This window comes from Typopeltis vanoorti, chromosome 12 (genome assembly GCF_054136105.1).
Source record: "Typopeltis vanoorti isolate ZY-2024b chromosome 12, IOZ_Tvanoo_1.0, whole genome shotgun sequence".
NCBI lineage: Eukaryota > Metazoa > Arthropoda > Arachnida > Uropygi > Thelyphonidae > Typopeltis > Typopeltis vanoorti.
The window spans coordinates 13,998,841-14,287,198 of record NC_143560.1 but is presented as its reverse complement, the minus strand read 5'-3'; the positions used below and the strand labels follow the sequence as shown (position 1 = coordinate 14,287,198).

General features: G+C 36.3%; 1 protein-coding gene and 1 non-coding gene across 6 annotated transcripts; one reads left to right on the top strand and one right to left on the bottom strand.

The window, feature by feature from the left end:
• Positions 1-93,384: 93,384 nt before the first annotated feature.
• LOC150100590 (uncharacterized) lies at positions 93,385-248,234 on the top strand. Of its 5 annotated transcripts, none has more exons than XM_090401654.1 (9): positions 93,385-93,442; positions 118,544-118,712; positions 163,562-163,683; positions 164,641-164,688; positions 176,403-177,033; positions 191,288-191,417; positions 195,536-195,705; positions 217,536-217,700; positions 247,774-248,234. In XM_090401654.1, the coding sequence occupies exons 1-9, from the start codon at positions 93,412-93,414 to the stop codon at positions 247,937-247,939; spliced, it is 1,632 nt and encodes a 543-aa protein (XP_090257780.1). In that variant the 5' UTR covers positions 93,385-93,411; the 3' UTR covers positions 247,940-248,234. The 5 variants fall into 5 exon arrangements, with proteins under 5 accessions (XP_090257780.1, XP_090257784.1, XP_090257782.1 ...); XM_090401656.1 differs by lacking the exon at positions 93,385-93,442 and adding an exon at positions 93,470-93,827; XM_090401655.1 differs by lacking the exon at positions 93,385-93,442 and adding an exon at positions 93,471-93,839.
• On the bottom strand, positions 120,811-120,883 carry TRNAL-UAA (transfer RNA leucine (anticodon UAA)). Its single transcript has one exon. It is a non-coding gene; the product is annotated as a tRNA-Leu (tRNA).
• Positions 248,235-288,358: the final 40,124 nt, after the last annotated feature.

Here is a 288,358-nt window from a genome sequence, read left to right as displayed (position 1 = left end):
GGTTGTCTTGAGACACAAATGTTTCAGTTTTGGCCACACTAATCTTCATTCCGGCTTCTGCACAAACAGCTACAAACCTATCCAGGGTCCACTGGGGGTCATTTGTGGAAGAGCTAAGCAGAACTAGGTCATCTGCAAAAAGCAGACGTCCAATGCTACATCTTCCAATTCTGACACACTCACTGCCTCGGCTGTGCCTATCAATCCAGTCCATAAATATTATGAAAAGTAGAGGTGACAGAACACACCTTTGGTGGAGGCCAAAGGAGACTGTGAAAGGTTCAGACTTTGTGCTGTTTACCCTGACACAAAACTCTAGGCATTCATACAGGGGCTTGATGGCAGCTAATAGTTGGCCATCCACTCCATACGCTTGTACTACTTGCCAAAGCTTATCCCGAGGAATACGGTCATATGCCTTCTCCAAGTCCACAAAACATGTGTAGACATTCTTGGCATATTCCCAAGCTTTCTCAAAGACTTGCTTTAAAGTGAAGATTTGGTCTGTTGTACTTCTAACAGGACGAAAGCCACATTGTTCTTCCTGGAACTTTGACTCAACTATGCTCCTGCACCGTCTTTCCAAGCACCTAGCATACATTTTCCCAGGCAGGCTGAGCAGAGAGATGCGACAATAGTTACTTCAATCCTTCTGGTCTCCCTTCTTGAAGACTGGTATTATTACGCCTGTCTGCCATTGCTTTGGTGCTCGCCCATATATCCAAGCAGCCTGACACACTCGAGTCAGTCAGAGAACACCGTCTCGATTTAAGGCTTTTAGTATTTCGGGCCGAATTTCATCATCGCCAGCGGCCTTTCCCGATTTTAGCGATTTTATTGCTAAATGGACCTCTTCTGCTGTGAGACTAGTCATTGCCCCGATCTGCACCTCTTGGATGTCCACAATCGCTGGACCATCCTGGTTAAGAAGGCGCTCAAAGTATTCCCTCCATCTGTGTGGAGGATATCCTTCTCGGTTGTTAAAAGTGCACCATCAGAGGCCTTAATTGCCATTGCTGTGCACGATTTCCTCCCTCGAAGGTGGCGGATGGTCTGCCAGAATACTTTATTTGCATTTGCATAGGATTAGTCTAATCTTTCTCCAAAGGATTCCCAAGCCTTCTGCTTTGCTGTCTTTACTGCCTCAGCAGCAGTTTTTCGTGTCTCAGCATACCGCAAACGCATCTCAGGTGACCTGACCGCAAGCTATGTTAGGTAGGACTACTTTTTTGCCCTGACAGTTTTTTGGACTTCTTGGTTCCACCAAGGTGTCCTTTTCTCACTGCCCGTTGCCATGCCGAGCCTCTTTCTGCCACAGCATGAGAGTGCAGAGGCAGCGACAGCTGTTCTGAACAGCTTCCACTCCTCCTCCGCATCTGCAGTATGCTTGGGAATAATAATAATAATAATAATAATAATAATAATAATAATAATAATAATAATAATAATCCCAAGCCATTTGATAAGGAATTCGTTTACACATATTCTTCTTTTTGAACTCGAAGGAATAGTACGTCTTATTAGTTTGTAAACTTTTGGTAAATTTAAAATGAAAGAAAATGAAAATTTAAAGAAACTTAATAGCCCTGTAATGTACAAAGTATAAGAAAGCTGATACATACAGTTTCTGTGATTCCTTTATTTGTAACCCAGATTTATTTTATATATTAACAAATGAACATTACGTTTGCTTATATACTCTCGGAATGTTGGCTAGCTAGTCTCATTCGGAAGGGGTAGAGTTTTCCCTAATGGAAACTCAGTTTTTCATTCCGCAAACAGGCATGTCTGTTAGAAGAACACATGCAGGGAACAAACGTAATACACTGGCCTCATGGCCTTAGTTGCTTCTACCGTAGTTCGAAACAAAACTACCACCCCCACCATCAACAACAGCCTGCGGCAAGTAGGCTTAATGGAAGGATTGGCAAAAAGAGGCCTCAGAAACGAGAAATGGAGGTCTCTTTCTTTGCGAATACTCCCATTAAGTCACAGACTGTTGTTGATCTGAAGATTGAGATGTACTGTGAAAGAAGTATGACTGTAACAAAAACAGCCTTGTTCCAACACAATATTTCGAACTGTTATTTATCGGCATATCATCTCGAAAATTTGATCATACTGGAAAGAAACATCCTATATAAACAGAGGGGAGAAAGGTCTCTCAAAGTATTTTAATACCACCGCAAAATCAGTTAATCTAATTATTAATCACTCGAAATCGGTATTGTTTATTTTGGAAGAGAAAGTTCGATTTTCTTCTCTTGTCGACTGCGAACTCAATCAATAACCCCATAGGTCCTATACTCATAGTATTACCTTTCGCCTCAAACGATAAAGAGTTCATCTAAAGAAGAAAAAAAATCTGGGGGAAAAAATGCAAAATATAACCATTAAAATCAGACATTTTCCATGTCATATTTAAAATCATATATCCCAAAACGATTACAATTATTCATTTCATTGAACTTCAAATGTTTATGTCTCTCGCCTTAGTGGTATGTAATGTGCCTGATCTCCAACAAACAGATTCAAATCCGATTGTGAGCATGGATGTTTGTCTTTAAGTGGGAAATGAATTTTGTCGGCAGGTGTAAGACTCAGTGGCGCACCCAGGGAGGGGGACAAGGGACCTTGTCTCCCCCCCCCGCAAAAAAAAAGAAAAAGGAAAGAAAACACGAGAAAATTAAAAAAAAATATTTTCCTAACTAAAATTCATTTTTTTTATTTATGTTGTGTCATGTCGTGTCTTCTATTTCTTCTTATGAATTAGCGGTCACATAAGATGGGATTATCCTATAGCTCTCGGGAATCACTGCAGCTGTGAACTAAGCAGTGCTCAGGCGGATCGAGCGCTACTTCGTTTGTCTGAGCTGAGCCAGAGGAGATCACGGGTATCATGTATTGGCGATGCTCAGTCATAGGTCGTATGCAATGCCTAGTGTGTATTCTCAAATCGTCTACTCAACTCAGTCCCCCCCCCCAAGATTAAATCCTGAGTGCGCCACTGGAAAGACTAGTGGTATGTGTGTTGAAAGAATGTGTAAAAAAGAAATAAATGAAAAGATAAAAACCCTGGTCCCACTCATGGTACTAATGTATAAAAGTTTAAATCTTTCATGGGGAGGAGGTCACATTAAAAATGAAAAGAAGTATGGATCCTGGTCAAAGGGTTAGTAGAACGACAATTTAAAAAAATTGCCAAATACTGATCTGACAGCTATATATATATATCCAAGATCCACAAGGAAAATACCCCACTTCATCCCATTGTTGAAGGCATTGATTAAGGATATTGCTGTTCAAGAAAATGAAATCATAGCTAGCTTTGACATAGTATCCTTGTTTACAAATGTTCCTACAGACGAAGTCCTTACACTACTCAAAGATTCTTCTTATTATTATTGTGCTATCTTCTATCGAAGGTCAGCAACCATCTTGGCGAACAAACTGCGCTCTTGTGCTAATCTGAGCAGTTGTGCATGCTCTTTCCTGTCCACGTCTTGATGTTGTCAAACCATGATATTCTTTTTCTTCCTCTAGTTCCTTTGCCATCAATTCTTCCTACCAAAATAGTTTGTAGAAGTTGGTATTTGCTGTTTCTCATGATGTGTCCAAGATATGATGTTTTTCGTTTCTTGATTATTTGTACAAGATGTTTAGCTTTGCCAATGGATTTTAAGACATCTTCATTGGTAATTTTTTCTGTCCATGATATCTTTAGCATTCTTCTGTATAGCCACATCTCAAAGGCTTCGATTTTCTTGATGGTTGTCGCCTTCAATGTCCATGTTTCAACTCCATAGAGCAGAATAGACCACACGTAGCATTTCAGCATTCGGCATCTGACTTCCATGTTTAGGTCTTTATTGCAGAATAGTGTTCTCATTTTCATGAAGGACTGCCGTGCAACTTCAATCCTTGTCTTTATATCTATTTCTGGATCCCACCGTTCATTAAGCCAGCAACCAAGATATTTATATCTTGACACTTGATCAATATTTTTCCCATTGAGTGTCAGTTTCATTGATGAGGCTGGATGTTTGCTGATGATCATGTATTTTGTCTTGTTAATGTTTATATTTATTCCCATTCTTTGGCTTTCTATGTATACTCTGTCAACGAGTTTTTGGAGATCCATAATGTTATCTGCAATTAGCACGGTGTCATCTGCATATCGGAGGTTGTTAACAATCTTTCCATTTATTGTGATTCCCTCTGGACATTCTTCCAATGCTTTTTTAAAGATTACCTCTGCATATATGTTGAACAGGAGTGGTGAGAGCACACATCCTTGTCTCACTCCTCTTTTGATGTTAATATCACTGGTGGTAATGTTGTCTAATTGAACGGTAGCTGACTGATTCCAATACAGATTTGTTATTAGTCTTATGTCTTGTTCGTCTAGCCTTATTTGTTGAAGGATTTCTATTAAGTTGGTGTGTCTGACTTTGTCGAATGCTTTTTCAAAATCTATGAAACACATAAAGACAGATTTCTGTTTTTCTATGCATTTTTGTGTCAATATTTGGGTACAGAAAAGGGCCTCTCTAGTACTAAAACCATTCCGAAAGCCGAATTGTGTTTCACTTAGAGTTTCTTCACTTTTTCTATAAATGCGATTCTGAATTACTTTCAAAAATATTTTTAATGTTTGGCTCATTAGACTAATAAGTCTGAAGTCACCACAGGAATTCGCTTTGGGTTTCTTTGGGATAGTGATAAATGTAGATTTGAGCCAATCTGATGGAAATTCATCACTTTCATATATTTTATTAAATAGTTTTTCAAGAAGTTTGATGTTATCTGGTTCGATTAATTTTAAAAATTCTGTTTGCACACCATCTGATCCACTGGCTTTTCCTGTTTTACTTGTTCGTATAGCATTCTCTATTTCGCATTTCATGATTGCTGGTCCTTGAATGTTATCTTTTATATTTATAGGCTTCTGTCTAGTATCATTGAAAAGTTCTGTTACATATTTTATCCAAATCTGTGCTTTATTCTCTTCTTCTAGAACTATTTTTCCATTTTTGTCTCTTAGAGATGCTTTTTCCTCAGTTTTCCGGAAATTTCGTTGATTTTCTTATACAGATTGAAATTATCATGTTATTTCTGAAGCAGTTCAATTTCAGTACATAAATTTTTCATCCAATTTTCCTTGGTTTCTTTTATTTTTTTCTTGATGATGTTATGTGTTTCTGTATACCTGGCTAGGTCTTTGTTTTTATACATTCTTCTTGTATCAATAAGAGAAAGAATCTCATCTGTCATCCATTCATGTTGTTTTATATTATTCACATAACCTACTTCTTCAATACTTGTTGTTACGATGGCATTCTTTAAGCTATAGCTATTCCAAAGAGATTCCACACTTTTATTTTCTTCTATGTTAATCTGTTGTAATCGCAGGTTAAGCTGTGTCTTGGCACTTTTATTTATGTTCGGGTCTTTCAGTTTTTCTACATCAATTTTCTTTTTCTTCTTTTGTGATTTTTTAACTGATTTTAATCTAAGACGTACTTCTGCAACTATGGGATTGTGGTGTGATGAGATATCTGCTCCAGGATAAGTCTTTGCACTCTTTATACTACTAGAATCTTTTATTTATCAGTATATAATCAATTTGATTTCTGACAATATTATGTTAGTTATCTTGAGGCGATTTCCAAGTGTACAGTCTTCTGGATGGAAGTTTAAACCAGGTATTTGCTATTGTTAGATCTTCTTCCTGACAGAATTGGACTAGGCGATCTCCTCTGTCATTTCTGGTGCCTAAGCCATGTTCGCCAACAATTTCTCCATCACCCCCTCTTCCCACTTTTGCATTGAAGTTACCCATCACTATGTTTATATCATGTTTCTTTGTTAGGTTTTTAATCTCTTGTAGGTGTTCATAAAACTCTTCAACATCTTCTTCACTTTTGTCAGCTGTGGGTGCATAAGCTTGGATGATATTTATGTTAACGGGGTTTCCCTTAAGTTGCAACAGCATTATCCTTTCAGAAAATGGAATCCAATTTATTACTGATTTATTGATTTCTTCATCTACTATTACAGCTACACCATGTCGATGTTTGTTCTCATCATTCCCAGAGTAATACATTGTCATATTATCTTGTTGACACTTTCCAGATCCTGGCCATCTTGTCTCGCAAATTCCCAAAATCCGGATGCCCAGCCTCTTCATTTCTCTTGTGGCATTTCTTAATTTGCCAGCTTCATACAGAGTTCTGACATTCCAAGTTGCAATTTTAAAAGTGGACACCATTTTGAGCCCGGAGATTCTTCGCACCCCTGTCCAATTTAAGGGACGCCGGGAACTTGGGGCCAATTGTAAGGGTTTGCTCGCCATGGTGGTTGTTCTGGAGATAAGGTAGAGCAGTAGTTTCTCCGTTTGCTTTCTGCTCCGCAGTATTACAGACGTACACAATATAATCATATTGCCATCTGCAAATCTCTGATCACAAGCTTTTCCGTCATCATTTGGCTTCAACCTTGTGTCAGTACTGACAATGCTGCTTCCCAATGTCAGGGGCGGTGACCCCCAGCAGGTACTTATTTAATGGCGGCACTACTCGCCATGTCACCGAGTTGTCATTGGGCTTTGTGAGGTTTTAAGTGAGACAGAGTTGCCACTTCTGCTCCCCCACGCCCTGATAAGTTAAGTTCTACTCAAAGATAAGTTATCTAAAAAAATGTTAGCCTTACTTATTGCATCATGTCTGGATACTTTAGATTTTAGGACACCATCTACAAGCAAAATCATGGTCTAGCAATGGATAATCCTTTATCTCCTGTACTTGCCAATATTTATCTGGAAGATTTTGAAGTTAAAGTTTTCTCTTCTTATTCCTTAGCACCTAGAATTTGGAAACGATATGTGGACGACATTTTCCTCATTTGAAGCCATGGACATGATTCTCTCCTGGATTTCCTTGAACATCTCAATAGTCAACACCCGAATATCCAATTCACGGCTGAGTTTGAAACTAATGGTTCCCTGCCTTTTCTGGACGTGAAACTGACCCCTTCTTAAAAACTTAAAATTTCGATGTACAGAAAACCTACACACACCCATAGATATCTCCATAGTCAGTCCCATCATTTCCCTCCTTAGAAACTCGGAATTATTTCTACTTTGGGACATAGAGCTCCTCTCTTCTTGACGACCCTAATGAACTTCATAAAGAAATCAATTTTCTTAGATCTACTTTCAGACTGAATGATTATTCTCAAAAAATTACTAAAAAATACCTTTTTAATCCTCCTAGTCGCCATACTGAAGAAATGAATAATGTTAAAGGCAATATATCTGTACCATACATAAGCTCAGTCTCTCAAAAATTAGCCTAGGTTCTCAAAAAATATAACATTAGAATTTTATTCACTCCGCTTCCTAAGATCCGCTCTACTCTAGTGAGCCGTCCAAAGCCCAGCCATCGCAATCTAAAATATCCCGGTGTGTATAAGATATGGTGTGACTGCGACATCCCTTACTTTGGCCAGACGGAGAAGTCTATTGAATTGCGTATGGAGGAGCACAGGAGGGAATTACTTACAAGAGAACACGTGCCAGTGCTTTATCCAGCCATATCCTTTTTTCTGCCGATTCTGATGATCAAAACCATAGTCATACAATCCTTTGGAATAGATTTAACAACATTTTCCGTTTCCATGACGAATTGGAGAGAAAAATTGTAGAATCTAGAGAAATCATCCTCAACCCTGTACATTTAAATAATAATTTAAGCTGCAACCTCCCAGACTGTCATTCTGCTGTGATCAAATACTGGTGCTCACGAGATGCCATACGCACGCACTCACCCAACAATGTGGCCAACGAAGGAACAGCTTTGAATACGTTAACTACAACGTTTACACGTTGAATATGTATAGTGACTTTCATGTGCTATTCACAGTTTTTATCTTCAATGTTTAATGTTTTTTCTTTTCTTTTATGAAAACACCTGAAAAAGGCTGTAAAAAGCCGAAACTAGTCATGTGATACCATTAAACCTTTTTCCTTTACTCTCGGTATATATATATATATATATATATATATATATATATATATATATATATAGCAATTATAATTGCAAATTCGAAGTCAATCCACTTGAAATTTCAAAATTACAATCGACTTTATAAAATTGAATAAACAAAGAAACCATTGTCGATGCTTCATTAATATTCCATCCATGCCTAGAACTGTTGTTAAGAAATACTTATATTGGTTGCATCTTCTTTGGAGCATTAAACACTACTTAATTTAATTAATTTATTTAATTTATTAAAGGGCATAATTAAATATAATTTATTTAATTATGCCCTTTAATAATTATGGGTGATAAAAAGGAAAAACAAAGAAAATAAATGAAAACAAAGCAACAAGTTGAAGAAATTAATTTTCACTATTTTACTCTCTCCATTGAAATATACTCACTTCTCTTATTTAGAAATATTCGTCTTTATTTGTAGTTTTTAAAACTGTTCCATTAATGTACCATGAATTTTATAAGGACTTTTCAACTGAAGGTGAGTTGAGTTCAAATGCCCTTATAACGTCTCATACGGAGGTGGAAGGGGTTTGCTCCTTCTGGAAACTCGGTTTTTCATCCCGGACGCAGATATATCAGCTAGAAGAACAAAAACAAAATAAACAAAATATATTCAATATGAATAAAACCCAATGCAATATCCTGCGAAATGAACACTAAGAAAGACAGGAATGCTTAGATCTTAAGGGCCTCAAGTACCAGTGATGAATAATGACTCTAAGTGAAAAAATATTTTCCACTTGACTTAAATTTGCTTTTTCAGGTTGTTGATCACGACATGGTATTCAGATACCATAATTGGAAAGTTTTAATTAATATTATCGTCTATCAATCGGCTAATTTTAGTACAAATTCATTCTCATAGTTTTTGTACCATTTTCTAAACGCTTCAGCTAGTATGTTTATAGGACTAAACAGCATTTGACAAGTCTCACAGTCGAATGCTAGCTGGTTACTTTGAAGTAATTCTGTTTGTGGGCGGAGTTCCTCAACATTCACCTGCTCATTATCAGAAACATGGACGAGGTCGTCAAAGGTGACGCTGGTACTGTTCTAAGATGTGATTAGATGTTTTGTACCAAACCAAACTGCCGCTTCTAAACAGGGCGTTTAAAATAATCATCGAAACGAGTCCATTACATGCACAATGAAGGTGCTATTGGCAACGGCATTTTCCAAAACTATTCTCTTATAAAAACTTTGTATTCTGAATTTCTACGCAGACAGGATTTAAAACTCCTTTCATATTCACACAGCAAAATAATCAATATAAAACAGAAAGAAACTCCTTCAAAAGTGTGAAAATAACATTTTATGACTGGAGTGTGTATGATGATGTTTGAACAACAACAACAGCTTCAGTTGTCTAAATTCAAATAATACGAATTAGTTTTTTAAAATACTTACTCTGATGCAGTCCAGTTTATTTTTATTTTTTGGATTAGGAAAGAATGCATACATTTCTTTTCAGTGTTTTACTTATTATTTCCTCAGTACGTAAAACACAATCTTCAGTCTTGGAATTCGGATTGTCCAACGCTGCACAGTAAAGCTTTGCATTGATTGTTCCTCCCTTCAGCAAGAAGTCCACCAAAAGAACGCTTTGGTGATCCCGGAACACTGTGGTCATGACTTTTTGGACAGCGGGAACAGTTTTTTTTTTTTTTTTTTTTTTTTTTTTGCGCACATGAGATTGAGGATGCTTCCAGGTCATGGAGTCTTGTTTTCTCTCCGGGGTAAAGTGACGAACCCACTTTTCGTCTTCAGTAACTAGGCGAGCGAGAAAATCCTCGCCTTTCGATGTATCGCAACAGATTTTTTAGACACTTCCCCATGCGTGTTGCCTTGTGCTCCTTTGCCAATTGCCAGAGCGCCCAGCGGTTGCAATTGGCAAAAAATTGACACCTTTCGATAGCCAAGGACATCGTAAACAGTCGACTTATCAACTTCACCAGTTGTGAAATTTCACGCAATTTCACTCCCCGGTCTTCAAGAACATGCCCTTAATGCGCGAAATATTGTCTTCTATCTTGCTCGATGAAGGTCCACCCATCCGATGCCGATCTTCAATGTCACCATGGTCACTTTAAATTCATTGCATCAAAAAGACACCTACTTCTTTGACATCACTTTTTCTTCATACACAGCAACCAGGTCAGGGTGAATGGTTCTCGATGAAGCATTAGCTGTGGGTGACAATAGCGCCACACTGCAATGGCGGTCTTTTTGAACTTCGTTAACAGGTCTATCTATCCACCTGTTTTATTTCATTCCCATGCACCATTATTAAGGGGAAAAAAATGTGTCACCTTGCTTTTCTGAAACCCCTCCGTAGTGCTATAGATGGATAGGAAGGTGTGGAAAGAGAAGAAATTTGTTATATTGGATTTGAAGAGCTTGAGATTACGTACTCTTTAAGCAATACGCAAAACTGAAGTCGTTTTCCAAGAAGAGCAATAGAGAGAACGAATGAATAAGTAGAAAATTGTGTTCTGTGAGTTTGGAGTTAAATTGTGCAGATGGTGCGTATTGCGTAATGATGCATATGTTTTAACATTGAAAAATGTTTGGGAGATCAGAGAGTATTTGTATTATTCTAAGTCAATTTATGGAGTCGAAATGATGGGACAGTAACACTTTATTTGCCGGCCTGGAAGGCCGAGTAGTTAACGTGCCCGCTCTCCCACCAACGTGATCGGGTCTCGCCGTGGGTATGGATGTTAGTAATTGTCTTCCAATTTTTCAAAACGGATGGCATAATCAATTAAGTGCCGAACTGATCATGCAATAACGGAATCCATGGTGGTGATTGTTAGTGGAGGGCTTTTCAGGTAACGTAAATCCTAATAGTTTTAGAGCTTTTTCAACATTTATTTTATCCACTTGCTCCTTTGTGATGTTATTTTACACACAAATTCTTTCAAAATACCTTTATTCCTTTTTATCTGTTTTAAGGCCATTATCTAAGACTTTTCTTCCATGGTTTCTATGAAATTGCCTTTGATTAATTCTGAACTGGAAGTTCTCTCCCTATTTGTTGATTCAAAGTTGATGAAGTAAGGAACAATATTATTCTGAACTTGATGAAAACTTATTGAAGATATGACCTCTAAATTTATCCATTGCTGGTGACTCTATCCTCTCCTTTATTTTTTGCCAGATTGAACTAAAAGTTTCAGTGAATTGTACCTACTTCCAGACTCCCTTTCATTTTGGATCCATTAGCAATCAAAAACAATTCCGAAAACAATAAACATTTTATGTGATTTATCTTAAAATATAATAAATATTACGATAAACTTTAGACGTGATATACTCCTCTGTCCAAAAAGAAACCGAACTTTTCGAAAATAGAAGAAACTAGTGGCGCCATCTGTTGTGTCTTTTTGTCGAAAGCGGCAACCTTCATTAGTGTCGTGTCAACTGTTTATGACATTTCTTTCATTAGAAGCCGGGTTATAGTGCCAAGAGTGACAGTGTGTTTTGACGAACTGTCGGAAAATCAGTTTCAAACAGAGAGCTGCGATTGACTTTTGTGAAGGTTTTAACCAAACGCATCAAATGCATCAAAAATATACGCTGATGAATGCTTATTCCGTACTCAAGTTTACGAGTGGTTTAAGCGATTTCAAAGTGGTCGTGAGACGCCTGAGGACGAAGAAAAGCCGGGACGTCCAAAAACTGGAATGAGCGAAATTAACATCCAAAAAGTGCGTGATTTCATTAACGAAAACACGAAATCGTCCGTGATGTTGATTGAAGATGAATTGGGGATTCCAAAATCAACTGTGCACAACATTTTGACCGAGCGTTTGGGCCTTCGTAAATTGAACTCGCGATTTGTTCCCGACAAGTTGACCGACGACCAAAAAAATGTATGGAATTGATCACTGCAAGGACCTCATTAAAACATCTCGTAAGGACTCAAACCTCCTTGAAACGATCGTTACTGGTGACGAAACGTGGTATTTTGAGTATGAGTAGGAAACAAAGCACCAGAGTGCTTGGAGACCACCAGAAGAGGGGCATCAGAAAATAATTCGCTTGGAGAAGTCAAAAGTAAAGACAATGCTGATTTGTTTCTACGATTCCAAGGGCATTATCCACGGAGAATGCGTTCCGCCTGGCCAAACGGTCAATGGTGAGTTTTATCTCGAAGTTTTGAAGCGATTGATAGCGAGAATTCGTCGCGTACGGCATGAATATCGTGACGACCGACCGTTCGTCAAAACACACTGTCACTCTTGGCACTATAACTCGGCTTCTAATGAAACAAATGTCATAAAAAGTTGACACAACACTAATGGCGGTTGCAGCTTTTGAAAGAAAAAAGATATAATAGGTGGCGCCACTAGTTTCTTCTATTTTGGAAAAGTTCGGTTTCTTTTTGGACAGGGAGTTTATTAGCCAACTTTAGATGTATTTATATCCAGGCTTCCAAGAGCTAGAGTATCTAGGACACCAAGAATGAGATATACTTATGCGGTCCTTGTAGAGCACAACAACGGGATGGATTATTATTTTTACTGGCCTGTGCTGATATTTTGAAAATTATGCCAGTATAGCTCTTGGCTTCATAAAGCATGCAGTTTTTTATGCTTTCTTTTTCTTTCAGTAAACGAAACTGTTATTCAATCAAAAACAACTTTAAAGAATGCCGATTAATTCCATATATACGAAAGGTCCGAACTTATTCCAGAAATCAAGATTTATTTAATGTCTTTCTCTCATACTAGATGTGTATCGTCCTCTTCATTATATAATTCCATGCAAACTTTAGACTTGCAGATTCAAAAATAGGCTCTGATTTCATGAAAAAAAAAAAAAAACATTTCCTTTCTTACCACGAGGTGTTTTTCTCAGCTTAATATCCTCAAGTCCGTTGTCCCCCATTTTTTCATCTTTCTAATGTCTTTTTTGCATATTTAATATTTAGAGTTCAACAAGCTCTGATGAACCCCGCAGTTTTCCTGTTGTTTTGTTTTTCTTTACATTCGTAGAAAATTTCGAAAATTCTTCCAGTTTACAATGTTTAACAGAAAGTTCTGAATATCATAGACTAGCGGGTTTGTCTTATAGTTTATAATTCTTAATATTAAAAATAACATGAAGATTCAATGCACGTAAAATGCGTCATATTATTAAACAATAAAAAAAAAACATATAGCACAGTTGCACCAAAATGGAATTTTCTTTCTCTTTCCCAATGAATTAATAAAAATGTGAATTAATAAAAGATGAATAAGATTTCTGGTATAATGTATCGTAAAGTAATTATGATGGTGTTGTTTAAAATAGTTCGGTTATTTGATTCAAAGCACTCAACGAATTTATTCAAATTCAAAAATACGTTTTAGTAAACCAAGTTTGTCAAAATTCCATAATTGGAGTTTGTTGTTGAAAAAGTTCATTTTGGAGTTTCGATTCATTTTATTTAATGTATTTGGGTAGTTACACTTTTTTACCCCCTGAAGATTTAACTCTAATGCTGTAAACTTAATGCCATTAAAGAAAACAACACAAATCGTGCACTAAAATTTTACACAACGGAGATAAAGAAAACCACATGGAAGCTTTAGGGCGATGGCTACTTAATTGCTTCGTGAAATGCTGTAATTAAGAATACTTTAGGCAGTTTAAGTGTCGAATCATCAGATAGTTGAGAGGTACGATTAATTAGTAATTCTTTTAGGAAGTAATTACTCTGAATGAGTCAAAGCACGAGCCTGTCCATCGTTCTAACATTTGATGCTTAAATAATGCGGAGTAGAAAGGGGGGTGATCGAGAGCAATTTCTTAATGAATAAATTCAGTTTCATCTTATATTTTAAGAACGGTATGTGCTATGACATTATTATACTTGAGAATAAAATCATTCTTGTACAATAGGGGGGTGATGTAGATTTTATTAGAGTGAGTAAACGGTACAAGGATATTTGTCTAAATATGCTTTCGGTAGAACAAATGTCACAATTTGTATTGTGAGCCACTTCAAGCAATAAAAGAGCTACTCCGCTCTAAATATCCCTGTGCATCTTTAGAAATAAAGTTTTGATGTCCTTCATTAACAAGCGAGGGGAAAATCTACGGATAATGTTGTTTTACGAGCAACTTTCGTTCTTCGAAGGATGCCCATAAACCATGCTCATAAAAGTAACAGTGATCACAATTCCCATTCATTGTTTTAATGTAATTTAGGCGGTTGTCTTGGCTATGAACGGACTCCAGGGAACATCGTCCATTACCAGCCTTCATCTTCTCATGAATATAATTTAATTATTGTATCTGATAACTGATGCCATTATTGATCCGATGGTCGCCATTTTAGAAGCCGAACTTCGTACTTAAAATGAATGCCATATCTTTCTGTTTTTATTAGCGAAAACTAAAGAAATAGAAGGGAAGAAGAAATTGAGTTAGAGTAATGCATCAGTGTTTCTTTTCGTGTTGTGCTTTCCATCCATACACATAATATTGTTTTATTGAAGACGGTTTCTTTCTCATTTTTTTTTCACTTTACACCTCATATTTCCTGATGACAAGAAAAGTTATTTGAAATGACACTGTAGAGAGTCAAACTCCGATATATTTTTCGCTACAATTTTTTTTTTAGTTTTTCCACTCTCTCTCTCGCAACAAACTCCAGCTACAGAACGGTTTTAGTCTTTCTTCTCAGCACAGTATATTCAATAAACTTGCATCTATATAATTATCTTCAATTAGCAGAAAAGTAAAAAATAAAGTAGATTATTAGAACTAGAATTGCATTTAATTGCATAATCGTTCGGAAGAATTTAGATAGGTGTTGAAAGTGAGTTCAAATGATTCCTTCATGCAGCAATCACCATCGAGACGTAGATGAGGGTCACGTGACTAATAGCTGATTCTTCATTCCTGAATATAGAAAAGAATTTCAGTCAAAGTTAGCTACATGAGTATTTTTTTTTTTTTTTTTGCATTTTAGCACATACCAGTAATGAGTGTATCTCTCAGAATATACTGCGACTTACGCTGCAAAATTACCGCTGCGAGCTCCCGAGGGTTAATAATAATTATGACTAAGTGTCGATCGCATTGTTTTTACATTATTTGGATCAACCTATAAATCAACAATAAAAGAAAAGTTTCAAACTCATTGGTTAACTGGCCACAGAAAGTATAATTAGTACTTTAATGTTTGTTTATTCAATTTCCTCTTAAGCGACTGTAACATATAAACATACGTAATTTCGATTTAATGCCGATAGTTGAGGCATGAAATGATTTTAATACCTCTCATAAAAATATGTACTTATTAACACAAACAGTATTCCCCTATCAAACTGAAATGTGTATTTAATTGTTTACAATCAAATATACATACATAGCAAGATGTTTGTTTGTTCGGGGGGAGAGAGAGAGAGAGAGAGAGAAACTGGAACAGATCTAAAATCAGAGAAACTGGAACAGATCAAACAGATCAGCGATGTGGTGGTGGTATAATCCAGGGGGCGAATTCTCCATGCGTGCTATGATTGCTGCGCAAGCTCATTAATTGAAAAATAAGTACTATTTATTTGTTAATAAATGCATGCATTTATAAACATTCCATTTAGGCTTTTATTTTTGTAGACAGAAGACGTCTTAAGCATGCGCGGCAATAATTGAGCTTTGCGTTGTGTATCGAAGGCCGATGTTTGCTCGTCTAGTCAAAGCTACCTTGGCTTGCTCGGTTGTAGGAGCTTCCAGGTCCTCACCGCAGCACTGCGATTTCATGCGCGCGCATAGCCATATCCGTTCCTTTCACGTCGTCTTAAACATAAGACCATACGCAGTCAAAGTAGCTCTAGCCAGTGAGCTTCAGCCAGCCTTTACAAGTGTGCGTGTTGCTTGGGAAAATTAAGTTACAACCAACTTTTTATGACGATGTTCATAAGAATGTTGAAGGGTAATTAAAATATCAGCAATACCCAAAGAAAAACATTTCACGAGAAGTTGTGTAAAGAAATACTAATCAGTTATTAAATTAGTATGTTATTATCACATAGACATTATCCAGGGAAATAAACTAATAATGTGGATGATTCCAAATCGGAAAACGCAAAATACTGCGTACCTATAACCACTTGAATCGCATCGTATTAAAAGTATACAGAGTGTTTTCAGTTGTATGGAAGTTTGTAACTTTCTTGTTTCGTGAGTCTCGAAGATTAATTGCAGGGTTCTGGTTAGGCAGGCTGTGGGACGTGACGAAGTTGGCAGTACTAATCGATCACCTCGGTGCCATTAGCCTCAGAACACCAGGAAGCAATAATATTAGCGAACGTTATTGATGGATACCAGTTCTCCGGGTAACATTATCCCATTTAGAATTACTCCCATGTGGTCTTAATAGAGTGGAGAGAATTTGTTAAAGAATTGTCCACGTTCCTAGGAAGGAACACTCGGAGATATGGGACTGTTCCCTTCATTTCCACTTGGAATAACATACCATATCAGTAATGATATATTGAAGTTGTCTTCATTCTTTCTGATTATGGTAATAGTAGCTAGGTTGCTTATAATGGACCTCACCAAATGTTGTTAGTTTAGCCACTTATAAAGAGCTATTTCGAGTTTTCTGTTTATTCAAGCATTATTTACTTTACTGATTTATTTTCAGACGTCGATATTTTTATTTGTCAAGCAAAGACATTCCTGCTAAAATGCCCTAAACATAACGTGACTAACTTCCAGCTGAAATAACGAATTTGGGTTAGGTTTATGGACTAAGCATCTAAAGTTATGAAGACAGTACGTTATCCTCTGAAATGCGAATTCTCTGGTTACTTTGCCAGTTTTTAGGGATGAACCGCACAGGTTTTTCGAAAGGATAAACCCTGAGTCTTCCGAGACCTCGCTGAATCTCCTCGAACAACCCTTAAATATTTTTGCGTCCTATTCAAAATAATTAAACATATATATTGAACACATTTGAAGTCGCTATTTTATTTTAATGATTTCGCTTGCTAAACTAGATATATTAATAAAAGAGCCCCCGTAGCTTAGTTGGTTTAGACGAACTCTTTGGCAGGAAAGATCTGAGTTTGAATCCTTCTATGACGTTAGGAACCTTTATCAGGTGTTTTCAATCAAATGGTGAGTCATAAAAAAAATCAAACGGTGGAGGGTTTTTCTCACGGAAACTTGAATTTATCGCCCCTCAAGATAGATGAGGGACGATACTTCCTGAACATTACTTCCGTCCTCCTTTTTGGCAACAAATTAGGTAGGCTTAATTCGATACCAGCAGGGCCGATACATGTTGTTCTTACTTCTTAATATTAATCTCCATGATTTGTCCAATAGACGTTCCAGTTGCATTAACAGATCCTTATTGATGGAACAATATCACAGAGTATCCCTCAGTGGTATAGTTCAATCTTATGAGCCTGTCAAATTCAATGCCTTTCATTTTCAGACTTCGAAAGCTTATCTGTATGCCTTTCCATTAGCAGAACGGCTAATTACCTTCAAAGACAAACTATTAATAGACATCATCTCGAATATTTGATTTCATAAAGTTTGATGTGCAGTATAAAAAGACGACCTAACCGTAAAAAGAAAAAGTATAATTCATTTGCTTAGGAAGCTACATTTACATGAATGCTCGCTTAGCATCAAGTGAGCGAAATAGTCAGTGCGTATTAAGTGATTACTGCTGTAATTAGTCCGAAATTTTAATCGATGAAAAAGTCCTTTAAGAAGATAAATTTGCATTGTGTGTCGACACTTTTTCAATTATTTTATATTCTTATATACGTAATTTATTAAGCTACATAACAGTTACTTCAGTGACACTCATTAAGCAAAGTTGCTGTTTTCTTTGAACAACTGTGAGAGGACCACATAGCTTAATGGTCTTTAAAGATCACGACTTAATTGTTCATGGTGAATTAATTACAGGTAGTTAAATGAGGAAAAAATTCTTCAAGTAATTACATGTAGTCCTTAAAGCGCAATGAAAAGTAAGGAGGCGACTTTAAGGAACTATTAATTTGTAAGTATTTTTTTTAAAAAAATAAATAAAGTGGTCGACCTACTTTCTGAAAAAGCCAAATTTAGACTACCTCTGAATATCCTTTCTTATCGATGGGTAATATCATCCTCCTAGGTTCACATAGTCTCCATGTATATTACGTAATGTGTCTGTTTGAAAATAATTTTCGATTTTCAGAAATCATTGGAGTAAATAGACATTCTCTTAAGAGTAGAATACTTTGACGAAGCCAAAATTTTAAGATGGAAGCATGAAAAAGGAATCCATTCTCATCTTCGCCTTATACCCTTCGGTATTGACCACAAAGTATTCCTGGTGAGATTTTTTTACAGGTTAGTTCGCCATTGCTTTCCCCAATCCCCAATTTTATCCGGGCTCGGGACCAGCATATGGCTGAGGCGTATTCATGACGGTAATAATCCATGTGTGTTCACGGGGGCCGGTTTGTTGGTTCTGGGGGACGAAAAATCCGAGTTTCCGGGTGTAAAACCCCCTACCTCTGAGACCGACTAACTCACCTTTAGTCGAAAGAGACCAGATAAAGGTTCCTCATGTCAGTGACAGGAACCGAACCCAGGTCTTTCCGACCAAAAGGATTCGTCTATACTGACTGAGCTATGTAGGCTCTACCAACTGTTTTTCTTTTGTTAAATGATAAATGTCAAATTTACTGCAGTATTAATAAATTGTTAGTTAATAATAATATATTTAAAAACATTGAAAATTAAATGCATATATATATATATATATATATATATATATATATATATATATATATATATATATATATATATATATATATATATATATATATATATATATATATATATATATCATAAGTATTTTAATGTACAATATTCACTTAAAATTATCTTCAGTTTAGCTTACAGTTCATAAATTACCTGATGCATATGAAAATGGTGTGAAAAGGTGAAGAACAAGACATGCTGAACGTGCAATTAGCTCAGTGTGGCTTTCTTACTTTCCTCCCCATCTCCTCTCCCTTAGTTACTTTAAATTTCAATTCGGAGTGATTTTAATGTGTGCTATTTCTTGCATATTATTATTTGAATCGGTTTTCTTTTTGGGGATGATCGTATCCTCTCAGAAAGCTCAAATGAAGTAAAAGAAGCTTACACATTCGAATTATCTGATCAATATGTCACCTTGTCTGAAACTAAAGCTTGCAAATGCCGTGTTCTTGATTATTCCTAGCGAACCAGTGTGTGTGTGTGTGTGTGTGTGTGTGTGTGTGTGTGTGTGTGTGTGTGTGTGTGTGAATAACTGAATGTCGAAAGTGAAACAGTCAAATTTCGATTCATTTGAATACATTGACAATTCTTGCGAAAAAAGAAAAAAAGTCTGTGTGTTATGGATAAACATATTCTCGTTCTATCAACTTGATTCTACTCTCTCTCTCTCTCTCTCTCTCTCTCTCTCTCTCTCTCTCTCTCTCTCTCTCTCTCTCTCTCTCTCTCTCTCTCTCTGTCTATGTTTATCAAAGTGAACAGCTCACTTTGAAATTTTTTTGGCATATCGCTACTAGATAGATCCGACTGTTCTCTTAAACAAGGTCTATGATCAGTTCAAGACTTACTTAAAAGTCTTGGACTGAAAATTAGTTTATTAATCTTTAATATAAATTCAGGCATTGACGCTTAATTCGTACTTATCAAAACAACTCCGGATGTTTTGAGGACAATTTTTCAATTAGTTTACCTTAAGCTCGTAAAATAAGTTCCAAGGTTTTCAGAGCGTGTGCACGCACGCATGCATTCATGCACCCCTACCCCTACCACACACACACTGCATATTCGGCCTTCGAGAAAAAAAAAAGTTTGTAAGATTTCTTAAAGTAGGTAATGAAGCAAAGCGAACAATTAGTGTACTGTGTGGTCGGCGAAAATGATTTATTTTCCACTAAAGGATGGACAAATAACTACGAAAAGTATTCTTAGAAAAAATGTTTCATAAATTAGAACGTAGCTTTATTGGAAAAGTCAATGTGATTAACCGGTGTTCCGATAATCAACTATATGGATTTACGGGGACAAGTAAGTGCCACCAGTCCTCGACGGAGGAAGATTCATTAAGTTGGTAGCGAAAACTTTTCTTTGAAATTTAATATGGTGTAAAGAGGAGACTAGTAAGAAAACAGAGGTCAAGCGAAAGCTGATCCATGAAGAGAGAGAGAGAGAGAGAGAGAGAGAGAGATGCTGGTATCAGACACTCTTTTTCCCTAAAGTAATTAATAATGTAATAAAAGGACAGCGCAGATCCAGTGGTTTGCTTAAAATAATGAACGTTAGTTAGTTAATCTTGCATAATGAACACATCGCAAAAAAGGAGAAGTTTATAAATTCTAATAATATGGAAGACATACCTTCTGTCTTAATAGGAATCCATCTCTATAATCATATGGTTTTACCAGTTACAGTTTTAGACTGTTGAGAATGCTTTCCTTTTGCAAAGCTCTAACGCAAGTTTTTTTTTCTGAAATAATGTCTTCAGATGTTGTGTGACTTTCGTGATATTTGATCATTAGCTTTACAACAAGTTATGCTGTTAGTACGCAATGAGTTATTTGGGTTGTAGCTTTTCAAATCTTTCGGAGATAGTTCACTTCATGAGATGTAGGAGTGTATCTACCTATCTCTCAGCTATCTATATTCTCGGGCCATTTCTTGTGTTTATCGAGGAGAAAAAAGTGTTGTTCAACTTTGCTTTTCAGTTTAACTTAACATTGCTTATATACACCTGATAAATGGCTCCTGACAGACGAAAGAATTACACTTTTCTATGTTAATCCTAACTTCTACTGGCAAAAAATATTAAATTTAAAAGTCAGCAAAAATGTGGCTTTAATGCTTACATCAACCTATTTTTCTGCTAGTAATTTGCTAACAGGTTCAATCAAAAAAAAAAGACTAAAACTTACAAAAAAACTTTAAAAGTATTAAGAAAACCAACTGGGAAATGGGAATATATTAAATATTCTTTATATGCTGACACATGCCGGCATCACAACCATTTGGCTGCAGACAGGAAGTCCTGTTCCAAGTAGTAGATAGAGTATGGAAAGTGTTTTGAGACTCGACGAGGCTGAGACAGGGTATGGTCAAAATGTCAAGTCCGAAAACTAGTCCAAGTCAAAAAAATAAAAATAATGTACAGGGTGTCTCCTAAAATTCACGCAAGATTTAAATTTAGCGCCATTTGTGCGGTAAAGTGTTGCCAACGAGAAAAAAAAGACAGCGTGACAACTGACAGTTCAGGGTTATTAAAAATGACCACACACAGCGAAAAGAGTTCGTTGAATGGATTATGGAACAACAACAAGTGGATGCTTATTTTTCAACAAAATCCTCTTCAGCGATGAGGCTCATTTTCATCTTGATGGCTTCGTTAATCGACAAAATTGTCGTATTTGGAGTTCACAAAATCCACGAGTGATTGTTGAGAAATAAATGCATCCACAACGTGTCACTGTTTGGTGCGGATTTTGGGCTGGAGGCATCATCGGTCCATTCTTCTTCGAAAACGGCTGGCAAGGCAATAACAGTTAATGATGCTCGCTATCGCGACATGATAATCCAGGTTTTTGTGCCTAAATTGCAAGATATGGATGTGGACGACATGTGGTTTCAACAAGACGGTGCCACATGCCATACAGCCTGAGAAACAATTCAATTACTGCATGAGTCATTTCCTGGTCGTGTAATTTCCCGTTTTGGTGATCAGAATTGGCCGTCCATGTGACTTAACGCCGTTAGACTTTTTTCCTTTGGGGTTTTTTTAAAGTCTAAGGTTTATGCCAACAAGCCCACGACCACCCACGCCTTGAAGGAGGAAATTGAGCGCTGTATCAACGAAATTCAGACACATTTATGAAAAACGGTCATGGAAAATTTAGACAAAAGAGTGCGTATGTGCCAGCAAAGCCGTGGAGGCCATTTACCCGATATGCTATTCCATGCATAACCCTATACTGAAAACTTTATGAATCAATAAGAAATTACATTTTTAATTAAAAACCTGTGTTTTCTATCAATACACACATTTTGATGAAAATTTAATTTCTTCTTTGTTTTATTTGATTACGCTCTATTTTAATTGATCATACTGAATATTTATCTAACTTCATTAAACAAAACAAAAAAAAACATTAATACTCCGCTTAAAATGCTTCGCTTTACGACAATCACCTCATACGATGTTTTTCAATTATCAGCATCGCTCATTTTTACTACGCCGTATTTGTTCAAGCGAGGTTTTGGCGACATGACTCTCCCCTGAATTAACTGATATGTTTTCGTGAATTATTTATTTATTACGTCATCGCTCGCTGCATTTTCCTGTGTTTTGGTGTGTCGCTGTGAATTATAAACTGTTTATAACGCTTATTTTATTTTTGATGGTAATTGTAAATGAAATTCAAAGTAAGGATGCTGTTACCCCAGTGAAAAAAGTAGAAGTATTATATGACATGCTAAGATTAAAATTATTAAATGTAGTGAAGATGGTCTATCGAACATACCGAGAGAGGCCTCAGGCTAAGCTTACCTTGCACTAAAACAAAGAAAAAGTTCTTAGTGAAGTAAAAAGTGCTACACTAGAAATACTAAGTTATCCATAAAAGCGACAGTCTTATTACCTAAATGGAAAAACTCTCAGTGGTGTAGATCGATGATTTCAAAGTGCAAGAAGGTTAGAATGAATTAACATCTTTAACTGAATTATTGAGTTACTTTCAGTAGGGTAAGAATATTAGTGTTTATCTTAGTTCCTAAATGTTTAACTTTAGCTTTGATTTGTTGCAGTTATTCTCCAAATGGAGCAGGTGAAAACTGTGGTTCTAACTTTGAAAAAAAATCGACAAGAGCAACCGGTCACCAACCTTCATGAATATCGAATCAATGATCTGTACACTTTTCAGGTGACGAGAGTACTGCAAACAATTGCTACCATGCCATGCCATGTTCCTAATCATAACTGGTATTACTGTGAAATCTTTCTGTCATTTGTTATGAGTTGAGAGGATAAAAACTCTCAACTGTTTCTGAGGAAAGGGGGACCTGCCTGCTTCAAAAATCGACTGACTCAAGCCAAGCTGAAAAATGTTGCCTAAGAAAAACATTTCTGTGGTCGGTTAAGTTTTTCTGGCTAATTAGTGTTATTGGAAACGTTGCCACCAAGGCTATACAATCGACCAAAAACTCAGCATAGCACGCATATTATTATCAAAATATTAATTCGAAGATCTGCATTCTCAGCTGACGAAAGAAGCAGACAAATGAATGATGAACGTCATCCACTATTCGTCCAGACCACAGTGTCCCAAAGACTACGATCCCGACATAGCTTCCTAGCAACTGTTAAACCACCTAAAAACCCTCCGGAGATAAGACTTCAGCAATGGCTTGCACTATACTCTGAGAGTAATACTGGTATTCCAACAGACGAACATCTTCCACGTGGTGCCCACTTGGACTGGAATACTTGGAAAAGCCTCAACAGACTTCGAACGACAGGACGCTGCAAACAAAAACCTCATCAGATGAGTCTACCTCACTGGATCAGATAATTATGAGTGTGGAACAACCCAATCTATGGAACACCTTCTTTCTTGTCCCTTTCTTCAATCACCTTGCACAAAGAGGACCTTATATCCTGCACAGAAAGAGCAGTTGATTGCGCAAGATAATGGAGGAACATTCGACCATATTTATTGCATATAACTTGTGTATAGTTTCTTTTTTTTATTTTACTTATTCAACTATCAAATTTAAGCTTTTCTCATTTGTAATGTATCCTAATTTTTTGTAAATAATTTTGTACTGTACCACTCTTTTTAATAGTTTGAACAATCCTTGCATCAAGGTAAATATGATACCGTCAAGCTTTCAAAACTTTATTATTGTTCTTTGCACTACTCTGTGGTTTAGAACCTAAACTCGAATAATACCACAGCTACTTTTCTGAAGTTCAAATCCCACGTCCTGTTGTAACATATGAACAAGCATTGCGATGGCACTGGTAAGTCCGACATATCTCAAAGTTATGAAGTACACTGTTTATTGGGACAACTAAAGCTTTAGAGAGAAAAAGCAATTTGTTTCATGGTTAAATATTTGCTTCCGGCAACCTTATCATAAATTTATTTTCTGACTCAAATATCTTTTTTTCCTGCAGCAATAAAGAAAATTCAGCTTGAACGTTATTACAAAATACTAACAATTTCGTTTTCACAAATTGAATGCTTCGTTAAAATACAACTTTAGCGTCTTGTAATCTTATATACTGCAGAGGAAAATGCTTTAATACTTAACAACTCTTGAACACGATTATAATCATATAAAATTAGACACTTTGAAAGGTAGCCCCAATTTCAGCCATCACTAAATTTGCTAAGGTGAATTGACATCACGTACAGCGTCATCAGGTTAATAAGCAATGTGTCACGCGCACAATAGGATTACATGACAAACTTGGACCGCCCTAAAGTGTTGCGGAATGAGCAACTGGCGAGAGAAGATAAGGTTCATCGGAAAGAGCGAACTACTCATTGCCCTCTAGCCTTTGGAACTGAGTTTGTCTCTGCAGTTACTAACACGTATAGGAAAACCTCAAATAAAGTATATAAAATGTTTGCTTTTTGAATATTTATTTCTTCGTTGATCATACTTTCTTTTAACTTAGATAAATACTTGAAATTTCTTCCTCCATAAGATTAATCCTTCTGTTTATCATCGCTTATCTTCTGCATGCGTTTGTAGTTCGTTATCCGTGGTTTCGGATAGCGAACCCGCTATCCGAAAATATTAAAATATTAAATGGAAAATTCCAGAAATAAACAATTTATAATTACATCGGCAAAGTGGGTATGAAAGTTTCGTAAGTTGACCTGAGAGCTTACGAGAATACAATCCTCAGCATCCCCGCGTTGACTTGCACTACTTAAGTAGCTAAGGCAACTCGGGGATGCCGAGGATTGTATTCTCGTAAGCTCTCAGGTCAACTTACGAAACTTTCATAGTTTCTCCAAACATTCGGCTTTGCTTTGAAATAATGTTGGATCAAATGTCCACTTTGCCTATAATTTTACATAGCCAAAATTAAACCGTATGGTTCCTTCTTTGAGTAATAGACAATTCATACGTTTTTAATGGCGCCCGTTCTGAGTAGTTCTCGGTTATCAGATCGACTGTCGTGGTATCGCAGTGCGTGTGTTCAAGTAACCCTTAATTGACTTCATAATGGCCCCAAAGCGCAAGGGTAGCGATGCTGGCAACTCGGATATGCCAAAGAGAAGCCGTACAGAAATGTTTCCTTTAAAAGGTGAAGGGTCTCGACTTCATAAAATAATAAATAATAATAAAATAAAAAAACGCATGCTGAGGTTGCTAAGATTCCATTCACATTCAGATAATTTTATTACACTATGTTGTTATAATTGTCCTGTATTGTTATTAATTCCTGTTGTTAATCTCTTACTGAGCCTAATTTATCAATTAAACTTGATCATAGGTAGGTATAGGAAAAAAACATTGTATATATAGGATACGGAAACCATCCGCAGCTTCAGGTATCCGTGGGATGTCTTGAAATGTATCCTCCGCGGATAAGGAGGGGACTACTGTATGTATATATTAATTTTTTCCAAGGGAGGTGGAAGAACTCTAGAATCGTAGTGCCATGGGTGGGCAGGAGTTAGGAAAGAGAGAGAGAGAGGGAGAGAGAGAGAGAAGAATATTAAAACCTACTAATAGCAATGCCTACTTGAAAAATATTAGGACCTGCTGATATGCTTCTTGAACAGGTGGAGATTTGCTTGTTGACGAGCATTGCCAACCAGTGACGTAATTATGGCGTATCCCTCCTCGTAACACAGCAAAGTTAGCTGCATCATAAGCAAAAATATGCTAAAAAACTGAAGTGGTAATTTTTTGTTATTTTATGTATTAATGTTTATTATTGTATTTCTTTGAAGGAAAGAGTCTCAAAAATAAATAAATAATTAATTAAAACTAAGAGTAATACCCAGCTGTCGTTCTTGTTGGATATAGAGTCGGTGAGATTTGAACTACAGCGTGTTAGTTGGGTTTCTGTGGAAGTCTTTAGGTGGAATGAAAGAATCGTTTTCTAAGTGAGACCACCGTCGAGCTTACTGGAAGCCAGAAGTTCTTGAAAAAAATCTTAGTGTTTGGTCTGTAGCGCAGGTTTTCAGATTATGTAACACTTCCCTCCATCCATGGTATTAATGTACTAATGGTTTCTCCCGTAGGTGAGATTCATATAATAAAGATGGAGCGGTGGTAAAATTTGAAGGGATGTATAATTAGTATTTCCTCCATCTCTTATAAAAAGATCTAGTTCAATACGTTGTTCCGATTGAGCATTATCAACAGGCGTCACTCCATACTTGAACATGGAAAATCAACCAAATGTTTTTCCTGAATGTCGTGCGCATTATTTCCTCTCCAAAAGAAAGTTTTTATATTTTCCCATTTCTGTGGCAGTTTTATCCCAGTTTGAAGTAAAATTCATGAACACGCCCTCCTTTTGAGGTCTACCAATTCTGATCAAGCGGAAATCCGTTTATGCTCAATTAACGTGTCTACAACTTTTCAAATAAAAAAGCAGTGATGATGCAAGCGGTTTCTAATCTATCTACATCTAGCGGAGCCTTTCGCTAATTGTAGTAATTTAATTTGAGTGTCAGGTTTGCAATTTCTTAATGACGCTTCGTATACACTAATTGACACACATAGCGGAAATGCAAAGTGTTAGATATAAATTCAAAACAATTTTCATCTAAACATATATATATATACACGAGGATAGTCAATGTTCTCGGCCTCGACCATAGATGGCAACACTATCGGCACGATTTTTTCCTAAGTTGGTACATCTGTCATAAGCATCCATGTGAAATTGCAAGTCATTCTATCAAGTAGCTTGTTTTATACAGCTGTCAGAATCAAAAGTGTTGTCTGTATCCCTTGAAACGGATAAAATTGAGTATCGTGCGGTTCTAAAATTCTTTGTAAAAGAAGGTTTAACGCCAAAAGAAATTCATTCGAAGTTCATAAAAGATTATGGGCACACTTCTCATTCGTTTTCCACAATTAAGAAGTGGACTGCCGAGTTTAAATCGTGGGCATTTAAACATGAAGATGATCCACGTGAAGAACGTTCAAAAAGTGTAACAACACCAGAAATCATTGATCAAGTGCACGATATGGTATTGGATGACCGGCGAGTCAAAGTGCGTGAAATTGCTCTGAGACTATAGGCATTTCAAAAGAACGTGTAAGAGATATTTTGCAGGAAGAATTGCAAATGAAAAAACTTTGTGCAAGATGGATGCCACGCTTGCTCACAGCAGATGAAAAACGCACTCGCATAAAAATCTCTGAACAGTGCTTGGAGCGTTTTATCAAAAATAAAACTGATTTTGTGCGTCAATTTCTATAGATAAGACTTGGATTCACCATTACACACTGGAATCCAAACAGCAGTCAAAACGGTGGACAGAAGCCGGTTGTTCAGCGCCAAATAAGAGAAAGTCGGTTTCATCAGCAGGAAAGATCATGGCATCGATGTTTTGGGATACTAAAGGCATTTTGTTTATTAATTATCTTGAAAAGGGTAAATTAATAATCTAGGAATATTATTCCGATGTTTTAACCAGACTAGACGAAAAAATTCGTGAGAAAAGACACCGTTTGCCACAGGTGTTTTGGCAATGGGAAAATTAAGGAATCTGCACTATGAATTGTTGGAACATCCACCCTATTCCCCAGATTTGGCTCCCTCTGACTTCTGTCTCTTCCCAAAACCAAAACTCTTCCTCGCTGGGCAGCGTTTTTCTTCGAATCAAGAGGTGATTGCAACTGTAGAGGGGTATTTTGCAGATCTTACTGAGAACCATTACAGCGATGGGATAATGGTGCTGGAGCATCGATGGAATAAATGTATTAGTCTTAAGGGAAGTTATGATGAAAAATAAAAATAATTTTGAAATTATAAATTCGTTTTTTCATTGTTAGGCCGAGAACTTTTTAGACCACCCTCGTAATTTAAAACATATACCTAATTGCGTTCTCGTCCATTAAACTGATTGATGTTCTCATGTCTTCGAAGATTTCACAGTAAATGATTACTGTAAAACAAGCATGGTAACTAAGAGAATGGTAAACAATTCTTATTGCCGAGATTTCTGAAAAAGAATTGCGATGGATTCGATAATAGTTTTATCTTCTGAAAAAAGATAAGAAACAAACAATATCTTAAAACGTAGGTTTTAAGATATTGTTTGTTTAACTATATAAGTAAGTGGAGTTATTCCTTGCCCAAAATGGAACCCAACGCTAAACATTCCTGTTGATTCTTTAACTTTTAAATTTGAGGGTTCTTTATTCAGGAAGTTAATAGTGTGGTTTCGAGCATGTCCTAACGGACATGATCGAAACCATATCTTTCTTCAGTTGAAATATGGTGTAGAAATTTTCCATTAAATAATTTTGACTGGAGAATTTTATCCGATTTGAATACAAATTACGCATGGACTTCCTCGTTGGCCGAGTAGATGATAGTTCAATGAAACTCCATTTAGTCTCTTGAGTTTCTAGATTTTCTAACTACTGATCATTATCTAACCATCGACATCGAAATGTTATAAATCGATAGGACATCAGTACCGTGGGTGGTCAAAGGATTTTTTACCATTTAAAAAATATTTTGTTTGTATTTTTATTTATTTATTACACATTCTGAGAACTTTGGTTTCTAGAGCAAGGTCTGAAGCCACTTCAAGCATCCAGTAAGCAAGAGATGGTTTCCTATTTGGCGATCAAATTCCTTATAAGAGTTATAAAATTCCTATAAGGGTTCCAATATTTCTATGACGATTAAAAATATAAAAGCCCATAGCAATTCAGGATTTACCACGTTTAAGTGGTAAATTTTAGTTGCGAAACTAGTTACAAAACTAAAGTAGTTTCGTAACTGATGCTGTCAGTGATGGGAGAAATTTCATAGACCTGTTTCATTCGTGTTATTCCTTTTCTAAAAATAATTTATTGATTTTGTCTCACAACACAAAAAAAAAAACCTAGCAGCCCAGATTCACGCGTAGATTTTCATGAATAGCAAGTGTGGGTGTTAGGTTCGCCATCTTGTTCTGTTAAAATGCCAATTTGCTTCTCAGAACCTTGTACGAATACTTCGGCATTTGTGTGTCAAACTGAGATATCATAGGGTGAATAGTAAGTTCATTTCAAATGATGTTTTTATTAATAGGAAATAATTTTAATCAGTTTGAGCAATATGGTTAACCCTTCGGGGTTACATATATAATGATACCTACATAATAACTGCCTATATAATAATACATATAATGCCAGTTTTTATGGATAATGCAAAGCAATGCGATATTATCACACATGAGGAAATCTTTGTGAGTGAGTTGACCATGAGAGTAGAATTTATATTCAAGATATGATAACGTTCCCTTAACACTGAGAAGGGGGGGGGATAACTCATGTTCTTTCTTATTTCTCAATATGTTCCTATCCTTCTTGGCCTGAGTGTATTAAGCAATAAAAAAACGCGAGAACCCAGAGATTTTGAACTTTCTGGATTAGCTAAATCTGTTTCCTCAATGGCCCTATGATTTAATACCTTATAAAAATATCTGAATTTGAAAAACATCATGAGCACTTTCTTTTACACCAATTTTTCAAAAAAGGCATTTTTATGGAACTTGATTAAAGCAGTGACTCCGCAAAGACAGTAACAATGATAAGTGTGTGTTTGTGTGTGTGTTGGAAGCTATTATTGTGCAAAAAAATTCCGACTGATTAAGCAGTAGCATATTTTACCTTTCACTGTACCAAGAATGAACATTTCGAAAGTTAGCTGTGATAAATTTCCAAAGTAGCGCATCAGTGAAAGGCTAGACGAACTTCGTTTACTATCTTTAATTTACGCTTTTCAATAAATAGATTTACATTTCTCTTGAGGTTGTTGCACTGTTTTGTCTTTGGCTGGAAAGAAGAAATTTATTCTGATGATATTTATGGCTGCATTAGAGAAACAAAATAAACGCACTGCAAACAACGCTCAGACTTAAAACCTCCAATGCGTTAAGCAGCTTTGAATAATAGCATCAAGAATAGAAAAGGTGGAAGTTTAATATCGCGAATATTACAAGAAGTTGCCAAGCAACAATTTTCAAATAAATCGCTTATTTCGTATAGAAATTCAGAAACGAAAAAGAAATGAGCTCGGTGAGTGTTCAGCCGTCTGGGCGCTATGCTTCCTTCTTTATTGGTTTCGCACCCAGTAGCATAAAAAAAAAAAGAAGGAAAAAAAAAAAGAATTGCATGCTGTTAGACTGACATCCTGCGACCTAGTCTGTGAACTGTATCGGAAAATCGCAGAAACACGAAACATGAGCGACAACGTCTTAATCTCCCAAAGATCGAATCACCACTGTGGCTAAGGACGTTCTCTTTATAGGATTACTTAGTTCCTGTAATCTGTCGTTTGGAGGCTATACTATTCACTGCTTGGTATCTTGTGACCAGGAGTCGGGTGAAATGTGTGGAGGGGAAAGAATGTCTTCTTCGAAACTTGTGATAATTCCTGCTTACGTAATTAGGTGTGTTTTACATTTATTTACATATGCATTGCTGATCATTTCAGAGCATCTTACGTTCATATAGACGTGCTATTTGAAATACTATTTCACCAATAAATATATTCAGGTATGCACCCTGAAAAACGCGTAAGAGATACTTATTTGAAATTATCACTTAAAATTTCATTTTAATTAATTTAGTTATGCAGTACTTCTCTTTTAACTCAATCTGTAAACTTCAGACTAATTTATTTTAATTTTATCCCAGGCTAAAATCAAATTCATTACGTTTTCACTGGATGTGTAAATAACTATCTACAGTGAGTCTAGTTTTGTTTAGAGCAGAGGTCGGCAACCTTTTTAATATGAAGAGCGCAATATAAAATTTGAAAATTACTGAGGGCTCATGACACAGCCATTTTTTCTCTCATTTCAGGCTTAGAGATTCTGTGATTAGTTGTTTTTAAGAAAAAATGAGATTTCAAATTTTAACAATATTTATTTAACTCGCTTTTACAACATATTTTTGTCATATATGAATGAATATAAAATATCATAAAAAAATAAAATAATAAATGAATACAAAAAATATAAATGAATAGGATTTAATGAGAAACCTGGCCTAATATAATCATATCAGCAATATGGGAATTTTCCCCTTGTAATTGTAGATTTAAAAAATTAAACTTTGTCATTATATCTGTTAGAAATCCAAGATCTGTTAACCAATTTTTATTTTATAATTCTTCGTAGAAATCGCCTCTTGATGTAATATATTCTTTTATTTGCGGCAAAAGAATAATAAATGTTGATTTTACGTCTGCTCAACCACCTCACTTCAGTATGTAACAGTAGGTGGTCATTTTCCTCGTTTTTATCTTTCAAAAAGTAATTTAAATAACCTGTAAATGTAAATAAATATCGAATTAATAATTTTTGTTACAATTGACGTTACATGTTTAAAATTGACAGTTTCAGCGTATAACTCTTCTGATGAATAAGATAATGATATGCAATAAATTTAAGAAATAAAAGATCCTATCTGCACAAGCCAATAAATCCATTTTCCTTACCAGTCATTGCTCGTGTCGTGCACAGGGTTGCTGCCAGATTAGATCGTGCCCTGAGGCAAACAATTAAATATCGCCCGTGGTATAAGAAAATCTCCAATTGGTATTTTGTTTTTATTACAAGAGAAACATTAATGCAAAACAATTGCGTAATAATATTAATTAAAAAATAGAAGCATGGCAAAATTACTACCAAGATCTATGGTATGATGAAAACATTCAAAACAGAAAACCACTCTTTGTATACATCTCGGACAACTTGGAAAACATCACCTCTAGAAGAACTAACAGAAGCATTAACCCAAAGCAAAACATGAAAGGCTCCAGGAGAAGACAATATAAACTTCGAACTTATCAAATATGAGGACTTGAATACTCGCTCAGGTTACTTAACTTTGATAATATGATTTGGAAAGAAGGAAGGAAAATGTCCACAAGATTGGACCAAAGTAATAGATATCGCCATCTACAAAAAAGGACACAAATCTGATTGTAACAATTATCGTGGCATCAGCGTACTTAGTGCCTGTTATAAAGTATATACAAAAATCTTAGCATTTAAACTTAAACGTATAGTAGACCCAAAATTAATAGAACAAATTGAATTCAGAAAAGGCAGGTCTTGCATAGACTCTGTTGAAATTACTCATTGAAAAACACAGAGAAATGAACATAGAAACACGCATAGCTTTTATAGATTACACCAAAGCATTTGATAAAATTATCAGAGAAAAATTATGGGAAATCCTAGAAGAATGTGAAATACCAAACCAACTCTTTAGAGCCTTGTATAATATATATCAAGATATTAAAATATCAGGGTTGCCCTCTCTCACCGGTTTTTATTTATAAAATAGTAATGGATGATTTCAAAGATAAAATCTTTTTTTTATTCTTGTTTCGGATTTTACTGGATAGTTAAAATTAAAATTTAGTGCGCCTATATACATCTTAAAAGTAAATGTTACAGATTTGAAAAATTTTCTCTATATACATTTTTATGGCTAACTATTTTAAAAAATTACTCACCAAAATGAAATAATTTAGTTACCGATGTAAAACATTTTACAAATTATTTTTAATGGCATACTACACTACTTCCATGTACACTATGTATAATATGTTCGAAATTTTTACTGCCAAAATTTATGTCGTCTGCTATAGTACGCCCACAGATTCGAGACCCTTCGACCTTCTACGCATGTCACAAAAAGGAGAATCCATTCCGATAATAGGGTAATCAATCAATGGATGAATTGTTTATTATTAAACGTCGGAAAATTAACTTCTCTTTTATGATCATTGTAGTTTTTAAAGTGGTAACTATTTTACTTGTATAACAGTTGGGAAATTTTATCTATAAAGCACGTGATTTCGCGTGTTGGCGACCAATTCGTACGTCCTTCATTTCTTTCTCTCCTTCAATGATAATGTCCAAGAGTTAATTAAATCTCATTCTGAAGAATTGAGTGATTCCGACTTGCTAAATTTAGATGCACAGCGGGAAGATCCCGAAGAATATGAAGAAAATTTCTTTCTTCATATTCCACTGATAGTCAGGCAAAAGAGATTTCACAGAAACAATTTGAAAATATTTTTCGTACAATCGAAATTTTTAAGCAAACGTTTTCAAGTGCTTAGAGGCTGACCCTGATGAAGAGAGAAGCAGTAAAATTTGCAGAAGAGGCAACAGGGCCATACCGTCGGTTGTATGAAAAAAAGAAACAAAATATCCGTCAAACTTCGATAGCTCAATTCTTTGTTAAGAAGAAGAAGAATAAAATTTATATTCTGGATATATCTTTCAGCTTCATGGTTTTCCTTTAATTAGGCCCTGAAATTCTTTTATAAAAAAACCCAAAAAATTAAGGTTCAAAAAAAGAAATCTGAGGAACGAATTATACATTTTCTCATAGGTTATTATATTCGATTAGTGCGTTTTCGATTAATGCGCCTGTTTTAAGAATGCCTTAGGCACACTAATCGAGGGATTGCTGTATGTTATATTTGCACTGATGGGGGGGGGGATGATTCAACAAACACACATACTAAGAAACGAAGGGTTCTAACAACGTTTAGAAGTGGTGTGAAGAGTGGTGAGAGCGGTCGCATTGATAACTAGATGATGTCAACAGCTCAAACTACTTATAATCAGTGGTCTCTCATCTTAATAGGCACAAATAAAGCAGTTTACAATAATTTCTCTGAGGGCGCACTAAAAATTCACTGCGGGCGCCATAACGCTCGGGGAGCTGCGTTGCCGACTCCTGGTTTAGACTATAATTAGAGGATGCTACCCGATACATTGTTGGGCATATATACTGTATATGTTAAAGATACCAAGAAATTTTATATAGTTGGTTTTAATGCTTTTCCCAAGTAAGCAAAACAAAGTTTTGCGCTTGAAAAATATTCACCTCTGAGCTACTTGTATATAGAGGCTGATGACTTCATACCATTTGCCTTAGTATGTATCCCATAATGCAAAGCACACACCCTCTTTCAGGTGTATAATGCATTGCATAATGGAAGGACCACTACCCAGACCGGTTTCGACCTTTATTAAGGTCTCTTCAAGTGCAAGCCAGACTCGGTAGAGATACCAAGGTTGAAGTAATGTAGAAGTCATATACACAAGACGCTCTTTAGGGCAATATGTGAAGTTAGGCTTTTCATATTGTATGGAAGTTTATTTAACAGGTCTGGAGTATAGAATTGACGAGTTGATTTTCCATATACATTATTATAATTATTTGTAATGCATGTTATATGCTGAGGTCTTATTTGATATGGAATTGTTATTGCTTTTCGGTGTTTTCTGGACAAGTAGTGTCTTAGCATAACTGTGTAATGGCTAAGATTTGTTACACTCAGAAGTGGATTGTTGGTATATGTTGATGGATGAAAAAGAGGGATACTGTTTTGGTACTCAAGAACTGTTGTTGCCATCCACCTATTTTTCTAATGCGTCAAGTTTTTTCATCAAAGTGCAGGCCTAAGTATTTGAGATTTTTAACATCCTAGATTGTTGGCAAGGACAGTTTTCTGTTTGCTTTTAGCTGTGTGAAGTATGACATTTCACTTATATGTGCGAGCGATCTGTAGCCATCCGAGGGTTTCTAAATATTATGAATTGAGATTTGTTGCTATTTGTTACGATAGAATTGCGTATGAGCCAATCATTGATTATTTTGAAATCTCTTTATAAATGCTGTAAGCCTATTAATGGGTCCTTGTGTATGATATCAGTAGTGTACATTATCTGCATACCGGTAGTTTGGTTTCGTTTGATTTGTATGGTGCAAAGACATCAAAGATTATACTGCGCCAGGACACAGGTTACAGCAGTACATATGGTAAACGGTTCGTAGGACAATCACAATCATCTATGCATTTGACGAGATTCGAACCCGTAGCCTCTTGGCTAGAGAGCGGATGCGCTAACCATTTAGCCAACCAGGCCGGCTGCGAAGTGATAGATTTGACACTGTAGCTGGAGATTACATAGATCGTTTACAAAAATATTGAAAAGGCATGGCAATGGGATTGCCCCTTGCAGAGTGCCACAGTTAAACTCAGTTCTGTTGCTGTAGGTAAGATTTATTTTTGTAATGTTGATTCTGTTTTTCAGAAAGTCTCCGAAACAGTTGTGGAGCTTTCCTCTTATGCCTACCGCTCCGAGTTTTTTTTTTTAATCGTGTTCTCTATGGTATCAAAAGCTTTAGAAAAGTCAAGAGAAAATGCCAATATAAAGTGTTTTTTTTTTTTTTTTGGTCCATGGATAAGTTTATTATATCACAAAGAGGGTTCATAATAATCCGCGGGGTTAGCCTATTGGCTTTGCGCTTCGCAACCATATACCTGGTGAAGGAGTGTTCTAGGTTCGATTCCCATCAACGACGTGAGGAGCTCAAGGATCTGCCATAGCCAAGTTAGCCGAACGTGGACAGCAGGGTTTTTTCCGCCAGTTTATGTGGTGTTTTTCATCCCGCAAGCAAGCAAACCGGTCTGAGGACACACACGGATTACAGTCAGGAATACTGACTCAGCCATAGGTCTGATTCGTCAGCCTATGCCGGTTCCGGAGCCCGGATGAAATTTGGAGGGACTAGATGGTACCGTAAAAAGGGGGAACGCTGTATCATAACACGGAATTTATTTATTTATTTTCATAATAATAATAATAAAATATAATAATAATAATAATAGAGTTTTAGAGTTTTTTTGAGTTCTTTTCTAACTTGAAAAGAGAATAATACGAAATCAAGACGAATGGAAAAGTCGGCTCAATCATAGAAATTTAAAACTTTTTTATGCATGGCTAGAAATATGCCTCGATATCTAGGCTAGACTGAACAAACTTTTTCATCCTAAAATTCTTTTTTTTTTATTCCTCGGTTAGAATTCCTTCCAATGAAGCTATTCGAATCACAACATAGTATTTGTTTATTTAATGAGTTAGGAGCTTCCTTTATTTAGTTTAATCCCAAAAGAAAAGTTGATTGGAGAAATAGTTTCCAATACTGTCAAAATAATATGGTCATTTCTCTCTCTCTCTGTCTCTCTTGAGTAAAGTATGATTATCAATATTTAAAACTGAATACAGAGGCTTCAAAAGGATTCTTTGATACATATTTCAGGAGTGAATAAAAAACCTCGTGAAAAGCTGTTTACGAAAATTTATTGTGGGCTAAATTGCATCAAATCACTTCGTTCACAAATAATGCAGTTCGCTTGAGATGCTCACTGGACTCGCAGTGACTGTTTCGAGCTAATTATTTCACTAGTAACCAGTTTGGCTAAGGCCCTTGGTTACACATAAATACATAAACTAACTTGCTTTATCACTAAAACCAGTAACTTATTATAAACTACGAAAACTATCCGAAATGTATTTTACTCTACTTGCACATATGAGAAAACTTTTTATTAACTATAACAAAATAAATAGCCAAAAATAAGTGTACGTACCAACAGAAAATTATAGTAATACTTGAATTGTATTGTATAATACTGTACATTGAATTGTACAACTTGAAGTGTATTATATAATACTGTACATTGAATTGTACAACCTGAATTGTATTATAAAATATTGTACAGTGAATTGTACAACTTGAATTGTATTGTAAAATATTGTACATTGAATTGTACAACTTGAATTGTATTGTAAAATATGTACATTGAATTGTACAACTTGAATTGTATTGCATAATACTCTATACATTGAATTGTACAACTTGAATTGTATTGCATAATACTCTATACATTGAATTGTACAACTTGAATTGTATTGCATAATACTCTATACATTGAATTGCACAACTTGAATTGTATTGTAAAATATTGTACATTGAATTGTACAACATGAATTGTACAACTTGAATTATATTGTAAAATATTGTACATTGAATTATACAACATGAATTGTATTGCATAATACTGTACATTGAATTGTACAACTTGAATTGTATTGTAAAATATTGTACATTGAATTGTACAACTTGAATTGTATTGTAAAATAGTGTACATTGAATTGTAAAATATTGTACATTGAATTGTACAACTTGAATTGTATTGTAAAATATGTACATTGAATTGTACAACTTGAATTGTATTGTAAAATATTGTACATTGAATTGTACAACATGAATTGTATTGCATAATACTGTTCATTGAATTGTATTGCATAATACTGTTCATTGAATTGTACAACTTAAATTGTATTGAATAATATTGCACATTGAATTGTACAACTTGAATTGTATTCTATAATACTCTACATTGAATTGTAGAGTATTATAGAATATACTATATTTTCTAGATTACATTAATCTAGATAATATAGTATATAGATAATATTATCTAGATAACAAAATGTAGTCTAGATAATATTCACTCACAATTAAATAACCAATACAATTAAATAAAATAATAGATTCCCCATGTTAATCATCAAATACTACTGCAGAATAAACAACTATTCCCTTCACACTAATCACCGAATACTAGATTCACTTTGAATAAAGCGATTTCCTCTGTTTTTAATCTATTTTCAATCAATAGCCACACAATGCACAGAAAAACTCACATAAAAATTGAAGTTTCTAATTAGAACAACTCTTTTTAAACTTTCCAAACTCATGAGATCTGCTGTCCACTTTTAAACTTTGACCTCGGGTAAGAGATTCATTCATTGCCTAAAAAGATATAAAACTTCAAGTACCAATGCGCTTTCGAAACTTTATAAATTCCTTTAATTTCACACGTGTCGTTACACGAAAAGGCATGAACGGTTCCGATTTCGTGTGGTATTAATATGGTTCGTGCATGAGAGATGCCATTACGTGCAAAGTTAAATCCCTAAATCCTTACAAACAGTTGTTGTTTTGTTCTTCCCTCGGGTTCCATTACGTGTCCAACACCTACACGCTGTTGTTTTATCTGCAGACCGTAAGCGTAGAATTTATCTCCCCCCATTTCCGTCTCCAACTTTTACACTAACAGAAACTTCACAGAGCACTTCTTTCTAGACGGTTGTTCCTTCAATGACTTCTATTACTTTCGCCGTGTGCTTTCCAGGGTCGAAGTCCACGTATTCCTCTTATTGTTCATCAGCCTTTGCTTTATCTTGTTCTCGGTTCCATCGCCTGGCTTGCCGCTCCCGAAGAAACTTGATATTGCTGATCCCACGTTTAGTTGGCAATCAATACCAATTACTCCAGCTTGGTATTGCCTGAAACTTATATCAGTCTCTCTCTCTCTCTCTCTCTCTCTCTCTCTCTCTCTCTCTCAGTTGTAATATTGTAAAAGGAATATAAGGAATCAATGCGGCGAAGAAATAATAAAAAAAATTAAACAGAATTGTTTTTCATTTATAAATTATATTCCTGTATATAAATGAGTTGTTCTTTTTACCAGAACAAATCTGTGTTCTTAATATTTCTTCGGTTATAAATGTTGAATTGCTTTTAATCGAAAGAGAGATCGTCGAAATCATAATTGGTATATCGTAGGAAAGAAGAGGCATTGCAAACATGCACCATAGCTTCACGTAACACGTGTGGTTAATTTTCAATATAAAACATTCTCAAACACAATTTTTATATGCACCGTTTTAATACTGATGATCATTTCAAGTAAGTCTCCCTTTCATCTGACAACACACCTTGCGAAATAAAAGTGCTGTTTTATTTATAAATCCAAAAACAAGAGGTAGAATCTGTGAATATCCTTAAGTATACGGGGTGGTTCAAAATTCCACGTACAAACTTTGAGGGGAGGTAGAGAACATCAAAATGAACCCTATTCTCATAGGAAAGCATGATCGGAAACGACACCCGAAAGTGATAGGTGGCGCTGTTCGCCAGCACTCCAGTTGAGTAATTGGGGCTTCCTCATTCAAGCTTTCGACGACGTACGAAGAACATGCGTCGTTTTACGAACGCTGAGATAGTAGACATGCACCTCGCTTACCATATTATGTATCCAACTACTATTGAACTGTTCAGTTACGCCTAATAAAGTTGTACCTTCCGGTGGCGTTTCCGGTCATGCTTTCCTATGGTTGATTATGGTTGATTTTGATGTTCTCTACCTCCCCTCAAAGTCTGTACGTGGAATTTTGAACCAACCTGTATATGTGATGAAAATACATGATATTAGATTCTCCTAATCATTTTACCTTTTTTCTATAATTTACTTTTTTATTATTAATTTATTTATTTACTTCACCTCTTCACTGTCATCAACATCAAAATACGTAGGGTTATTTTGGGGGACGGATTCAGTTATTTTGTAGTAAATTATATCCCATGTTCGGATTTTTAAAATAATCCTTCAGCGTGCTGGAAAGGGAAAAAAGTGACAGACTATTCCGAAAATGCATCATTGCTATGTTTTTTTTATATATTTTTCGTTGAAAGGATGATTTTATTGTATATTTCATGGAAGAAAAAATATTTTGCTGTTTCGTGGAGCCATGACGTCACATCGATTTTATTCATCAAGTAAACAAACAAAACATAAAGGAACTTCGGGTATGGAATAACATTTTGCACACAAAATACTAATCCCTATTAGACGAAGTTCCTATATAATTATAATTTTGTTCTCTTTCATCGTTATTTGTTACATGTGCCTCGTATGGTGTCTTCAAACGTTTTCTGTTATACTTCAATGTCGAAGGTCAGTGACTTTTCTCATTTTCCTTTAGCAATGTCCAACTGTCACATCAGTATAGTAAGACAGAGTTAACAAGGGTATTCATAAGATAGAACCTTGTAGCTAACTGTATTTTACCATCCTTCCAAATTGTCTGTAACCTCAGATTATTGATTTTTTTAAAAAAATCAATAATCTATTGATTTTTTTAAAAAAATCAATAATCTAAGATTCCGATAATATTGATCTAATAGTATAAAATGAAATTATTGATTTTTTACCACCAACTGTAATTGTAATGCCACTGTTTTTCAAGTCTAAATTCATTACATATTCCACCTTAATACTAACCTACGCTATAACCTCTTTGATTGTTACTCCTCAGCTATCCAGCTTATGCGTACTCAAGACCAGCATGAACATGCTCACGTTCCACTTAAAAACAATCACGAACACCACATCCAATGAGATATTCGAGCCTGCAGCCTGGAAAGCAGGACATTAACCACACGGCCAATTAAAACGACAAATTCATTCCTCGTTCACTGATAATAGAGCTCTTCAGTGATGTATAATCATAAACCAACCAAGGCGCAGAGTACTACTCCGTGTTCTTGTTCTAATGCAAATCAGAAACAAATAGCTTAGGTTTGTCGAATTTGTTTTTGTTGTCTTATATTTTCTTAATTATGCTTGGTTATCCACGATCTCTTCTGTCATTATATTTTTTTTCTCGAAAACCATAGTTTAGGACCCACTGATTTAGAACAAAACATATTATCTGCCATCTGTTTCTTTGCATGACTCCAATAACTATTCTTCAGTATTCGTGTGCGGATAATTTTCATATGCACTACATTACATCCGTCTACTGTTATGAAATATGTTTTTCTTTTCTTTAAATGGTCTTCACGTTGTAGAATTGATCTAAATGTAACGTTTCTTTTATCTGGTTGCAGTCTGAAATTTACTCTCTAAACTTAAGACCAAATTTCGCAGTCCATTACATCCAGCGCAGCATGCAAACTTATGTCATTACTTTAACATTTTAAGACCATTTGCTAGCGAATTAACATTTCAACTATGTAAATCTTGTGTTTTTTAAGGAAACAACGTAAACTGCATTTTGAGTTCTCTGCCTTCGTTATCAATACGACTATTGATAATCTGATTTCTGAATGTTTATTAAAATGATTTTTGCTAAGTAATCAGTTGCATAGTTTAATGTTTACCAATAACTATTATTCCAATGACAACATAATAAAAATAGTGCAACTATTAATTCATTGAAGGAAAATAAAATAAAATAATACACAACTGATCTTCTAATGGCTTGGCAAACGTAAGACGCTGAAAAGTAAGAAGCAAACTAATTCACTGATACGATATCAGATTTAAATTTAATATGCAAAGGCCGTCCACCAAACTTTTTTCAGTCCTGTGTTATATATATATATATATATATATATATATATATATTAAAGATATGCCCAACAATGTATCGGGTAGTATACTCTAATTATACACTGAGAAAACTGGAAATTTGTCAGATCGCCCTCGAACATGCAGACCAGTGTTATCGGAAGCCCGTACCAGCGTTGTGGTATCACAAATGAATGCTCTAACGGCACAATCAACAAGCGGTATACACAGTGCACGGGAATCTGCAAGAATCACAGGCATGGCGAAAATGTCACCATTTCGCATCCTTCATGGTGCGTATAATCATCACACCACCAAAGTAAGGATCAGAGGAACAAATTTTTCTTTTCACAAAAACAATTAGGTGCCCCCCCCCCCAATGACTGGGAATTTGCACGCATCCATTACGAGCTGTGAGCAATTCACCCTGCGTTTTATAGACCTCTCATTTGCACTTATTTGCAAATGATTCATGCGGTACATCTATCGGCGAAAATTTTTTCTCCCCGCTAAAAAAAATTCCCTTCCTAGCGAATCACTTTCGTGTAAACCGTACTCTAATATACCAATTTTTCTAATTTTTATGAATTGTTGAAATATCAGAAGTTATGGGAAACCCTGGACTTAAAAATGGGATGCAAAAATTTGTGTTCATCTGATTTTATACTTCAGAAATGTTTAGTTTCTCTTTTTGTCGCGATTAGCGACGCTGCACTCTAGATAGACTTCTCACTAAATTTTGATGAATAGACGGTGGTCTATTGGTACATCCCTCCTTCAAAAATGACCATCAATTTTATAGAGACGGAACATATTAGTCTCGTCGTCAGCAGGCCATTAACTCTTCGAATGAATACGACATACTAGGTATAGTTAAGATAGGGATTCTATGCTCATTAGAAGAAACATTACATTCATGTTTCCTGGTTCGTGTAGTCACAACTCTTGCGATAAAATATAGTACGTGGGCTGTTCAATAAGTAATAAGACTAATTTTACTGTGGCGAAACCACTCATCACAATATTAATTTCTGTGGAATAAAGAAATGTTGCTGTCTGTATTAACAAAAGACATTGATAGATGGCGTATACGGGCTGATGTGCCAGAGTGTCACGTGACTAAACGCACGTTTGTTTTGGCGCGCCTACGAGCCGCGACCAGTCATCGAAATGGAATCGTCCTTGGATAGCTTTATGCAATTAAATTTTGTGTGCGTTTGCAAAAATCGGCATCGGACACTTTTAACATGATACGCGAAGCTTTCCACGATGAAGCAATGTCGAGGGCAAGTGTTTTTCGCTGGCATAAAACTTTTAAGGAAGGAAGGCAAAATGTGGAAGATCTTGAACGTGAGGGAAGACCTTCAACGTCCATCGCAGAGACAATGATCAGCACAGCAGCGATTATCATCAAGCACGTCAAAAGGAAGCGCCCATTGCTGAAGAATGGCTTCTTATTGCACCACGATAATGCAAGGCCACATATTGCTGGTTGTGTAGTGGACGTTTTGCAGAAGAACAACACAGATATCCTACCACACCCTCCATACAGTCCCGATCTCGCACCGTGCGATTTCTGGCTGTTTCCTCAGCTCAAGAAACCACTAAGAGGCCGCCACTTCGAAAGTAACAAAGCATGTGTAAAAGCTGCGGAGGCGGTTTTGAAAGAACTCTCAAAAAACGGACTTTCACATGTGTTTAATAGTGGACGCAACGTTGGGACAAATGCGTCGCGTCTCACAGTAGTTACTTCGAAAAAGACCATGTAAATGATGACGATTAAAGGTAATCCGTTTTCTGTATAAATATGGTCTTATTACTTATTGAACAGCCTACGTACATAACCAAAAAATTATATTGACAGAATGTCACTATAATCTTTGGTGCTGATGCGTCCGTCTGGCAGCACAACAGCAACAATAGGTTTTGGTTCAAATCAGTAGTATACCCACAGACTACACTTAATGAGATAAATGCTAGCTCCCACCCAAATAAAAATTCTCTTTTACCAGTTTTAGCTGTCAGATATTGCAATCAAAGATGTAAGTGATCACACGCAATGGAAAAATCATTTGTAAGAAGACTCATATGCGTTGCACATACATCGTTTGACTTTTTCTGGATAAAATAGCAAAATTTAATAACCAAAAAAAACAGCAGGAAATATATAGATAAAATATATATAGAAATATATAGGGAAAAAATCAGTTCAACATTCGAAACAAAATGCTTTGTACTGATGTGCATTGGATAAGCTCCCGTATCACTTCCGTATCAATTATGTTTGTTATTGTGTCGGATAAATTATGTTAGAAAAAATCCTAATATATATATATAATTGAATGCATTTTTAGATAAATTGATTTTAGTTAGTATTAATAAAAAAAAGTTGTATGTTAATTCTGAAAAAAGTATGAAATGACCTTCATTGCCATCTTAATAGGTTTTCTTCTAACAGTGAACCACTTCGTTTGAGTTGTATAAAGAAGCTAACGTGCACGAAATCTTTCTATCGATTTTTCAATTCCTTCATACGAGGTCAGCGATCTCTATATGTAAGTGTGGAGGTTCGGAGTTTGTAGGGAAGGCTTGACAATAAAAGTGGGAAACAATAAAAACACATGCGAGTAGTACAAGTATAGTTGTAAAGAGAGCGACACGTTACTTTTGTATGTAACAGATCTATGCTTCGATTGCTACCGTTTTTCAAGTGTTACCTCTAAAAGTGGTATTGACGACAAGACCTGGAGTTTCTTACTAGCTACAGGAAATCCATTTCTGTTAGTGACTAACTTGAAAACTTCTAGATATAAGTCAAATATAACTGGTGCTACTGCATTTATTTTTTAAGTAGTGGCGAAGTGGTTCGATTGACATTTCTTAAATCTATCATAGAATTATTATGGTGAAAGCGATTTATAGCTGCATTTTTCATATTTAAAGTTTATAGGCGGAATGAGGTCATTTGTGGTAAGATTCATTTTAAGAGATCACATTTTATTTAATAAATTAAATAACTTGAACAGGTTTTACCGTATAAGTAAAGTAGATTTAAATTTAAAATAGTCTTTTAGCAACCATAGAAATCTGCTTTCAATACAGAGGATAGGAATAAGCTGAAACAATTCCTATAGCAACAATTCTTTTAAGTTTTCTTCATTGGAAATACTTTATGCATCTTTCCCTTACCAAAACTGTTCTAATGCACAATATATATACAAGGTGGCAATAAATTAACTTTTCCTCTTTGCAGGTATCTGTAGCTAAAACTAATACACGGAATGAGACCACATTTTATATTGAGACTTTCGAAGGCATGGGGAGATGAATTCCTCGAAAAAAATATTTAGTACCAAAATTCGCCGATAGGGGAACTTTTTGCGCTGGCGGAGCCGAAAGCAGTCAAATATTTGCAGGAAACGCAAGTAAAAAGGATTATGCAAATTTTACTGTGCGTACGTGACGTCTTGAAAGAGAACATAAAACGGGCTATGAACATCCAATCCGACTCCTTATGCTCAGCTGTAGAGCATGTCGCACACTGGAATGCAATTAGCTGTACACAAGAAAGGTCAGCATATTGAAAATTGTGTATATGGTCCAGGGGACCCTGATTCTGATGAATAAAACATTATTTCCTGTGAGTTCAATCGCTACATTAATTTCTGTGTCTCTCGCAAGTTGTTGTTTTAGTTTAATTATAATTATTATTATTATCATTGTAACGCGCCACATATCCAGCTGGAATGAGTGATGCGGCTGTCGCTTACACTGTCGAAATGTTATTATTCAATTTTATCTGCCTTTAATGAAATCATCCGGTTGTTTTCGGCTCCGCCAGCTCCAAAATGTCCCCTATCGGTGACTTTTGGTACTTTTTTTTGTTGTTGTTGTTGTTTCGCGGAAATCATCTCCCCATGCCTTCAAAAGTCTCAATATAAAATTTGGTCTCATTCCGTTTATTGGCTTTAGTTACAGATACCTCCAAAGAAGGAAAGTTAATTTATGGCCACCCTGTATTTTAAAGGTTATTAATCGGAGACCGAACAGAAAAGAATAATGCATAGTCGCACTTTTATTTTTTAAAACAATTCCTGCAAAAATTTATGAAGTATAGTTCGCCCACCGTTTGTAGATCTCTCCTTGGCATTTTGCCAAGAATAGTCGATTCATGCTGAAGTGGAGAAAGAAATGAAGGATGTACGAATTGGTTGATAACATGAGGAATCACGTGCTTTCTTGTCTGTCGCTGTACTTTTTTTTGTTGTTGTCGCTTTTTTGTATTATTTTTTATTATTAATTTGTATGATGGATCCAGTACAGTCAACAAGTTCTGTTGTTAAACGTCTCAGTAGCTCTTGCAAAAGAATATTGAATAATGTGCTGACATTCTGCGAAAAAGAATCGTCAGAAGGCCGTCTCCTTGTTCCCCTTTCTCAAGTCATAAAACGTGCAAGTGCAATTGCGGGCGTATCGGGGTCGACTGTTAAAAGAATTCGTAGGGAATCAAAAGGTGAAGGTAAGCCAATATTTAAATCTCCTAAAAAAAGAGCCAGAGTAAAGAAAACCATCGAAACCGTAGCTTTGAATGATTTTGATGTAGAACGTTATAAGAAGAACTATTCACGAATTTTATGTGGTCGAGAAAAAAAGTGTCAACTTTTCTGAAATTGATTCCTGTGTTTTAAAAAATGGATTTTTTACCGAATTTAAACTTACTATACAAAGCCAATTACCATAGGCAAATGAATTCTACGATCTTCGAAAAGTGGGCAGAAGAAAAACTGATTCCAAACCTTCCTAAAAATGGTGTTGTTATAATTGATAACGCTTCATATCACTCTATTCGATTAAACAAAATTCCAAATTGGTCTAATAAGAAGCAAGTTCTTATGAATTGGCTCTCTGCAAATAACATTTCTCATTCCCCAGATATGCGAAAAATCGAATTGCTTAATTTGGTCAAAAGAAGCTCACCCATAACTAAACTATTTAAATTCGACACGATGCCCAAAGAGCATGGATTCCTAGCTTTGAGGCTACCACCTTATCATTGCGATATTAATGCTATTGAGTATGTTTGGGCAGAAGTGAAAAGTTTCATTCGCCATCGCAACGTAACTGGGGATATTGACATGTCGAAAAGCTTCCAGAATAGGCGATTGAAAGTATTACAGTTCAAAACTGGGGAAAATATTGCTCTCATGTCACCTCATTGGAAAATATGTATTGGGACAGAGAAGGAATTATCGAAGAATTATGTGAACCTTTGGTGATCAGTTTAAGTGAAAGTGATGGCGATTCGGACACCGATTCAGATGATTATGAAGATTAAAAGGATTTGATAATGGTATTTTTTTCCAACATTTTTTTTTGCATTGGTTTGTTAAAAGAGTCACAACAAGTCATAAATAATTAATCGGTTTAGGACATTAAAGTATCTCAGTTCTCTCAACCGTAACTTTAGAATATCTAAGTTCATTCGAAAAAATTTCTGTTTTTCTGTATAATTATTTTTATTTTATTGAAAACTTTCTTAAAAATAAACTTAGTTACATTTTTGTTTTATGCTAAATCTTTTTAATTTTGTTAATGCTCTACGTACATTTTTCCAACTGTTATACAAGCAAAATAGTTACACTTTAAAAACTACAATGTTCGTAAAAGAAAAGCTAACTTTTCTGACCTGTAATAATAAATAAACACATCCCAGAAGACAGATTGATTACCCTATTATCGGAATGGATTCTCCTTTTTCTGACATGCACAGAAGTGTCGAGGGATCTCTAATCGGTGGGCGAACTATATACAGGCTAATACATTTATAAATATCCGTACGTATGGATGGTGACCCTTTAATTATCATACAGAAATTTAATAACTACTTGGATGTTGCTGAATTTCTTTTCAGTACATCGCTATCACATCATTGAAAGAAATTTCTTTCCTGTCGTACTTAATTTCAATTCGCTGTTTATTCAAAATGATGCGAAGGAACTGTAATAGATCGAAATTTCTATGGTCTGATGCGAACCAGTCATCATGCAGGAATTTTCAGATGATACAGCCAGTACTCTGCAGTCACTGAACGTTTGCTTTTGTTTTCGGGTATTGGTGGGCAGTTGTTAATGTGACGGCAGCGTAACTCGGTGCATAATTAAAATCTCTGTACCACCGAGTCAACGAATATACCTTGGCAGTACAGAATAAACGAACTCTTTACAACAAGCCTTCACAAAAGCAATGGGTAGTTAGCATTTCTTTGACTTCGGTAGAGCCTTCGTATCTGAAGTGGTAATAAGTTGCTGGAAAATAAATGCGTTCAAAGAATGCATAATTAACAGATATAATGCACGGGACTCGTAAGTTTTACTTGCTTCGGCCGTAATTCCAAAAGGTGCAACGACGTTTTGACTTCGGTGTCCTCCGAAAAACTGTCGGAGTGCCATATTTGTCTCTCCGATGAATAATTTAGTGATTATTAGATGCACATTGCTTCATAATATATTCATAACTATTATGTATATAAATTTGAAATATACTGTTCCCGTTATGGTCAAATTAAGTAGAGAAAATGAGGAAAATTAATTTCTTTGAATCGGCCGGTTCAACACACAAGCCAAACTGTGTGCTCTGTCACTTTCTTTCCTTGTTAGTTTGGCTTGTGTGTTGAACCGGCCGATTTTTACCAAATAATTTAGTTTCATATATATCTGATGAATACTGCGCGTCATGAGGTGGTTAACCCATCTCCTTAGTTGGTTATGTCTATCAAGGAGTGTATTCTTTGGCTGGTTTGTCTCTTTCGCATTTAGTTGAAAGTCCTTATAAATATTCTTAGCTGATGTGAATTTGAATATAAATCATTCCGAGCAGAAAGATATCTTCACTACTCAAGTGCGCTAGAGAGGTGCTTAAAAATTGAATTAAAAAAAAAAAATCTGGATTTATATTTTAAAATGCTCTTATTTTGCTTCTTGTTGCGAACTTGAAATAATTGTTAAATCAGAGAAATACTATTGTAACTTTTAGCCGATGATTGCATAGCATACCTACTCTCCAACCAACAACTTGTGAGTTTGAAGAATCCTATCGGGAAATAGATTGTGTGTGTGTGTGTGTGTGTGTGTGTGTGTGTGTGTGTGTGTGTGTGTGTGTGTGTGTGTGTGTGTGTGTGTGTGTGTGTGTGTGTGTGTGTGTGTGTGTGTGTGTGTCTTTAGAGACGAATTGCACCGCCCAATGTGAGATTCTCTGCTCATTGGAGACTTGAATTGGCTTGGGTAAAATTGGCTAGGGTTTCGAGAAACTACATATAACGAATATTTAAAATAAAATTTAATCAATGATCTTGATCAATGTGATTAAAAAATATCTCAGTAACTGCATGAACCAAATGAAATATAGTCGTTTTCGTTTTTATTGGTTGTCATCATTATATTACTGACAGATACTAAGTAACGTACAGTATATATGAGGCAGCACTGATTAATTTTCAGATCACAATAAATATTTATTCATCTATTAAGCCAGCATAATATTATAAAGCCGGCGTAGTTGGTCGAGTGGTTAGCGTATCTGCTCTCCAGAGAAAAGGCTGCCTGGATGTTTGTGATTGTCTATGAAAATACTAGTGGTGATAGTAGATGGCGTTGGTGTAGATGACGAAGGTACAACTACCTTATGTTTGGGGTTGGGGGAGGTGGTGGAGACGGAAAGCTGTCGAGTAGTACTTGAGACGGAGTACTTGTGATCAATATGTCTGGTATTTGTAAAACATTTGGTAGACACCGAATATATTCTGAGAGGACCCCATTGTTGGATAAAGATTCATTTTCTAATAAATGTGTTTAAAAATAAAACATCAAAGAAATTTCATTTGCATAGATCTGGTGTTAACGCTACGCATTTAAATATAATTTTTGAACCCACGCCCTATCTCCCATTGCTGTTTGCACTGCACTAGAAAAATATCAACCACAAATAAACAGAAATCTAGAATTTATAAGAAGCAAACATTGAGCATTTTATTTACATTAATGAAATATTAATACAGTGGAACACCTTAAACAATCAAGAAATTTCCCGGAATAACAAAAAAAATACGCTATTATTTGCAGATGATCAGGTAAGGAAGACAATTTACAAAGAGCAATATATAATTTAAACATTATAGTAGAACAGTTTGGAATGAAAATTTCCATAGATAAAGCCAAAACAATGGCATTTTGTGGAACTCCAGTTAGAAGCAAAATGGTTATTAATAATAAAATAATAGAACAGATAAATACTTTCAGTTATCTTGGATGTGAAATATCACATGAAGGAGAAAAAGGCAAAATTAAAAACTTCAAAATTTTTACAGATTATAGGTCTGATAAATAGAACACTCAACCCCAATATAGTTACAAAAAGAAACACGCTTGAAAATATACAATACTTTAGCAGTGCCCACATTATTATATGGCAGTGAAATTTGGTCAATAAACAAAGAATAGAAACAAGTGAAATAAGATTTATGAGAAGAACTGCACAATACACATTATTAGATCAAAAAAGGAACGAAGACATTTTAAAAGAACTAAAAACAAAATCAATGGAAGAAAAACTAAACAATTATAAATGAAACTGGATTGAACATGTAAGCCGAATGGCCAACACCCGACATCCAAAACAAATACTAAAATATAAGTCAACTGGAAAGAGAAGGCAGGGCAGACCTCAAAAAAAAAAAGGATATTGGATAGATATTGAGACAGGAACAAACCAATATGGTCTATACCCGTAATTTGTGTTATGATGATGACATTGAGTAAGGAAATACAAGGAAAATATTAAATCTAGAAAAAGAAACTGTTTTGATCAAAAAACACATTTAGCTGGGAACCTAAAATTACGGATTCATTGTAAATGCAATTTTATATGTTAAAAGAGCAACATTTGGGAATTCTATGTTGCTGGTTCAATTTCTCGAAAAAATATTGCGAAAAAAACGCATTAAAAACAGCATTTTAGACACACTGTTTCTAAAGAATACTAGCTGCACAGTCCCACCGAATGATGTAACTTTATTATTATACCACAGCGAGTGAAGCCATGTTCGAGGCTTTCTTCTGCAAAAGTTTAGTAACTGCTAGGAAGAGCTGAATCATCAGAGATCGGATTCTAAGAAATAACCTTCTTTATGTGCCTGTTGGTCCTGATCTCATTCCAGCTGTAAACCTCTAACTCTCCCTGCCTTCATAAAAACTGCAGCACTAACTTTAAGCTGACCAGCGGAACACAGAAAACATCGCTCAGCCGAATACAATGCTTCCGTAAACAGAAATCAGAACAGTCGATGGAAACTATGGCTTAGATGGATCAAACCGAAAGGAGAATGTCGCGACGGAGAAGGAAGTGTTGTGGATATGTAAGACAAGTGAGAAACCCAAGGATTTTGTGCCCACATAAGAAACAAAATAAGAAGAGTAGGTGAATATAGTAACAATCCGCCCTACAAGCACGTTGAGAAATGCAGAATAAGTAGACTTAGGAGGTGTTTGGATATAAAATATGACTTTCCGAAATATAAAAGAATCTACGCAGAATGAAGATGTAAATTTTATCTCGTACTCGAGCTCTTAGATCAAACCTGCACTTAAATTTTCCTGGTTAGTATACCACTGTGTAGTTTAGCATGTATGCAACACACAAAACTACAACAAGCTAACAAATGCCACCTGCAGTCACTTGATGGAGGTACTATAAAATTAGAACAAAATGCACTTTAATAAATTAAAATTTCCTATAATAATAACATAAATAATAAACTCATTATTATATTAAATCATTAACTATCGTATAGGATAATTTTTGGACATTTCGGAATTATTATTATTATTATTATTATTATTATTATTATTATTATTATTATTATTAAGAGCTCCAGGGAGTCAGGAACTCATCGAGGGAGGCCACATAAGGCCTCCCTCGATGTTGATTTCGAAAATGAAATAATGAAATAACTTTAAAGATATTTTGGGGTGATATCAAAGTACAAATCAGGTTATTTTCCCTGGCTCCCTATGCGGTGCTCAATCTTCACAGTATTTTTGCCATTTTATTTTGTGTACGTTAGCGACTACTTCAAGTACAATTTGCCAAAGTCGAGCCCTTCAGGAAACATAAATACCGAAGAACACACAATTTGCTGACATAATACACGCCTTTCATAGATGGCCTTTAGTTGCTTCTATCTTAATTCAAAACAATGACAACGACAGCTCATGTTGACACTTTTTTAAGTCATAGCATCACTTTTCATTACTGTAGTAATCGCTGATTACCGCTGCATGCTCATTTTGCTGGTAATGCATAATTTAAAGTTGTCCATCAGATACGAGGATGTGCTGAGAAGTTACGATAACCACCATGAAGGGATTCAGGAAGAACCATCAAACTTACACATCATTCTACGTATTCTCCACGAAGGATTATTCACTAGCTACAACAATTCTACATCATTTGCAATTCTCTGAGAAAAGAGTCTTTCCCTTGTTGCACAAACCAGTCGTTTTGTTCTAGGTGTTTATCAGAAATTTTCAACTCCTCCCCTTCCCCCTCGTAGACGTCCTTCATTACATAGTTTATATTCCCTTATTATTAAGCTTTCTTTTTGACTTTTAAATGTTGCACAAAATTTCTGACCGAAATCTTATCTGAAATCCAGGGTGAATTCACCATGCTTGTTGCGCAAGCTCATTAATTGAGAAAGAAGTAATATTTATTTCTTAATAAATGCATGCATTTATAAGCGTTCCATTTAGGCTTTTATTTTTGTAGACAGAAGCCGTCTTAAGCTTGCGCGGCAATAATTGAGCTTTGAGTTGTGTATCGAAGGCCGATGCTTGCTCGTCTAGTCAAAGCTACCTTGGCTTGCTCGGTTGTAGGAGCTTCCAGGTCCTCGCTGCAGCACTGTGATTTCATGCGCGCGCATAGCCAATTCCGCTCCCTTCACGTCGTCTTAAACACAGGGCCATACGCAGTCAACGTAGCTCTAGCCAGTGAGCTTCAGCCAGCTTTTACAAGTGTGCGTGTTGCTTGGGAAATTTAAGTTACAACCAACTTTTTATGAAGATGTTATTGACCAGTTCATAAAGAAGAACCGTAGGGTAGAATTTGTATTCAAGTAGCTAAATTGGAAAAGATAGAATATCATTTGTAAAATAAATAAATGTTGTATTTGTATGATTAAATGTACATAAAATTTTAAATATATAGTTTTAAATGGTCAGTAATTCATTATTCCCCTAATCAGACTTCAATCACACCTCTCATTCCCTGAATGATAACAAGAGCAAGCGTGAATTTCGCCCCCTGATGAAATCAGATGCTAGGGGAAAGTTTTAATGTATTTTTGAAGACCAGCAACCAGTTTTGAAGTACACTCGGGTCTCTTTTTATGCGGATCTTTTTTTATGCGGATTTGAAGTTATGCGGTATAGTACGCCTACAGATACAAGACTTTTCGACATTTGTGGGCATGTCGGCAGAAGGAGAATCCATTCCGATAATAGGGTAATCCAGCGTTTCCCAAACTTTTCCTACGACGGAACACTTCACAAATTCTGAAATTTTCTTGGAACACCTTGGTTATATTGTAATATATTAATTAATAATGAATTGCTAATTTAGCCGATTTATTATTATTAATTAATAATTAATTAAACCTAAACATTAAATTAATTTGTTCTGATTTTCATTGACATATCCTATTCTGATCACCAAAAATTTATAATATTATTATAAGTAGTTACGAGTGAATGCAGACTTTTTCTCCTGTGTGCTGGTAGTTTTCCCCTTTTGTATATCCTGGAGATTGCTTTGTAGGCTGGAGGTGGACGAATCACTATCTGTTGCGTCACAAACACCTTCAATAAGAGATTTCTTAACACCAAAATTAAACAAAGTCCCTTGTCTCTTATTCATATTAAAATTTAAATCTGTAGGCCTATTACTTTTAAGAAATCACGGCACCACGGTTTCGAAACAAGTATGTGGATAATGCCTTAAGTGACGATGATATTATTGGATATCGATTAACTTTAGATATTGTCGAAGATCCAGAAAACAAGAGTGAAGCGGAAGAAAAACCTGTCCCCCCCCCCTCACTGCAAATATAATTCGAGAAGGTCTTGAACTGTGCAATAAATTGGAAAATCATGTTCTTGTTAATGACACAAATTTTGAACGAGCCTTTAAATTCCAACGTGAGTTGAAGAACTGTGTGTCTGGATATCGCGAGGTGTGTAAAAAATTAGTGAAATCATCATCGCAAAGTTTAATCACTGATTACATTGTCAGAAGAAAAACATCAGCAGAGAACGAGGGTGAAGCTAATTCTGTTTGTGAAGAACCATTGCCTTTACCATACAGATCTGATGCGCTCACTATCTCTTCTGGTGACGAAAGTGATTTCGCACCAGTTCGCAAACGTTGCCGAATATTGTCTAATAGCGATGATAATTCTGATGACAAAATGTTAAAAAAAATTGTTACTTTTTCAATAAAATTAAATGAATAAAGCTTTAAAACAAACTTAGGCATTCTTATTTTCCTAAATTTTCATAACTTTTTTTATGGGATTTTAGGTTTATTTTAATTCATTGCTTCGGTTTTATGCGGTTTTAGAAAAGTATGGAACGTATCCCTAATTTTCAACGTAAGTTAGGCCTTTTTTCTGCGATTTTTTATATGCGATTTTCTGTGGAACGTATCTACCGCATAAAAAGAGTGTATATGGTATTATATATAAAATACCATATACCCGACTGTATATGGTATTTTAACTACTTTAAGAGCTGGAGTGTAATGTATTTCATGTACCTTTTGAAAATCAGTATTTTGTAGTGAAAGTATATTTGAGTACTTTGCCTTCTATATGAGTATGAAGTGACAGCTGGTCTCTCTCTCTCTCTCTCTCTCTCTCTCTCTCTCTCTCTCTCTCTCTCTCTCTCTCTCTCTCTCTCTTTCTAATGTTCATCCACATATGCGATAATCGATCTCTTCGTTTTTCCTATACAAGCAGCCTATGACGTAGACTGTGCCCTGTATACCCCACACAACATATCCATTAATGTCTTTTGACAATCTAGATTTCCTTGAGACTTACACAAGAAAACAAGAGCCGTTCTAATATTGCAGTTTCGTGATATGTTGTGAAGCGTAAGCAAAACGGGACATTGTGCTCATAAAGAGAATGGGAAAGTCCTGAAATGTTTTTTTTTCTGTTGTTAGCATTCTGAGGTAGTTTGAGCCATCGTATAGAAGTGCACTGTATTTGTCAGTCCAGAACAAAACTTCTGCAGTATCTTTGTGACTTCTTATTACGGAAATCTTCTTTGAAAACGATCCTATTTATTTTTTTATGAATGTTTCAATTATCCTCTCTTTTATCCAGAACGATAATGTGATAATATCACTTAGCATAAGCATCTACCTAATCAGTCAGTCGGCCAGCATCAGTTTGGTAATAAATAACATAAAACGAATTTAACTGACGTATGTATTTTTATTAGTATAAAATGTTCGCCGTAGTATCAAGGACTTCTTCAGTATAACTTTCAAATTAAACAGCAAGAACAAAACCCAGTTATTGGTATTATTTCTGGGAAAATTCCCATGTTACTCCTCTAAAAATAAACTATTATTTTTTGAGGGGAGAAGAGGGATTTAAGGGAAAAAGTCAGGGGTGGGAGTGACGGGGTGTGAGCCGTTTCGACAACAGTCGTCTTCAGAATTCGTGGGAGAAGTGGATGCTATATATAATTATATATATTATTAAATTATCCCTCTTATAGGAAAAAATATTTCCTATAAGAGGGATAATTTAAGTCCGTTATTTCTGTATAGATTCGTTCGATGTACAAGGTCTCACAACTCTCTTTTGTATAAACGTTTGTTCCAAGAGATTATGACATATGGAGAATCTTCATTTTCTTTTAAAGAAATCGGTGTTTGATGGTGATAATTGTTTCCAAGTCCCGATTGCTCTTCCTCATGGAACTAAACGTAGTCTAAATGTTGATCACGAAGCTGGATTCATTGCTTCATAGTGCTCCTGCCCAACACTCTGACCACCACAAAGACCGGATCTGTATCCCATTGACAATGTATTGGATATGATAGAAAAACATCTGGGAGAAAAGTCCTCTTCCATCAAATGTAAGCCAGTTAAAAGACTGTCTTGTATGTTGTAGGCGTAGATGCAATCCAACATCTTGTGGAATCAATGCCAAACCGCATATGTGCTGTAATTCGGGGTAAAGGAGGTCCAAGATGGTATTAAATACAATTTTTGATGAATATTTATGTATGTATGTTTTAAACGATGCGTATATTACATATATATAATATTGATATCATGATTATATAATCATGACATTTCATTATTGTTATTTAAATGTGTCTTTTATTGACAAATAATGATGATTTGATTCTTATTTCCAAAATTTATTTAAATTTCAAATTTCACCACAAGAATCAAACAATCACTTGATTTTTTGCAATCATTTGACAAGAAAATATTACAAAGAACATTCAAACCCATTTAGGTTTTTAGGATTTCGTTATTTCGATTTTTTAGAGTGAATACGGAGACTGGTATGGCCACGAGGAGAGAATAATATATCTCTTACGGGTGTGTTTGTTCGCCGGTATACGAGGGGGGTCTGAAAGGTTCTCGGCCTAGACCATAGATGGCAACACTATGGGCAAGATTTTTTTTTCTAAGTTGGTACATCTGTCATAAGCATCCATGCGAAATTGCAAGTCTATCAAGTAGTTTGCTTTGTACAGCTGTCTGAAGCAAAAGTATTGTCTGTACCCCTTGAAATGGATAAAATTGATTTTCGTGAGTTTATAAAATTCTTTGTAAAAGAAGGTTTAACGCAAAAAAATTCCTTCAAAGTTCATAAAAGTTTATGGGCACTCTTTTCCTTCGTTTTCAACAATTACGAAATCGGCTGCGATTTCAAACGTGGCCGTACCAGCCTTGAAGATGATCCACGTGAAGGACGTCCAAAAAGTGTAACAACACCACAAATTATTGATCAAGTGCACGATATGGTATTGGAGGACCGGCGAGTCAAAGTGTGTGAAATTTCTGGGACTATAGGCATTTCAAAACAACGTGTAGGATATATTTTGCATGAAGAATTGTGCAAATGAAAAAGCTTTCTGTAAGATGGGTGCCGTGCTTGCTCACAGCAGCTCAAAAATGCACTAGCATGAAAATCTCTGAACAGAACGTTTTAACAAGAATAAAACTGATTTTGTGCGTCGATTTATTACTATGAATGAGACTTGGATTCACCATTACATACCAGAATCCAAACAGCAGTCAAAACAGTGGACCTGTTGTTCAGCGCCAAAGAAGACAAAGTCGGTTCCATCAGCAGGAATGGTCATGCCATCAGTGTTTTGGGATGCTAAAGGCATTTTGTTTATTAATTATCTTGAAAATTGTAAAACAATATCCGTGTAATATTATTCTGATCTTTTAACCAGACTTGACGAAAATATTTCTGAGAAAAGACCCAGTTTGCAGAAGAAAAAAATCATCTTTCATCAGGACAATGCACCTGCCCACAAAGGTGTTTTGGCAATGAGAAAATTAAGGGTTCTGCACTATGAATTGTTGGAACATTCACCCTATTCCCCAAATTTTGCTTCCTCTGACTTCTATCTCTTCCCAAAACTAAAACTCTTCCTCGCTGGTCAGCGTTTTTCTTCGAATCAAGAGGTGATCGCAACTGTAGAGGGGTATTTTGCAGATCTTACTGAGAACCACTACAGGGACGGGATAATGGCGCTGGACCATCGGTGACATAAATATATTAGTTCTTAAGGGAGATATGTCGAAAAATAAAAATTATTTTGAAATTATAAATTCGTTTTTTCATTGTTTAGGCCGAGAACTTTTCAAACCACCCTCATGTATGGCAAAATATTATTAATCTCTATTTCTATTATTTTAGAAATAAAGATTATTTAAACATAAAATAATTATTTTCAACTGTTAGTGTCTCCATTGGCACATTCAGTAATGCCAAATGTTCGATTCTGGTCGACTAGAGAAATTTTGTTTCTAGGGCTTTTTATTCAGCAGATTCTTTGATTTCATAGGACTCAGAGTTAACATACCATAGCGCACACAGTATACAAACCAACACTATGCTAGTTACGATAGAAATACGAAATAGTAGCAGTCAGTATATTGTCGTCTCATTCATGTAATTACTTGGGAAAAATATGTATACAGATATGTCGCAGTGGTACTGGATGAAATCCCTGAAAATACTGGTTTCCTAAAAGTTAGGACTACATGAGTACAGCGCACTTCCTTTAGGGAAAAATAAATAAACACTGGAGGATTTCTTTGACAGTTTTAAATCGTTACTTACCATCGCAAAGATTGTGGTCGATATTTCAGTTTAATAAATAAATAATTCGGTCCAGTCTACAGCAGACAGAAATGTGTTGTGCTAGATATTTTGCAATCTGGAGGGTCCTGTATTATTTTACAAATCACACTTGAATCTCTGTTCGTTGTTTACTTTATCTGTGTTCTACCTAACTGATCAGAATTTATGAAAATACAAAGAGATAAATCCCAAGGGATTTCTTCAAAGAGAACAAAAACAGCTTTTTTCTTCTTCTTGCTTTTCTTTTTTTTTTTTTAAGTATTTCACATTCTTTGTTCCTATGATGTACTTTCTCCTGACACTTTCTCATCCATCATTATCGAAACCTGTTTGCTCGCTACGAAGATCACGATAGCCCGAAGACACCTTTATTCTTCGAGTTTTGCTCGTTTCACACTTAGTTTAAACTAAAGAGACTCGCATAGAAAAAATCGCCATGGAAGATAGAATATATCAAAACTAAGTTTCTAAGTAAAATAATACAGGAAAGCCTTTGAACTGGTGAAACCAATTACTTACGAGTGATACAAATAAATCCCCCCCTCCCCTTCCAAAAAAAAAAAAAAAAAGGATACCCGTGGGTTATAGATTTAAAATTTTCTTTCTACATTTTATCGCCATAAAGAGAAAACATTTAGAACGTATATATTTAAAAAAAAAATTAAAATTGGAAGTGTTTAACTTAACGAAGAGTTTTGACAATATCATTGACCCGAAGAAAGGATGGCAATATATTATATTAAATCAAAAATTACATAAGCTAATAAGGACGTATTCGAACTAAAGTACTGTAATATTAATAATATTTTTATATACTGAGTTTGTATACATTACGAATACAGTTTAACCCTGCAGAGGTCGCGGCTGATCCGACAGATACAAAGAAATTGTTTAATATAAATATTCTTACACATATCCAGTGAGCTTGGATGGATGATTCTAATGAAGGAAGTATGTTGACTGAACCAGAATCAAGTCACTCCACGAATACAGAGAATGCTGCATCTCAGGATAATACTCCGCAGTTTTTGGAAACCAACACAGAATTTCAAACAGTCAAAAAGAAAAGGAAAATCTCCTCTACTGCAGATACACCCAAAACAGTGGAGATAGAACCAGATAATGTAATTAAAGAAAGGGTACCCCCAGTCGTCCTAAGGGCCAAGGAGCACTGGACGTCCGTTGCATCCACACTGAAATCTTCAGATATCACCTTCATTAAAGCCACAAACACAGAAGAAGGGATTCGCATACAACCTAAAACATCATCAGATTACAGAAAAATGACCAAACTTCTAGACAACAATAATTTGCCATACCACACTTTTGCACTCAACAGTGAAAAAAATTTAAAAGTAGTGTTAAGGGGAGTAACTGAAACATTACAAATAGAAGACCTCACTGCAGACCTCCAACTTAAGGGATTTAGCCCAATTAAAGTCAGCCGAATGCGGAGAGCTGATAAAACACCCTACCCCCTAATTCTGGTGGAAATAAGCAAAGATCAAAAACATATATACAATCTCCAAACCATCTGTGATCTAGTCATAAAAGTTGAAGCATTGAAACATAAATCAACTACAACCCATTGCCATAGATGCCAGAAGATTGGGCATGTCCAACGATGCTGCAAGGCTGAATTTCGTTGCGTTAAATGTGGTGGCAAACATGCATCAAATGAATGCCATAAACCTCGTACACTTCCAGCAAAGTGTGCAAACTGCGGAGGACCACACCCTGCAAACTACAGGGGCTGTATAGCATTTCCTCAAAACCAAAAATTACAACTCAAAACCAGTAAACCTCTTCAAGAACAAGCGTCTTCCCATCAAACCATAGTTTCCACAACGGATGGAAGATCGTATGCTGAAGTTACAAGATCAACCTTCCAAAAGGACCCAAAACCAAAGCAGTCACAGCAAACCAACAAACCTATCCTACTGAACATAACAAGCCACTTAGGTGAAATGCTTGCTGAACTCCAACAAACCAACCCAACTCAAGAAGCCAAAGATATCATCTTAAGGCATACACAATCACTCTTTATGGAAATTCTTAATGGATAAATCTAAAAGAAAACCGAAATCATTACAAATTGTTTCATGGAATGCAAATGGTTTATCTATCAAATTACAGGAGCTGCAGGAGTTTGCAGCAGAAACTCAAGCAGACATCATCCTCATAAATGAAACACATCTTCGTCCAAGTGACAAAATCAGAATCAATAGTTATAGCACTTATCGTACAGACAGATGCTTTGCTAGAGGTGGAGGCACTGCCATCTTTGTGAAAAGTAACATAAAACATAATTCAATAGCAGAACCCCAAACAGAACACATGGAAACTACAGGAATAGAAATACATATGGAAAACACAAGCAGCATTATGATATATGCAGCCTACAACCCCCCAAATAAAAAACTCCTTGAATCTGACTTAGAGGTGATACTAAATAGGCAGAGCAGTGATTATAGCCGGAGATCTTAATGCCAAACACTCAGTCTGGAACAGCAGAAACTCAAATATTAATGGAAGAATACTCAACTCTTACACCACTTCAAGAAATATAACAGTAATAGGACCCACTGAACCCACACATTATGGAGCTACCGGTCGTCCTGATGTACTAGATATAGCTAAATTAAAAAACATAGCGCACAGCTATCAGATACAAGCAATCAACGACTTAAGTTTTGATCATAACCCCATCATATTACAACTAGGCACCATACAAGATATAACAGAAAACACCACCACATTTATAAATTGGAAACAACTTCCCTCAGCCTTCCAGGAAAACCTTGGTCCAATACCGCATATAACATCTGCTGAAGATGTAGAAAAAGGAGTGAAGACTCTTGAAAAACAACTGCTGACAGCTATAACGCAGGTAACAAATATAACCAAATGTACACCATCAAATAAACTTCCACAGGATATAAAACGTCTTATCCAAGAGAAAAACAGATTAAAAAGACAATATCAGAGAACAATGGACCCAGCGGATAAACAAGCAGTCAATAGAGCAACAAACCAGGTTCGATATGCCCTAAAGGACCATCGTAACCAACTCTGGAATAACAAAATTCTCCAATTAAACACAGAGGATCAGTCAGTATGGAAAATGATGAAATCACTCCGTTCAAAGCGTTTTACATTTCCTCCAATCCAAGGTGAATCTAATGTTGTCTACAACGACGAGGAAAAAGCTGAAGCATTTGCTGACAGTTTAGAAAAACAATGCAGCCCCAATTATATCAATACAGATATAAATTTCATAAGTAAAATTCACACCCAAGTGCGTAAAATAACTCAAAATGCCTCATTCCAATCCAATAACAAATCCGTGTCACCAACAGAAGTATATGAGATTTTAAGAAAACTAAATAACAAAAAGGCTCCAGGTCCAGATGGAATAACAAATAAGGTACTCAAGTTACTTCCTCGCAAAGGGGTTATGCATCTAGTAGCCATCATTAATGCCATCCTCCGGCTAAATTATTTCCCACAACGATGGAAAATTGCCGACGTTTTCCTAATCCCCAAACCTGGGAAAAATACACAGTTTCCTGAAAATTACAGACCAATCAGCCTTCTTTCATGCATAGGTAAAATAGCCGAACGTGCTATTCTCACACGGCTTCAAGAGGCAACAGATATCAACCATATAATTCAAGATGAACAATTCGGCTTTAGGAAATATCATTCCACAACGCTACAAATTTACAGAGTTATCGAACATATAACCCAAGGGTATGAATGGCACCAACACACTGGTGCAGTTTTTCTAGACATCACTCAGGCATTTGATAGAGTATGGCATCATGGACTAATTTTTAAACTACACGAAGTTGGTATTCCATTGCCACTAGTGCTACTTATCAAATCATATCTACACAACAGAAAATTTAAAATAAAACTCAACGGTATCAGATCCACAGAGAGGAGAATCACGGCCAGAGTACCTCAAGGCTCTCTACTCTCTCCCCTACTCTTCTCCATATACATGGCAGATCTCCCCAAACTGTCTCCAGCTATCACCGCTCTGTATGCCGATGATACAATCATTATAGCCAGATCCCTCCGTCCACACCTGGCCACAATCAAGCTGCAGAGAGCAGTCAATGAATTGGAGGATTGGTACACCAAGTGGCGTATCGCAATTAATCCAAACAAAAGCTCTGCAGTACTTTTCACCAGACGTAAAGCAGAACCGAATACAAGCATACAAATGTTTGGTAAAATCATCCCTTGGCGCAATTCTACCAAATATCTGGGAATTCATCTTGATAGACGTCTAAACTTCAAGTCACATATGGATAGTGTTGCCACTAAGGCAAGTCAGACTATAGCACAGCTATATCCACTTTTGAACAGGAACAGCTTCCTAAGCATAAGCAACAAAATCTTACTTTTCAAATCGGTAATCAGACCGCAACTAACTTATGCCTCTCCAACCTGGGGTCACACGACTAAAAGCAACATCAACAGACTTCAGATAATACAGAATAAATGCCTAAGAATGGCATTTAATGCCCCATGGTTCATCAGAAACATCCAGTTACATCAAGAAGCCAATCTTCCAGATATTAAGACCTACATGACAAGCATTGCAGAGAAATTCTTCACAATCACGGATAATCACCCAAATCAGTTAGTTCGACAGGCAGCGGACTACAAGCCCTCAGATCGTTTCAAACATAAAAAACCGAAATCCTCCATCGCAAGAGAAAGCTGATACAGCCTCAATGCTCACAATGAGCGGGTAAATTACCCACAATAATCTCATCACTCACAATCTAAAATCCAGATGAAGGGATAAAGAGTCAAGGACTCAGTCCATCAACCAATTAAGTTCAAGTTCAAGTTCAAGTGAGCTTGGAGGTCATGAGTAGCTGCGTATGCATATATTACGAGTGATATTCCATACTGTTTATGCGGTCAGTTTTGGTTTAATACTCGTTATGTAAAGGTGCGTGATAGTTCGTAGTAAATTGTATCTGAGAGATACAAATATTTTAAATGTTTGTCGGGAAGAATAACTATAATATTTTGAACTTTATTTTTTTTTCTGAAATCTATTTTCATCAAACAATAGCAGTGTTGAGTCGAACAAATTGTGGACATTGGTACAATGCTGATTTCAAACATGATTTTCGGCCAGACTACTTCCTTGTTAGAACATTGAGCTTTAAGAAAAATTGCTCGGGATAAGCAAATTATTGCATGGAGAGGAGGGTGTATCTTAAAAGCTATTTTTTCCTTCTGCAGATAGGAAAAGAGCCCTGGAGTTGGCAGAAATAAATTAACATCAGTTCTTCGAAACATGGCATTAACTTGAAATGACTGTTATAAATAATTAATCCTCAAAATTCATGTTTAGTTTTTGTACGAAACAAGTACTACCATCATTACGTTTTATGATCTATTTTACTCAAGTTCAGGTTTGCAGAGTTCTGTTATAGTGTACCATTTGCCAAATTAAAAGATGTCACGTACGAGTATCTTCCAAAGAGGGGATCACCCTTCAGTAATCTGTGATTTCCCAAGTAGATCAGCTTATTAGAAAACAAGGATATTTCACTGCTAGTAACTGCCAATGATTATGTCTGCTAAAGGATGAGTTGTTACGTTTAGTTTGTCTATTTTGCTGAATTAAAAATTCAAATTTTGAATTTCCTGAAGGAAATCGTTGCCATCTCTGTATGATGCTCGTTAACCCACCTTCATTTCGGCATGTATATTTTCGGAGAAGAAAATATACATGCCGAAAATGATTTAAATTTTGGCAAATTCGTCAAAGTTGTTGTTTGGGATTAAGACTTGAGAGGATAAAAATTTCAAAGAATTGCTTGTATTACTTGAGTCTCACCTCAGGAAAGATATCACAAGAATGGAGAGAATATGTGAGAATATAGTTCGTTGTACAAGTGTGGTGCAAAAACCGATGCGTCCAACTACCGACCCATCAGTATATCTGGAATGGTGGTGGAGGTGGTAGTAATAGTTAAGATTTTCGAGAAATGAGCAAGAACTGGTATACAGAAATGAATTCACAGGAAAACTATACTTTGCAAGAAGCGCCATGTTTCTGGAAGACTGTCTATAAGGAGATCATTTTTTATCCTGTTGTTGGTTTAGAGTTCATACTGCAGTTTTAAGGCATTTACTTCTTAGCGCAGTTGCAGTTGTCTTTTTTTGACGATCGGCAGAACTTATTCTACAGAATTATTATTAAACTTGATGAAATCCATGCATTATAATCAAAGCCGAATGTAGAATTTATGAAAGTTTCGTAAAAAATAAGTTGACCAGTAAGCTCTCTAAATACACTTATCAGTATTCACGAGTTGCCTTAGCGCGGTGAGTGTATTCCCGTAATCACACTGGTCAACTTATTTTTACGCCAACGTTCATAGTTTCTAAATTCGGCTTTGAAATAATGTTGGATCTAATATCTACTTTACTTATATAATTTTGCATCACCGAACTGAAGCCTTTTGGCTCTTTATTTAACAAATATCCATATAGTATTTTTGGCAGTCTTCTATTGTACATTCGCTTTAGATGTTCCAATCATTTTTGTTTATATTTACTTATATAGTAGTTAATTGTAAAATTTCTTCATTTGCTTCATGGTTCCATTTGGTATATCCAGTTGTTTTTCTTAGAAATTTCATCTGTACTCTTTGAATCCGTTTTTCATTCTTCTTTTTTATCGTCCATGTTCACTTCCGTATAATAAAGTTGGTTTAAAATAAAACTGATGTTTTGCTGCCAAGGATCGCTTAAATATATTATATATTATGCCGTTTAGTTTAACAAAATTTGATATGCGTTCTTCATTGTGATATTTCGTCAGAATCGACTGCTATTTTATTTCGTGTATATATTTCTTGAATAGGCTTTAATTGCTGGTTTATATTTAGATCGGTTAATATTTAAAGTAATTTTTGCCTATTAATTTTATCAAAAGATTTTTCATAATTAATGGAGTAATAATTGTCCATTTTTCCTCTGGTAATCCTCAACTTGGTCAATTCCTTAGTCAAGCACAATGAACAGAGTGTTATTCAAGAGAAACCTGTTTTCAGTGCGCCACTTCTCTACTTATTATTGTGTACTGTGGTAGAACTAGAGTGATACTGCGAACACTCACACATGGTTAAAAATAGCGACTGTTATGACTAAATAAACACACGTAAAACCACAGTAATAGCTTTTTTTAATACGTAAATATTTCGAACTAAGTGTCTTAGGGCATCGTCAGTACAGTTGAGAACATATAATCGGTTTAATTTCTTTATATAATCGGTGACTCTTATGGATGCACGTATGTAGCAGACAGTTGATGATCGAATTCTTTACTAGAAGACATGATCCCGATGGAAATTCATACCTGTCTGAAAATGTGTATTAAATACGATGCTGTTGACATGAGCACGCTTATAGTGAGGACACTGTTTTGCAAACAAACTGAAAAAAATTCGTGAGGAGCTCCGAAATCAGAATAAGGACTCTGATTCTGATTTCGATTCTGATTCAGCATACAGTATCTCACTCAGTGATGGCAAAAGTGTATAAAAAATAATGTGTCGAAACTAACGACAAATGCTATAAGACCACCGTCTTACTTATTGAAGACCGGATTATGTAAAAAATAAATAAACCAATATTCAATAAATAGATAAAATTAAAAATAATGAAATACATTGAAAACGTAAGTTTCCGTGGTTTAGCAGTTCTGTGCGAAGTTTTCGATATTGAGACCACATTATGAGGTAAATAAAGAGTTGAATTTTTAAAAAAAAAATAAGCAAAGAAAACCCAGCAAGTTTTGTAAGTCGTCAGACTCACATCATCAGAAGTACTAGTACAAAAATGTTTTACACAACAAAAGATTATAAACAATTAATTAATTAGATGTTATGATAACTCACAACTTCAGGGTTGTAAAGATAAAGCGTCGTTCTTGACATTTTTGGCAGATCGGATTACTTCTGACTTCAATAGTCATCTTGTTCGGCGTGTATTACTTATTCGTGAAGAAAAATGCACGAAGTCGTCAAATTTTGGCGTCCAGTGCTTCGCACTGAATTGGATGAGTTCAAGTCCCCATTGTGCCCATTTTTTGGGTGTTGTCTTCAGCACATGTGACCTCTTTTTATCGACTTTCACAATGAAGATGGTTCTCTCCGAAACACCAGTCAACTTGCTCACACTCTCCACATTCCCTTCCTTGATCTTGTCAAAGTGTGAAGCTCGCAGCTTCGCACGATATTTTCCCATGAGAGTTTCGAGTAAAAAATCTGGAGGGTCGCAATCAAAACACCAGTCTTATCCGACATGTTGTTTGTTCTAATTTTGAAATGTCGACATGACTACGGAGCAATGTGATTGGTCAAAACGATCAGACATATTATTTAGTTATTTATTTATTTTCGGGTTTTTTACGTAGTAACTTTTAAACATTCTGTTTAATTTAAAAAGACTAAAAACGCACATAATTTTATGTTCAAACGATTTTAATTATTTTGCATTCTAAGAAGGGGCTATTTTCTGATGGTGAAATACACCGTTTTTCGTGAGGAAGTGATTTGCTGCAATCTTAAAGTGGAACAGGGTATAGAAGCCTATCTTCTTCTATCTGGTTCTATCTCTGGCCATTTCTGTCATCTCTGAAACACGATAAATATGATATTTCCTTCAAAGACTTGTAGCCAAGTTCTGTTTGGTCTATTATTGATTGTCTTTCTCCTACGATTCCATTCAAGACTTTAGCAATTCCATTCCATTTGGCAATTGAAAGGACCTTCTCTGGAGGAGCCAAGAAGTTTATAAGTGATCGAATAATAATGACTAGATTATATTCAAGATTATATTCTGAAGAAGTTGCTTTCTGAAAAATTACAACTGTGTTTAGAACAATGTGCCTGTATAGCCCTGTGGAAATGGCATTGCTTCTGCAATGCTAGGTTGCCTGAAAAAAATATCATTATAAGTTTGATTCTAGTTGACAACTAATGGCCCACTTGTTTTAGACCTTTCCTTGATCTCTGGCAAGGCAAGTAGGATTTTCTCAGAAACTCGGGATTTTAACCCCACATCTAAAATTTTGAACTTACACGGTTACAAACGATTATCTCTCTCACGCGATACAGGCAGTAATAAGAGAGTTAAGATTCAGGGTCAATAAATGGCGGTATCTGTCTGTCGTACTTTCCCCGTTAAGTCAAAATTAAGATTCATTGATGAAGTGAGCTCATTGACAGGGAAGACTGAATAATAGAGAATAGATGTCCACCTTTCTTCAAAAAATTAGTTACGGTTAAGGGGTTCCATTTATTTTCTTTCTGAATAAAAGATTCTAGAGGATTTTCTTAATTTTGTTTAATTTTTATAGAAGAAATACTGAAGCAGCACATAATTGTTCTTATGGATGACGTGCATGCTAAAATTGGTGAAAGAAATAATGAAGATGAGAGAACAGTCGTAATAAAGCATGTGATCAAAGAAATGGGAATGGCCAACTACAGATAGCTTTTTGTGAAATTAATATCTTGTTATTAGATAAAGTTTATCTTAACATAAAGAAATATATAAAATTACTTGAATATCACCATGGTAAAAATAATAACCAAATTGGTCACGTTGCAACCAAAGGTGGTTCTGAAAGCTCACTCTTAGATATCAGAGCAAGGCGAGAAGTTGGTATACAATCTAATCAATGATTAAATTAAGCTACATAGGAATAAGAATTAAAAAGCAAAACGGACAGATACGATTAAATTAAAATGGTGGACATCAAGGAAATCTTTTCTTATAAGAGAATGAACATGAAGTAACAGGAAATTCTTTGGATACTAAAAAATCATTCACCAGAATGAAATAATTAAGTACCGATTTAAAACATTTTACAAAGTTATTTTTAATGGCATACTACACTACTTCCATGTACACTATATATACTATGTTCCAAATTTTTACTGCCAAAATTTATGTCGTCTGCTATAGTACGCCCACAGATTCGAGACCCTTCGACACTTCTGCGCATGTCACAAAAAAGGAGAATCCATTCCGATAATAGGGTAATCAATCCGTCTTCTGGGATGAGTTACTTATTATTACATGTCGGAAAATTAACTTATCTTTATGATCATTGTAGTTTTTTTTAAAGTGGTAACTATTTTGCTTGTATAACAGTTGGGAAATTTTATCTATTAAGCACGTGATTTCGCGTGTTGGCGACCAATTCGTACGAATCAGTCATTCATTTCTTTCTCACCGTCAATGATAACGTCCAAGAGTTAATTAAATCTTATTCCGAAGAATTGAGTGATTCCGACCTGCTAAATTTAGATGCACAGCTGGAAGATCCCGAAGAATATGAAGAAAACTTAATAACTGATAGTCAGCCAAAAGAGATTTCACAGAAATAATTTGAAAATGTTATTCGTGCAATCAAAGTTTTTAAGCAGCAATGCATGGAGGCTGACCCTGATGAAGAGAGAAGCAGTAAAATTTGCAGAAGAGTAGAAGAGGCAATAGGACCATACCGTCGGTTGTGTGAAAAAAAGAAACAAAATGTCCGCCAAACTACGTTAGCTCAATTCTTTGTTAAGAAGCAGAATAATAAATTTATATTCTGAACATGTTTTATTGTCTTTCAGCTTCATGGGTTTTCTTTAACTAGGCCCTGAGACATACCTTAATTCTTTTATAAAAAAAATTAAGGTTTCAAAAAAGAAATTTGAGGAACGAATTATACTTTTTCCCATAGATTATTATATTCGATTAGTGCGTTTTCGATTAATGCGCTTGTTTTAAAGAACACATTAGGTGCACTAATCGAGGGATTGCTGTATAGATACTCATCAAGAGAAAAATAAGAGAAATTACATAGATAGTATGGAAGAAGAAAGGTGGACATGAAGGCATTGATTGATCTGCTAACTTATGTCCGAATCATCCATATGCATTTCAGTCTTGAAACCATTAGTCATACTGTCCGACCACAGATGCGACACCCCTCGACACTTCTGCGCATGGCAGAAAAGGTGAATCAGTTCCGATAATAGGATAATCAATAATGCGTGTTTATTATTATACGTCGGAAAATTAGCTTTTCTTTTATGAATTGTAGTTTTTAAAGTGATAATTATTTTGCTTGTATAACAGTTGGGAAATTTTATCTATAAAGCACGTGATGTCGCGTGTTCGCGACCAATTCGTACATCGCCTTATTCCTTTCCTCCCTTCAACATGAATTGACCCTTCTTGGCAATGTGCCAGCCAGGGTTCTCGCATGTACGATTGGACAGTTTGTTGAAACATGTTTCCAGGAAGTCAATTAGAATTCCTCACCGCACATGCCCACATTTTTTTTTTTTATCCACACAGAGAATATGTTAATTAAAATAGAAATTATATGTTGATTTTTCGAATGAAGCACGATCAAAAATAATAAGAAGAAATAAAATCAAGTAAAAGCTCAAATTGAGTAAATATGTGCGCTACCTGATTGATTTGTCATTGAAAATATATGTACAAAAAATACAATAATTATTAGTTCTAGTATGTGGGCTATGATTCAGATATCTTAATCATGAAAAGCACTTGGCCTCGAATACGAGTTAAATACAATAAATAATCTGTCACTCATTCATACAATATGGATGAGCGACAGATTATAGGATCTAATCTTTCTAAACAAGCATAGCTGATGATATCGTTCACATTCTTTATTCAGCTTTTCATGCGCGAAAACTACATTTTAACCATTTGGCGCCATCTATTGCCCCATGTTGAAAATACTGCATGCATTCGAATCGTCGCTTTCACATCGAATTAAAGTGATGGCTTTGGGTTCAAGTTTGTGTATTTTGAGAATACAGAGTTTTAAATACAAATGTAAGCTTCGGGGGTCAATAAACAATTACCATATAACAAATATTCATCACTGCATTTATGAGAATCTACGAAATTCCATGTCAGTGAATCAAAATTGTTCAGGTGTAATTAAAAAAGCTTGAAATTTCTCAGGAAAATTTAAGGATCTGAAAAATCTGGTAAGGTGGTAATAAATAAGGTTTTCCGCAGAAGAGGGAAGTGAGGTCTTCCGGGAACCTTTTCTGTGATTCCCAAATGAATGCTTAATGGAATTTCAATGTTTGTAGGTTTTTATCACATTTTTAAAATGTTTTCATTATCAATTTACACTTAATTATTTTTAACAAATTAAAAATATTAATTGAAAAAAAAATGTATCATAGATTTTTAGATATTCATATAAATTACGCTGTAAGTGAAATATGTACTTCCAAGTGCTAACGCAGCCATTCCAAGTTCAGTTGACTGTAATTTATCATCATCATCATCATCACCATCATTTTATGAGAGCTTCATTGGAGTCCGAAAACCCACTGTGAGAGACCCAAACTACTCACTCAATACCTATTGAACCTTTTCTTGAACTCTTTAACAGCGAAGCATCTTGTCTTCACACACTCTTGCTAACCACACTCTTACTCAACTCCAAAAAACTCAACTCCTCTTGTTCTGTTCTTCCTCCACCTCCCCAAAGACAAGAGCTGAAATATTTCTTCAACATCAATCCCATAAAACCGTTTACATAAGCTAAATGTTTCTGTTTCTACATATTCTCCTCTTTTTCGCCTATCTACTAACTCTTACAACTCGCAAAAACCTCAATCTCACTCTTGAGGATGCTTTTCACAGGCAACTAGTCATCTTAGTTTCTCGCCACTGTCTCCTCTACACCACTTCCTCATTCCCAGGCGACCAGACTTGAACACAGTAATTCAGATGTGGTCGTATCACTGCCTTACTTTAATAACCAAGTAATCCTACGTGCTACCTTTCCAATCTTAACAAAATGCGCTTTAAACTTCAACCATCTATCTCCTATATCCCTAAATCCCTACTTTCATCTATTTCCTCGAGTAAGGTTCTATCAATGTGGTATAAGACTTGTAATTTTCTTCGCATTAAACTATTATCTTTTGTCCATACTGTCTGCCTATTTAAATCATTCTGCAAGCTCTCCATATCGCCTTCATTAACTATTACCCTACTCAATTTTGCATCCTCAACAAACAACTAAACACTTCCCTTCAGATTATTTCCTGTATCATGTATGCACAAAATAAACATTATTGGTCTAAGCACAGAGCCTTGTGGGACATCACTAGTCACAGGGCTTCTACGGGAATCTGTTCGTCAATAAACTACTCTCTGTCTATCCTTCCATCGAAAATTCTCTTATCGACATCATCAACTTTATGTTCATTCCCAATTGTTTTAACTTGCGTATTGATGTAGTATTCTGTCAAAAACGCATTTGCGCAAACTAGTAGTTCCATCGTGAGCCATAGCCATATTCAACTCAACTGTCAATAAATTATAAAAAGTTAATAAATTACTGAAACACGACCGATCCTTCACAAAATCATCTGGCACCTCATAAAGTGTCATATTCTTACCCACCCAATCCTGAAATTCTCTCTTTAGTCAACTTTTCCAGTACTATTACCACCCCTCCAGAGATATTGATTGTTCTATAATTTGCTACTGAAGTACTAAAACCTCAAATATGCAAAGGAATTATTTGCATACAGAGGATCGTTGCAAATTGAACGGCCCAAGGCTGTTGATGAAAGAACTCTCGAGGACAACTGAAGTTGTCTAATCTTGGTCAGCAGAATTTCCAGTAGCCAATATCATTACAAAAAAGGAAAAACACTGTGTTAATCATATCAAAAGCAAATTTGTAAATTTCAGGTTTAAGCCCTATAATGAAACTAGGTTAAGGATGGCCTTATTACTCAGCTGAATATATATATATATACTGTTTACCAGAATTAAGGAACAAAGAAAAATCGCCATCACTCCGGAGAAAAGGAAAAAACATATGAAAGTCGTTTACATTATGTAAACAGTGACTCTGAGTTTTGGTTATTGTATGCAGATGAGTAGCACTGTTATCGGTTTATGCAACTGAGTCACAGCAAGAAAAGCGGGCGTTTTGGAATGGTTTTCCATTTCGTGTCTGGAATGAAAACAGAACATTTCGGGAAAGCAAAATACCTGTGATATGTCTTCAAGACATCAATTAATCGATGAATTCAGATGGTGAGCCTAGACAGGCCAAAATCAAGGTAACCAGATTGTTGCATGTGAGTCATTCCAACAATCACAAATAGTTTCCAGGAGATACAGTTAAGGAAGGCCATGGGGACATTAACTAACTGATATCTCCTTTTACCTTCTCACCAAAACTGGAGTGCTACCGCGAATCAGTTATGATCTGACCTTGCGTCAGCTACAGGAACACTCATATATGCTTCCACTGTGCTCTGAAGGTTTCACGAAAGTAGTCTATATGCTAGTCGACGGGTAGTCTGAGTTCCCTATCCCCGTGCCGCAGAATAGAATGTTTAAAATGGGCCAACTTCCACGTCAAATGAACCCAAGAACAATTCAGTCCGTGGTGTTTACAGTCGAGTCCCGATTTGCTTTATAAAGCGATATCAGGCGTGCTCTGATCTCGAAAGGTCTAGGGACACGTTATGATTCCTCTAATATCCGTGAAAATGATACTTATGGTGGAAGTAGTGTGATGGTTTGGGGAGGCATTTGTTGAGTGGATGCACCGACCTGTGTGTGCTTCCTAGCAGAACTATAAATGCTCCAACTTCCAGAGACAAGGTCCTGGACCCTTATGTTCGTTCGTATGCAGGTGGCGATAAGAGAGACATCTATCCTACAAGACAAATAATGTTCGTTCTCATCGGGAGATGCTCGTGGAAAAATATCTTCAAGAAGAGACTATCGTACCTATGTACTGGCCAGCCAGATCTCTGTCTAGATAGACGTGTTGCTGTTTTCGAACTACCTCCTCCATAAAACTTTCAGAAACTTAGGAGAGCTTCGCAGGAGCAATAGTTATTATTAATTACTGAGTTCCTGGACATCAGTACGAAACATCGACGATGTATTGCTGCTGTATGGAGTGGCCAAATTCCTCATTGAGGCAAATCTCATTTTGACTTTTTTTTTTTTTGTTTTGTTTGTTTTTACCATTGTCGGCATGTGCCCATTTGCAACTGAATTGAACTATTTATTTACAGTTCTTCTGGATGTTTCTTTCTCATCGCATATCGCGCTGCTTCTATCATGCCGATTTGCATAGAAATCCATCATACAGTTTTTGAGTTATCGAGATTTTTCTCCTTGTTGCTTAATTTATAGAAACTAGTGCACCTCACTCAAAACTCTCAGCAGAATAGAAGAAACCTAGGTAAATTCCAGGGAGAAGGATTCAGATTTTTCAACTTTAATGAACAGCAGAAGGAAAAGAAAATGAATGAAAAACAGATCTCTGTATATAAGTATTCGTTGTGACAACGAACAGAAAAATAAATAAATATAATTAGCAGTATAACAGAAACAAACAAAAATAAAACAGTTCTCATGGAACAGGTAATTACATCTCTGTCTATTTATGAAAATTATTTCTGCCGCTCTGCAATAACGTAGTTGACATCTAGCCTCTCCTGGCATAAACATGTCGCTTCTAAAAACACTAGGATTTCTCTTTCGCTCAAGACGTTACTTCACCTCTGGACAGCTATTAACCTTATACAAATCACAAATCCTCCCAGCTATCGAATACTGCTCTCACATTTGGAGTGGGGCTCCTAAACTACATCAAAATGTTTGACTCAAAATAAATGATCCATCTCTTACCAACTCACTCCTCCACCTTTCGCACAGGCGTTTGGTTTTCTTCATTATGTGTATTCTATAAATAATTTCATGGCAAATGTCCATCTGAAATAGTATTAATAATTCCCCACTCAGTACTAAGTCCCTTGGAACACGTGCAGCTTCCGCCCAACATCCCTTTACAGTACACCTTGAAATCCACAGAATAAGTTTCTTTTCCTCCTCCAACCCTACTGATGTAGAATTGTGGAACAGTCTTCCCTAGAAATACAGCATACAGGCTTTTAAATCAAATATAAACGAGTTTCTGTTTTCCCAATTCACTACTCATACACGGTACTGACGTAGTGTAGGTTGTCAGCCAACCTCTAGTGTATGGCTCAACATAAAAAAATAAAATAATAATAAAAACAGAGTAGCAGCAACAAAAATTGTCATAATTCGCTTGAGAAATATGTCAGATACTACGAATGCTGGAATGAAAAAAATGATACTACAAACACGAAAAATAAATCCTAGTTTTCGGACTACTATTCATACTACTGTTGGAATAGAAAGCAACGATACCTTCTCTATAGATGTACAAAATAGATAAATAAAAGTTAAAATAAACTCAATAATGTGTCTTACATTCGATTTCTTTGAGATGCTAGGTATAAAATTTAAAATCTGAGTTTTTGATAGAAAAATTCCGACTTTCCGATTCCAAAGATTGGTTAACCTGATTCTCGAATCGATTAACTTAGAAACCGATTTCCGAGTTACAGATTGGTCTGATTTGTTGCATCAGTCCTGTCTCCACTCTTGTATAATGGAAATAATAGAATTATCCTGCACCCCTTTCAATTTTTGGAAGCATTCTTGTGCTGAGACTGAAGTTTAACACCCAGATCAACGACAAATTCCTTCACTACCAGCCGATGCCTCATTACACTGCTATATTTCAATTAAGTTCTTGCAATAGGTTTAATAATATCTTTAGCTCAGTTATGTCTTTTCTTTCATACAGTTTCCTATCTGCATGAAAAGAGCTAATGGATCTGCTTACAATGCATACTTCAGTGAAAACTTAACATCTCGACTATTTCTCTAATGCACATAACTTTCCAACTGTCCACGTTAATTATATGAATGTGGATGGTACATGATAACGTTATTTTTTCAATCGTCATTTCTGATACAATTCTCTCAAGTCTCCTTGGGCTACTTTGACAAGCTTCTTTCAGAATTCAATGTCGTTTCCTCACCATCACCAGCACTCACTTGACTATGCTGTTTTCCTGAGCATCATTACTCTTCGCACGATATCCTATCCATAATATATAATATTATCTTTTTATGCAGCCCCTGTTCAAAAATGTTATTTATTCACTTACTCTAATGTATTTTCCTACATTCCTACTTTTCTAAATTTGAAGCTATGTCTTGCTGCCAAGACATAGCTTCAAACTACCTTCTCAGTCTATTATTATTTAGAGTTGACCGAGAAGGTAACATAAAGCAATCGCTTGGTTTTCCCCTTTGTTTTCACACGTCCTTAGTTAAGTTCTCAGATGCATTGGTAACTTTAAGTCCAAACTCAATGATTCGTGTCGGTATTTGAACAAAAACAATTCCCTCATTGATGACCAGATTTCTCGGATACTATTACAGGATCCATTGTTCTTGTACTGTGAATTCCTTTTTCAACATATGCTGCTTAAGGGTAGTTCTTCAAATTCTTTTCCGCTTTCTCTTGCTGTCTACCTCATCAATGCAATCATCCATAATGATATCCTCATTATATCCATAAGATAAATCTGTCTGTGCAATTCACAGTCGCCTTCAGATGATTCTGGTCGTTCTCTGTAGCATCCGATTGTGTATTTTGTTCTGGTAAGATCTATCTCACCGAACTATGTACTGGATTATTCGTACAACTACCACCACCACTGGAGATTCTTACCAGATCATTATTAAGGTATACGGTGCTCCAATTAAGCCGCTCCTAGCCAAGCACTATTTTGTAAGCCATAAACTCAAGAATATATGTATGTTTGTTTGTTTGTTTTTCCAAAAAAAAAACTGTGTTTAATGGTTGAAAAACAATTTCAAAAGCCTTGGTTGCCTTCCAAACTTGTTTACTCCTATTTCGAAAGCCTTAGTTACTTAATGGGTTAAGATGGCCCTGATCACTACTTTGTTTGAAATTAATTGCTCTGCAGTAAGCAATATTGCCCCTGCTTTCCTATCTTGCTCGTTCTTGATACACTGAACCCGTCATATTATATCCTCCTTATAATAATATTCTGTTTTGTTACCCAGTTCTCACTGTTGCACTAATTTTTGGTCCACTACATCTATCAAACATAAGAACTCCATGTTTTCATTTCTGATGTTTCTGACAGCATTGTATATATATATATATATATACCAGTCTATTTTCACCATTTTCATTTTTCTTTGTTCACCAAACAAATTCTGTGATTCTTGCAGTCATCGATATCATACTCTCTCTCTCTCTCTCTCTCTCTCTCTCTCTCTCTCTCTCTCTCTCTCTCTCTCTCTCTCTCTCTCTCTCTCTCTCTCTCTCTCTCTCTCTCTCTCATGCTACCACACTGACACATCAATTTCCATCATTCACAGTCACTCTTTCATTGAATAACAGTTTCTCCACTTCGTTAACACCAACATCATTAAAATTTGATTTTTCGTTCAAGCATTTAAATTCTTTCATCCATTAAACTATGCACATAAATCAATATATTGCACACCGTTTTTCTTACACAATCCACTCATAATATGGTTTGCAGTCAGAGCTCTCTCTCTCTCTACCTCTTCTGCTGAGCTTCAGTAAGCAACTCTTTCATATATTCTCTTCAAGCATATACTTTAAGGTATATACACTGTTTGGAAAGAAGTAAAAGTGTGCCAGAGTATGAGAAACAGTCATGACGCCCACTTTAATAATATGTGGGACCTCCTTTTGCTGCGATGACTGGAGTAATCCTACTGGACATGCATATGTTCTACAAGCGTATGATACCGATCATTGAGAATTTTCTACCATTCTTCCTCTAAGCCATATAATAAGGCTCTGGACTGTTATGAGGCGGACCTCCCTTGACCCTCCCGTTCCTCCCACAGATGTCCAATAGGGTTGAGATCAGGGTTCTGGGAAGACCAGTCAAGTATGATGATGTTCATGTCCACTAACATTTCTGTAGAAATGCTACAAAGTAGAGAGCATTGCATTGTCCACAATTCTGAAATACCTATCGGAATTCATGTTCGTGGCACCACAAACAGAAGTACGAGGCCAAACCAAGGAAAATAGCAACAGATCATCTCACTCCCACCTCTGAATTTCATACTTGGGGTTAGGCACTCTGGTAAGAGATTCACCGGGCATCAGCTAGACCCACACTCGTCTATTTGCTAGGCAGAGGGTATAGCGTTATTCGTCGCTCCATAAGGGCTTTCCAAACTTCCACGTCCCACTGTACACGCCCTTTGCACGACAGAAAACGACGCTGCATTGTGGTTCCGGAAACGTATGGTTTGCATATTGCGCTCCTACATGGAAACCCATGTTATGAGCCCCGATTCTGAATGTTTTTGTGCACATTCGTTTTACAGTTGATACCCGGAACTTCGCATTCACCGTGTCGACCCACAAGTGGGGGATTTTACATATTATCTTTCGTAGCATTCTAAGCTCACTTTCGGTGAGTGTGGTAGATTGTCCACTGCGGTAGTACTTAGAGTTAACACTCTGTGCTTCCAACTCCGTATGGTATCACTGATTGGCGACGGGGAAGGCCCAGTTTGTCAACGATTTTTCAAACAGATAGGCCTACACCTGATATCCTATCACAACGCGTCTTCCAAACTCAGTCGGTTCCATTCTCTCAGCCATTTCACCAGACACAGTTTCAGTGACTTGGGAGCATCATATTCTTCCAATTTATACTAGCTACAAACACGTGACTTGTTACATGGCACAATGCACCTTGTCCATGGAATTGTCAATCGAATTCTTTCAAAACAATGCACATCACTGACCAACCACTGCAGATACTGTTGCATTATAAAATATAATAACCAGATTATTGAAATACAATGGAGTCATTAACAAGCCTATACTACGCTCTAAACATATCTACATATTTTTCCGATCCAATCATATATTTTTACCTTAACTATCTTAGTTAACGTAAAAATATATGCTGCACTTATTTCCCCTCATGAAAAGTAACCTAGTCAACAGTTTAGGACAACTATTTTGGATCCGATAGTGGAAAGAAGAGATTATTACCTTCTCAACTTTCTTCTCGAAAGAAACTTACTTGGTGTGGATCTGAAATATGACCAAGCACTAAGTCTAGGCGCATAAATTTGTTGTTGACCTCATGTGTTCTTTGGGCAATTTTGTTAATTGGTTTTATTAGAAACTTGAATTTCTAAATGTAAATGCTTGGCACTCTAGCAAAACCTAGTTGTCAGCAAAACAGATTCACATCAATTAATTACACTCTACATGCGAAATGAGGCCTGCTATATCCAACAAAGGAAAATACCATGTTGCTCTTGTCAAACCAAGGAAACTGTTCCTTTCTCTCCCACATATTCGTCCTATATCTGGTCATATCCTATAAGTCTTACAGACATATTAACCTTTACCTAATTTAATCTCAAATTCCTGACATTCATCACGTTCTTCCTTTTATTGTAGTCAACTGTTTCACTTCCAGCAATATTACTGCGATGAGATGCCCATTAAATATTATTACTATATATTCTGTTGCTGTCATGCTAGCACAGTCTTCTGATATAGTTGATTTCAAAGGATCCATAACTCACTTTGAATAATCATTAATCGCCAAGCCATGTCATAGATATCTCCAAAATGCCTTTACAGCATTTATATCTGGTAGAGATCTGCTCAATTTTTCTCAAGGAAAAATGCATGTACTTGTCCGCCTCCCAGATCAGAACTTGATAATCACCGCCTGATTCCTAATTTACTGAGTAGAAAGTCACACTTGTTTCCTCTTTCAGTTGAAGCTTAGGTCATAATGGTATTTATATAACTTGGGAAACTTACAGTTCTTACTAACATATGCTATCGGCTTACTAAATTATGTTCCTATAGTTAAAGTTATCATGTTGGCCATTATTTACTGCTTACTTGCTAATCTTACCGATGTCGGATTGTTCCCCTACACAGCATCATCGCCACACTCACAGCTATAGCAATAAAATTAAAAGTCAACAAATCACAATTCAATTCGAAGTTCTACATTATTATTATTATTATTATTATTATTATTATTATTATTATTATTATTATTATTATTAAATAAATATAAATAAATAAATATAATATAAAAAATATTATTATTATTATTAGTAGTAGTAGTAGTAGTACACCCTCTGTAAATCAGTCGGTATAGATGAAGACCTTTTTTTTGGAAAGACCTAGGTGCGAATTCAGTCTAAGACCAGAGAACCTTAACTAGGGCTTTTCGATTGGAGTTGATTTAATCGGTCTTATATAGAGGTGGGGTATTCCTCCTGAAACTCTTGTTATTCGTCCCACAACCAGACAAACCAGCCAACAGATCACAGCAGAAAAAAAGAATACTTATAAGAATAGGCCTAACCACTTTATCTTCGAATTACGGTTAAGAAATCCGTCGATAATTGGTAGGTTGTTAGCAAATAAGTGCCTTTTAGAACCACTGATGATGACGATAACGATTAACAGCTGTAGTAGTACATTAATTAGCAGATGGAAATTGAACTTTTATCTCATACTACAAAAAGCCATAAATGGCAAAAACGGCTTTGTGTGTTCTCTACGATAAAAAGGAATTAATAGCTTGTGTATCTTGGTGGAAGTGGCTTTTGCAGCCATAGCGCTGACTGCCTGAAGAAAGCCATAAAAAAGCTGGTTTTTCGTCACGTAAACTAAAGAAAATGTACCGTAGAACCACACTATTTTAGATAAATAATCCCTCTCTTTGTGGGATGCCGGTTTTAATTAGTGATAGGCTTGCACTAGCTATCTCTTATTGGTTAATGGTAGCAATTGAACTTTCCCCTTAGTGCCCGGAAAGTTAGACACCTGTCTAACTTTCCATACAACCTTGTCTAATCGTTAATTAGCATCTCTAAAGAGTCCAAAACACATTGTTGGAGGTCCACATCAAATACTACATAATACTCAAGCGCTAACCAGTCAAAAGGCTGCGGGTTCGAATCCTGCCATGGGCATGAATATTTTTGATTGTCTCTGAAAATACTAGTGGTGATAGTGGGCGGTAGATGGCGTTGGTGTAGTTGGTGGAATGGTGGAGGCAGTGTAGTAGAGTAGGTGTCCTCCCTCGATGAGTCTGGAGTCTTCGGAGATTACTCGCCGTTGCTTGTATTTAGGATGGCTTTTGGCCTCCTGTGTTTGAAGAGGTCTGTTTCATCACATCTTGCAGCATGTTTCACTAGGGGAGGGTGGAGATCTTTAAGAAGAATTTTGCTGCTGTAGATTGCAGGAAGGAGTAGATGTAAGGGATGTTTGTATCTATATTTTCATAAAAATCATGGTGCTTTTAATATCATGTGCAAGCATTTGTTTTGCACTCTCTGTAGCTTGATGATGTTGGATGTGTAGCTCCAGGCTGAAGATGCACATATATTATGGGGTGGATCATCAGCTGGTAGAGGAGTACTTTGATTCTAGAATTTAGCTTGCTGTTCCTGTTTATTAGAGGGTAGAGCTGTGCGATGGCTTTAGATGCTTTAGCATCTAAACACACACATCAAAGCATGGGCTTTGATGTGTGTGTTCAAGGTTAACTTTTGTCCAGTATTACCCCGAGATATTTTGTTTCTGTTTGCCAGAGAATTTTGATGTTGAACAGGTAAAGGTCCCCCCTCCCCTTTGGAATGCGATGCTTTTCATTAGAAGATACCAATCTTCTAATGAAAAGCATCGCAATACTCTTTTGGGATTCACTTATAATCTCCATTTGGAGAACCATTATTCTAGTTTTAGTACATTTTCTTGCAGTTTTTTTTGGTGACGAGATCTGGCCTGTATTGCTGTGTCATCCGCATAGAGGACTAAGATGGATGACATTGGATTGTGCGGGATGTCTGCCATATATATCGAGAATAAGATCCGTGCTATTTCAACCAAGCGACGGATTTCAACCGTCGCTTTGTTGAAACTGTTCTATTTATTTTGACTTGCATGTGTCTGTCCTGGAGGTTTGATTTAATTAGGTGGACCATTCCTGTTGGTATGCCAGCTGAGAGGAGTTTACATAGTAATCCGAAGTGCCATATCTTATAAAAAAAACTTTTGCTATGTCGAGGAATACCGCTCCAGTGTGTTGATGCGAATTGTAGCTAGTGGTGATGTACTCAATTAGTCTATGAATTTGTAAAGTAGTTGTCGAAAGTTGTCGAAAGCCAAACTGTTCCTTCGGAAGGATATTTAACTCGTTTACTGAGGCTTGGAGTTTGGAGAGAATGATTTTTTCGCAATTTTGCCTAAGTTTGAGATCAGGCTGATGGGTCGATAGCTTTCAAGCAGGTGTGTATCTTTACCTGAAGCCCTAAGCCAAGAGCCACAAATCTCGTTTTATGCAAAATCTCGCTCTTTATTCTCTATATGATGTCTTTTCGGGATTAGCCTTTAGCGATGACATCATTCTGCACGTTCGGTTAACATGGTTGACCTCGCGACTTTTGTTTGGTGTTTCGTCATCGCTAATCTGGCATAATCCCTACTGACAGCTTTACAGACCATTCAACGTATATGCACTTATACACTAATATTCTATTTACTAAATATTGAAATATTGAAAAAATTACTAAACATTGAAAAAAACTGGAACATCGATTGCGATATATTTAGCAAGGTAAAATTACCCAGCCAGAGATTTTACAACAGGGCCAAGTACTGAGTCCTATGGTGCACCACTGCTTACTTGCCTTCTTTTGGACTTAACTCCCCCATAAACCATTATTTGATATCTGTAAAATATCAGATTTTACAGATATCAAATAATTTATAGATTCCTGTAAAAATGCCTTTGCAAAGTCTAGAAATATCGCCGAGTTGTAATTTCTCTTATGCAACTCCTTTGTCACTTTATTATTAAAAGTAAGCAAATTGGTAAGGGAAGACCTACTCTATGTTGTCCTTTATAAAATATCATATTCCTATCCACCTAATCCTAAATTCTGTCTTGCACCAATTTCTCCAATACCATAGCCACCACTCCTGAGATACTGATTGACCTATAACTTAGTACTTCTGACTTAGAGCCTCCTTTATTCAGTGGGACATCTGCCCTCTTTCATCTAAACAGCTTGATCAGAGGAGCTGACAATTTCCTTGCATATTGTTGAAATACAGGGGCCGATTTCCCATATAATCCACCCATTATGTTTGCATTAACGTTCTGCAATATTTTAAGCACCTCTATTTCTTCAACTTCTGTTCTTCCATCAGTCAATGTGTCATCTGGCATTGCAATTCCATTACCTAGATTCAAGAAAGAAGTAGTTAGAATTTCTCTCATACAGTGGTGAGTGATTGGAATGTCTTGCCTTTGAAGGTGTAAGTAAAAATATTGTGAATGAATTCCAGAAAAAGTATGGGGTGTAGGTGATATGTGGTGGCCTCGATCAATGAGTCTCTCACTCCTTGGAGGTATTTGGCAATAATAATATCGAAGATCCATAATTAATTACTATCAGCTCTATGTCCTAACAGTAGAAATCCCCCTTAATAATTACTCAGTGTTTGACTCATTCTGCTAATTCGACAGAATGTCACCTGCATATACAGTATATAAGCCAATATCCTATTTCTTCATAGTGCCTATCAAAAAGTAACAGAATTGCAGTATCTCCACCTGCAAAATGATCTCCAGCAATTTCGCTGTTTCTTTTGGTGCTGTCGCCGTCATGTCATCTGTTTTGTTATAGTTATTATTCATTATACTTTTCACAGAGTCCTTTGGAATGCAGTGCCAAACTTTTTTTCATAATCTTATTTGCCCTTTCTGACTATGTTTGTCACCCTTCTTGCTGAATTTTATGATTGTGATCTTGATTGTTGCATTTGATATGTATTTTCTCTTTAGCGTTTCTAGGGCCTGAAGAGCTCAGTGGTGTCTGCACTCCTTAGCGCTAAACTGCCACATGATAGACTTAAGTTCACGTCTATCATCGGTTCGGTTTTTCAACCGATTTTTTTGGAGTTAGTCGACCTCTGGCAAGGGAAAGCAGGTTTTTTTTTTTCTCCTGGAAACTCGGTGTTTCGTCCGGTAAACTCAAGAAAATCGACCCCAGATCCCACACTCTTACAGACAATAAAACAAATTGTGTTAGGATAAGGAACCACGAGATGGCGGCACTTGTTCAGCCGTCTCTTCACTGCAGGCTGCTTAAATTAGTGATAGCCCTGGGCTAACTATCTCTGATTGACTACCAATGGAGATTGAACTGCCCACTCAAAAGTTAGATAGGGCTAAAGCGGCCTCGCGTAAACCTTATACGGGAATTTTTATTTGTTTATTTTAGCGTTTCTAATTTTCCAGCTCCTACTTAATAACACACTCACTGGACAAAACGTTAGAGATAGGAGTGATGGGAAGTTGACCCTGGAATCCCCAGCGCAGAGTGAAACATACCCAAACAGAACACAGACGATAAATAGGCAGACATCGGGGACTTCCCAACAATACATTGCAATAGACGAACATGGATAAAAGTAGCGATCGTAGCGACTTTATTTGTGAAAGTATTATCTGCACAGGACAGATGGGTTATTCTATCACCCAAGTGGTAAGAAGCTTAGGTAAGAATCTGTATAAAGGGTCAACCGCTAGTATACCATGAACGGACGTACTAGAAAACAGCGAGCAAGTGGTGGATGACCACACCCAATTGATGACCAGAGTCGACGTTAACTGTTGAGGCTCTTATACACCAACAGTTGCACAAATCACATCCGGTTTCAATGAAGTCCAAGCAGAGTAGGCGAGCGAACGGTAATGGCACACACCCTGCATATCATGGAAACTACAGGAGCCGACGCCCTAATCGTGTACCACTGTTGACAGCTCGTCATCGGGCAATGCACTCGCCTGGAGGTTGGGTCCATCTAAACTGGGCCTCTGCAGAGTGGATCAGATTCGTGTGGTCTGATAAATCACGTTATCACTTGTACCCAGTTGACGGAAGGGTGTGGCGGTGACAGCATGAGACCATGCCCCAGTCATAGCAGGTGGGCTAGGTTCAAGTAGGTGATGGCTCTGTGATGATTTGTGGGAGCCTTCGCATGTGACAGATTATTCCCCTTAGTGTGTCTAGGGGGGGGGTCTTTAAACGCTGCAAGCTACCAGAATGTACTGGCTGATCACTTACACACTTTCATGGGCTTCGCGCATCCTGCAGACGATGTTGTGCTTTAGCAGGTCAATGCCCCGCACTAGCCGGCCACAGCGAACCAGGGCATGGCTTGCTGTATATGCGAGTCATGCCTGATAGCGCATGTGAAGGTTCTCTGTCATCTTGGAGAATATGGGTTGGAACATCTTCCGGACATTTCTTTTGTTTTTATCCGTTTTTTCATCAAGGTTTGGAGGCGGGTCATAGTAGAATACCTATTCCATCAACATATTCCAAACGAAGGTATCAACTGATGCAAGATCAGTAGAACGTGAAGGGTAGGGTACGGGAATCTGAGAACCTCGAAATCATCTTCTCAAGGAAATGTTCTGATACACAAATTCTAGAACCGCGTCATGTCTCACAGGTTGCTCCATCCTGTTCGAATACTTGTGCACGAAATGGAATGTTTTTTGCCTAACACATCCTATACAAATCTTTGGTGAACGGAACCAACACATTCGCGATGTAGCGTTCACTAGTCGAGGTCACAGTTACACCACCCTCTTCAATGAAGGAGGGTCCAGTTAATATAGGCCAGAAACAGTACACCATGCTGTGACCTTCTCGCTCTGAAGAGGTTTCTCTTGGACAAATTCAGGTCTCGAGAAATCAAGAAAACTGTAGGTTATTCGATTTTCATGACCTCTTAGATAGAAACGCGCTTCGTCCGAGAAGCAGACGTTATGGAAGAAGGAAGGATCTTCATAGACATTAACCATCATGCTTGCACAATATTCCCTCAGTGCAATCCGTTTCTGTTGAACACTGACCCACCTGAATGACATACGAAAAGACACACAACTCCTTGTGAAGTCTCTGTAGTTACCGCCTCGGTATCCCAAGTTTTACCCCTGTTAACAGCTGACTGCATTTTGGAGACTATAGCACTTGCTCCAGCACACGCGCGTGATTAGTTCCTGGTCTCCCCGAATGTCCTTTGCAGTGCGTAGAACATTCCCAGTACGTCAGAAGCCCTCGATAAAGACAATGATGACATATTGCTTGAAACATTCGCTCTACCAGCGAAAATAGTACTCAAAAATAAACGTCTTTTCTTCCAAGCTCGAAAGCATTGCTTGCGACAGCTAGATGAAATCGCGTAGACTCTACACATTTTCTTCTGTTAACCTGCATGCAGTTGAAAGGCATAGCACATGTACTGCAAGGGGGGGGTCGAAATTCAGTACTGTTGTTTTGCGCCATACCCTATGAAGCTCGTAATTATGACCGATTTATGAGTCATCTGGGAGCATTTCTATGGCTTCAGAAGTTACAAGGAAATAATGAAAGTAGTGGGTGGGAAGTGGTCAGACTTTTTTTGAGAGAGGCAGTATCAGACTTCATACCCAAGATCAGAAGAAAAACCAAATGGAAATTAAATGAATGAGTAGAGATATAAAGCAATAGATGCAAAAAAAAAAAAAAACTTTGGAGGAATATAACGAAAAAAGTAATCAACATATTGTGAGCATCACAAAGGCATTATTTTATTTATTATTATTAATAAAAAAAAGAACTCCTGGGAATCAGGTACTCATCGAGGCAGGCCGTACTATTCGCACCAGCAGTCATACTTATTCTTGAATTCATTCAGGCTACTTGCGCACACAACTTCCAAAAGCAATCTATGAGAGAAAAGTCTAGTCGTAACTCCCCCCCCCCTTCTTAGCAGCATTCATTCTCATCTTCCATGAATGCCCTCTTATCCTTTCTCCATCCTCCATAAAATTAAAAATTCATTCAACTGAAATCCTGTATGACCCTTTAAGAAGTTTGTAAGTCTCAATCATATCACCCTCCTCTTTCTCCTGATTGCCACTGTCTACAAATTCTCAATCTGTCTTCATAATCAGTATTACACAATCCTGATATCATTTTTGACTAACCTTTGCACTCTCTTTCCACATTATCAGAATTACCACGGAATTGAGGTGACCAGACCTGTGCGCAATAGTCCAAGTGGGGTTCCATCAAAGCCATGTAAAGAGGCAAAATAACTTCATTTTCTTTACATGTCAAGGTTCGTTTGAGCATTATAACTATCCTCTACATTTGTTTGCTACGCGAACAAATCACTGCCACGCGGTCGCTCTTAGAGGACATTAACGAAGCTATTCGTGCCGCCGAAGATGAGCTTTCGTGCACTTTGAACCACGAACTTTGGTCGATTTTACATGACGTCTCATGTACCGCTGCCGAAAAAGAATTTAAAAAAATACGAGGCCGACAGATGAAAAAGTTCGAGAAATTAAAAAAGAACTCTACCGTCCTTCCAAAACCTGCTACCAACACGGTAATCAACCTTTCTTCAGTCACCCTGAAGCCTGAAGCACTCAACGCGCTGTCACGTGGACATAACTTCGCCATTGCTCCCAATAAAATACCTAGTGAGGATATTATGATCTAGATCGAACGCGGAATCCGCCACCTTCCACATCAAGTCGCCAACAGTGTAAGACTGGATGTAGCCTGTGTCCTTTCCAAAGCAAGACCACCAAAAACCAACATATCGAACAAGGAATATAAAGCTGTACAGGAAATGAAGAATAATAAAGAATTAGTTATCACCAAAGCGGATAAGGGAAATGCAACTGTAGTACTTAACCAAAAGGACTACACAGGTAAGCTGAATGCTCTTCTATTAGATCAGGCCACTTACCTCCCTATCAATTACAATCCCACCAACTCTCAAATTAGAAAACTTCACAGGCTCCTTAAGAGAGTCACTTCTTGGCCTGTAGAAGTTACCAACAGATTAAAGCCGTTTAACTCTATACCCCCCCGTATTTACGGACTCCCAAAAATACACAAAGAAAATGTGGCATTACGTCCCATAGTGGATGGCATTGATTCTCCCACATACAAATTAGCTAAACATTTGGCCAAAGAGCTCACACACTATACTGGCAACACACCATCACACATAAAAACTCAGCCCATTTCAAAGCCAGCATAGTAAACCTTACACTCCAACATACTGACATAATGATCAGCTTTGATGTCTCCTCTTTATTTACAAATGTCCCACTCAAGGAAACTTTAGAGCTAATCCAAGCCTAAATTTTCTCCCGATATCTCAGCCTTATTTCAGTTCACAATGAACTCAGGCTATTTCGTTTGGCAGTGAAAATTCTACAAACCAATAGAGGGGACAGCCATGGGTTCACCACTCTCCCCACCCTTGGCCAATTTCTTTATGGAGACCTTGGAAGAAAAAGCCTTAGCCTCTGCCCCACAAAAACCAACCGTATGGCTTCGCTACGTTGATGATGTGTTCGCTATTTGGTCACATAGCTCTGAAACACGTCTCTCCTTCTTAACACACTTAAACAACCAACACCCCAGGATCAAATTCACTCTGGAAAAAGAGGAAAACAACAGTCTCCCTTTCCTAGACACACTAGTCACCCGCCAGCCTAATGGATCCTTGGTTTTCTCAGTTTACAGAAAACCCACCCATACAGGCAGATACATTCACCAACAATCCACCATCCTCCCTCACAACAATATGGAGTAGTGAAAACACTATATAACAGGGCTAAACTAATCTGTTCAAACGATTTGGCCCTAAACACTGAACTAAATCACATCCTCAACATTTTCTCAGCCAATGGCTACACCCCAAAAAAAAATCCAAAAAATATTAGAACCTACAAACCACAGATCCCCTCCCCCCTCCACAACAAGGATTACTCCAAATCCATCACCATTCCCTACATCCGAGGCACCTCAGAAAAGATTACCAAAATCTTAAAAAAACATGACCTGACCTCCTGTTACAAACCTTACAGAAAATTGGCATCCCTTATCTGCTCCACTAAAGACCAACCACTTCCCCTAGACCTACCTGGTGTTTACTAGGTCCCTTGCAGTTGTAAACTGTCTTACTTCGGCTAAACAGGCAGGACAGCAAATATCAGAATTTCGGAACACAAGGACTACATCCGTTTTCACAAATACAGTCATTCTGGACTTGCGGACCATGCTCTGGATACACGCCACAGAATACGGTGGAAGAAAGCTACAGTGATACATCGTAGCAAATACAAATTTGAAAGACTCTTTATGGAATCAGCCTCAGCCCTAAGAAATTCTCCAAACTTCAACAAATTTGGTTGTATGCGACTGCCCCAAATTTGGGAGGCCTACATCAGCAGACCTTCAGCCCAACGGCCAAGAACACCTACTTAGCCCGCTAGAGGGCACCATCATGACTGGTAGGAGAACAATAGCTTCATCTCTTCATTCCCAGTTTCTGTGTTGTAGTGCCTACGTGCATGTAACTTTTTTTGTAAGTTCCTTTAGAAGATGGCAACGTGACGTTGATGAAATATCGGAAAATATTTATTAAAGTTTAATTTAATTTATATCCTTAAATACGTTGTTCAATTCTTTAAGTGTTTTAATAATCCACACAGTATCTATCATACTTTGCTTTGAACTCATGTACAGCCATGGCACCCACAACAGACTCTGGCAACTTATTCCACTCATTCACCACTCTCCAAGTAAAAATCCTAGTTCTAACACCTTTACTAACCACACTCTTGCCCAGTTTCCATGGATAACCCCTAGTCGTCCCACCACCAGATCTGTTCTGAAAAATATCCTCTGAATTAATCTTATAGAAACACTTCAGTAATTTGAATGTCTCAATAATATCACCCCTTTTCCACCTATCAACCAATTTCTGCAACCCACAAATCTTCAACTTGTTCTCATACCGTTCATTCCAGAGACCTGCTATCATCTTGGTCACTCTCCTGGATCCGATCCTCTCTAACTCTTTCCCATCAAGAAGAAACCCTGGCACCCAGATCTGGCACAGTAGTCAAGATGGGATCTTATCAAGGCTCGATACAGAGGAACAATAACTTGCTTGTCTCTTCTCATCAAGGTATTCTTCAAGTGATTTCATGGGTTGATTTAACCACTTTTGCAATGTACCCCCTAAACTTTAACTCCCTGACCACCAACACTCCCAAATCACTGGCCTTGTCAATCTCATGGAGTACACTTCTACCAATGTGGTATACTGCTGCTAATCTTTCCACTCCAAAATGCATAACTTTACACTTTGCACATTAATTGACATTAATTCTCCTTAGCCCAGTCCTGCAATCTATCCAAATCATCCTTCAAAATTTTGACATCATTGGCATTCACTGTTGGTCTACCCAACTTTGCATCATCTGCAAACAGTTCAATATTTCCTCTCAGATCCTTTCCGATATCTTTAATGAACAAATTAAATAACAGTGGTCCAAGAACAGAACCCTACAGCACACTACTAGTCACAGGCTATCTTTTGGACTCTACTCCTGAATAAACTACTCTCTGATATCTATCCATCAACCACCCTCCTATCTATCACCTTATGCTGCAGTTTACTGATTAGAATTCCATGTGGTACCCTGTCAAAGGTTTTAGCAAGGTCCAGCAGTATCACTGCTGGACCTTAGCAATATATGGATAAGGGTAATGGGTTCATTACCCTTATCCAGTTCAGCTGTCACTGTGTTATAAAACGTGAGCAAGTTACTGAAGCATGATCTACCCTTCACAAAACCATGTTGTCCCCCACAGTATCTAATTATGATCTATCCATTCCTGTATTTTTCTCTTGACTACTTTCTCCAAAACCTTGATATGACTTTTGATATGCTGATCGGTCGGTAATTTGCAACAGCAGTCTTGGAACCTCCTTTATGCAGTGGTACTATTTTCCCCTCTTTCCACCCCCCCTCGGGACTAACCCAGACCCGAGACTCAAATTAAACAAAATGGTCAAGGGCACTGACAATTCTTTTGCTGCTTCACGTAAGACCCGAGCTGGTATACCATCCAATCCCACAGATATATTCACATTAAGGTTTTGTAATATACTATTCACCTCCATTACATTCACCTCATTTCCGAATAAGCTATTGGTTCCTTCATTCCTGCAATATCACCACCTCGATGATATACTCTTGCAAAGTGCTCGCTCAGTAATTCCACTATATAAACTAATTCAGCTACCTCCCTAACACCGGCATTCCTTAAAATAATTCTGCCATATACAATTTTGCTTTTACTTACAGCATATCGAAAAAACTGTTTGGGATTCTCTTTAGCTTGCGTGGCTAATTTCTTTTCATAATCCGTTTTTGCTTTTCTTACCACACTCGTTACCCTTCTGGCCTGTGCTTTATACTGTTCGTGTGCCTGCAGGTCGAATTTCTCCTTAAATTCCTTCAACAATTGTTTCTTTTTTTGCAGCTCAAGCTTAATGGTGTAATTCATCCATTCAACCCCTACTTGATTTATTATCCAGACTCTAGGTATACAGTCTGCCATTACCTCCTTCAAACGCTCCTTCTCCACTTCCCATGCACTATTAACCTCCAGTCCTTGCAGTTTTACATGACATGGCACTGAACCAAGCAATCTCTTAAGCTTGTCACTTACCAGGCCAGTAATTCCACATGTACCCTTTCTTAATTTAAAATTCCACACATTTACAACCTCCCAGGTCAAGACCTTATGATCACTCTCACCAATTGGTGGAAAGGTGGTCATATTCGTTACAGTGAAATTCTCAGATGCAATTACTATATCAAGCACTCTCGAACCCTTAGTATATTCCATTACATGCTGTCTCAGGTAGTTATCCCTTAATAACTGCATAAAATCCAATTCCTTCTTCCCATGCGTCCTCTCCTCCTTCTAATCAATGTTACCAAAGTTGAAATTCCCATAATAATTACCCTCCTTCCACTCATTGCGTTTATTTGTCTATGCATACTATCTCCACCATCTATTAAATCACCTGGTCTATAGCTGCACCCAACTGTATATTTTGTTGCACTAGTCTCAATCTCACACCAAATAGCCTCAAATGTGCTCTCTCCACTATCCTGCAGTTCAATTTCAATTCTCCTTGGTTGCAGTTCATCAGCTATCATCAATAACACTCCTCCCCCCATTCTTTTCTCTCTGTCCACACACTATACCTGTCCACACTCCTGAACACACTATACCCTTCACATTCTATCCGACTAGCTATATCATCAATTGTCAGCTATGTCTCACTAATGCCAATAACCTGTGGCCAGGAAGAGCCAACTAAGGCCAACAATTCTTCATTCTTGTTTCTAATACTCCTTGGCATTAGTATAGATGAAATGCTGAAGCCTGTTAGTCACGCCCCTATCTTTATACTAACTGTCCCATTCTGATTTGTTGTTCTTCATACTAGCTCAGACATATTATACACATTCTTACACTCAACTGCCTCACTGATGTCTGCATATCCACTTCCTTCCCCCCCCCCAGAGAACACTTCATTCAGCAACGCTTTTTCCAGTCTCCGCACACCAAATCCATTCAGATGCAAACCATTCCTCTTGTAGTCCTTTCCCACATCAAACTCACTCCACACGTCAAAAAAAAAATCTTGTTACCAATTCTGAGCCAGACGTGATTCGAACACACGCAACTTTCTAATCTGGAGTCAGACGCGCTACCATTGCGCCACCAGCCTTCTCGATGCATGGTATCATTGTACAGAATCCAGTGTATCCCTCAGGTTGTCATAATTTCCTACTTTGTAGTTCTGCATGCTACCTTTTTCTCAATGGATCATTTATAAACTTAGCCACTGTCCAAGTGAGTACCGGATAATCACAGTGACCAACCGGAAGCAGAATACTTACATCTTTAACTGAAATCTCCTCTGACACAATAATCAGATCTAACACTCTTTCACCACGATTCTCTTTTTTTTCACATGCTGCTTGGGGAAGCTGTCTTGCAACAGCTCAATAAATTCAGATTCATTCTTTTCATACGATTTCACAGCTACCCAATCAATGTTCGAATAATTAAAGTCCCATTATGATTACTCTTTTTGCACCCATCATATTTATTTGGTGATGCATTTCTTCGTTACTAGCAACCAATCTACCAGATCTGTAGCAACACCCCACTATGTATTTAATCTAGTTAGACTCCACCTCACACCAAATGGCTTAAAATTCAATGCCATATGAAAATCTCTTATTACTAGTATTGCTGTAATAGCTATCTACTCTAAGTAGATTCAAGTCATCTGATACCATTAGCAGCACAACTCTTCTCTTATCTTGTCTATACTTCCTAAAAATATCATACCGTTTGCACGCCATAATAGTTAGTACGTCTATATCTGATAGCCAGGTCTCACTAATACCTACAATATGAAGTCCTAATATATTAATCAAGGCAACAAACTATACTCCTTTGTTTCTAATACTACTAGCATTCGTGTATAGACCTAATAAATTATCTGCATGCTCTTTGATACACAGTTATCTGTGTTCTGCATTACACATTTCGAAAACAGATCTCTGTTCTTATCTAGTTCAACAACACCCCGCTATGTATTTAGTGTAACTTCCACTTATGGTGGAAGTTACACATGCTTAGGTCCGAACTGGAAGAACACAGAATCTTTCTCTCTTCATAATATTTTCCATAATAATAACCATTCCCATCATTACTATAGTTATTAACATTGTCATCCTTACACAGAGATTCTCAGGATTCCTCCAATCAGAGTTCAGTTTCCCTGACTCTCTGTGTTATTGATATTATTATATCAGTTAATATTTTTTCAAGGCTCCTGATGCCAAACGCATTAGAGTGCAGGCTGTCTCTTGAAGTCTCTCCACAAATCCAAAAACTCATCTATTCTTTCTACACAGTCTACGAATCATTTGCCAACATGGCCCTTCTTCTTAATTCATTTTATCACATCGAGATAATATACTTACTATTTTCACTTTCTCACTCTTCACTCTCTCTGCTTCCTAGAACCCCTTTCATGTCCTCTCTCATACTGAACTTATGACTAGTTAAGTCGTTAATACTCATTACAATTATATTTATAGCTAAAATAATACCATTTATATTTACCTGTCTTCTAAAGTTTAAGACTGAAAGTTCTTTGCCTACTTCATTTGGGGAATAAAATTCATTGATGGATTTATTTATTGTAATATTTAAAAAAATCATTTCATGCCGTTTTCGTTTCAAAACGAAAGGGAAGTAAGAAAGCACTAACTTAATTTGTAAATCATTCGATGCTGTTGACACACTCTCCCTCGAGGAGTCTTTAGACTCCCTGGAGGTGTCAAATAATAATAATAATAATAATAATAATAATAATAATAATAATAATAATAATAATAATAATAATAATAATAATAATAAATCATTAGAAGACAACCAACTCGACCTTTAGCCATCCAGAGAAAGCAGGCCCAAGACTATTATAATAATAATATTAAACAGCATCCGGAGAGGAGAGTACGCCAGAGAACTGCCGCCATCTCGTGGTCCTTAACCGTATATGTTATTACCTGAGCATAGTCTGAGCAATGGTTTGTTTTCTTATAATGCAATAAATTAATTAAATAACAAATAAATTATTTCTGCAATGCTGAGATTAGCCTAATTTTAATCATACCGTAATTATAAATGTTTTTTTTTTCTTGTTATGAAGATAGAGCGTAAGAGATAGAAAAACGTGTGAAAAGTAAACCTGCTTTTTCAAGACATTCCCTGTAGGATTGGTTGTCAATATGTATGAATCAATATTTTGTGCCGTTTGTTCGCTCCATTTCAACATTGTTAGCAGCAGTTGTCTAAGTGGTCACCTGTTTTTAATCTGTGGCATGAACTAGTAGTCTGTGCAACAGGATGTACAAACTTGATTATCTTTTAAATAAATAAATAAACAAACATGCTGCATCCTGTACGAATATCGTAAGTTTTGAGGTAAATGTTTTCTAATATGGAATGAAGTATTTTGATTTACTTCAAAAAGAATACTTTTCTCTTGTTACCATACAAGAATATTAATATTTAATCACAATTTGCCAGAAAATATTTCCTTTGTGTGTGAGAGATTCAAATATTTCTTGTAAAAACGTGCATAGCTACGGCACATTACAAGTTAATACCCCCAACTATACATAACACTAGGATTCTTATGAAATGCCGTTTTCATCGCTGCCACTTAAACTGAATGGGATTCACTTTAGTGTCATACATAATTTAATTGTTTTTTGAGTGACATCATTCATCATCATCAGTAATGAAATCGTGTTTTTTACAGACTGATGTACAGTTGTTTTTAATATAATGTTATGTCATTTAGAATCATTTTGCCAATTTTTTTTTTAATGAAAATGGCTGATTTAAACCAACTTGAGATAGCTGAAATTTTAGCAAAGATCTCGAGAAGTTTCATCAAAATTAGCGTGGAGCATGTGTATAGACGGATGGCCAAAACATATTAAATAGCTACTTACATCTTTGCCAAAACATATTAAATAGCTACTTACATCTTGTATGTTATTGTAATGCACCTGCTAAAATCACTCATCAATCATTTGCTGTCTACTACTGAACAAAGGCTTCTGCCTTTCAGTTCTGTCTTGAGCTTTTCTGTGCCACTAAGTTCCAGCTATCTCTAATCTCATCCCCCCCCCCCCCTCTCTCTCTCTCTAGTCTTCATGTAGCTCTTTTTCCCCTATCTGGGATACCATTCTGATATCAGCTTTGTCCAATTTTTGAGTGTTACTTGTTAACATGACTTGCCCATTGCCATTTGGATCTTTTTAATGGCTCTATAATGTCTCTCTTGATCTAAACTATGGACTCCAAAAGGAAAGAAATAGAGTTCAACTTGCCTGGGGTGCATTCAGAAAATTGAAAAGCATTTTTCAAAACAGTGATGTCCCACTCTGTTTAAAAAGGAAGACATTTAATCAGTGTATACTTCAAGTCATCACATATGGTTGTGAAACGTGGTCGTGGTCTCCAAATAAACTAACAACAACCAAAAGAAATATGGAGAGGTTGATGCTAAGCATCACGTTAAAAGATAAGAATCGAAACACCTGTATAAGAAGCCAGACATGCATCACTGACATCATTCTTCACCATAAGCGACTAAAATGGAAATGGGCCCAACATCTATCTGGGAGAGAAGATGAGCAATGGACCACTATACTCATGAACTGGATTCCAAAAGATGGGAAACGAGGCAAGTCCTAAAAGAAGTTAGAGTGATGAACTGTCAAAATTTGTTGGGAAAAATTGGTCAACCATTGCCAAGAACAGGGAAAGGTTGAAAGAACTGGAGGAGACCTTCGTCCAGCAGTGGACAGAAAATGGCTTAAAAGAGGAAGAAGAATAATGTCTCTCACCCTAGCTCGAGCTTTGACCTAAGTATTGTACTTTCTGTCTAGAATAGTAATATCAAGTATTGATCTTTCCATTTTCCTCTGGATAAGCCTCAAATTGTTGGTCAATTTTTTAATCAAAATCCATGTTTCACTTCCATATGTCATTACTGGAAATATATATATATATATATATACACACACACACACACACATACATACATGCACACACATCTGTCATATATTTTTCTTTTAAGGCAGATTGGAATGTTTCCTTTGATTGCTTCATGGTGTTTTCCAAAGGCTATTCAAACCAAGTTTAATTCTATATATAATTTCTTCTTTACGGTGATCTTTTGTCTTAGGTAAACATAGGAGGTTATTATATCAGTTTTCTGGTGTTCCATTTGTGCTGATTTTTTGACGATGTGTTTTTTATACATTATTTTTATTTTGTCTTTGTTTATATTTAATCCTTTCTTTTTACTTTCTGCATTCAATTTATTGATAATTCGTTGAAGTTCTCCTGCAGTATTTTCTAAAAGAACAATATCATGAGCAAATCATAGTGGTTTAGTTCTTTTCCATTTACCATAATTCTTCTATTTTACCAATCCGGGTTTTTAAAAATTTTTTCTAGGGCTGCTGTAAATATCAAAGGATTTTTGGTGTTTGGCTTTTCAATTCTTTGTCTTTTTATACACACACACACATATATATATATATATATATATGTGTGTATGATCAATAATGCTGTAATTTTTTCTGAATCATACTTGTTCTGAAAGATAGCAAAAATTTTGCTTTGTTTTTATTCTGTTGCTAATGATGTTTGTAAAAATTTTCTATATTGTTGAAAGGAAACCAATAGGGCAGTAAATTTTAATATCTTCCCTGTCTCGCTTTTTAAAAACTATAATCACTGTAATCACTATTAATATAAGTATAAAATTGATGTTATTACTGAAAAAAAAAGCAATTTTAAAAGTTGAAAAAAAAAAGTTTTTCTTTATTTTATTTTATATTATTTATTTTTATTTGAATTTCAAACAAAAGGGGTAGGAAGAAACTATTTATCAGACAAGCAAAATCACAGTTGGTGTAAGAAGTAAAAAGCAAATCTTGTGAAATGCCCCCATTAAAAGTAGCTAAAAATCGATGAGTCTTGACAGACTTTATGTTCTTAGGAAGGACCTCCCACGAGAGTCTTTTGACTCCATGGAGGCCTGAATAATAATAATAATAAAATAGATACATCACTGAATTTGCACCAGTATTTGTTGTTAGGTAGAATAAATTCAAACTGGCTAAAAAGAGATATACCACCAAAACTGGAAGATATGTTTTCTGTAATGATAAATACATGTGAAATCTGCTTAAATACAAATGCAGTGGTATATCTCATTTCAGCCAGTAATTTAGAATTAAGGTCTGCAAATGACTATTTTTAAATCTTTGAAACAAAATTCAAAGTGGACAAATGGGAAGAAATGTCACATGCTTACTATAACCAAGTAGCCTGTTTAACTGCTAACATAAAATGAGGAAGAAATGAGTAATGATATTTTTAAGTATCAGTTCCATAAATGTGGAGACATGAGATAGCACTCTTATGTTAGTTATAAATTTTATGTGACCTCTCACACAAATTTATAACCAACCCAAGTGCACTGTATGGGGGGCAAGTGATTAAGGAAAAAGAAGAAACCTCCTAATATGTTTTGAACAGTAAGAGCATAATCATTGGAGAAAGTAGTATATGGAAAGTGGATCTAAATAACATAAGAAGAGGATGAGAAGCTGATGCAGAAGTTTTCAAGCTGAACTGTTTGTGGATGCTGACCTGCAGCAACTGTGTTTTTATGGAAAGAGGAGGAATAATATTGACTAGTTTGACAGAACAGCACCTATTAAAATACTTATAGGAATGGCATAAGACAAAAGACATAATGAGAAAGTCATTAGAGTAAATTTGTGAAAGGAAACTTATTTATTAAGTAAACTGCCTTTTATACACAAAGCATTTTTAAGGTTTTTTGATACCTCACCTCAAATGTGAGAACAGTATTTTTAGGTTAGATGGATTTTATTATATTGATAGCAGTTTGGAAGAAAAAATACTGTGTTGATACAAACCTGGAAGTGAAAGTGTGTCAGCAAAGAATGGGTTGTAAATGTGATCTGTAAATCATGAAGAGGAATCTGTTCTTGTCTTGGATCTGAGTATTATCAAAAGCAAGTGAAGTGAGAGCTCCTTATGAAAAATAAGATGGCATTTGTGTCCATAGTATCGAAATTCACCAGTTTTGGCCTTTACTGAGGTATGTTTAAGTGCAGAGATACTTCTACAAAATCTCATGTGATCACTGAAATCATACAATAATGACACTTGAAGGATCGTACTCAGTAACCATGCTCGCCCTGCCACCAAGCAGAATCCTCAGTGGTGGTGCTACCCAGTGGCAACCCATCCTACTACCAAGCAGAGCCACTCATTTTCCAGGGAAATTCAATTATATTTGGAAATGATCATATCAATGTGAGCCAGACCCAGAATAGAAACCAAGGTTGAAGCAATGCAGAAGTCACATATGTCCCTATATTTCATATAGTCATATTTATATATACAAGTAGCCAAAAGGTATCACACCTTATTATTAAAATATTCTGGATTAGAGATGTTGAAAGTTTTTTCACTTGGTTATACTATAAATTAAAGATAATAAGAAATTATATTCTTGATTTAATTCTTTATCCAAGTGTAAGTAAGCAAAAATGTTTGCACATGAAGTATCTTAATGCCTGGGCTACTTGTATATAGAGGCTAATGACTTCACATCAATAAACAGGTCTGGGTATTGGCTCTTCCCATAATGTATAGCATTATACACATCCTAAAGGGTATGTACTTTGCATCATGGGATACTAAGGTGAAGTCATTAGCTTCTATATACGAGTAGCCCAGTCCTGAAGATACTTCATGTCCAAATATGGTTTGCTTGCACTTGGAAAAAGGATTAAACCAAGAATATAATTTCTTGACATCTTTAATTTGTGTTTACTGTTATGCATCTAATTTTCTTGTAGTGTAGATCACGGAAATCATCCACTCTTTCCTCATCCTTCTGTGCGGGGATTTTTGAGAGGAGGTATGTGTTCAAAGCGGTTGCAGTTGAAACAGGCCTCAGCATATGGAAATGAGCCATAGTTGTGATGTATATAGCTATATCCACTACTCTGAAGGTGTCTGGATATTTTTAATCAGATAGTGTATGAGATGTTATAAGTTTTTCAGTTGATTGCAAAGTAAATTATATTCTTGTTTACTGAAAAATGAGAAAAAAAACATTGCTCTGTTTTGTTGAGTTAAAAGGAACAAAATATAAAGAAATATGATATAAAAATGCTTGTCTTGATATTTAACTGTATAATGACACCAGTATCCTAAATTGAAGTGAAACCTCACTCTTCATACTCTGAGATGGTTGGTTTATAGTATCAGCTCATTGAGAGAGGAATTATAGAGGCTGCCAAATCAGAGAAAGGCATCCTGTGTAATAAATGTGTTTCTTAATGCCAGAAATAATAATAATAATAATAAAATGGTCTTTTTAAAAGCATAATGAGCAGACATTAAGAGATGCCATATTGTTCATTTTCAATTTAAAATCCCACACCAGCATCATACAGAAAAACTAGTAGCCGCAGTGTACTTTCCCAGGAAGTAAATGCTTCTGACCAGTAATACTTGAAAGCTAACCTTACCTTTAAAAAAAAAAAAGTCACTGAAACCAGTGTCAGCCACTCCACTTCAAGAAGCAAATACTCCGGTTTCGTTCCTCGAAAGCTAACCTAACCGTTTAAGGTCAATGAAGCCAACATATATTACCTTTTTGTAAACAGAAACAGTCACACCATGCCAAAAAGCCAATTTGACAATTACGACGAACATAAAAATATATAAGTTGACTAGTTATGAAGATACTTCAAGCACTGAAAGACCATCTTTAAACACCCCTTCACACAGAATTAGATGGAAGAAAACTAATGTGCTATTTAGAAGTCGTTATAGATCTGAAAGATTATTTTTTGAATCACCCATGGCTATTCAAATTTTCTGAACACCTGAACAAATATGGTTGCATTAATTTGCCAAAACTTTGGGAGACTTATCTTAAGAGCAACTCCCACAAAGCTGTTTTTTTTTTATACATTAGAGATTGCCAAAATAGGACTAGATCTTTGTCTAGTACGATTGTATTGTTGCATATACTTACTATTTTGTGCTCTGATGATGCTCATTTGAAATTCAGCAAAATATAAGCAAGTTAATAAAACATCTCTTTATAAAATAGTTTGTTTGATGTTGTTAATACCATTAAATAAGTTATGAAACTTTTTATAGTTACACTTGGGTAAGGATTAAAACAAGAATATTTCTTGTCATGTATAATATACTCTACTACTCCTCCTACAACAGTCATGAAAAGTCAAAGAGATTACATCAGAAAGAAGGCAGACCTTTCAAAAACTTTCTAATCCACTTAAAAAATATAAGGGACTTCATTTCCATTCTTGGTGATATTCATTTCTGTCTCCATTCTATGAAACCAGATCTGCTTTTCCTAACAGAATTAGAAACTCATCTTTCAGCTTCTTTGGTTATTACACATTGTATTTTCTTTTATACCTTCTTTGACTCTTTTCATCCCAGAGGTAGCATTTGTGCATGTATTATTCTGATATCCCATGTCAGAGAATGTTCATCTTAGAATCTCCTCTTTTGATAATCCTTGGTTAAAAATCTTTGCCTCATTATATCAAATCCTGCTTTTACCTCTTTTGTACTTGGTGTACATTGATTTTATTTGCATCATTATCCACAGAAAAGCTATTTTCCTGGTCTCTCAATTCTAAAATTCTTGCAATGATTTCAGTAAATTCTCTCTGTTATAACAGATAAACTCAGAATATAGATAACATTCAATGCTGCTTTTAATTTTTTCCAGAAAGAGGTTAGAAGAATTTGGTGCACACTGGATACAAAAAAAAAAAAAAAATCTCGTTGTCCATGTGATTTATCAAATTCTTGTGGAGCTTATTGCTCCAACATCAACTCCTGTTTTGTATCTCCTTTTTATTGTTGTTATTATGGACTCTCAGCTCTCAAATCCACAAGGAATAACCATCTACAGCAACTCAAAATCTGCACTTGAGGCATTAAAAAATGGAAAAACAAAACTCACACAGGAAATTCATGCATTACTAACAATCTTAAATTTGAAAAATAAGAACTGCACATTGCAATGGATACCAGCTGATGTAAATATTGATTGAAAGCAATGAAAGAGCAGACAGACTAGCCAAAAGAAGCAAGATACTTACCTCAAAAATTACACCCACTATCACTAACTGATGCTAACTCTCGCCTCAATAAGATCGGTAAAACAAACTATCAAGAAGAATGAATGAAATCAGTGAAATTAATGAAATAACCACAATCATCACCAGACTAAGGACGTAACATTTTAAAGGCATGAAAATTCAGCCAGACAGTAGTAGCTATGAGACATGCAAAAACTGTCCAGGAATTGAACTAACACCTGTCCATATTTATTCTTGTCCAGAAATTGCTGCTGCTCTACAGCAAATTGACAATAACCCTATAGAAAAGCTCTACTCCATCAAAGTTCAACAGATTTCCAAAGTAGTTCTACAGATCCATGGTCATATCTAGAAACTCTTCAATGGACTCAACAACAACAACATTATAATGGACCTCCATGGAGTCATAAGACTCATCATGGAAAGTCCACCTTAGATAACACAGTCTGTCTCATACCACTCCTTAAACCCATTTACCATATGCTCATTCACCACTCTGTCCACCATAAAGCTCATGGTCCAACTACTCTCCATACAAAAAAACTATTACTCATCCCCCTATTCCCCACCTCCTCTCAACTGCCAGGGATGAACTCTTGTCCTTGCTCCTTCCCCTTTTTCTACTAGATGAAAAATCTCTCCTATGTCAATCCTGTAAATAGCTCGAAACAGTTTAAATGATTAAATCATATCCTGCCTCCCCATCATCTTCTATCCACTGAACTTCAGTTTTCATACTCTTAGTCTATCCTCATAACTAACATAGAGTGAAGTTGTGATATCATTTTGGTTATCTGCTTCTGTTAATTCTTCAAGTCCCAGTGACCAGATCCAAGCATATAATCCAGATGTGGCATGATCAAGACTCTGTATAATGGAATCACTACACTCTTATCTGTACTGGGCCAAGTTCTTAGTATTGCAGCAATACTCTGGGTTACCTTCACCACCTTCTCAATATTTGCTCTAAACTTCATTTTTTTTTTCCTGTTATCACCCCAATATTTCTTACTCTGTCCACTTTCTCTAATATAGATCCTATGGAGTACACTACCTCTCATTAGTGGTTCCCGAATTTTAAAACCTGACATTTAATTGCATTGAACCGATTCTCCCATTCATTTTCCCATCTGTCCAGCTTATTAGTTTTGTTTATTGATTTTATTTATTTATTTTATTTTTTTATGTGATTGCCACCTATGAAAGGCTTCTATAAACCTAAAACACTGTACCATGGGTGGGCTAAGTATTTTTTTAACTTCCATTTGTATTAATTTTTTGTATTTTTTCATCTATTTTTTACATAGTCCAGAAATCCTGCATAGAGACCAAACAGAACTTTTCAGGCTTCCAGCAAGTTGGGGGGGGGGATATCACACTGGGCAATAAAATTCATCTCTCACCTAAAGACAATCACAAACATCCATGTCCAGCAGAATTCGAATCTGCAGCCTGTTGATCAGAGATAGGATATGCTAACCACTCGGCCAACCAGACCAGCAGAAAAGATGGCGTCTAAACCATCATGAAGGGTTGTCACATTGACACTATTACTAATAACCCTTCCATGCTTCACATCATCCACAAATAACTAAATATTCACCTGCAACTTGGTGACAATATCACTGATATAATGGTTAAAAAGCAGAGGTGTCAGTATCGATTGCTGTGGAATCCCACTTGTAACCATTCTTAATACTGTTTCCCCTCATACACAGCTCGGGTATCTTTCAGGCAGCTTATCCAATTCACTAACCTGATAGCTCCCCATGTGTCACAACTTAAATATCAACTTATGTGGCACCTTAACAAATGCCGCCTTTGCAAAAAAAAAAAAAAAAAAAAAGCATATATGTCTTCCCTTATCAACTGCTATGCCACTTTATTATAAAAAAGTAAGCAAATTACTTAACAAAGAGAGCACTCTTTAACGAATCCCATGCTAACCTTCACAGATAATATTAATCATCTATCCAATTTCGTATATGATCTCTTACTAATTTTTCCAAAAACTGAATGACCACAGAAGAAATACAAACTGGTCTATAATTTGAAGTCTGCATTCTACCATCATCCTTGTGCAATAACACTATATTACCCTCCTTTCACTCACTGGGTGCTTTCTCAGTAGTTACTTTTATTGAACAACTGAGTCAATGGAGTTGTCAGTTCCTGAGCACGTTCTCTTAAAACATGATGAAACTCCATCCAGTCTGCTGTGACTTCCAAAGTGCTTAGTATTTGAAACATATTCCCCGGATGCACTTTTGAGTCTTCAACCTTTCCCATCCCTCCAGCAACAACAACTGCTTTTCCAAGATTAAATGTTTCAATAAAATGATCATTAAACAGATCCGCTTTATCATCTGCATTGGTTTCTCAACCTCTTTTTACATCTAACAGGGTCATCCGTCCACAACCATTTCTCCTACTGGCCATATAGCTAAGGAATTCCTTAGAATTTTCCTAGGGCTGGAGTACTATTCTCTCCTCATCTTCCTTTTTGGTCTTCCTTTACTACACTATCACTTTCCTAGCCTGAGTCATATTACTCATGCAATTACTTTCCACCTTGCTGTTTATATTTTGCTATAACTGCTTCCCTTCCTGTGGGCACCTGTTCTTGGTGGAGGGGACTCCCAATGATGGTACTGGTCCTTTTCATTCTTCCTCTTTTTCTTTGCTTGTCTTTCTGTATTCTTCCCTCTACTTATCTTAAGTCTTTTTTGGTTCTTGTATAACATTTGGGATATCCTTGGCATTCCACTCCCAAGCAGTCATTGCTTGCTGGTCAGTGGGTGTCCATGTGTGACTCTGTGGTAGATGGGTATGAATTGAGCATGAATTCTTTATTATCAAATGTTTCAAGGGAACTAACAACTTTCCAATCAAGTACTGATACTGTAGATACGGCATTTGGTAAGAGAAGAAAGAAACAAGACATGATACCAGTAAAAATGTACAAGTATTTCTGATCATCCACACAACAGGTGAAATGCAAATAGGGAAAATTATTAAAAGAACACATATGACTACAGTAATAACTTTTAATTAATAAAGGGAATAGGGAAAATGTCACCCTTCTTTATTCAAAAGGGTTTAGAAGGACTAACAGGCTCTCCGAAAACAGTTAATGAATTACATTCGGATGATATCCTTATAGAAATATCATATCAACAGCATTCTGAAAGAAACTACTTAAAGCAACATCAGTAAGTAGAATCAGTTACATTAATACCTCATAAAACACTCAACTTTTCTAGAGCAGTGAGCTCAGAACTGGATCTCCTTGATGTTCCCGATGAAGAGATATGTTCTGAACTTAAAGATTAGGGAGTGACAGGCATGAGGTGCATCCTGATTGTAGGGATGGTCATTTTGTTCCAACCAGGAACCTCATTCTTACTTTTGATACACTTAAATCTCTGCCATCTGTAAAAGCAGGATATCTCAACCGTCCTGTTAGGCTGTATACCTCTAATCCACTAAGATGCTTCAGTATTCCCAAACTGTCTGTCGTAGCTCTACTACCTATGCCCGATGTGATAGTAAAGAGCATAATAACAAATCTTGCTTTGTAAAGAAAGTTAAATGTGTCAGGGAGATCATCTAGCTTGCTCTCCTGTATGTCAGAAATGGAAAGATGAAAAGAAATATAAAAAATTAAAATGGAACTAAATATATCACATCAGGATGCAAAAAAGAAGTTATTCACCACTACACTTCTTCTAAGATCTTAGGCTGAGAAGGTGGCAGTTAAGAAAATGTCATCAGCAACTCAAACTTTTGTCTATCCCACCATCTGATAATTTCACCATACCTAACCTTTATGATTGTGAGTGCTTCTCTGTTAAGTGCCTCAGTCGAATGACATACAGTCTCACTCCAGAAACAACTCCAAAAATGATTCTATTTGATGAGAACTCACTTGTCAAAAAATCTATGGCAAAGATGTCACTTAAAGATAAACCACCCGACTCCCCACTGAAAAAATGGATACTTCAATATCCACTGAAAGTAAATTAAACTTACCAATAGATCCTGACACATCAGTTGATGTATTGAATTTTTTTCCAGGGGAAGAGATGGATAAAAGTATGCCCTCAACCTCTCGGAAATTGGACAAGTCTACAAAGCCAAAACAATAGGAAAATTTTTACAATGGAACTGTTATGGGTTTTACCAGATATCAGTGATATTAAGATTTTGCTGCAGAAACACAAGCCTTCTGTTTCTGCCTGCAGGAAACATATTTAAAACCTGGTGTGACCTTACCTTATGGGATTTCACTATTGTATGCAAAAAAAAACCCAAAAAACTGGAGGCACTCCTGCTCATGGTGGAGTAGCTATCCAAGTGGGCAGTCATACTACTTCTGTCATATCCAGCTTATACTGCTCTGGAAGCAGTAGCGATTCTCTTATCTGTGGGATTTCTTATTATGGTATGTTCAATTTATTTACCACTGGGTTATGAGATAAATCAGATAGGATTGGATAATTTTATATTGCAACTGCCTAAGCCCATATTTCTTATGGGTGACTTTAATGGGTGCAACACTGAGGTAGTGCCAACAGAAATTGACAAAAAGTTTTATCATTGAGCGAGCCCTTGACACTAATGACCTCTTCCTTTTAATAATGAACTCATTCCTTCTTCAATATTCTTACCCACTTATATTCTGCAATAGATTTTACAATCTGCTCCCATGCCATTTTTCCAATGTCTTTTAAATCTCTTCCAATGCATCCTACATGGAGTATTTTTTCTCTGCATTGGGAGGTTCAATATCACACATGTCAGACTGTCATATGTCCTTTTGGTATGTGTGTTAGAGATTATGGAAGCTGTTGCTGTGAATGTTGGCAACATTACCTAAACATAACAGCATTCCTCCATGGCAGGTTTCCACTCCACCCTGCAGCCTCTCATTTTGTCAACTACAAAAGTTTCATACACCCATAACTCTGTCTACCTTCGATTGTCTAATGCACAGGAAGCAGCCCACCTTGATTTCTTTCTCATCTATACTGATGGTTTCAAGATCAGAGATCTCTGTTGGCTGTGTTTCCTGATTTTACTATCTTCAACCAGATCCCACTCTATTGCAATAATTATACAGCTGAATTGTATGCCATTCAGCTTGCACTTATAAAAGAGAACCACTACCAAAAGTGGAGTTTATACACACTGAGTTCTTTATATATTATCTCCTCTTCTATGTTATAATTCATTAGCTAACTCAAGCAGTTAGCTAATGAAGCTAAAAAGAATCCTAGGGAGTTCTTTCGATATGTAGCCAGCAAAAGAAAGAATGATTATGGAAGGATGACATTGATTGGAGGAAATGGTATAAAGACAGCTGTTGCAGAATGTGTGGTGGAGATACTTAATGAGCAGTTCATAAAGATCTTTCAATCTTGTGAATGTGACTTCATGGAGAGATTAAGAGCAGTTGATGATGGGGAGGAGAGACTGACTGTAAGTGAGCAAGAGGTGTTTGGGGAGTTGAGTAAACTAGATGTAAATAAGGCTGTGGGACTTGATAATATATCACCGCGTATTCTGAAGGAATGTGCCAGAGAGTTGACACCTGCCTTGACATATTTTTTTAATACGAGTCTTGCACTTGGTCAAGTCCCTAAAGAGTGGAAGGAGGGCAAGATTGTGCCACTTCATAAAGGAGGTGATCGAACTCAAGCATCAAACTATAGGCCTATCTATGTGTCAGGTGTTGTGGTTAAGTTGTTGGAGAAGCTTGTGAGAACTAGGATCCAGAGTTGGGTTGACAACAATGGTATAATCTTTGATGGACAGCATGGATTTGCTAAAGGGAGGTCGTGTTTTAGTAATCTACTTACTTATTACAATAAAGTGACTGCTTCCTTGGACAGAGGAGAAGGATACACAGTAATATACTTGGATTTCGCAAAAGCTTTTGATAGAGTACCTCATGATAAGTTGACAGTCAAACTAGAGCAGATGGGGTTGGATATTAGATTAGTGCATTGGATTGGAGACTGGCTATCTGATAGGTATCAACAAGTTGTGTATGGAGGTGCAATATCCATGAAAAGGAAAGTAACTAGTGGAGTGCCTCGGGGATCTGTTTTAGGGCCATTACTATTTAACTTGTACAGGGTGTTCGGGATAAATTTGACATATTTATAATTAATTATATTTTTCCGTAAGTTACATGTATTAACACACACTTCTCTTCATTTAAAAGTTTGGACCCTTCTTCATTCATATACAAGATGTCAGAAAGGATGGATAGCTGGAACCCACCTGAATCATGGAAGAGAATAACTTGTATCATGATGATTCGTGCCCGCCATCAAAATAAGGATATTACGACTGCTGCCCAATGCTCCCTGAATACAGTAAAAACAATCAGGCATGAACTAGAGACTTGCAATGGTGACTACGAGGATGTAGCAAGAAGAAAGATCCCTAGCAGAGGATCTGATTGCGTTCGTACAGCAGAATTCCTCGCAAATCTGCAGGAACAGGTGTTGAAGAACCCTGGCATTGGAATTCGGGCTTTGTTCGTGGAGTTGCTAACTGTAGTCAAGCCCTGGATAACAAGGGTAGCCAATGGTAGGCCGTATGTATGGCAGCAGGATTCGACCCCTTGCCACACCTCTGGGAAAAGTCAAAAATAGTTGTCTGAAAATTTCTACAACTTCACCAGTCCAAATGTTTGGCCTCCAAACTCCCCAGACCTTAACCCCATGGATTATTTTGTATGGGGCGCAGTTGAAAAAGACACCAATCGCACTTCCAGTAATACAAAAGCCCAGTTAATGGATAAAATTAAAACAGTTTTTGCGGCCCTTCCCAGGGAGACTGTAGCATCAGCTTGTTCGAGGTTCCGAAGCAGAATTGAAGCTGTGATCGATGCTAATGGTGGTTATTTTGAGTAAATCTTGTTGATAGTATTGTAATTAACTCTGCCTGTAATGTTTTTTTGTCAATTCATTAAATTTAATAGATACAAAGAAGATTTTCTTTTTCCTTACGAAACTGTCAAATTTATCCCGAACACCCTGTATATTAATGATATTGGCGAAGATTTGGATGGAGATATTCAGTTGTTTGCAGATGATGCAAAGTTGGGACGAACCATAAACAGTAGTGAAGATGTTGTGGCCTTGCAAGAAGACTTGAATAAATTGAGTGATTGGGCAAGCAAATGGGGATATGAGTTCAATGTTGCAAAATGTAAGGTTTTAAAATTTGGAAAACAAAGATGGGATGCAGAATTTATGCTTGGTGAGAATATATTGTTGGAAGTAGAGGAAATAAGAGATCTGGGAGTGATAGTGGATAAGGATCTAAAATTTAGGGGACACATCGCCAAAATTGTGAAGACAACACAAAGACTTCTGGGATTGATGAGGAGGACACTGACGTGTAGAAGTAGGGAGATTCTTGTTCCATTGTATAAGGCTTTGATTAGGCCACACATGGACTATTGTGCCCAGATTTGGTCACCTGGTTTTCAGAAGGATGAAGAGATGTTGGAAAGGGTCCAAAGGCGACTGACTAAGGTAGTTTCTGACCTCTGGAATGTTGAGTATGAGGAAAGATTGAAAAGATGTAATTTGCAGAGTCTAGTGGAGAGAAGGAAGAGGGGAGATATGATAGAGACCTACAAGTTGGTAAGGGGTTGTTATAGGATCAATGGTGGAGAAGTTCTACAGCGAATAGTGGGAGATCAGGGGAGAACCAGAGGTCATCCCTGGAAACTGTATAAAGAGGGTGTGAGTAGGGGAGTGAGAGGCAGGTTTTTTTCGTGCAGAGTTGTGAATGATTGGAATGCCTTGCCTGAGAGTGTGGTGTCTGCAAGGAGTTTGAATGTGTTTAAGACCCGATATGATGAGATGTGTGTGAGATAAAAGGACCTCCTAGATGAGTCTTTGACTCCATGAGGTCTTGTTTAATAATAATAATATAATGTACATCCAGTGCTTTGTGAGGTATTACAGCTATTGTTCAAAATGAAGACCCTTAATTTTGATTTTCAGTTGTGCTGGATTCCCAGCTACATTGGAATTACAGGAAATAAGACTGCAGTTGCAGCTGCTAGATCAGCTTATGCTTTTTCCACATAAAGTTCCTTATACAGACTACATACATTTTATAAGATCAAAGCTAATTGCCCAGTGGCAGTGATGACTGCCACTGGGCAATTAGCTTTGATCTCATCAAATGTTTATAAGCTCTATTTACTAGAGTTATTTATAGGAAGTAGGAAGCGCTAATAAACAACTCTAGTAAATTTTGTTGTATAATGAAACCTGTGGAACATTCATGACTAAACATACACACGTATGTTTAGTCATGAACAGTAATAAGATTTTTTAATAAATAAATATTTCGTCCTAAGTATCATAGGACATTTTTTTTTTTTTCCAGATATATTTTAATTTACTTGTATAACACACTACTACACGAATAGAGGGATTCCATTGTAAGCATGCTCCCTAACTGTTAATTCCTGGTATCGTTTGAATTAACTGTACTGAAGATGTCCTATGATACTTAGGACGAAATATTTACTTATTAAAAAATCTTATTACTGTAGTTACGTGTGTATGTTTAGTCTCAAATCTAATAAATGTAGAAACAGAGGAGAGGAAGTTGTTCTTAGTAGGCTCTGGATAGATCACAGTCATCTTCTTCATGTAGCTTCCTCAGTGAGAGGGTGCAACACCATGTCCTTCCAGTTCTCTATGTTGGTGGCTTTCCTTTTTGTTTCTGCATAGCCATGTGATCCTGTCAATGATCTTATATCTTCAAACCATGTCCTTCGTTTTTTTGCCTCTTGATCCTTTTCCCATAATTTTTTTTTTTTTTTCTCCCAGAAATTTGGGTTTTTATGCTTGCAAAATAGAAAAATTGTCTAGAGAACAAATTTTGTTTATGATAAGCCATATTACTCGAGTGTGATGGGCTATTTCACTAATATGTAAAGAGACAAAGAGAATTTTTTAAATTCTCAGTACCAAATCTTGTTAAAATTTGTTTGGTAAGAATTAGTGTTTATATTTTATTTATATATTTAACCAACACATGAGAGGTATAACAACTCATAGCACATCAGTGCCATATGTGAGGTGCAGGTAAGAATTTGAAAATATTAGCCTTTTTTTTTCTTTTTTTTTTTTTTTTTTGAAGAGTTGCATTATGAGGAAGGCTATTCCAGAGGACAGGTAGAGGGAATAAATGTGGAAGAAGAGAAGAAGATTGTTTGTGTTTGCAGTTGTAATGAAAATGTATGCTGGGCAGACAGCTTTTTTTGTTTTAACAAGTCCAAAGTTGTTGGCCGAGTGGTTAGCGTATCCACTCTCCAGCCAAAAGGCTGTGGGTTCGAATCCCGCTGTGGGCATGGATGTTTGTGATTGTCTGTGAAAATACTCGTGGTGGTTGTGTAGATGATGAAGGTAGTTGTTGGTGGTGGTAGGTGGAGACAGAGTTGTAGAGCATGTTCCCTCCCTCGATGAATCTTTGGACTCCCTGGAGGTGTTATGTAATAATAATAATAATAATAGTCATTTTTCCTTCTAAAACTGTTAGTATCCTCTGTCCTGCCGAACATCTTTCTCTGGATCATTTCCTGTAGTAAAGATCTCTGTGTTCTCATTCCTTGTAGGACATCTGTATTTGTCGCATTCTGTCCAATGGGATTTTCACGGCTCTCCAATAGCACTACATTTCAAAGGCCATTATCTGTTGCCTTACTCTCTTCTTGAATATCCAGGTCTCACTTTCATATATGAAAATTGGCCACACTAATGTTCTTATCATCTTTTCTTTGTCTTGATACTCACAGAACTTCTGAGCTGATCTTTATTTTTCCAGAATGCATCTTTGGCTATGGATGTTCTTATTTTTATTTCTTTATCTTGCTTTCCATCTGCAGTAAAGTAGGTGCCTAAATATTTGTATTCCATTGTATGTTCAATTTTCATATTATTTATGAATATTTCTAGCTCAAATATTCTTTTGAGATTTTCATAAATTTGGTTTTTTTTTTGCATTAATATCTAATCCAAATTCTTTATCTTCTTTAGTGAAAGGATAAAACATTGTCTAACTCCTCTTTTTATTTTCTCTTCAGAAGTCTCAGAGTTAAACAGCTGCATTTTCTGTTTGGTGTAAATCATTTTTATAATCTTAAGTATATGATCTTCTATGTCTGATTTATCAAATATATTGAACATTTTATTATGTTTTACCCGGTCAAACGCCTTTGAAAGTCTATGAAGCATATGTAAGTGTGCCTATTTCTTTCAAGTGATCTTTCTATTAGTATTTTTAGTTCCATGATAGCATTAATGGTTCCCGTTCCTCTTCTGAAGCCTTTCTGTTGTTCACTCAATTCGCTGCTTATGGCTCTTTCAATTTGTTTGTTAACGATGGTTAAAATAATTTTAGATGCATGGGATATTAGGCTCACAGTTCTGTAATCCTCACAATTTTGTGCATTATGTTTCTTTGGAATTGGTATGCAGATAGATGTTGTAAAAACTTCAAGTAATTGTATTGTTTTATAGATGTCCTGAATGGATTCCACTAAATAGTTGTTATTATTGCCAGTCAAAGCTTTCAGCAGCTCAGCCGGAATATTATCACACCCAGGGGATTTATTATTAGGAATATTCTTAATTACATGTTCTACCTCCTTTCTTGTGGGCAGAGTGGTATCTGTTGTTATGTTTAACTTAAGTTGTTGTCAATCATCTAACATACCATTATCATCATCATCATAGAGATCTGATAAGTACTCCACCCATCTTCCATTTATCTTTTCCTTATCAATGAGTATGTTTCCATCTTTGTTTAAAATGTTTAAAAGGAGGGCCATAATTGCGAATGACTTTATGCGTGGGTTATGTATGACGAGTGGTGTGGAATTTGTGGACGTGTGGAGTGAGTTCGATGGGCGAAAGGATCTATAAAAGATGGATGGCTTGCATTTGAATGGTTACAGTGTAAGAAGACTTGAGAAAGTGTTGCTGAATGTGGTAGATGTGCAAATTCAGGGAAACTAGATTTATTAAGGGGGGGGTAGATATACAGTCCTTAGGGAGGCAGTTGAATGTAAGAATGAATATAATATGCCCGAGCAAATAAGGACAACAAATCAGAGTGGGATAGTTAATATAAGGCATCAAGGTAGGGTTGGGGCTAATAGGGGTCTTAAATTCATGTACACTAATGCTAAGAGTATTAGGAACAAGAAGGAAGAGTTTTTGGCCATGGTTGGCACTTCCAGACCACAGGTTATTGGTATTAGTGAAACATGGCTGACTGTAGATGATATAGCTAGTGGGATTGAATGTGATGGGTATAGTGTATTCGGGAATGACAGGGTGAATAAAATGGGGGGAGAAGTATTGGTGATGATAGCTGATGAGCTGCAGCCAAGGAGAATAGAAGTTGAATTGCAGGATAGAGAAAATAGCACATTTGAGGCCATTTGGTGTGAGATTGTGGCTAGCAGAACTAAATATACAATTGGGTGCTGCTATTGACCAGGTGATGGAAAAGATGGTGGTGACAGTATGCACAAGCAAATAGAAGAAATTAGTGGAAGGAGGGTGATTATTATGGGAGATTTCAACAATGGTCGCATTGATTGGAGTGAGGAGAGGACACACGGGAGGAAGGAATTGGATTTTATGCAGTTATTAAGGGATAACTATCTGCGACAGCATGTAATGGAAAATACTAGGGGTCAGAGAGTGCTTGACCTAGTAATTTAATTACATCTGAGGATTTGGCAGTAACAAATATGACCACATTGCCACCAATCAGTGAGAGTGATCATAGGGTCTTGACTTGGGAGGTGGCTAAAGGTGTAGAATTTTCAATTAAGACAGGGTACATGTGGAATTATCGGGCTGGAAAGTATGACAAGCTTAGGAGTTTGATTGGTTCAGTGCCATAGCATGTACAACTGCAAGGACTAGAAGTCGATAGTGCATGGGAGTAGTTAAGAAGTGTTTGCATGAAGCAATGGCTGACTGTATACCTAGAGTCCGAATAATAAATCAACTAGGGGTTAAATGGATGAATAACACCATTAAGCTGTAAAAAAAGAAACAACTATGGAGGGAATTTAAGGAGAAAGGTGACCGGCAGGCACACGAACGGTATAAAGCGCAGGCCAGAAGCGTAACGAGTGTGGTAAGAAAAGCAAAAAAGGATTACGAAAGAACATTGGCCATGCAGGCTAAAGAGAATCCTAAACAGTTTTTTAGATATGTAGCAAGTAAAAGGAAAAATGTACATGGCAGAATGATTTTAAAGAATGCCGATTGTAGGGAGGTAACTGAATCAGTTGATATAGTTGAGTTACTGAGTGAGCACTTTGCAGGAATATATCATCCATGTGGTGACATTGCAGAAACGAATGTACCAGTAGATTATACGGGAATTGTGGTGAATGAAATGGAGGTGAGTAGTCTATTGCATAACCTCGATGTCAATACATCTGTGGGATTGGATGGTATACCAGCTCGTGTTGTACGAGAAGCAGCTAAAGAATTGTCAGTACCCTTGACCATTTTGTTTAATTTGAGTCTCGGGTCTGGGTTAGTCCCGAGCGGGTGGAAAGAGGGGAAAATAGTTCCACTGCATAAAGGTGGTTCCAAGACTGCTGTTGTAAATTACCGACCGATTAGCATATCAGGAATCATTGTCAAAGTCTTAGAGAAATTAGTCAAGAAAAGAATACAGGATTGGATAGATGAAAATGGGATATTGTATGGGGGACAACATGGTTTTGTGAAGGGTAGATCATGCCTCAGTAACTTGCTCACGTTTTATAACACAGTGACGGCTGAACTGGATAGGGGTAATGGGTTTACAGTAATACTACTGGACCTTGCCAAGGCTTTTGATAGGCTACCACATAGAACCCTAATCAGTAAACTGGAGCAGATGGGGATAGATATAGGGTTGGTGAGATGGATAGGAGGGTGGTTGAAGGAGAGATACCAGAGAGTGGTTTATTCAGAAGTGGAGTCTAAAAGACGGCTTGTGACTAGTGGAATGCCACAGGACTCTGTTCTTGGACCACTGCTTTTCAATTTGTTCGTTAATGATATAGGAAAGGATTTGAGAGGAAGTGTTCACTTGTTTGCTGATGATGCAAAGTTGGGTAGAGCAATTATAAGTGCACAGGATGTCTAAATTTTACAGGATGATTTGGATAGTTTGGAGGACTGGGCTAGGAAAAATGGATGTCAATTTAATGTGCCAAAGTGTTATGCACTTTGGGGTGAAAAGAATAGCAGCAGTATATCGCATTGGTGGAACCGTACTCCAGGAGATTGATGAGTCCAGGGATTTGGGAGTGTTGGTGGATAAGGAATTGAAGTTTAGGGGGCACATTGCAAAAGTGACTAAAACAGCTCACCAAATCACTTGTCTTCTGAAAAATACTTTAACATGCAGAGACAAACAAGTTGTTGTTCCTCTGTATCGAGCCTTGATAAGACCCCATATGGACTACTGTGCCCAGTTATGGGCACCAGGGTTTTTTCGTGATGGGGAGGAAGTGGAGAGGATCCAGAGACGAGTGACCAAGATGATAGCAGGTCTGTGGAATGAACCTTATGAGAATAGGTTGAAGATTTGGTTGATAGGCAAAGGAGGGGTGATATGATTGAGACATTCAAATTACTGAAGGGTTTCTATAAGATTGATCCAGAAGATATTTTTGAAAATATGACTGGTGGTGGGAGGACTAGGGGCCATGAATGGAAGCTGGGCAAGAGCATAGTTGACAAGGGTGTTAGAGCTAGGTTTTTTACTTGGAGAGTAGTGAATGAGTGGAATAAGCTTCCAGAGTCTGTTGTGGGTGCTACAACCGTGAATGAGTTCAAGGCAAGGTATGATAGATACTGTGTGAATGTCGAATAGTTGTTCTTGACATGATGTTAGGGCCTCCCTCGATGAGTCTGTCGACTCCTTGGAGTTGTCCGGAACAATAATAATAATAATAATATTATTATTATACTGTGTTAATAAAACTTATTAAAAAATCTTATTACTGTGGTTACGTGTGTATGTTTAGTCTCAAATCTAGTAAATGTAAAAACAGAGGAGAGGAAGTTGTTCTTACTAGGTTCCTGATAGATCACAGTCATCTTACATATTCTTATTTACTGAGGGCTGATGACCTGCCTGTGTGAAAAATGCATCACTCATTTTACCATTTGTCATATTCTTCACACAAGAGAGGAATGGAATTTTGACTTAACTAGCTGAGCCATATACGCAGAGAGGTTATCAGACTCGAACAAATTGCATGACGTTTGGAACTTTTTTTTTTACAAAGAATAAATTTACACAAACACATTTGATTATAAATTCTATTTACCTACTCTAGCCCAGTGCATAAACTTTTAATCTATCAGTAAATTATTTACAGCTTTCACCACATACAAATCACATATAAAACGTGCATATAGCAGCACTCAATATTAGAAATGGCCCCCTTTTCCCTTCATGCACTCCTGAAGTCTGCAAGGCCACATATCGATGGCAGCATGCATGACATCCGATAGAAACGATGCCACTGCTTGCTCCAAATCCACCTTCCAATTTCAGGCTGGTGATGCTGGGGTGTCATTTCTTGCAGTCTACTCTCTCAAGCTCTGACCACAATTTCACATAAGTTGTGGTGTTAGGAAGTGTCCAGTAGAACGACAATAGGCTCTCACCCCAGGTCATCAGTTAGCATACGTGACATCGCTTTCTGCATCTCAGGGGATTAGGGTGGAGGCATGCCTTCACAGCCCTTGCAAGCAGTTGCATCCTAATGCAGCATGGTCCACCTGTTCTTTGGTTTTCTACATCTTCTGTATCATTATAATGGTTAATAGGCCAATACATAAACATCCTACTGATCCCAAGTGTTTTTAGTGTGTTGGAAATAACAGGTGGCTGCATTCCAACCTTGTGAAGTGCTATTACAGTTACATAGTTCTCATAATCTCTCCACTGCATGCTAACTCGTACAGCTAGACCTCTCTCTCTACTAATAAATATGCAAATATTGGCTGTGCACAGTACCACTAATTGAACTGGACTCGTGCAATTCTGTGGGCAGTGCACGGATGTGCAGAAGTTGTATCAATATTTATGGCCAGATGTGTATATGTACTACTGCATTACTTAACTTAAATTTTGTACCTACTTGTTATTTACCAACTTATCCCTTTATGACTATTTATTAACTTCTTGTGTACTGTGTAACCTTTGCTATGCTGCAGTGTGATCTTTGCTGTCCTTGCCAGTAAAACTTAAATTAACCAACCAACCATAACCTCGTATTTTTTTTTCCCCATCTGTAATTTCTGTTTAATTTCATTAATTATTCACCTTACACCAAATCTTGTATTTTTTTCACTTAAGGAATACAATTTTCCATTGCTGCTGATAAATATTTCTTCACTATCCTCCATGCACTGCTAATATCCCTCTTTCACAATTCTTCAATTAATTATCTTCGCCAGTTGATTTCTAAAATTTTTATAGTCACCTGCCTTATAATTCCATATAAATTCCTTTCTCCTTCATATTTCTACATGTTTATTCAGCAACACCATCCACACACTGCATGTAAGAAAAAGGGGAGAGGACAAGAATCAGAGGCCCTACTCTAGAGATGAAGCATCTCTAGATCATCTATACCCTAGAGATCTAGTTGGCATTTCCTCCAGCTAAGGAAAGCATTCTTTTAAGCTGCTCGCTAGAGCTCTGGCAAAAAGCTATATATGGCACATCACAGTCCATCCCTCTGAATAAACCTAACAATAATGGACATTAATCATGTCCATTATTGTTAGGTTTATTCTGATGTGCATTCACCTCTGTCATTAAAAAATTCTCAAAAACTCAAAACAACCGTGTTTTTTTTTTTTCATTTTTATTTATTTCAGTTATGCGAATGGTTAGGTGTCTGTTTGAAACACAAATCAGATCATATTTAGGATGACTTGTCTTAATCTGCTAATACAAAGTATTTCTACACATACCACAGCAAACAATTTGCATCGTTTATTATTATTATTAAGAGAGACTTCCAGGGAGTCAGGGACTCATCGAGAGAGGTCACATACTACACACACACACCAGTTATAATTATTCTTGAATTCATTCACATTGCTTGCACACACAATATTCATTGGCAACCCATTAAAATCATACAACATATGAGAGAAATATCTAGCTCACTCCTTCTTAGCAGCATTCATTCTCACCTTCCAGGAATGCTCTCTTATCCTTTCTCCATTCTCCATAAATTAAAAATTCATTCAACCGAAATCCTGTATGACCCTTTAAGAAGTTTGTAAGTCTCAATCATATCACCCCCTCTTTCTCCTGTTTGCCACTGTCTACAAATTCTCAATCTGTCTTCATAATCAGTCTTCCACAATCCTGATATTATTTTTAACACTCTCCTTTGCACTCTCAACTGTATCAGAATCACAATGGAGACCAGACCTGCACACATTCTTTACAAGGTCTTATCAAGGCCTTGTAAAGAGGCAAAATGACATGCTTATCTTTACATTTGAAAGTTGTTTCAGCATTGCAATTATATTTTAGGTTGTATTTGCAATCTTTGCTACATGGTCCTTTAACTTCAACTTGCTATCTACTAACACCTCCAAGATCCCTAGCTTGATCAGTTTCTTCTAGCATAATCCCACAAATATAATACGAAATTGGATATCTAATCATGCCAAAATTCATGATTTTGCATTTACTGACATCCATTTTCCCATGCCCACAATTCCAGCCTATTCAAATCATTCTTGCAAGTACTGCATATCAGCAGCATTCTTCATTACCCTACTTATCGTTACATCATCAGAAAATAGCTATATGTCACCTGTCAAATCCTTCCCAATATCATTAATGTACAGATTGAATAGCAGTGGACCAAGGACTGATTCTTGTCGTACACCAAGTTACCTTAAATCTTGCAGACTCACATCCCCGTATACCACTTTTTGATATCTGTGAGTCAGCCATCCTCTTATCCATGCTAATATTTCATAATCCAAACATATATTCTCCAATTTATGCAATAGTTTTTCATGCTGTATTCTGTCGAAAGCCTTAGCAAAATCCAAAAGTATATATCTTAAAAAGATATGTTATAAAACACTGAATACACTAAAAACATGAAAATCTACACTAATATACTAAAAAACACTAATTTTCTAAGGTAAAACAGATAAAATCGCCAATTTTACAGGAGCTCTAAATTCATTGACCAATTTACCTTGTGATTATACTTATTCTGCAGTGGAATATTCTGGATTTAATATTTTTGTGCAAGATTTGCTTCAAGTCGTTGTACCTCTTTCTCTGGTACTGATTCCTAACTTTGCCCGTTTTGGGGTATATTTTTATATAATTGTTTTTGAAAGTCTAGATGGCATATGATTTTAGTCACCTGGGGAAAGCCACTCTCATGCTTATTGAAGGCCAGGAGCAGTTTAAAAATGTTTCTTCTCTTGAGGAGGGAGAGAAAACATTATCTAACCTTTACCCTACTCTCAATACTAAATTATATAGAATTACAATCTTTTGGGGGTGGTGTTCACATTTAAAATGATATATATTGTTGTCTTTTGAAAAGTATTTTCTGATGTTTGTTGTGCCTGCTTGATCAAGTCCACATTCCTTAAAATCTGTAATGATTCCCATCTATAATATACACTGTTCAAAATGTGTTGCTTAACTAGTGGTAACTGTTTTAAATATAACTCCTTATTTAGATGCACGTTAGTTAATAATTTTGTACAATATGATTAGTAAGTGATATCTCTGCATTTAATGTTACAGACTTGGTTAAATAAAATTTTATTATAGCTAAACACATGTCTGTTTTTAACGTGGAAAAGTACCGTTTACCATGGGAAAGTGAAGAGCACTGGGTGTTAAGGAAAGACTTTCTTCTTGCTCATTATGAAAGATTTGAAGAAGATAGGCTTCTTTGTTTGGCTCAGGTATATTCGAATAGCGAGCTATTAGGATGCAGGTAATTGCCATAATTAAATTTGATTATCACACATACTGGTTTTTCATAAGTAGTATAAGGAAATAATATTGAAAATAATTATGAAAAGACCTGGAATTGCTAAAACTTAATCATGGATTGATTCTTTAAATTTCACAGTAATTGGCAAGTGTTACTGCATTAATTGACATAGCTGTTTCAATGTAAAATTTCATATATTAAAAATTGTGAATAATTTTAATGTGTAACTTAAAAGATTTATTTTTTTAGATATATATATGAAGAGCCAAAGGCTTCAATTCGGCGACATATGACTTGTTTAAGTTAGTAAATTAGTTAAGTTAGTTAAGTAACTTAAACAAGTCATATGTCGCCGAATTGAAGCCTTTGGCTCTTCATATATATCTAATAATTTATTAGGACACCTCTCGGCAATACTCATAGAAGGGTTGTAAGTTCTGTTTGCTACAAACTTGATATTAACTAGGTCTACCTACTCACTGATGAGACCTCAATAAAGGTTGAAACCGGTCTGGGTAGTGACCTTCTCTCATAATGTAGAACAGTAATACAGCTCCTAGGAGCTAAGTTCACATTATGGGTAATTATCAAGAATAGTGATCGGAGCTTGCTCCACCTTTGACATGAGTTGCCTCAGCTTGCACTACCTTAAGGGTCAGTTGCTGCAGTATCCAGGTATTTGCTTACGCTTGGAATCGCCGAACTTTATATAGTTTCTACTATATTCGGCATGAAACTCTCGAGTTTCTTATTCGGCTAAGAAACGATATGGGATGTAATATCCCTTAACTTAAACAAGATTTATTTTTTTTTTATGAAAAGTTGCCAACATTTTTTTTAAAATTCATATTCACAGAAAGTAAGGTTGAGGAAGATGTACAGTAGCATCTTGGATGGTGAGTTTGTGGTTGTTAATTTTTAGTTGAATGGAATTAAAAACAATAATATAAACAAAACTAGAAATGTATTAAGTCAACTGTTGTTTTACTGGATCACAGCAGAATTTTCAGAGTGCAGATGCACTTTTCAGAAACATGAGAAAATTCTCTTTTCATATAGTTAGAGCTGGCACTTTGCTAGGACCTTAAATTGGGGTGGTCGTGGTTGTTATGCTGGAGTGTAAAAAATTAGTCTTTCAATTTTTGGCATATGTTTTAGATATGCCAAAACATATGCTAACTTTATAATTGTTTAGTTTAGTTTAATGGTAAAAACAGTAATATAAACAAAACTAGAAATTTATTGAGTCAACTGTTGTTTTGCTGGATCACAGCAGAATTTTCAGAGTGCAGATGCATTTATCAGAAATATGAGAACTATGAAATCATTCTCTTTTTCTAGTGCTCAAATTTGGGATAGCCTTGGTTGTTGTGCTGGAGCTTATCAAATTGGTCTTTCAATTTTTGGGTACTTGAGATTATGCATATGTTTTGAGGCAGATTCTAACTTTTAAGATAGCCTTTCAGATTTGTATCAACTTATATATAAAATTGTTTTCTTCCCTTTTTTTCCTACATGAAGCGTCCCGAATTTGTTCACCGTAAGCTAATTTTGCAGGTCACCTTATATAAAAATAAGGTGACCTGCAAAATACACCAAAATATTCAGTTGGATGGAATATGTTCTTAAAGGAACAGAAGGGTCAACAGTTTAATGCATGGGATCATGTGTACAGATTATTATAATTTTCCCATACAACTCTGTCTCCACCAACTGCAGCAAACCAACATCTACTGTCCACCATCACTAGTATTTTCACAGGCAATCGCAAACATCCATGCCCATGGCAGAATTCAAACCCACAGTCTTTTGACTGGAGAGTGAATACGCTAACCACTTGGTCAACCAGGCCAGCAAAAGTTCCTCTAGTCAGTGACTAGAATTGAACTACAGCAGCTTTTTCTTCAGGTGATCTAGCACCATGAACCGCCATACTACTTCTACTTAGCTGCACAGGGTATAAAAAAAGGCTTAGAAAATGTTCCTCTAGTCGGTGAGAATAGATTTGAACCCAAGTCTTCCTTTGTGTGGCCAAGCACCACAGAGTGCAAACACCACTTCTACTGAGTTACATGGGCTCAAAAATAGTAAGAATTACTGCCAAAACCCGGGATCAAACCAGGGCCCTTTAGATCTTAAGTCTAACGCTCTCCCAACTGAACTGTTTCGGCACTTTAAATTTTATCTTCATTCACAGCCTATATTGAAGCCTGTAACACTTATAAAATCATCATTAACAGATCTAAGTCTGACTTTGAAAGGGCTAAATGTTTAAAACTCTCCACTTGTACCAATGGAGAAATTTTTTCAAGAAACTATAAAGCACAACTTTTGTCATGCTTTATGGTTCCTTGAAAAAGCTGTTGGGTGCAACTGTTATAACATTCTGTATTTCTATTACCTTGCTTTGCCTTTTTTTTTTTTTTATGTCAAGCCCATACTCGAGTGGTCAGTTGATCAACTTATAGTACATTAGTATATATGGGTAGTGAGTTGGGAAAGGAGGAACTTGTTTACATTTGATTTGAAAGACTGTATATTGCATTGTATTCCTTGGGAAACACAACATGGGAAGACTGTTCCACAATACAGCAGTTATAGGGATGAAGGAAAGGGAAAAGAAAATTGTTCTGTTTGTTCCAAGGTACACTGTGAAGGGAAGTTGAGCAGCAGCAGCAGCTGGACATGATACAATGATGTTAGTACTAAGTGGGGAAATTGTTGATGTTATTTCAGATCAACATTTCCCATGGAAATATTTGCAGAATATACATATTGCAGTGGTGCTTAAGAGTCAAAGCTGTATAACTGAGAGGAGACCTCCACTTAGCCTTTAAACAAATGCGGAGATCCGACCAGAGCTTCTGACCTAATGTTCAACCCTCACCTTCTCGTGGTGCACCCTGTTGGGTATCTACGGGGATGGGCTGGCAATTTGGGATTTAGCCGACCAAATTGTATTCTTATTGGCTTAAACCAATATATAAAATGATGGTACAACATGACAAAATTTCATCCCAGCTGGGGCGTCGCCCGGTTAAACAAGGCTCCTATTGTTTTCGCCAGGGAACCAGGGCGAACAGCGAAAAGTCAGCTACTGGAACAAATCTGAAAGCACACCCCAACTCAATATCATCAGAGTTAAAGATCGGTACTATCAACATAAGAGGCCTGAATGGCAAAGAAATGCCGCTAGCTGAGGAATTAGATAAGTACCAGATTGACATAATAGGTGTGACTGAAACAAAAAAGACAAAAACTTGTGAGATCTTTCTGAGCAATAAATACAAAATGTTATATTCAGGCAATGACAATCAAGGAAAAGAACGAGTAGCCATAGTATTCAACACTAAATACGAGGCTAATCTTCTTGAATGGCAGGCAGTCTCAAGTAGAGTGATGTGGACAAATATGAGAATGGGGAATTGGACAATGAGACTTATTTGTGCCTATGGTCTCACAGAAGGTTCTACTAAGGTAGAAGTGGAGGAATTTTTTGATGCTTTAGAGAAAGCAACTGACACAATGAAAAAGGAAAAGTTGGTCCTTGTTGGGGATCTAAATAGTAGAGTAGGAAATGATTGTCAGATATACAAAAATATTTTGGGAAAATTTGGAGAAAAGAGCAAAGCTAATAATAATGGCAAATACCTGTTGGATTTCTGCTCAGGACGTGGACTGGTTATTACTAACACCATGTTCCAATATAAAAATGTGCAAAAATTCACATGGAGGGAAGAGGCAAGGAAAAAGAAAAGTCTCATTGACTATGTGATTGTTGATAGTGATGTTTTCTCCCTGGTGCAGGACACCAGAGTGTACAGAGGATTTTAAATTGGAAGCAATCACTATTTAGTCTTGAGCAGGATAAAATTGAATTTCATATTGAAAAGAAATACATATAAGAAAGTTTTAAAGCGAATAAAAGTTGAGCAGCTCTCAGATGTGAACTGTAAACTAAAATACACAAACATTATTGAAAAAGAATGAAAGAATTTGAGAACAGGAACAAAACCTTGGAGATTCAGTGGCAAGCCTTGAAGAAAACCCTGATTGTCAGCCAGAGAGGCATGTGGTGAGGTTGTCTGCAAGGATAGAAAAATCAGAACACCATCGTGGACACAGGAAGTTAAAGAGGCAGTGAACGAAAAGAAGAAAGCATATCAAAAGTTCCTGTCAAATAAGTCAGCTTGTGCTCTTAGAGAATACAGAGACAAATGTAAGAAAGCTAAACACTGTGTAAAACTAGCTAAACAAAAGTCATGGGAGGACTTTGGCAAGAACATAGAAAATAAATATCAAGAAGGTGGTAAGATATTCTGGAGGTTGTTGAAGAAGCTTAGAAAAGGAGTTAGGATGATAGAGGTGACATGAAACGGGGGGAAAGGATATCCTTGAAGTATGGAGTAATTACTTCGAAAAATTTCTAAATGAAACAAGAAGTGATCGCAAAGTGGTAAAAAACACTCAACAGGCATACAGTCAGGAATACATATCCATACTTGAAGTAGAAAAAGCCATCAAAGGCTTAATATGTGGAAAGGCAGCAGGAGTAGATGATATTCGACCAGAAATGCTGAAGTATGGTGATATAAAAGTCTTACAGTGGCTGCACTGCATAGTTCAGAAGGACTGGACAGAGGGACTTATTCCTGATGATTAGGAATCATCAGGCATTCGTAGAGTAGAGTAGAGCTCTCATAGTACCCATATATAAAAAGGGAAATAAAACTGAATTTGAGAATTACAGAGGTATTTCCCTACTGAGTGTTCCTGGCAAGATTTATGCCAGTATACTTGATAAACGGTTGAGAAGAATTGTGGAAGAAAAGCTTGGTGAAGAACAAGCTGGATTCAGGCCAAATAGAAGCTGTCAGGATCAGATCTTCATTTTACGACAAATAGTTGAGAAAGCATGGGAATATAACAAAGATCTGTATTTAAGTTTTGTTGATCTGGAAAAGGCATATGACAAGGTGCCAAGAGAGAAGCTATTCAATACACTACAGTTATATATGGTGTCAATGGGGCATTATATCAAGCAATACTTAGTCTAGTGTCTGGCGGCCATGGGACCAGATCTCATGGCCGCCAGACATTAGACACATTCCTTAGCCACCTGTACAAACAACACAAACGCATACAGTTCACAATTGAAATTGAAAAACACAACACACTTCCATTTCTTGATACACTTGTCACATGTCTTCCCTTGGACAATCTTTCCTTCACTGTTTACCGAAAACCGACACATACGGGACAATATATACACATAAACTCCTTCCACCACCCAACAGAAAAATTAGGTGTCATCAACACGCTAAAAAACAGAGCTCAGACGATTTGTTCCAGTGAACAGGCACTGAAAAACGAATTTAAAATTATCAGTAATAACTTACAAAAAAACGGATACAGCCAAAACACTATAAACAAAATTCTTTACAAAACCACAATAAAAAATAAAGACAAACAAGACTATAGTAAAACTATAACCATTCCCTACATTAAAGGAATATCAGACAAAATAAACAGAGTACTACGAAAGTACAACCTCAAAGCCACCTTTAAACCTCCTGCAAAATTAAAAACTTACTCATCTCATCCAAAGACCCACTCCCTCCACCAGCTCACCCTGGAGCATATCGGATTTATTGTACTTGCAACATACCATATATAGGAGAAACAGGACGCACTATTCCTATTAGACAAAAAGAACATAAACGACACAGTTAATATAATAATTATGGTGAAGCTGGCCTTTCTGATCATGCCCTGAATACCTTACACAGAATTGACTGGAAAACCACCAGCTGTCTACATTACACTAGAACATGGTATGAACGGGAATTCAAGGAAGCCTGTGAGATTATCAGCAACCACCCCAATCTGAACAACAATGATGGTTTAAAAATCCCAAACATATGGAAAGTCTATATTCGACCTTCCTCACCAAGAAGAACTATAAACAGGACTGTAGAAAATCCAGTATTGTAAATCAAAAATAAGAATTATAATACTAAAAATAGGACACCAACTGTTTCTGAAAGAAAAACCATCTAAAAGAATGTTTATTCCTGTCATTGTAAAAATAGAATTTAGCTCGATGTAAAAATTTATTTATTTATTTATTTTTTTTCTATTTTATTTTATTTTTTTTTAATATATATAATTTTTTTTTTCCACCAGATGTCACGCCAGTAGAATAACGTGATCAAATCATTGTTTCTCTAGCTTACTGTTAATGATGTAACTCAGCTTGTCCTGTATATTTATGTATGCTCCAGATGATGATCTTGATGTGAAGATCGAAACGTCAGGATAATAAAAAATTTTTTAACACGGTTGTAAATTTCATAAAATTTTTAAAATGAATTAATAAGTCTAATTACTCGGCAACTAGTTGTCCTGGTGTTGTACCACCTTACCCCAGTCCTGAAGATACTTTCAGGCGCAAACTTTGTTTGCTCACACTTGGATAAAGGATTAAACTAAATTTATTATACTCTAACCATGTGAAAAATAAACTTTCAACTACTCTCCTCTGTATTGGGTCAAACATTTTGAGGGAGCTTTTAGGAGCCACACCCCATACGTGAGAGCAGTATTCAATAGCTGGTGGATTTGTGATTTGTATAATGTTAACAGCTGTTCATGGGTGAAGTAGCATCTTGAGCAAAAGAGAAATGGATGCAATGGTTGTGATGTGTTTATGCCAGGAGAGAGTTGATGTTAGAGCAATGAGTTGGGTAATTCCAAGAAGAGAAATCTCATCTTGTCTTGAAATTTGGATGTTGTCGAAAATAACACTGGGAAAAAATGGTTCTTTTTTATGATAAATAAGACAGAACTAGGTTTTGTTAGCATTGAAATTGATGAGGTTATCTGAACCCAACTGGAGGATGGCTTGGAGATCAGCATTGAGGGCAGTGGTGGTTGATGTTCTGTAGGTTGAGGTGAGTAAGGTTTATCAAATGAAAGGGAGGAGTGCAATGTGCTGTCATCTACAAAACTGTATTGGGTTGGAGGTCAACTGAAGTAGGTCATTGATATATAGCAAGAAGAGGGTTGGTGAGAGGACAGAACTTTGTAGAACCCTGGCATTAGTTGAATGGTGAGAGGATAAGGAACCATCCACCATCACATAGAGTGTGTGTCCAGACAGAAAGTGGCAATCCAACTACAAAAGTCCTGAAACAGACCAAATGATGGTAGTTTGCTTAGTAAGCCTTTGTGCGCGACCCGGTCAAAAGCTTTGGCGGTATCAAGTCCAACCACTTGAGATTCTCCAAACTTCTCCATGGCATTTGTCCTAGATATGGTGACATATGTGAGCATATCTCCTGTTGATCGGCAGTGACAGAATCCATACTGGATGTCGTTTATTAGTGAGTGCCTTCAAAGTGGTATAGGAGTTGGGAATTGATTTTTTTTCTATTACTTTAGACAGGACTGCAGTAGTTAGACGGCAGTGAGTTGTCGGCCTTCTTGGGAATGTGTTGAATATAGGCCAATTTCCAAGCTGTGATAGATACTAGTGGAATAAGATAGTATATACAGACGACATTGGATAGGAGTCAGTTCTGGTGCACAAAATTTCAGGACAATTGGAGGAATGCCATCTGGACCAGTAGACTTTTTTTGTGTTTAATTTGGATAGTATTTTTCTGATCTCTTTCTGGCAAAAGGATATAGGGGGCATTACCATTGTCATTTATACATGCATTGGAAGCAAAGTGTGAAGCCAGAAGATTGGCTTTTTCTGTGGGTGATGATGTAATAGAGCCATCTGGGTATGACAGGGGTGGAAATAGTGTTCACCAGATGTTCGCATTGATTGTTTTTTTGCATCTATTTCAGGCTTGAGTATAAGCTCTAAAGGAGGATGGAGTTCTTGATTTGAGCCAGTTATGGTATGTGTGGTTTTTCATTTGTACAGCCTTGGCACATCTTTTGGAGAACCAGGCAGGGTTTAGTTAGGGAATGACAGTTCAGAGTAGTGTGGGGAATGTATGTTTCCATGCCGGCGAGGATTACTTTGGTGATAAGTTCAGTGCATATGTTTGGTTGGAAGGCCAGAAGCAAAGTCCAGCCATGGGAATGCGGCCTAGAAGTTGCAGACATCCCACTTGACACTGTTATAATGCCAAACTACTCTTTGTGTGGGAGTGGCTGTGTAAGCGGTGTTGCATAGTGAAGGAGATAAGCACTAGATTGTGGTCAGAATTACCTAGGGGACCAACTACTTTCACTGTGTATTTGGAAGGATCATTAGTGAGGAAAAGATCTAGGGTGTTTAGGGATTGGTTCAGGTTATCTGGTATTCAGGTTGGCATCTGAACAAGTTGTATAAGGTTGTTAGTGACCTCAAATGTTTCAGCATCTCTGCCTGCAAGATCAGTACAACCGGAGGAGGAAAGCTAGTTGGTGTTGTGGGCATTAAAATCTCCTGTGAGGATGATTTTGCTGTTGGGAAAGTGGGACTGGAGAAAATCAATTTATTTTTAAGGAGAGGAAATTAAAGAGCTCAGAATGGTTGGTTGCATTGGGGAGTGATAGAGACAGCAAATGAATTTGACTGAGTGAGGAAGGGATATTTTCAACCAAAGAAGGTCAAAATTAGGCGATTCTAGGTTGGGTGCTCTCTGGCAGTGTATGTCAGAGTGGATGTATGTACTGACACCACCTTTGTATTGAACAGAGTTAAAGAGTGTGTAGTTTGGAAGGTTGAGATAAATAGTGCTGGGGGGGGGGGTGAGTTTCTGCCAGAAAGAGTAGTGGGGTTAGTAGACTGAAGGTGGTAATGGACACTATTAAGTTTGGAGTTTAGGCCACAGATGTTGGTGAAGTGGATATGAAAGGTTCTGTGAGGCACTTGCACATTTCCTATGCAGTGCCTGCATACTGATTTCCATAGTGGCTACTAGTAGTGTCACTTGATTTATGCACCAATTTAACTTGCTTGTTGTCGATGATCCAACTAGTGTCTTCATTTCGATGCTTTTCTTCAAGTTCTCTTTAAAGATGGCATCCTTATTCCCTCTCTGCAAATGTTAGATCTGGTTGAGCACATATGCGCAATTGGGGGTGTCTTTGAGCTTGTTAATCACTGTTATTAATTTAGATGTGCTTGTTGGAGTGTCACAAGTCACTTTTATGAGGCGTGGAAAGTTCGTTTCATCCTTTCTTTTATTTATGGGCCTGAAATAATGGCATCTGATGAAATTTTTGGAATCGATGTTGCATTCTTCTGCTAATTTGTTGACTTCTTCTTTTATTGATTTTCCGTTTTCTGTTGGAAAGTTCAAAATAAACTTTGCTGTTCTTTACTTAAAACTTTGCAAATTGTCGACTGCCACCATTTATTTCTATTAGATCTTATGTTCTCATGCTCTAAAAAATTTATTTGTTTTATAACATCGCCAGTTAGACTCTGTATTGAGTGCGAGATTATAAGATTTTAAACTAAAGGCAAAGCAGATATTGTTAGTGTTCCCCACTTATGTTAATCTTTACTTTTAATTAGTTGTGGCTTAATTACTGATCACTTAAACGTTATCTTATGCAAGTTCGAAATTTTCAGGATAATGCATTGACAGAATCAGTCCAATGTATTGTTCACAAACCAAATCGAAAAAAGGATATTTACACAGTGTGATCCACATTAGCATATGTATATATACAGTTGATTACAATTTTTTGTTAATTTCAGTTCATGTTGATTCAGACTTAGCTCTCTGTTTCTTCCCTTAAAGTTAAATGACAATCTAGAATATCCTGTTAGTCATACATACATACACAAACTGAAAACAAAGCATATCTTGAATAAGCTTAATACTGTACTAGATAATTTACATTATCAAATACAGTACTCTTCTTACTCTTACAATAATTACTTATACACAATTGAGATTAAGACATACCTTGAGTGAGCTTATTTCAATATTAATTTTCACAATTGTATTGTACCCATAAACAGACACACTCGATGTACATTCTTGCTCGGGAATAGCTCATATATGAGTACTTAAAATTCTCGTTCAGCATTGTTTTTTACATTAATCTTTTGTCCACACGAAAGTGCTCCTTTTTCTTTTCTTCTGCTGGCTTATTCATGATTTCCCACTAATTTTCTTCTTTTTTGTTTGAATTGTCGATTAATCTATGCCCTTTAGGACCCTTAACATGGCAGCAATGTGCAACTCTTTCCTAGCAATATGTCCTGACAATTGACATAATATTTCTCATGGCAGCAGACCCAGGTAAGAGAAGAGTTAGAAATCTAAACTTGCGACACTCCTTTCGATTACCGACAACAGATCTCACATGGTTGAATATTCAGTAATCTAAGACAAAGTCCTTCTCGGCGTCTCACCTTATAAAGGCCCAGACTTCCGTTGTACGCATGTGCGTGTCTCTCGAAACTTCTATATGTGGTCATTTATGGACATCTGAACATGATGACGTCATATTTCATGAATTTGCCATATATGGACATGAGTTAACAGCATTACATAACGATGTCATGTGCCACATTATTTTAACAATGGCTCATGTTTACATTATTACAAATACGAGATTATTACAGACAAAATTTAACATTTCTTTAAGTGCAATTTCCTTAGAAAAACATGTAAAAGCAAACATGACAAGTTACATATCATGAGAGATTTTACACAACTTCTATCCATAATCACATCTCTCTTTCTGACCTAGATGGTAATATTGCAGCATCACCTAAAGATAAAAATTGACTTCCTGACATCATTCTGCACATCCAATTCCTGCATTAGATGACCAAGCCAAATCACCTGCTCCTTTACCTAGAACACTGAATCACGTGGCACATGTGGCCTTTGGCCAGAAGGAATTCAGAACATCATCTAGATAGCAAAAAAGGTTCTGATCTAGTTGGTATCCCATTAGCTGTGCTAAAGAGATGTGCACCTGGATTGACACCCATTTTTATTGTCTCTACACCATAATCTACTCAACTGGTATCCACTCTACAGCATAGAAACGAGCCCATATGCAGCCAGTTTCAAAAATGATAAGTGTCTACCATTACCTGTTGCTCTCATCTAAATATTGTCAAATGTAATGGAGATGTTTCATCAACAACTTCTTTGACACCCGTGGAACTAATTAGTGACCACAAATTTGGATTTTTTCTAATGAAAATCCACAGTAGATCTTGCCTATATGACCTCTCTCTGAAAATGTGCCATGGAAGGGTTTGGGGAAATCTGTACTGTTACCTTTGAGAGCTTCTCAGTAGATTATCATCTTCCTCCCTTTGTAATTGTATTGCCTGTTTGCTCTCAGGCTGTTCATTGTGTGTAATGAATAAGGGTGCTCTCTCTTTAGATTTTTTGACTACTGCAGGTGTTTCTATTATTTCACTCATCCTTTTCCTCATATACATAAATGAATTTCTCTCACTGACCTACCTACTTCCCAGTTTTGCTATGATAATGCTCTCCACCCACCCTACTCTTACAACAGTAAGAGTAGGAGTGGATTGAGAGTTTTTATGTCATTTGCATTAATATAAAAGTAGCGCAAAATATTAAAAATAGTTTTTTTTTATATACCAGTATCTTAGCTGTGCAAGCATTGTAATATCTTATCACTGGAGTTTTCAAGGAACATTTGCACTGCAGTTTGATGTGCTTATAAAATTTTGTTATATTTTGACCACTTCTACAGTTTGTTTTCAAAGCATTGAGTACGTACGGCCTTACCTAGTACATATTCTATTATTATCATTATCCAGGCCTCCATTGAGTCAAAAGACTCATCATGGGAGGTCATTTTTAGGAAACACAAAGCTTATCATACCACTCCTTGAACCCATTGACCGTTCCCGCTCCAACCACTCTCTCTCAGGCAATGCATTCCAAGGTTCAACCATCCTCCATGCAAAGAAACCACTCCTCACCCTCTTGCGCACAGCCTCCTTTCATAACTTCTAGGGATGGCCCCTTGTCATTGCTCCTTCCCACTGCTCCACCAAGTGAAGAACTCTCCAATGTCGACCCTGTAACTGCCTCTCAACAGTTCAAAAGTCTCGATCATATCACCTCTCATTCTATCCACCAAACTCTGCAGTCCACATTCGATCCTCATAACTCATATTGTACAGTCCTGAAACCATCTTTGTTATCTGCCTCTGTACCCTTTCCACAGTCAATTTATCACCTTCAAATCCTCTGGACCAAATCTGAGAACAATAGTCTAAGTGTGGTCTGATAAGGGCCTTATACAACGGAATGATAACTCTTTTATCTCTGCAGGTCAGCGTCCTTCTCGGTGCAACAATCCTCTGAGTTACCCTCACCACCTTTGCAATATGCTCTCTGAATTTCAGTTTTCTATCAATCTTCATCCCCAGATCTCTTGTCTCCCCCTACTTTCTCCAGTACAGCTCCTCCAATCGAGTATGCATCCTCCCATCGATGGATCCCAAACCTCAAGACCTTACATTTTGTTGCATTGAACTGACATCCCATTCATTTGCCCATCTGTCTAGTTTATTCAAATCCTCTTGCAGGGCTGCCACATCTGCACTATTACTGATAACCCTCCCCAGCTTCACATCATCTGCAAACAACTGAATACCCCCCCCCCTCCTGCAATCCATTGACAATGTCATTGATATAAAGATTAAACAGTACAGGTCCCAGTACTGATCCCTGTGGAATCCCACTTGTAACTTTCTGCTTCCTTGATATTGTCCCACCATACACAACTCTCTGATACCTGTCAGTCAGCCAATCCTGAATCCATTTGACTAACCTGACATTTAAACCCATGTGCTGCAACTTAAATATCAGCTTATCATGTGGCACCCTGTCAAACGCCTTTGCAAAATCAAAAAAAACGCAGTATATGCCTTTCCCCCATTAACTGCTCTTGTCACTTTATTATAAAAGGCAATCTTATTACTAAAGCAAGAGCACCCTTTAACAAATCCATGTTGATTCTCACAGATAACATTACCCTCATCTGCCCAACGCTGTATTCCTGTATTCTTTCACTAATTTCTCCAAGACCTTAACAACTACTAATGACACACAAACAGGCCTATAATTAGACACTTCCAGTCTGCTACCACCCTTATGCAGCAGCACTATCTTACCTTCCTTCCATTTAGTAGTTCATTTTTCTTACACAGGCTCCAGAGTGATTTAACTTAATGGTTGGAAAATTCTTTTGTGTACATTAAATGAGTCAAAACTTTTTAACACCATATAAATGAAAAAAAAATCCACTTCTTGTGCAATTCTAAATTACACTTATTACTTATTGTAAATTACATATCACAGATGACCTCATACAGATATTTAGAACACTACCTACACCTGATCAAAGTTTTACTAATGTTTTAATTTTTTATTCACTCTCATCTATTCATTGAGATGATATAGTATAAATAAATTTTTGATATACTTCTTTAACAAAAAGATTAAGAACACTTTATTATTATTATTATATTTAGTCATCTTGAGTACAAACACTTCACACCAAGACACCTAACACGAGACTGAATAAAATTACACTACGGTGAGAAGTGGAAGGAATAGGATGGTAAATTACATATTGAATCCTGTCTCATCTTGTATCAACATGTTGTTTGATGAGTCATAGATGATCTCATATATTCCAAATTGCCTGTAATATCACAAGTTCTGTGCAGCCTTCACAATTCTTACAGGTTTGGACATGAGAACTTTAATCTTTTATAAAATTCCTATTCATATCCTACTCTTTCCTTAGTTAACATTTCCATATGACTTGTGATAATTGCTGCAAGTAGCATAAACAAAACTTTGGTATTCATGCGAAATAGATCATTTCCCTGGCAATTTCTAAAATTTTGTAACAATTCCTTAACTGTTATGGACTGTGAAAGAACCACAAATTTTTTTAGCACTCAACGTTTTTTTTAAAGATATCCAACTTGGAAAGCTGCACTCTTTCAGATGTTGGTCAGTCATAGGATCTTATTAATGGCAATATCTTCCTCTGCTCAGGCAGTATCGTGCAGCATGGAGGTTGAGGTTTGCTGCTGGACTTCATGTACAATGTGAAGCATTCTATTATTTCTGTATTTCAACTAGAAGACATGGAGAATTACTAACATATGCTATTAGAAAGCATGAAATTCATTTCCATATTTCTCACAGGGATATATGGAAAGGCATTTAGTAAAGAATGCAACTAGAAAATATATAAAAAGTAATTTTTGATATATTATATATACATATTATAATATTATATATATTTTTATATATTATAAGCATGCTTTTATTTAGAGAAGTCATGAAGCTTCTTTCAGTATATTTTACATGGTCTGATCACTGTTTGTGCTCTTCTGATCTAATAACAGAAATTAGTCTCGATGAGTGCTTTTATTCCTCACTTCACTCAAACTCCCTCAATCTTTATTCAAACCAGGTTCTCCAACAGTCCTGGCAAGCAGTCCAAGCCAAAAATTCTTCCTTCGATGTTTCCTCTCTCTCTCTATCTCTCATATCCTGAAGACACAATGGTAACACCTAACGATAAGACCTCTTGGCTTCAGTTTTGTTCCTCCAACTTATAGACAACCAAGGTATATCTTCTTCCACTATTCCATGAACTGTCCACAGTGTGTCTCCTCTGAAAATTTGCCAGGACAGAAAAATACTCAGTACCTGTGATACCAATAAGTCTCCTATTCCTGGTGGTATTCTTTCAGTTGTACTAAAGTCTTCTGCTCCAAGGCTGCCATCATCTTGTATCGTCTCTCAAGTTATCACATTCATCTGGCACATACCAAGCAGCTTGGAAGCAAGCTTTTATCCATCCTATTCTCAGAAAGGGAGATAAAAGTCAACCATCACACTGTTGCCTTATTACTCTGACTTCAATGCTTTCAAAAAATAATGGAAAATGTCATCAACAGCCAATTGCTTCACTACTTGGAGACTCACTAATTAATTGATGTTGTCCAATACAGATGTTGTCATTCTTGTTCTGCAGTAGATCTCTTAGCCAATCTCCCATCTCTGACCATAGGCCATGGAAAAGTTTGGTGAAACTCTCATTGTCTCTTGATATTTTCAAGACCCTTGATCAAGTCTGGCATCATGGCCTTCTTACAACATGCAAACATCTTATGACATTCCTCCTTCCCTTTGTAAATGGATTGCCAGCTTCCTCTCCAGTTGTTTATTGTGTTATGGTGGATGTTTCCTTTCATCATATTTTTCAGTCAGTGCTGTATAACCCCCCCCCCATACACACACATGCACACCTCAGGACTGTGTGCCTTCACCTGCATTCTTCCTCCTATACATCAATGATCTTCTCTCTGTGACATCCCATCCTGTTTATAGTTTTTCTGATGACAGTACTCTCCACTTCTCTTTTTCATTTTCAAAACCTTGTAGGTTTTATTTTTGTATATAATGACCTCACATGAAAAATCACAAGATCTATAACACAACAGTGTCATGTGTGGGCAAGTGATTAAGGAGAAAGAAATAATCAGTTTGTATGTTTCTTAAAAAAATAGGGGATTGTATTCATTGGGAAAGACAGTATAGAGGAGTGTTCCAAAAAATAGGTAGATGGAATAAAGGAAGATGATGAGATTTGTTCAGTATGTTTAGAGTTTATGGGTGTTAACCATTGGAGGAATAGTAATTGCCAGTTCAGCAGAGCAATGCTCATGAACTTGCCTATAGAAAAGGCATAATGTGTAAACAAAGCACATATGAAAAGGGATGAATGGAGTCTGTTGGAGGAGGGGGGGGGATTACCTATTAAAAGTATTGCATTCTTCTGTATATCATCAAAAATTCTTAGAGAGGTTTTGGGTGCACCATCCCAAATGTGAGAATAATATTCTAAGGATGACCAGATTCAACACTTATAGTGTTGGAAGTTGAGTAGGAGAGAAGAATAATGTTTTGAATGAAAGATAACAAGATTTTTGTTTAGAGATCCGTAGGCTATTGATATAATATGTTTTTGTCAGGATAAGCTGAACATGACAGCCAGTCCAAGAAGAGGAAAACTGATCTTAAAAGGATATCGAAACATTATCAGAAAGAAGTGAGATCAATCTTGTGGTAATAAAACAGGACTGAGTTTTAATAGCATTAAAATTCACTAAGTTGTCTTTGCTCCACTTGAGAATGGTGACAATTGGATTTTGATCCTTAAATCACTTGGTACTGCATATTTCTCAAATGAAGAAGTGGAATGGAAAGTGCTAGCATCAGCAGAACTGTGAATAGAATTTCAAGAGTCAGAAAGATGTAAAGAAGGAAGAGTATAGCTTCCTCTTATGAATAAAGAAATTAATAAGAGGAAGCCATCAGCCATGATACTCAACAACTAACCAGAGAGGAAACTGGCAATCCACTCACAAAAGTTGGAGGGAGACCATAAAGTGGTAGCTTGTTAGAAGGCCTTTGTTATACTCTGAATGAAAAGAAAAGTCAAAACCTTTACTTTCATTCAGATTTAACACTGTTTATCAATTCCAGAGCCAGTATTAATATATCAAGAGAAAAATAATCAATTGTAATTTATCAGTTACGTTAATATTTAAGAAAGTTTTACCTAATGCATCATATTGAAAATAATTAAGTGTTTTGTGAAGTTTAAACTATGTGTAATCTATGTAAGTGCTATTGCAATGTTGAAGGCAAAGGACAATCCGATTATACAGCAATGGCCTGAAGTCATACACATGCACACGGATGTCCTCCAAAGAGCACACTAGGGGAGAGATTGGTGCCAGGTGCTGAAAGGAGTGACGTGCCGCGAGGAAAGGGAGAAATCAGGACGACGTGGGCAAGAAACATAGGGCGTGCGTTTTAAAAGGCGCTGCAGTGTCAGCTCGTGGCTTTTTTTCTCGTTCCCTGTACTGGAGTGGTCATCAGCGGAGAAGTCCATCGTGAGGTCATCGCAGCAAGCAGCAGTATCCATGGGCAGTTCTAGACTATGGAATGACCTGACATGGTAAAGTTCCAGATCACACCGGAGATCGAAGACCCATGCCCAGCTGATTGATGAGTGAGCGGGGAGCCAGAATTGCTTCCCCAGTCAGCGATGTGTCAAGTCCGAATTCAACTGATGTGTAGAAAGGCCGAGGAAAATCTGGAAATTAAAGGTGCTGTAGGGATACACATGAAGGCCTAGTGCGTCCCCAACTACTGGTCATGTAGACTCTTATTTGTTATGTAAAATTGTGTAGTGGACAATAATTAGATATAAGTAAAATCTTCAACTCAGGACTAAGCCCTCATTGAAAGAACTTTAGGAGTTATGCTGATGAAACTTAGGAACTCTATACTTTAATTGGAATAATAGTGTGAAAATAATTGTGAATGTAAATGAATTATAGAAAGAATAGCCTTTAATGGTGTCATATATAGATGAGAGTTAGATCTTTGTTAGAATTAATGGTATGAAATTATGATCTAATATGTTAAAGGAGATTTAGTAATCATAAGTGAAACTACTCGCTTCCCAATATTATCAAGAATTAATTTTGTCAGTAAAAAATTTCTTATAACATGTATTATGTCTATTCAGTGAATTAAATGTTAATTTCTTTTGAAATGAATATGAAGACTTGCCTGATTTTCATTTTACTGAACTGTTCATAAAAGTTCGAACCAAGGCAGGAGGTAAGAATAACAAACATAAAATAGGGGGCTACGACTGCGAGATAAATCCTAACAGTGAGATTAATTGAGAATACTCTGCTGAGTGTTTAAGAATTACGAGACAGTGTGCTGATCTAGACTTTGGTTCCATGAATAAATATTCATCAAATACATTTTAGGGTGGCGCAGTATAAATATAAATTTTCCCTAAAATTAAAAAAGAACCAGTACCAGAATTGAAACAAAGGAATTGGCGGCAATTAACGACATTTCCTTTGCCTTCATAGCCCACGTGCACATCTTGTAAAATTGCTCATCGGCCTAGATTGATAGTTAAGACATGACTCACTGATGTTAGATTAAGAAATTACTTAAGGGGGTAAGTTAGAACAGAGGAGAAATATAAAGATATATATATATATGAATACAAATATTAAAATAAAATTGGAACCCAAGTTTAACACCTTGATGCCAGATACGAGAGTGACCACATGGGTCTCTCCAAATGTTTCCCTGGCCTGTGTCTAAAAGCATGTAAGGGCAGCAAGAATGCCTACTGTAGAATGAGAATGGTGGAATCCATATGGTTATCACTAATTAATTTATGGGTTTCCAGGTAATAAAGAAGCTAGTTGTTTATGAACTTCTTCAAGAGTACTACTGAGGTGAGAGCAACAGGACAATAGCTTGATGGCTGACTTTTATCTTGCATTTTAGATACAGGCTGAATAAAGGTTTGATTCCATTTTGGTGGATAGATACTAGATAATTACGACAGCTTATATAGGCAATACAGGATGGGGATTAATTCTGGAGCACAAGTTTTGAGCACAGCTGGAAGAATACCATCTGAACCAATATACTTATTAGTATCAGGAATAATCAGGAGTTTTCTGATTCCTTCTGCTGAAAGATCAGAGTAGGCATTCAATAGGCAGTTTGATAAAGAATAGATTTCAAATTTTGGAGAAAGAGAAACTAGAAAGCAGGAAAGAAGAAAGCCTAAAAGATATAATAGAAAAAAGATTGAAAAAAAAATTGAATACTATATAATGTGTTGCCAAAAGAGTAGTGATTGGGTACTAAGAACATGAAAAGGGGAAAGAGATATTATATGAACAGTATACCATAGATGATGTATAAGAGTGGAGATAATGTGCATCCTTGTCTTATCCTTGAATTTGCAGTAAACCATCTTCCTTCAATTCTGACTGCTGACTGACATCTTAAATATAGACTATGTATTGCTCTGCTTAATGTTCCATTCATACTATCTAATTGAAGTATTTTGAAAAGCTTTTCTCTGGGCACCTTGTCATATACCTTTTCAGATCTACAAAACTAAGTACAGATCCTTGTTGTATTCCCATGATTTCTCAAATATTTGTCTTAAAGATCAGCTCTTACATCTGAATGGAAGAACATAAAAAATGCATTCATGACTGTGGTCAATATGGCCTTGCAGATCATGCCTTGGATACAGCCTCACAGAATCATTTGGAAAAGACCATGCTCCATCGCAGTAAATTTAGAAGAGAAAGACTGTTTTTAGAATCTGCTGCTGTTCTTAAAAATCAGTGTGATTTGAATAAATAAGGTTACATAAAACTTCCCAAAATATGGGAAACACTAACACTTCGAGATCCCAGTTTACATTCTAGGCTGCAGCTAGTTGCTCATAGAGGGCATCCCACCTAGATAGGACTCTAGTCCTTTGTCCACGTGATTCAATTAGTTTCGTGCTGCCTTTTTGTGTGTGTTACAAGTCTTATATTGTACTCCATGATGATGTCTCTGTAACTGAGAAATATGAAAGAGTTAAATATTATTTTTAATCCCTTCCTAGTGCTGTTTCACTCAATTAAACCTTTAACATGAGTACATCTACACTAACTTAATCATTCATCTGTACACTTCATCATTCTCCACCATGTACACTCTATGCTATATACTGTCCATTAATGGCAGTTTTGTCTGGTAATTATGTGTGTTCTTTGGCTGATTTTTCTGTATATGGATGAAAAACCTGAGCACTTCCAGTAGAAAAAACTACTACCACTATGTGAGATCAGCCAATTCACCTTCAATCTTTAAATTTTGAAAACCAACATTTACTGACAAATGTATTTATCAAAAGTCTCCTCATCACACCTTGCAAAAAATTGGTATCATTAAATTTTTAATTAATAGAGCACATGCATAATGTATGCTGTTCTCCCTCAAGCTTACGGCAAAAACTTCTCACTATCAAAACTTTAATGGAATTAAATGGTTACAACCCTCATCAAATCCTGCAGATAATTGACTCCTATGTTGGAACACCTAAGGATTCTTCAACACAATGCAGAGAACCAATCTCTTATATTTCTAGTATCTCTGAATTCTATCTATTGATAGAATTTTGAAGAAATATCACCTTATTCCCACATATTTTCCAATAACAAAATTTCTCATTGGTTACCATCTACAAAAGACAAACTATCACCTATATCATTAGCTGGTGTTTATGAGATTCCTTGTGGGAATATAATTTGACATACTTTGGGCAGACTGTGCAAAAAAGATTAATGAACATTAATATTACGTTGAATACACAAAACCTCAAACGTCTGGTCTGGCACAGTACAGTATTGACACTAAACACAGTATCAGGTGGGATGAAGCTCATCATCTCCATAGAAGCAGTTTTAATAGAATCTTTTCAAAGAAAGTTGTGAAGCCCTTTTACATCAGCTTAACCTGAATCAGAATGATTATTTCTCTTTCCCAAAAAGTTAGGGGGATTCTCATTTTATGTAAACATCAAAAATAGTTTTAATATTATTTATTAATATATTAATTTCTAGCTTGCAGCAACCATTTTTAATTGTTATTTATACCTTGTTCTTTGATTCTCTGATTTGTTTGTTTCTATACACTGATGTACTGTTATTTTCAGTATGATATATCTGTACGTTCATTAAAGTTAATTATTGTGATTATGATGTAATTTGTTGTTTAATGATGTTTGGTGCTTTGGTTAATTTCTCTCTTATTCCATATAAATTTATTCAGCTGGCTATCCACCATACCAGCTTTGCTTATTCTGTAGTCTATTTCCAGATTTAATTTGCCATCTTCACTAAAAACTATGTCTAAATAGCTGAAATATTTTACTTGTTCTATAGGATCTCCATTCAGAATGCAGCTGAAGTTTTTTATGTTCCTGCCTATTTTCTTAGTTTTGATCTTTTTATTGCTGATTTTCACACCAAATTTGTTTGTTTAGTTAGAGAATCCTAGAGACTTGCACTATATGGGTGTTGGAGTTGACATCTCCAATTATAATATTAGGCTTAATGCCTTTCTTTCATAATGTGATCCATATAGATCAGGGGCAGCCAAGACGTTCACCGCAAGGTACCTGAATGTAGCAAATTATTTGTTTCTTAATGAATGTAGCAAGTTAAACGAATAAATAGATTGAAAATGAATAGATAAATGATAATCAAAATTATTAATTCTTAAAAAAATTATCAAACGTGTCAAACTAATTTATTTCTAATCTGATGTAAAGTTTATTATTTAGCGGTTAACAACGAAGCCATCGCTTTACAGCAGTCACGTGATTCACTTCGTCCAGAAACATTCGCTTGACAGTTCTGAACGCGCCTAATAGTAACACGTTTGATGACGTGTACACTGGCAGTTGACAGTCCATGTGGGTATTGTTCTTGATCAAGACCTGCAGCCAAAGTGTCCCAATTATCCAGTATTTTAGTACCGAGTAATCCCATGAAATCGTTTTCTGTTTATCGATCTTTAGTGTGTATTATTTTAAATTAAGCAAGTGAATGCAATTAGTATTGTTAATAAATAAAAATAAAAATAAAATTAAGGATAACAATGAGTGAGCCAAGAACAAGTGTGAAAAAAATAAAAACTTATCTCTATCATAAAGAATGGGAAGAAGATTTTTTCTTTATTATAATGAGAGATAAATGTGTATGTATAATTTGCAACACAAATGTGGCTTTACCAAAAAAAGCAAACGTTGAAAGACGCCATCGAACTGTTCATAAAAACTACGAAGAAGATTATCCACAGGGCACTGCCTTAAGAAAAGCAAAGGTACATCAAATGAGGATGCTACTGACAGCACAACAAAATATTTTCGTCAAGTACAATACAGGCGCAAAGGCTGCTACAATGTGCATTCAAGGTTGCTGAAACTTTAATTAGACGTAATAAGCCGTTTCAAGATGAAGAATTATGGAATGAAGCCTTCATCAAAGCTGGTGAAATATTATTTCAAAATTTTAAGAATAAATCAGAAATAATAACTGCTATTAACAATATGTCATTATCACGAAACAGAATTATGCATAGAGCAGACGAAACCAGCCAGAACCTTGAAGAGATTCTGCATGAAAACATAAACAAGTGCAATTTTTTGTCACTACAGTTTGACGAATCTACTGATTACGCTGGTACTGCACAATTATGTATTTTATTTGAATGGTTTTTGAGGATATGTCGGCCACAGAAGAATTATTAACCATTATTCCAATTCAAGAACGAACAAGAGGTCAAGATATCTATGATTTATTTAAGAATTACATTGTACGTACAAATTTTCCAATTCATAAGTTAGTGTCAATAACTACGGATGGAGCACCTGCAATGGTAGGTAACAAAATCGGTTTCGTCACTCTTTGTAAAAACGATGAAGATATACAAAGTTTTGTGAACTATCATTGCATCATCCATCAGCAGGCCTTGTGTCCAAAAGTACTGAAATTCAATCATGTTATGAATGTTGCTTTCAAAATTGTTAATTCAATAAGATCAAATAGCTTGCTGCATCGTCAATTTCAGGTTTGTTAAGAGAATGCGAGAGTGAGCATAGTGAATTATTGTTACATACTGACGTAAGATGGTTAAGCCGTGCCACATTTTTAGCAAGATTCAGAGAACTTCTTCCACAAATAAATTCGTTTTTGAAAAACAAAGATGATTCACGTCCAGAATTAATCAGAAATAACTGCTATTCAAGTAGCCATTCTTATAAAGAATGACCTCACCTTTTTCTGTGACATTACAGAAAAACTAAATAACCTAAACTTAGAATTACAAGGAAAAAATAAAATGATCATCGATGTGATAAGATCCCTAAAATCATTCAAGGAAAATTTAAACATGCTTCAAATGCAATTAAAGCGGTGCGAATTGAAACATTTTAAAAATTTGGCCGACAGTCAAGGGATATACAAAACGTCACCTTTAATAAACATGCTGAAAGCATAAGACTTTTAATGAACGAATTTGAGGAAAGATTTGTAGGAATCAGTAAGTTCAATGATATCGCTACTTTTTTATCATATCCCTTCAATGAAAATATTAATGTTGAGAATACAGCTTCAAAATTGAATGAATTTCTCAACACAAATTCAGTAGATTTGGAAGAAGAAATTCTAAATATGAAATGTGATATCCACCTCATATCAATTGCTTCAAATAATAGTTTTTGGAAGTTGATCCACAAAAGTCATCATCATCAAATTCCTGCCATGTACCCTCAAGGGGTGTACAGGATATGATAGTACTACATGAAAAATTTACATCATTACTAACTTCCTATCTACAATTTTCCTCCAAATCAGTCTGTTACTTGTCAAGACTCCAACATTATCAGATCTTACATTTCTATCTTCTAAGGCACTTTGTGCCGTATCAATCCACCTATATCTTGGTCTTCCTCTGGGTCGTTTTCTTGCCAACATGGCAGAGAACACTTGTTTTGCTAATCTTTCCTCGCCCATTCTGTTTAAGTGACCATACCACCTGAGATTAGCTCTGCTAATGCATTCCTGGATGCTAACAATATCAAGTTCTTTCCTAATATCCTCGTTTTTAATATGATATTACCATTGATGCCATCTGTTCATGCCTCTAATCTTTCTCAGGACTCTCATATCTGCAGTCTCTAATCTATGGTCAAGTGTTTTACTTCTGACCCAGCTCTCAAATCCATAAGTTAAAACTGCTTTGAACACTGTCTTGTATACAGCTAATTTAGTGTTCTGACTAATTTCTCTCTTATTCCATATGAATTTATTCAATTGACTTCCTACCATACCAGCTTTGTTGATTCTGTTGTCTATTTCTATATTTAATTTACCATCTTCAGTAAAAATCGTGCCTAAGTAGCTGAAACGTTTTACTTGTTCCACAGGTTCTCCGTTCACAACACAGTTGACATTTTCATCAATTCTACCTATTTTCATTGTCTTTGTGTTTTTAATGCTGACCTTCATACCATATCTATTACAACAGTTATTCAATTTAGTCAGAGAATCTTCCAGACTCGTAGCGGATTTATTTCGAAGTATAACATCGTCCGCATAAAGCAAAGAGCTGACATTAACATCTCCAATTTTGATATCATGTTTAATACCACTTTCCTTCATAATGTGATCCATATAGATAATGAATAACAGAAGGGATAATGTACATCCTTGACTCACACCATATTTAACATTAAACCATCTTCCTGTACTTCCTTCAATTCTAACTGCTGACTTACAACTCAAATAAAGATTAAGTATTGCTTGATATAATGCCCTATTGACACCATATAACTGTAGTGTATTGAATAGTTTCTCTCTTGGCACCTTGTCATATGCTATTTCCAAATCGACAAAACTTAAATACAAATCTTTGTTATATTCCCATGGTTTCTCCACTATTTGTCGTAAAGTGAAGATCTAATCCTGATAGCCTCTATTTGACCTGAATCCATCTTGTTCTTCACCAAGCTTTTCTTCCACAATTCTTCTCAGCCATTTCTCAAGTATACTTGCATATATCTTACCAGTGACACTCAGTAGGGAAATACCTCTGTAATTCTCACATTCAGTTTTATTTTCCTTTTTATATATGGGTACTATGAGTAGCTCTACTCCAATCATCGGGAATTCGTCTTTCTGTAGAGGGGGCATTCTCACCTATTCAGTGCAGTGAAGCCACTATAATACTTTTATTCCACCATACTTCAGCATTTCTGGTCGAATGTCATCTACTCCTGCTGCCTTTCCACATTTCAAGCCTTTGATGGCTTTTTCTACTTCAAGTATTAGATGTATTCCTGACTGCATGCCTGGTCAGTGTTTTTTATAACTGTGCTGTCCTCACTGCTTGTTTCATTTAGCAGTTTTTCAAAGTAATTACTCCGTACTTCAGGATATCTTTTTCTCCAGTTTTCATGTCACCTTTATCATCTCTTATTCCTTTTACAGCACACTTTCCTCCATTCCTAAGCTTCTTCAACAACCTCCAGAATATTTTGCCACCTTCTTGTTATTTATTGTCTATATTCTTGCCAAAGTCCTCCCATGACTTTTATTTAGCTAGTTTTACACAGTGTTTAGCTTTCTTACATTTGTCTCTGTATTCTCTAAGAGCACAAGCTGACTTATTTGCCAAGAACTTTTGATATGCTTTCTTCTTTTCCTTCACTACCTCTTTAACTTCCTGTGTCCACCATGGAGTTCTAATTTTTCTATCCTTGCAGACAACTTCACTACATGCCTCTGTAGCTGAATCAATCAGGTTTTTCTTCAAGCCTTCCCACTGAATTTCAAAGGTTTGGTTTCTGTTGTCAAACTATTACATTTTTTCTTCAATGAACTTTGTGTATTTTAGTCTACAGTTCACATCTGAAAGCTGCTCAACTTTTATTCGCTTTAAAACTTTCTTACATGTTATTCTTTTCGATATGAAATTCAATTTTATCCTGCTCAAGACTAAATAGTGATCGTTTCCAATTTCAAATCCTCTGTACACTCTGGTGTCCTACACCAGGGAGAAAACATCACTATCAACAATAACATAGTCAATGAGACTTTTTTTATTCCTTGCCTCTTCCCTCCATGTGAATTTGTGCACATTTTTATGTTGGAACATGGTGTTAGTAATAACCAGTCTATGACCTGAGCAGAAATCCAACAGATATTTGTCATTATTATTAGCTTTGCTCTTTTCTCCAAATTTTCCCAAAATATTTTTGTATGTCTGACAGTCATTTCCTACTCTGCTATTTAGTTCCCGAACAAGGACCAACTTTTCCCTTTTCATTGTGTCAGTTGCTTTTTCTAAAGCCTCAAAAAATTCCTCCACTTCTACCTTAGTAGAACCTTCTGTGGGACCATAGGCACAAATAAGTCTCATTGTCCAGTTCCCCATTCCGATATTTGCCCACATCACTCTACTTGAAACTGCCTGCCATTCAAGATGTCAGGTATTTAGCCTTGTATTTAGTGTTGAATACTATGGCTACTCCTTCTTTTCCTTGATTGTCATTGCCTGAATATAACATTTTGTTTTTATTGCTCAGAAAGATCTCACAGTTTTTGTCTGTTTCAGTCACCCCTATTATGTCAATCTGGTACTTGATTTGTTCCAGTAGCTGACTTTTATTATAGATCCACAAAAGTAAATATCCAGATATTTGGGGAATCACCACTTATTTTAACGCATTTTTTGGATCAACTTATTTGTGCGAATTGGCATTCATATGTATGAATGTTATTAAGACAAAGCATAGATTGCAGCTAAGTGATCAACATCTGGAATTGTGTTTACGAATTTCTTTAAGTTCATATGATCCAGATTAAGATTGCTTACCTGCATCTATGCAATGTCAGGTATTGTCCAATTAAATTAAAATATTCAATTTTGTTTGTATAATTTTATTTTGTTTTTTGTATTTTTTATTGTTATTATTTTTTTATTAAAGATATGAACAATAAATTTTCTTTTTTTTTTTTTTGTTATATTTATTGCCTTATAAACTTTTTAAAATCTCGAAAATATTCCACAATTTTCGTCGCATCTATAGTCGCCTGCAGAGATATTTTCACTTGGTAAGTAGCCACCAACGTCTAAAAGTTTGACCACTTGTGGTATAGATGGTAAATAAGAGAGTGGAGATAATGTGCATCCTTATCTTTGTCTTACTCTTCATTTTACATTAAATCATGTTCCTGTATTTCATGTTCCTGATCTTGACAACTTCTATTTAACATAAATCCAGATTGTCCTCCAAGTTTCACTTCCACAATCTTTTTCATTGGGTATTTGACCTTCTTTACAGGCCCTCTGAATTATGCAGTGCCACAACTGCAAATATTTTATACGTTCCTACTTAAGCAGTTCTAGTCAAATATTAGCTACTCCAGCTGCCTTTCCACATATTAAGTTTTTGACTACTTTTTCTTCCTCAAGTATTGATATATGAAAGGAATAAGAAAAGTCTCATTGACTAAGTTATTGTTGATAGTGATGTTTTCTCCCTGGTGCAGGACATCAGAGTGTACAGAGGATTTGAAATTGGAAGTGATCACTATTTAGTCTTAAGCAGGATAAAATTGAATTTCATATTGAAAAGAATAACATGTAAGAAAGTTTTGAAGCGAATAAAAGTTGAGCAGCTCTCAGATCTGAACTGTAGACCAAAATTCACAAAGATTATTGAAGAAAAAATGAAAGAGTTTGAGAACAGGAACCAAACCTTAGAGATTCAGTGGCAAGCCTTGAAGAAAACCCTGATTGATTCAGCTAGAGAGGCATGTGGTGAAGTTGCAAGGATAGAAAAGTTAGAACTCCATGGTGGACACAGGAAGTTAAAGAGGCAGTGAAGGAAAAGAAGAGAGCATATCAAAAGTTCCTGGCAAATAAGTCAGCTTGTGCTCTTAGAGAATACAGAGACAAATGTAAGAAAGCTAAACACTGTGTAGAACTAGCTAAACAAAAGTCATGGGAGGACTTTGGCAAGAACATAGAAAATATCAAGAAGGTGGCAAAATATTCTGGAGGTTGTTGAAGAAGCTTAGGAATGCAGGAAACAGTGCTGTAAAATTAGTTAGAGATGATAAAGGTGACATGAAAACAGGAGATAAAGATATCCTTGAAGTATGGAGTAATTACTTTGAAAAACTGCTAAATGAAACAAACAGTGATGACAGCACAGTGGTAAAAAAACACTGACCAGGCATGCAGTCAGGAATACATATCCATACTTGAAATAGAAAAAGCCATCAAAGGCTTGAAATGTGGAAAGGCAGCAGGAGTAGATGATATTCGACCAGAAATGCTGAAGTATGGGTGGTATAAAAGTCTTACAGTAGCTGTACTGCATAGTTTAGAATGCCCGGACAAAGGGATGAATTCCTGATGATTGGAGTAAGCTCTCATAGTACCAATATATAAAAAGGGAAATAAAACTGAATGTGAGAATTACAGAGGTATTTCCCTACTGAGTATTACTGGTAAGATATATGCAAGTATACTTGAGAAACGGCTGAGAAGAATTGTGGAAGAAAAGCTTGGTGAAGAACAAGCTGGATTCAGGTCAAATAGAGGCTATCAGTATCAGATCTTCATTTTACGACAAATAGTGGAGAAATCATGGGAATATAATAAAGATCTGTATTTTTGTCGATTTGGAAAAGGCACATGACAAGGTTCCAAGAGAGAAGCTATTCAATATGCTACAGTTATATGGTGTCAATGGGGCATTATTTCAAGCAATACTTAATCTTTATTCGAGTTGTAAGTCAGCAGTTAGAATTGAAGGAAGTACAGAAAGATGGTTTAATGTTAAATGTAGTTTGAGTCAACAATGTACATGATCCCCTCTGTTATTCATTATCTATATGGATCACATTATGAAGGAAAGTGGTATTAAACATGATATCAAAATTGGAGCTATTAATGCCAGCTCTCTGCTTTATGTGGACGATGTTATACTTCTAAATAAATCCACTATAAGTCTGCAAGATTCACTGACTAAATTAAATAACTGTTGAAATAGATATGGTATGAAGGTCAGCATTAAAAAGACAAAGACAATGAAAATAGGTAGAATTGTTGAAAATGTCAACTGGTTGTGAACGGGGAACCTGTAGAACAAGTAAAACATTTCAGCTACTCAGGCACGATTTTTAGTGAAGATGGTAAATTAAATATGGAAATAGACAACAGAATCAACAAAGCTGGTATGGTAAGAAGTCAACTGAATAAATTCATATGGAATAAGAGAGAAATTAGTCAGAACACTAAATTAGCTGTATACAAAACAGTGTTCAAACCAGTTTTAACGTATGGATCTGATAGCTGGATCAGAAGTAAAACACTTGATCAAAGACTAGAGACCGCAGATATGAGAGTCCTGAGAAAGATTAGAGATGTGAACAGATGGCATCAATGGCAATATCATATTAAAAACGAGGATATTAGGAAAGAACTTGATATTGTTAGCATCCAGGAATGCATTAGCAGAGCTAATCTCAGGTGCTATGGCACTTAAACAGAATTTGCGAGGAAAGATTAGCAAAACAAGTGTTCTCTGCCAGGTTGGCAGGAAAACGATGCAGAGGAAGACCAAGATATAGGTGGATTGATATGGTACAAAGTGACTTAGACGATAGAAATATAAGATTTGATAATGTTAGAGTGGGACAAGTAACAGACTGATTTGGAGGAAAATTGTAGATAGGAAGTTAGTAATGATGTAAATTTTTCATGTAGTACTATCATATCCTGTACACCCCTTGAGGGTACATGGCAGGAATTTGATGATGATGAAGTATTGATATTACATACCTCATCATCAAATTCCTGCCATGTACCCTCAAGGGGTGTACAGGATATGATAGTACCACATGAAAAAATTACATCATTACTAACTTCATATCTACAATTTTCCTCCAAATCAGTCTGTTACTTGTCAAGACTCCAACATTATCAGATCTTATATTTCTATCGTCTAAGACACTTTGTACCATATTAATCCACCTATATCTTGGTCTTCCTCTTGGTCGTTTTCTTGCCAACATGGCAGAGAACACTTGTTTGGCTAATCTTTCCTTGCCTATTCTGTTTAAATGACCATACCACCTGAGATTAGCTCTGCTAACACATTCCTGGATGCTGACTGTCAAGTTCTTTCCTAATATCCTCGTTTTTAATATGATATTGCCATTGATGCCTTCTGTTCACGCCTCTAATCTTTCTCAGGACTCTCAGATCCATAAGTTAAAACTGGTTTGAACACTGTCTTGTATACAGCTAATTTAGTGTTCTGACTAATTTCTCTCTTATTCCATATGAATTTATTCAATTCCCACCATACCAGCTTTGCTGATTCTGTTGTCTATTTCTATATTTAATTTACCATCTTCAGTAAAAATCGTGCCTAAATAGCCGAAATGTTTTAGTTGTTCCACAGGTTCTCCATTCACAACACAGCCGACATTTTCAATGATTCTGCCTATTTTCATTGTCTTTGTCTTTTTAATGCTGACCTTCATACCATATCTATTACAACAGTTATTCAATTTAGTCAGAGAATCTTCCAGACTCGTAGCGGATTTATTTAGAAGTATAACATCGTCCGCATAAAGCAAAGATCTGACATTAACATCTCCAATTTTGATATCATGTTTAATACCACTTTCCTTCATAATGTGATCCATATAGATAATGAATACCAGAAGGGATAATGTACATCCTTGTCTCACCCCAGATTTAACATTAAACCATCTTCCTGTACTTCCTTCAATTCTAACTGCAGACGTACAACTCAAATAAAGACTAAGTATTGCTAATGCCCCATTGACACCATATAACTGTAGTGTATTGAATAGCTTCTCTCTTGGCACCTTGTGATATGCCTTTTCCAAATTGACAAAACTCAAATAGAGATCTTTGTTATATTCCCTTGATTTCTCCACTATTTGTCGTAAAGTGAAGATCTGATCCTGGCAGCCTCTATTTGACCGGAATCCAGCTTGTTCTTCACCCAGCTTTTCTTCCACAATTCTTCTCAATCATTTCCCAAGTATACTTGCATAGATCTTGCCAGGAACACTTAGTAGGGAAATATCTCTGTAATTCTCACATTCAGTTTTATTTCCCGTTTTATATATGGGTACTATGAGAGCTCTACTCCAATCATCGGGAATTCGTCCCTGTGTCCAGGCTTTCTGAACAATGCAGTGCAGCCACTGTAAGACTTTTATACCACCATACTTCAGCTTTTCTGGTCAAATATCATCTACTCCTGCTGCATTTCCACATTTTAAGCCACTGATGGCTTTTTCTACTTCAAGTATGGATATGTATTCCTGACTGCATGTCTGGTCAGTGTTTTTTACCACTGTGCTGCCGTCACTGCTTGTTTCATTTAGCAGTTTTTCAAGGTAATTACTCCATACTTCAAGGATATCTTTTTCTTCCATTTTCATGTCACCTTTATCATCTCTAACTCCTTTTACAGCACTCTTTCCTCCATTCCTAAGCTTCTTCAACAACCTCCAGAATAATTTGCCACCTTCTTGTTATTTATTTTCTATATTCTTGCCAAAGTCCTCCCATGACTTTTGTTTAGCTAGTTTTACACAGTGTGTAGCATTCTTGCATTTGTCTCTGTATTCTCTAAGAGCACAAGCTGACTTATTTACCAGGAACTTTTGATATGCTTTCTTCTTTTCCTTCACTGCCTCTTTAACTTCCTGTCCATCATGGAGTTCTAATTTTTCTATCCTTGTAGACAACTTCACCACATGCCTCTCTAGCTGAATCAATCAGTTCTTTCTTCAAGGCTTGCCACTAAATCTTCAAGGTTTGATTCCTGTTCTCAAACTCTTTCATTTTTTCTTAAATAATCTTTGTGTATTTTAGTCTACAGTTCATATCTGAGAGCTGCTCAACTTTTATTTGCTTTAAAACTTTCTTACATGTTATTCTTTTCAATATGAAATTCAATTTTATCCTGCTCCAGACTAAATAGTGATCACTTCCAATTTCAAATCCTCTGTACACTCTGGTGTCCTGCACCAGGGAGAAAACATCACTATCAACAATAACATAATCAATGAGACTTTTCTTTTTCCTTGCCTCTTTTCTCCATGTGAATTTGTGCACATTTTTATGTTGGAACATGGTGTTAGTAATAACCAGTCCATGTCCTGAGCAGAAATCCAACAGATATTTGCCATTGTTATTAGCTTTGCTCTTTTCTCCAAATTTTCCCAAAATATTTTTGTATGTCTGACAATCATTTCCTACTCTGCTATTTAGATAACCAACAAGGACCAACTTTTCCTTTTTCATTGTGTCAGTTGCTTTTTCTGAAGTATCAAAAAATTCCTCCACTTCTACCTTAGTAGAACCTTCTGTGGGACCATAGGCACAAATAAGTCTCATTGTCCAGTTCCCCATTCTCATATTTGCCCACATTACTCTACTTGAGACTGCCTGCTATGCAAGAAAATTAGCCTCATATTTTGTGTTGAATACTATGACTACTCCTTCTTTTCCTTGCTTGTCATTGCCTGAATATAACATTTTGTATTTATTGCTCAGAATATTACATACCTCCCTAGCTTAATCAGATAATGTCTTCTTTAGAGTTTACCAATGAGACCCCACAGCTTGGTTCTTGTTTTCAAACTGCTGCAAATTTTCTTCAATAATGTTTGCATAGTTGAGTCTACAATTTACCTGTAAAAGCTGCTCAACTTTAATTATTTTTAAAACTTTCTTACATACTTTTTCAATATGATAATCCATTTTTATCCTGCTTAATACTAAGTAATGATCACTTTCAATTTCAAGTCCTCTGTATACCCTTGTATCCAGAACCAGCCTTATGATATCACTATCAAAAATGTTGTAGTCAATGAGGCTTTCTTATGTCTTCTCTCCATTTGAACTGGTGCATTACTAACATCATGTTGAAACATGGTGTTAGTAATGATTAATCCATTTCGTGAGCAGAAGTCCAGTAAATACTTACCACTATTGTTAGCTTTTTTCCTTTTCCTCCAGATTTTCCCAAAATGTTCCTATATTGCCTGGTAAGATTCATTTTCTACTCTGCTGTTTAGGTCTCCAACAAAGCCCACTTTTTCAATTTTCGTTATGTTAACTGCCTGTTCTAATGACTTAAAAAATACCTCCATTTCTTCCTTTTATCCAAATAATTTACCCAAATAACTCTTCTTGAAACTGCCTTCCAAGCAAGAAGTTTATCTTTGTGTTTGATGTTGAATGCTACGCTACTCCTTCCTTACCTTGATCATTATTACCTGAAAATAGCATCCTATAGTTATTATTTAGTAATATCCCTGTTTTTGGTGAGAAAAGTTCATGGTACTTTTCCAATTCTTCTGCAAGTTCAATTTCCTTTCCATCAATGCTTCTTATATTGATGGTTCCTATTTTCATTTCTTCTGGTGTTGGGTTTATTTTTCTTCTTCTAGAAATTGAGTTGAAGCTTGTTCCAGTAGCTGACTTTTCATTTTTCATTTTCATATTTTTCCTGGTTCTCTGATGAAAACAGTGAGAGCCTTGTTTAAACAGGCAATGCTCCAACCGTCATGATGTGCACATCATGCCGGCTGGAGCATTGACTGTTTAAACATTGTGGTTTTAATTGCCTGTTTAAATATTGTGGTTTAAGCCAATAAAAAGTACAATTTGTCAGCTAAGTCCAAATTTCCAACCCATCCTCATTCGTTCATTACCCAGTAGATACCTACTATTCCTGTACAGGGCAGGCTACATGAAGGTGAGGAATGGGCATTAGGTAAGAATCCCCAGTTAGTTCTTTGCATTCCTGAAAGGTGATGTTGGGGTCTCCTCCTAGTATTTGACTTTGATCCTTAAGCGACCCATGGAAGAACACACAGAATACAAATACTTTACAGTAACTATAGTATAAGTAAACACATTTGTGACAGTTGCATTTAGGATATTCCATACCACTTTGGTCTTTCATTTTGCAACAGCTTACTCATCAAGCCCTTAATGAAAGCAACTTGTTCTCTAACAGTTCAGACATTGCTGAATAAAAACAAAATGTTGATAATATTTTTAACTTATTAGTTCAATGTTCTTGATTAAAAAAAAAAAGTGAAACTATCAGAATGCAGAAAGAAAAAGTGAAAGACTAGAGCCACTGACCTGAGAGGTGAGAAGTATTGTGCGAGGAAGAATGTCAAAGAGTTATTAGAAGCGAAAAATAAGAACCGGAGAGTGAAGTTTGTAAGTCTGCTGTCATGCTGCAATACAGGTTGTGCAAAAGGCATGGTGTAGACTTTCTGGATGGACCTGTGGCATGAGTTTGATGGATGGAAAGATTTGTGCAATGCTGATGGATTGGGAGTTGAGGGAAGATGCAGGTGAGTGTATGTAAAGGCATCCATGAAGTGAATGAGCAAAAAATGCGGAATGTGTTTTGGAACCATATGCCTGGGAAAGGATTGTCCTGGGTTCAATTCCTGTCACCGAAGTGAGGAGCTTAAGGATCTTTCTCAGACATAGCAAGGTTAGCCAGTCTTGGGCGTGGACAGCAGGGTTTTTTATCCTGCAAGCAGGCAAACCGGCCCCATGAACACATGCAGCTACAGTCATAGAATATACCGGGAGGCATAGGGCTAGTCACCTTATCCTTGGGACAGGTACAACTTGGAAGGGCTTAAGATAGCTCCGTAACAGGCCAGTAGGCCTAACACATAGAAGGGAGAAGAAGGTGTCTCAGGCAATAATATCGAATGGGTCAGTCAATTCCAGATGTAAAGATGGTTGGGGCTTAAGAGAATGTCACAGTTACTACATGCTGATGCTAAGAGTTTTTGGCATTGATTAGTACAACCTCGCCAAAAGTTATAGGCATTAGTGAGACTTGTCTAACAGCAGATGGTGTAGTTACAGGGATAGCATGTAACAGGTTTAGTATATTGAGGGAAGATAGGATGGAGTAGCGGTACTGCTGATGGTAACAGTTGAATTGCAGCCAAAAAGAATAGGAGACAGGCAGGTGGTAGCTGTTTATTTGAAGCAGTCTAGCATGAGATAGAGGCAAAATAATAAGACAAAATATAAAATTGGTTGCAACTATAGTCCAGAGAGAGGATATCTGTGCTATATATTTGTACAATGGGTGCAAGTTGAATAATTATTATGGGGGACTTCAACTTCAGAGACATAGATTGGAAGGAGGAAAGATCACAGGCAGGAAAGAAATAGAATTTATATACTTGCTGAGAGATAATTATTTGGAGCAGAATGTGATGCAGGGTATTTGGATATAAGAGTGTTTGATCTGGTTATAGTATCAGAAGACCTGTGTATAACTAAGGTGACCACATTGCCTGCAAATGAGGAAAGTGATCTTATGATCTTTACATGGGAGGTAGCAAAACATGGAAATTATAGCTAATAAAGAGCATATGTGGAAGACAGGTGATTATGATACACTCATGAGGCAGCTTGAAGCAGTACTGTGCATAAAGATATGCAAGGGAAGAATGTTCACAGTGCATAGAGGATGGTCAAGGAATATCTGGAGGGGACAATATCACACTATATACCTAAGGTCAGGAGGATAAATCAGAAAGGAGTTAGATGGATAAGTAGTATATCATTAAGCATGAGCTGCAATAAAAAAAGAAAATGTTGTGGAGGGTATATAAGGAATAAGGTGACCAGCTTACTCATTAACTGTACAAGTCAGGCAAGAAAGGTAAGCTAGGCAAAATTACAAGATTAAAAAGATTACGAGAAGAAATTAGCTGAACAAGCAAAAAAAAATTCGAAAGATTTTTTTTTTTGTTGTTATGTGGCAAGTAGAAAGAAGAATGACTACAGAAGGGTAACTTTAATGAGTGCAAATTATAGAGGTGACAGAGACGTGAAATTGTTGAGATACTGAGGGACCACTTTGCAAGGATAGATCATCCAAGTGAAGATATTGTTATGCCAGAGGTGACAAGGATTGATGTGAGAACGGAGGTGGATGTATTGGAGGTACTTAGAATATTGCAAAATTTGAATGCAAGTACAGCTGTGGGATTGGATGGGATATCGGCTCATGTTTTACAAGAATGTGCAGGAGAAATGGTGATGCCTTTGACTAGCCTGTTTAAGTCTCAGCTCTAAAAAAGTTCCAAGAGAGTGGAAGGAAGACAAATAATTCCTTCACATAAAGAAGAATAATTTGCTACCACAGACAGTAGCAAATTATAGACCAATCAGTATCTCAAGAGTGGTAAAAGTACTGAAAAAGTTGGTCAGAAAGAGAATTCAGGAATGGATTAACAATAGTATGATGCACTGAGGAGCAGCATGGCTTAGATCATGCTTTAGTAATCCACTAACTTTTTACAATAGAGTGACTAGTGAGTTGAATAAAGGGAATGGCTATGCAATGATAATGTTAGATTTTGCAAAGGTGTTTAACAGGATACCACATGGAACTGTTATGCAAACTGCAACAAATCGGAATGGATATGAAACTAGTAATATGGATAAAAGTGTGACTGCTGGACAAATACCAAAAAGTAGTATATGAAGGAGCAGAATCCAGGAGAAGGCAGGTGACTAGTGGTGTGTTGCAGGGCTCTGTGCTTGGACCAGTGTCATTTAATTTGTATTGCTCCTGATGTGAAGTTGGATAGAGTAATTAGTATTAAATTAATACCTGACTCCTTCAGGGAGTCCAAAGACTCATCGAGGAGGGTACCTGCTCTACAACTGTCTCCACCACTCAATCCACCGACGAACAGCAACTTCACCAATGCCATCTGCTGCCCATTACCACCACTATATTTTCCGAAACAGTCACGAACATCCATGCCCATGGCGGAATTCGAACCCGCAGCCTTTTGGCTGGAGAGCAGATACGCTAACCACTCGGCCAGCCAGGCCGGTAAATCAAGGTAATGTTGAGTGCTTGCAGGATGATTTAAATAGACTGACAGTATGGGCTAAACATAATGGATGTCGATTTAATGCAGAAAAGTGTAAAGTTATGCATTTTGGGATAAAAAGATTACAAGCTATATACTATATTAGGGTAACTGTACTCCAGGAAATTGATGAAACCAGGGATTTGGAAGTAGTTTAGAGGGCTTATTACTAAAGCAACCAGATAGCTCACAGGATTCCTTGGTTATTAAAGAACATACTAATAAGCAGATATAAAGGAGTTATCTTCCTTTCCTCTTTATAAAGCCTTGACACGACCATATCTGTATTATTGTGCTCAGGTCTAGTCAGCTGGATTTCTTGCAGATGAGGAAGTGGTACAGAGGATCTAGAGGCGAGTGACCAGGATGGCGAATGGTCTGGGGAATGCTTATGAGGATAGATTGATGGTTTGTGGGTTGCAGAAGTTGGTTGATGGGCAAAAAAGGGGATATTTCCTTTGTATTAATCCCAAGAAATTCTTTTAGAAACATTTAAGTTACTTAAAGAATTTCTTGGGAGTAATACAAAGGAAATATTTCAGTACTTGGCTATAGGGGGCAGCACAAGAGGTCATCCATGGAAGTTGGGTAATAACAGGGTGATTAGCAAAGATATAAGGAATAGATTTTTTGCTTAAAGAGTGGTGAATGGATTGCCAGAGTTAGTTGTGAGTACAGTCATACCCCGACTTACGCGAATCTGGAGTTACGCGGTTTCTTATATGTATGTATGCCTGTCACGCCTCACCACTAGTCGTATCTTTCCGGTGTCGGCCGCATTTGCCAGTTTCACACATGCTGTGAACAAACAACGTATATCGCATGGTCTCCATTCATACACGATTTTTATAGTCTACAAACCTTGCGATTGTTTAATGTTATGTTCTTGATAAAAATTTTATCACATAAAAAATAATAATGTCGCCCAAAAGAAGCAAGTCCGATTCTTCTACAGCTAGCAAGAAAAGAAAAACATTCAAAGCATACTACTCATGGTGCTCATTTGCAAGTCTGAATGAAGCTATGAGGCAAAATGAGCAACTGTCTGTTAAAGAGTTTTGGAAATGGTTTAATGTTTTAGATGCTGTAAGGATTATCGGAGATTCTTGGGGTGTCTCCGATATCAGAGACCTTTCGCTACAAAGAGACCGAAACATCAGATCCAGTTTTACCAGAAAAGCACATGACAATTGCAAAATTAACAGAAGGTCTCAGCTTAATTAACAAAGATTTACAGATTTTGGAGGACATAGATTCTAACGAGGAACAAATTATAGCCACAAGGCAAAGAATAAAAAATCACTGGCTTGCTATGAAGAAATTTTGCATGACAAGAAAAAGACATTATGCCATCAGACGAATCTATTAGATTTTATGAAACCACCGACATCAAAATAACTTTCTTTTTTTTTATGTACCAAAAACTACGATTATGATTATATTTCTTAAAAAATATAGTTGTTTTTGTAAACCTTTGGTCCCAATTGTATGTTTGTATATATAAATTATATGCAAAATTATACCCTGAGTTACGCGAATTCGACTTACACGCTTTTCGTTGGTCCCACCTACCACGTAATTCCGGGGTATCACTGTACTTTATTTGTTAATAGTTTCGAGGAGAGGTATAACAAATACGGTGTTAATGGTTTGGGTCTACTGCAGTGAGTCTTAGGACTCTGTAGAGTTGCTTTTACAATAATAATAATATAATAATAATAATAATAATTTTAGGCTACACATAGTTGCTTTACAACACAAGGAACAACCTTCTTACAGCACACACACACACACACACACACACACACTTAACATAATGGAATGGGAATGTAACATACATTCATGTTGTACCATGTTAAATTGCAAGTACAGTCTGTGTCAGAAGCATCTTCAAAAACCAGCAAATGAAAAATTTCCTGATCTGGGGAAAACAGTAAAATATATTTTTTGAAAAAAAAAAAAAAAAAGACAATTATTATTATTATTATTTGACACCTCCAGGGAGTCCAAAGACTCATTGAGGGAGGGCACCTGCTATACAGCTGTCTTTACCACTCAATCCACCAACTGACTGCAATTACACCAACGTCATCTACCGCCGACCACCACTGGTATTTCCACAGACAATCACAAACATCCATGCCCACGGCGGGATTCGAACCCGCAGCCTTTTGGCTGAGAGCGGATACGCTAACCACTCGGCCAGCCAGGCTGGCATTATAATTAAATTAGCAATTCAAAATATAATTAGAAAATATGAAATTTGATTCAGCTTGTGTATGATAAAAAAAAAAAAAGTGTTATATGTGGATAATTTATGCAATTTACCAAACCGATTTGTGATAGAAGCATAAGAAACAATTTTCAATTTTATTTTTTACACAAATAAGCATTATACAATTAAATGTGTTATGGTCTGTATATGGAAATCTTTCAGACCTCATAATAAAACCAAGGTAAAGATCTTTAATAGCAGTATGAACACCATTTCATTATATGGATCAGAGACATGGAAACTGACTAAGAAACAGGAAGCCAAATTTAATAGTTTTCAAAGTATTTGCATATAATATTAAACATATTTTGGCCAAATGTATAACATATGATGAGTTATGCAAACAGAAAAGAAGTATCGCCAGTGAAATAAAAAGGTGCAAATGGAAATAGACTGAACATATACGTTGTAAGGACAGAGGAGAAATTCCAATGGTAGCTTTAACATGGAAGATAGAAAGGCTAAAACTAACTTAGCAAAGAATGGCAGAAAGAGAATGAAAGGAAGAAGGCTGTTTAGGAGAGAAGCAGAATTAGTTACAGAAAGGTAGATTTTGGCTTTATACCCCATTATAGAGGATAGCCTTGGTCGGCAAATTTGGGATTTGTTTAAACTAATGATCATCATACAGGTGAAAAATAGTTAAGTCAGTGATTATAAAAAAAAAACTTGAAGTTTGGAATGCTTGACCACTCCTTATATGAAAAGGAAGATGGAATAATCTACAAAACCGAATAAGACTGTTGGTCAATGAGAGAGAAGGCCATTTACTGAAGGAGGAAGTGGATGTCAAAAGTATGTCATCCCTGGTTATGCCTATATTAATTCAGAAATCTGAAGAAAGGAAGCTATCTGCCATGATCTGTAATGAATGGCCAGAGAGGAAATGGCTGTCTGGTAACAGGATTAGAAGGTAAACCTGTAAGATTGTGGTTTACTGATTAGGTCTGTATGCTAGACTTGATCAAAGGCCTTGAAAATCTCAAATGCAACTTCCTAACTTTGTCCCAAACTTTCCACAGTTTGTGTGTAGAAGTTGGTGATGTGGACTTCAAGATCCACTGTGGATTGAGAGTAGTGAATCCATATTGGTTACTGCAGGTTAATAGATGGCCCCGATTAGCGAAGAAGTTGGTGGTTAGTAATCTTCTCCATTATATTTAGAAGCAAAGGCATTATAGTTTGATGGCAGACTTTTTTCTCAAGTTTGTTTCTTTGGCTTGATATATTCATGTTTTCTGTACCTGGTAATACCATGCAGGACTTTTTTATGAAGAAATTACTAGTTTCACACAACATTTTTGTTTACATCTTCAGATTCAAAAACAAACAGAAAAAAAAAAGTATTCACAGAAAAATTTCTAAATTAATAGTTCTCATTATTCAAATTAAACTTGAACAAGATGTTAAATATTGTAATAAGATGTCAGATGCTTGGCTCATTTTTGCATTGTGCTATATAACTTCTCTCATAGCATAGCCTAATTCATTAATATACAGGTTTTTTACATATGCTGCTCATAGTTGATTTAAGATGAGACAAGGCTTTTCATCCAAAGGTAAGTTAGCCAGTCTCATATTGAAATAGCATACATGAGAGGTTGGTTGATCAACTTGTAGTATGTTAGTACTGTATATGGGTAATCTTGGCCCAACAGCCTTAATTCTTTCAGTCATGACTACAACCAAATCTAACTTTACCATTAAAATGGCCCTTTTAAAATGACTTGATAAATTTTAATAGACTCCTAAGTATTAATTTTATTAAATTCTGTCCAGTAATAGACAAATTCCCTTTAAAGTATTTTTGTCAGAAGAGTGTAGTTAAAGTAGCCAGAAAGAGTAGGGGAAGAAATCATTCAACTAATCTTCTATGTAAGACATAAACCACTGTAAGGCAGCATATGCATATGAGTTTATCAAGTGACATGCATTTGTAACTTGCATATTATGTGCAGTCTTGCAGGACATCCAACATCAGACTATGCATGTCAGTAAGCATGCTTACTTCACAGACACAAATACAAATGTGAAAAACTTTCTGGATTCTGTTTCTTCCCTAAGAAACTATTCCAATCTCAAACACATTTGGTTGTAAAAAGATTACTGCTACCAGATAAGCAGACATTTATCTGCTTATCTAGCAGCAATCTAGGTGAATGTTTTAAACCAGGCATGGCCAACTTCATTCTATACGAGGGCCAATATATGATGAAATGGTAGCATCATGGGCTGCACATCTTTAGACAGAAGTTAAATAAAAATAAACTCTGCATTTTTTCAAGGCAATAGTTATATGTATTGAATTATTATATGTGTTAAATCATTTTACTGCTGGGTCTCTGAGTCTGAGAGACTCATTTAAAACTGAGTCTCTGAAACTGATCACTGTAACCAGAGCAGAGCAAGTGACTTTCAATGATGCGTTACTCTGGAGTGCATAGAAATCTACCGCTCCCACTACTACAACTCGCACAGAGAAGCAGTAGATTTTATAAATTGAATAATCTTTTTAAATCAATTTTGATTCCGTGTTGAGAATATAAATTGTTTCCATCATCAGAAATAATGAATATAACTAGTATATCAATCAGAAAATCTGTGGTCAAAACTAATAGCTAAATTGATAATACATATAATTTAATATAGTTTTTATCCTGCCGCAGGCCACACAAAATCACGTTACGGGCCACATGCGACCCACGGCCTGCTGTTGGCCACTTTTGTTTTAAACTAATCGCATCTTGTTTCCTGCTGATCTTTCTTAATTATGCAGTGCCTGCATACATGGAAATATATGAAGACAAACCTTACATCTGAGTTGACTATATTTGTGTTTTATGGTATATTTTCAAACAGAATTGGTAGAATTTCTTTAATAAGTTTTTTTTTTTTAAAACAGATGGTCTTTAATTGGCAGACTATTGTGTGAGATTTAACAGTGATGCATTAGTGCTGGCTTGATAGTTAAGTGTTTCCACTCTTTAGGCAATAGATGTGGTAACTAATCTTACTATAGAAGGGATGTTTGTAAGTATGTTTAGGTGGAGATGATTTTAATTTATCCAGTATAGAAATCATGTAATTGCAAATGGACTGCAATTGCAGCTCATCAATTCATCTCATCTCATTCCTACTGTTGTCACATAACTTTTTTCTCTTTCACATCCCATTTATTGCTTTTCATATTCATCACTGCTAAATTTATCTGCAATGCCAGCCTCAGTCACATCTGAAAATATGCTATTGTCATCCTTTCATAAAAATCATCAAAATACACATTGCCTGTTTCTCATTCATCCCCTCCTCTTCCCCAAATAAAATTGGTTTAAGTTAGTTAATTAGTTGTTAAAGTTTATCTGGTGAAGGTGAATGTAATAAATTATGCATCACCTTAGAATTGTTTAACTCTTTTCATATTCGCATGCTACTTTTAGCTTCATTTTGAAACCAGATCACCATTGTAATCACTGCTATTACAAAATACAGTAGTTCCTTTGCTTTCTGTAGATATATAAAATAGTATGAGTTTAGTTCTCAGCAATTAACTGGTATCAGCAAAGACCAGCTAGTTAAAACATTGATACCACACTGAAATGATTTATTGGTATGATGAATTTAGCAATATGTAATTGATTTCTTATCATGTAATATTGACATTGGGCAAATATATACAATCAAAAACTGGGAGCCCTAGATGCTATGTTGATTTTTGTTGTGTTGACCTAACCAAAAATTAAATACAAAATGTAAAAGGTTGATACAGAATTCTTTTGTTGTTTCAAGGATATTTGCAACATAAGACTGAATGATATCATGTAATCACAAGAAAGATATTTATTTAACCAAATATTTCGGTCTGGAAATAGCAGACCATTGTTAGTGGTATTACAAGAACAGTTTAAAAAATACAAGCTAGAATACTAACAATAGATCGTTAAAATTAGAACACGCTGCGTGATGTTATATCACTAAGTATGAAACGGAATATTTTGAAGTAGAAACATGATTGAATTTGCTATAAAAAAAAAAAAATTAATTAATGAGTAATCTTGATTAGACTTTCCCAGATTTTTGATATAGATATACAGTCATTACGATTCAGGTTGGGGCGAAGGAGCAAGGCCTCCACACTTTCCTTGAACAAACGTTCAAACCTATAACGGGATCTATGTAAGAGGCGAGTCCTGGACCAAAGGATGCTGTGGTCAGTTTCAATCCCGTGTTGAGCCAATCCAGACTTTTCAGGTTTGTTGTGAAGAATGGATGATTGATGTTCTTGGATTCTTTTTTCAAGAGAACGTCCAGTTTGTCCAAAATAAGAGAGATCACAGTTGCACGGAATTTGATAAACTCCAGGAAGAAATAAAGTTGCGCGTTTGTCTTTAGGAGAAGGAAAATGAGAAGACAATTTGTTAATAGGTGAATACGTAGTTGTTAAATCATATTTCTTTAAAATTCTTGCGATAGGTTCTGAAATACCGGAGATATAAGGAATAGGAACTCGACGTATTGAAACTTTCTTGTTTTGTGGAGGATTATAAGAATTGAGGAGACGTTGAGTACTTTTTTCAGAAAAGCCATTGAGTTTCATGTGTTGTTGGATAGTAGAAAGTTCTTTCTGTAGATAATCAAAAGTAGAACAATTAGTTTTGGCTCTTCTGATGAGGCATTTTATAATTCCTGTTTTTTGAAATGGATGATGGGCTGATTCTTTAAGAATATAACGACCTGTGATCGTTGGTTTCCTGTATACTGTAGTTGTAAGAATATTTGAAAGTGATCAGATGAGGAGAACATCTAAAAAAAAGATAACTGGTTGTTTTCTTCTAATTCCATAGTAAACTTTATGCGATGATGCAAGGAATTAATACTGTTTAAAAAAGCGTTTTTGCTGTGAGGCCAAATAGTAAATATGTCATCTATATATCTTACCCAAAAAGATGGTTGAGGGAAAATAGATGCAAAGAGGACTTTTTCTAAATGTTCTAAATAAAAGTTGGCTAAAGCCGGAGAGCCAACAGGAATTATAAAATGCCTCATCAGAAGAGCCAAAACTAATTGTTCTACTTTTGATTATCTACAGAAAGAACTTTCTACTATTCAACAACACATGAAACTCAATGGCTTTTCTGAAAAAAGTACTCAACGTCTCCTCAATTCTTATAATCCTCCACAAAACAAGAAAGTTTCAATACGTCGAGTGCCTATTCCTTATATCTCCGGTATTTCAGAACCTATCGCAAGAATTTTAAAGAAATATGATTTAACAACTACGTATTCACCTATTAACAAATTGTCTTCTCATTTTCCTTCTCCTAAAGACAAACGCGCAACTTTATTTCTTCCTGGAGTTTATCAAATTCCGTGCAACTGTGATCTCTCTTATTTTGGACAAACTGGACGTTCTCTTGAAAAAAGAATCCAAGAACATCAATCATCCATTCTTCACAACAAACCTGAAAAGTCTGGATTGGCTCAACACGGGATTGAAACTGACCACAGCATCCTTTGGTCCAGGACTCGCCTCTTACATAGATCCCGTTATAGGTTTGAACGTTTGTTCAAGGAAAGTGTGGAGGCCTTGCTCCTTCGCCCCAACCTGAATCGTAATGACTGTATATCTATATCAAAAATCTGGGAAAGTCTAATCAAGATTACTCATTAATTAATTTTTTTTTTTTATAGCAAATTCAATCATGTTTCTACTTCAAAATATTCCGTTTCATACTTAGTGATATAACATCACGCAGCGTGTTCTAATTTTAACGATCTATTGTTAGTATTCTAGCTTGTATTTTTTAAACTGTTCTTGTAATACCACTGACAAAGGTCTGCTATTTCCAGACTGAAATATTTGGTTAAATAAATATCTTTCTTGTGATTACGTGATTATATCATTCACAGAATTCTTTTATTAAATATAAATTTAATATATTTAGAGATTCCAGGATTTCTCAGTACCTTAGTAATATTATGTTGACGTTTCATTTATTTTTTAAAAATCAGTACATATATCTCTGTGTGCATTCAACCATGCTAAGTATTGTATGTTTATATCAGCCATATATTGATCTCGTATGTGTTTTATATATACACACACACACCAAATAGCTATCCAGCACCAGTAATGCAGAAAATGAATGAACTTGCGAAAGTTGTTAAACCAGGAAGGAAGAGAAATAAAACTCGGGCAGTGAATTTTGTCAAGAGCAAAGAACTAAAGTTTGCAACAAGTAAGTATCTATGCTTATGTAGCACATTACAAATATCATTTTCTGTAAAAGACATACGTGTGTGTGTGTGTGTGTGTGTGTGTGTGTGTGTGTGTGTGTGTGTGTGTGTGTGTGTGTGTGTGTGTAATTATCTGTTGTATTTACTTGGTATGAAGATATGTTCATATTTTTTACTGACTGAATTCCGAGAATTAGACAAACAATTAATTTTATATAACGCACAACATGTTTCGTCGGAAAGCCGACTTCTTCAGGCATGAGAACATTGAAAGCAAACATAAAAAACATCACAAAGAAACGTTGTACCACTACAAAATCAACTAAACTACAGTTAAGTTTGAACCGAAGCTACAGTCCGGGCTAAAGTTCTATTGTTAGGCATCTGCGAGCGTGTGACTTCATGAGTGCGCCAGTAGCTGATAGCAGAGCTAAATGAGTCCGGTAAATTATAACCAAGGTTACTGTTGATGTGATGAGAGTCCAGAACAATTTCTTTAGGCTCAACTATCCGGTGTTCTACCTCATCGTGGCATATATGAAGGTTTGAAGTTGTGGTTCAGTTTATCTTATGTTGGCGGCCTTCACTATTTGTGTTCACTGAGAACAGGACATGGCTTGAGAGGGCACTTGCTCTGGTTCTGTTGTAAGCCTATATATATATATATATATATATATATATATATATATATAGGCAACTCATGCTATAGCAAACACTTAATAGTGAATATCTTTTAGGATAACATTGATACTATGAGACGTCATTTAGGAATTTTTAGTAGTGTTACATTGATGAATTTGCTATCATATGTTGCTATAGTGACAATTTTGACTATAATTCAAGGCCACAAAAATTAAAATTAATTTAGCATTCATTCAGTTTGTTTAATGTTTCTTCCTTCTTAAGGAGAAGCAATGCATTATTTTGACTGACTTGACTTTACGATATTTTATTACTAGAAACTTGGACAGCGAATTTTGTCAAGAGCGAACTGAAGCCTGAAACAAGTATGTATCTATGCTTATGTAGCACATTACAAATATCATTTTCTGTAAAAGACATACATATATATATGTGTGTGTGTATGTATGTGTATATATATATATATATAATTATCCATTGTATTTACTTGGTATGAAGATATGTTCATATCTTCATACCAAGTGTTTCACTATTAAGTGTTTGCTATAGCATGAGTTGCCTATATATATATATATATATATATAGGCAATATATATATATATATATATATATATATATATATAGGCAATATATATATATATATATATATATATAGGCAATATATATATATATATATATATATATAGGCAATATATATATATATATATATACATATATATATCTCATGCTATAGCAAACAATTTTACTGACTGAATTCTGAGAATTAGACAAACAATTAATTTTATATAACACACGACATGTTTCGTCGGAAAGCCGACTTCTTCAGGCATGAGAACATTGAAAGCAAACATAAAAAACATCACAAAGAAACGTTGTACCACTACAAAATCGACTAAACTACAGTTAAGTTTGAACCGAAGTTACAGTCCGGGCTAAAGTTCTATTGTTAGGCATCTGCGAGCGTGTGACTTCATGAGTGCGCCAGTAGCTGATAGTAGAGCTAAAAGAGTCCGGTAAATTATAACTAAGGTTACTATTGATGTGATGAGAGTCCAGAACAATTTCTTTAGGCTCAACTATGCGGTGTTCTACCTCATCGTGGCATATATGAAGGTTTGAAGTTGTGGTCCAGTTTATCTTATGTTGGCGGCCTTCACTATTTGTGTTCACTGAGAACAGGACATGGCTTGAGAGGGCGCTTGCTCTGGTTCTGTTGTAAGCCTATATATATATATATATATATATATAGGCAACTCATGCTATAGCAAACACTTAATAGTGAATATCTTTTAGGATAACATTGATACTATGAGATGTCATTTAGGAATTTTTAGTAGTGTTACATTGATGAATTTGCTATCATATGTTGCTATAGTGACAATTTTGACTATAATTCAAGGCCACAAAAATAAAAATTAATTTAGCATTCATTCAGTTTATTTAATGTTTCTTCCTTCTTAAGGAGAAGCAGTGCATTATTTTGACTGACTTGACTTTACTATATTTTATTACTAGAAACTTGGGCATTGAATTTTGTCAAGAGCAAAGAACTAAAGTTTCAAACAAGTATCTGTGCTTATGTAACACATTACCGATATCGTTTTTTATAAGAGACATTATTATTATTATGACAGGGATGTATTTTGTCCCTATTTCTTTTCAACCTCTATGCTGAGGTGATCATGAGGAAATTAGACATGGACTCATCCAATATTGGAGTGAAGATAGGAGGAAGAACTATAAACAACTTGAGGTATGCAGATGATACAACTTGATTGGTGGGAAGAGAAGAAGACCTGTTAAATCTAATTTTGAAAATCAAGAAAGAAAGTAAAAAAAAATGGGACTGCACCTTAACATAAAGAAAACAAAGATCGTGACAAAAGCAGCTAGTGGAGAAATGAAGTTTATAATCAATGACAAAGAAATTGAATCAGTTCAGGGTTTTCATCTTCCTTGGTTCAAATGCTGACCATGATGGCAAATCTACTCCTGAAATCAAGGATAGAATCACTCTGGGCCATACTGCAATGGTCAGCATTAATAAGATCTGGAAAATCAAAGACATCGCTCTAAGTACCAAAAGTAGACTAGTCAGAGCTATAGTCTCTCCAATAATGACATATGGGTACAAGAGCTGGACAACAAAAAGGGCTGACAGAAGAAAAATTGATGCATTTGAAATGCGTTGCTAGTGGAAACTGTTACAAGTACCATGGACAGCCAGGGTGACAAATAGAGAAGTGCTGGAGCTCATAAAACCAGCAACATCAGTTAAAGTTAAAATCACTAGACCACAACTAACTTATTTTGGCCACGTCATGTGTGATAACTGGAATGGTCAGTAGAACCAGAAGAAAGGGCCTACAAAGAACATGCTGAATCAACACCATTCAAGTGGATACCAACATGAACATCAAACAACTGAAAAAAGCAGTGCTTTACAGGATAGCATGGAGAAGACTTGCCTACAAAGTCACAAAAAGTTGGACACAACTGAATGGTTAAATCAGTCAATCAATTACTAGAAACAAGCATTATATAAAATGATAGAAATGCCCGATTTACTTTGAACCTATAGAGTGAGACAAATTGGCAAGTGCTGATTTGTTCATTTGCCCACATAGTCAGCTGAATGGTGAGTGTACCTGCCTTTTGACTAGCAGGCTGTAGGTTTGAATCCCACTGTTGGCATGGATGTTTGGGAATGTTCCAATATGTACCTTTAAAATGGTACATATTGGAATCCTGGAGTAGCTTGAATAAAATTCTGCATCATTCTCTAGAGTACAGAAACCAGATTATCTAACATTAGCCCATCCATGGTACTTAAGTGTATGATAGGTTTACTATCTGTCATGAGTGGAATTCATAAACAAATCAGATTAATTTTTTGTTACATAAATTTATTTAAAATATTACAATAGATGTAAGTCTTAAAAAACAAATAATAATTGTTAACCTCAATTTTCATGTTAATTTTCTCCATCTGTTGAAAATAGTTCTTCAGATTCATTTTTTAAATGATCATCATATGGATCCCAGTTCGAATCCGGTGTGATTTTGTTTTCATCGTCATCAGTGTCCCACATCAGATCATCTTCTGTACCACACTTTTTAAATGATTTTATTACAATCTCTACTTTTACTTTATTCCATGCTTTGATCACAAAATTGCATAACATATCAAGTGATGTAGCATGCATAGATCCACCGTTTGTAAATGATTTTTCACCAGTCAACATCCAATTATTCCACTCTTCTTGCATATGATCTTTAAATGGTTTGTTCAAGCAGACGTCTAGTGGTTGCAATATAGAAGTTAAACCACCTGGTATAGCAGCAATTTTTCTGTTATTTTTTTCTAGAAGACTTTTAGTATTCTCGGTTAAATGACTACAAAACATATCCCATACTAATAAACTGCGTTTCTTCATTATACCCTGGTCGTGTGTTCCACACATTATTTATCCATAATTTCACCGCATTTTCGTCCATCCATCCTTTTTCGTGAAAATATACAAAAACACCTGAAGGAAATTTTATCTTAGGTTTAGTTTGATGTTTGAAGATGATCATTGGTTTTGACTTGGTTCCATCAGCCAAACATGACAACACAACTGTAAACCTTGTTTTTTCATGACCTGTACTTCGAACTTAGACTCCACTGTTTTATTGCTTATCATATCAAAGCTCATAGGAGTTTCATCCATATTTCCAATATTTGACAATAGAAATTTATGTTCTTGTCTCAACTGAATAATAAATTTATGGAAACTGGTAAGTTTGTGGTCAAGATCTGCTGGTAGTTTTTGAGCAATTTTCATTTTTTGTCGTATTACCAGATTTTGAAAGTTTATTTTCCACTTGGTTAGAGTATAATAAATTTAGTTTAATCCTTTATCCAAGTGTGAGCAAACAAAGTTTGCGCCTGAAAGTATCTTCAGGACTGGGTTAAGGTGGTACACACCAGGGCAACTCGTTGCAAAGGTGGAGCAAGCTACCAACACTCCTATCCTAGTATCTCCTATAATGCAAAACACAGCTCCTTGCGGATATGTCTATTGTTATGCATTAAGGGAAGGGCCACTACCCAGACCGGTTTCGACCTTTATTGAGGTCTCTTCAGTGGGAGCCAGGCCCAAGTCGACTTGGGCCTGGCTCCCACTGAAGAGACCTCAATAAAGGTCGAAACCGGTCTGGGTAGTGGCCCTTCCCTTAATGCATAACAATAGACATATCCGCAAGGAGCTGTGTTTTGCATTATAGGAGATACTAGGATAGGAGTGTTGGTAGCTTGCTCCACCTTTGCAACGAGTTGCCCTGGTGTGTACCACCTTAACCCAGTCCTGAAGATACTTTCAGGCGCAAACTTTGTTTGCTCACACTTGGATACCAGATTTTATCTGTTCATAAAACAATTACACCATCCTGAAGTAGCTTGAAATTCTATACTTTCATCCGGATTCAATCTTGACCATTTTAGTGCATATACTCTAATCATATTTCTTGTAACAATATAACCATTCTGCCTTTGTTCGAATACCCATTCTGCAACGTGATTTTCCAGTTGTGGCCATCGGGTGATCCCCGTTCTCATTGTACATTTCTTCTTTGGCAATTTTTTTAAAATATCTTCTTTCTTCATCCATTCTCTTATCATCTTCTCGGTTATGTCAAACTTTCTTGCAGCAACACAGTTATTAGTTTGCTTTACTATTTCAATTACCCTTATTTTAAATCGAGCTTCATACTTTCTTCATTTTGTTGCTGATTCCATGATTTTAAATAACAATTTTAATAATCCAAAAATTTAAAAAAAACGCAAATTAATAACTAATTAAAATTGGGGATAATCACTTTTAATTAGGATAATTCATATAAATAGTAAATCCATGCTATGCAAAAAATAACGGATATGCATAGATATTAAAATAATGGATATAACAACAATACCTAACGTTGCATTAATACAAGAAACAAGAAATTGGGGGGTCATCTTATACAACTTGATATAAGTTTAAAACCTAAAAATAGCCTAAAATTTAGGTCTCGTCTTATAAGCCGACATATATGGTATATATATATATATATATATATATATATATATAATTACAGCAGAAGCTGTATAACTGAGAGGAGACCTCCACATAGCCTTTAAAGGAATGCTTCTGACCTAATGACCAATCCTCACCTTCTCATGGTGAACCCTGTTGGGTATCTACCTGGATACTGAATGAATGAGGATGGGCTGGCAATTTCGAATTTAGCCGACCAAATTGTATTCTTATTGGCTTAAACCAATATATAAAATGATGGTACAACATCGCCCAGTTAAACAAGGCCCACATTGTTTTCGCCGGTGAAACAGAGCGAACAGCGAAAGTCAGCTACCGGAACAAATCTGAAAGCACACCCGAAATCAACATCATCAGAGTTAAAGATCGGTACTATCAACATAAGAAGCCTGAATGGCAAAGAAATGGAGCTAGCTGAGGAATTAGATAAGTACCAGATCGACACAATAGGGGCGACTGAAACAAAAAAGACAAAAACTGGTGAGATCTTTCTGAACAACAAATACAAAATGTTATATTCAGGCAATGACAATCAAGGAAAAGAAAGAGTAGCCATAGTATTCAACACTAAATACGAGGCTAAATACCTGACAACTTGAATGGCAGGCAGTCTCAAGAAGAGTGAGGTGGGCAAATACCAGAATGGGGAATTGAACAATGAGACATATTTGTGCTATGGTCCCACAGAAGGTTCTACTAAGGTAGAATTGGAGGAATTTTTTGATGCTTTAGAGAAAGCAACATACAATGGAAAAGGAAAAGTTGGTCCTTGTTGGAGATCTAAATAGCAGAGTAGGAAATGATTGTCAGACATACAAAAATATTTTGGAAAAATTTGGAGAAAAGAGCAAAGCTAATGATAATGGCAAATACCTGTTGGATTTCTGCTCAGGACATGGACTGGTTATTACTAACACCATGATCCAACAGAAAAATGTGCACAAATTCACATGGAGGGAAGAGGTGAGGAATTAGAAAAGTCTCATTGGCTGCTATTGTTGATAGCGATGTTTTCTCCCTGGTGCAGGACACCAGAGTGTACAGAGGATTTGAAATTGGAAACGATTGCTATTTAGTCTTGAGCAGGACAAAATTGAATTTCATATTGAAAAGAATAACATGTAAGAAAGTTTTAAAGCGAATAAAAGTTGAGCAGCTCTCAGATGTGAACTGTAGACTAAAATACACAAATTATTGAAGAAAAAATGAAAGAGTTTGAGAACAGGATTCAAACCTTGGAGATTCACTTGCAATGCGTGAATAAAACCCTGATTGATTCAACCAGAGAGGCAATGTGGTGAGGTTGTCTGCAAGGTTAGAAAAATTAGAACTCCATGGTGAACACAGGAAGTTAAAGAGACAGTGAAGGAAAAGAAGAAAGCATATCAAAAGTTTTTGGCAAATAAGTCAGCTTTTGCTCTTAGAGAATACAGAGACAAATGTAAGAAAGCGAAACACTGTGGAAAACTAGCTAAACAAAAGTCATGGGAGGACTTTGGCAAGAACATAGAAAATAAATATCAAGAAGGTGGCAAGATATTCTGGAGGTTGTTGAAAAAGCTTACAAATGGAGGAAAGAGTGCTGTAAAAGGAGTTAGAAATGATAACGGTGACATGAAAACAGGAGAAAAAGATATCCTTAAAGTATGGAGTAATTATTTCGAAAAATTGCTAAATGAAACAAGCAGTGATAGCACAGTGGTAAAAAACACTCAACAGTATACAGTCAGGAATACATATCCGTACTTGAAGTAGAAAAAACCATCAAAGACTTGAAATGTGGAAAAGCAGCATGAGTAGATGATATTCGACCAGAAATGCTGAAGTATGGTGGTATAAGAGTCTTACAGTGGCTGCACTGCATAGTTCAGAAAGCCTGGACAGAGGGACGAATTCCCGATGATTGGTGTAGAGCTCTCATAGTACCCATATATAAAAAGGGGAATAAAACTGAATGTGAGAATTACAGAGGTATTTCCTTACTGAGTGTTCCTCAGTAAGTGCGTGGGCGGCCAAAGAAGAGATGGAGGGAGCTGGTAGAAGAGGACTTGAAGATGAAGAACTTGGATGTGGTGACAGCCCAAGACAGGAAGGTATGGAGGAGACTCATAATAAACAGTGACCCCACTTAAGTGGGAGAAGCTGCAGAAGAAGAAGAAGAAGAAGTGTTCCTGGCAAGATCTATGCAAGTATACTTGAGAAACGGTTGAGAAGAATTGTGGAAGGAAAGCTTGGTGAAGAATAAGCTGGATTCAGGCCAAATACAGGCTGTCAGGATTAGATCTTCACTTTACGACAAATAGTTGAGAAAGCATGGGAATGTAACAAAGATCTGTATTTAAGTTTTGTCGATCTGGAAAAGGCATATGATAAGGTGCTAAGAGAGAAGCTATTTAATACGCTACAGTTATATGATGTTAATGGGGCATTGTATCAAGCAATACTTAGTCTGTATCTGAGTTGTAAGTCAGCAGTTAGAATTGAAGGAAGTACAGGAAGATGGTTTATTGTTAAATCTGGTTTGTGAAAAGGATGTACATTATCCCCTCTGTTATTCATTATCTATATGGATCACATTATGAAGGAAATTGGTATTAAACATGATATGAGAATTGGAGATGTTAATGTCAGCTCTTTGCTTTATGCAGATGATGTTATACTTCTAAATAAATCCACTACAAGTTTGTAAGATTCCCTGAGTAAATTGAATAACTGTTGTAATAGATATGGTATGAAGGTCAGCATTAAAAAGACAAAGACAATGAAAATAGGTAGAATTGTTGAAAATGTCAACTGTGTTGTGAACGGGGAACTTGTGGAACAAGTAAAACATTTCAGCTACTTAGGCACGATTTTTACTGAAGATGGTTAATTAAATATGGAAATAGACAACAGAATCAACAAAGCTGGTATGGTTGGCAGTCAATTGAATAAATTCATATGGAATAAGAGAGATAGTAGTCGAAACACTAAATTAGCTATGCAAGACAGTGTTCAAACCTGTTTTAACTTATGAATCTGAGTGCTGGGCAGAAGTAAAACACTTGACCAAAGACTAGAGACCACAGATATGAGAGTCCTGAGAAAGATTAGAGGCATGAACAAATGGCATCAATGGCAATATCATATTAAAAAACGAGGATATTAGGAAAGAATTTGACATTGTCAGCATCCAGGAATGCATTAGCAGAGCTAATCTCAAGTGGTATGGTCACTTAAACAGAATGGATGAGGAAAGATTAGCAAAACAAGTGTTCTCTACCAAGTTGGCAGGAAAACGACCCAGAGAAAGACCAAGATATAGGTGGATTGATATGGTACAAAGTGACTTAGACGATAGAAATATAAAATCTGATAATTTTGGAGTCTTGTCAAGTAACAGACTGATTTGGAGGAGAATTGTAGATAGCAAGTTAGTAATGATGTAAATTTTTCATGTAGTACAATCATATCCTGTACACCCCTTGAAGGTATATATGATCATCAGGCATTTGATGATGATGACGATATATAAAAATCAACTAACACCTTTTTATTCCCGTATAAGGAGTAGGCGAGGCCATTTTAGCCTTATCCAACTTTTTGAGACCTAGTGGCCAGTTCAATCTCCAGTGGTACCCAATCAGAGATAGCTGGCTGGACCAAGGCTATCACTAATTAAACGGCACGCAGTGAAGAGATGGCTCAACAAGTGCTGCCATCTCGTGGTCTCCCTCACAAAATATATTTAATGTCTGAAATAGTGTGGGTTCTACAGTCAATTTTCTTGAGTTTATGGGACGAAAAACCCAAGTTTCCAGGAGAAAAAACTCGCTTGCCCATACCAGAGATTGACTAACTTTGGAACCAGTCAAAAAAAGCCTTAGAAGCGTTTCCTCTAATTGCTGACTAGATTTGAACCAAGTCTTCCTTCGTGCAGCGAAGCACCACGGTGTTCAAGCACCACATACACTGAGCTACAAAGTATACATGTGCGAAAAGAAATCTGCTGTGCACAATGGGCCAGAGGTAATTTCATGAAGGCAGCAGCCTCTACATACAAGTAGTATAGTCGTGCAGGTATTTCATGAGTGAATGTTTGTTTGCTCATACTTATGTAAAAATATGTTCTAAACAAATATTTTCCTCCCTCTCTGCTGTTTATGTCTTCCATGTGCACCAAATTCATTTGCATGGTTGGCAGCTTTCCTCATTCCTCTTCCCTCCACAAAGCTTACATCTTCATGGTGAGAAAAGAGAACAACTTATTATGGAAATGTATGAGATTAGTGGTGTCAGTGCTGATCATCTTCTGGATTTGGCATTCTTTTGTTTGCATTCATATATAACCATATAAGATATAGTACTTAGTTACGAATGAGAAGCATATAAGATGTCAAGCTTCCTGTGGATCCTACAGTTGATATAATGAGAGTTGACTATATTACAATATACTTTAGCAGCATTCACAGATTGGAGCTGACTACATTCACATAACAGAGAATCATTGAATGGTAAGAAATGGAATGCCTTCAAAGTGTGCTTTAATCAAGGTGCAGTAATTAATTATTTTTAATTAATGAGTTGATGTAATTAACATTTAATCATTACATTATTGTTAATTAATGATAATACTGTTATTTTGGGTAAAATGAGTGCTAAGATTTTACAGTTATTATTATTATTACTATTAAGAGTGACCTCCAGGAAGTCTGGGACTCATTGAGAAAGGCCAAATGCTCCACCACCAGCTGTCATACTTATTCGTTCACACTGCTTGCACACACAACATCCAGTGGCAGTCCATTCCAATCACGCACTACCCTATGAGAGAAAAATCTAGCCCTCACTCTTTTTTTAGCATCATTCATTCTCAGCTTCCAAGGATGCCCTCTTGTCCTTTCACCACCCTTCATAAAATTAAAAATTCCATCAACTGAAATCCTGCATGACCCTTTCAAATATTTGTATGTCTCAATCATATCACCCCTCTTTTTCCTGTTGTCTGTAGGCTACAGATTTTCATTCTGTGTTCATAATCAGTATTCCACAATCTTGATATCATTTTTAACACACTCTCCTTTGTACTCTCCAATACATCAGAATCACCACAGAAACCAGCAGATCAGACCTGAGCACAATAGTCCAAGAGGTCTTATCAAGGCCTTGTAAAGAGACAAAATAACTTCTTATCTTTACATGTGAAAGTTTGTTTCAGCGCTGCAATTATCTTTTGAGTTGTATTTACATTCTTTGCTACATGATCCCTGAACTTCAACTTGCTATCTACTAACACTCCAAGATCCCTATCTGGACGATCAGTTTCTTATAGCATAATTCCACCACTATAATACAATTGGATATCTAATCATGCAAGAGTGCATGACTTAACATTTACTGACATTGAACTGACATCCATTATCCACACCCACAATTCCAGCCTATTTGAATCATTCTGCAAGTACTGCATATCAGCAGCAGTTATAGTTGTGGTTATTTTTAATTGATATTTGAATTCTAATAAAACAAAAATTTAAGTACCTGTGAACTGAGAAGGTTTGGGAACCTTTGTTTTAATTATGTATTTCCATTCCCCAAAAGTATTAATTCACTTTTTTTGAAATCTGTAGGTAACCAGCCTTCACCTCTTACCATCAGTGAACTTTGAGTGCATTTCATTGACCTCCTGATTCTAAATGTACTTGTGCATGTTTTACTATTGATTTCACTGAATTGTGGAATTAAAGTTAGTTTTTTCCAAGTTGAAAAAAAGAAACTGCTTAACTGTGCCAAAGGTCAACAAACTCTGAAATCATTTGGGGGGGAGGGGGGTTGCTTTAATTTTACAAGGCTTCAACAATTTTAGCCATGCCATTTGGAGAATTAAAACCATGTGAAAATCTTTTTTTTAAAAAAAAAGTAGTAAACATATGGGAAGTGACAAATGGTATTTAAAATTAAAAAACAAAGAATACTTTTTTTTCTTCTTCTTCAACTTATTTACAATTGTGTACACTATAACAAGCATAAATACATATTATTTCAAATGTTAGATGGCTATATGCATGTGGCATTTAAAACAAACACCAATAATAGGTTTGGTTCTTTAGTAATTCAGAATATTAGACTAGTATTTAAATATAATTTAAATTTTAATTTTTTTTATTTTTTTATTAAAATAAATAAAAAAAATTTAAAATATTAATTTTAATTATATCAGAAACTTAAATGATTTTTTATAAACATTTTATATCAATCAGAATATGCTTAATTCAGTATCTGTAATTTTATTTCACTTTGATGGATAGTTGCTCTCAAATAAAACTGAAAACAAACCATTCTAAAAAAAAAAGTGAAGAGAGATAATTAGTAATTTTTTAAACATCCACAAAAATCAAACCAAAGAACAGCAATACAGAATAATATAGCCAAAAAATAGCCACTTGAAATCACATCTTTGGTCAAAAGTATGTTATTATTTAAGCTTTTAATTAGTTTGTTCATTAATCCAAAATCCTTTCAGGTTAAAAAGGAATAGTTTAAATGTAAGCGTTTTACAATTAAGGTGTTCAGTAGCAAAAGGAATTAGTCATTAAATTATGTAAAATGCACTGACTAGATTCACCATCTGAAATAGAACTGTGGCTTCTTCATGACTTAAACATCAAAAATATAAATACAAAGATCACAAAGCTGACTGAATTTAATTTCATATACTAAAAAAACTGTTAGAAGACAAAAATTTATGCTAACTAACAAACATAAAATCGCATAGCATTCTTTGGCAGTCTGTAGCTAATGAAAGAAGGTAGTGAAACTAGTAGGTATATTTTACAGAATTTAGCAACTATTAAATTCCTGTTATTGCTAAAGGAATAGTATGCTATAATGAAAAGCTGTGGTGATTTTTTGAGTTGGATTTTGTGTGTGTGTGTGTCTTGCAATTTTTTTGCATGTATTAAGCACATAATTATAAGATAAAAGTTGTTTTTAACTAATTTCAGTTTATTTCCTTTATATAGGTAAACCAGATACGGATCAATCTTCTCAAGAACTTCAACTAAAATTTAATAAATTGGCAGAAACAGTCATATCACAGAACAAGACAAATAGACCTGCCACTGACCTTCTTATGTGGGCTACTAATAAAGAACAGTTGCATCTGACGCGTTCGTTTAAGATTTTAGGGGGACCTGCTCACAACCCAGGTTTCTTGTGTTCTATTTTCATTGAAAATGTACTGATAAGTGAAGCCCAAGCAAATAATAAAAAGGAAGCATGTAAAACAGCTTTTAATAATGCTATAAACTCATTAAAAGATAGAAATTTCTACATTATTCCAGATGGTGAAAATCAGCTACGATTACTTGTTCTTACTGAAGAAGAAAGAAATCAGCTTAATCATACTTTAAATAGTTCTGAACCTGTTCCTATGTTAGTGGATAACTCTACAAATGAATGTGATTTTCTTATGCCCAACGTGTCAAAGAAATGTCATATCCCGGTTCCAAAAAATTTTCTAATTATGGATAATACAATTATTTCAAGGCCTGATGCAGCTCCATCTATATTGTCACACTCTGCTTCCTTCTGTCGTGTAAATATTAGTTATGATTTTGATATTTTACAAGATAAAACTGGGAAAAGTTTCAGGTATGTACTTCTGCTTACCTGTATTTTTGCATTGAAATTTTAATTCCTTACTCTTTAAATCTAAGATTCCTCGGGTGCTCTTCTCTCGCTGTCCAAATAATTTTGAATTTATCAGTTTTTCAGTTTGCAGACCTTTGTTAGAACTTGCAAAATCCCATGGGTTCCACTTGTGTCTGATGCATTATCAATAATATTAACAAAAAACAATAAAATATAGCATGTATATATGTTTGTCATAGACAACATGTAATATAACATTGTTGTCCATGACAAACTTTTATTTTCTTACATACAGTAAGCTACAAAACATCACAGTACCGATTTTTCAGATACTTTACACAGTGCTCAATTAAATAACAAGACAGGTTTTTTTTAATTGATCCCTAGTCTGTACATCGAGATAAAAGAACCACATTTGTTCATTTCGAACAAATAGCTGTCTTTATTATATGCTACAAAAAATAAAATTCCTGCGGGGTCCATCCCATGTGGCCCAGTATTTTTTGTCCATGTTTTGAGAATCTGTACAACACCTATCAGACTGCCAAAATACCCTTTGATTACAAACAAAAGCTCTCTTACAAGCTCTAGATGGGATAGACAACATAGCAAAGACTATTAAATGCACTGTCACCATGGTATTCATCCATACCACCATGCAGGTTTTCTTTCTGTAGGCTATCCAAACATTTCACCCCTCCTATTACCTACAAGCAGGAAGTGGGGACCCAAATGTCAATGCCAACCAAAAGAGAAAATGTGAATACTATAAGTCTATCTTATAGTGTTTGCCTAGGCAGCCTAGCACAGAGGATGCAAGTGCCACTTCCACCGAGCTACACAGCCTTAATATTAATAATAATACATGCACACCCAGTCGTACGACATATTAGGTTTGAGAGATCATCACCATGCAGCCAATTGAATTGTATAGTTAATCACTGCCTTTTTTATCATTTGCAGAATGCATATAATGACTAAATAATGTTTGAAATGTGTAAATAACATAAATAAAGCATTCATTTGCATCATTTACGCAAAAGAAATATTTAGATAATTTTCGGAAACTTTTGAGTTGCATGTCTTAAAAGAACACACCGACCTGTTTAGTCAACAATCTACAGCATTAAAAGTTTGCACATTTTGTCAATAAGATTGTCACTTTTATGGATAACTGCAGTATTAACTAGTGTTGTACTTTTCATTTGACTAAGAACTTTATCTTTGTTTTTAACAAAAGTAACAACAGTAGTGAGAAGTAAGTTTAGCCTACGGCCTCTCTGCGATACACTATTGTCATCAAATTGAATCAGTTTATTCTTGGTAGGTAATGTTATGCGACATCTTTTTGTTGGGAGCAATAGCAACCATACTTGGAATTTTACAAAGCTATGACATTATTAACAACTATAAAAGAAAATAATAGGTATAAACAATTTATAATTCGCAGCCTACGAAACACCAAAACACAGACATAACGAGCATCAAACATTGTAAATGAACAACCGTGGAGATGTGTAGCGATTGTTTCATGGTAGAACCGCTTGTTGCTAAAACTGCCGTATGAGCAACTGCTGCAATTGTGCGATGGGGAGGAAGGAATGTTTTGATAAACACCTAGAACAAAAATGATATTTAAGAAACTGATATAACCACAAGAAAGAACATATCTTAATCCTTTGACCTCATGTGTCATCAAATTGTAATAATTTGTTCTTTTTCTTTTAGGATGTACAAGAAGACAAAATTAATTGATTTTTTTTCTGGTTGTCCATCAGAACTTTTCATACCCCCCCCCCCTCATATAAAGGGGCACTGGTTATAATTGAAAAGCGTCATATGAGCAGATCGTTGTAGAGCAAAATGTCATAAGACTGGCTTTACTATAATAATAATAACTTTTAAAAAAAATAAAAAGTAGTAAATAACATTTTCAGCATAATGTCTTTCTCACAAACAAACAATAGAAGTTAGCTGTTAGAAGATTCCCAAAGCAGGAGACATATTTTCCAGAACAAACTATACAAAAACAATAGTTTGACTTCCTGTATTTAGTGTGCTTCTAATGGAAAGTTGTTGTTTACTGAACTGTAATATAACTTACATACTTTCAATCAAATGGAAAATTCTAAATTTTCTCCCATTCAAAAAAATATAAAATGAAAATTAATAATTTTCATTTTATATTTTTTTTTGGATTGGGATTTGAGGTTATATTGTGAGTGGTTGTGTAATTTGGCGCGTGTGTAAAATTAGCAATTTTTATCTATTTTGTTGTTTTTTCATCAGAAAATTAAAGCATTATAGCATGTTAGTGTGAATTTTCGTGTTTTTAGAGTATTAGTATGTTTATAAAAAAATTTTTTGGAATATTTTCGGCATGGCACCAATGCAACAAACAATGGTGGAAAAGACCATGTAGTTCAGCAAATTGAATTTGTGGGATATTACTCAGTGCAGTGTATGCAAAATGTATGCATTGAGAAAATTAAAGAATGTGTGGAAGGGAGTTGAAAGTGGAGAGAATGTATTGAGTGTTTTGAAAGTGAGTGTCCATTAGGTGATGAGAGCGCAACAAATACCAATGATAAGATGGAAAATTATGTTAATAACATGGAACGTGCGGCTGTGGAAATAGAGAACAAAATGGATATCAATAAAGAAATAGTGCACTAAAATGTTATCCTTCATAGAAGAAAGTGCAAAATTGAAAAACTGCAGAATCGGCAAGAGTTAAGCAGGACTGGAAAAAGAAAGAAGTAGGTGATCCAAAAGAATAATAAAGACCGACCGAACAAACAAGAAAAACAAGTAAAGGAGAAAATTATGTATGGATACTCAATAATGAGGGGAGGGGAGTTCTATAATTTTATTTCACTTTGAAGGATAGTTGCTTTCAAATAACTATCCTTTTTGAAACGAAAGTATTTCAAAATTATGTTTCCCAGGTGCAGAAATTCACAATATTAGCCATGCTATCCAAATGCAAAAAAGGTAAATCGAAAGAAATGATTGTCTTAGTCTTAGTTGGTGCCAACGATTTGAGAGGTGAGAAGTATTCTATGATGGAGGATGTAAAGTAAAGGAGTTGTTAAAAGAGGCAAAACTGAAGAGCGAGAAGGTGAAGATTGTGAATCTCCTACCACGCTACAATAGAGGCGAACTGAGGAGCAAGGCATTAATTTTGTGGATTTGTGATACATGTTTGACTGAAAGAAGGATTTGTACAATGTGGCTGAACTACATCTGAATGGTTTTAGTGTTAAATGTCTGGAGAGAGCTTTGTTTACCGAGCATACTGATGTACGAATTCAGGGAAAACTTAAGCAATTAAGGTGGAAGCAAGTGAGTTTGTGTGAAGGCAACCATGAAGTGAGTGAGTGTGAGAATGACCAAGTGAGGAATCTAATCTCTCAAGCAAAAATACTGAATAGGTTAGTCAATTCAGAAAGTGAACATGGGTGGGAGAATAAAGAAATGTAGCCATTTTTATATACTGATGCCAGTAGTATCAGGAACAAGAGGGATGAGTTTTTGGCATTGATTAGTGCAACCTCACCAAAAGTTATAGGCATTAGTGAGACTTGCCTAACAGCAGATGATGGAGGAGTACTGTTGATGATAGCAGATGAATTGCAACCATAAAGAATAGGAGACAGGCAGGAGGGTGGCTGTTTATTTCAAGCAATCTAGTGTTAGATTAAGACTAGTAAGACAAAATACATGGTGAGTCAAAAAGATGGACTCACTTTTGTAAGTCTATATATCAAACATAGAACTAATGACAAATATGATGTAAAGTATTTGATTATACTCACAATAAAGTTTATAGATGTTCAATGTGCCCTCCTCCGGCCGCACGGATAACATCAAGATGGTAGCTGAATTCATCCCATACCCTAAGAAGGTTGTCTTGTGTCACTGAGTTCACCACAGTTGTGATACGATTTTTTAGGTCAACCAAAGTTGTTGGTAGAGGTCGTACATAAATTGCATCTTTTACAAACCCCCACAAGAAAAATTCGCATGGTGTGAGATCAGGAGATCTTGGGGGCCAGAAATGAAGCGCTTGGTCTTCATTCCCGATGTGACCTCCATTGCTGAAGTAGAAATTCATTGAGAAAATCTCTAACATCCTGGTGCCAATGGAGTGGAGCTCCATCCTGTTGGAAAATGACGTCTTCTGAATCTTCATTCATTTGAGGAAGAAGCAAGTTTTCAAGAATGTCCAGATACGTTACCCCAGTAACGGTCTCTTCAGCAAAAAAGAAAGGTCCATAAACCTTTTTCTTGATAAGGCGCAAAACACATTAACTTTCAGGGAGTTCCTCTCATGTTGCAATGTTTCATGGGGATTTTGTGGTCCCCATATGCGAACATGGTGTCGGTTTACTTTCCTGCTTCGGTGTAGCGTTGCTTCTTCACTGAAAATTAAACGCACCAGAAAAGTGTCATCTTCCATGTTGTAGAGCATATGATCACAAAATTTGACATGGTTTACCTTGTCATTTGCACGAACAGCGTGAAACAGCTATAGGTGATATGGTTTGAACAGTAAATGGCGTTTCCACATACGCCAGACGGTTGGTTGCGGTAGTGCAAGTTCTCTGCTTGCTCTGTGGGTTGACTTGTTTGGGCTACACTCAAAAGTCTGTTGAATTCGTCTCACATTCTCCTCTGATAAATGTGATCTGCCTGAGCTTTTTCCCTTGCATAGACAACCATCATCATCATTATCACATTCCTGACATGTACCCTCAAGGGGTGTACAGGATACGATAGTACTACAAGAAAAGTTTATATCATTACTAACTTCCTGTGTACAATTTTCCTTCAAATCAGTCTGTTACTTGTCAAGACTCCAATATTATCATTATCAGATCTTATATTTCTATCGTCTAAGGCACGTTGTACCGTATCAATCCACCTATATCTTGGTCTTCCTCTGGGTCGTTTTCCTGCCAACCAGGTCAACACTTGTTTTGCTAATCTTTCCTCGCCCATTCTGTTTAAGTGACCAAATCACCTGAGATTAGCTCTGCTAAAGCATTCCTGAATGCCGACAATGTCAAGTTCTTTACTAATATTCTCGTTTTTAATATGATATTGCCATTGATGCTATCTGTTCACGCCTCTAATCTTTCTCAGGACTCTCATATATGTGGTCTCTAGTCTTTGGTCAAGTGTTTTACTTCTGATCCAGCTCTCAGATCCATAAGTTAAAACTGGTTTGAACACTGTCTTGTATACAGCTAATTTAGTGTTCTGACTAATTTCTCTCTTATTCCAAATGAATTTATTCAATTGACTTCCCACCATACCAGCTTTGTTGATTCTGTTGTCTATTTCCATATTTAATTTACCATTTTCACTAAAAATCATTCCTAAGTAACTGAAATGTTTTACTTGTTCTACAGGTTCCCCGTTCACAACACAGTTGACATTTTCAACAATTCTACCTATTTTCATTGTCTTTGTCTTTTTAATGCTGACCTTCATACCATATCTGTTACAACAGTTATTCAATTAAGTCAGGGAATCTTGTAGCGGATTTATTTAGAAGTATAACATCATCTGCATAAAGCAAGGAGCTGACATTAACATCTCCAATTTTGATATCATGTTTAATACCACTTTCCTTCATAATGTGATCCATATGGATAATGAATAACAGAGGGGATAATGTACATCCTTGTCTCACACCAGATTTAACATTAAACCAACTTCCTGTACTTCCTTCAATTCTAACTGCTGACTTACAATGCAAATACGGACTAAGTATTGCTTGATATAATGCTCCATTGACACCATATAACTGTAGCATATTAAATAGCTTCTCTCTTAGCACCTTGTCATATGCATTTTCCAGATCGACAAAACTTAAATACAGATCTTTGTTATATTCCCATGCTTTCTCAACTATTTGTCGTAAAGTGAAGATATGATCCTGACAACCTCTATTTGGCCTGAATCCAGCTTGTTCTTCACCAAGCTTTCCTTCCAGAATTCTTCTCAACCGTTTCTCAAGTATACTTGCATAGATCTTGCCAGGAACACTCAGTTGGGAAATACCTCTGTAATTCTCACATTCAGTTTTATTTCCCATTTTATATGTGGGTACTATTAGAGCTCTACTCCAATCATCGGGAATTCGTCCCTCTGTCCAGGCTTTCTGAACTATGCAGTCCAGCTACTGTAAAACTTTTATACCACCATACTTCAGCATTTCGATCGAATATCATCTACTCCTGCTGCCTTTCCATATTTCAAGCCTTTGATGGCTTTTTCTACTTCAAGTATGGATACGTATTCCTCACTGTATGCCTGTTGAGTGTTTTTTACCACTGTGCTATCACTGCTTGTTTCATTTAGCAATTTTTCGAAGTAATTACTCCATATTTCAAGGATATCTTTTTCTCCAGTTTTCATGTCACCTTTGTCATCTCTAACTCCTTTTACAGCACTCTTTCCTCCATTTGTAAGCTTTTTCAACAACCTCCAGAATATCTTGCCACCTTCTTGATATTTATTTTCTATGTTCTTGCCAAAGTCCTAACATGACTTTTGTTTAGCTAGTTTTCCACAGTGTTTCACTTTCTTACATTTGTCTCTGTATTCTCTAAGAGCAAAAGCTGACTTATTTGCCAGGACTTTTCATATGCTTTCTTTTTTTCCTTCATTGCCTCTTTAACTTCGTGTGTTTACCACGGAGTTCTGATTTTTCTATCCTTGCAGACAACCTCACCACATGCCTCTCTAGCTGAATCACTCAGTGTTTTGTTCAAGGCTTGCCACATAATCTCCAAGGTTAGGTTCCTGTTCTCAAACTGTTTCATTTTTTCTTCAATAATCTTTGTGTATTTTAGTCTACAGTTCACATCTGAGAGCTGCTCAACTTTTATTCGCTTTAAAACTTTCTTACATGTTATTATTTTCGATATGAAATTCAATTTTATCCTGATGAAGACTAAATAGTGATCGCTTCCAATTTCAAATCCTCTGTACACTCTGGTGTCCTGCACCAGGGAGAAAACATCACTATCAACAATAACATAGTGAATGAGACTTTTCTTATTCCTTGCCTCTTCTCTCCATGTGAATTTGTGCATGCACATTTTTATGTTGGAACATGTTTTAATAATAACCAGTCCATGTCCTGAGCAAAATCCAACAAACGAGTATTTGCCATTATTATTAGCTTTGCTCTTTTCTCCAAATTTTCCCAAAATATTTTTGTATGTCTGACAATCATTTCTTACTCTGTTATTTAGATCCCCAACAAGGACCAACTTTTCCTTTTTCAGTGTCAGTTGCTTTTTTCTAAAGCCTGAAAACATTTCTCCACTTATATCTTAGTAGAGCCTTCTGTGGGACCATAGGCACAAATAAGTCTCATTGTCCAGTTCCCCATTCTGATATATTTGCCCACATCACTCTACTTGAGACTGCCTGCCATTCAAGAAGATTAGCCTCGTATTTTGTGTTGAATACTATGGCTACTCCTTCTTTTCCTTGATTGTCATTGCCTGAATATAACATTTTTTATTTATTGCTCAGAAAGATCTCACCGGTTTTGTCTTTTTTGTTTCAGTCACCAATATTATGTCGATCTGGTACTTATCTAATTCAGCTAGCTCCATTTCTTTGCCATTCAGGCTTCTTATGTTGATAGTACCGATCTTTAACTCTGGTGATGTTGATTTGGGGTGTGTTCTTTGAGATTTGTTCCAGTAGCTGACTTTTTGCTGTTTGCCCTGGTTCCCTGGCAAAAACAACGGGGGCCTTGTTTAACAGGGCACCACCCCAGCTGGCATGAAATTTTGTCATGTTGTACCATCATTTTCTACATTGGTTTAAACTAATAAGAATACAATTTGGTCGGCTAAATCCCAAATTGCCAGCCCATCCTCGTTCATTCAGTATCCAGGTAGATACCCAACAGGGTGTACCATGAGAATGTGAGGATTGGACATTAGGTCAGAAGTTCTGGTCGGTTCTCCACGTTCCTTTAAAGGCTATGTGGAGGTCTCCTCTCAGTTATACAGCTTTGACCCTTAAGCACCCCCTGGTTGCACAGACAACCTGTTTGCTCAAATTGATAATTCCAACAACAAATGCTCTTCCTCATTTGGGGTTTAATGACGAAATGCATGCTCCACCTTAATCGCTGACTAATAATAATATTATTAGTCAGTACAAAAAGAACTTATGTACTTTGCGAACGAGTTTTCAAAGAAACTCTCTGATTCCAATCTTTGAGTTTCTTATTCGGTTTTAAAACTATGTGGGATTTAATATCCCCTTAATTTAAGTAATGTTTTCATTGTCGAAATGAAGCTTATTAGCTCTTTATACTTAAGTAACTTAATGGTTGCACCTGTTTGGAAAACTCATTCACAAAGTACATAAGTTCTTTTCGCTATACACTTTGGTATTAGGTCTAGCTACTCACTGATGAAGCCTCAAAAAAGGCTGAAACCGGTCTGGGTAGTGACCTCCCTCCATAATGTAATAACAGCATACATTTCCTAGGAAATGTGTTTTTACATTATGGAAAATACCTAAGAATAGCGATCTGAACTTCTTCCTCCACCTTTGCAACGAGCTGCCCAGTATTGTACTACATACTAGGATCACTTGCATTAGCTAACGCTAGTGTTCGCCGATAGCCGATACTTTATAGTTTACTATATTCGGCAAGAAACTCTCTGATTCCAATCTTTGAGTTTCTTATTCGGTTTTAAAACTATGTGGGATTTAATATCCCCTTAATTTAAGTAGAATTTATACACCTACTGAGAGGTTATTACGTAAGGCAGCATGTGATGGAGGGGACTATGGGTGGGAGAGTATTAGACCTGGTCATAGGATCAGAAAAGCTATCCTTAACCAAGTTGACAACATTGCTTCCCGTTACTGAAAGTGACCATGCAGTCTTGACTTGGGAAATTGCAAAACATATGGAATATTCTATCAAAAAGGGGTATTTGTGGAACTACAAGGCAAGTGATTATGACATGCTTAGGAAGAAGTTTAAATCTGTGCCATGGCATAAAACACTGCAGGATAAGGATGTTAGTAGTGCATGGGATATAGTTGAGAGTTAATCAGTAGGAGTTAGATGAATGGGTAATATTATTAAGCATGAGCTGCAGAAGAAGAAAATGCTGTGGAAGGTATATAAAGAGAAAGATGACAAGCAAACTCATGAATAGCACAAGACTTAGGCAAGAATGGTGACCAGCAAGGCAAGGAAGGCAAAATCAGATTATGAGAAGAAATTAGCCAAGCAGGCCAAAGGAAATCCCAGAGTTCTTTTCTTATGCGGCAAGAAAGAGAAAGAATGACTATGGAATGACCATCACAAAAGACCTCGTGATGGTCATTCCTCATGACCATCACTTATGCGTGATGATGGTCACGAGGAGACAGAAGCAGATAAAATAGTTCAGTTACTGAGTCACCACTTTGCAAGCATATATCTTCCTTGTGAGGTTACTGCTTTAACTTATGTGACAGATACTAATGTGGGAACACTGGTGGATGAATTGTAGGTCCTTACGAATCTCAATGTAAATGAGAGCTGCTCAACTTTTATTTGCTTTAAAACTTTCTTACATGTTATTCTTTTCAATATGAAATTCAATTTTATCCTGCTCAGGACTAAATAGCGATCGTTTCCAATTTCAAATCCTCTGTACACTCTGGTGTCCTGCACCAGGGAGAAAACATCTCTATCAACAATAACATAGTCAATGAGACTTTTCTTATTCCTTGCCTCCTCTCTCCATGTGAATTTGCACATTTTTATGTTGGAACATGGTGTTAGTAATAACCAGTCCATGTCCTGAGCAGAAATCCAACAGATATTTGCCATTATTATTAGCTTTGCTCTTTTCTCCAAATTTTCCCAAAATATTTTTGTATGTCTGGCAATCATTTCCTACTCTGCTAAATATTTAGATCCCCAACAAGGACCTACTTTTCCTTTTTCATTGTGTCAGTTGCTTTTTCTAAAGCCTCAAAAAATTCCTCCACTTCTACCTTAGTAGAACCTTCTGTGGGACCATAGACACAAATAAGTCTCATTGTCCAGTTCCCCATTCTCATATTTGCCCACATCACTCTACTTGAAACTGCCTGCCATTCAAGAAGATTAGCCTCGTATTTTGTGTTGAATACTATGGCTACTCCTTCTTTTCCTTGATTGTCATTGCCTGAATATAACATTTTGTATTTATTGCTCAGAAAGATCTCACCAGTTTTGTCCTTTTTGTTTTAGTCACCCCTATTATGTCGATCTGGTACTTATCTAATTCCTCAGCTAGCTCCATTTCTTTGCCATTCCGGCTTCTTATGTTGATAGTACCGATCTTTAACTCTGGTGATGTTGAGTTGGGGTGTGTGTGTTCAGATTTTTTCCAGTAGCTGACTTTTTTCTGTTCGCCCTGGTTCCCTGGTGAAAACAACGGGGGCCTTGTTTAACAGGGCAACACCCCAGCTGGCATGAAATTTTGTCATGTTGTACCATCATTTTGTATTTTGGTTTAAGCCAATAAGACTACAATTTGGTCGGCTAAATCCTAAATTGCCAGCCCATCCTCGTTCGTTCAGTATCCAGGTAGATACCCAACAGGGTGCACCACGAGAAGGTGAGGATTGGACGTTAGGTCAGAAACCCTGGTCAATTCTCTGCATTCCTTTAAAGGCTATGTGGAGGACTTCTCTCAGTTATATAGTTTTGACCCTTAAGCAACCAAAAGGTTAAATAAAGCAAGCAGTGAGAGAACAATAGTAGAAAATATTCAAGAGTTATCAAGAAGCCTGAAATGTAGAAAGTGGAGTAGATGATATTTGACGAGAAATGCTCAAATACAGAAAAGTTTTGCAGTGGCTACACTGCGTAATTCAGAGGATTTACTCAGGTCAAATTCAAAATGATTGAGCTATAGCTCCCATAGTTCCCATCTGTAAAAAAGGATAATAATGCTGAATATGGAATATGAATAATATAGACAAATAATAGAATGATGGGTTTTGAAGCAGGTTTAATAGTTCCTCATTAAATTTTTGTTAATGCAGTCCAGCATTTTGATTATAAAATGGTCCAAAAATCTTTTTCAATATTTTTCTTTCAAATGTAATAAGTTTTCTATTATCTCATTTTGTTTTTGACCTGTTTCTTAATCATATGTTAACATTAGTTATGCTAACTTAGGGTAGTATATTAAACTTGACTAGAAATTATTATATCCTAGCATAAGCAAATAATAAAATCTGCATGTCAGGTGTATTCACTACTAGCTACTTGTATGATGAGAACAACGTCTCCAGGAAAGTGTATACTGTGCTACATTATGAGAAAGATTCACATCCCAAGACCAGTTTTGACCTTTATATTACATTACTGAGTATATCAGTAAAAAAAAAAAGCTAGACCTTGATGAAGCTTCAATGAAAACATAAGGAAACAAAAACTAGAACGCTGATAATACCATTAGAGATAAAAACTAATCAATGGAGTTTTCTCTTCATAATGCATGGTAATACAGGGTGTTCGGGATAAATTTGACATATTTATAATTAATTTTATTTTTCCGTAAGTTACATATATTAACACACACTTCTCTTCATTTAAAAGTTTGGACCCTTCTTCATTCATATACAAGATGTCAGAAAGGATGGATAGCTGGAACCCACCTGAATCATGGAAGAGAATAACTTGTATCATGATGATTCGTGCCCGCCATCAAAATAAGGATATTACGACTGCTGCCCAATGCTCCCTGAATACAGTAAAAACAATCAGGCATGAACTAGAGACTTGCAATGGTGACTACGAGGATGTAGCAAGAAGAAAGATCCCTAGCAGACGATCTGATTGCGTTCGTACAGCAGAATTCCTCGCAAATCTGCATGAACAGGTGTTGAAGAACCCTGGCATTGGAATTCGGGCTTTGTTCGTGGAGTTGCTAACTGTAGTCAAGCCCTGGATAACAAGGGTAGCCAATGGTAGGCCGTATGTATGGCAGCAGGATTCGGCCCCTTGCCACACCTCTGGGAAAAGTCAAAAATGGTTGTCTGAAAATTTCTACGACTTCACCAGTCCAAATGTTTGGACTCCAAACTCCCCAGACCTTAACCCCATGGATTATTTTGTATGGGGCGCAGTTGAAAAAGACACCAATCGCACTTCCAGTAATACAAAAGCCCAGTTAATGGATAAAATTAAAACAGTTTTTGCGGCCCTTCCCAGGGAGACTGTAGCATCAGCTTGTTCGAGGTTCCGAAGCAGAATTGAAGCTGTGATCGATGCTAATGGTGGTTATTTTGAGTAAATCTTGTTGATAGTATTGTAATTAACTCTGCCTGTAATGTTTTTTTGTCAATTCATTAAATTTAATAGATACAAAGAAGATTTTCTTTTTCCTTACGAAACTGTCAAATTTATCCCGAACACCCTGTATATATATATATTCTTCTTTAGAGATGTGCTTTGCATTACAGGATATTTAGTGCAATATAAAGTGAAGTCCACCACACTTAATAAATATCTGGGTAGCTAAGAAAATGCTTCACACTCAAACTTTTGTTAGCTTAAAGCAAGGTAAAATGCAAATGGATGGACTGAAGAGTACAATCTCAAGTTGTAATTAAGTTATCCAACTAAAAACACATACAGCATTTACCTCATATGCAAAATTGTATTGTTTGCTTATGTAAAGGTAAAATATGAATGGGAGGAAAAAACAATATTTTTAGCTATAATATACTATTCCACATATAATAGAAAAAATTACAGATTTGTATATCAAGGTTCAAAAGAAAACACTTCACTGAAGTTTCTGAAAGAACTGTACAAAATATAAATAAGTAAATACAAAATACACACATATGCATGTGCACAGGGTGGCCATAACTAAAGAGGAGTTGTTCATAACCCTGTAGCAAAAACTGTATTGGGCGAAATAGAACCAAACTTGGTGCAAGTGCACTCTGAACATGGGGTTTTGATTTACAGAAAAAAAAAGAAAAAGTACAAAATTCTGCCACCAGCAGACAACTGGTGCTAGAATTGTATGATATTTGCATAATCTCACTGTTTCTACTGAAAAGTTAGTGGATATGAGGAAGACCAAAACAGATTCGTGTCATTCTGAACAGGTATGACAGCTGGTGTAAATAGTATGGCCTCCCTTGAATGAGTTCTTGACTCCCTGGAGATTTCTCTCTCTCTCTGGATGATAATAATAATATCTGAATGATAAATTTTCAGGTCAATCCACTGTAATGTGAGATTTTAATGTTCAGAGAATAGGTTAATAATCAATAAGAAATTGATCCAAACCACTGCACACAAAGATTCTTATTCTCTGTGTGTAGTAGTTTGATAGTGATCAGATAGCAGGCAAACTTGCAAATATCAGATATTGGAATGATCTGATAACATTTAAATGAAATATCTATCTTTCTCACTGGACTAATACCTTTACAAAGACATAACGGACATAATACAGTGGTCTGAAAGTCCTAGTTGATTCCAAACAACTTATTTCAGTCCCTTGTTTATTAAGTCATTTGTAACAGAATGGCTTATACAGAATTTTTGCCAACCCGGTTGGCTGAGTGCTTTATATTACATTACTGAGAAAGAATATCCACTGTCCAACCAAGATGCTGGAGGTTTGAATCCCACCAGGAGCCTGGATGTTTATGATTATCCTATTAACCATTTATCATATGTACTGTTGTAAACTGTGTCCTGGTGCAGTATGATGTCTCTGTGCCATAAAAATCAAAAATAACTTAAATAATTCTTTTATAGATTCATTTCAGTGTAGTATAAGGTGCTAATTTATGGCACTTTCAAAGTTTACCAAGCATAAATGTAATTTGTTCTTTATGTATAGTTTAAATACATGCTTGAATAATGTCAAAAAATTATCAAGCAGTCATAACAGACTTCTTTTTGTATATTATTTTTATTTGCCTGCCTTAATAGGTCACTTGTTGAAAGCCAGTGCTTTTTTGTGCAACAGTTGCAGATTTCAATTAAAAACAGAAACAAAAAAAAGTTTGCAAGGTGGGGGGGGGGGTCATGCTCACGACGATAATAACTATGTATAATTTGATGTCCATATCAGTGAATTTTTATTATATCAAAATCCCACATTAAACACTTCAATATTATTTATTTGTTTTAATAAGTTCTATGCATACTCTTCTGATATATTTTTATTTGTTTCATAACTAGCAATCTATGTAGAATTATGCTTAATGGCCAAGAATTAAGCACTGGTCAAGGAGAGTCAAAACAACTTTCTAAACAGGTAGCAGCAGAAGCAGCACTCGAGAAGCTGAAATCTGTCTGTTATACAGTAAAGGTAAAAAATTAGTTTTGTATTATTATTTTTTATAATATTACAAAAACTTTTTAAACAAAACATAAATGTAATTTGTTCTTTATATATAGTTTAAATGCATACTTGAATAACGTCAATAAATTATCAATAGTATCATATAAAATTTCCCGGGGAGGCATACATTATTTTGATAATATATCAGGTTACTCACACTACAGAAGGTAAACTCCCTCTTGCTGGAATAGTACTTCTGTACTACATTCTCAGAGATATCATGGCATTTGTCATTCATTTGGAAAAACCTCGGTCTGAATACCATCGAGGATATGAAGAACCTTTATGACAGCTTTTCATATGAATGTCAGTTAGGTCTCATATTCAGGTAGCAGTTTTGAGACAAAGCACCCAGACAACACATGCATTGACAGCTTAATTAAACAATTGGATGGTATATCTGCTCTCCTGCCAAATAGACTACCATTTCAAATTTCACTTGGGCATAGCTGTTTGTGAATGACTTTAGGTGATTTACTACTTTGTGAGACCACTACTTTGATTATTCATACAGACTATCATTCATTCATTGAAAGTCATAATTTCAAAATGCTATGTGTGTGCCAGAAATTTTCTTTTGTGTATTATTCATATATGTTATGCTAATTATATGTATCCTTAGCTTGATTGGCTGAGTGGATAACATGGATGTTTAGGTGGCAGGGATTAGGCTAGAAGAAACCGATGAGGCAAGGGATCTTGGAGTGTTAATAGATAGGAAGTTGAAGTTTAGGGGCCATGTGACAAAGATTGCAAATACAACTCAAAAGATAATTGCAATGCTGAAACTTTACAACGTTCACATGTAAAGATAAGGATGCTATTTTGCCTCTTTACAAGGCCTTGATAAGACCTCACTTGGACTATTGTGCTCAGGTGTGGTCTCCTGGTTTCCATTGTGATTCTGATATATTGGAGAGTACAAAGGAGAGTGTTAAAAATATCAGGATTGTGGAATACTGATTATGAAGACATATTGAGAATTTGTAGACTGCCAGCACTAGCAAACGGGAGAAAGAGGGGTAATATGATTGAGACTTACAAACTTCTGAAAGGGTCATACAGGATTTCAATTGATGGAAATTTTAAATTTATGGAGGGTGGGGAAAGGACAAGAGCGCATCCTTGGAAGTGTGCTGATGTTCAGCAAACTTCCAAGTTCAGAGAATTTAGTTTACTGTTTAGCCCATTCTTCATTATTGAAGGAATGGGCTAAACAGTTTTGCCTAGGAAGAGAGAGCATCGAAGACTATTCTCATGATGGTTAGCCTGTGGAAGTGATGACTGAGGAAAATATCTCTCTTGTTGAGGAAGAACTGCTCAAAGAAATCTCAGCAAGATTGGGGCTTTCTTTGACAACTGTCTTTTGCATCATTCATGAGAAGCTCCATATTGACTAAGGTCAGTGCAAGGTGGATACCCCAACTTCTCTCTTCAGTTCAGAAGGAGCATCGTGTGACCTGTTACTGCAAGTTTTTAGAGCTTTGTTAAGGGAATCAGAGAGAGAGAAATGCTGGAATCCATTGTCACCAGGGATGAAACCATAGCCCTTTATTATGATCCTCTTTTGAAAAGGGAATCCATGAAGTGGTGCAAACCAGGTGAAGCACCATCGAGAAAAGCCAAGGTCACTCAGTCCACCAAGAAGATCATGGCAACAATCTTTTGGGATTGCTGGGGAACTCTCTTAATTGACTTCAAGGAAAGGAATGCTACCGTGAATGCAAAATATTATGCTTCACTCCTGCACAAACTGTGTTACACCATAAAGGAGAAGAGATGGGGAATGCTGAGTCATGGTGTTCACCTGCTATCACGACAATGCTCCAGTCCATACAGCTATTGTTGTGAAGGATTGCGGCTTCCAGGAGATTGCATATACACCCCTACAACCCAGATCTAGCATCTACTACCTCTTCTCAAAACTGAATAAAGTCCTTCGAGGAAAAAAATTTGCTGATGACAATGAGGTGAAATGCAGTTTTAGGCCATTTTTCAGACAAAAGTACAGACTATTTTTTCATGGGCGTAGAAATGTTAATTGAAAGGTGTGAAAAGTGTGTTGAAATAAAGGGAGATTATGTTGAAAAGTGACACAGTTGTTTTCTTTCTATTCCCTGTAAAAGTTAGTCAGGCGGGAAACTTATGGAACCACCCTCATATTTATCAGAATTCCATACAGTAACCTGTCAAAAGCTTTTGCAAAGTCCAGCAGTATCACAGTGTAGCCATTACCTTTATCCTACTCAGCTGTCACTGTATTATAAAAGGTAAGTGACTGAAGCATGACCTGACCTTCACAAAATTATATTGTCTCCGTATAGTACCCCATTCCTATCTGTCTATTCCTGGATTTTCCTGTAACCAATTTTTCCAGTATTTTGACCACCACTCCTGTGATGCTAATCGATCAGTAATCACAATTTTGGAGACTTTTATATAGTAGAACTGTTTTCCCCTTTTTCCACCTCCTTGGGACCAACCAACCCAAGGAAAGAGACTTAAAATTAAACAATGTGGTCAAGGGCTTTGCCAATTCCCTAGCATCTCATAATTCTTAAGCTAATATACCCATAGCTGTATTCACATGAAGGGTCTGTAATATCCAGTTCGTCTATCTCTATTTCCACATTAGTCCTTGCCTCTTGTTACTGCAATGTCTCCACCTAGTGATATGCCCTGCCTTTGCAAAGTGATCACTTAGTATTTCAATTATTTCATCTGCTTCATTTACCTCCCTATCTTTGGCATTCATCAAAATTATTCTTCCGTAATCATTCTTCCTTTTACCTGTCACATATTGAAAGAACTCCTTTGGATTACCTTTGGCCTGCATTGCTAATTTCCTCTTGTACTCTGATTTTGCCTTCTATACCATGCTGGTCATCCTTCTGGCCTGTGCTTTGTACTGCTTATGTGTTGCCTGCTAATCATCTCTCTTTGAATTCCCTCCACAATTTTGTAGCTCCTGCTTAATAATGCTGTTCATCTATTTAACTCCCACCTGATTTATCCTCTTGACTCTGGGTATGCAGTCTGCTGTTACATTTCTAAAATACCCTTTTATTACCTGCATGAGCTATCAGCATCCAACCCTTACAGTTTCTCATGCTAAGGCATTGCTGCAAGCATTCTCCTGAGTTTGCTGCGCTTACAAGCTCTGTATTTCTCTAACTAAAAATTCCACTCATTTAGCCACCTCCCTGGTCAAGCCCACATGATTACTCTCACCAGTTGGTGGTAATGTGGTCATCCTAATTACAGAAAAATCCTCTAATTCAGTTACTAGATCTAGCACTCAAATCTCTGGTACAGTCCAATCACATGCTACCTCAGATAATTATTCCTTAGTAACTGCATCCATAGTAACTCTATGTTCCCACAGCTGAAGTCCCCCATAATAATTACTTATCCTCCACTCACCGAGCTTATTTACTGATATGTTGCAAGTAATAATTGATTCTTGTTAGCCATTAGATAGTTTTTATTTGTAAGTTCTAAGTAGATCCAAAACAGCTATCCAGTTAGTGAAAAAAAAAAAACTGAAATATTATCTAGTAATAGGCAATATTGATCCCAGTCTGGTAACCTCTTGTATTATAAATAGTTTAGTACCAAGGTAATTCTTGTGCTGCGTTGTCGTCAGCTTTTTGATCAGTTTCATTCTTAATCTTTACAGTTAATAGAATCCTCTTAAATACAATTAAACTTGCTTAATTATATTTTGTAAGAAATTGCATTTTTTTAGATATGAGCTATAATGATTTTGCAAATTAAAATCCAAATTTGAAGTAATATCATAATTTTTTTACACGTTATTTGTATTTGTCATATACAAATACTTAATTTTTTAATATTCCTTACTTTAGCAAATGTCTCATTTTATATCAGCCAAAGCTCTATATAATAATCTTATGATTACTTTGGAATTATTAATCACCAAATATATCGCTCAGCTTCAAGATAACAACAGAATCCTTATATTAAATGGATAATTACTACTGCATAAGATATTTAAGTTTTTCTTATCATGAAAATCACTTCTGAAATGATAAAATGTTCATAATGATTTAATTTTCTCTTAGATAAAACAGCAAATTGAAGGAGTTGTAATATCCAGAGATCAAGTTATGCAGACATTAAATAGTGCTAATGCCATTACAGAAAATAATGCAGGATGGAAGCTGTTAACAAAAATGGGCTGGAAGGGTGGCGGAATTGGAAAAGATGGCAAAAGTATCAGTGAGCCAGTAAGGTAAGTTCTTCTATCCGAATACTGTGTCATTACAGTAGAATATTAAAAAATAAAAATAATGTGAAATATATAATTACTCATTGCTCATCATCATCATCATCAATCAGTATCCACTTCTAATTTGTTGGTCATAATATAATTACTTTAATTTTTTTCGCTTAAAAGAATAGGAAAATGTATCAGCACCAAACTCATAATTAATCTAATTTTGTTATTGTTTTTATGGTTGTGCAAAGTGAGCTCTATTTTTTTTTATCATCATCATCATCAAAATCCTGATATATACCCTCAAGGGGTGTACAGGATATGATAGTACTGCATGAGCAATTACATCATTACTAACTTCCTATCTACAATTTTCCTCCAAATCAGTCTGTTACCTGTCAAGACTCCAACATTATCAGATCTTATATTTCTATCTTCTAAAGCACTTTTTACTGTATCAGTCCACCTATATCTTGGTCTTTCTCTGGGTCTTTTTCCTGCCAACATGGCAGAAAACACTTGTTTTGCTAATCTTTATTTTTTTTTATTTTTTTTCCCCAGTATTATTTACTTTTTTTTATAGATTCACTGTTATTCACACGTGAATATTAAAGAAAAAATAATGCAAAATATATAATTATTCATTGCTCGTCATCTATTCCCTGATATGTTCAGGCTACTATGGCAGCGCCACATGATAAAGTTTACGTTATTAATAATCTATCAATAGTTTTCATCCAAATTAGTCTGTTACTTGTCATTACTCTAATATTGTCATATCTAACATTTCCTTCTTTGAAGAAAATGTTAGATATGACTTCTAACTGAATCAATCTACTTAGACCTTGGTCTTCCTCTGGGTCTCTTTCTTCCCATCAAATACCTGTTTTGCTAACCTTTCCACATCCATTTTATTTAAGTGGCCATACCACCTTAGATGAGCTCTGCTATTCATGCCATAATTAGAATAGTCTTAAACTTGATGGTAAACACTGTATTGAGATATCAAACACATAGCTCATTGTCTTTATTTAGATCTTTAACTGGTTCATGCAAATTGTATTTTTTACCCTTTTAGTAGTTATCAATGGGATGAGACATGACTAATTGTCTCATACCTCCAGTTTGACATCTGGAGGTACGAGACATGCCATGATTCTATATATAACCATGATTCTGGTTATATATATAATAAGTTATTAAAGAAGATTTATAGGATTGATTCTGATTATTTTTTTTTCTCTACAGTGCAGGGAGGGTGAGAACTAGGTCAAGAATTAGTATGTTTAAGATTTTATTTGAGACTATCACACAGTCCTTTTTATTAAATATAGCAAACACGGATTTATTTATATGCACTAAGACGAAATTTTATGCACTGAAACTATATATAGTGATTAATTCTTCTTCTCTTCTCCCCCCCCCCCCCCCCAACACACACACACACACACAAATGACTGCATTCCACAGGCACAAGCAAAATAAAGTAAATGTATTACTTGGCAAGAAATCAAATCAATGGAAGGAGATTGTTGCTCATGTAGGAAGGTGGATTGATTTTGAAAATGATTATAAAATAATCGCGTTTAATACCACTTTCCTTCATAATGTGATTCATATAGATAATGAATAACAGAGGGGATAATGTACATCCTTATCTCACACCAGATTTAACATTAAACCATCTTCCTGTACTTCCTTCAATTCTAACTGCTGACTTACAACTCAAATACAGACTAAATATTGCTTGATATAATGCCCCATTGACACCATACAACTGTAGCATATTGAATAGCTTCTCTCTTGACACCTTGAATATGCCTTTTCCAGATCGACAAAACTTAAATACAGATCTTTGTTATATTCCTATGCTTTCTCAACTATTTGTCGTAAAGTGAAGATCTGATCCTGACAACCTCTATTTGGCCTGAATCCAGCTTCTTCTTCACCAAGCTTTCCTTCCACAATTCTTCTCAACTGTTTCTCAAGTATACTTGCATAGATATTGCCAGGAACACTCAGTAGGGAAATACCTCTTAATTCTCACATTCAGTTTTATTTCCCTTTTTATATATGGGTACTATGAGAGCTCTACTCCAATCATCGGGAATTCGGCCCTCTGTCCAGGTTTTCTGAACTATGCAGTGCAGCCACTGTATGACTTTTATACCACCATACTTCAGCATTTCTGGTCGAATGTTATCTACTCCTGCTGCCTTTCCAAATTTCAAGCCTTTGATAGCTTTTTCTACTTCAAGTATTAGATGTATTCCTCACTGTATGCCTGTTGAGTATTTTTTACAACTGTGCTATCACTGCTTGTTTCATTTAGCAATTTTTCGAAGTAATTACTCCATACTTCAAGGATATTTTTTTCTCCTGTTTTCATATCACCTTTATCATCTCTAACTCCTTTTACAGCACTCTTTCCTCCATTTTTAAGCTTTTTCAACAACCTCCAGAATATCTTACCACCTTCTTGATATTTATTTTCTATGTTCTTGCCAAAATCCTCCTGTGACTCTTGTTTAGCTAATATTACACAGTGTTTCGCTTTCTTACATTTGTCTCTATTCGCTAAGAGCAAAAGCTGACTTATTTGCCAGGAACTTTTGATATGCTTTCTTCTTTTCCTTCACTGCTTCTCTAACTTCGTGTATCCACCATGGAGTTCTGATTTTTCTATCCTTGCAGACAACCTTACCACATTGCCTCTCTGGCTGAATCAATCAGGGCTTTCTTCAAGGCTTGCCACTGAATCTTCAAGGTTTGGTTCCTGTTCTCAAACTCTTTCATTTTTTCTTCAATAATCTTTGTGTATTTTAGTCTACAGTTCACATCTGAGAGCTGCTCAACTTTTATTCGCTTTAAAACTCTCTTACATGTTATTCTTTTCAATATGAAATTCAATTTTATCCTGCTCAAGACTAAATAGTGATCGTTTCCAATTTCAAATCCTCTGTACACTCTGGTGTCCTGCACCAGGGAGAAAACATCACTATCAACAATAACATAGTGAATGAGACTTTTCTTATTCCTTGCCTCTTCTCTCCATGTGAATTTGTGCACATTTTTATGTTGGAACATGTTTTAGTAATAACCAGTCCATGTCCTGAGCAAAATCCAACAAACAAGTATTTGCCATTATTATTAGCCTTGCTCTTTTCTCCAAATTTCCCCAAAATATTTTTGTATGTCTGAGAATCATTTCCTACTCTGCTATTTAGATCTCCCAACAAGGACCTACTTTTCCTTTTTCATTGTGTCAGTTGCTTTTTCTAAAGCATCAAAAAATTGCTCCACTTCTACCTTAGTAGAACCTTCTTTGGGACCATAGGCACAAATAACTCTCATTGTCCAATTCCCCATTCTGATATTTGTCCACATCACTCTACTACTTGAGAGTGCCTGCCATTCAATAAGATTAGCCTCTTATTTAGTGTTGAATACTTTGGCTACTCCTTCTTTTCCTTGATTGTCATTGCCTGAATATAACATTTTGTATTTATTGCTCAGAAAGATATCACAAGTTTTTGTCTTTTTTGTTTCAGTCACCCCTATTATGTTAATCTGGTACTTATCTAAATCCTCAGCTAGCTCCATTTCTTTGCCATTCAGGCTTCTTATGTTAATAGTACCGATCTTTATCTCTGATGATATTGAGTTGGGGTGTGCTTTCAGATTTGTTCCAGTAGCTGACTTTTCGCTGTTCGCCCTGGTTCCCTGGCGAAAACAATAGGGCCCGTGTTTAACTGGGCGATGCCCCAGCTGGCATGAAATTTTGTCATGTTGTACCATCATTTTCTATATTGGTTTAAGCCAATAAGAATACAATTTCGTCGGCTAAATCCCAAATTGCCAGCCCATCCTCGTTCGTTCAGTATCCAGGTAGATACCCAACAGGGTGCACCACGAGAAGATGAGGATTGGACACTAGGTCAGAAGCCCTGGTCGGTTATCCGCATTCCTTTAAAGGCTATGTGGAGATCTGCTCCCACTTATACAGCTTTGACCCTTAAGTGTAAAGTGCATTACTTTATACTTACTAACATTGAATTGACATCTATTAACATTTGCCTATACTTCGGGCCTGTTTGTCATTCTGTAAATGTTGTATATCAGTAGCATCTTTGCATCATCAGCAAAGAATTGAATATTTCTTGTCAAGTTATTCCCAGTGTCATTAATGGTTAGATTGGATACCAATAGTCTATGGCCCGATCCTTGAGGTACCCCATTGGTCACCTTAAATCTGGTAGATCCCCTCCCCATTTCCTTCCACATACCACTTTAATATTTGCCCATCAGCTATCTGTTTACCCAAGTTAGTAGTTTATATTCCAATCCCATATCCTTCAATTTATGCAACACACTTTTGTGTGGTTTTATATCATATGCCTTAGCAAAGTCCACTAAGGTTATAGTATACCTATTCCTTTTATCCAGCTCAGACATGATCTCTGTTCCCTTTAGTTAACCTGTCCTGTTCCTTGCAAAGTACAGTGATACCTCGGCCAATGAGTGACCCTGCTAATGAAGATTTTTTCATTGTTTTTTGGATTCGGCTAACAAATGCACTAACATAAAGCAGCAAACATGAACGGTTGGGCCATATCAGGAACTTATCTTTTCCATCTGTATGTGTGTGACAAAGAAATGAGCTGACCACATCACATAGGGGAGACCCACCAACCCGACTGGGTTATTTACGTTCGAGATAGCGAGAAGTGTCTGAATCACTTTAAAAACATTCTGAAAAAAAGAGAAGTTCAATCAACTTTGGACAGATTTTTGACTTCTCCTTTAGCAAAGAGACAGAGGTCAGCTACTGAAGAAGAGGAGACTTACCTTGAATAAACTTTGAAAATTTGGAAGAAGAATAGTAAAAACATTGTGTACATATTTTCAGTTTAATAAAGTGTATATAATAGTGTAAAGATCGTCAGTTTTTCAATCTACTTTCCATTTTCCTTCATCTAACTGAGTAGCTGTTCATCTCAGCCTTTGGTGAGTTTTTGCCCTTTTATAGTGTGCTTTTTTATTATTTTATAAATCTTATCTTTAAATAGTAGGCAGCATCCAGAATGAATTAAACGATTTTCTATAAAAACCTATGGCAAATCACATTTCAGCTAACGAATGTGATTCCGGAATGAATTATCTTCGTTAGCCGAGGTATCACTGTATAGCATTTCTGTCAATCCATATCTATATGTGAGTTCTTACCAACTTTTCTAAAATCTTCACTACCACTCTAGAGATACTAAGAGGTTGGTTGTTTAGATACATCATATTTTACACCACCCTTATACTGTCATAATTTTCCATTCCTATGAGTTCTTTCCTGATCTGAGACTCAGATTATACAAACATGTCAAGTCATAATGAGTTTAGCTGAACATTCTTATAGTATATATGCTGACATCCCATCTATCCCCATTGTTGAATTCTTATCCAGGTTATGCAACAGATATATCTCATTCTCATGCACCTCTATCCCTTCCTCCTATGTAGTGGTAGAGCTATGCACCATATGGCATACACAAATTGATCTCTGCAAAGTGAGAACTCGTTATTTGAACAATTCATCTACTTATGCAATCCGCATTCTGTAAAGTTATTTTTCAATATTCATTCTTTCTTTTACTTGCAGCATAACAATTAAATTATTTTGGGTTACCTTTAGCCTGATCATTCATTTTCTTGTCATACTTCAACTTTGCTTTCCATACAATACAAACATCCATTTCATTCTCATGTTTTGACTCTAGACACATTCGGATATAGCATTATTTTAGCATCTTTTCAAAGCTTCCTATGCACTACTTGACATTCTTCCCATTCAGTAACTGATCCCATGGGACTACACACATAGTATTCTCATGAGTTTTTCATTTCCATCTTTGTAGTTCAGCATGTTACTGGACATAATTGAAGCATCCATGTGCTTAGCTACTACCCAGGTCTGTGCAGCATGATCATGCTGTACAGCATGATCTCTGTCACCAACTGTGGTGGTCCTAGTCACTTGACTGAGAATCCCCTCTTCTGATGCTATGATAAAATCTAACACTCTGCCTTTGAGTTCCATTTCTCGCATACTGCTTGAGAAAATTGTCTCACCACAGTTCAGTAAGTTTTCTTCGTTCTTATCATGAATTCTTTCTCTCTCTGCTACCCAGTCAGTGTTTGGATAATTTAAATCACCTATTATTACTCGTTTATTACCTATCAGGGTAATAAATGAGTAATAATTGTTAGCCTTCACAACAGATAGCCTGAAGCACTATTACATTATGTTTGTGTGAGTTTCTGCATCAACTGGACTCATCATCTTGTATTATTAGTAGTATCCTCCTCACCTCCCCTATCTCTTCTGTTCCTTCCTGTAAGTACTATATCCTTGACACTTGATTCCGCTTACTGCATCTGATTATGAGAGCCAGGTTTCACTAATTGCAACAATCTTAGGCCACAGTGTATTCACCAAGGCAGCAAGCCCTTTTCTGATTGCTCCTTTCATGTATAGACATAGCAAATTACCTCCTGTCTTTTTTATGTACTTTCATTTGCTTGCTTGGTAAATGCCCAGAGGGCCGCATCTTCTTTTCTGTCCACCAATATTATAAAATTCTCAATCCGAAAGCATTCACCAGATCGATAACCATGCTGAGTTTGTTTCCAATAAATCCAAGAAAAAGACTGGCTAATCCTACAAATTCACAAGGTAAAAAAATTCAGTTTGGAGGATTTGGGAAATTACCTTGGAAAGTATCAGAGACTTTACCTGACTGAAATATGAGAAATATCATATTAAACAATTTTGAATTTTTTTTCTGAAATGATATAAAAGAAAAGGGAAAAAAAAAGAAAGTGCTTGATTATTTTATGAAAACAACATAACAAACAATAATAATGGCAAATACCTGTTGAATTTCTGCTCTGGACATGGACTAGTGTTCCACCCTGATAACAGAATGTAAAAATTTCAGTTATCTTGGTGTAACAAGAAAATAAAAATATAAAATCCTATGTAAGTAACTAATACAAGATATTTAAAGACAGAAAATATGCTTGCATCCAAGAAAATTAATTATAGCAGAAATTGTTTGTTTAACTAAATAATAAAAAAGGGATTCTTATTACAAAAAAAAAAAGATATGAAAAAAAATAGGTTAAGTAAGACAAAGAAGATTAGAGATAAGAATTTGTATGTGAGAGGCTAGTTTAACACTCGGAAAGAGGAGATTAAAATATTGAATTAAATTCTAAAAAGGGGATTAATTTAGTATAGAGGCTAGCTTAAAACAAATGACGATCACTCGAGGTCAATTCCCGAAGTGAGATGTCATCGCGTGCAAGGGACCGTAGCATGTTTTGGACAGAAAAAACACGACTTTAATTGGCGAATGAGATTGACTCCAGTAGGGGGGGAGGGGGAGGAAGAAATTGAAGAAGTGCCGATAGAGGCCATGTAGATAAAAAGGTTAGGAACCCCCCCCCCCATACACACACACAAGACTTTTTTTTTTTTCTCAGAGTTCCTTCACAAAATTTTCATATAGGTAACACGGGTTTTCCTGAGTGACGGCATACGAGTTATCTCCGTCCGACGCAACAAGGAAACAAAGTGTGCGGGAATTCGATCCCGTGTTCCTATTGCAAGAGACGAGGAATGCCGTATAGTTACAAGAAGGAAGGAATTGTCTATGTATCTCATCATCCAGTACTCGTATCGAGGGAAAGAAAATCCATACAGAAATCAGTGCCCACGTGATGAGTTCCATAACGATAGAATAGAAGATCCTGTGTGTGTCCTTTATTCAAGCACGAAAGGTATAGATCGTGAAAACCAGGGTTCGTCCTAGAAAGGTACTGTAAAATCTTGTATCAATTGAAATTGCATATAGTTGCAATCATTGTTAATTACTGGACAGTTGAAGATATACTAGGATTTTAGTACAAATCAGAGTAGATTGAGAGTAAACTAGTTTATATTATTTGATAAGCATTCATGTGCTAGAGATTTATGTATGTGCATGGTATTTCATATGAGAGTGTCTTAAAGGTCAAATGTATGTATGGGCATAGCGAAAGGATAGTTTAACCTATATTATTTGTTTGTAAGTTAGATAAGGTAGACTGAATATAAACATTAATGTCCATGGTATTATGACAATATAGAGCATTCTGACTAGTATAAGGTTAAGTAAAGTGTTAACTTGTTCCAGGATTATATGTGTATAAGGTCCGTTATGACGGCATGATTGCAAATTCACATATAGGATTTTGCCCTAATACTTGAATTTTGTTTGTGTAACTTGTAATTTTATTCTTGGTATTGAATTGTGTTTCATATAATAGAAATTGAATTGTACCATGTTTAAGATTTTAAATAAACTTTTGTTCATTAATAATACAGTTGTCTGAAATTGCTGCCTAATGCACCACTTGAAAAACGTACAAACCCAATCATGCAGGAAATTAATGTGTTAAGTTACGAGATAGAGGGTCATGACTGCTTAATTGTTTCACACTCGGACATATTTTTGTAATTGCTCCTTGTTTTTGAATTTATATATCTTAAACTAAATGTCCTGAAAGGTGCAGTATAATATAAATATTAGGGACACTAAGGGGAGAAAAAGCTTAAATATTTAATTTAAAACTTAAATTGAATTTTGTAATATCTCGTGCATAGTTAAGTTTTGAATAAAGAAAATATAGAGATTCACTTGAAAGGATAAAAGAAAGTTTAATAATCGTAGATAGGGACACAACATAAATGGCGCAGTTGACAGGATGTAGTTTAGCTAATTAAAATCTTAATTATAAGCTATTCACTACAAGCTGGTTTTGGGCAGGTCAGACAACTGAGAGGCAAAAGTTTAGTTAAGTTTTGTTGAAAATTTTAAAGAGTAAATTAGTGTAAATTGGATGCAAGTATGACTGAACCCTCTAGTAGTTTAGGCATGGATAACAGCGAATTTTTTCATTACATTAACCCACAGAAGGTGTTCCCACAATTTTCAGGTGAGGAGACTGATGACGTCCTAAATTCTTTTAGTTACATAGAAGAGCTTAGGAGAGTTGGAGGATGGACTGATTTTCGGTTGCTAGTCTTGCTCTGGAGTAAACTGGTGGGAAAAGCTAAAGCTTTCCTGTATTCCTCTCCCATTCTCAAGGAAACCCTGGATTACTCCCGATTTAAGACAGTCCTAATTTCTGAGTTCTCAAAACTGGGAACCTTGGGACCTAACTTATGGAAGCTCCAGAGGTTGCTCTCAGAAGGAAAAGGAAAGTGTGGCTGAGTTCCATAACAGATTACTGACGATAGCTAGTACCCTGAGTATCCTTAGTGAAGAAAAGCCTCACTTGGACTGGGCCATTTTTCAACAATTCAGACAGGGAGTCAGACCTGAGTTAAAGGAGATGGCATTCGATAAAAGATTGTCCAGTTTAAGTGAATGTTACGATGCTGTAAAGGATCGCGAACAGTTGCTTGGAGACCTCCATCCCGCACATGTTCCAGAGTTAATAAACATAATTGAAGAAAGGAGCAATTCTGAAAAGGGGCAAGGAAATAATAAAGAGAGTAGGGAAAGAAGAGAAAAACCTAAGGCAAGAGAGAGATCAGAGGAACACAATAGGCCGGTAATAAACAAGTTGACAGAATCATGTACCGATTCAGATAATATCAGGGTTATTGTGAAACAAGAGATAGAAATACTCCAAAAACCCATTATAGATCGGTTAAACGAGGTGATGAGACAACTAGAAACGTTATCTGTAAAGACCCCAGAGCTTAATTATAGCAGAACTGAGGAAACCACTAAGTTAGTTAAAGAGGAAGTTGAGCATCTGCCAAAGATCCCTTCTCGATCGATTGGATTCAGTTATGCAGAGGTTGTCCGAAATCACCCCACAACAAGCAACAGCTAATCCTCAAAATCAAGGGAGTGCTAATGACCAAAGAGGCGGTAGAGAGCCCCCAAGATGTTTCAGTTGTAACAAACTGGGACATTTTGCTCAGAACTGTTACAGTAGCAACAAGCACTTTATTAGAGGTTATGATAGAGATATAGATTCACATACTTATACAAATAGAGTTTGGAAAAAGGGACAAGGAAGAAAGGAGCATCTATACGAGATGGAGGTGAAGGCCAGTGCATATGGAAGACACTGCAATGCTTTGCTGGACACTGGGGCTCAATCATTCCATCATATATGAGGATTGCCTTATGCCAAAGATAATATCACTCACCTTAAAAAAATGAGCGAGAGTATCAGGTGTCACAACTTCCACGATTTGTGCTTCTAGGTCTGTAAACCTTAAGTTATACCTGCCTGAGTTCAAATTATATGCTTGGCAGGAGTTTCTGATCCTGGGTAGGGATTTTCTGTCTAGGTATGACTTTAGATGTGATTATGTGAGGAAGGAATTATACCTATTTGGAAGGAGACAGATTACAAGAAAGGGGAAAACTCATGAGTTGTGTAAAGAAAGGAGAAATGAGCCTCAAGAAAGGAACCATGAATCCCACGTGAATAAAGTGAAGAAATCATCAAATGAGGAGTCGATAACTGAAAGGAAATCAGAGGTAGTTAAGGTTAAATCAGAGGTAAATTACTGCAAGGTTAGAAGAGGAAGGAGAAACAAAAGAAAAAACAGAGTAGTCAGATATATCGGTTATGAGTAAATGGATAATGCATACGTTGTAAAAAAAAAAGGAGGGGGGGACCCAGGATATGAGAAGAGGAACACTTTGTAGAAAAATTATTTTTTGAAAAAACAAAATTTTTTATTTAAAGGGGGGACCTTTGTTACACCCTGATAACTAAGAATGTAAAAATTTCAGTTATCCTGGTGTAACAAGAAAATAAAAATATAAAATCCTATGTAAGTAGCTAATACAAGATATTTAAAGACAGAAAATATGCTTGCATCCAAGAAAATTAATTATAGCAGAAATTGTTTAACTAAATAATAAAAAAGGGATTCTTATTACAAAAAAAAAATAAGAATTTGTATGTGAGAGGCTCGTTTAACACTCGAAAAGAGGAGATTACAATATTGAAATAAATTCTAAAAAGGGGATTAAAAGGGGATTCGTCATGTGAGAGTCGCGTGCAAGGGACCATAGCATGTTTTGGGCAGAATGAGATGAGATCGACTCCAGTAGGGCGGGGAGAAAAGAAATTGAAGAAGGTGCCGATAGGGACCATGCAGATAAAAGGATTAGGGGAACCCCCCACAAGGCTTTTTTTTCTCAGTTTCTTCACGAAATTTTCGTATAGGTAACACGGGTTTTCCTGAGTGGCAGCGCAGGAGTTATCTCCATCCGACGCAGCAAGGAAACAAAGTGTGCGGGAATTCGATCCCGTGTTCCTATTGCAAGAGACGAGGAATGCCGTATAGTTACAAGAAGGAAGGAATTGTCTATGTATCTCATCATCCAGTACTCGTATCGAGGGAAAGAAAATCCATACAGAAATCAGTGCCCACGTGATGAGTTCCATAACGATAGAATAGAAGATCCTGTGTGTGTGTCCTTTATTCAAGCACGAAAGGTATAGATCGTGAAAACCAGGGTTCGTCCTAGAAAGGTACTGTAAAATCTTGTATCAATTGAAATCACATATAGTTGCAATCATTGTTAATTACTGGACAGTCAAAGTTAAACTAGGATTTTAGTACAAATCAGAGTAGATTGAGAGTAAACTAGTTTATATTATTTGATAAGCATTCATGTGCTAGAGATTTATGTATGTGCATGGTATTTCATATGAGAGTGTCTTAAAGGTCAAATGTTTGTATGGACATAGCGAAAGGATAGTTTAACCTATATTGTTTGTTTGTAAGTTAGATAAAGTAGACTGAATATAAACATTAATGTCCATGGTATTATGACAATATAGAGCATTCTGACTAGTATAAGGTTAAGTAAAATGTTAACTTGTTCCTGGATTATATGTGTATATTAATATGTATAAGGTCCGTTATGACAGCATGATAGCAAATTCCCATATAGGATTTTGCTTGTGTATTTTGTAATTTTATTCTTAGTATTGAATTGTGTTTCATATAATAGAAATTGGATTGTACCATGTTTAAGATTTTAAATAAAGTTTTGTTCATTAATAATACAGTTGTCTGAAATTGCTGCCTAATGCACCACTTGGAAAACGTACGAACTCAATCACGTGGGAAATTAATGTGTTAAGTTACGAGATAGAGGGTCACGACTGCTTAATTGTTTCACACTCAGACATATTTTTGTAATTGCTCCTTGTTTGCGAATTATATATCTTAAACTAAATGTCCTGAAAGGCGCAGTATAATATAAATATTAGGGACACTAAGGGGAGAAAAAGCTTAAATATTTAATTTAAAACTTAAATTGAATTTTGTAATATCTCGTGCATAGTTAAGTTTTGAATAAAGAAAATATAGAGATTCACTTGAAAGAAAGTTTAATAATCGTAAATAGGGACACAACACTAGTTATTACTAACACAATGTTTCAACATAAAAATGTGCAAAAATTCACATGGAGAGAAGAGGCAACGAAAAGAAAAGTCTCATTCGTATTCATTGCCTCTCACTGCTGCACAACACTAGTGTGTACAGAGGATTTGAAATTGGAAGTGATCATCATTTAGTCTTGAGCAGGATAAAATTGAATTTCATTTGAAAAGAACAACAAATAAGAAAGTTTTAAAGCGAATAAAAGTTGAGCATCTCTCAGATGTGAACTGTAGACTAAAATACACAAACATTATTGAAGAAAAAATGAAAGAGTTTGAGAACAGGAACAAAAACCATAGATTCAGTGGCAAGCCCTGAAGAAAACATTGAAAACAAATATGGTGAGGTTGTCTGCAAGGATAGAAAAATCAGAACTCCATCGTGGACACGGGAAGGTAAAGAGGCAGTGAAGGAAAAGAAGAAAGCATATCAAAAGTTCCTGGCAAATAAGTCAGCTTGTGCTCTTAGAGAATGCAGAGAATGCAAATGTAAGAAAGCTAAACACTGTGTAAAACTAGCTAAACAAAAGTCATGGGAGTACTTTGGCAAGAATATAGAAAATAAATATCAAGAAGGTGGTAAGATATTCTGGAGGTTTTTGAAGAAGCTTAGAAATATAGGAAAGAGTGCTGTAAAAGGAGTTAAAGATGATAAAGGTGACATGAAAACAGGAGAAAAAGATATCCTTGATGTATGGAGTAATTACTTATAAAAATTGTTAAATGAAACAATCAGTGGCTGCACAGTGGTAGAGAACACTGACAAGACATGCAATCAGGAATACATACCCATACTTGAAGTAGGAAAAGCCATCAAAAGTCTGAAATGTGGAAAGGCAGCTGGAGTAGATGATATTTGACCAGAAATGCTCAAGTATGGAAGTATAAAAGTCTTACAGTGGCTACACTGCATAGCTCAGAAGGCCCAGACAGAGGGACGAATTCCAGATGATTGGAGTAGAGCTCTCATAGTACCCATATATGAAAAGAGAAATAAAACTGAATGTGAGAATTACAGAGGTATTTATCTACTGAGTGTTCCTAGTAAGATCTATGCAAGTATACTTGAGACACAGTTGAGAAGGATTGTGGAAGAATAGCTTGGCGAAGAACAAGCTGGATTCAGGCCAAATAGAAGCTGTCATGATCAGATTTTCACTTTACAACAAATAGTTGAGAAATCATAGTTGAGATGATTGGAGTAGAGCTCTCATAGTACCCATATATGAAAAGAGAAATAAAACTGAATGTGAGAATTACAGAGGTATTTATCTACTGAGTGTTCCTAGTAAGATCTATGCAAGTATACTTGAGACACAGTTGAGAAGGATTGTGGAAGAAAAGCTTGGCAAAGAACAAGCTGGATTCAGGCCAAATAGAAGCTGTCATGATCAGATTTTCACTTTACAACAAATAGTTGAGAAATCATGTTGAAAATGTTGAGAAAACAAATTGAGGAATATAACAAAGATCTGTATTTAAGTTTTGTAGATCTGGAAAAGGCATATGACAAGGTGCCAAGAGAGAAGCTATTCAAAACGTCACAGTTATATGATGTCAGTGGATCATTATATCAAGCAATACTTAGTCTTTATTTGAGTTGTAAGTCAGCAGTTAGAATTGAAGTAATTACAGGAAGATGGTTTAATGTTAAATCTGGTTTGTGACAAGGATATTCATTATTCCCTCTGTTATTCATTATCTATATGGATCACATTATGAAGGAAAGTGTAATTAAATTGATATCAAAATTGGAGATGTTAATGTCAAGTCTTTGCTTTATGCGGATGATGTTATACTTCTAAATAAATCTGCTACAAGTCTCCAAGATTCCCTGACTAAATGGAATAACTGTTGTAATAGATATGGTATGAAAGTCATCAATAACAAGACAAATACAATGAAAATAGGCAGAAGCATTGAAAATATCAATCATCTAGCTATTTGCGGACGATTTTTAGTGAAGGTAGTAAAATAAATATGGAAGTAGACAACAGAATCAACAAAACTGGTATGGTAAGAAATCAAAAAAAAAAAAAAAAATCAAAAGCAGCTAGCAACTTTTATTTCCATATAGGGAGTAGGTGAGGCCGTTTTAGCTCTATCTAAGGAGACTGAGTGTGCAGTTCAATCTCCACTGGCCCAATCAGTGATAGCTGGTCCAAGGCTATCACTTATTAAGCAGCATGCAGTGAAGAGAGACAGCTCAACAAGTGCTGCCATCTCATGGCCCTAACACAATATATTTAATCTGGAATAAGAATAAGAGAGAAATTAGTCAAAACACTAAATTAGCTGTATACAAGACAGTCTTCAAACCAATTTTAACTAATGGATCTGAGAGCTGGGTTAGAAGTAAAACACTTGACCAAAGACTAGAGACTGCAGATATGAGAGTCCTGAGAAAGATTAGGAGTATGAACAAGTGGCATCAAGGGCAATATCATATTAAAAACGAGTATACAGTCATGCCTCGATTAACAAAGAGGATGCGTTCCATAAAATTACTTTGTTAAGCGAAACTTCATTCTCAAAGGTGAAAATGAAAGACATTTTTTTTGGAAAATTGAAAAGCTTTATTAAATAAAAAGTCAATATTACATACGTAACAAAGATAAAATCATGACATTTTAAAATACGAATCTAAAGTTGATTGTTTATGCTTTTTTTCTCTTTCATTTAACAATTGCCTATAAGGATTTATTGCTAACACTGATCGCTTAACAATAACACTTCTTCCTAAATCAGGATCATTTTCACTGAAAAAATTTAAAACATTTTCTATGTCATTCAAGCATCTTTTTAAATCTTTGGTTGCTAACACTTTTTCAGTAGGAACTTCTTTAATTTCGTCTTCGTTTTCTTTGGCTTCGTTGCTAAAAAGTTTTTTAAATCTTCCACTGAAAAACTATCATCTTCTGCATTCAATAAATTTCTTACATCCTCTTCATTCACATTTTAGAAACCTGTTGATTGAGCCATCTGGATAACTTCATTTCTAATCTCTTGAATTTCTTCTTCTAGTACCACTTCTGACCATAATTGGCACCAAACTTCATTTAAGCATTTCTGAGTGACTTCTTTTCAAGAGCTGTTAATGTCTTTAATGATTTAGTTTTTCCAAAAAAGTTTTAATTGACATTTGCTCTTTATCTTCTAGTTCAATTAAATTGCTTAATGTACCATGCAGATAATAAGCTTTAAATGTTGCTATTATTCCCTGATCCATCAGTTGAATCAGGGAAGTTGTGTTTGCTGGAAAAAAGACAACTATGACAGGAATGCATGTGTCTAACATACTGTTAAGATCAGTAGGATGTCCCAGAGCTTTATCCAACAATAAAAGAACTTTTTTCTTCAAAATTATTTCTTTGGCAAACCATTTCACTTCTGAACAAAAATTGCTAACAAACTAATCAATAAATAACTCCTTGGTAATCGACGTGTTTCTATTAGCTTTCCATATAATAGGTAAATTCGTTTTTATGTTACCTTTTAACGCCCTCAGATTTTCTGAATGGTAAGCTAATAACAATATTAATTTAAAATCGCCAGAGGTATTTTATCCTAAGAGTAATGTTAAATGGTCTCTGGCTCTTTGAACTCAGCTGCTGATTTTTCTTCGATAGAAATGAAGCTTTTTGATGGTAGCCGTTTCGAGAACAAACTGCTTTCATCAACATTGAACACCAGATTTGGTGAAAATTTTTCACGTTCAATTATTTCCTTTAGTTTTTCTGGAAACTTATTCACAGCTTCAACATCTGCACTTGCGGCTTCTCCTGGTAATTTTACACTATGAATTCTGGCCCATTTTTTAAATTTCTCAAGCCAACCACGAGAAGCCACAAAATTTTCTGCAATTTCTTCAGTTTGTTTAGATTTCAGGTGATTGATTAAACAGAAATAATGCTTTTTCTTGAATCACCATTTGAGTTAAAGGCATATGACATTCTGACATATCATCTATCCACAAACTTAACATTTTTTCTAAAATTGGACTCCTTAAGCGAGTTAAATTTGCTGCTGTAACATCTGTACAATTTTGAGCAGATTGTTTTATTTTTTCTGATTGACTGCGCTAATCCTAAAGAATGTCCCACATTGGATATTCTTTCACCCCTTTCAACACGTACAATATTTAATTTAGTTTCTAAAGAAACTGCTTTTCTTTTCCTTGATTCTGACATTTTAACTAAATATTAATATTTACAAAATCTACAATAATGCTATCAGAGAACATATGTCATTTATTGCAATGCACCACACTGAAATACACCCTAAGAAGTGTAAGCAACGACTAAATTATACCGATGACACGCGAAACTGTTAAAACAGACACACCCACAGCTTGAGAGTACGTGACGAGTCGCCGTCATTCATCAATTGAATGATTGCTGAACGTTGACCTTAAAATTTTAATATTTTTATTTAAAATGGGACTTCAAAGTGCATACTTTGTTATATCGAGACTTTGTTACCAGAGGTAATATTAACTGAGGTATGACTGTATTAGGAAAGAACTTGACATATTAGCATCCAGGAAAGTGTTAGCAGAGCTAATCTTAGATGGTATGGTCACTTAAACAGAATGGGAAAGGAAAGATTAGCAAAGCAAGTGTTCTCTGCCAGGTTGGCAGGAAAAAGACCCAGAAGAAGACCAAGATACAGGAGGATTGATACATTAAAAAGTGCCTTAGAAGATAGAAATATAAGATCTGATAATGTTTGATTGATTTGGAGGAATATTGTAGGTAGGAAGTTAGTAATCATGTAAATTTTTCATGTAGTATTGTCATATTTTGTACTCCTTGAGGGGGTACATGTCACGAATTTGATGATGATGACAATAATAACAACAACAACAACTGTGGTTTTCTATACAATATTTGATTTATTTCTGATGACTGCAGTGGCAGAAAATAAGAATGAAAGCTATATTTACTTAAACAATAACATTCAGCACCAATATATAATATACAGTTAAGTTCTCAACTTATGTGGATTTATACATACACAGTCAAGATACTTCGACTTACGACTAGCAGTGTCATCTATTAAACACCGTTTCGATTGTACATAATAGATGGATGTCATTGGTGTCTAGATAACATTAGATGATAGTGTCATTGCCAGTTTGTTTCTGCCTTGAGAATTTCTCATAATAATGAACCTACATAATGTTTATTGTAAACAAAATATAAACCCTGAGTATGTCTGAGAAGCATAAAAGTTCTGTGAATACACATATTCACAGTGGTAAGAAGAGGAACATTATAACTATTGAGACTAAAGTATAAATTATTAAATGACACGAGAAAAAGAAAATAAGTTTGTAGTCATTGCATATGAAATGAATGAATTGACAGTTAAACTATTATAAAAGATAAAGTTCAGATTATGCAATGTGTGAAAAGTTCTTTGCCAATACAATCTATGATTGTTTCCAAGAAAAGAGGTGTATTAATAGAGGAAATGGAAAAATTATTGATGATTTGGTTTGAAGACATTAAATAGAATGAATACTGATAAGTCTTATGTTTTTAGAGGAAAAACCTTGTGTCTTTGAAGAACTACAGCATAAAACATGGTTAGAATTTTGCTTGTGATACATTCATTGCAAGTCACCTGATGGTTTCAAAGATTTAAGGGCTGTGTTAAACTACACAACTACATTAAAGTGACACATGATACTGATAGTACAGACACAGTAGCAGCTATGGTGTTCTCCAAGACTTTGGCAGAAATCATCAAGGATTACCTAACACAACAGGTTTTTAATGTGGATGAGTAGTTTATTTTAGGGGAACAAGATATCAGATCGTTCGTACATCAAAACATACAATGTCCCAAAAAAGAAATTACTTCTTTGATTTAAATCAGTTCAACAAATTATGTGAAATACTCTACTCATTAAACAATGCAAGATAATGTAACTTGGTAAGCAGGAAAAAAATTGCATAACGTTAGAACGTAGAAACATAAAATTATAATCCTTTCCTTCATGGTTACACATTGATCAGAATTCATCATAAAAATTATGGAAACAACTACCTTGTAAAGTAAAACTTCAGTTTAATATAAACCAAAATAATCACTTGACATTTTGACCTTCACATTGAGATCATCATCTGGAGTATACACATATATACAAAGAAACAAGCTGCTCTACAGTCTACATGGTGTGCTAAAGTCACATTGATTTGGTCAACCATTAAAACTATTGGCCTGACCTCTGGTGGGAAAAACCTTACTGCATCAACGCTATAGCCCTGTTATTATTATCTGTTTGATTATGAAAATAAATTAAGCTAGAGAGCGACATTTTGACACAAAATTACCCATATAAATTAAAGCAAAACAGTGTGGATGGTGGCCAATAAAAGCTGAAATAATTGCTTAGAGTCATAAAGTCAGGGTTTGTTGGAAAACTTGGAGAACTAAGTGGACTGAATGTGTTCTATCCAAAATTTTTGTGATTTTTATTCCACCATTATTGTTAAGATTAGGATTGTTAATCAATATATCACATGCTTCTTTAAATATCCATTCATACCAAGTTTTTGTATGATGTAAAGAACATGTACTTTTTCAATCAGTTTGGTGTAGGGTGTTAAGAGCGTGATCTGAGAAGCCTTCTTCACCAAAATTGGTAAATTTAATGTGTCATTTGTGTTCTTTTTTATGACTAGGGATTGTATGTCCAGTTTCACCAATATAAGGTAAATTACAGGTGCAATAGATATGATAAATTTCAGGATGAACCAATGGGGGAAAAGGATCCTTAGAAGAGTTGAATATGTTTTTTAATTTTATCTCATCTCATCTCATCTCATCTTCCTTATACCCTCTTTTACCTTGCGGTGTCGAGGGTCCATTGATCATCAGACCTCACTCCGTTTACAGGATAAGGTGGTCAGCCTTATGCTCCCTGTATATCTTATGGCCTGTAGTGTTGAGTTCTCAAGGCCAGTTTGCCTGCTTGCGGGATGAAAAACCCCAGAATAAACTAGGGAAAAAACCCTGCTGTCCATGCCCAAGACTGGCTAACTTGGCTATGGCTGAGGAAGATCCTTCAGCTCCTCACGTCACCGACGGGAATCGAACCTAGGACACTCCTTCCCCAGGCATATGGTTGCGAAGCGCATAACCACTAGGCTAACCGCACGGACTTTTAAAATTATATTTAATTTTAAAATAATTATATTTATAATAAAATTAACATTTAATTTTATAGGTGGTTTAAATGTGGCATTAAGAGTATAATGGTGTAGAATTCTTTTATTTTTCTGATAACCCTTTAATGTATGGGATAGCTATGGTTTTACTGTAATCTATATCATATGATTATTATATTTTTGTTGATTATTATTATTATTATATAATAATAATAATAATTTTTGAATGAAGAACTTTAATGGCTTTAGCAAAAATACTATCAATAAAGTTCTTTACAAAACTTTAACCATTAATGCTTCCTACACATTCAGTGTTTAGTTATGTAATGATTCATATTTAATGCTCATTGTATATTTGTGTGTTCATTCTTAACCCAGATGAAGCCACTAGCTTAAGTGGCAAAACTAGTAGGTTTATTAAATAATTATTACGACCTATAAACTAAGTGTAAGTTATTTTCTAACCCTCTCAGATCCATAAATTAAAACTGGCTTGAGTATTGCCTTGTATAAAGTTGTACCCTGTTCCACCTTTCAGCCATTTCTTAGGATGATTAAAATATCATGCAGACATAAAATTATTATCATGTTTAGTCTTTTTTTAAATTAAACAGAAAATTTTAAAAATTAGTACTAAATTAAAACAAACACAAAAATAAATAATTGTTTTGACCAATGACATTGTTCCATGGTCATGCCACAGTTTCAAAATGAATAAATATGTTGGATGAGACTTGTTTTTTTATTTGAAATTCTTATGCGAAAACATTGAACGAGTCAGTCACAGCAAATTTTGATGAACCTTGACATGAAGCTGTGAACTTCATACCCTGGAAAGACCAAGGAAGAGAGTTTACTTGAAGAGACTTGAGCTTGGTCAATCCATGCGAAGCACTCAATGCCGAGATTTGAGAACTTTGTTTGGTCTGCCATTTGCCGAAAGATTCATGCGCTTTTCTTCAGTAATGAGCAACCCATACTGAACAAGCTGATTGTTGAAGTTAACAGTGACCCCGATCTGCCACAAATATCAAGAATGATGCTTTATCAGATGATGGAGGATCTCAGCTTCAGTACATAAAACAGCATATTTTCATCAAAACAACATCCATTAATGGAAGTAAGCAGTGGAAGAGGGAGTGTAGAGGAATATGCACCTTTCTTGCTGTGAGTGGGCTGCAGTCTTAAAGTGGAATAAAGCAGAGTTTGGTGTTCTGACTAATTTCCCTCTTATTTCATAAAAATTTATTCAATTGACTTTCTACCATACCAGCTTTGCTAATTCTATTCTCTATTTCCATATTAATTTGCCATCTTCACTAAAAATTGTGCCTAAACAGCAGAAATATTTTACTTGTGCTATAGGTTCTCCATTCAGAATGCAACTGAAATTTTCTATATTCTTGCCTATTTTCATAGCTTTGGTCTTTATATTACTGATTTTCTTGCCATATTTGTTACAGCAGTTATTCATTAGTCTACTATGTATAGTCTACTTTTGTCAAAAATTTAACTGCCAAAGACCTAGCATATAACAGGCATGATACCTCAGAATGTGATAGCAATAACTAGCAATGTTCCAACATGCATACAATAATGAATTTATCATTTGTATTCTGTTTTATCAATTATATTTAACAGTTGTAAAGTTATCAAAAACATCTAATATGTGTAATTAATTGTTAATTGTTATTTGTTGTGTAAAACTTATGTACTGCTACCCCGACGATGTAAATCTTACGATGCACAAAACTTGTCGGGTTTTAATTGCTTATATTTAATAAACTCCTTATTTATATTATAATGTGGTCTCAATACTGAAAACTTTCCACAGACCTGCTTAACCACAGAAATCTATGTACACATTTGCTTATGCTTGGGAAATGGATTTAAACAAGAATATAATTCTTCTCGAGTAATATGTTTCATTTTAATACTAATAAATTCAGAGTAGCCAAAAAATTATGAAAAATATATTAAGAAACTTAAGAACATGATTTTAAAAATAAATGAAAAATTATAGTGACTTATTTGACTATATTGACTTATTTGTATGAAAGGAACTCTTTTAGATAACATATTTTTCCATGTTTCCTTCTTTTAAATATTAATAATTGTTTATTTATTTTGATTTTATAGTGTGATGTATACACCAAAAAGAAAAGGATTAGGTTTTTCTGAGACCTCTCAACCTTTCAATGAAAAAATTCAGGAAATAGTTCAAGCACATGCTAAATCAGGATCTGCAGATGATTTGATATTTTCTTCAGAGTTTACCAAAGATGAAAGAGCAAATATTCATAAGTACTTAAGCTAGCTTTTTTCCCTCCTGTTTTATATATTATATATAGGTTTTGTGTCAAAATTAGAATTCTTAAATTTTCTGTATTCACTTCTCTATCCTTCTGCTTTATTTTAGACTGCTTTATGCTGTGCAATCATCTCATTGTAACAAACATATTATATTGAATTCACTCATTTTAACAAACTAACAAAAAAATCCTTGCCTTAGCCCAAAGCATCACTGATTCCTTTAAGGAAATCTGAATTGCAAATCTTCCACTTTAAGGAACTGGTTCTTATGACTTATCCATAGTGAGAGCCAGCTATATTTATAGGATTTTTTTTCTCTCTTGTAATGATGCAAAAGATGTAAGATATGATAATGGATAATTTTATAGGTGAGCTCTCAGTAGGTATAGTTCCAAAATCAGCAGCAGGAGTTTAAAAAAAAAAAATTTTTTTTTTAAAAGACATTCTTAATATATTCAAATACACACACATGCATATATGTAGATTTTTTAGATAGGCTCATGGAATGAAGCATGTGCACACTGTATAAAAATGATATAGGCTTCTTGATATTTCACAAACTTCACCATTGTTCCACTTTTGGCCATGGTTTCAGATGGCACTCTCTAGAAGTATGCCAATCTCTAGGAATGTGTTCTAGAGATTGGCATATTTTGGTAAATATGCCACCAAAATTGTAGTCATTCATTATTTAGTTAGATTTGAGTGTTTTCAAAGATTTGCTTATTATTACTGAGGAAAGTAGTAGGTGCTCCCAGTGTGAACTCAAAACATCAAAAGACAGCAGAATCGCAATCACCAAGCTCACCAGAACCCAAATAAAAAAAGTGCATTTCCAGAAATCACCAATCAGACCATGTTAATCTCATTTATCCATCATAAAAGGGATAATCTGTAAGGAATTCATTCAGAAAGAAACAGTTACCAGCAATTACTTAAGGTATTGAAGAATTTATTAACAGCACCAGATTTGAAACAATCTGGTTGGTAGCTATTGCATGACAGTATGCTTGCCCACATCAGTGTGCAGACTTTCTGCCTCCCAAGTAGGCTGCAGTATTCAGTCACCCTCCTTATAGCTCTGATTTCTTCTTAGCACACTTTTTCTGTTTCACAAAGGCAAGATTGATAGATCCATAAGCATTATCAAGATAGTGCTTATGACATTCAGAAGAATGACAGCAGAACTAAATGTAGTTGATTTTGACCATTTCTTTTCACATGGCATTGTACCTATGGGCTTTGGTCAGGACTTTTTAATAGTTTGCTGTAGTGAGAATTGGCTGTATCCTCACAGAATACAAGTTTCCCAAATCCATCGGCTTGTATGAGTTCTATAACAGGTGTCCTTTGGTTAATTCAGGCATCACAAACTTCACATGTTCTTCACATAAACTTCTCAATTAACTTGTCAATAGTAAGTCTTTCATCTACATCTGTTTCATCTTCATCATTGTTGTCTTTCTCACTTTCATTGTTTTGTTTTTGTTTTTTTTTATCAGGATTCAGAATGCTGTGAATATTTTCAGAGTTTGGTATTATAGTGAGTAGATGTTTCTTCATCGGTGTTCATCTACTTGGCTAGATTTTATTCATTATCTACTTGGTAGCATATAGCCTAACACTTTTTTTGCATACTCAAGCAACTCATGAACAAATTCTTTCTTCTTTGATATACAGTAAATCCTCTAATTTAAGTTATTTATGAATTTAAGAATAGCTTAGCCTGTTCCATTCAACAACCCCACTCTATTGTCAAAACTATTCCATCATTGCTCGATTATACCGAATACCCTTGCCATTTTTCAAGTTTTTCTAACACTGATTTGCTTCATAGAATAACCACGTGCAAAGATTATCAACATTGTGTCCTTTTTTCTTTTTTATATCATAAACCGTTAGCAAACCAACATCATGCATATCATACAGTCTGCACCTAAACACCACACTCAAGTTGTTTCAACACTTCTACCTTACTTGTATTGATATGCCTTGTGCCTTGATATCACCACTGCGAACTGAAACTTGCTTAGAAACCATAGCTAGAGTTAAATGTAGGACAAAATAAGCTAAGAATCACTTAAGGTATCACAATGAACAACTGCACATGTAACAATAAAGGAACACATACCATATGCAGCATCTGTGGTGTCTCAATGAACTAGTTGAACGTCATGAGAATTTCAAGTGTGCTCACATGATTTTTATCTGGACTAAAGGAGATGCTGGATCATATGTTGCTGGAAGATCAGTGGTGTACCTGTAGTTATACATGCCAGATTGTAACTATTGGATACAGTCAAAATATCAGCAAAAAAAAAATCATAATAAAGTAAAATCTTTATATGAGTTTCTTCCGATTTGTTTTAATTTGATGTATAGTCATTTCTCATTATAGCAAACTTCAAAGAGACTACAGGAATTGTTTGTTACTGTACATAGTGGTATAATGAATTCCCTTTAGTACATTAAAGATTTTATAATAAATTTAGTTTAATCCTTTATCCAAGTGTGAGCAAACACAGTTTGCGCCTGAAAGTATCTTCAGGACTGGGGTAAGGTGGTGCAACGCCAGGACGACTCCTTGCAAAGGTGGAGCAAGCTACTAACACTCCTATCTCAGTATCTCCCATAATGCAAAACACATCTCTTGCGGATATGTCTAATGTTATGCATTAAGAGAAGTGCCACTACCCAGACTAGTTTGGCAACTCCTATAGGTAGAGATGACCTTGCTAATGCTTCTGGCTGGTATCTCCACTTGGGCCTGGCTCCCACTGAAGAGACCTCAATAAAGGTCGAAACTAGTCTGGGTAGTGGCCCTTCTCTTAATGCATAACATTAGACATATCTGCAAGGAGATGTGTTTTGCATTATGGGAAATACTGAGATAGGAGTGTTGGTAGCTTGCTCCACCTTTGCAAGGAGTCGTCCTGGTGTTGCACCACCTTACCCCAGTCCTGAAGATACTTTCAGGCACAAACTGTGTTTGCTCACACTTGGATAAAGGATTAAACTAAATTTATTATATTCTAACCAAGTAAAGATTTTAGTTTAGACTTTTCATTAGTTTTTTATAATGGTGTTTGCTATAGTGAGAATCAACTGTAGTCTCTTCTTATAAGCATAAGGGCCTGGTTTTAAACTCCTCCAGTGCTATTAGATTTTACATTATGACAGTGAGGCTCCTGAAATAATAATACCATTAAATTCACTATAAAGCTACAAGTTAGTCCTGAAACCTTTCAGAATAGTCTGAACAGATATTAGAATTGCTGGGTTTTCTCAGCTTTTCAACTCTCTGTATTGCAGATTGTTAGATTATGTTGGTACTTGTAAGTTTTAAGACTACCAGATTCTTTATCCACCTTGTTCTTATCATATCTTAGCAATGGAGGGGTTTGGTTGATCCCTTTGAGTTCATGGACTGCTGCATTATAGGGCCATGGATTCCACTGATATCAGAGGATGAAAGATATCATACCATTGGAAAACAGCCCCACAAAAGATGTGCTATTTTGCATAATAATTAGCCATTACTGGCCTGGTTGGCTGATGGTTAGTGTATCCACTCTCCAGCCAAAAGGCTGCAGGGTTCTAATTCTGCCGTGGGCATGGAGATGTTTGTGATTGTCTGCGAAAATACTAGTGGTGATGGTGGACAGTAGATGGCGTTAGTGTAGATGATGTGGTTTGCTGCAGTTGGTGGAATGGTAATAATAATTTGTTTGCAAATGGCTAATTTGCAAACAGATTAGCCATTTTCATTTCTCTCTTATATTAGATGAATTTATTCACCTGGCTCCATACACAGTCTTTGTTTATGCTATTCAAGATTTATAGCTTACATTGAACAACATTGCAGCAAGAATGAGGACATCACATTGCATTATGCAAAAATCAAATGTGATTAATTGTATTGATCTTTTGAAAATAGTTCTTTGTTGTGAATGCAGCATGTACATGTGGGAGTGTGGAGGATATGTATGTAGAGAGAATGAACAAGAGAAATGAGAAGGTAGGGATCTGTAGAAAGTGAGAGGTTTTAGAAGATATCAGTAAATAAGAATAGAGAATGAGGAGTAAATGCTGGGCCAGGGATGGAAGGTTAGAAGCATATGGTTGTCAGTGGTATTAAGCAGAAGGGTATCAAAAATGTGAGTGTGAAAGAGACTGATGTAACAAAATGAGTCATTGCAGGAATGAAAGAGAGTATGAATGGCAGAATGAACGTGAGTGAGACTGCACGAGCGAAAGGGCGTACAGCTCCCACAATGCCAGATTTAAAGAACGAGTTAATCAGATGGAAAATGAGAAGAGGTATGGTATTCACAGTGAGATGATATGGTTGATAGATTGGTTTGGAGTATAGAAATTTTCACGAGGTCCATTTTCCAGGAGCGAAGATGAACAGAGTGTTTGAAGCTTTCAATATTAGAAGTAAATGAGTATGAGAGCTAGTCAGCTAGTGGTGGTTGTGAAAACAAATAATATGTTTGGACAGTATGAGAATGTGCAGATGGATTTCAGGAGATTATTGAGAAGAGTGAATTATAACAACATGGTGGGAAAGTTTGTCAGTACATTGCCAATGCATGATAGTGATGAATTGAGATGGCAAGCAAGAATCATGAATGCATGTTGGGAGAACTATGCAGGTAGGAAAAGGATGCAATTTGTTAATGTTTCAGATGCATTCGAGAAGAGGGTGGAATTGTACAAAAGTAACAGACCATTTGAATGATTTGGTGTGAGTCAACTTGAGAGACTCTTGCTAAAAAGAACTGTAATGAGTGATATGAACAACAGATTGGAAGAAATAAGAGATTATGCAGAAAATCAGGAGAGTGAACAGGTGAGAAAACAAGAATGCAAGGTGGGCAAGGAAACACAAATAAGGAGAGTGGATGTTGGAAGCACAGTGAATGTCTGTATGAGAATAGTTGGCATAGAAATGGGCCAGGATGTAGGGGAAGGAGTGGAGGCTGAGGAGATGTATGGAGTAAGTAGCAATAAAGATGATTTGGCATGGGCAAGTTTGAAGAAATCACAGCTGAGAAATGGAATAGGTAGGACTGGTTATAGACCTAAAAATGAATTTCTGTGTTTAATTACAAATGTAAAGACATCAGAAAGGAGCGAGATGGAATTGTTTCATTGATAGTTTATCTGCCCAAAAATTGTTGGAATAAGTGAGACATGGTTGGATGAAGATGATGTCCTGATGGGAATAGAAATGAAGCAGTATGGTATTTTTTCAGAAGTATGGGAAGGACAAGAAGGGTTGGGGTGCTGTTGATAATAGCAGGAGATTATACCCATAGAAGGTAGAGATGCAAGGAGGAAATATGGTAATTTTTTTATCCTTGTGTGTTCACGGGCCAGTTTTCCTGGCCTGTGAACACACATGGGATGAAAAACCAGAGTTTCTGGGTGAAAAAAACCCCCCTCTACCTCTGTATGAGACTGGCTAACTCATCTTTAGTCAAAAGAGACCAGATAAATGTTCCTCATATCATGGACAGGAATCGAACCCAGGTCTTTCCGACCCAAGGGCTTCATCTATACCGACTGTGCTAAGGCGGCTCTAACATGATAGTGGTTTTGAGGCAGCACAGTGTGGAGGCTGACAGAATGAGATATTTAGTTGGGTATTTCTGTAGGCCAGGGAATACGGAGTGGTGATAAAGAAGTGTGTAGACAACTTGGATTAGTGAACAGGGGAAGGGTAATCGTTATGGATGATTTCAGTTATCGTAATGTAGATTGGAATGAAGAGATAGCATATGAAATAAGGAATATGAATTTGAGTTCTTGGGAGACAGCTGTCTTAGGTGGCATGTAATGGAGGACACATGAGGATCAAGAATCTTAGATTCAATTATAACATCAGTGATTCTGAATGGAATGTTGCATATCCATCCTTTTGGCAAGAGTGATCATTGAATAAAGAGATGAATAATTATTTAATTATTCGTCTCTTTAGCATTTCCTCATTGTTACTGAAACTTGCTGCTCAAATCTCAGTACTTTAGTGTGATCTGATCCCTTTGCCTCTTCTTGTCATTGTCCTCGTCATCATAACAGGAATGTTCTGTTTTCTGTTTATGACTTTTGTGCATGTCACCTGAACTTTATTATCCCATAATCTGTTGACTCTCAAAATCTCAACTACCTGCTGTGCACTGTTTCACCAAGACAATACATTACATTTCTGGACTTAGTGACATGAAAACAGCTACCCTATTTATTTACGTAAACTTCTAGCCTATATAAATCTTCCTATGTTTACTGAAGGTGAATTAACCTATCTCATATGGAGATGGCAGCTTTCCTTCTGGAAACCTGAGTTTTTGATTCCTCAAAACAAGCAAGCCAACCAACTTTGCGGCAGCAAGAAAACTTAATATCCCATTCACAATACACACATTATATTTAACAAATTATTGAATGTCAGTAGTAGTAGTAGAAAAATAAAATCTCTATGGCACTTGTTACTCTCTTCCCAAGACGCCTTTCTCTTTCCCTTACACATATTACTGATATCTATGAGACAGTCACTCTTCCGTTAATGTTAGCAATATGTTATCTTCCTAACCTTGAATATCAACTTGCCATGAGATGTTCGTTAAAATGCCTTGTTTTTTAATCATAATTGTACCTGTGTAAAAGTGCAGTACATATCAGTGCCATGAATAGACTGAGGATTAAATGACCTAGGACCTTCTGCTCTAGAGACCAAAATTATAAACTTTTCAAGCAATCTCAAGTCTCTAGTAAACAGTGGTGGTATCACACCGATCAATAAAAACCCTGCCTTCTTGAAGACATTCTTGAATATCTTCATGCCACAGTGATTTGAAAGGGGGATACTATCCAGATCAATATTTTGGGCTACCTACATTAGAATAATCAAACAAAATGTGTCAAATGATTTGCAATTCTAATTTATTGCACAGAAAATAATTATTATCAAATGTGAATTAGCATCATCTAAATCTACGTACTTTGTAGATTATATAACTATGTAAACACATAAAAATGTAATATAAATTATAAGAAAACTGTTATTTGAAAATATTCACAAAACTAGAAAAATTTTAATATAGTTCAGGACTATTATAATAAGGACTGAACCCTGAGGTACACCACTGGTTACCTTAAATCTGGCAGATTCACACCTACTGTATACCACTTTTTGATATCTGTCTGTTAACCATCCTCTGATCCAAGTCAATAGATTATGTTCCAATCCCATATTCTCCTGTTTACGCAACAGCCTGTTGTGTGGTATCCTATCAAATGCCTTAGAAAAATCCAACATTATCATAGTGTATCTATTTCCTTTATCCAACTCAGTTGTAACATTGTTATAATATATGAGCAAATTGCTAAAACATGACCTTCCTTTAGTAAACCCATGGTGTTCCCTGCAGAGTATAGAATGATTGTCTACCCATTTCTGTATGCGAGTTCTTACTAACCTCTCTAAAATCTTCACTACCATACCAGAAATACTAATAGGTTGGTAGTGAGACACATCAGTTTTTGCACCACCCTTGTGCAATGGAACTATATTACATTCCTTCCATTCCTTTGGTATCATTCCTGAGCTGAGGATCAAGTTATACAAATGTGTGAAAGGGCTAGCCAATTCAGCTGAACATTCCTTTACCAAACGGACAGATATTCCATCTGTCCCTATTGACAAATTGAATTGTTATCCAGGTTATGCAAAAGCTCTTCAACCTCATTTTCATTATCACATAGCCGAGAAATTAGCATCAACACTCAAGGAGTTGGTAGGTCATACCCCCTCCTATATAAAGAACACACACATTTCATAAATAAAATTAAAAACATAACACTCGGCAAAGATGATTTATTAGTCAGTTTGATGTTTCTGCCCTTTTCCAAAATGTCCCAATCAATGACACAATTCTTCTTCTACAGAACAAATTTCTGCCTGATATTACGACTCTCTTTGTCCACGTACTACGTTCCAGTTACTTCGTGTGGCAAAATAAATTTTACCTACAAAAAGAAGGTATGGCCATGGGCTCACCACTACACCCCCCAATTGCTAATTTTTATATGGAAGCTTTTGAGCAACGTGCTCTTGATTCCTTTACTCTAAAACCTACATTTTGACTTAGATATGTTGACAATGTTTTCATTATCTGGCCACACGGATGACAAATGATAAGCACATTCCTTAGCCATCTGAACAAATAACATGAACGCATGCAATTTACTATTGAAATTGAAAATCAGAACTCTCCCCTTTTCCTGGATACACTAATCACATGTCTTTCTTCCCTCAGGCAGTCTATCCTTCACTGTTTACCACAAGCCCACACACACTGGCCAATGTATATATACATGCTAACTCATATCACCACCCTTCGCAAAAATTTGGAGTCATCAAAACCCTCAAAAACAGAGCTATAACAATTTGCTCTAATGAATCTTAAACAAAATAAAAATTATTAGCAATACATTTATAAATAACAGATGTAGAAAAAATACTATTCATAAAGTTCTTCATAAAACTTCATCAAAAAGTAATATAGATTACAGTATAACCATAACTATCTCATATATTAAAGGGTTATCAGAAAAAATTAATAGAATCCTACATCATTATAATCTTAATACCACTTTTAAACCACCTTTAAAATTAAAAAACATATTTTTAATCTAAGGATCCACTCCCTCCATCACACCCTGGAGTTTATTGCATCTATTGCACCTAACTTACCTTATATTGGGGAAACTGGACGTACAATCGTTATCCATAAAAAAGAACACAAATGACACATTAAATTTAATAATTTTGGTGAAGCAGGCCTCTTAGATCATGCTCTTAATACCCTACATCAAATTGATTGGAAAAGTACTTGTTCTTTACATCATACAAAAACTTGGTATGAATGGAAATTTAAAGAAGCCTGTGAAATTTTGATTAACCACCCTAATCTTAATAATAATGGTGGCTTAAAAATCCCATGAATTTGGATGGCACACATTCAGTCCACTTAGTTTCCAGCAAACCCTGACTTTACTACTCTAATCAATTTTTCATCTTTTATTGGCCACTATCCATACCAGTTGTTGCAATTTATATGTATACTTATATCTCATCATCTTCTTTATACCCTCTTTTACCTTGCAGTGTTGAGGGTTTATTAATCACCAGACCTCAAACTGTTTAAACAGGATAAGGTGGTCAGCCCTATACCCCGGTGTATCCTATATCCTGTATCCTATATCCTCAACACTACAGGATATAGGATACACCGGGGTATATCCTATATCCTGAACTCAACACTACAGGATATAGGATATACCCCGGTGTATCCTATATCCTGTAGTGTTGAGTTCTCAAGGTCAGTTTGCCTGCTTTGCGGGATGAAAAACCCTATTGTCCACGCCCAAGACAGGCTAACTTGGCTATCACTGAGGAAGATCCTTCAGCTCCTCATGTCACCGGCAGGAATCAAACCTAGGACACGCCTTCCCCAGGCATATGGTTGCGAAGTGCACAGCCACTAGGCTAACCGCGCTTATTATTTTTCTGTGTGAATATGTTACTCTCCAGCTTAATGTAACTTTGTAACCTAATAGATAATATTAATAGGACTCTAGCTTTGATGTAGTGAGGGTTTTTAACACCAGAGGTTAGGCAGATAGTTTTAACGGTTGATCTGAAACTTTAGCATGCCATGTAGATTGTAGTCCAGCTTGTTTCTTTGTGTGTGTGTGTGTGTGTGTGTGTGTGTGTGTATATATATATATAAAAGTATACTCCAGAAGATTACCTTAATGTGAAGGTCGAAACGTCGAGTGAATTTGGTTTGAAGTTTTTCCACTTGGTTATACTATAAATTAAAGATATCAAGAAATTATATACTTGGTTTAATCCTTTATCCAAGTCTAAGCAAACAAAGTTTGCTCCTTAAGTATTTTCAGGACTGGAGCAACTCGTACATAGAAGCTAATGACTTCACATCACTTGCTTTAGTATCCCATAATGCAAAAGCACGTGTCCTTGTGGACATGTATAATGCTATGCATTATGCGAAGGGTCGCTACCCAGATCATTTTCAACCTTTATTGAGGTGAAAAAGTACAGGGTTGCTCATCATAGGCCTAGAGTAGTTGGTATAGGGGTGCAAGAGAGAGCCTGATAGTATTAGGAGAAAGAAAAGACAGATAGATAGCATGAGAGATAGAGAAAAGGTCTCAGCTCTTCATATCATCATATAGCCAAAGGCTATCGGTTTTCCTTTTCATCAATCTTATATAGATGAACAACCAAAAGACTAATTGAAAGAAAAGCACAAGGATGACTAATACCCAGGTAGTTAGCCCCATCTGAGTTAACTGCCTTGAGTTGGCCTTCTCTGTCTGGGATTTCTTTCCAGTCATCCCTGCAATTGACTACAAGACCACATTGAATAAAGAAGATGGAACTATTTAAAAAACCTCTCATAACAAGAATAGACAGAATTTTATCTCCCCTTGTGAATATTGCATAATGTAGGTGGTCTACACCATCTAGTCATAAATTGATATCTCCTAGAATGCTTCTTTCTAAATACAAAAATCGTCTGCTGAACAATCAAATTTCCACAATACAATATTGAAAAGCATTTGAATGTTATACTGCTGGTTTTCAAATCCATGTTTCTTTCTAACCTTCCATAAATGGCATTTTAATTCATTAATTATAAAAAATCAAAATTCTCTTCCCATTGCTTATAGGTGGTGGATATTGCAAAAAAATAACCTGTTCTGTTGTAAGTTGTGGAATACCCAATACATTACATAATCTGTTCCAAATATGCAGGGCAAGAAGGCACCTGTAGAATGCATGTTCTACTGTTTCCAGGTGGTAACAGATGTCACAGATTGGATCTCTGATGTTGAAATACCTCTATTTGATGCCGTTGACTGGAAGACGGCCATATGCGATTCTCCAAGCAAGATCCCTGCTGTCAGGATATCCTTGGAACTTCCACCACAAATTGCAAAACAAAGTATTGTTGTGGGTACCCAACTGTGAAATTTTGCAGCGAAATATAGAAATTATACCAAATTTTACTTTTGTAATTATTATTATTATTACTATTATTACGGGCAACTCCAGGGAGTCATTAGACTCATCGAGGGAGGCCCCAAATCATATTCATCACAACTATTTGACATTCATACAGTACCTATCATACCTCGCCTTAAACTCGTTCACTGTCACAGCATCCACCACAGACTCAGGGAGCGCATTCCACTCATTCACTACTCTAAAAGTAAAGAACCCAGCTCTAACACCTTTACTAACCACACTTTTGCCCAGTTTCCATGGATGTCCCCTAGTCCTCCCACAACCAGCCCTGTTCTCAAAAATATCTTCTGAATTAATTTTATAGAAACCCTTCAGTAATTTGAATGTCTCAATCATATCTCCCCTCCTCCGCCTATCAACCAATTTTTGCAACCCACAAATCCTCAACCTGTTCTCATACGGTTCATTCCACAGACCTGCTATGATCTTGGTCACTCACCTCTGGATCCTCTCCACCTCCTCCCCATCAAGAAGAAACCTAGGTGACCAAATCTGAGCACAGTAGTCTAGATGGGGTCTTATCAAGGCTCGATACAGAGGAACAATAACCTGCTTGTCTCTGCTTGTCAACGTATTCTTCAGCAACCAAGTGATTTGATGAGCTGATTTGGCCACTTTTGCAATGTGTCCCCTAAATTTCAATTCCTTATCTACCAACACTCCTAAATCTCGTGCCTCATCAATTTCCTGGAGCACGGTTCCACCAATGCAGTAAACTGCCTCCAATCTTTTCACCCCAAAATGCATAACCTTACATTTTGCCACATTAAACTGACATCCATTCTCCTTAGCCCAGACCTCCAATCTATCCAAATCATCCTGCAAAAATTTGACGTCATCTGCATTCACTATTGCCCTACCCAATTTCGCATCATCCGCAAACAAATGAACTGTTCCTCTCAGATCATTTCCTATATCATTTATGAACAAATTAAACAGCAGTGGTCCAAGAACAGATCCTTGTGGCACACCACTAGTCACAGGCTGTCTTGTGGACTCCACTCCCGAGTAAACCACTCTCTGATATCTCTCCCTCAACCACCCTCCTATCCATCTCACCAACCCTATGTCCATCCCCATATGCCCCAATTTACTGATTAGAATTCCATGTGGTATCCTGTCAAAGGCCTTGGCAAGGTCCAGTAGAATCACCGTAAACCCATTACCCTTATCCAGTTCAGCCGTCACTGTGTTATAATATGTGAGCAAGTTACTGAGGCATGACCTACCCTTCACAAAACCATGCTGTCCCCGATACAGTATCCCATTTTCTTCTATCCAATCTTGTATTTTCCTCTTGACTATTTTCTCTAAGACCTTGATAATGATTCCTGTTATGCTGATTGGCCGGTAATTTTCAACAGCAGCCTTGGAACCACCTTTGTGCAGTGGAACTATTTTCCCCTCTTTCCACCCCCTTGGGACTGACCCAGTCCTCAGGCTCAAATTAATCAAAATGGTCAAGGGCACTGACAATTCTTTGGCCGCTTCATGTACGACACGAGCTGGTATACCATCTAATCCCACAGATGTATTGACATTGAGGTTCTGTAATAGACTAGTTACCTCTACTTCATTCATCACAATTCCAGTATAAGCTGTTAGTTCTTCCATTCCTGCAAAGTCACCACCTGGGTGATATACTCTTGCAAAGTGCTCGCTCAGTAATTCCACAATATCAACTGATTCAGTTACCTCCCTACCCTCAGCATTTTTTAAGATCATTCTACCATGAGCATTTTTCCTTTTACTTGCAACATATTGAAAAAACTGTTTGGGATTCTCTTTAGCCTGCGTGGCCAATTTCCTTTCGTAATCTGCTTTTGCTTTTCTTACCACCCTTGTTACCATCCTGGCCTGAGCTTTATACTGTTCTTGCGCCTGATGGTCACCCTTCTCCTTAAAATTCCTCCACAATTGTTTCTTTTTTTGCAGCTCAAGCTTAATAGTGTTATTCATCCATTTAACCCCTAATTGATTTATTATTCGGACTCTTGGTATACAGTCAACCATTGCCTCCTGCAAACAGTTCTTAACCACCTCCCATGCACTATCAACATCCAGCCCTTGCAGTTTTACATGCCATGGCATTGAGCCAAGCACACACCTAAGCTTGTCATACTTACCAGCCCGGTAATTCCACATGTACCCTGTCTTAATTGTAAATTCGACTCTTTTAGCCACCTCCCAAGTCATGACTTTATGGTCACTCTCACCAATTGGTGGCAACATGGTCATGTTCATTACAGCCACATTCTCGGTTGCAATTACTAGGTCCAGCACTCTCTGCCCCCTCGTATTTTCCAATACATGTTGCCGTAGATAGTTGTCCCTTAATAACCGCATAAAATCCAATTCCTTCCTCCCATGTGCCCTCTCCTCTTTCCAGTCAATGTTACCATAATTGAAATCACCCATAATAATTACCCTTCTTCCACTCATTTCTTCTATTTGCTTATGCATACTATCCCCACCATCCACTCCATCACCCGGTCTATAGCAGCACCCAATTGTATATTTTGTTCTGCTGGATTGTATCTCACACCAAACAGCCTCAAATGCGCTTTTTTCCCCATCATGCAGTTCAACTTCTATACTCCTTGGCTGAAGATCATCAGCAATCATCAATAACACTCCTCCCCCTTTTTATTCACCCTGTCACTCCTGAACACGCTATACCCGTCGCATTCAATCCCACTAGCTTTATCATCTTCTGTCAGCCATGTTTCACTAATACCGACAACCTCTGGCCTGGAAGTGCCAACCATGGCCAAAAACTCTTCCTTCTTGTTCCTAATACTCCTGGCATTAGTGTACATGAATCGCAGAAGCCCATTTGTCCCATCCTTACTTTGATGCCTTATACTAACTATCCCATTCTGATTTGTTGTCCATCGTACTCGCTCGGGCATAATATGCTCATTCATACACTTAACTGCCCCCCTAAAGTCAGCATATCTACTCCCGCCCCCTCTTAATAAATCTAGTTTCCCTGAGTCTGTACATCCACTTCCACTTCATTCATCAACACTCTTTCAAGTCTCCGTACACCAACTCCATTCAAATGCAATCCATCCATCTTATATAAGTCCTTTCGCCCATCGAACTCATTCCACACATCCACAAATTCCACACCACTCTCCATGCATAACCCAATGGAAAGAATATCAGTGCTACAATGGAAAGAATGTCAGAATGTAATGGAAAGAATGTCAGTGCTACAGTGTTTTAACAGTCTTAAAGTTAAGCACAAAATGTTGTCTAGAGGTATTTCTCTAGTATTCAGGAACAATTTCAGCTTTTGGACCATTATAATCATTAACTCCAAACAGGGGAAGATGAAACCTAGGTGGTACAGAAGTTTCAAAAATCCATAAAATATTGCAGACTAATCACACATGTGCAGAATTTTATGGATTTTTGGAACTGTCTTGCTTAAATAGCAGAATTTTAAAACTGGAAGCCCAAATCCAACATGCTTCTTTGATAGATGAAGAAATTTCTTTTTAACTTCTTGGTATCAGCTGGAGAAAAAAAATTGCACAGGCTTACTATACAATTGTTTTTCTTCAGCTTCTGTGATGTCTGTAATATTTATTATGTACAACTGAGCAGGTATAGAGATATAAAAGTCTTACAGTGACTGCACTGCATAGTTCAGAGGGATGAATTCCGGATGATTGGAGTAGAGCTCTCATAGTACCCATATATAAAAAAGGAAATAAAACTGAATGTGAGAATTACAGAGGTATTTCTCTGCTGAATGTTCCTGGTAAGATTTATGCAAGTATACTTGAGAAACAGTTGAGAAGGATTGTGAAAAAACAAGCTGAATTCAAGCCAAACAGAAGTTGTTAGGATCAAATTTTCACTTTATGACAAATAGTTGAGAAATCATGGGAAAATAACGAAGATCTGTACTAAGTTTTGTAGATCTGGAAAAGGCATATGACAAGAGAGAAGCTATTCAAAATGGTACAGTTATATGGTGTCGGTGGGGCATTATATCAAGTGATACTTAGTCTTTAATTGAGTTGTAAATCAGCAATTAGAATTGAAAGAAGTACAGGAAGATGTTTTAATGTAAAATCTGGTGTCAGACAAGGATGTACATTATCTATATGGATCACATTATGAAGGAAAGTGGTATTAAAAATGATATCAGAATTGGAGATGTTAATGTCAGCTCTTTGCTTTATGCAGACGATATTATACTTCTAAATAAATCCGCTACAAGTTTGCAAGATTCCCTGACTAAATTGAATAACTGTTGCAATAAATATGGTATGAAGGTCAGCAATAATAAGACAATGAAAATAGGCAGAATCATTGAAAATATCAACTGCATTGTGAATGGAGAACCTATAGAACAAGTAAAACATTTCAGCTACTTAGGCAGGATATTTAGTGAAGATGGTAAAATAAATATGGAAATAGACAACAGAATCAACAAAGCTAGTATGGTAGGAAGTCAAAAAAAAATCAAAATCAGCTAACGACTTTTATTTCCATATAGGGAGGTGAGGCCATTTTAGCTCTATCTTACTTTTGGAGACTGAGTGGGCAGTTCAATCTCCACTGGTACCCAATCAGAGATAGCTGGCCCAAGGCTATCACTTATTAAGCAGCATGCAGTGAAGAGAGACAGCTCAACAAGTGCTGCCATCTCATGGTCCCTAACCCTAACACAATATATTTAATGTGGATTCTATGGTTGATTTTCTTGAGTTTACGGAACAAAAAAAAAAAAAACGAGTTTCTGGGAGAAAAAAACCTGCTTGCCTGTACCAGCGATTGACTAACTTGGGAACTGGTTGAGAAAAGGCTTAGAAAAATCTTCTCTAGTGGCCGACTAGATTCGAAAGCAAGTCTTCCTTCATGCAGTCAAGTGCTGCGGTGTGCAAACGCCACATCCACTGAGCTATACAGGCTCCTCGGTAGTGTAAAATCTTGTATACAAGGATTTTGTTCAAAATTTCCTTATATACCGATTTTACTGGACAACGTAAATCCATACAAAATACTTGTGGTTAATCAGCAATTTTTTTTATAGTTATGTAATATGGAATTAATGTAACTGCCAAATTAATGCAAAAAACAAAGAAAGTTAAGTGTAAATTAAATTGTAACAAAAGAAAGTTCCAGACAAACAAACATTCCAGATGGATTAACTTATGACCTAAGGCAATCACTATCATGAAGGTCAAGCATGTATGGGGATTTCCCACCTTAATGCAACGACGAAAAAGGTGGTAGGTGCAGAGTCAGGAAATACCCAAGGGAATAGAAATGTAGCAGAATCCAAGGTCAAATGAGCAAGATAAAAGGGGGAGATATCGGCCAGAAAAGGTTACGCAGGGTGGTCACAAGGTTACAGAGTTTTGGTATTCATTGTTGGAGGTGGTTCGTAGTCGACAGCTGGTTTTTTGTAGGCCATAATAGAAGTGAGGTTGTACCAATGTCCGAGAAAGCGATGCCAATTCAAGGTAAGAGACTCGCGTTCCAGCCAACAGATGCCCGAAATGGGAGATAACGCGTTTTTTTATTTTTTTTATAACGAGATTTTTGAAGAAAATCAGTTCTGGATTTTCCAGCTGCCAAGTTTCCTGACGTTCTAAGAAATAAGAAGTGACCTCAACAATCTTGGAAAAAGGTACCCGTGTGCATACCCAAGATTGGAAGAACATACCAGAGGATAGGGATTTCCTGAATCTATTAATGTGGACCAAACGATGATATGTAAAGTAAGGTTTAATATATTGTTTTTCCTAGAGTTGGAATTTGTGACGGAGATTTCTCTAAAGTTTTTATGTTAATAATACCTGAGGACTGTAGGCATTTAGCTAATCATTGAATTTACTTGTTCAGATGTGTGAGATAGAATAGCATTAATTTAAGGTGAAATTTAATATGCTTAAAATTGTTTAATAGCTAAGACTGCCCTTTGTTTAGCATGTGTAAAATTGCTCTGTGTGCGACTAAATGATAGCTAAAGTACTACCATAGACAAGTAGTGTTAACAGAGAATTGTTTACTTAAGGGGATTAATTATATTTCCAAACATAAGTTACTGTAGAAGTATAGACCCTGAAATATTTCTGTGTTTAAAGTTAACTTCTAATGTACATTCAATTTGCATGAATAAATTGCTTTGTTTGTCAAATAATTTGCTTGATTCCTTTATACCAATGCACTGCTTATAAAAATTGAATCTGTTTTATCTTGAGAAATAAGTAGCCACAACTGATGGATAGAAACTTTGCGTTGCTAGATTTCGTAATAAGTATAAGAAAAATTCCATGCCTTGCGGAGTGTTTTTCTTTGGATGGCACAGTCAGTACACAAATAAATTTTCAAAAATCAACATAGAAAAACGCCAGTAGTTCAGACAAAGAAATTGGCTCCAGCCAGAGTCTATACTGATTTTACTTAGGAATTCAAATTAATTTAACATACTTGTAATTTTGGTTAATATTTAACTAATGACTTCCTGTACAACAACAAAGGACAAAGAAAAAAATGTCTGAATGAATTGTAGCAATAGATTGTTAAAAAAAAAAAATATCCCAGAAGGGAATAAGACCAAAGGCCATCGCACACATGAAGGTCAAGAATGTATGGGGTTTCCTGTCTTTATGCAATGACCTAAAAGGTGGGGGGAAAGACCTCTATGAATACCTAGGGGAATAAAAAAAAAAGTAGCGAGAACCAAGGTCAATTGAGCAGCATAAAAGGGGGGAGACATCGAAAAAGAGGACAGGAAGGTCAGTCGTCATGAAGAGGGTTCGTTTTGGAGAAGATGAAGTGAGCTAGAAGACCATTTAGGAGGAGAGGTCGTTCCGATGGTCATCACTGGATAAGTTCGTTTTTGCTCAGTTTCTGTTCCAGCTCCCAGTTCGAGTATGTCCGATTCTAGGTCAAGGGACCCTGTTCCAGCCAACAGACACCTGAAAGATGCTAGATGGGTCGTTTATGCAGTGTAGGAAGTAAATTCCGAATTTCCAGCCGCCTAGGTTCCTGATGATCTCCACCTGTGGAAGTGCCCTCGTCAGTGTCGGAAACGATGCCCGTGTGTGTGTAAGCAAGAATAAGAAGGACGACGATGATAACGATCTCAAGGGTCTACTGATATGGACTAGATGACTAAATACCAAGTAAGGTCTATTATATGTGATTTAACTAGAGGCAGAGATTGCTCTAGTTGTTGTTGTTTTTTTTTGTTAGTGTTACTTCAGGACTGAAGGCAGTTAGCTAACCATTAAGTAATAACTTGCTTATTTGTGTGAAATAAGATAGTGAAAGTTAATGTGCATAATGTCATTTATTGTCTAAGCTTGCCTGTGGAATAGTATGTGTAGGTTTGTTATGTTGTATGACTTAAATATAGGCACAAATATTACCTTAGCCTGTTTACTTTAAGGAGAATTGTTGGACTAGATTGGATAATTTAAGATCTAAGTTAATATTGCTGAGAAGTATTAAAAAAAAAAAAGATTGTGTGCTTAGTGTTAACTTTATTGTACTCTAATTCTTCTTCTTCTTCTCCTTCTCTTCCGTCTAAGACGGGTTGAGTCTTCTCTTGAGCAGGATCTTCCAGTCTTCTCTATTGCTGTTCGAAAAAGTTCCTTATATGTTCTGCATCCCGAGATGTTCTTTATTAATTTCAGCCAGGTAATTTTTGGTCTTCCAGGTCTTCTTTTTTCAGTTGGAAAAGTATTGATTAGGACGTTAGGAAGTCTGTCTACATCCATGCGTACAGTGTGTCCAAACCATCTCAGTTGTTGTTTTCTAATTTTTTTTATTATTGTCTTTTTATACAATAGTTCTTGTCTGACTGTGATGTTTGTTTTCTTTTCTATCCAACTTGTTCTATTTATTTTTCTTAAGCATTTCATTTCGAATGCCAGCAGTTTTTTCTCCTCTCTTTTTTTAACTGTCCACGCTTCTGCTCCATAGATGACTGTTGGTATAATTATTGCTTCATATAATTTGATTTTGGCTTGTTTAGATATCTTGTTTGTTTTCTAGATTTTCTGTAATTTTCCCATGGTGGTCCATCCTATCGCTATTCTGTGTTTGATTGTTTTGAGTTCATCTATTGTTTCTGTTGGTTTTGGTCCAAGGTATATGAAGTTGTCTACTTGTTCTATTTGTTCTCCGTTTAGGGTGGCTGAGATGGTAGTTCTGTTCCTCCCTATTTTCATCACTTTTGTCTTTTGTATATTTATTGTCATGTCATATGTTTTACAGGTTTCGTTTAGCTTGTTGATCAACTTTTGTAGTTCATTTGGGGTTCTTGCAAGAAGGACGAGATTATCTGCATATTTGATATTATTTATGTTTAAACTGTTGACATTGATTCCAGGCTCGTTGTCTATTGCTTTCTTTACAACTTCTTCTAGATATATGTTGAACAGGCATGGGGATAATGGGCATCCTTGCATTACTCCTTTTTGGATTTCTATGGGTTCTGTTGTGAGTGTGTCCTTTTTAATTATTGCATTTGTCTTAGAGTAATATTTTATCAGAAACTGTATTATATATTTGTCTATTGCTTTTTCTAGTAGAATTTTGAGAAGGATTTCTCTGTTGATGTTATCGAAAGCTTGTTTAAAGTCCACAAAACAACAATATAGTTCTTTATGGTCTTCCCAGCTGAGCTCTGCTAGTTGGTGCAATGTGAAAATTTGGTCTATTGTTGAATAGTTTCCTCGGAAACCAGCTTGTTCTATGCCTATAATTTCTTCGTAGGTGTTTTTTAATCTATTTTGTATAATTCTTATGAATATTTTATAGGTGTGAGGGAGTAAATTGATTGGTCTGTAATTTCTGCAGTCTCTTTTGTCTCCTTCCTTGTATATTGGGATGATCTTTCCAGTTCTCCAGTCATCTGGGATCTCTCCTGTTTGTAGTATTTTATTGAATAGGGTTGTTAAATATTCTATTGATATGCTGCCTCCATATGACCACAGTTCAGTAGGGATAGTATCAATGCCTGGTGCTTTATTGTTTTTCATCTGTTTTATTGCGTATCTAACTTGTAAAATTTTTGGGTGATCATTATTTTCTTCTATTGTTGGCATTGTAGTTTTGTTTCCTTGGTGGAGGATAGTCTTAAAATGGTTTGACCAGATTTTTCTTATATATTCAATATTCCCGGTTTCAATCATCTTGTTGTTTATCATTGTTACTGCTTTTGCTGAGAATTCTTTTGTAATTTCTCTTACAGTATCATGGAAGACTTTTAGGTTGTTTTGTTGGTATGCTTCTTGGCATTTCTTAGCTTTTTCTTCTAACCATTTTTCTTTGGCTTTTTTGCATAGGTTATCAACTTTATTTTTTAGTGCTCTATATTTTTCTCTATTCTCTTCATTGTTTTGTTGGTTTACAAGTATCTTGGCCTCTCTTTTCTCTTCTATGGTAGCTATGATTTCTTGGGTTATCCACTGTTTGTTTATTATTTTGGGTTTGGCACCTAGAGTGTCTTTTGCAATTGATAACACTGTTTCTTTTCCTTCTTCTCAGTATTTTCCGCTGTTCTGTAAGATGGAGGGTTTTAATTTCAAGCACATCTGTTCTAAAAATCAACTTCTGCTTGAGCTATCTTTTAGTTTTGATAGGTTGATGTTTTCTTCTTTTCTGATATTATTTTTCCTGTTGAATTTTATCTTCACTTTGGCAGTTAATATTTCGTGGTCAGTGTCAAAATCAAAACTTCTTAATGTTCGTACATTATTTACTGAGCTTTTCCATTGTTTGTTTATGATGATATAGTCCATGCAGTTCTTTATATTACCCTCTGGGGATGTCCATGTATATTTATTATTAGGGCGTTGATAGAACAATGTGTTTGTAATCATTAGATCATTTGCTTTACAGAAGTGGAGTAATTGTTCTCCTCTGTCGTTAAGCTCTCGTATCCAAATTTCCTCATCACATCTTTTTTGTCTGCTGTGAACTGTCCTATTTTAGCATTAAAATCTCCCATCACTATCATGAGTTCTCTATTTTGGGGATTATCTATTTCCTGTTGTAGTCCTTCATAGAAATTGTCTATTTCTTTCTCTGAATGGTTACTGTCTGGTGCATATATTTGGATTATTTTAATTGTTTGACCTTTTTCTTTTGCTTGAAGTTTGGTTGATATTATTCTAGGAGACACTGGGTTTATTTCAATTAGTAATGCAACTCCTCTGTGTATGTTATCTTTTCTTCCTGAGAAATACAGTCTTCCTTCTGGTAAATCCATGAATCCATCTCCGCACCAATGTGTCTCTGATAAACCTAAAATACTCCATTTCAGTCTTTTTAAATTTTCCTGGACTAATTGTAATTTTCCAGGTCGGTATAGTGATCTTATGTTGAGGGTGGCTGACCACATTGCTGATTTCTCACCTACTCTATGTGGTCTTTGAGTAGGTGCATCGGTTGTCCCGTACGCAGTAGCACTATCTCGGTTTGTAGACTTTCTCCTGCTCATGAAAGTTACTGGCATAATAATGTAGCCAGCTTGCCATGCCTCTGCTACATCCTTTGGTTCACGGCTCTTTATTCTTTATTCAGAGCAACCCATTTGGGTTTCCCCCATCCGCCACCCGGGGGGATGCGCCTGGTAGGAGTGTGGTCTCCCCCAAGGCATGAATAAATTGTTTTGTTTGTCAAATAACTTGCCTGATTCATATATTATTATTATTATTATTATTATTATTATTATTATGTGACACCTCCAGGGAGTCCACAGACTCATCGAGGGAGAGTGTGCCAACAGCATCGAACGATTGAATCCCTTCCAACTACTAACTGCACTCAAACTTGCTTAACTTTTTGCGAGCCATTGGTTGCAGAGGCTCTACCAATCGATCAACCTTTGCTGGCAAAGGTTGGTCGATTTGCCAGCATATGCCAGTGCACTTCTCATAAAAAGACCGAACCTGTGTGACCTAGGGAGATAAGTAGCTACGACTGAAGAATAGAGTATTGCACTGCTTGATATAGTGATAAGTGTAAAAGATATTTCCATGCCTTGTTGAGTTTTTTTTTTTTTTTTTTTTTTAAAGGACATTTAAGTCTTATCTGCAATTTCTGATGGCGCAGTCGTAATAAAAAAAATAAAATTTTCAGAAATCAATAAAGAAAAACTCTTACTGTTTAGACAAGGGATTGTCTCCAGCCAGAGGCAATTCCAATGTTTTAGAATTTCGTACACATGATTAAGCATAGATACGACATTGAGAATAAGGAGGGTCTAATTGAAAGAAAGGATTAACTGTAGTAGACTAAATCAAGCAATGGATTAAGAACGATGGAGTCACGACTGTTAAGTATAAGTTAAGTGAGTTGAAATAAACAAGATAAATAAGTATATGTTTCGAATAAAGTATAGAATTAAAACTTAAGGAAATTAAGTATAAGCTACATCAAAATTTTACAATACAAGAGAGTTTTCAAACCAATTTTAACTTATGAATCTGAGAGCTGGGTCAGAAGTAAAACACTTGATCAAAGACTAGAGACTGCAGATATGAGAGTCCTGATAAAGATTCGGGGCATGAACAGATGGCATTAATGTCAATATCATATTAAAAACGAGGATATTAAGAAAGAACTTGACATTGTCAGCATTCAGGAATATGTTAGCAGAGCTAATCTCAGGTGGTATGGTCACTTAAAGAAACAGAATGGGAGATGAAAGATTAGCAAAACAAGTGTTCTCTGCCAGGTTAGCAGGAAATAGACCTAGAGGAAGACCAAGACATAGGTGGATTGATAGTAAAAAGTGCCTTAGAAGATAGAAATATAAGATCTGATAATGTTGGAGTCTTGACAGGTAATGGACTGATTTGGAGAAAAATTGTAGATAGAAAGTTAGTAATGATGTAAATTTTTCAAATATTATTACGTGACACCTCCTGGGAATTCAAAGACTCATCAAGAGAGGGCACCTACTCTACAATTCTCTTTCTTTACTACTCAATCCAACTACAACGAACCGCATGTACACCAATGCCATTTACTGCCAACCATCACCACTACTATTTTCACAACAATCACAAACATCCATGCCACGGCGGGATTCGAACCCACAGCCTTTTGGCTGGAGAGCAGATATGCTAACCACTCGGCCAACCAGGCTGGCATATAGTACTATCATATCCTGTACACCCCTTGAGGGTACATGGCAGGAATTTGATGATGATGAACTGAGCAGGAAAGATTATGGTTTTGAGTACTATGGCTTTAGAAGAAAAGGAAAGTAGCCCTATTTTTCAGTCTTCTAACGTTTGTAGGTTCTTTTGTATAAGTTCTTGGACTGGTAATATTGGTTAAGTGGAGAACGGAATTCCAAGTATAATGAGAGGTTCTCTCTCTTAGGGGTTAGTCCAAAAGGAATGCCTCCAAGGTCCCATTTTCCAAAAACTTTGTCTTGTCTGTATTAGTAGTTAATCCACTGATCTTGCTGAATTTTTCTAAAATACCAATATATATATATATATATATATATATATATATATATGGAATCATTATCCTTCAAAGTGCCTACTACATCATCAGCATATGCTAATACTTTATTTTCCTTTATAGTTGAAGGAACTGTTATTCCTTGCACAGCATGTGTATTGTCTACTTCCTGTAAGAATGGTTCAAGAACCAATGTAAAGAGCATTGGACTAAGAGGGAAACCTTGCTTTACTCCTTTTGAATTTTGACCGGGTCTGACAGGAACCCATTAACTAGGAGGCGGGTAGTTGAATTGGCATAGGCTCCTTTGATAATGGATAACAGCATTTTACCTACACCAATTTGCTGGAGAATGTGGAATAGAAAGAGATGCCGGACATTATCAAATGCTTGAGTAAGGTCTACTGATAGTACTGCCATTCGACTGCTTTTTTGTGTTAACTTAGTGGATTAGGTCATGTAGCAGAAAACAGAAATAGATTAAATTCTACTGCTCAACCTGGTACTCCATACACCTGTGCGCTTTTAATTATTATGTATCTCATTCCCACTTTGAGCCTGTTATTGATAATGCAGAAATTTATATCTTGTAGTCAGTATTAGATAGAGAAATAGGTCTCCAGCTGCTGGTTAAGGTGTGATCTCTATTAGGTTTTGGAATGAGGACAGTATTGGCTTGCTACAAATTCACTTGGTATGTGCCCTGATGAGAGAAAGGAATTGAATAGTATAGTTAGAATGGGAAGAATAAAATCCCAGGCCTCACGATAAAGTTCTATCCCTAGGCCATCAGGTCCTGGGGATTTTCTTGTCTAGCATTCTTTATAGGCTGTGGTAATTTCAGATGCTGTAATGGGTCTGTCAAGCCCATCTTGGATATGAGCAGGAAAGCCATTGATGTTCCAACAGTACTATTGTCTTCAAACAGATTTTTGTAATGTTTTTTAAAGGAGTCGAGGATGTCTTGAGTGGTGGACATGTCGTCTCCATTAACGCAGATTTGAGTGATAGTTCTTTCTTTGCAAAATTTAGTGAATTGTCTATTGTAGAAGGCAGCTGAAAGGCCTTTTGCTAGGTGCTGCTGCTGCTGCTGTGTTCTTAGTTTAAAATTTCTTTCTTCTACTTGTTTCTGTCTTTCCACTTCTGTCTCTATGTTAATGTTTTTAATGATGTTGCTATATTCGATACCATTGCATTGGTTTGTTATGAACCAGCTTCTCTCTTTATACAGGTATTTCAATTTTCCTTTTGAAGAAAGCCTGTTCCTTTTCCCATTCCATCATATTCTGTTTTACTGTTTGTTTGAATAATAACCATATATTCCAATTTGAACAGAGGGTCTGAAATTTGGTGGATGTCTCCATGGTCCAGAAGAGATCTCTACTTTTCCCATGCAGTGAACTTGAGCAAAACTGGATTATGATCTGACATGTTGATGTCAAGATGTTTTATCTGAATTATCCTATTTATAATGGAAGAAGAGATATAAATTTGATCAATACGAGTACCAATGCCTTGATTCATGTACGTGTAAACCTGGAGATTACTATTGTGAATCCTCCATATGTCTACTAGTTGAGCATTGTCCAGACATGTTTTTAACTATGCATATCCCACTTTTCCACTCCTTTGGGTGTCTTCCTATTTTGTCTAATGTAGGATTTTCAATACAATTCCAGTCTCAAGTTGCTATGATGTAGTGGGCACTATATAAATATGGCTCCAATTGCTGGAAGAATTTTCGTCTAACTGTTCCATTAGATGGAGCATAAACATTTATAAACCTTATTACACATCCACAGCATTTCTAGTCTATTGTCAAGATTCTCCTTTCTTTTAGTGTTGCATGGTGATCAGCATTCATTTTAGAAATTATGGACTTTATAACCATGTTATAAATAACTATTTTAAATTCCCGACATTTCCACCTTCATATTAAGGTCATCATCTGGAGTATATACAAATATACAAGGACAAGCTGATTTACATTTCACACAGTATGCTAAAGAGACAATGATGTGATCAACGGTTATTCTACTGGCATGAACTCTAGTGAAAATATATATATAAAAAAAATTATATGTATATATATATAATATATATATAAAAAAAGAACTGATAAAATGAATTAATTATTTAGAAACCTACATCAAAGCTACATTCTAAAAATAAGAGAAACATTCTTTCATATAGATAGTCTTCTTACAGTAATAACAATGATGTCCTAATTTAACATAACAATTGTTATATTAGATTTAAGATTCTGGATTATCTACAGTCCTGTTTATAATTATCTCTTAGGGAGAAAGGTTCTGTGGGTAGAATATGTGCCTTCCATATGCTTGGGATTTTTAGGCCATCATTATTGTTCAGATTAGGGTGGTTGATAATCTCACAGGCTTCCTTAAATTTACGTTCATACCATGTTTTGGTGTGATGTAAACAACTGGTGCTTTTCCAGTCAATTCAATTCCAGTAAAGTGTTCAGGGCATGATCAGAAAGGCCAGCTTCACCATAGTTATTATATTTAATGTGTCATTTATGTTCTTTTTGTCTGATAGGAATTGTTCGTCCTGTTTCCCCTATATATGGTAGATTACAGGCAGTAAATACGGTATACTCCAGGGTGTACCAGTGGAAGGAGTGGGTCCTTGGATGAGTTGAGTAAGCTTTTTAATTTTGCAGGAGGTTTAAAGGTGGCTTTGAGATTGTATTTCTATGGTATTCTGTTTATTTTATCTTATGTCCCTTTAATGTAAGGAATGGTTATAGTTTTATTGTAGTCTGGTTTATCTTTGTTTTTATTGAGGTCTTGTAGAGAATTTTGTTAATAGTGTTTTGGCTGTAACCATTTTTTTGGAAAGTATTGCTGATAACTTTAAATTCATCTTTCAGTGCTTGTTCATTGGAGCAAATCTTCAGAGTCCTGTTTTATAGAGTATTAATGACACCTAGTTTTTTGTTTTGGATGGTTGTAGGAGTTTGTGTATATATATTGGCCAGTATCCTTCTTTTTCACCCTCCAGATAACACGGTGCTCTTTTGCATGTATTACTTTCTGTTTTTTTTTTTTTTATTATTGTATGGCAAAATGTTTTCTACATACAAAAAGAATGCACAGCCATGGGCCCCCCCCCCCCCCCCATTGCTAACTTTTATATGAAACATTCTGAGCAACATGCTCTAAATTCCTCTCCTTTAAAATCTAAAGTCTGGCTTAGGTACGTTGATGATATTTTCATGTGGTCCCATGGCTGCCAGACACTAGACAATTTCCTTAGCCACCTAAACAAACAACAGAAACGCATTCAGTTCACAATTGAGATTGAAAAGCAAAACACACTTCCGTTTCTAGATACACTTGTCACATGTCTTCCTTCTGGCAGTATTTCCTTCACTGATTACCGGAAACTGACACATACTGGCCAATATATACACATAAACTCCTACTACCACCCAACACAAAAACTAGGTGTCATTAATACTCTAAAAAACAGGGCTTTGAAGATTTGCTCCAATGAACAAGTGCAGAAAGACAAATTTAAAGTTATCAGCAATACTTTCCCAAAAAATGATTACAGCCAAAACACTATTAACAAAATTCTCTACAAGAGAGCTCAATAAAAAACAAAGATAAACCTGACTACAATATAACCATTCCTTACATTAAAGGGACATAAGATAAAATAAACAGAATACTACAGAAATACAATCTCAAAGCCACCTTTAAATCCTGCAAAATTAAAAAGCTTACTCAACTCATCCAAAGACCCACTCCCTCTGCTCGCCCACCCTGGAGTATACTGTATTTATTGCACCTGTAATTTACCATATATAGGGGAAACAGGATGAACAATTCCTATCAGACAAAAAGAACATAAACGACACATTAAATATAATAACTATGGTGAAGCTGGCCTTTCTGATCCTGCCCTGAACACTTTACTGGAATTGAATTGACTGGAAAAGCATCAGTTGTTTACATCACACCAAAACATGGTATGAACATAAATTTAAGGAAGCCTGTGAGATTCTTATCAACCACCATAATCTGAACAGTAATGATGGGCTATGTACTAGGTTCATTATTGGTAATTTCAACTGATGTTTCATCAATATTTGACTGGGAAAGTGGTTTCTGCTGATTTGGAGTTTGGGGGCTAATTTCTAGTTTCACAAAAAGTGTACAACCAAATGGTTGTGCACTTTTTTGTGATTTTACCAAGTGTAATTTGTTTAAATGCTCTGTCTTTACTAGATTGAACTGGGAGATCTGGGAACTCTTCATTGTGACTCTATACAGTGTTCCGATTGGCTGCACCGGTGCTCCCAATCTTTCAGCGAAAGTTTTAAAAGGACAGGTATTAATGCAGTATTCAGAACTTTCGCATTTCTGACAGGGTTTGAGACACTGATTAGCAATATATCCAATCTCCATGCATTTGAAACATTTAGATTTGGGCAATTTCCATCCAATTGATTGTATGAACCACAATGCAGGCACTTCCTTTGTACTCCGGGATAGTTTACCATAACTCGGGTTGTACCGACGTTGACAAAATTTGGTACGGGCATCTTCATATCCATTGTGAAGGAGACTTCACCAGAAAACCAGTTTGGATCTTTGCCTGATAAACTCTTTAGTATATTACTAATCTTACCCCATTTGAAAATGTCTGTATAAAAATTTCATTACTGTGCTCTATATATTCGATCAGAAATCTTTCAGTTTTATTGTTTTTACCTAGTTCCCAACCATTACAGGAATAACTGTGCTGCCTTTGAAAATAAAACCCTGTAATAGTTTGTCTCTTGTTTCCACATCTTTGACTACAATTAAATATTTCCCTCCTCAAGGGGTGAAAGAATAAATCTTATTTGCTCTGACTATCTCTTTTAAAACCTTAGTTACCCCTCTCACTTCTTCATATTTGGGAATTTCAATTCCTAGAGTTTGCACCCTTGGAGGAATTGGTACCATATCTCAGGTGGGGAAGAAGACTATAACCTCTGCGTTTGTAAGAGAGAGAGAAAAAAACACTTTCAGTCACAAGACTGAGAATTAAATAATCCCATGATACAGAAATAATTCTAAGCCACCAGCCTTTATTTAGCTGATACTAAGGTTGAAGTAATGCAGGTCATATTTTCATATACGAGTAGCCAAAAAGTGTCACACCTAATTATTAAAATACTCTGGATTAGAGAATGTTGAAAGTTTTTTCATTTGGTTATACTATAAATTAAAGATACCAAGAAATTATATACTTGATTTCATTCCACTGATGACATGTCAATAAAGGTTCAAGCCAGACTGGGTAGTGACCCTTTGCATTATGGATACTAAGGCAAGTGATATGAAGTCATTAGCTTCTATGTATGAGTTTCCCAGTCCTGAAACTACTTCAGGCACAAACGTTTTTTGCTTAGACTTGGATAAAGAATTAAACCAACTATATAATTTCTTGGTATCAATCAAGTAAGGTAGTGCTGTCAAAATCACTGCCCGCGGGCGACCCACGGCGCAATTTTGTGCAGCCCACATGCGAGTTTTGATTTTCACGGGCGAAAAAATAAAATAATTTGAATTGAATGCTTCTTAGATATTTTAATTCTATTATTAATTGATAATCTCAATGTTGGTAATTTTATTTCGTGTTTTTACATCACTACCCACGTTTTTTTCAAATATTAGATGTGTCAAAGAAGCGTTCTTACACTGTTTTATTCCAATGCGATCACAGGGAATGTGAATGTGCTATTAGTGAGCACTTAGTGTTATTCGTTTGTTAAGCTTTTGAGGTTGTGTCACTGCTGCTCACTAAATTACTAGATACGCATTGTGATGTGGCCCTCGGATACATTTTTTTTTTCTAATGCGGTCGTTGGATAGCCCTGAAGTAAGGTATCAAACATTAATATATCATATTAAAAAAATAGATAGGCATATACTACACTCTTATATGCTGTCATTTAAATACTGTTGAGATTATGTTTGAAAAACACTGTCTAGCTTGGAAACTACACAGTTATCTAAACTCAGTATATAGTATGTATGACCCACATGGAGTGTGAAAAAGCATGTCTCTCTTAAGTCAACCATGTCCTGCTTATTCTTTAACCACTAATCAGCAGTGTCGTTAGTAATTACACCAGCTATACCAAATTCAATTGGAATATACTAAAAATACTATTTCCCTACAAGACAAGTTTTCTTCCTGAAGGGAAAATGAAAGAAACTTGCACAGTTCTCTTATTTCTCAGATTATATTTATATGAGTACTTTCTGTGTCAGTTTTTGAATGTGATGGAAATTAATTGATAACTAATATAATTTGTCACTGATAACAAGCAAACGATTAAAATATAGTTATGGAAATTTAATATTACTAGTTATAGCTTTTTACCAATCATGTTTTTTTTTTTTAAATTAAAATTTTTAGAAATTTATCCAAATTTTTGTTTTTCTTTATTTATAGTATTGCTGTAAAGTATAATCTCAAGCACCAGAGTTATGGAAAAGGAATAAATCGCCGTATAATTCTCAGTAGACGTTTCACACCTAATGCACTGCTAAAACATCTCATGGAATGTAAAGAATCTTCTTGCAAATACCAGCTAATAACTCCTACTGAAGTTAATTAATAAACAAAGAAATCAAATTGAATCTGACAATGTGCTTTAAAAAAGTCATTCAAGATCAGGGGGAAAAAGTTGTTACATTCATTAGTGTGTATATATTCACCAAGGTTTGCTTTTAAAATACACATTCAAAATTATTCATGAAAGTAAAGAGTTTGGGTTGAGGAGGATTTGCATCAAATGAACTTTATGCTAGTTAAGTAATTTGGGTATAAGATTTTAATTGTAACTGTTATTTTATCAACTATTTGAACAATCAAGATACTATATTGTAATAAAACATAATGATTAAAAATTATGTACAGACATTATTCTGGAAATAATTAAACAGAATGATAATGTAATACTATGCTAGATAACTGGGAGGATACCATCCACATAGCCTTTTAAGGAATGCAGAGAACTGACTGGGCTTCTGAACTTATGTCCAATCCTCACCTGATAGCATATCCACTTAGTAGGTATCAGTCTGGGTACTGAATGAATGAGGATGCAACGGCAATTAGGCCAGAGATGTCCACAACTAACACTGGGTGTGGGGAAAAGAACTTGCAAAACCCTCTGAAGTGTAAAAAAAAATGCTGAACAATCATTGATACTTGAATATTTTATTTATTTCGTCATCCAATTTTTAATAATAAAAAAAATAGAACCAACTTTGATACAATATTTTATTTATTTTGTCATAAATTTTTAGTGATCACCACAAAAACTAAATACAAATTATAACAATAATGAAAACCAAAGAACAACTTTCATAATGAATAATTAAGTCATTATTTATTACAGTTTATTACATTAGTGTTTAAATTATACATATTTTGTAATGGTACTCTCTTCTACTTTTTTTTTTTTATTAGCAAAAAACTTAATATCATCCAAAGCCAATTGTCTTGTGAAAGAAGCATCAAATAGCTAGAATACCTAAATTATTGAGACGATTCTGGCACATGGTCAGTCTTAAAACATCTTTAATTCTACACTGAATGATCTTTCTGCTTGGGCCATAGTTATCAGTACTGTGCAAAATATTCTAAAGTAATACAAGCATTTGGAAATGCTGCTTCTATTTGTAATTCTCTTATTTTGTTTAATAACTCAAATGGTGGTGGTTGATTTTCTCCAAAATTTGCAGAATGTATACCTTTTAAAATGTTATTTCTTCTACAGTTTCTTAGGAAATATCTCAAGCATATTTATTGCCTAAACTTTTAGCAACTTCTCTCAGTTTAGTATTGTTGATATGCAGATATTCCACAAAAATCCAAATGAATTACAAGTTCATTTTCTGCTTCCTAACGCCAAGATAAGTTGTCAATAACGCTGTCTAAAATTTTATAAATCGCATTTTTTAAATTCATTATAATAAATTATAATAATATATAATGCATTTCCAGCTTTCAGTCAAAAAATAGCAGCTTGCCGCTCTTGTCATTTTTTTCAGAAAACAAGTCTCTCTGCCATATGGACGTCGCAATAATAATAATAATAATAATAATGTTGCACTTCGTGCTCTGGATTTTTGTTTCCAATAGAGCCCTGGCACTATTTCTAACCCCTGTCTATAATGTATTGCAGTCAACACTTTAAACCAGACATTACTCAATGGAATTAAAATATGTTAAAATGCCATTCAATCTAACCTAGTTTCTACACTTAAAATACAAGTGTTTCAATTGCTTTTTTATCTCAAATAAATGATTTAAAAATGGCTTTATTGCATCTATTCTTGTGGACCAACGCTTGTCTGATAAATAGTGCAAAGAACTTAATATTCTGTTTTAAAATTTAAGTTATTTGCACGATTTATCAGACAAAATTATTTCAAGCCCCAAAATCTTTCAGGGCTTGAACTAATTATGTTATTTACTAAAATAAAGAGCTAAAAGGCTTCACAAAATTATAAAAATCAAGTGGATGTTAAATCCAGCATTATTTCAAAGCCGAATAAGAAACTATAAAAGTTTCGTATGAAATTTGACCAGGGAGCTTACAGGAATACACCACCAGCATTTACGAGTTGCTCTAGTCAGACCTTATAGGAGAGATGATCGCTGTGTCCAAGCGTCCATATATTCCCCTCCTGTTGGTCCATTTTGATAAGGTTTCACTGGCCTGACAGCTATTTCAAACTGATTGGTTTTCGTCCGAGGCCAGGCAGAAACCCTAAGAGAGCAAAAACTCTTTCAATACTAAGGAACTTGAAATGTCGAAGATGTGTATTTTTCATTAGCGAACTCTCGGTCTGTGTGTAAAAGTTTATTAAAATAAAGAGCCAAAAGGCTTCACTTCAGCAATGCAAAAATTATAAAAATCAAGTTGTTTTTTTCTGTTCCAAAAATATTTAATTGCTTCACTGCAAGATTCAGCAGCCAAATACAGAAAGGCCACAAAGATTTAATGAATAGTAGGTGCATTTAGAATAGACTGCCAAACAATGATGTTTTTTTTCCCAAGATAAACCCTATAGCACTTTGATATGCACCACTCATATTGCTGCCGTTATCATATCCAGGGCCACAACAATCAGTTATTGGAATGTTGTATTTTTTCCAAGGGCATTTAATATTAAATGTGTAATCATTTCTCTTGTCTTTATTACAGTTACAAAACCTAACTGGCTCTTTAACTTTGTACTCACCAAGTTCATTTATGTGTAAATGTCGTAAAATATAAGTTTGTTCTATGTGAGCCGAATCGGGAGTTGTTCAATAGTGTTTGCCTCTCCTGTTTCTTGAGAATTGCTTTTGTTACAGCTTTTGCACAGTATTGCATGAACTCATTTTGACTTTTCAATAGTAAATAATGCACTTACATTTGGTTATGCGATGATTGTGCTTGTTTTACATGATCCAAATATTTTCCCATTAGAGAGTGATTTAAAAGTTCTAAAAGGTGTCCACCCACCAAATTTTCCTCTAAATGTTAAATCTCTTTCATCCCAGAATAAAGTTAAATTCAAATCCTCCCTAATATCTCCAGCCCTTAATATACTTTTTGGAGATGAGTATTTTTTGTATTTTATGATCTTTTGTAATTTAATTTGTACCTTCACTTTCAGTCTTATTTTTTGCTTCTGATACTTGCATTGGCAATTAGTTAGTATTTGGTTCTCCTTGTCATTTTTATCCTTATTAGGTACAGTTTTGTCATTTCCGAAGCCAAATTCTGAAAGTGTTCTTTGAATTTTCCTCTTCTTTGTTGCTCCTTTAAGAATTTTCTTTACATTTCATTGCTTATGATTTGGGATGATCGTTCATCATGGTTCTTTAAAATATAAAATAATATAAAAATCGATATGCCTAAAAAAAATTGACAATAAATCGAATCAGCAGTGAAACGTATTGTCTGTTAGACATTAAAATTTATAATTTTACATTTTTATTTCAAAAAAAGTTACATAAAAATACTCATTTTTTTGTATAAATTTTTCTTTTATTTTAACAAATATAAAAGTTATTTTATATTTAAAATAATCAAAATTGTATAGTACTATAGCTTCATTTTTAATTTAAGGGTAGCTATGTACATGAACGACAATACACTTTTTTGCTTAGAACTTACTATTCTGTAAAAATTGCATGTAATATTTTATTTCCATTAAAAAATTGAATTCTAAAAAGTATCTGCCTTCTAGTTCATTCATCAGAAATGAATGAACTAGACACACCAGAAGATACCAACAAGTCAATAAAGTCATTCATAAGTGAAAAGTCAGAGCCTTTCAGGAACTATCCATCCGCTGAATCAGGTTTCTGTTTCTCATTCAACTATATTCTTAGTCCAGCTCAGAATTTACTTTGATCTGTGCACAGTTGAGTGTTGGTAGAATGATCACAAAAAAGTGAGGATATGTAATCGAAATGGAGGAACTGCAGGCAGTGACATCTTTTGACACTATTCCAGGATCCGATGTTTACTCAGTTATAAATAAGACGCCTATTCTAATACTGTTGAGTTAGTCGAAACTCAACCAAGTAACATAAAATCAGTCATGTGGAGATAGTGAAATATTAGTTCCTTGTTCTACTGTATATCACTTGAATTATCTACTTGCCAAGTTACACAAAGGCAGTTGAACCTGGTGCCTCATTTTTATTAAAAGGAGCTTCAGTTTTGCATTTTGCCAGTTCTTTACATCAAGTAGTTCCATGGTGATTGTCTTGGAATACATCTGGAGTGCCTACTGCTGTTTCCCCACACAGTCATGAATTACATGATCAGCAGTTTCAACTACAAGGTCAGAATATAGCTCAGGAAAAGATAAAAGTCAGTTCATTATTCTTGGAGATCGTTACAACAGTTGCACTACCAACAGTAACCAAAAGCAGAATTGTGAAGGCCATGAGATGAAATGAAGTGCATGCAAAATAAAATGAAAAGAGATTGACATACACTGCTTGGAAAGAAGTCAAAAGATACCATAGAGTGGAAAAGAAATAGCCATTATGCTCACCTTAATACAATATAGGACCACCTTTTGCTGAGCTGATTGCAATCATATGCAGAATACTTTCCAGTATCAAGTGTACCATATCAATCAATGGGAATTTGAGAACATTCTGACTAGCATGAGATCCTGGACTGTTGTGAGGCAAATGTCCCTTGACCTCACCCAATGCTCTAGTTCATCCCACGGATGTTCAATGGGGTTGCAATCAGGTCTCTGTGGAAGCCTATCAAGTGTGGCGACGTTCATCTCCACAAATCATGTCATCAGCTTTATGACACAGTTCATTGTCTTGCTGAAAGAGACTGTAGAAATGCCACAAAAAAAGGAAGCATTGCATTGTTTAGAATGTTTCGACACCAAAACCAGTAAAAAATTACCATACCATCACATGGCCACCTGCGAATTTTATAGTTGAAATTATGCACTCTAGAAACACGTGCACCAGGCATCATCTAAACCCTTACCTGTCCATCTACTGCGTGGTGTTATTTGTCGCTCCATAACGCAGCTTTCCAAGTTCTGCTGTACATGCTCTTTGTACCACTGAAGATGATGCTGGATCGGGTAATGTGAGGCTTGCAGGTTTGTTTTCCATTCGCTGTCTGGAACTCTGCATTCTTTGGTAAGAGTAGCACGAGCAGTAAATAGTAATGTGGCTAAAATATCCTAGAGATTTTTTGTGTATATATATATATACACACACACACACACACACTAGGGGGGATCCCCCTACAGCGTCCCCCCCCCCCCCCCGAGTTCCAGACTGGTAGGCCGGTTCTCCTTGAATTTTGAGGACTTAACACTCAGGCTAGCCCCTGAGTTTTAAAACGTTTCAAATAACTTGACAAAAAACGTTACAAAAACAGGCTTATCATTTTATATTATAGAAGATATATATGTACAGTGGAAGAGAGAATGATTATGGAAAGATGTCATCGATGATACCTGTGCAGATGATATAGTTGAAGAATTTAATGAGCAATTTATAAAGGTATTTCATTCTTGTGAATATGACATCATACAGAACTTGAATATAGTGGGAAAGGAGGAGGAACTTAGTGAGCAGGAGATATATGAGGAATTGAATAAACTGATGTTAATAAGACTGCAGCAGTCATGTAGCTAGAGCTTTTGCCATCTGGGGTGGTCCCTGAGTTTGCTGCCCCTCTCAATACATACCAAAAATACAAAAAGTCAAAACAATTTATAGGGAAATAAATTAAAACACTATGTTTATTTTTGAGTTAAACTTTAATTTCCACATTCTAAAATGTTATGTTTCTTGCTTTTCTGTTAGCAAAATCGTCGATTACATGGGTGAAGTCTATTTCATAGTAATGTAGGTAATTCTTAATCAATTTTTATTTAGAAAACTCCTCACAACTAGCAACTTACAGCAATTATGAGCAAAGTTCGCAGTGGTATTACAATATTTGGAAATGAGTTCTCGAGACTGTATTTTAGAATTGACCGCAAAAGTTCGAAAGGGTTGAAAGTGCAGCCCGTGGCGGACTTCCACCCCCCCCCCCTCTAGCTACGCCTCTGGATTGCAGTGCTTGCTATTTCACCAGGAGTTTTGAGGAAATGTTCTGGGGAGTTAACAATAGTCTTTACATCTTTTTGACAAGTTCCAAAGGAGTGGAAAGAAGGAAAAATTGTTCCGATTCATAAGTGAGGTGATAAGACTAAGGCTTTGAGTTATAGAACCAGTGTCTGGAGTTGCGATTATAGTGCTACAGAGGTTAGGACCAAGATTCAGAATTGGGTAGACACCATCAAAGAGTACTTTTCTGTTGTCAACCCAATTCTGAATCTTTATCCTAACCTCTAGCACTATAGAGGGTTAGGAAGATTGTTGTTTAGCATTCTGCTCACTTATAATAGTAACAAATGCATTGGATAAGGGCAGGGGGGGGGGCATACACGATGGTTATTAGATTTTGCAAAGACTTGATAAATTGCCACATGACAAGCTGGTAATTAAATTGGAACGGTTGGGACTAAACAGTAGTTAATGCATTGGATTCAAAATTGGTTGTCTGATATCTGTCAGTGAATTTTCAATGGAGGAGCAGTATCCCAGAAGAGGGAAGTTACCAGTGGCGTATCCTAAGGGTCTGTTTTGGATCCATTGCTGTTGAATTTTTATGTAAATGATATGGGGAGAGATCAGAATGGAGATATGCAGTTGTTTGCATATGATGCAAAGTTGGAAAGAACTATCAAAACTACATAGAACAGATGTAGTTTTGCAAGAGTACTTGAATGCACAAATGAGAGGGGATTTCAGTTCAATGTTGCAAAGTGTAAAGTTTTGAAATTTTGGAAGCAAAGATGGGATATAGAGTACACAATCGTGGAAAATATGTTGGAAGAGGTAAAAGAAATGAGAGATCTGGGAATGATTGTGGACAAGGAACAAAACTTTCTGGGACATATTGCTAAAATTGTTAGGATAGCACAGCGGATAATGGGAATGATGTGGAGGACACTGACTTATAGAAGTAAAGATGTTATGGTTTCTCTTGTATAAGGCTTTTGATCAGCTATATATGAAATTATTGTGCACAGATTTGGTCATCTGATTTTGAAAAATGAAGATGTATTGGAAGAGATCCAGAGAGGATTGACTGAGGTGGTTTCTGGTCTCTGGAATGTTGAGTATTGGAAAGACAGATTTAGAAAATGAAATTTGCAGAAATCGGTCGATAGGAGGAGGAGAAGGTATAATCGGGACATAGGCTGTAAGGAGTTATTACCAGATTAATGTTGGGAGATTTTGCAAAAAAAAAAAAAGAGTGAAGAGAAAGAGAGAAGAAGGGATTATCCCTAGAAGCTGTATGAGAAGAGTGTGAGCAAGGGAGTGGGGGGAGTAGCAGGTTTTTTGAATGAAGAGTGGTCAGTGACTGAAATGTTGCCTGAGAGTGCAGAGACAGTGAACATATTTAATGTGAAGTGTGAATAACACTTAAACCTCCTGCTGTGAGTCTTTTTCCACCATGGAGGTTTAATAATATAATCCACTAATCACTAGACGTTCATTACTTGTATCTGGAGTCGTATATATATAAATAAATGTGCCGATTGTTGTGCGCATATTGTTCATTGAATGTTCTAAGCAAGAAGTGGAGGAATTTTTTAAGTCATTAGAGAAGGCACGTGACTCGACAAAATGAAAGTTCTTGTGGGAAATCTAACCAGCAGAGTATAAAATAAATACCAAACAGAAATGTTGGGGAAAATTTGGAGAAAAGAAAGTTATTATTAATGTTAAACGTATACTGGATTTGTGTTCAGGACATGGACTGCTCATCACTATCACGTGTGTTTTAAGCAAAAATGCACAAATTCAAATGGAAGATAGAAGAAATAAGGAAAATCTCAGTGACTTAATTTTGGTAGCGATATCTTCATGCTGGTTCAGTATCCAGGAGCATTCAGAGTATTTGAAATAGGTCCTGATTGCAATTCAGTTTTCATCTGGGTAAAAAGTTTTTTAAAAAATTTTTAAAAGAAAACCAAAGTTGGACAGATTTCAGAGATGAACTGTCTACTGAAACAAATACTACTAGAGAAAAAATGAAGTACGAGAATGAGAATCGTACCTTGGAGATGAAATGGAACTTCTGAAGAAAACATTGATTCAGCCAGAAACAATTGGTGAAGTCGTCTGTGAGGAATGGTTAAATCATTAAATTATATAAATCATTAAACTGACATTAATATCAAAATACATGATTTCGCTATTAATGTCAGTTCCTTTTACGCTTCATGCCTATTACCAAATCATTGTGAGCAGAGGAATAAATTAATGGATTAGTTAGATTTTTTTTAAGAAAAACGTGCAAACTGTTAATATGTTAGCAAATATAGTAAGGAAGGATAATATTGGAAATAGTAATCAATATTAGCCTTCCTTACTGTATATTTGCTAATCTTATATCACCCAGGCAGCAGCTACAATTTTTAATCTATGGGAAAAAATTCATGTCGCATCCCATCATTGTTCTAAGAAGTCAGTCATTACTAAAGTTTGGATCATTGAGCATAAATACCTCTTATACTCCACAGAAGCACTCTTCCAAAGATAAAAAGAAACTTCACTATATTAAATCCATGTTACTCTTCCGTTATCATAACTCTTAACTCAAAGATAAGGTATTGCACAATTTCTACAAGTGAACGTTTTTAGGGTTTATTTTCCATACTTAAAGGTTTATCCGAAAAAAATTCCAAATTTCTGCAAATTTTTCAGTTTCCTTCCATTCATTCATAAACTAAGTTTCCTGCACTTGCGTAAAGACGCTTTCTTTCCGGTAGGAGTCCATCAGAATTCTTGTTCTTGTATTCTTTCATATTCTAAACAGACAGAAAATTCAAGAAGCAAAAAATACATCATGAAACGGGATATATCTATTCCTACACATCGTACCATTTCTAGGAACTAGTTCCATTGGAAAAATATTTAACTCTTACATAAAGATATTTTTTGAAAGCAACGCCGTGTACCTGTCACTGCAAAACAGCTTGACTTCTTAGAAAACTGATTAATACCTATGATAATTAATCCTATCTGTAAGATCGTTTATGTTCTGAGCAGTTTACCGCTTTACATTCTAGACACGATTTGAGCCTATATTCTTCCAACCAAAGGGCTTCATCAGTATCATTACTACACAAGCTGTGTGTATGTGTGTTATACATTCGCATCATCAAACTTTATTCATAGCTTACAGTTTCGATTAGGAAAAATAAACCCAGATACTTTCGTACTTTACCACTTAATTCGTTCCTGGAACATATCTGGGAACAATACATTCATGTGGCCTGACTGATGAATTCTATTTGTGGTATTTGCTATTAGGAAATATATATACGCTGGTGTCCGAAAGCTAAGGAAGAACTACCTTTTTATCTGTGTATGAAAACATTTTGACAACTATAGTGAGCATAAATTTATTCCCAGCATATACTATATTACACAAAAATGTGTCATAAATTTCGTAATAAGCACATACTTACGGAATTAATGTATAGAGCTTACAGAAAACTATGTGGAGAACCGTTTCAGTATTGAATAGATCCAAACCGAAATGCAATGCAGCTCTCACAACATTGTATCATGCTTAGAACCAAGTGAGTCAGGAATTCTTGAGGCAAACTGGCCCACTCCTTTTGAGCAAGGATAAGGCCTTACACGTTAATGTTTGCCAAATATTTCAGTCTGAAACTAACAGACTATCCTCAGTGGCTTGATAGGAACAGTTTTCACAAGGTGGAAGACAAACAATTGATCATTCAAAAGTAGAACGAGCCGCGTGATGTTACACTGCTAAACATTAAAGAGAGGTAAATTTCATCAGAGTGACGAATAATTTATAGATATTAATTAACAATTTCATATATAACAATCTTAATTTATAAATTCAATTGAAGATAGCATTAGACTAATGTAAGAATTAAAGGTCTCAATTTTAAAAAAAAAATTGTGTTATCCAGATTAAGATATTTTTGACAAGGATATACAGTCATTTCGATTCAAGTTAAGGAGTTGAAATATTCTTGTCTTTACGTTTTTATAATTCTTAATTTAATGTCACAAGTGTCTCTCAAGAATAAAGCCTTGTTTGTTTTCTGGAAGGGAATTTCGAGCAGCAATGATTATCCCTATTGCCTCCCAAACATTGTATGGGGGTTGAGATCCGAGGAGTGTGCTAGCCACTTGATTCTATTAATATCATCGATCTCCAGAAATATCTCCAACTGCTAGTGTAAGATGTGGTATGAAATTTTCATCCAGAAAAATGAATTCTTTCCTTACAGCACCACAGAGCAATCTAACATGATGTTACATACATTTCGTTTGAGTTTATGCAAATAGAAAGATAAAAAATAGAAAAGTGGGGGGAAAATATATATATATGTATACTAAAACCATATCCTAAAAATCACAAATTTAAGTTCAACTTGTCTCTAATCCATTGGATTGCTTCCGGGGTAACCTGAAACAGGTCCTTCAATGTGCCCTGAAAACTCCGTATTGGGCAGTCCTAATTAGTATGATTGACGGTGTGTTGATCAGCACCACAGTCATATGTTGGGAACTGATGCATGCTCCACTTGTATATCATGGTAGCACATCTGGTGTGGCCTGTCCTCAGGCGGTTGAGTGTGCTCAATTGCCATCTGGGCAGGTCAAAGCCAGGCACCTCTATTGTGGGGGTCTGAATAACGAATAACATTTCTGGCTAGATGGGTGAAGCAAAATTGCTTTTCATATTCCCCTTTGTCTGTAATGAAAGAACTTTGAATGGAGTGTTTGTGAACTATATGCTTGCCCATTGAGGGCAGTGAAACTAGCTGGGTTCAGCTGAACTTAGATAGACTTTGGTCTTTTATATTTGTAACTTTCCGCTTCATTATATTCCGAGGCTTCCTTTCTCAGCTAGATTTAGGAGAAAGGAAGAGATATAAGGAATATTGAATGATATAATCACGTAATCACAAGAAAGATATTTATTTAACCAAATATTTCGGTCTGGAAATAGCAGACCATCGTCGGTGGTATTACAAGAACAGTTTAAAAAAATATACAAGCTAGAATACTAACAATAGATCGTTGAAATTAGAACATGCCGCGTGATGTTATATCACTAAGTATGAAACGAAATATTTTGAAGTAGAAACATGATTGAATTTGCTATAAAAAAAAAAAAAAAAAAAAAATAAAAAAAATTAATGAGTAATCTTGATTAGGCTTTCCCAGATTTTTGATATAGATATGCAGTCATTACGATTCAGGTTGGGATGATGGAGCAAGGCCTCCACGCTTTCCTTGAACAAACGTTCGAACCTATAACGGGATCTATGTAAGAGGCGCGTTTTGGACCAAAGGATGCTGTGGTCAGTTTCAATCCCGTGTTGAGCCAAACCAGACTTTTTAGGTTTATTGTGAAGAATGGATGATTGATGTTCTTGGATTCTTTTTTCAAGAGAACGTCCAGTCTGTCCAAAGTAAGAGAGATCACAGTTGCAAGGAATTTGATAAACTCCAGGAAGAGATAAAGTTGAGCGTTTGTCTTTAGGAGAAGGAAAATGAGAGGACAATTTGTTAATAGGAGAATACGTAGCTGTTAAATCATATTTCTTCAAAATTCTTGCGATAGGTTCTGAAATACTCTAATCCATTGGATTGCTTCCGGGGTAACCTGAAACAGGTCCTTCAATGTGCCCTGAAAACTCCGTATTGGGCAGTCCTAATTAGTATGATTGACGGTGTGTTGATCAGCACCACAGTCATATGTTAAGTCTCCTATTTGTTAATAGGAGAATGCTACGTATTCTCCTATTAACAAATTGTCCTCTCATTTTCCTTCTCCTAAAGACAAACGCTCAACTTTATCTCTTCCTGGAGTTTATCAAATTCCTTGCAACTGTGATCTCTCTTACTTTGGACAGACTGGACGTTCTCTTGAAAAAAGAATCCAAGAACATCAATCATCCATTCTTCACAATAAACCTAAAAAGTCTGGTTTGGCTCAACACGGGATTGAAACTGACCACAGCATCCTTTGGTCCAAAACGCGCCTCTTACATAGATCCCGTTATAGGTTCGAACGTTTGTTCAAGGAAAGCGTGGAGGCCTTGCTCCATCATCCCAACCTGAATCGTAATGACTGCATATCTATATCAAAAATCTGGGAAAGCCTAATCAAGATTACTCATTAATTTTTTTTTTTTTTTTTTTTTTTTTTTTTTTTTATAGCAAATTCAATCATGTTTCTACTTCAAAATATTTCGTTTCATACTTAGTGATATAACATCACGCGGCATGTTCTAATTTCAACGATCTATTGTTAGTATTCTAGCTTGTATATTTTTTTAAACTGTTCTTGTAATACCACCGACGATGGTCTGCTATTTCCAGACCGAAATATTTGGTTAAATAAATATCTTTCTTGTGATTACGTGATTATATCATTCAGTCTTATGTCGCAAGTATCCTTAAAACAACAAATAAGGAATATTAACTTCTCTATGGATCTGGGTGTTTCTTATAAACCAAGGGGCATCCAGAATCATCCTCAGGCACTTATTCTGTAATCTCTGAAGTTTCAGAATGTTTGTGTTCGCAGTGTGGCTCCATGCGGGGGATGCGTAAGTGATGACCGGTCGAATTACCATCTGTAAATTGTTACAAGATGGTAATTCGACCGGTCTGGTGATCATAGGGTAGAGCTGTGCTAAGACAATGTCTTCGAGGTAATGTAACATATGTTTGCTAAATAGGAGTTTACTATCAAGAATCACTCCAAGATATTTAACTTCAGTCTGCCATGGAATCTTTACTCCCAATAAATAAATGTCCTCCATGGTATGGATCCTCCTACTAGTAAACAGTATGGTGAGCTTTTCTTGGGGTTAACTTGGATCCTCCAGTCTGCCATCCACTTTTCTAATATGTGTATGTTGGTTTGAAGTCTTCTAGTTGCCAGTTTTGGGCTCAGAGATCTTGCCATCAATGCAGTATCATCTGCATATAATGCAGTGAATGTTCTTGGGTTCAAAGGGATGTCCGCTATGTAAATTGAGAACAGGAGAGGGGCCAGAAGAGATCTCTGAGGTACGCCTGGTGAGATCCTGCTTCTAGTCGAAACAGTTTCGCCGACCCTGACCTGCATATGTCTGTCTTTCAGGTAAGAGTGTATTATTTTTATTAACTTGATTGGCAAGTTAAATTTTATCAGGTTGTAGTAAGGCCTTGATACCATACTTTGTCAAACGCCTTCTCTGTGTCGATGAAGATGGCAGCTGTATTGAGTTTCCACTTCTACCAGCCGGTATACTTGTTGAGCTGTACTATGGGCCTTACGGAAGCTGAACTGTTTATTAGGCAAATTCCTAACTGATCTGTTTCTGCTTGGAATCTTGAGAGGATCACTTTCTCTGTCACCTTTCCGAGGCTGGACAATAGGCTTATGGGTCTGTAGCTTTCGAGAAAGTGAGGATTTTGTCCTGGCTTCTTCAATGGCATGATGGTGGCTGTTTTTCATGTAGTAGGGAAATGCTGGACTCTAAAGATGACACTTGTAATGTTGACGAGGTGATCTATGACCTTTCTTGGGAGTAGTTTTACTATTCTGTTAGTTATGCCATCCGGTCCTGGAGCTTTTTTACTTGTACATTTTTACTTGTGAATCTTGTACACAAGGTTGATATTTAGATTTGTATAAGATGGATTGCACTGAGATTCAAGGTTTTCTATTAGTGCTTCAGCTTTCTCTTCATCTTTGTGAACTGTCCCATTCTTGGTTTGAATGGGACATTCAAACCAAGGGTATGAGTTGCTTTTTGGTGCGGATCGCTCTTAAAAATTTCCATAGAGAATGATCTTCAGTATTGATGTTAGCCAATTTGGTTTCCCATTGATGGTTTCTGTGTTTTTGAAGACCTTCCCGGACCTGCCTGTTTAGATTGTTCAATACTGTTTTGTCTTGTGGGGCTCTGGTATTATTGTATCTCTTTCTGGCTCTATTTTTTGCTCTGATTACCTCCATGATTTCTTCAGGGATACGGTTGGTTGGGTGGAATACAGTGGATTCTCTGACTGATTCTATTGCTTTCTGAATTTGTAGAGTTAGGTTATTTACTGCCGAGTCTATCTCTTCCTTTTTATTGATGTTCACCAGACCAATATGATCAGGAAGAACCTTGGCTAACTTGTCCCATGGTATGAATGTGTGCAGAGGAGAGAAGTGATATAATGAACCTAAATTAAGCACTATGGGACTGTGGTTAGAAGATAATTCATTAACTGATTCCAATTTGAAGTGGTATCCTATATTTTTAAAGATGACAATGTCAAGTACATCTGAGCTACCTGAAGGGCTGAAGTGGGTGGGCTCGTTAGGACTGGTCGCAACAACAGAGTTGAGCATTGAAAAGTTGAATAGTGTGTGGCCTTTGGTGTTAGTTGAAGAGCTGTACCAAGCTGTGTGTTTTGAGTTGTCTGCTATTATTAAGGAGTCATTTGGACCAAGTATAGAGAGCCCAGATCTGTTGTCAGCAGAGGAATGCTCGGAGGATTATAAGCAGCATAGATCTTGAGACTCCCAGCATTGCAGATATGTACCTCCACACCAGTCACCTGCAGGTTTACTGTTTTGAGCTTGTCTATTGTATTATGTTTCAAATAACTCTTAATATATATATGGCTGTTCCTGCACCTCTTTTGCCAATTCTGTCGTTTCTGTACATAGTGTATCCACGTATTTTTGGGTTATTATTATTACTATTATTACGGGCAACTCCAGGGAGTCATTAGACTCATCGAGGGAGGCCCCAAATCATATTCATCACAACTATTTGACATTCATACAGTATCTATCATACCTCGCCTTAAACTCATTCACTGTCACAGCATCCACTACAGACTCAGGGAGCGCATTCCACTCATTCACTACTCTAAAAGTAAAGAACCCAGCTCTAACACCTTTACTAACCACACTTTTGCCCAGTTTCCATGGATGTCCCCTAGTCCTCCCACAACCAGCCCTGTTCTCAAAAATATCTTCTGAATTAATTTTATAGAAACCCTTCAGTAATTTGAATGTCTCAATCATATCTCCCCTCCTCCGCCTATCAACCAATTTTTGCAACCCACAAATCCTCAACCTGTTCTCATACGGTTCATTCCACAGACCTGCTATCATCTTGGTCACTCGCCTCTGGATCCTCTCCACCTCCTCCCCATCAAGAAGAAACCTAGGTGACCAAATCTGAGCACAGTAGTCTAGATGGGGTCTTATCAAGGCTCGATAGAGAGGAACAATAACCTGCTTGTCTCTGCTTGTCAACGTATTCTTCAGCAACCAAGTGATTTGATGAGCTGTTTTGGTCACTTTTGCAATGTGTCCCCTAAATTTCAATTCCTTATCCACCAACACTCCTAAATCTCGTGCCTCATCAATTTCCTGGAGCAGGGTTCCACCAATGCAGTAAACTGCCGCCAATCTTTTCACCCCAAAATGCATAACCTTACATTTTGCCACATTAAACTGACATCCATTCTCCTTAGCCCAGACCTCCAAACTATCCAAATCAGCCTGCAAAATTTTGACGTCATCTGCATTCACTATTGCCCTACCCAACTTCGCATAATCTGCAAACAAATGAACTGTTCCTCTCAGATCATTTCCTATATCATTTATGAACAAATTAAACAGCAGTGGTCCAAGAACAGATCCTTGTGGCACACCACTAGTCACAGGCCGTCTTGTGGACTCTACTCCCGAGTAAACCACTCTCTGATATCTCTCCGTCAACCACCCTCCTATCCATCTCACCAACCCTATGTCCATTCCCATATGCTGCAATTTACTGATTAGAATTCCATGTGGAATCCTGTCAAAGGCCTTGGCAAGGTCCAGTAGAATCACCGTAAACCCATTACCCTTATCCAGTTCAGCCGTCACTATGTTATAATACGTGAGCAAGTTACTGAGGCATGATCTACACTTCACAAAACCATGCTGTCCCCGATACAGTATCCCATTTTCTTCTATCCAGTCTTGTATTTTCCTCTTGACTATTTTCTCTGAGACCTTGACAATGATTCCTGATATGCTAATCGGTCGGTAATTTACAACAGCAGTCTTGGAACCACCTTTATGCAGTGGAACTATTTTCCCCTCTTTCCACCCGCTCGGGACTAACCCAGACCCGAGATTCAAATTAAACAAAATGGTCAAGGGTACTGACAATTCTTTAGCTGCTTCTCGTACAACACGAGCTGGTATACCATCCAATCCCACAGATGTATTGACATTGAGGTTATGCAATAGACTACTCACCTCCACTTCATTAACTACAATTCTCGTATAATCTACTGGTTTATTCGTTTCTGCAATGTCACCACCTGGATGATATACTTTTGCAAAGTGCTCACTCAGTAACTCAACTATCTCAACTGATTCAGTTACCTCCCTACCATCGGCATTCTTTAAAATCAATCTGCCATGTACATTTTTCCTTTTACTTGCTAGATATATAAAAAACTGTTTAGGATTCTCTTTAGCCTGCATGGCCAATGTTCTTTCGTAATCCTTTTTTGCTTTTCTTACCACACTCGTCACCCTTCTAGCCTGCGCTTTATACCGTTCATGTGCCTGCCGGTCACCCTTCTCCTTAAATTCCCTCCATAGTTGTTTCTTTTTTTCCAACTGAAGCTTAATGGTGTTATTCATCCTTTTAACCCCTACTTGATTTATTATTCGGACTCTAGGTATACAGTCAGCCATTGCTTCATGCAAGCACTTCTTAACTACCTCCCATGCACTATCAACTTCTAGTCCTTGCAGTTGTACATGCCATGGCACTGAACCAATCAAACTCCTAAGCTTGTCATACTTTCCCGCCCGATAATTCCACATGTACCCTGTCTTAATTGAAAATTCTACACCTTTAGCCACCTCCCAAGTTAAGACCCTATGATCACTCTCACCGATTGGTGGCAATGTGGTCATATTTGTTACAGCCAAATCCTCAGATGTAATTACTAGGTCAAGCACTCTCTGACCCCTAGTATTTTCCATTACATGCTGTCGCAGATAGTTATCCCTTAATAACCGCATAAAATCCAGTTCTTTCCTTCCGTGTGTCCTCTCCTCACTCCAATCAATGCGACCATAGTTGAAATCTCCCATAATAATCACCCTCCTTCCACCCATTTCTTCTATTTGCTTGTGCATACTGTCACCACCATCTTTTCCATCACCTGGTCTATAGCAGCACCCAATTGTATATTTAGTTCTGCTAGCCACAATCTCACACCAAATGGCCTCAAATGTGCTCTTTTCTCTATCCTGCAATTCAACTTCTATTCTCCTTGGCTGGAGCTCATCAGCTATCATCAACAATACTCCTCCCCCCATTTTATTCTCTCTGTCATTCCTGAACACACTATACCCATCACATTCAATCCCACTAGTTATATCATCTACAGTCAGCCATGTTTCACTAATACCTATAACCTGTGGTCTGGAAGTGCCAACCATGGCCAAAAACTCTTCCTTCTTGTTCCTAATACTCCTAGTATTAGTGTACATGAATTTAAGACCCCTATTAGCCCCAACCCTACCTTGATGCCTTATATTAACTATCCCACTCTGATTTGTTGTCCTTATTTGCTCTGGCATATTATATTCATTCTTACATTCAACTGCCTCCATAAGGACTGTATCTCTACCCCCCCCCCCTAACAAATCTAGTTTCCCTGAATTTGCACATCCACTACATTCAGCAACACTTTCTCAAGTCTTCTTACACCGTAACCATTCAAATGCAAGCCATCCATCTTATATAGATCCTTTCGCCCATCAAACTCACTCCACACATCCACAAATTCCACACCACTCGTCATACATAACCCACGCATAAAGTCATTTGCAATTATAGCCCTCCTTTTAAACATTTCACTGTCATACCGTGGCAAAAGACTAATCATTCTAACTCTCTCACTCTTTTCTTTTGCTACCTCAAACAATTCATTCAGGTCTTCTATCATTTCCATTTTATCTCCTTTCAAATCATTCGTACCTGCCACAACAATCATTTCTTTCACCCTTTCCTTTTGCTCTCTAATAGACGCAGTTACATCCTTTATGGTCGCACCAGGTTGGTACGATTTTGTCAAATCCTCTACTAACACACCTCGTACTAACGAGTCTCCATACAGCACTCTATCCTTCATTTTGTTCATGTTCACATTCATACGTCTATTTTTCCTGTCATACCTTTTATTATTGGTTGGTTCATTCAGTCTACTTTTGTTCATGCACTCTAGCTGCTGTTTTGCTCTTTCTATCGCACTATTCAACAACGCGATCTCACTCAATGCATCTATGTCATCTTTTTTGTTCTCTGAGAAACCATTTATACTATCATTCACACTTTCTACATTCACACTCTCACAATTTTCATGTACATCCTTGCCGTTTCTTGTCATATCCCTATTTCCTTCATTCTGAAGGTTGACAAAAATATCACACTCACGATCGGAAATACACTTCAATTCCGCATTCTCCCTACATTTTCTACACACATTCAATCCTTTATCATCATCTAACCACACTCCGACCGCACTCCGCAAAGCGTACATTTCGCAGCTAGTACACTGACTCATTTCTTTTATGCTACCGTTCTTTGATAACGATGGCGAACCTTCATTACTGGCCGCCATTTTCCTACGCACAGGTGCCATATTTATCTGTAACGTGTTTTGTCAAATTAAACGTTATAACACACCAAAATTAGACGCACTAAAATACGCAAGGCAAACAAAACAAAACTACACAATATTAAGTAATTTGTATCGATAACTGAAAATGATACTTTTCTTATCTGGAGCTTGCACGAACACTACTCATTACGAATTCATCTAGCGGCGACTTCCCGACATAGATAATGTTATAAAACACTTTAGTACACTAACCACGTTAATAAAGCTCTAATAATATACCAAAATTAAACACTTAAGTCCATTAAATTGAATCCAAAACACCAATAAATCAACAAAAAACACAAATCTCTCAGGAGCTCTCCGATAGCACGTCCGTTCACCAGCTAGCCTCGACACATCCTTGTGGCACACTTAGGTGTGTTTCACCAATCAATATGATATCAGCACTGAGACGAGTCACAAATTCTTGAAGTTCCAAGACCTTGTTCATCAATCCATTTGCATTCCATGCCATTATCTTAAAAGCCTTTGGTATAAATTTTTTATTCATAACAGATGGCTGTTATAATGTTTTGAGTGCCTTGCAGGAAACTCTTTCTGGAAGATGAAGAGGGGCATGTCTTGCTGAATTCCTGCAGCATGGTGGCAAGTGAGACTGTTAAAACTGTTATGTTGGAGCTTTCTAGCTCGAGAGATGAAGGAGGCTAAGTTCTTGCAGCCTCAGCATATGTTTTGGTGATGGTTGTTCCTTCCTGGAGGTTGAAGGTGAGATGTTTCAGACTGGGAGACGATCTGTTTGGTTGCTTAAAACGTTGTTACGTGGAGGAGCAAGATTGACGTTTGTTGATCTTTGATTTTTTGAATTGGAAAGTCATCCCTTGTAGTTGGCGGAGTGAGGTCCTCTGCAGTTTACACAGCAGACTGGAGTTGAGCATGGCTTGGTGCATGTGATGGTCTGGTGTCCCTCGTCGCACTTCAAGCACCTGAAGGCTGCCTTACATAATTTTGGGCATGTCCAAACCTTTGGCATCTATGATGCTGACCTGCAGATGCTCTTTTCCTAAGAGGCTCAGTTGAAATCTTGAGTCTACATACTACTGTCAGTTCATAGATCTGCTTTTGTGTGTTGCTTATTTCCACCAGCACCAAAGGCATTGGTCTTTTATCTGATCTGAGCATCCTGCTCACTTTTACTGGGGGAAGGCCTTGTCTGGAGAGATCAGTGCTCAAATCTTCATGAGTGATACCTTCAGCTAAAATAGAACCACCTTCAGGTTCTTTTCGTTGGGTAAAGTGAAGGTGTGGTATGGAACAATAGCACTGTCCATAAATCTGGTCAACTGTCTATAATCCATGAGAGTAGTGGGTTGTATTTTAACTCCCTCATCTGGGTTCTTGGCCCATGAGAATGAGATGTTTTGTTCTCTGAGGGCTGACGAGACGGATCCATTTTTCCTTATCCTTTAAGATGACTGGTGGTATCTTTTCTTTAGAACCATGAGTGCTTCTATCCCTGTTGTTTTGTGTTCTTCAACATTGGTGGGGATTTTCCTCTTCTTTTTGACCATTTGGAATTCTGTATCTGTTTCCAATGTCTGATAACTGCTGTCTTGCGATGTAGCATCTTCCATACTTGGGGAGTTTGCAAAATCTGATTGTGTCAGAGTTATGGAATCTTCACTTATGTCATCCATATTGTCCTCTGTGACTGCTGTGGAGGGGGGAAATGTGTCAAAGAGCTTGACTTTTCCCTGCCAATTATCACTCAGCAGCTTTCCTAGTCTGAGGAATTCCTTGTATACTTCCTCGAATTTGGCGTCATTCAGAAGTTTTGCCATGACAACAATAATTTAGAAATGTGTAAAGTCACAGATGGAGAAAGAGTAGAGATTGCTCAGGTGTCCCGAGCATGTTACAGATAATCCTGTGAACTTTTGAGGGTCCACTAGCAAATCCCATAGACACTCTCAGGTGTCTACCACCAATAAAATACAACTAGCTATCCTACAGTAGGGTTAAGGAGTGCCACAAAATCACTTGGCCACAGAATGAAATCCTACCTCCATAAACAAAACCATAAATCTAACACTGGTCCTCATTGCGGGTGGGGCCTGCCGGCCAATTAGACCTCTTACATATTTCATGCAGAGAAGGAGACAGTAGGAAACAAACTGTGTTGGCGCGTGCAATGCGCGTTTAGTGAAAAACCTTGTAAATAAACTAATCAGGCTCACTCTAAAATAATACGTCCATTCACATCAAAATCCAAAAGCCAACTCTGATTTCTCATGTAGGGTCTGTAATGAGGCGTCCATTTTTATTGTTGAAGTAAGCCAGCGATTCTTCCATTCAGAAGCAACCAGATACATATTCAAGCGAATATGTATCTGGTTGCTGCTTTTTCCAGATCGGGTTGTGCGACTTAAAGCGAATAGGTGGTAAATTTTGAAGGTCCTCATGCATCGGTAAGTTATTTCTCACACATTTTATCCACTCTCTGTCAGCAGCAGCTTTCCTCCTTATGCCTGGTATGATGTTAGAGAGTGTTAGTAGCGACTCAAAAGTTCTAGACTTTTGAGTGGCTACGCCAGCTTCCTGATGATATTATTCCTAGTTTTTAGCTTTTGACAGACATTCTCCAGGTGTTTCTTGGAGATTAAAGAGCAATGTAAGGTAACTCCTAGATATTTTAGGTTGGAGTTGTGCTTCAAATTCTCCCCTCTCGGTAAGACCTTAGCCGTTTATCAACTTGATGATTGTTCAAGTGAAATGTGCAAACTTCAATCTTAGAGGGAGTTGGGCAAAGACGCCATTTGGTGTAATAGTTGTGCAGAACTTCAAGGTCAGAACTGAGCACCGTCTCGGCTTCTTTCAGGTATTTAGTCTGAGTTGTCAACGACAGATCGTCTACGGCTCCTACAGGAATTTCAGGAGGAGGTTTGTGACATGTCACTAATGTATAAATTAAAGAGGACCGGAGCTAGCACGGAGCACTGTAGTGGCCCATGTTTTGTACTTTAAAGTGGCCATTTTTACCATACTTTGAATTTGTGCTTTGATGTCATGTGCTTTAGAATCTTAATTATCTTTGAGTCTTGTATTACAATTGCAGATTTCAGCATGAGTCCATTCACCCAAACTATGTCGTATGCTGTGGACAGATGGTGAATGTTACTGAGGTTTTAAAGCCTTTTTTGGTAACTAGCTTCTATATGCGCAGTAAGTACAAATACTTGGTCACAGCAGCTACAAAAGTATCTGAATCCGGCTTGTTCATTTGGTACTATGGCATTAATCAATGAGTAAATTCGATTATAGGGTAATCGTTCAAACAGTTTATAGGGAATACTTAGTAAAGATATTGGTCGATATTTTGCTGCATTAGTGGGCTCTTTTCCAGGTTTTAGCATGGCTATAACTTTGCTTATCAGGAATTCCTTTGCGATGTTTCCGCTTTCTAGAATTTTACAGAAAAACTGCAAAAGCCACTACGAGTTTACTTCCAAAATGTTTAATGAACTCAGGATATTTTGTTATTTATGTTTCAGTGATTTAATTGCTTGAAGCGATTCGTTTTTAGTGAATAGTATTGAGAGGTGGTTATTTTGTTTGACACTTCTATAGATATGGATATAATTGGTCCTAATTTCTTTGCAATAGGATTTAGATGTTTGCTGGATTCTAGTTGACATGTCTTTAAGAGTGATTATTATTATTATTATTATAAAAACCTCCATGGAGTCAAAGACTCATCGTGGGAGGTCCACTGTTATGCACACAGTTTATCATACTGTGCCTTAAATATATTCACTGTCTCTGCACACACCACACTCTCGGGCAAAGCATTCCAATCACTCACCACTCTCCATGCAAAAAACCTGCTCCTCACTCCCTTGCTCACACCCTCCTCATACAGCTTCCAGGAATGACCTCTTGTTCTCCTGCTATCCTCACCCATTCTGTGCAAAACCTCCCCGACATTAATCTGGTAATAATCTCTTAACAGCTTATATGTCTCAACCATATCCCCCCTCCTCCTCCTATCCACCAATTTCTGCAAATTGCATTTTGTCAATCTGTCTTTATACTCTACATTCCAGAGAACAGAAACCACCTTAGTCAATCGCCTCTGAACTTTTTCCAACGCAATTTCATCTTTTTGAAAACAATTTCATATTTTTGAAAACCAGGTGACCCGATCTGTGCACAGTAATTCACATGTGGCCTGATCAAAGCCTTATACAAAAGGAACCATAACATCCTTACTTCTACAAGTCGATGTCCTCCGCATCATTCCCATTATCCGCTGTGTTGTCTTCACTATTTTAGTAACATGTCCCCGAAATTTTAGGTCCTTGTCTACAATCACTCCCAGATCTCTCATTTCCTCTAGCTCTTCCATGATATTTGCACCGATTGTGTACTTTACATCCCATCTCTGCTTCCCAAATTTCAAAACCTTACACTTTGAAACATTGAATTGACATGCCCACTTATTTACCCATTTCGCCAGTGTATTCCAGTCCTCTTGCAAAGCTACAGCATCCACACCACTCCTGATAGCTCTCCCCAACTTTGTGATCTGTGTGACTTTCTTCCGAGTTTACGTAGAAAGGCCCAAACCTTATGGCTAGAGTGGGTGAAGTCTAAATTTTCGGTTGTGGTTTTCCAACGTTGCCATCGTTGTTCATTAAGCATTTCTAAAATTCTTTTTACAATTTCAGGATCCGGATTTTTTGTGTGTGCGTGTGCGCGCGCGCGCGCTTTGTAAAGTTCCTCAGTATTATGAAACCAGCATGCTGGTGTACTGTTTCCAGAAACCTCTTCGTATGCATAATTTTACAGCAGCTATCAGTACTCCTACAAAACGTTTGTTATTTTCGATTTCAGGTTGTAAAGGAGGTGCTTTGTAATTCAGCACCTAATATGATGTTGAAAAACATTGTTCACCAATCATAGTCCATTTTTCCAGCACTTGTAACTCGCTGCGTCCATTAAGCATAATGACTCTTCACACCATGACCTCAGCACTGTCATATCCATCACATTCAAGAATATTCTCTAAGGTAAACAGTACCACTTTTGACGCCAGATCAAGTGTCATCTAGAATCGGAGGAAAGTCTAAACTACTCTCATCTGTAAAGAGTACCTTAGCCCATTCAATTGGTGCCTTGTCCAATTTTTAGGCACACAACACTGATGAAAACGTGTCTATGATGAGCTATGGATGAACGGATGTAGACTGCAGGTCTTCGGGCGTATAGACCTACTTGCAGACGTCTTTCCACAGTTTTTCATGATATGCGCATAACTGTGCTTGAATGGAGCAGACATGTAATCTGACCTGCCATTGTGCGTCGATTACATTTTGTTCTTATAACCAAAAATCTGTCTTTTTTCTCCATGGTAACGCGAAGACGACCTATTAGCAAAGATCTGGAACACCTTCCAATGGTTTAAAACGCTATATGAGGTTTCAAACTCTCTCTCTGGCAATGTAAGTAATTCTGTGGCCTTCTTCAAACTTTCCAATAATTCTTCACCAGATGAAATCATCTAGATGATGGCTTTGCGACATTACAAGGCATCAAAGTTTGCAAGTTATTCTTTCACGAAAAGAGCTTTCTTCAAACACAATACTCTTAGCACAGACTTTTGACTTTTCTGTTCGAAAACTCGAAATACGCGATTCGAAAATTTAAATGTGTACCCCGTTCATCGGTTACGTACCATTTTTTCATATTTCCCAGCCGTCCCGTCGTTTTAATAAAAATGTCAATTTTGTCCCATTTTTAATAAAAACTATAAATATACTTTAATATTGGTCAATCATAAATTATTATTCATAACCTGTAATCGTATATCAACATTATGGATGCCTGTAATTTGTATAGCCATGGAGTCGCATTATTCGATATCTGCAGTGATTTGTTCAGAGAAAATAAAAAAAAAAATACATGTCGGCAACACTTGCACGTCTCGCACGCAGGTCTCTTCTGCTGTAGCGTTAGTTTTCGTTTTGCCTGTATGCTAACCGATGGCTTTGTTATTCAATGCCGGTGGGTTAAAGTTCATATTTTTTAAAGTTTTAATCTTATTTTTTAAAGCTTTAAGTCTATCCTTGCAATGTCAAAGAGGCGAAACTGCAGTATTAATAACGATCTCCAGAAAGAATTCAAATTAATTAAACTGGACAAGCTGTGTAGTGATGGAACAAAACTGGTATGCCAACATTGTAATGTCTATTTTTCCGTTGCTCATGGAGGTAAAGCGACATCAACCAACATCCACATAGCCAGAAACATAAAGATGCTGAAAAAACTCTGCTTCAGTTAAAAACATCAGCTCGTTTATGGTGAGACGTGATGGTGCTAGGGGAAAGTGATAAAATTGCAGCAAGTGAAGTTCTTGTTGCTTATCATACTTAACATTGGCCATGACGCACAGGCATGGCCAATGTTTTCGCAAATGATTGGTTGTCGACATTAATAAATAATATTTATGAACCAAAATTTTCTTCAGCGCATACTAAATCAGAAGCAATGATTACCAACGTTTTACCACCATACATGTTTGGCAAAGTAATAGAGGATTTAAATAAAACAAAAAGCATTATAGTCAGTTTAGATGCATCAAACAAAAAAGAGACCAAACTCTTTCCAATCGTTGTGTGGTACTTTTTGCCAAATTGTGGCCTTCAAGACAAAATTATACTTTATTTACTTACCTGGTGAAACATTCGAACTACAATGTGCTATGTTGAAGGAAGTAAGTGATAAATTTGCCATACAAAACAAAATTATTGTTTTGTGTGCAGATAAAACGAACACCATTTTTTTTTGTGATAGCAAAAGATTTGTGTTATATCGTTTCTTACTTTTCCTAAAATAATTTACTTCCTTTATGAATTTACCTCTCTACAATAACTACAAGACTTACAAAATTTCCCTGACTCTAATATCTGTATCACTTCTTACGTGTTCATTCTATAAGGAAAGTAAATTCTATATCTCTAGCCGATTCCTAATTTGATAAAGGTTATTCCTTGCTAAAAGAAACAATCCTCTAATTTCTCCCTGGGGCCCACCTCCTCTTCAGATATTCACAAATTTATTTTTTAAAGCTGCGCCAGCCAATATCTTAGAATAGAGGAGACTCTTATTCAGGGAGACTTATCCAGGCTTTTGGTGCACATAGGTGAATAAATTTAGTGCTTAAACTAATAAACTAAACGCTTTGCTGTGGCTAAATAAATTCTGGTTTGCAGTCGTAACCTCTATAACAACATGTTATACCTTTCTTTCAATCCCTCCTCCCTGCTATGGTTCAGATTAATGACTGGTAGTTTTAGATTCATATCATAGGCAAAAAAAACTTCATAGGCAAAAACTCAGGTATAGAAGAAAAAACATATTTATTGGAATCTAAAGACATAACATACACTTAGACCAATCTCACTTTCAATTAATTCAATGACATGCTAAATCAAACTGTATTAAACTGATTAATACTCTAATGCATGAACAATAAATCCTTCTTATAAGTTAGAGATTAAACACACATAATATACACATTATACACTTCTAATCAATATTCTACCTACTATGTTAGTGTTGCACATTAAACCAGTCACAATCATCTATATTCATTCCAGACAATTTGTCTTATGGACATTAGCCACTACAATGATATTTCCCTTTTACTGATTAGGTAATTATACAACAAAATCTGAACTTTACAATTTCCTGGGGCAGGATCTCCAGGTCCGTCTGAACTGTCCTTCTTTGTTTGAATTACCTCTCGATACTTCCATACGCCTGCGTCCACGTGGTGGGTCACTATGATCATTATATTAAGCTGTGCTTTGCACCTGGCGTTTTTCCCTCGTCTATTCTCGATATGTTTCGGACCATCGTCGTTTCTACTCCCGGTTCTGGTATACGTACGCGATATTATTCCGTCGGAACTTTCAGTGAAGGAGCGAAGACAGCATATGCTGAAATCTCATGCTTTAGTACCGGCAGAAATTCAGACATCGAAGAGAAAGACGCCCCGTTCGATATCGTACTATCGCCAAGAAACACCATCAGGAACTTCCGGTCGACGGGAGAAGTCGAATCATCCTCCATCAAAATAGGCGAAAAAAGCCTTGAGAAAGGGGTGCAAACCCTTCTGATTCTGCCTTTACTTCCCCCCTTTTTAGCACTCTGTTATTACTTGCGATAGCGACCTCTTACTTTTTGCCATCTTTTTCCCGCCCGCTACTTTCTTCATCCGCGGAAATTTCGGCACATTGCAATATCTCTGGCAGCGTCTTCCGGGGGACGAATGTGCGTTGCTTTCCAAGCTTGCCAATGCCTCAGGCCTACCTGTGACCTTTGGACTATTGTTTACATCTAATTTATCCGTTCGTTCTATACATAATGCATTCATATAATACAAATTTATACACAAAGTTTAGTTTAATCCTTTATCCAAGAGTGAGCAAACAAAGTATGCGCCTGAAAGTATCTTCAGGACTGGGATAAGGTGGTGCAACACCAGGGCGACTCCTTGCAAAGGTGGAGCAAGCTACCAACAATCCTATCTCAGTATCTCCCATAATGCAAAACACATCTCCTTGCAGATATGTCTAATGTTATGCATTAAGGGAAGGGCCACTACCCAGACTAGTTTCGACCTTTATTGAGGTCTCTTCATTGGGAGCCAGGCCCAAGTGGACATATCAGCCAGAAGCATTAGTAAGGTCATCTCTACCTATAGGAGTTGCCAAATGGTGTGCCACCTTTTTAATAAATTACTCTGGATTTAGAGATAGATGTTGAAAGTTTATTTTTCTCTTAGTTAGACTATAATAAATTTATTTTAATCCTTTATCGAAGTGTGAGCAAACAAAGTTTGCACCTGAAAGTATCTTCAGGACTGGGGTAAGGTGGTACAACACCACGGCGACTCCTTGCAAAGGTGGAGCAAGCTGCTATCACTCCTATCTCAGTATCTCCCATAATGCAAAACACATCTCCTTGTGGGCATGTCTAATGTTATTCATTAAAGGAAGGGCCACTACCCAGACTAGTTTCGACCTTTATTGTGGTCTCTTCAGTTGGAGCCAGGCCCAAGTGGGGATACCAGGCAGAAGCATTAGCAAGGGCATCTCTACCTATAGGACTTGCCAAACGGTGTGCCACCTTTTTAATAAATTACTCTTGATTTAGAGAAAAATGTTGAATATATATAGGTAGAGATGACCTTGCTAATGCTACTGCCTGGTATCTCCACATGGGCCTGGCTCCCACTGAAGAGACCTCAATAAAGGTCGAAACTAGTCTGTGTAGTGGCCCTTCCCTCAACGCAAAACATTAGACATATCCGCAATATGTCAAATGTTATGTTTTACATTATGGGAGATACTGGGATAGGAGTGATGTTAGCTTGCTCCACGTTTGCAGCGAGTTGCCTGGTGCCCAGTCCTGAAGATACTTTCAGGCGCAAAGTTTGTTTGCTGACACTTGGATAAAGGATTAAACTAAATTTATTATAGTCTAACCAAGTGAAAAATATACTTTCAACATCTTTCTCTAAATCCAGCCGTTTGGCAACTCCTATAAGTAAAGATGACCTTGCTAATGCTTCTGCCTGGTATCTCCACTTGGACCTGGCTCCCACTGAAGAGACCTCAATAAAGGTCGAAACTAGTCTTGGTAGTGGCCCATCCCTTAATGCATAACATTAGACATATCCACAAGGAGATGTGTTTTGCATTATGGGAGATACTGAGATAGGAGTAATGTTAGCTTGCTCCACCTTTGCAACGAGTTTCCTGGTGTTGTACCACCTTACCCCAGTCCTGAAGATACTTTCAGGTGCAAACTTTGTTTGCTCACACTTGGATAAAGGATTAAACTAAATTTATTATATTCTAACCAAGTGAAAAATAAACTTTCAATATACACAAAATTCTTTACATGGTACTACAATTCTACTAAAAGGAGGCAATTCTATTTCTATTTACAGTTAGTACTTTATTTCTTCTGCTCGAGTACAAGTTTTTTCTCTGAGCTGATTTTTCTGACTTGTTAAATCCTGAATGAATTGTTTCTTTAATAAAGTTCTTCATTCAGAATGTAACACTTGCAAAAAAATAATGCGTGGCAAAAACCTGAAACTGAACTGAAGAGGCAGATTATCGGTATGGGTTGTGGGGCACACGTTATACACAATTGTCTCCAATGTGCTGTCGACTGTTTACCAATATATACACAGTCAGAGTTGAAGAACAAAAAAAATTTATGAGTTTACAGGAAACAATTACACTAAATTGTTAGAGCATGGAAATACAAGATTTTTGTCCATGGGTTCATCAACTGAGAGAATTTTAAGCATGTTTAAAAGGCTTTGTTCTTATTTTCTTAATCAAGAAAATAAGCACGTCCTGTTATGTTGCGAAAATTATTTGAAGAGCATTGTTTTAAATTGTAATTTTCATTTGCAAGAGATCAAGGTCTACATTCCAAACATACATTAGTTTTATTGAAAAAGAAAATATTTCAGCAACAAAAGTAGGCATGAACATTGAAAATCTTGTAATCAATTTATATTTCAGAACCCGGTCCCGTTTTTACCATTCCAATGTCCCATTTTGGTCTAAAGGAAATATGGTCAGCCTATAATTAGTAGATGTACAGATTTGTTATTTTGTTAATTAAAGATTTCATTTTGGGTAAAAAGAGTGTGAAGACCCAATCTCTTAAAGGATTAATAGCACAGTTTAAGACGTTAGGTTGTATAGGAGAAATCCTGGGACAGTAACCTGTGTGTAAAGGTTACCATTAGTTTATTTTCAGTATTTCATTTCATATTGTATTTCAGTATTAAAAAAAGATCAGCTAACCCCTTTTTATTCCCATATATATAGGGTGTAGGCGAGGCCGTTTTTAACCCTATCTAACTTTTGGAGACTGAGTGGGCAGTTCATCTGCACTGGTACCCAATCAGAGATAGCTTGCCCAAGGCTATTACTAATTAAGCGGTACGCAGTGAAGAGAGACGGCTCAAATGTGCCGCCATCTCGTGGTCCCTAATACGCATTTAGTGTCTGAAATAATGTGGGTTCAACGGTCGATATTCCTCAGTTTACGGGACGAAAAACCCGAGTTTCCGGGAGAAAAAACCCGCTTGCTCGTACCAGAGATCGACTAACTCGGGAACAGGTCGAAAAAAGGCTTACAAAAATTTCCTCTAGTCGCTGACTAGACTCGAAATTAGGTCTTCCTTCGTGCGGCTAAGCGCCGTGGTGTGCAAACGCCACATCTACTGAGCTACACAATACGAATACTGTATCGTTTAGCTTGATATTTGTACATACATATTATTTACTAATTTATCTCTATTGCTGTAATATTTGCTATGGTGCAGTATAGCGTTTGATGCCCAATGCTACAATGAACCATAAACCAACCAACCGATATCTCTAACACAGATCCTTGAATCATCTTCTCACCGATACCTTGTTTCAGTGAGAGGTTCGATTTTTTTTTTTTAATTACTTTCATGGAGTGCTCCACCTAGCTGGCCAGTATTATTCTTCCACGTTCCTCTAATTATATAAGAACACGAACATTCACTGGTCGATATTTATGACCAGTCTGACTTGAAACCTATAAAACAATCCGTTTAACATGTTTTATTTACAAAAAAGAGTAGGCGATGTCGTTTTAGTACTAACTTTTTAAGCTTGAGGGGCTGTCAAACTAAACCATTAGACAATCAGAGATAGCTAGCCCAAGCCAATCAATAATTTTAAAAACATCTCGATCCGTTCATGAATTTCTCAATCTCTTGCACTGTCAAGCGGATTTGTTCTTCCAGAAACTCGTTTTTTTTCTTCCTGCAATCTCAAGAAAATTAGCTGTAAAACTAACATCTTCAGACAATAAATATAGTGTTAGAATTAAGGACCACGAGATGGGGACACTTGTCAGCCGACTCTTAAACCAGCTATCTCTGATTGAGTATCACTAAAAGCTGGACTCCCCCCCCCCCCCACCGCCTCACTCTGCAACGGTTAGAAAGAGCTAAAACCGGTTTGTCAGCTCCTTACAGGGAGTATAAAAGGTTTTAGGGATTTATTTATTTATTTATATATTTATATTTATATATAAGTGATTATAGTAGAAGTGTCACTATTTTTGTTCCTGACACAGATACAAATACATTATTTTATATTATGGGAGCCTGTATCGCTCAGTGGATGTGGCGTTTGCATACCACGGCGTTTGGCCTCACGAAGGAAGACTTGGTTTCGAGTCTACTCGGCGACTACAGGAAATTTTTCTAAGCATTTTTTCGACGGTTCCCGAGTTAGTTGATCTATGGCACAGGCAAGCGAGTTTTTTCCTCTCTGAAACTCGGGTTTTTCGTCCTGTAAACTCAAGAAAATTGATAGAACCCACATTATTTCAGACATGAAATACGAGTGTAAATAAATAAATAAATAGTAAATAAATAAATAAGTCCCTAGGGTTAGGGTGCACGAGATGGCGGCACCTGCTGAGCCGTCTCTCTTCGCTGCGTGCCGCTTAATTAGTGATAGCCTTGGGCCATCTATCTGTGATATGTACCGGTGGAGATTGAACTGCCCTCTCAGTCTCCAAAAGTTAGACAGGGCTAAAAACGGCCTCGCTTACTTCCTGTATATACGGGAATAAAAAGGCGTTAGCTGATTTATTTTTATTTATTTTAATTTTATTTTATTTTCTGAAACCGTTTGGGATTTACGGTCGATTTTTTTTAAGTTTACAGAAAGAAAATTCGGAATTTTAGGGAGGAAAACCCATTTGCTGCACAGAGATCAAATTATTCGAGAACTTAGAACTTCTTTCTTTCTTTGGGTATTCTAACGTTATGCACAAAAATGTCACTTCTACAGTGCTACAGAGGCTGTTACTTCTCACTTATACCAATATCCTCTTCCTTAGTTTGCAGCTCATTTAATTTCATCATTGTCTCTGGTTGCAAATGCTTGGGTTCGTATCTACTGAAAATGTGAAGAATATTAATAAGGATTTTTTTTTCGTATGAAGGAAAGTTAGCAGGTCTCTCATAGAGAAGTAACAAAGTTTTGTCTTCAGAAATGGGGAAAAAATGAACAGATATACAGTATATTACCCTTTTTTACATATAGTAACAGACTAGACCAGAATACTCTTCATTATAGTAACATATTAACTGGTTTCTACTTTCCCCTTACCCACATGCCTTCTTCTGTCTGTCAATGGTCTTTTCCTGTTCTATCTCCATAACAATTTGCCAGCACAAGTCACCATTGTGTAATAGGTTTAGTGATTTCTAGTGGTTGGCATTGCTAAAATAAAAAATAATAAGCTAACGCTTTTTATACCCTTATACGGAGTAAGCGAGGACTTTAAACCCCATTTAGCTTTTGGAGATTGAATGGCTGTTCAATCTCTACCAGTAGCCAATCAGCGATAGCAAATCTATCACTAACTATAGGATAGTTAGTGATAGATTAAATCTGATAGAAAACAGTATTTGTTTTCTGGTTTCTTCCTGATGAAGAAACCAGAAAACAAGTACTGTCTTCTCTTGATACCTAACCCTAACAGGATAGTCCAAAATAATGTGGATTCTACAGTCGATTTGCTTGAGTTTACGGGTGAAAAACCCGATTTTCAGATAGAAAAAACTTGCTTCTCCATACCAGAGATCGACTAACTCGGGAACCAGTCGACAAAAGGCTTAGAAAAAGTTCCTCCAATCGGCGACTGGACTCGATCTATAAGTCTAACTTCGGGCAGCCTAGCGCAGAGGATGCAAGCGTCGTTTCCACTGAGCTATGCTGGTCTTAAAAAACAAAATAAAATAAAATAAACACATTCACAGCTTATTTACTTTTTGACTTCTGTAAGAAAAATGTCGGCTCCTTCAAATGTTATTAGTTTTTCTAGGATCCATGTTGTGACAAAATTCTGATAGCAATACAGTTATGATTTATTTGGTGTCTTCTATTTTTACTCACTCAACAGACCTGAACGTCTATTAACAGACCTGAACGTCTATCGATTCTAAATTTCTTACAAATGTCTTAGTTGCAAATTGTATTGAAACTATAAGGACCAGTAACTCCACTGAATAATTTTGGTGGCTATGGCAGTACTTCCCAAACTGTGCACCGCGGCGCTCTGAGGCGCCGCGAAATATTCCAATGCTTTCACTGAAATTATTATTATTATTATTATTTGACACCACCAGGGAGTCTAAAGACTCATCGAGGGAGAGTGTGGCAACAGCATAGAACGATTGGCCTCCCCTTCCAACTACTAACTGCGTTCAAACTTACTTAACTGAGCCAATAGTAGCAGATGACACTAACCCACGTGGTTTTAGAATCGGACCATTAATACGATGAGAGGAAGGACATCTAACGGACACTCTACAAACCACTAACTGTTTCGCTTGAAGTTTGAAATGTGTGTTTCGTTTATTTCTTTAATTTAACCAACCCAAGCGCACCAACTGCGAAATGAAACTGTTAGTTAGGCCTATGTGATGACTTTGAGAGTCGTGGAAAAATACTGATCCACTAAGGGCGTCGTGAACCGAAAAAATTTGGGAACCACTGGGCTATGGTGTTTCGAATGGTATACCAGTTTTCCTTAGAATTATTACAAAAAATTATTACAAAAAAAATGCAAAGCAAACAAAGGAGGTAAGGTGATAAACTTTGAATATATCTCTCTTGATATGCGCCCCATCTCGGTCATCACTAATGATTATTATTTTAGCTTTCCGTGGGGTCCTAGCTGCTGCTATGAATTTGCTGATGTTTTTATAAAAAAATTTCTCTAAAGCTGTTTGTCCAAATAAGATATTAGGAATTAAATGCGTCATTAAATCAGTTCTTCAAAATTTAATATCGTATAAGCGCCCCCCCCCCTCTCTCTCTCTCTCTCTCTTCTTCTCTTTCCGAATTTTTCGAAATCAGCATTGATTCAAAACTACTCCATTCTCCCTTTAGATTGTTATGTAGCAATAAATGATGCTGTATCCTGCTAGAAGCGAATGGTGAAAACGTGGAAGTCATGTTATTGGTATATAGTTTCTAGAATTATCTCATTTTTCTTTGTTTTTCAAAAGCAGAAATGTTTTCCTGTTTTCATCAATTATTAAAATGATGTTCAACACTTGGCAACTCCACAAGTTAACAAATTATTGTTTGTAACAGGTAGTTAAATTGTTGATGTGCTAGTCAGTTATTTGAGCAATTGAATTCATCTTTTCCTAATATATTCCTTCTTCACTTTCTTTCCTTGTCTTCGAACCATTACTGTTGATATGACAAAATCCCCTTCTGAGTGTTGTTCAGTTATTTTCTAACTTTTTTATATATATTTTCCTTATCCCTCAACTGTTTCTAGAACTGGATTGTTTCTTCTATGTTCTGCCATTCAAAAAATCTGGGATTCCCAGATTTTTTGAATGGCAGAACTATATATATTGGTATTATAATAATATATATTATAATACCAATATATATATAATAATATATATTATAATACTATATAATAATATATATTGGTAAAATTCTTAATATATTGGTAAAACTGATACTGATTTCCTTTCGAGTGAACATTTGTTTCTATTAATTAATTGCTTTCACAGCGAAATATTATTCTTCTTCGAAACAATAATTTTATTTACTTAAGTATAAAGAGCTAATAAGCTTCATTTCGGCAATGAAAACATTACTTAAATTAAGGGGATATTAAATCCCATAGTTTTAAAACCGAATAAGAAACTCAAGGATTGGAATCAGAGAGTTTCTTGCCGAATATAGTAAACTATAAAGTATCGGCGACACTAGCGTTAGCCAATGCAAGTGATCCTAGTACGTAGTTCAACTCAATCTTTGAGTTTCTTATTCGGTTTTAAAACTATGTGGGATTTAATATCCCCTTAATTTAAGTAATAATTTTATTTTTTCCTATATTATGATGATTGATTTTGTTTCAAATTATCGCATTACAAAATAGAGCATGACTTTTCTTGGGTTAGTTTTAATTTCTTTATTCTTTTATTTTTTAATTCTCTTTATATCGCTGATGACAGTTCGGAGCTGGTTTATTTTATTCCAAATATTATTTTCACTATTTCCACTTTGTAGTGCATATTTTTTATTTATTCATATTTTGTGTTTGGTTAACCAAGTTCTTTTCTAACTACAGTTGCAGCACTGCATATGAGAATATTTGTTGCAATTGGTTTCGTAGGAATTCTTTCTACTGTTATGCTAGTGTTCCTACCTAATATTATCTTTGGTTTTCATTCAGTGTCAATCAATAGTTGCTGGCTTTCTATGGTATTCTGAATTTGTTACCGAACCATATGTCTCCGTTCTTCAGCCTTTTCTTGTTACCGATTGTCAGTAAAAATCATGAAGTTCAGCCTTATCAGCTCATCATATTCAATATTAGGGAGAGCTTTATATTTTTAAATAAATCTTAGTTGGTTCGTTTCGCGTCGCTCAGTGATTACAGCATCAGAGTTTCCGTGTAGAATTTCATAAATTCTCTTTTCGTATCGTTTAGATATATTAATCTCTTCATAATATGACAAGCTTAGGAGTTTGCTTGGTTCAATGCCATGGCATGTAAAACTGCAAGGGCTGGATGTCGATAGTGCATGGGAGGCGGTTAAGAAGTGTTTGTATGAGGCAATGGCTGACTGTATACCTAGAGTCCGAATAATAAATCACGTAGGGGTTAAATGGATGAATAACATCATTAAGCTTGAGCTACAAAAGAAGAAACAACTGTGGAAGAAATTTAAGGAGAATGGTGACTTGCAGGCACATGAATGATATAAAGCGCAGGCGAGAAGGGTAACGAGTGTGGTAAGAAAAGCAAAACCGGATTATGAAAGAAAATTAGCCATGCGGGTTTTGAGAATCCCAAACAGTTTTTTCGATATGTTGCAAGTGAAAGAAAAAATGTATACGGCAGAATGATTTTAAAGAATGTCGATGGTAGGGAGGTAACCGAATCAGTTGATATAGTGGAATTACTGAGCGAGCACTTTGGAAGAGTATATCATCCAAGTGGTGACATTGCAGGAATGAAGGAACTAACAGCTTATACGGGAATGGTGGTGAATGAACAAAACCTCAATATCAATACATCTGTGGGATTGGATGGTATACCAGCTCGTGTCGTAAGTGAAGAGGCTAAAGAATTGTCAGTGCCCTTGAACATTTGGTTTAATTTGAGTCTCGGGGTCTGGGTTAGTCCCGAGGAGGTGGAAAGAGGGGAAAATAGTTCCACTGCAAAAAGTAGGTTCCAAGACTGCTGTTGTAAATTACCGACCGATCAGCATATCAGGAATCGTTGTCAAGGTCTTGGAGAAAATAGTCAAGAGAAAAATAGAGGATTGGATAGATAAAAATGGGATACTGTATGGGGGATAGCATGGATTTGTGAAGGGTAGGTCATGCCTCAGTAACTTGCTCACGTTGTAGAACACAGTGACGGCTGAACTGGATAAGGGTAACGGGTTTACAGAGATTCTAATGGACCTTGCGAAGGCCGTTGACAGGATTCCACATGGAATTCTAATCAGTAAACTGCAGCATATGGGTATGGATATAGGGTTGGTGAGATGGATAGGAGGGCTGGGCTAAGGAGAATGGATGTCAATTTAATGTGGCAAAATGTAAGGTTATGCATTTGGGGGTGAAAAGATTAGCAGCAGTATACCACATTGGCGGAACCATACTCCAGGAGATTGATGAGGCTAGGGATTTGGGAGTGTTGGTGGATAGAGAGTTGAAGTTTGGGGGGAACATCGCAAAAGTGGCTAAATCAGCTCATCAAATCACTTGATTGCTGAAAAATACTTTAACAAGCAGAGACAAACAATTATTGTTCCTCTGTATCGAGCCTTGAAAAGACCCCATCTAGATTAATGTGCCCAGATTACTAGAGTTTCTTCTTGATGATGAGGAGGTGGAGAGGATCCAGAGACGAGTGACCAAGATGATAGCAGGTCTATGGAACGAACCGGATGAGAACAGGTTGAAGATTTGTGAGTTACAGAAATTGGTTGATAGGTGGAAAAGGGATGATATGATTGAGACATTGAAATTACTGAATTGAAATCAATTCAGAAGATATTTGTGAGAATAGGACTGGTGGTGGGAGGACTAGGGCCATCCATGGAAGCTCGGCAGGAGTGTGGTTAGCAAGGGAGTTAGAGCTAGGTTTTTTACTTGGAGAGTGGTGAATGTGTGGAATAAGCTGTCAGAGTCTGTAGTGGGTGCCATGTTTGTAAATGACATGGCATCCACAACAGACCACAACAAAAGGCAAAGTATGGTAGATACTGTGTGAATGTTGAATAGTTGTTCTTGGCATGATGTTAGGGTCTCCCTCGATTAGTCTAAGGACTCCTTGGAGTTGCCCGTACTACTACTACTACTACTACTAATAATAATAATAATAAAATAAAAAAAATCAGCTAACGCCTTTTTATTCCCGTATACGGGGAGTAGGCGGGAATAAAAAGGCGTTAGCTGATTTTTTTTTATTTTATTATTATTATTATTATTAGTAGTAGTAGTAGTAGTAGTAGTACGGGCAACTCCAAGGAGTCCTTAGACTAATCGAGGGAGGCCCTAACATCATGCCAAGAACAACTATTCAACATTCTCACAGTATCTACCATACTTTGCCTTTTGTTGTGGTCTGTTGTGGATGCCATAATAATAATAATAATAATAATAATAATAATAATAATAATAATAATAAGCTTGCATAATCATTTTGTCGACAGCAAACGTTCTTTCTTGTTTTGATTATTCTTCTAGTCACTTTTCGTTTCCTTGCCCTGGGTGGCCCAACAGAGAAGGCTAGGTCTCATAGCCCAGTTAATTGCAGATGTTACAGAGTTATGGGCCCGAACGCAGTCCTTGCTCATTAGAATACAAGTATTCTTCTTTGATTTCTTTATTCTATTCATCTTTATAACATGGGGCAAGGCACAATTAGTCTGGCTCCTGAACTAAATCTTATCTCGTATTGAAAGTCCTGATAATAGGTATGCTATTGCCAGCACAGGCCTCGAAATGGATTATATATCGTCGTAGAATGTGAGTTGTCCCTAAAAGTGCCGATTTCTGGAGTTGAGATGGTGTTACCTGGCAGGCTCAACTTTTGTAGACGTTTCATAAATGCTCTTGGTATTGCTCCCATGACAGTTGGAACTGTTGTTGCTTTCTTTCCCTGAAGTAGTTGAATTTCAACCTCCAGATCCCTATACTTGGCCAGTTTTTCATGAACTTTTTCTTCTAATCTACTATCGTAGTCGGCATTTGCTATCGTTACAGATGTTTTCAATCTTCGCGTTTATTGCATTCTCTTAACTTAACAATGTCTTATGTTGAAGCCATGGCGAAGTTAAACTACTATTATTATTATTATTATTATTATTATTCCTGATACCTCCAAGGAGTCCGAAGACTCATCGTGGGAGGACATCTACAATTCTCTCTACACCTAACCTCTACTACGAATCATCTCCATCAACGCCATCTACCGCCCACTTCCAACACCACCACAACTAGTAATTTTTGTCTGTAAATTGCGTGTGTTCTGATGGGCCGATTTGTATGTATGCGGGATGAAAAACCCGAGTTTCCGGGAGAAAAAACCCGAGTTTCCGGGAGAAAAAACCCTGCTACCTCCATATGAGATCGGCTAACTCACCTTCGATTGAAATCGACCAGATAAAGATTCCTCCCGTCGCGACGAGAATCGAACTTAGGCCTATTCCAATCGAAGGGCGCAATGTACCGTCGTTCTTCCAATTGCGCTACGGAGGCGCTTAAACTATAAACTTTCCCTTCAATATCCTTCAAATATTGACCATGGCGTGCTGTATTTTTGTAATTTTTTTTTTTTGCCATTTCTTTCTCCTGTACTGCTAGTATTGTCACATTAATAAACCGCAAATATTGTTGCTCAACTACAGTGATGTCTGGCATATTATTAACAGACATCTATCCGTCTGAATTTTAAAGTCACATAATATCTTGACGTTTCCATTTTCAAAAACTTTTTCAACCATCTATTCCAAAGGTATTTTCACATTATTATTATTATTATTATTATTCCTGATACCTCCAAGGAGTCCGAAGACTCATCGTGGGAGGACATCTACAATTCTCTCTACACCTAACCTCTACTACGAATCATCTCCATCAACGCCATCTACCGCCCACTTCCAACACCACCACAACTAGTAATTTTTGTCTGTAAATTGCGTGTGTTCTGATGGGCCGATTTGTATGTATGCGGGATGAAAAACCCGAGTTTCCGGGAGAAAAAACCCTGCTACCTCCATATGAGATCGGCTAACTCACCTTCGATTGAAATCGTCCAGATAAAGATTCCTCCCGTCGCGACGAGAATCGAACTTAGGCCTATTCCAATCGAAGGGCGCAATGTACCGTCGTTCTTCCAATTGCGCTACGGAGGCGCTTAGAGAAACCACATTGAGAAACCATATTTCCTGCACAAGCTCCAGTGTACAGCTTTTGCTACCCGATCATGCCTGTGTTTAGTCTGTATGGCAACCTTGCTGCAAGAACTAATTATATGAATCTCTTATATCTCTTCTTTATCTCTGCACAGGCGGCATTTGTTATCGTTATAGATCTTTTCAATCTTCGCGTTTATTGGATTCGCTTAATGTCTTCTGCTGAAGCCATTGCGAAGTTAAACGACTGTACATTTTACCTTCAATATCTTTCAAATGTTGCCCATGGCGTGCTGTATTTTTTTAACCTTCTGATCTTTTTGCCATTTCTTTCTCCTTGTACTACTTTTTTGAATCTACTACATCTGCTACTTTTCTGTGTAAGCTTCAATTAACATATTTTATATGCTTTCCATAATGTATTCATTCATTAGTCACTTTTCTTCTTCTTCAACTATTTGTTTTACTTGCAAAAGACCATGTCCTCAATTTTTCTTGCATAACCGATTCACATCACTGCGTAGGGGAAAGACATGATGCACTGTCATCAATTTTGTGTTTTACGATCAGTTATATCCAAATCGGCTTGTGTCCAGTCAATTATCCCTGCTGTGTATGTGATTGCAGGTGGCCCATGTATTGATTGCTGTTATAGTGTCGCTTTCATTTTCAGATATTCACATTGAATTCACACAGATATTCACTGTGAATATCTTTTCAGATATTCACAGCACACTTCTTTCTTTTTGACTTCTGAACTTAAAATAACGTCTGCCTCAAGAATTCATAGATATTTATAGGATTCGTGCTGTGACCATTTTTAATTTTCTTTCCGTCTGCAAATATGATTTCTTTCTTGTCTGTTATTTTCTTCGACCATAAGTCCAAAATCCATACAAATGCCTTCGCTGAAGATTGGGAATGTATGGATCGATTTCTCTGCATGATTTCTGTATAGCTTGAGTTCATCCATGTATAACAAATGTATTAATTTTTCTGCTTGCTTTAATATTTGATATCCATAGCTAACTAGTTGTGGATATCAAAGAATATCTTTAGATTAATGTTAGAGGAACCAGTGGTAGGATGAACAATAGAGATGACAGTGAGTCACTTTAAAAAATGCCTCTCTTGATATTCACTGAACCCAGATTATCTGCATTGATTATTAACTGAGTT

Coding starts and splice junctions, on each gene's coding strand:
- LOC150100590 (XM_090401654.1), top strand. CDS start 93,412: ATGTTATTACCTGAGCATAGTCTGAGCAATG. Junction 93,443..118,543: donor TGAGCATAGTCTGAGCAATG/GTTTGTTTTCTT, acceptor ATTTTATTATAG/CTAAACACATGTCTGTTTTT. Junction 163,684..164,640: donor AGAACTAAAGTTTGCAACAA/GTAAGTATCTAT, acceptor TTTTATTACTAG/AAACTTGGACAGCGAATTTT.